Here is a 254,421-nt window from a genome sequence, read left to right on the forward strand (position 1 = left end):
AGTGTGATGCAGCAGCAAAAAAAGCTAATGCTATTCAAGGTTGCATCAACAGAACTCCAGGTCAGTGGAAGTAATAGTAGCACTGTATTCTGCTTTGGTCAGATCACACCTGGAATACTGTGTCCAGTTCTAGGCACCACAATTTAAAGAGGTTGACAAGCTGGAATGTGTGAAGAGGAGACCAACCAAGGTGAGTATGTTTAGCCTGGAAAAGAGGAGATTGAGAGGAGATATGATAGCCATTTTCAAATATCTTAAGGGCTGTTACATGGAAGATGGAGCAGGCTTGTTTCCTCCTGCTCTGGAGAGTAGGACTGCAAGTTACAAGAACGGCTTCAAGTTACAAGAACAAAGATTGTGACTAAACATCAGGAAGAACTTTTAGATAATAATAACAACAATAATAATATTTTATTTATATCCCACCCTCCCCAGCCAAAGCCGGGCTCAGAGCGGCTAACAACAATAAAAATAACACAATTTACATAAAATCACAATCAATTAATTGAACTACATTCTAAAATCAATTCAGAGTCAAATTAATGGCAACCATTGGGCTAGAATGCTATGAGAATTACAGAAGGAGGGGGTCAGGCTGCTCCTTGGCCAAAGGCCTGGTGGAACAGCTCTGTCTTGCAGGCCCTGCGGAAAGATGTCAAGTCCCGTAGGGCTATAGTCTCTTGTGACAAAGTGTTCCACCAGATCGGGGCCACAGCCAAAAAAGCCCTGACTCTGGTTGAGACCATCCTAACCTCCCTGTGGCCTGGGATCTCCAAGATGCTTTTATTTGAAGACCGTAAGGTCCTCCGTGGGACATACCCATGGTCCCGTAGGTACAAGAGAGGTGGTCCTGTAGGTACGGTGGTCCTAGGCCGTATAGGGCTTTAAAGGTTAAAACCAGCACCTTAAACCTGAATCTGTACTCCACCAGGAGCCAGTGCAGCTGGTATTCACCGGGTGAATGTGATCCCGCGGCGAGGACCCCGTAAGGAGTCTCGCCGCGGCATTCTGCATCCGCTGGAGTTTCTGGGTCAGTCTCAAGGGCAGCCCCATGTAGAGTGAGTTACAATAATCAAGTCTGGACCTTCGTGTGGATCACAGTGGCTAGGTCAGGGCGAGCTGTTTGACAGTGAAACGGACTCCCTTGGGAGGTTGTGAACTCTCCTTCAATTGAAGTTTGTAAGCAGAGGTTAGATGGCCATCTGTGCTGGATGCTTTAGTTGAGATTCCTGTATTGCAGAGGCTTGGAATGATGACCCAACTCTATGATTCTTTGATTCTATTATTCTTTCCCAGCCTAACCCATCTCTGGCTCTTGGACTCCCTACTCTCACTCACCTGCTTCAGCTTCTGCCTCTGATTCTGGACTTCTCTCTGCCACAGAATGTCCCAGATCACTAAGCCCTGTTACCTCTTCAGCTTCCAAAACCTCCTCTCCCCAGTCCTCTCCCGCTTCTTCCTCTGACCACTCACTGTCATCCCACCACCACTTCCCAGCCTCTGAACCTTCTTCCATTGGTAGTTGCCCAACTGGTTATTCCCACCATTCCTCTGCATCCAACCAGTCTATGATATGTCCTCAGGTGGAGTGGAGGACACTGGCCCATCACCAGGAAAATTCCATTGCCAGTCTGGTTGACTTTTTTTACATAGATTGTGGGGAGCTGCCATCTTGTCCTCCACCAAGCATTGAAATGTCTTGTGGGTTTTGCAGTTTGGCAGGGAAAACTAGTTTTCCAAACCCCTCTTCGGTTCTGGTGAGCCTCCTTGGTTTCAAAACTGGTTCAAAACATGGTTTACATGAATCAGCCAAGTTAACAGTAAGTCAGGAACAAAGGCTGTGGTTTTGCATGCCATTCATCAATATGATGTTATTTGGTGCAGCCCGGGTACTCTCATGTCTGGATTAATAGAAAGCAGTCTTTCAACAAGCCCATAGTGTAATTCAGGATCCCAAATGCTTGTCCACACAGACCATTCTGGTTCCATCTGTAGATCTAAAAAGGAACCAGTTCTCTCTGTAATATCCAAAAACTTAAAAATTGCTGTTGCTTTTATCTTAGGTTCTTTTAACCATTTGGATTTGCTACAGATTAGAACTCTTTTGTCAGAAAAAGCTCCACCAGTCTGCTTCAGATTTAGGGTTCTGTGGTTCTTACATTGCTGGTTTCCGGCAGCTTCTGATCTGACCTCCAAGCTTCTGAAGGGCATCTCCCCTCGGTGACTATGGCAAGTTTGTTTTTAAATTTCAATTTTCTGTGTGACAGGAGGTGAGCTCTTTTACTTAACAGGAAGATCTTTAGTCTCCCAAGGACTCTCTTCCCATTAAGGGGTCTGCCGCAGTATTCAGTAGGTCAAACTTTGGGTCGGATATCCTTGACCGAGATTCTCTTAGCATAATGGTTTCATATCCTTTGCACATTAATATGGAGTTATTAAAAGCGCTGGACGTACTCATTCAATCCAATATTGCCTAATTTCGAGGATGCAATATGTTGAACATTTTGATTTGTTATCGCAGGTGGCGGCAGAAAAATGCCTGGTGGGTGGAGGGGGCCGGGGAGAGAAAGAAGGAAGCTTGCTCTGCAATCACGTCCCAGCTATATTGTCTGTCTGGATCAAGCGTTGCTTTGTGTAAAATGTCAGTTTCTGGGTGCTTGTATGTTAGCATTCCAGAGAGGAATTAGCCTGAAATCATCCTTCTGTCACTAAATTTCCAAATGAGATGGGGGCGGGGGAACAAGTCCAACGAGCTCCATTGTAGGATTGCCAGCTCCTCTGATTTCAGAAGCAGCCAGCAGCTTTCCTATTAATTTGCTGCCCACAGTCCAATTAGATATGTGGGAGGTGTTTGGTGTGTGTGTGTGTTAGAGAGAGAGAGTTTTTAATTTTCTCATCGATTAATTCCCCACATTGCCCAATGCATCTTGCCTCAGTGCGACGATGCAACAAGTCTGATGAGCAAGGAGCAATGCTCAGAACCCTACAAGCCATACAGTGCCCGCATGTATAGCTCCTGTTTGCTCATTGTGACAGCTGATAATGGCTGGAACTGCACTGCCCCGATGTTTTGGAATGTCAGACCTAGCTACCCCCTCCCTTCAAAAAAAAAAAAGCAAACAAAAAGGATTGTGAATGCTTCCAGATGGGGGCTTAATATTGCAAAGAGGTCGTTCAGATGTTGCAAACAGCTTTTTGGCAACCTTTTTTTATTATTTAACCTATTGGATTTCCTCCAGAAGGTGTAAATTGGGATTAAAGGAGAGAGGAGAACACAGGCTGGCATTTTCAACCCAATCACATTGTGGATATGCTGGGTGGGGAGGGGTGCATACACCCATCCCAAAATTAACACCTTGCTGGACCCTTTATCTTGTGTTCCCTTATTCAGGGGAGTAACTTAAGTCTGGTGGCAAGTAAGCTACTATTTGCTTACATCTTATATCCTCTTATATGGGGGGGGGGGGGTTAGTGCATCATTTGTTTAGTGCAGTAGTATTCGCTTACATCTTAAGCACCCTTCCAAGAAGGAAATGCCATTCCGCTTGGTATGTGTGTGTTGGGGAACGCTGTTCAGTCTCACAACCACTCTGGAGAAACCATATGCCTGATGATGTAGAGGAGGACGAGGCAAACAGACAGCAACCTCCAGAGGTCCATGATTAGATTAGTCACTTGTTATTTGCACAGGGGGCCGAACAGTGTCACTATGGGATAAACTTGAGCTGTGCCATTCCTATTCTACAAAGTCTCTAGAAACTTGCAGGTGCCTCGTGTGTCATTTGCAGTCACAGTAATGAAACAGGTGAAATGGACAAGTACTAAAATCCTATGTCTTGCCTGATGGAGATGTCCTATAGGCCCCATTAATCCCAACTGGCCTGGGAAGAAGCTTCTGCCTCATCCTCTAGAACAGGCTTCTACCTGGGATTTCCTTTGCTTTTTCACTAGAACCCCTGAATCTAATAACCAGAGTCACGCGCAGAAAACCAGAATTAATTAACAAGGGGATTCTGAGCACATTCTGCACCTGAGAATTTGTTCTCAGTAGCAGAACTGCATGCCAAAGTCCATGTCTGGTGAGATATCTTCATTTCAGCTACCTAATTTAGGTGAGTAAAGATTTTTTTCTTGTTGCTATTGTGAATCGGAAACCCTTGCTGATCTACTGGATTCAAGTTACAAGCAAGGAGACTCTAACTAAACATCAGGATGAACTTTCTGACAGTAAGAGCTGTTTGACAGTGGAACAGACTCCCACGAGAGGTGGTGGACTCTCTTTCCTTGGAGGTTTTTAAGCAGAGGTTGGATGCTTTAGCTGAGATTCCTGCTCACCTCTGCCCTACCATCCCTATTGTAGCCACACCTTGCTTTGCCACTCACAGTGCCTGCTGTTCTGCTTCGTCCTGATCGCGAATGTGCATGCACTCACGCATACACACGTACATTTGCAAACACACACTGAACATTATCCGAAGCCTTAACCAGCTGGAACGAAGAAGCAAGGGAACCCACAGCAACAATACCTGGGACTCCTGCAGTGCCTAAATGGACAATCAGTGGAAGAGAAGACCCCTGTGGTTGTTATTGGCCCAGGCTCTGCAATGAAGCAGATAAAGGATCTAGAGCTTCAGGCCAGGCCTGGGCCTAAGAGTCTCAGAAAGAGTGAGAAAGAGAGCCTGAAAAGACTGAGTTGCAGAAAAGCCTAAAGAACATCTTTGTGATTTCTCACCCACACAACATCTGCTGCCTTACAAGTATTTTGATTTGGCAGAATATAATAGCAAAAACTCAATCTATTGTGGGAAAGAAACCAGAAGTTATGATCAGAAATAGGTTTAGCCACCACTCCGAGACACCATGATGACCCATAGGTCTTGAATTCTTCCTCCCCTCTTCTCTCACCTGTGAAGATGGCATGAATGAGCCAGCTCCCAAGGAAGGTTTGCAACCAGCTGAAGAAAGCAGCCAGGAACAGAGAGGGTTAACTGCCATGCAGGATAAGCATCGCCTAGTGCCCACTCCCCCACCCCCTTGGAATGGCGGTTGATAAGGGAATGGCTGAGAGCAGGCCAGAACCCAACCAACGCCCTCTCGAGAAGTGCAAACTGGCGTGAACAGAGAAGGAAGCAGTTTGTCAGAACAGGAAGAGATTGGAGCTGAGCAAATCTCTCCTAAGAGTAGGCTAAGGGGAGGGCTGTTCGACCCGAAGCAAAGCAAGAGGCACAAAGTGAGAAAGTTCAATATCTTCTGTAACCGGAAAGGGTCTTCAGAAGGGTCATCGTGATTGATGATGCCGGGAGGCTGTGTTAGAGCTATCTGTGTCCGGAGCTATCTGTTGTTTTGACAATAAATCATCCTTTGTAATTAATAAGCTTGCTGTGTGATCAAGCTGAGGACTGGACTCCTGACAGAAGAGCAGAGAAAATGTGCTGGATGCTTACTACATCAGATAGGGGGAGGGAACTATTGAACAGTGGACTGTTGTGGGACCTATTTCTGATCATAACTGAAGGAGGCAAAGCCACCTCCAGGTTGGGGAGGTTCAAGCCTGTACTTAGAAGAAGCAAAGTAATTCTCACGAAGTAGTCTGTTACATACTCTACCTGATTGCCTTGTGTTGAGCTCTCTCAGAGCACATGTGGATGGGGGGGGGGCTTTCTAGTTTTCTGTTCCAGCTGCACAGGGAGATCCAGGTTGCTTCTCCCCCCCCCCCGGCTACACTAGCCCAAGGCTCTGCACCTCTTTCTTTTCTTTATGGAGCCACTTCTGAGCAGATATGTAGAAGAGAGGACTTGCAATCTTTCTCAAATTTGTAGGGTAACCTGTGTTGGGGTGATTTGGCTTAGAGTGAGTTGGCATATCATGTCATCCAAATGTAAGTTCGTGGTTTGTCACAAGCTGCAAAGCCAAGAACCAACCTTGGTTGCAACTGGTGGCTTGTTCGGAGCGAGACAGACCAGGAGCTCAGGTTCAGACAGCACACTCAGCCAAACCATGCCTTAGCTCATAGCCAAGCAGCACAACCTGAGGAGGACCAAAGCCACTGTGGTCTCCTCTCTGGCAACCTCCCCACTCAGACATGGTTTGGCTTAGAATTGCGTTAGAACTCAGTCTGTTAGAAACCTGGCCTGACCTGCTGTGCTGTCTGGCTATACTTAGTCAAGAGACTTCATAAACTGTTGTTTGCAGCAGTCTTGCTGCTATGGTTTTGTTTAGCCTCTCTGTTTATGACTCAGTCAAGTTTGCCAAGCACGTCACCTTCCGGATTCAGACTGTTTTATTCAGCCACTTCTGCCAACAAGCTTCAGCTGCCAAATTGCCTTCTTCTCCACAACCATTCAAGGTTTTGTATCTGGTTACCCTATCTGAGGAAGCAACAGAGCACTTTGATGCTTCTTTGAATAGGAAGTTTTGCCTTCTCTATCTCGGGTTCAGGCAGCAGCAGCTGGATAGAAAGCAAATGGTCCTCAGAGGTGTGTGAAGCCCTCTCCATTGAACACTTGGCACTTCTTATGTTGAGTTCACACATTTATGGCTGCAGGTCGAACTGCACATTGAAGGTTCCACAAGGCCAAAGAAAACTCCCCAAGCATCACTCTCTGGAAACAACCATCCAAGTAGGACTGGAACCACAGCAAAGTGGTGCCACCCACTCCTAACTCAGACAGCTGCTGCAGAAGGATAGCATGGTCAATGGGATCAAAATGGCCGCCGAGATGTCGAGGAGAATTAACAAGGGCACATTTCCCCTGTCTCATTTCTGACTGTGGTCACCATGTAGGGTGACCAAACCTGTTTCTGTGCCAAAAGCGGGCCTAAATCCCAATTGAAAAGAATCTAGAAAATCAGTTTCCTCCAAGAGCTCCTGGATCTGGTCCATTTATCTATCTTTCAGCCAATAAAAAGCTCGCATTCTTTGGGTAACATACAAATTAAGAATATTGTTCAGTACAGGCAGGTTACAGTTAGAGATGGGGGATAAATTCAGTTCAGTTTGCATCTAAAGGCAAATCTACCTATTTTACACTTCCTGAAAGAACATGTGCTCCAAAACAGTCATCTTTCAAAATTCACCATTCTCTGGGTTTTGCAAAGCAGTTCCTCACCCAAGTAATATTACAAAAATCCTGTTCTAATGCAAACTGTGCATAAAAATGCATGTATTGGTGAAAATATCATGCAAAAATACATTGTATTCAGGGAAAATTGCTTGCAATTATGTGCATATTAGGCAAAATTGCACACAAATGTATATATTAGGTGAAATTTACACTTGCTGACAAATTTTCAAGAGTATTATTTTTAAAGAAGAATTCACAAACTGATGTGGAAATGAGAATAACTGGACTGAAGGTTGGAAAAAATGAGAAATTCAGAGAAACCAAAACTGGCATATTTGCTCATCCCTAGTGATGGGTGGGGCGTTATCAAGCAATGCGTGTGTATGTGAGGCCAAGCCTTTAGTCTCACAAACTTTCAAACAGCTCTTTCATTGAATTATGTGTGCTTTGCATCTGACTATCTACCAGGGAGGATGATAAACCTCTCACTTTTCATTTTCTTTAAAGAAAGGAAGAAGAGAGAATTGGGGAAGGAGGGAGAATTATTTTGATTGTGAAGATAACTTTTTAAAAGTAGACAGCTGTGATAATTAGCTTTATTGGGCATATAGCAGGAGGACATGCGCAATTCATAACATTTCCAGTGAGGATGTATTAAATTATGCTTTTTGATATCTTTTTTCTACTATGTGGAATTATCAATTTTTAATGGCACTGGTTGTACATGCTGACTTTGGCCATATAAAAACAAAATGAACTTAAGAGAATTTCAATACTTCACTGTGTTACGATTGATCCTGTTAGAAAATGGCAGGTGGAAAGTGATCGTTGTGAGAGATCTTGAGTAATGTCAGGCCTTCCGTGGGGGGAGAGAGTTAGTTGACCAGAAAGAAGTGATGTTCTTCACTGTCCCTGCCCTAATTTAAATCACAGCCTATTGGCACACTTCAGTGTGGAACAGCCTTCCCAACCCCCAATGGCCAACCACTGCCATCAATCCTGAGCACTGGCCCTGAGACTGATGGGAGTCGTACTTCAAAATATCTGGAGGGAACCATGCAGTGTTATTTTTCTAGAAAAGGGGTTGCCAGAACTCACCAAGCGTGCCTCCCTTGTTTGCTTAAACAGTGGTACCTCTGGTTGCAATGGGATCTGTTCCAGAGGCCCGTTCACAACCTGAACAAAATGCAACCCGCGTCTGCGTGTGCACAGGTCACAATTCACTGCTTCTGTGTATGTATGTGACATCATTTTGTGCGTCTGTGCATGCACGAGCGTCAAAACCCGGAAGGAAACCATTCCGTTACTTCTGGGTCGCCGCAGGACGCTACCTGAAAACACACAACCTGAAGCTATCGTAACATGAGGTATTACTGTAATGGCAATGGCGCCCACCTGAGAGGTGCCGGTGAGTTCTGGTGAGTTCTGGCTAAAAAAAAATGCCCTCATACCATGTTCGGGAAACCTATATAGAACAGAATAGAATATGATAAGGACACTACATTCAAAGCAGCCATCAGCCCACAGCTGACAATTACAGCCTTCCTTACCTCTTTGGCTCCTAGCCTCTTTTCATTCCTATACCCTATCCTACTTTTCTTTTCCTTCTTGAGCTTCTTCCCTTGCCTTTCTCTACTTTCCCTCCCGTCCTTTCTCTGAGTCAAACAGAATCCATCTGCTGAATCAGTCACCTCTTTTCCCATTCGTATATCTTGCTGTAGAACTACCAAGGTCATCTTCTGATTTCTGCTTTGAGCAGCCAGATGGCCACCACCTTCATCTTCTTGGCATTTGGCTCCCGCTTCTTCATCTGCCTGCCCAGTTCTTAACCTCTGCCATATCTGTGTGGTGGAGCTTTGTGATTATGTACCTACGGGAAGTAAATGCTTCCAGGCAACTATCTCCATCGCTTCTTTCGGATTGCCTCTTGGCCATGATTCAGCACTCAGTTTGGTCAGCATTTACCCTTTCCATACAATTTATGTTGGAAGGGTAAAACACAAGAGGCCTGAGTATTACTGGGTTGTTGAGCATATCTACAGGAAATAAGTCACACTGGAACTGACTTCTCACTAAATGTCTCTAGGCAGCCACATCAATGTAGGAATTAGCTGTGTTTGTGTTGAACGCAAGTGTCTCCCCACGGTGCGCATTTGGGGCAGCGGCTGTTGCAAATCAGCTGTGCAATTTGCCTTGAAGGAACATGAAATGTTGTAGCTTTGAATTGGGTGCCAATAAGAAGGTTAGATAGCAGGACAACATGTTTCCTGATTGGATGGCTAGAACAGTTTATTTGCATAAGTGAGGAAGAAGAAATATCATAGGGTGCTCATCTGTAGCACTGTGCCACAGCTTTTTCTCTTGTTTCTTGTGACACCAAAGAGGCAATAGCAGTGGGAGATGTCTCTGGTAATTGTACGGATGACGGATGTTGCCTGACTTGGTTTTCCTTCCAATATAAGATTTCTTCTTCTCCTTCTTCCTTTTCTTCTTATTTCCATTATTATTTAAACCATTCTTATTTAAACAATTTATGTACCACTTAACTACAATAGTCACTAGGCAGTTTGCAAAGATAAAAATAGGCACACCTATGTAGCTAATGTGAGATAGAGTTTTGCCCTGAGAGAGCTCACTAAGTTACATTTCTTTGGGAGAAGTCATGCTAGTTGAACTGGATATGTAACTTCCATAAGTTTGTATAGACTATTTTGTACACTTCCCATTGACGTGTGACTGCTGCTGTGCAGTTCCGTTTGTACCCAGAAGAGGGCAAACAGGGACAGAATGGGGGCTGGGCAGAATGGGCCAATACGGGGGCATGATGGGACGGGCTTATGCGTGCCCCGCTGACACATGCAGGGGCCAGGAACATAAACCCCTTGCAAAATGGTTGCCACCTGTATTGCATATATACTCTTGGCTCACCACCACAGTTCCTCCAGTGATACATACTTCCTTAGATTCCTACAGTGCAGGAACCGAGGGAAAGACAGTGTTTTGATGCAATCCCCAGGCCAATTCTTAGATTTCTACAAAAAGCACTTGCAATGTGCCTTGACCAATACCATGAAAAAGGTTGTCCCCTGATCTTTATTTATGTATGCCACTACTGCGGCTGGTGCTTGTTGGCCCAAAAATGGAAATCGAGTGAAGTCTCAACTTAAGAAGAAAGGCAACTTAAATTGATGGAATATGTGCAGCTTGCGGACCTAACATATAGAGTAAGAGAACCAGAAGAACACACATTTAAAGAAGATTGGGAAAATGTTTATTGAATATATGGAGGAAAATTATGTTTAGGATTCCCTGGTCCTGAATGGGGTAACTGTACCCCTGAAGGACCAGGTGCGCAGTCTGGGAGTCATTTTGGACCCACAGTTGTCCATGGAGGCACAGGTCAAATCTGTGTCCAGGGCAGCTGTTTACCAGCTCCATCTGGTACGTAGGCTAAGACCCTATCTGCCTGCGGACTGCCTCGCCAGAGTGGTGCATGCTCTGGTTATCTCCTGCTTGGACTACTGCAATGCACTCTTTGTGGAGCTACCTTTGAAGGTGACCCGGAAACTACAACTAATCCAGAATGCGGCAGCTAGACTGGTGACTGGGAGCGGCTGCCGAGACCATATAACACCGGTCTTGAAAGACCTACATTGGCTCCCAGTACGTTTCCGAACACAATTCAAAGTGTTGGTGCTGACCTTTAAATCCCTAAACGGCCTCGGTCCAGTATATCTGAAGAAGCGTCTCCACCCCCATCATTCAGTGGGGTATAAATAAATTATTTATTATTATTATTATTATTATTATTATTATTATTATTATTATTTGTTTATTTGAAAACATGGGCAGCATTAAGACGTCCCAAGTTCAAACCCCAGGTTCTCCAGACAGGGCTGGGGGGAATTCCTGCCTGAAACCCACAACTGCTGTTACTAATAAGGACAGTCCTGAGCAAGATGGGCCAAGGGTCTGACAGGGCAGTTCCCTGTGATGTCTTCAGTTGCTCCAAGCCAAAGAGACCAGATGATGGCATGAGATGCAAGGTTTCAATGTGCCTTAGATAGACATCCAAACCTAATAAAGGCCTCCCTGCAGGCATATCCCAACTTGAAGAAAAGGCCCATTCTCTGTTTTCTTTCCAAGAGTGTGCGCTGTGTCTTTAAAACATAATGCAAGAAGCAGGCCCATATCTCTCTGTTAATCATCTCAGAGTTGAATTTTATGTGTCACTTGCCTGTCTACTTCAGATGACATCAGTTTCCATTTGGCCCCAGCCTCTATAGTGAGGGCACCCTGGCTCCTCGTGCCTATGGTAACTCATGCAAGTATTGAGATGAAGCCCTTCAAGCATGAATAATAAACTAAAACACACTCTGGAAGATAGATTAAAGCACCCCAGCACTTTGAGATAGTGTTTGTAATGTAGATAAAGCACTTGTACTTTAATTTTCCAGCCACCGACAACAAAATAAGCAAGTGCGCAGGAAAAGCATTTTTCTTTTAAAACCAGCTCCCAAAATTATTCATATTGAAAGAAAACAAGTGAAAATGGGTTTTCGAGCAACACGGGAGGCGCATGCAGAAAGATTATGCTGCCTTATCAGCATCGCAACTGTAACCTGTCCGTTTGAAACACGAAGCATGAAGAAGACACAAAGCTGTTTTGTAAAGGATCAGAGTGTGCTTTAAGTCTAATTAAACAATGGATTAATGGGGTTTGTGGAGGACTTGGAGACTATTGGAAGGAGAGCCAAATATGATCACAGCAGACATAAAAGAATAATTTATGGTGGGCGCTGCTGTGGTTTATATATATTACCTTTCTCTACCAGCATTTCTCCAAGGCTCTTGCAGTGCCTTATGTGGTCCTCTCCCTTCTTTCCTTTTATCTTCACAACAACCTCATAAAATAGGAGAGAGAGAGAGAGAGAGAGAGAGAGAGAGAGAGAGAGAGAGAGAGACTGCTCCAAGGTCACTTGGTGAGTTCCCTGTCAATGCAGAGTTTAGAAGCCAGAGGCAGTATTTGCTGCTAGCTCTACTCAGAGAAATGGGCTTGTCTAACTTAGGTGCATTAATATCAATGGGTCTACTCTGAGTAGGACTTAGTTGACTATAACCCCCTCAGATTAGAATCAAGTCGTCTTGCTGGTCCTGGTCCAACACTGTAACCCAGGAGCTCTCAAATCTTCTATCTCCAGCGCCCACTTGAGAGGACTGAAAATTACTAAGGCCCACCTGTCACAAAATGTTGGTGCAGTCACAAACTGGTGGCAGCTAGCTGGCAGTTACTGACTTTCTTTTCTATAGATGCCTAATCCCTCTGTCGAAACTGCTGGGAGGGTTTGCCATAGCCTTCAAGGTCCATGGTTTAGCTGTGTAGGTATTTGCATTAACATCACTACACACCAACATTAGACCAGACTAGCTCGTTTTAGGTTAAATAACCAAGAGGTGCTTTGCTTCTTCCTCAGACCAGCTAGGACCTGTACCATGACAAAAAGAGTGTGAGAAGAAACTCATGTCAGTTTGGAAGCAGAAGAGGTAACTAGAGCTCCAAATGAATGCAGCAACACTGATACACTGCAACATTTTACAGATGCAGATAGGAATACTGTTGCAAAAACCCAGCTTTTACAGCAAGGATCACTGCTCCCCTCTCCCCATTACAGTGGTACCCTGGTTCTCAAACTTAATCCATTCCAGGAGTCTGTTTGACTTCTGAAACTGTTCAAAAACCAAGGCGGAGCTTCCGATTGGCTGCAGGAGCTTCCTGCACTCAAGTGGAAGCCGCATTGGACATTCAGCTTCTGGAAAACGTTCGCAAACCGGAACACTTACTTCTGGGTTTGTGGCATTTGGGAGCCGATTTGTTCAACAACTAAGCCGTTCAGGAACCAAGGTACCACTGTATATTACACCAGCTTTCACCAACCTGGGGCTCTCTCCAGATGTTTTCAACTGCATGGAAACTGTGGTCCAAAACATCTGGCAGGTGCCAGGTTAGCAAAGTTGCATTACACATTCCAGAACACTCTGCTTTGTCCACAGCAGATTCTTCTGCACAGATTGAAATGCAAATAAGGACCTGTTTCTCTGAGTTAAAGATACACTAGAAAAGCATGGTTGTCCTGCACTCTGTTATCAACCCTGCTATGAAATGTCAGCTCTGCACTACATGCAGCCTTGCTCTTTATGTGCATGCATCGAGATTTGTGTGCATTAGAGTCTTGGAGTCAGTAGTGTCTGGTGTAGGGAGGCAAAGCCACAGAGCTGTGCCCACCCAACACTGGCATTGCTGTTGCAGCAGTGAGGTGGGCCAGGGAGGCAACATTGTCAAGGCTGCATCCACACAAACTTGACTTCACCACTGCCCCACTCCTATGCATCAAGGTAAGCTGTCAGGGGAGCTCTGCCCCAGCACATGGGCCAATACCACTCTGAGTTGTATCCAATGGTTGCATGGGTTGATATTTCTTGGTTAATTTTCCTGAGGATTTTTTTTAAACAAAATTTCACATAGTAATGTGGAAATGTGGGGGACAGAACTTAAGACTAGAAAAACAGAGAAAAACCAAAATTAATCTATCCCAACTCCTGAAGAATGTTTTCTGCATCAACCCACATTAACAACATTTGAAGAAGCCACCTCCCCAATGTAAAAACAGAGCCAAAGTGATTTACCCCAAGACAAGGACTGGAAAATATGGGCTATTTACCTGATCCAAGTGAGCAGTTTGCGTAAATGTACATATTTGCCAATAAAGTAAGACTGATTATTTGAATTAACAACTCTGATCATGCAGGAGCTTTGTAAAGGCACAAGAGATGAGCTTAGTGGAAGAAGAAAGCATCTGGCAGCAATGCTCAGGAAGAAGAAGAAGAAGAAGAAGAAGAAGAAGAAGAAGAAGAAGAAGAAGAAGAAGAAGAAGAAGAGGAAGAAGAACTGGAGGCAAAGCTGGAAGTAATAGTTGCTGTTGGACTAGTAGCTAATAAAAAGCCAAGAGGCCCAAAAGCTACACAAACTCTCTTCTAGAGCTTGTAGTAAAATCCATTAGAATAAATCTCTGCACTTTTAATGCTAGTGTTCCAGGAAGGTTTTTTCTCCCCCCCCCCCGCCTGCTTTTAACCGTTGGCTTGGTAACAGCAGCTGTTACTGTCAGGGGTGGCATGAGGGCAACAGCAACACTTATCACTTCAGTTCTTCAGGAGAGCCTCACAGTGTCTCTGGCTGACTGGCAAGATTTAATAACAGCAGGACCCTCCCTAGAGCAATGCCACCGCGCTTCTCTCAGGTTACGATCTCGTATGCAATTTGGCGAGGCTTCCTTTGCCCACGTTTAACAGGCAGGCGAGAGGGCAGAGCCCTGGGCTGGGCTGCCACTGCACTGGGACAGCCAACAGGGGCTGTTTTGACACAAGATGGTGGGGAAGCCAAACGTTGGCTTAGCAGAGAGCCGAGGGCAAGGGCCGCAGCTCAGCGGGAGAGTCTGTGCTTTGCATGTCAGAAAGGCCCCCAGGTCCAATCTCTGGCATTTCCAGTTAAAAGGATCAGAGTGCAGGCAATGGGGAGGCTCACTTTGCCCGAACCCCATAGGAAGCCCCTACCTATAGCTCCTGAATGTGGCCTGCGTTCCTGAATAATAACAATAAAGGTGCAGTGTTTAAATACAGCTACACAGAGGGATGAAGCAAGAGAAATAATACAATAACAGCTAGCGGCTGTGAGATGTTTTCAGGAGCACTGAATGGTAAATTAAACGAAGGACCAGCCCTGCGAGCAAGCTTACAATCTGATGGAGAAAGGGAATCTAGAAGGAACACAAAGGGAAGCGAAGGATGGGGAAGAAGAAGCTAATTGATGGCGGCCAGGGCGGGGGAACAAATGTGTCTTCTTCCGCCGCTGTTTTAAAAAACCAAACCTGATGGAGATGTTCTAATCAAGAGGCAGGGCGTCCCGGAGAGAAGGAATGAGAGGAGGGGAAAGGGCGCCAACCCAAATAACAGAAGAGATGCCGGTTTTGACAAGAAGCTCTGTATGTGGAGAGCTCTGTGTGGATAGAGCAAGAGGGAGGATAAAGAAATAAGAAAGTAGAAAGATAAGAAGGACTCGGAGTATGAAGACATTTATAAGTTAACAAAAGAAGTTTAAATTGAATCCTAGAGAAATGGAATTCAATGCAGGGCAGCGAGAAGAAAAACTTGGATAAAATGAGGAATTGGGAGGGCTGAAGAGCGGGGGACGGGGGCGGGTGTGGAGGAACAAAAACAAATGAGCTGCAGAAATTAAAATGGAGGAAAACAGCTGAAAGTAAGAAAAAGGGAAGGCCAGATAGAAAGATCATTACGATAATCGTTACCAGTCTAGACACTGTAGGAGAATTAAGCAGAATCTTTCTAGTATCAATTGAAAGCAAAGAACAAAGTGGATGAGAGATATCGAAAAAGTTGAAAATTGTGAGATTTAGCTGTAGCAGAAAGGGGGAAAAGAGATAGAAGACAAAAAAAAGAAATAATAATAATTGTTGTTTTTTGTATTATTATTTTAGGGTGGTGGTTTTAGTTGTGATGATGATGATGATGATGATGACTAGATTTCTTACTGGCCCTTCACCATATGGTCCCTGGGTGGATTGCAATTATATAAGAATACAGTGTTAGACTTAGAACAATTGTGAACTGATAAGGAAAGAAAAGTGCATTTAGATCTAAAAGAAAGAAAGGAAAAACATTGAAGGAAGAGAAGAAGAACTAGGAAGACAAATGAAAACTTTACTCATAAATAGCAATAGTCCCAAAGGAAACATTTCCCTAGAATATGAATAATGCTCAGTTGCATTAGAAAATCAAGCAGCCTTTCTCCAAAACACATGGAAGAACCCGCACTCAGGTCCTGCTTGTTGGCTTCCCATAGGTATCTTGTTGGCCACTGTAAGAACAGGATACTGGGTTAGTTGGGCCTTTGGCCTGATCCAGCACAACTCTTCTTATGTTCTTAAGGCAAAACCAAGTTCCTCAGTGGTGATGTCACCAAAGTTTGTCATTATCTGGTAATGAATACAAATCTGACCAACTCACAATGCTCTGGTGAATAATGGAGCATAATTCATCTGCCCCCCTCCCACAAGGTAAACTAAGAATTTGCAGGTGCATTTGCTAAGCAACATTCAGACTGTTTTGTAGGCTCATATGCAAAATTATGGTCCATGAGGGACAACCTTTCATTGACCAGCTAAGCAAATCACAGTAAAGTGTTGCTTTCCTTTTCAGCTTGAGTCTATTTTTTGTTCAAGTCATAGACAGTAATCACAGCTCAGACAGAGCTGTGAAAACACCCCCAGAGGGTGATTTTTAAGGCTCCAGGAATTGTGGGAAATCCCAGGGAAGCTCCAGAGCCTGTGATTAACCTCCACAACTACAACAAAAATAGATGAAATTGTGAGGAGCAGTCAATAATAATAATAATGATAGGAGTATGTTAAAGTACAGTCATTTTTATGAGTCAGTTTAGACTCTAACCACTCCCCCCCACACACAATGTCACTATTTCTGAGCATGCACAGTTCCTCACAGAGCTTTGTGACATGTAGTTTTCCAAGCACCTAGGGATACAGCAAGGGTTTCAGGTGCCCTGAAAAGTAAATGTCTCAGGGCGTATAGACATCACACTTCTAGTGCTGCTTAGTAAATGAAGGGCTGTAGCTTAATGGTAGAGCAACTGCTTTGCATGCAGAATGTCCCCGGTTCAATTCCCAGCATCTCCAGGAAAACATCACCCAGCTGAAACTCTGGAGAGCCACTGCCATCTAGCGTAGACCAGAGGCAGCCAACATTGCGCCATATAGATGTCATTGGATGAGAACTCTCATTATTCCTGGCCATTGGCTGGGGCTGATGGGAGTTGGAGTCCAATAACCTCTGAAAGGCACAACACTGACTGACCCTGGTGTGGACAATAATAAGGCTGCTTGTTATGGTGCAGCAAAACTGATGTGCTTGTGAGTATAGAGCATGGAAGGCTCAGGTGAGAGACTGCAAGGTCCACAGCACGGGGTCAGGAGGAGATCAAGCCCTGTTGTACATCTTCTAAATCTTATCCAGAATGCAGTGAAGTCTCTGAATTTTGGAACTGGGCTTGGAAAAATGACAAGACTCTTACTGAGTTCCAGACTGAGCCAAGGGCAGTTTGCCCTGTCATTTGTTTTCTTAGATAAATATGTGTGGTTTTTTAAATAATAATAATAATAATAATAATAATAATAATAATAATAATAATAATAATAGCAGATGAATATCTTTGATGAGTCAACTGTCAGACAGGCAGATTTAAGAAGAAGAGTGTATCAGGAGTGGAAAGATGACAGCTGTAGATCATAAACACAGAAATGATAAAGGAACAGGCAAGGGAGCCCAAATGAAGTAAATAACTAGAAATGGACCCAGAACAAAACTCTGCAAAACATAATGTAAGGGTTAGAGGGCCTGTCAGTTAGGAAGTTAGATGAGAAAGGTACAATATTGCCTTCTTACACAAGCATAATGGGCGTAGACAGTTCTGAACTCAATGAGCCAATGGTCTGGCTCACTACAAGTCAGTTCTTCTATTCCAAACACCAAGAAGCAAATTACGTCTAAAGTCTAAAGCCACCTAGTGACTAAGGTATGTAATGAAACTATCCAGAGGGAGAGGAGCATTTTTCACATAATCCTTCTTCCCCTCCAGCCACTTCTGTCCCCAGAAAGCGTGCTCAGTTAGGTTCTGGAGACCCCCGGCATAGCGTAGGAGTGAGTGTTGGGAGTGGGGAAGGGAAACCACCTCTCCCCTCTATAGGATCCTCTGCTGGATCCCAGCACCTTTCCATGAACAGAAAGAGCCCTTTCTGTTCGCAGAAGGGAGACTCTATATTTGCAAAGGATTGCATGTCCCCGAAACTGTGGGAAGCATGGCTGTAGCCCTCGTTCCTCTCCCACTCACACAATCCTTTTGACGGTCCCAACATGATCTTATAGAGAAGAAAAGATAGGGACCCTGGGGGCCTCTCTGCTGCACCGCCCCCAGTGCTTTGTGAAGAAACAGAAACAGTCTCTGCACTGGCATCAGGCAATTGGCCACCACTCAAGGGAAGCACAATTTTCTGCATGCTGACACTTTAACAGGATGGTGACATGACAAGGAACCATCAGTCGCAGCATTAGCCAGAGAAGAGGACAGAGAGGTACAAGAGTAAAAGGAGAGCATTTAGCTTTTCAGAAGCTGGCCCCATAATTTAAGTGTCAGTACTCAAATGTTAGGTCAGCTGTTTTGATCAAATGTCAGGAGGAATGGTGTGCCAGGGAGTTGTGCTTCGCACTTATCTGACACCGCCGAATAATGGGGAAATATTCCAAAGTGACATATTTTTGTCCCCAACCTTTTTCAAAAGAGAGAGGTGGGAGGAGGAATATAAGAGAGAGAGAGAGAGAGAGGAATCAAACATGAATAGGCGATGGCCCTACGTTGTTTCAATAAATGTGAAGCTTTTCCTTGCAGAGCACATTTCAAAAATGAAAACAGTGGTAGGCCAACCTAACCAGAAAAGAAGCATGATTTGTATATCCCCGCTGATGTTTTCTCTTGATCTTTCTTAGGCAGCCAGCTTTTCCTCTTAAGAAAGACACTGCTAATTTGCCAGCTCACGTGACTTGAACAGAGCACAATTCTGTAACCTTTTAGCATTTCACGCAGAGTACCTGTGTGTGACTTACTTTTGGCTCATCAAATTATGCAATGATGACACAAGACCCTGATGAGATGCTTTAAATAGTATATGCCAGAAATCCATTCTTATTATTTATTTATTTTTATTAAAGATTTTCTGGTTTTACAGAAGTATATGTAATGTCTCTCGTATTTTTTCCATGTAACATTTTTACAAATCAGTTTCGTTTGTTGAGACATTAGGAGGAAAAGGAGTGGGGGGGAGATGGGGGGGTTGGGTGGCGATGTTTCTATTTTGCTTAATGTATGTAGGGTTTGGTGTCAGCGTTACTCATGCCGGTTCTCTGCTGTTCACTTGTGTTCCTTTGGTGGTGAGAGAAGTTGGGGGTTGGCCTAGGGTGTGGTTGTTTGTTTGTGATTGGCTGTGGTGGTCTTTGTTTTTGTGTGTGAGTGGGGTGGGTGGGTGTTTTGAATCATTCTTATGAGGTCCAAACTGTTATGTACTGAAGTTCTTACCCTGGGCCAGCAGGGAGATACTGTAGATAGTTATGCAAATAAGGGATCAAAAGTGACGTTCAGTGATTGGATAGTTTTAGAAAATTGTTACAGTTACGTTGTATTGAAGCTCTATATAAGCAGGCTGACTGAACCCTTCAGTTCAGTTCTGTTCTGGCCTGTGAATAAACAAGAGCTGTTTGAAGATTTGCTGTGTCGTCTGATATGTTCACCCACAACCTAACACAAACTAGACACAACAAGGAATTGGAATGTCTTTCTCCCAGTGGTTTGTGGTTGTCGCTTACTGGGGGTGGGATTGCCTTGGAGGCTGTAGTCAAAGTGGAAGAGGACTGGGGAGCAGAAAAGCATTGGGCAGAGAGCTGTTTAACCCTTTCTCTTACTGCCAGATTCATGTGCAATCTACTTCCCTGTAAAGAAACACAGGAACCCTTTTGTCTAGGAGTGCCTTCTGCAATCTAGTCCCCTCCAGATGTTGTTGGACTATGGCTGACCTGGCGGTGGCTGATGGCGGTCATGGTCCAAAATATTGGGAAGTCTGGATTGGTGAGGGCTATGCTAGAGCATCAGAAATTGAACTGAGCATCTCGGATCACTGTCTATTATGCTCAAATTACGTGGTTTCTGGACTTTCATTACTTTTTCTCTGCTTTTTTTCCTAGGCATGCAGCATCAATGGAAGAACACCCTCCTTCCATTGTTTCTTCCAGCTGTTTCTCACGCCATTTTTTAATTATTTATATTTTTTATAGATATATAAAATATGCCCTTCAATATTGCTACATCCAAGTGCAGAAAGTCACTAAAACAATTTTAAATAATACAATAAAAAGGCAGGATTGAAAACAGCCATGTCAAACACATCCGGTTAGAGAATAGCAGGAAATCATGGCAGTGAAATAAAGCACAAATTTGGAAAGCCTGAAAAAGAAAAGGGATTTCACTCAAAGCCAAAAAGACATAGGAATAGGCATGAGGCAAATCTCTATGGAGAAGCCATTTCAAAAACAAAATGCCACCGCTAAGAAGTCATCAACCACCTAACCTTTGACAGCAAGGGTCCCCAATATGGGTCTCTGAATATGATCTTTGGTGTACTGACTGATTTATGTGAAGAACATGCTCCTTGCCACCTCCAAACTGATTGTTCACCTGCTGGGAGGAAATAAAGAGAAACTGAGATAACTTAGTCACATAGATGAAAAAGCATCTTGGGGAAAGTGAGAAGCCCTCTTTATGATCTGTTTATAGTTAACACACCTGGATAGGGATGTGACTGAGTTCTCTGGAATGACAAGCACTTTGGGCCTCTGATGCAGTTGCGTGGCTATACCCTCCCCCCCACAAGTGTGATAAAGAAAGACACCGGACACCAGTATTTAGGTTAATGGGCGAAAATGGCCACAACTTTATTGATTACAGGTAAGAGAGGTATTGGCTTTAGGCATTGGCCCCTAACCGACTATCCGGTCTAACCGGGAAGGGTTAAACACCGACAGGGGGAGCTACCCGAGATGCATATCCCTAGGCGCTCCCCGAGGGGTTACCGCTCGGGGGGGCGCTTTAGGCCCTAGCCTCCGTAGGTTTCGGACGAGGCGTCGCCCCTCGGAGTCCTTTAACGAACTACCCTTCAAGCATTGGGGGAGGTGATGGCGTTCCTCCCCCCCAACCTGATTTGCATAACAATACCCCGGCCAATGCCTACCGCCACCTGAGCCGGATTAACCGGCTCGCCGCCAATACCCTCAGACCTGTAACCAATCCCTAAGACCCTGAAAAATGTCTGCCAACCAAATGTCATTGCCAGCCTCAGATAGATGCACGCCATCCCAGCGGTAGAGCGAATCCCTGTTATGCTGAATTTCAGGGTGCTTGATGACCCGTCCGCCCCAAGCGGCTACTCTACGTGCGACCGTACGCTCCACAATCCGCCTGGCCTTGTCAACAGCCGCGGGTTTCTCCGCGCCGCGCCAGACACGCCTTTCCAGCAATGATGACCAAAATATTGTAATGCCTCCGTGGGATGCCCTCAATAACTCCAAGTCATTGATAATGTTCCACATTAAATCCACCCCTTTTCTATAAACCAGGTCGTTCTCGCCCAGCTGAATGACCAAGGCGTCAGGCGAACCTTCGGCAGCAATTCTTCCCGATACCGCTGGGTAAAATTCCTCCCAGCGCATACCACGCCTAGAGATCCAGGATACTTTAACATTGCTAGGCAGAACGAGGTCGGCATCCGAATCCCTACAGTCAGCGCGTCGTTTTGCCCAATGCACGATGCTGTGGCCGATGATCCACAGTCGCACCACCTTTGCTCCTAAAACGAAAGAATGAGAGAATAAAAGGTCAAGAGGACTGCCGGGGGGGGGCGGTGGGTGGGAAAGAAAACGGAAAGGGGGCGATTAACAAGGCTTCCGGATGTAACCCTTGTAAGCGTTGGATTTCCACCGCCCCATGTCCATAATCCTCTCCGCCGGCAAACCCATATGGGCGGCGGTGGTAGCCGCCCCAATGCGAAAGGAGTGGGCAGCGTACTCCTCCTGCAGAAGGCCAATGGCCACAATCGCTTTGCGCATAACCCTCGTGAACTGATGCTTAGAAAGGGGGGAACCGTCGGAATGCAAGAAAAAGGGGCCGCTTGACTTTGGTCTTACACAAAGGTATTTCCTGGCATCCTTTACAGGGCAAGGGCCAGCCTTCTGAGTAGCCTGGAGGCGAACCAGGGCTCCCCTGCCGAGTTGATCAGTCTTGGAACTACGGATTTTTAATATCACATGCGAGCTGGCCACCGTTACGTCCTCCAACAACAGGCCCCTGTTGGCTGTGCGGTCCATGCAGACCACCTCGCCTATGCGCAATGCACCAAAGAAGGCGAAGGAGAATGCTGCGGAGAATAATCTAGCTTCATATCTGGACCAACACAGTGCCCTTAGCTTACTGCGAATACGGGTGAGTATGTCGAGAGTAATGGGCCTTCTAACATCTTGACCGTGAGGTCTGGACCTACGCCAACCCTCAAGCATTTTGCGCACAACGAAGTGTGAGCAGGGGTCTACGGAAAACAAGGTTTTAGAAAAGAAGGATATTGCTGCTGAATGAATATTAAGGGTTTTGGGGGCCCGGCCTAAGTCGCGTAGATGAACCATATATTCTATGACTTCAGACTTGGATGGTGGCCTGCCGGGTTTGAACAGCTCCTTTTTCCTGCGGAAAGATGTAAAATCAAGCCAAGCTTTATTATATGACCGTAGGGTAGAAGGTGCCAGGGCAAATAATACTCCCTTTAATGCTTCTCGTTGCCAATACTCCAGAGATGCTCCGGAAATGGTTGCGGCTGCAGCTGCGCATCCGGCGCCAATGAGCGAAAGCGCTCCATCTGGAAACGAGATAAAGCATCCGCGATGTTATTTTCTATCCCAGGAACGAACTTGGCCGAAGCGTGAAGGTTCAACCGTAGGCAGGTAAGGACAAAATAACGCAAAAGGGACGCTACTCTAGGAGAGTGAGACGACTGCTTGTTCAATACCGAGACAACTGCTAAGTTATCCGTCCAGAAACAGACCCTGCGGTTTTGAACTGAGCCTCCCAAATGTGAATAGCGACAACGATAGGAAAGAACTCCAGAAATGTCAAATCCCGCAGTATTGGTTTACCTTGCCACGAGGGAGGCCAGCGCTGAGCGCACCACTGACCCCTAAAGTAAACGCCGAAACCTAAGGACCCGGCTGCATCCGAATGTACCTGGAAATCTGACTGCAGGGCCAGGCTATCCTGCCACAGGGATATTCCATTGAATTCATCCAGAAATTGTAACCAAACCTGAAGGTCTGCCTTCACTGCCTTAGAAAGGCGTACCCTATGATGCGGAGAGCGTAATCCTGCAGACAGCTTTGCTAGTCGGCCGCAAAAGGGACGGCCAGGGGAAACCACACGGCAGGCAAAGTTAAGGTGCCCCAGGAGAGATTGAATGTGCCTCAGTGTGACCTTCTTTAAAGGCAGCGTTTGGCCAATAAGCTCCCTTAAGGCCGCCAACTTTTGGGCTGGTAAGCGCGACGTTTGGGCCAGAGTGTCGAGTTCAATACCCAGGTAAGTCATGGTCGTGACCGGACCCTCAGTCTTTTCGCTGGCCAGAGGGACCCCCAGATCCCTAGCTAATGACTCAAAGGCCTGAAGCAGGGTTTTGCACTCTTCCGCAGTACTCGCAACCAAAATAAAATCATCGAGATAGTGACCCACCCCTTCAGCACCAGTCCTAAACTTAAGGGCCCATTCCAAGAAAGTGCTGAAAGTCTCGAAAGCAGCACAGGCGATAGAACAGCCCATGGGCATCGCTTTATCTATAAAGTAAGCTCCCTGGAATTTAAAACCCAACCAACGATAGTCATCTGGGTGAACCGGAAGAAGGCGAAAAGCCGACTCGATATCGCATTTAGCCAAAAAGGCACCCTTACCAAAACTCCTTACCAGCCTGACAGCCTGATCAAAAGAGGCGTATTTTACTGTGCACATTTCCTGTGGAATGGCGTCATTAACTGAGGCTCCCTTGGGATAGGACAGGTTATGAATCATTCGGAATTCCCCGGGGGCCTTCTTTGGGACAATACCGAGGGGGGAAATATGTAAGTCAACAATGGGAGGTGTCTCGAAAGGGCCGGCCACCCTGCCGGCGGCAATCTCCTTTTGAATCTTTTTTGCAGCGATATCGGGTCTTTCCACAACTGATTTTTGGTTGGGGGGGCAACCGGCATTGGGGGTGAACGCAACAGGAATTCTGAAACCTTGTGAAAACCCAGCATCCAGCAGGTGGGCAGCTTGTCTATTTGGGTACAACTTCAATAGTGATCTCAGAGGCCGCAATTTAATAGGGGAGTACGCCAGATTGAGGGAAACGTTAGTATCTAGCTCCAGCCGGCCCTTGGGCTGGACCTGAAGGTCCGGCAGGGGCACCTCGATTACCCCGGGTGAGGTGACCCCTGCCCCCACGAAAGGGCTGCTGCTTCCCTTTGTAGCAGTTAATAGCGGGGTGGCCGCCTAGGCACTTATCACATTCGTGCAAGTACTTACATGCGGCGCGCTGACAGGTCCCCCTGTTGAAGTCCCAACACTGTCTCCGGCGTTGGGGCTCCACCTTACCCGTTTTTGGCGTATCAGAAGTTTTCTTTTCGATGTTAGGCCCCACATGCTCCAACCAGCAGTTGTTGTCCTTTTGATCCCAGCGTGTTGAAGAAAGTTGGGAAGCATTTCTCCTAAATTCTTCATCATACGCCAAAGCAGCCTCATCTCCAGCCAACTCCCGGGCTCTCCTGACGTGCGCCAGGTAAGATGCGAGGTGCATTCCTCGTTTGGGATAACATCCCGATACTACTGCCATAAAAACTTGATACCCGTTAAGCCAGTTCTCGAAAGTGCGCTCTACCCGGGGGGTCCTATACCTCTTTTTACCATAATACCTCCTCTTTTCCCCTTTGCCCTTAACTTGAGTTGGAGGAATCAACGAAAACATGTCAACATAGTCGCCATTCAATATCTTATTCCTCTTCCTCTTAGAGAGGTGATTCCCCAAAATAAAGTCGGTGGCACAGTGGGTTGCAACTTTAACATCCTGTACCAAGGCCCCATCCTTCCACTCAAGAGTGCCATTGAAGGATTTCCGGTGTGAATTGGCCCTTCTTTCATGGACCCACAAGGGGGCTCCTGTGTCCTCGCCTTCCCCCCAATATGCCTCCATTGGAGCGTCACTGTCCCCGTCGGAAGAAGACGTACCTGTCTCCTCCTCGGAATCAGAAGTGTCTTTCTTCTTGCTCTTCTTGGAACGATGCTTCTTCTTCGCCTTCCGCTTCCCACTTCGCGACACACCATCGCGAGGGGCTGGGTCATCAACAGTCGCCGCTGCCTGCTGGGGAGATAGCTCCTCATCTGATGATATCCCCTCCGAGGAGCTTTGCGGCCCAAGGTTATCCTGAAAGACACTAGGAACATCGATTACCTCCTGACGTGGTGCTGCGCTAGAGGCCGCTGGAGGCCTGGCCTTCTGTGAATTGGCCCTTGACTTATGCGCTGGTGCCTTACCCTTCTGAGTGCCCGCTTTAGATTTTTGCGCACGCGCAGCTTGCGAGCGAGTCCTGGGCCTACTGGCAGCCTGCTGTTCAGAGCTAGCTGCGCTAGTGGAGGGGCCATCCTGACCTTGCTGACTGGGAGGGGTGTCCGGTATGCAATCTTGAGACACCTCTACTATGTTCGGGGAAGGAGTTATAGGAGTCCTGCATTGCGCATAAAACGATTGCAGCGCGGAAAAAAGCTGAGCCACAACCTGGGGGTTACAAGGACCCGTTGGCACTAAAATATTGCCAGGCTGAGGTGCATGGTGATTACCGTTGCCCTCCATGTTAAACTAGAATGCAAATTGCAGAATCGCCGTGGGGCGCAAGCTAATATAAGCTTACCCCAAATTATCAAGCGATTCAAAGCACCCCTCACCTCGCGTTCTGATCTTTACTCTCTCTCTTTCTCCCCTTTTATTTATTTATTTATTTATTTATTTATTTATTTTATTATTATTATTTTATATATATATATATTTATTATTATTTATTTATTATTATTTATTAAAGCTATTATATGACTATTTTTTTTTTACTTTTATTTATTTATTTATTTATTCAATTATCTTTTATTTTATTTTATTTTATTTTATTTTATTTTATTTTATTTTATTTTATTTTTAAATTATATAAATGTATAATTATATTTTGCTATGTATATTTATTAATTGCTAATTATTAATTACTATTTTCCAGAAAAGTATAAACAAATATTCTATGTTGCTAACCACCCAAAAGGAGTGAACAATGCAACTAAGTTAAGTAAAGGGAGGACGTCCCAATTCCCTGCTACAGCAGCTTGCTAAATGCAGAGGTAAAGATCGGCAAAGAAATAAAATGTAAGACCGCAGTATCAATGGATAAGTAAGAAACGAAGAGACTACGCGAGGTAACAACTAAAGCGTTAAAATAAAGGAGAATAAGGGTGAAAAGAATAAAATCTAAATTATATTTAGAAAACTGTAATATCGATGGAGGAATAATATAACAGAAAAAACCAAGCTGGCTAACCGCCCAACGCTAGCGTAACCAAAACAAAGCGGCAAGACAAGGAAGTAAAATTGGAAAGAACTGTAAAATCAGAGGAAGGATCGAGTCAAAGTAATAAGCTGGCTAAAAGTAATAAAACAAGCACAATTGCGAAGGCCAATATGACGAAATTTCTAAGCAAGGCCCACAAGAGAAGTGATTAGGGTCGCTGGGTTCCCTACTAGTATTGCCTCAGTTAAGATGGGCGGCGGGGCGGCCACGTGGTACTCCCAAAATGGCGGCCGTGCGGCTCGTTACCCGGGCAACCGGACGCCAGGAACAGAAAATGGCGCTGTGTCTGTCTCGGACACCGCGGGATTAAATACAGAAAAATGCCACCCAGTAGCCAACCGAGCCGAGCGAGGAGAAGCCCCCCCACGAGGGAGCAGATCAAACTAAAGAAAGCGTGGTAGATCCAGCGGACTTAAAGGAAAGAAAGGAACGAACGCAACAGAGTTCCCAGCCCCAGCAGCTCCGAGCTCCCCTGCTAACCCCTCCCTCTCCCGCTTCAATAAAGAAAAACCTCCAGTGAGCGCTGCAGCGGCTCACTGACGACGTTCTTTCCTAGGGACGTTCTTTTCACAAGGGAACGGCGACGTGCGGGGGAGCGTCGGGTCCGGGACTCGAAGCGACCTTTTTTGCACGCGGGTGGCGGCAGCGAAAGGGGCTGGGATTCCCCGATGTAAGGCTAGCAGCGCGCGCCTCTCTTCCCCCGATGTGGGCGACTCAAGCGCAGAGGTGAGCGAAGAAAGGCAGTGAAGACGGGAGCAGTAGGACAAGCGATCCGAACCTATCTGGCTGCAAGGGAGAAAGAGGGCAAGCCAAGGGCTGCCCCGACCTTAAGTTGCCTCTTGAAGGCCCGCCCCCATCGCCAGCCGATTGGCTGGCGATGCGGGGTGGGTGTGCTAATAGAGGGAATCCCTGCATCCCGCGAGGCTGGAGCCAGCTCCGCGGGAGTGTGGGCGGGGTTGGGAGCCCGCAACCCCCCCTCCTCCTGATGTTCGGAAGTGGCATTGGGTCTTTTCTTTTTCCCAACCAAGTCCCACCTTGAAATCCTAGACACATTGACTCATTGTAGGGAATCGTATAAGGAGCCCAAAGACACATGAAAACCTTGTCAGGTTACCACTTCTGTTTTTCCCAGCATTCAGATTGGCTCTCCTTCTCTGAGCCTGACCCCCAGGTCGTTCTTTAACCATGTACAAATTTGTTTATAAGACTGGACTTTGCCTCTGAGCTACTGGTTTGACCTTGGACCCAACCCTGACCTATGTTCCTGCTTGGTGATTCTATTACTTTTGTGAATAACCTTGCAATTTGACCCACTGACCATTTCAACTTGCTCTGTCCTACTTTCCTCGTTGCTTCTGCCCCAGACACTGCTCTCCATTGGAGGTGGCTGGTTAATATATTACAGTGGTGTGCACAGTCTGGTAAGACTGCTGGGTGAAGGGGGAAATTAAAACTTAAGGTTTATTGTTGTTATTTAGTCGTTTAGTTGTGTCTGACTCTTCGTGACCCCACTGCCTCCCCCAGTTTAGTCAAACTCATGTTGGTAGCTTTGAGAACACTATCCAACCATCTCGTCCTCTGTCGCCCCCTTCTCCTTGTGCCCTCAATCTTTCCCAACATCAGGGTCTTTTCCAGGGAGTCTTCTCTTCTCATGAGGTGGCCAAAGTATTGGAGCCTCAGCTTGACAATCGGTCCTTCCAGTGAGCACTCAGGGCTGATTTCCTGAAGAATGGATACGTCTGATCTTCTTGCAGTCCATGGGACTCTCAAGAGTCTCCTCCAGCACCATAATTCAAAAGCATCAATTCTTCGGCGATCAGCCTTCTTTATGGTCCAGCTCTCACTTCCATACATCACTACTGGGAAAACCATAGCTTTGACTATGCGGACCTTTGTTGGCAAGGTGATGTCTCTGCTTTATAAGATGCGTCTAGGTTTGTCATTGTTTTTCTCCCAAGAAGCAGGCGTCTTTTAATTTTTTTTAATTTTAACTGCTCTCACCATCTGCAGTGATCATGGAACCCAAGAAAGTAAAATCTCTCACTGCCTCCATTTCTTCCCCTTCTATTTGCCAGGAGGTGGTGGGACCAGTGGCCATGTTCTTAGTTTTTTTGATGCTGAGGTTCAGACCATACTTATTACACATGGCAAACAAAGTCATTATAAGTACTGTGCAGGCTGACATGTGGCCAGGATGGAGCCAAGAAGTTAGCACCAGCACATGCTGTGTCATACTCATACTGGCTTGGACCAACTAACTTGGGGAAGTAAAGTCTAAATGGAAGTGATCTGCTCCACCAGCAAGTGGTTAATTAAAGAGGAATCAGTGAGGGGAGAATGGGTTGCCTTTCTATCGCCCCCAACTGGTTCAGGTAATGTATTGCAAGCATGGTTGCTTTCCTCCCAACATCCATCCCATACACACTGCCCATGGCTCAGCATGATGCAGTAAAAGGAAACAAAATGTAGAGGAAAGGATCACAGAACTCTGCATAAGACATAGATTAAGCCTTTGATTCATGTAATATGTGCACAACATAAGCGCTGTTATGTTTTTACTTCAGTTGCCTGTGGAGCATTTGTACTCACTGAGAAGCAGGATGGTCCAGGAAGCAAACAAACTGGCTTAGATCAAAGGGGTTGTCGTCTTTCTCAACTGTAGTCTCAAAGAATAATTGTGCATGAAACACAACATTGCATCATTTTCCAGCATGTAAAACAGAAATTGCAATGCTTGATCTTGCACCATGGTTATTCTGAAGACGCATGGGTAAAAGTCATAATTTTTAAATTGCCATATAAATTATCGGCTGTAATAAGTGTCTTGCAATGATGCTACAAGTGTAGTTTCCTATACAGAGAAAAAAGAAACAGTGTTAAATATTCCTACAGAAGAAGAGGAGCCAGAGAAACAAACTGATTTATTTATTCCCCGCCAAGTCTATTAACTAGATGCCTTTCCCATAAAAATGCTGGAGGCAATGAACAGCCAAATGTTTAAAGACAAAAATCACACAACATCAATATGAAAAATCACATTAAAGTCATGTAACACCCTCTCCACCCCAACACTCAAACAACCCAAGAGCAGTGATAACAATATCCCAAAGCTGAAACACGTTATGAGGTCAGTTGAAATCTAAACTAAATAGCAAGTGATTTTTTTTTTAAAAAAATGCTTTTACTTCCCAGATATAACACTGAGCGTAGTGATTATTTATTGCTTTCATTTGTTTGGGGACAGGTGTGCCAACTTGAATAAAATATTGATGGGGGCAGGTAAGCCCTGCCCTGCATAATCGACCAGAAGATGGGGTGCACATACACCATTTGAATGGCAATGCCCATCAACTTGGGGGGCAGCCCCCTCAAATATTTTATTGTGGGGGCCAAGGAGTTGGCTCCTATGTCTGTTGGACAGACACAAAATCTGTGCCACTCCAGATGTTGTCAGACTCCAACTCCCATATACCCCACCCATTGGTCAGGGAAGATGGGCACTGGTGTCCAATGACATCTGGAGAGCTACAAGTTCCTCATCCCAGCACTGTGGAGATCTCTCAGTGCCAGCATATTATATTAAGGAAGGGTCATGTCCATAATATCTGTTTTAACCTAGTATTGCTCTGTGTCTGGAAAACCACCATAGGACCATGCCTAACGTTTGCAGTTTGGGAGCATTTATATACTTTTCTATATATGAGCGTATGCATATTTTGTATTTTTTTATATTTATTTGTATAGTTTCTGTACTTATTTTTGCATATTCCCCTTTTGTTCAAAATAAGAGGATGCAGCAAATTCTTTTTTCCTTTTTCAGAGCAGCACAGGATAGCAACTGCATCTGGAAACAGTGTATGTGTGTTGAAAATCAGTCAATTTGTAATGATCTTACACATGCTTCCTGCTTTACGTGATCCGATCTCATGACCAACAACATCTGGACCATTCTTGTCTCCATAATATGTGCCTGGCTTCACCACAGTTATCTGCTGCTAGAGAGATCAGCAATGAAGCACAGTTGATAAAGGAAAGCTGGCATTTATGAACTAGGGAGACAGTAAATAAATGTAAAATGGTTTGTTGAATTGAGCAGTAGGGTGCCATAAGAGGCTTCGCAAAGCAGACTGTGGCTGTTGTATCGTCTTTCTCCAGTTTTCCCAATCGTCATTTTTTGTGTGTGGGTTTATATGCGACAATGGCTGCAAGAATTTTAATAGCGTCAAATTGGAAAGGAGGAAAGGTACCAACAAAATTGGAGTGGCAACAAAAACTAATGAAGTCTGCAGAACTGGCCAAAATATCAGGAAGAATAAGAGACCATGCAGACCAAGCATTTTTTAATAAATGGGGTTTATTTTAAAATTATATAAAATATGACAACAACATAAAATCTGTGGCAGCTTTTGAATAACTTCTGTTATACATTGAACAGGACTAAGAAAGTACAATATCTTAGCTAGGCAATTATTTAAAATAGATACAAATAGTGTGCTAGATAAATAAACATTCAAAGCTAGATGGAATTGGCAGGAAGTCAACAGAACTAGAAGAAGACTGTGATAAAGTGTAATGGATATTGACAATTTTTTAATGTTTATTTGTTATGGATAACTTTGATTGTATGTTAGTTTTTTTTCTTTTTAAAGTTCAATAAAGCAATTAAAAAAAATTGTGTGCATGTTGAACTTACAGCAGTACTAACAAGGCTGACTCTGGGCTTCTGGGGGAAAGTAGAGACTTTCCCAAAATGCCTTCTGGTAGCCCCAGTAGCAGAAGGCTGAGTCACTGCTGTTGGAAGGAGAGGGGGAGGCAGCAACAGGATCATCCGTGTGACCAGGAATGCTTTTTACCAGCTCTGACCAGGATACCAACTACAGTCATTCATAGACCACGGCAGCCTGACCACATTGGACCATGTATTGGTCTGATTACTGTCATGCACTTTATGTGGGGCTGTCCTAGTATCTGGTCCTGAAGCTTCAACTGGTCCAGAACGCAGCAGCCAGACTGAATTAATTTGCAAAGCCCTAAACAACCTGAGCCCAAGAGGGCTACCTGATTCCTTATACTCCACCTTGATCACTGAGATTCTCTGATGGAGCACTTCCAATGGTTCCCCACACCCCTGAAGTTTGGCTGTCACTAGGGGCAGAACCTTAAGCGTGGCAGCCCCTGTTCTGTGGAACTCGCTACCTGGTGAAGAAGCAAGGTGAGATACCAATGCTGTAAGCAAATTTGGGTTGAGATGCTTTGGACATCCCACAATTTGTACAAAAACAAACAGTATAACCCGAATGGATTGCCTGCCTAATCACTATTTTGACATATTACATATACCAGAACATAATTTTGACCCCCCCCCCATTTTGCAGATGGTAAACCAAATCTGTGTGACATTACCATGAGAGCCAATGGTAAGAAACCAGAACTGCAAAGTCCAAATCCAGTTCTGTTCTCTTGAGCACACCAGCTTCCTATGAATCCAGGTGTAGACTGTTCCAGCTCCTCTTCGTAGCCTCATTTTATAAAAGGTGCCTTCCCAGCATCCTTTTGATGCATCTAAATTCATCTCATCTTGCTGAAATTAACTATAGCTTTTCCCAATTTAGATTATTCAATCCTGGCATGTAAACACTCTCTCTCTCTCTCTCTCTCTCTCTCTCTCTCTCTCTCTCTCTCTCTCTCTCTCTTTCTTACAGATATATTTGACTATTATGAATGGGGATCCAGAAGTTGCATTACTTAATTCTTTACCATTCTGGTCACTGGTGATTAAAATTCTTTAGTTCTCTTATAGTGTTAAGTGGCTCTGATGTTGAGCAAAAATGCTTCCCATCCAACCCTGTTAGGCTTTGATGCACGGCACTGAAAGAATCTGCTGAGAATGCCTTTGAAACGCAGCCATATATACATGGGCATACATATATCATACCCAGGCGCATACAGATGCAGGGATTACTATATAAATAACATTTACAAACAAACAAACAAAACCTGTTACACGCTACACTGGCTTCATGAATTTATAGCATATGGCACCGAAGCAGTCGGAAAAACTGTAAACTATAAAGAGGGTTTATACAATTCCTTCATTTATCAAGTTGCAGTGAGTAATTTGTTCACCAGGCAGGAAGGAGGAAATATGCACAGCCAGAAAGTGTATGCATCTCCAAGGTTCACACTAGAGATTGTCTTAGAAAACACATGCATGATTTGAATTCCAACTTGAAAGAACTCAGCAGCAGTCCCAGAGCTCATGTTATTACAGCAGCAACAGAAGTACTTTAAAACCTAAAATCTGGATCCGGCTCAGCAAAAGTAGTCCATGGAACCTGGAGGGGCATCTCCATGCTAGTCTACAGTTAAGGGATATTCAGGGGAAGAAGAAGAAGAAGAAGAAGAAGAAGAAGAAGAAGAAGAAGAAGAAGAAGAAGAAGAAGAAGAAGAAGAAGAAGAAGAAGAAGAAGAAGAGTAGTAGTAGTAGTAGTAGTAGTAGTAGTAGTTTGGAGTTCATATCCCGCCTTTCACTCCCCTTCAGGAGTCTCAAAGTGGCTAACAATCTCCTTTCCCTTCCTCTCCCACAACAAACACGCTGTGAGGTGAGTGAGGCTGAGAGACTTCAGAGAAGTGTGACTAGCCCAAGGTCACCCAGCAGCTACATGTGGAGGAGCGGAGATGCGAACCCGGTTCACCAGATTACGAGTCCATCGCTCTTAACCACTACACTATGCTGGGAGTTCTAAGCTGCATACCAGGAAACTACAAGATGTTACAGTCACATATTTGGGTAGTGAAGATTGTGCTTACTACCAGAAAAGGTGATGCAAGTTTGGGGAAGTGAGTTGGTTTCACAAGAGCTCCACCTCAGCTTTAATTGTGCAGCCAGAATTTCCTGGCAAGTGGCTGAATCCCATCCCTAAAGAGTGACTGTCTGGAAGCACCCTCTGATACAAGTTGCATCTTGTGGTTGGTGCATTCCCATCAAGCTCCAGGGCTTGGAACGATACTGAGTCTTAATTTAATTCCAGAGATATGAATTTGAGTCAACTTGCCCCAGCAGGTTTAGCATTGTGAGCCCTGTTTTGAAATGGAAGAAAATGACTATTTTGGTGGTTGAAATACATCACAGAGGTTCAGAAGACATGGAGTGTGCTTTGAGCTTTGCAACTAATTTGCTGCCTGACTTTGGGAATTTCATCTCAAGCTTCCTATCTGAGAGGGAACCTTATCAACTTTGATCCCACAAAGGTAACTTGGACTGACAGCTCTAAAGCATGTGTCTTGAGATTATTCTTTGCTGTTTCTCCTGTTTTCATCTATTCCAAAACCCAGAAAACAATAGTAGATAAAATGGGAACTTAACAGGTATGTTTAGGGGAACTCTAACCTTGCTGTAACAAAAGCAACCCTTCAGCCTTAGATCTGCAGGTTGGCGTGATCAGAGTTAATGAAGATTATTGATTCAGTCATATTATCCTGAATCAACAATTCTTGCTTACCCAGGCAAGTAATCTCAGGGCATGTAAACCACACATCTTTCTTTACTATCTCAGATCATGGCTTTTTTGCTATGAATTATGAACTCTAACCATATCAGAATGCATGCTATTATTTACACAGTGGTTAGCAACTGGCAGGCCCCGGACTCAACTCTTCCAAGAAGAATTGCCAGCTGGCTCACAAAGAAACCCCTATCCCAGGTTATCTTCAGTCTCTTCAGACAAGAATAGCAGCAGTCGTTGTCACGGGAGCTTTACACCTGCCTTGGTGCTTCCAGGAAGCTTAATAATTGGGAGTTGGCAGGGGGCAAGATGAGGATTTGAAGAATCACACAGGTAGCTGCTAGCTAATCCATTTCCTGTTTATTTCTTCCAGGTTATTACAGAATGGGGAAATGCTTGCACAGTTTCCAGGCAACCACTCATAATTCCTTTTATTTTCCTCAACCACTTTGATGATGAAGGGCTTATCTCCACATTAAAGAAAAATAGTATGTTGTCCTCTGCTCCTAAGATTGCATTACTTCAGCAAGCAAGGGTGTGAGTGTATGAAAAAATGTGTGTGTGTACCATGTGTACAAGAAAACCAAATTATCTCTGGCCCATAGGAGCTAACTCCTAGGGGATGAGATCCCTTCACTCCCCCAATGAAATATTTGAGGTGGCCAGTCCCCCGCAAGTTGATGGGCATTGCAGGGCAGGGCTTATCTGCTCTCTCCCCAATAAATTATTCAATTTGGCACCCCTGCTCTGGCCTCAGTTTCTACATCAGAAGCCCAATTTCATTCAGAAGGTAATTTGGATGTCTTCAGTTATGAATAGCTCCTGCTGGTTTTTTGTTTTGCTTTTTGTTTGCTTGTTTTCTTGCTAGGATGTGGTACCTCTGGTTACAAACTTAATTTGTTCCAGAGGTCCATTCTTAAGTTGAAACCGTTCTTATCCTGAGGTGCCATTAGCGAAAGCACGCCTCTGGCGTGAGACTTCCACTCGCATCCCGGGGCAAAGTTCTCAACCAGGAGCAACTACTTCTGGCTTAGTGGAGCTCGTAAACTGAAGCGTGCATAACCAGAAGTGTTCGTAACCAGAGGTACCACTGTATTGCTAGACTATAACTCCCATCGTTCCTGATTACTGGTGGGAGCTGTAATCCAACTTCATCTGCAGGGCCACCATTCCCCTGTCCCTATTTAGATTTTTGCATTGGTTTTATTGCTTAATTTTAGCATGAACAGCTCTGAGAGCCTCTGGATATAAAAAAATGTGTAAAACTAACAGCCCTTTCACCGAGTTCTGACTACTTTTGTTTCTCTTGTGGCTGATGATAAAAGTCTCTGGGTACCCATGGATAGAAATATGTTCCCACAACCCCCTCTTTCAGACCGCATGGGTCTGTAGGTCTGTGCATATTTGCAAGGCATTTTTAAAAGTGCACAATGCATGTCACATGCTGTATTTGGGAAATGGAATTCTATTCCCAGTGGAGAGTATGAATTGTGTAATTTTCATCCTCGCCATCCTGTCCCAGTCCAAGCTGTTCAGATCTTCCTTTTGTTTCAGCCAAGGCCCCATGGAACACTTGAGCTGGGTTTGGGCTCTGGGGTCATTGCTAAGCAGTTTCCCCTTTCATCTCTTTCAGCGCTGGCAGATGCATCTTGAAACAAACCTACAAGGTGCGGCTTTACAGCATCCCATATTCGCCGGCACCTTTGAGACTCCAGTTCATTGAAAGTAATAAAACCACATCATCAAAAATAATACAAAATAATAAAAACCTTTTGAACAGGCTTTGGGCTCTGCTGCGCTACTTGGTAACGGATATTCATCTTCCTGGAAATTGTGTTGCTTGATTCAGTGCTGCAGTATGAAAGCACCAGCTGCCTCCCTAGCCTTGTTAACCCACTGAGTGCCAATGCTGCACTCTTTGAACAAATATGACATTTTCTAATTGATGCAAAGTGGAGTGTGTGTGTTGTTCAGGCTGCAAGCAAATCATGCATATGGTCAGAGGTATCTTCTGCTCCAGCAGGAGTGAGGTAGCACTGTATGTTTACACATATGTAGGATGTGTCACAGATGGCAAAATTAGTTTTGCCAGTGACACTGGTGGCCCTCACAGGGGCCTCCAAAAGCTGCACTTGGGTCTAAGTTTCCTTCTTGTGGTTAGGGTGGATGGTGCACTAATTGCATTTGATGTGATTCAAAGGAGCAATTAGTGCACAATCAGCATGGACATGGAGAAGAAGCAAAAAAACAAAGGTGCAATGAAGTGGCAAGAAAAGTATAAGCAAAGCTAATTTCACTCATCTACAAGGGATGCAGATTACTGTCATTGCTGTTCTGCTTACAAACTTTGAACACTCTGTAGCCAAATTGGTAGATACTCCTCCCCTACCCCCCAAATCAGAGGAAGGTATTCATTGGGACCATTGTATGAGTGAGGGATTGTAAAATACTCCCTCCTTCCCTGGCTGCAATCCTGCTCATGATCCTTCACCGCACTCCACTACAATTTGGAGGTGGGGAGAAAGGGGGGAAAGACAAAACTCTTTAGAAATGGAAGGGTTAAAGTGGTAGAGTCAGTCCTTAAAGAGGAAAGAGAGAATACAGGAAAAGGAAATGTGCGGAACAATCTATACATGCCAGAACAACAGTTTGATAGGCCATCTATACCTAGGGAAATTGCACAGCTATTTAATTCAATTTTTAAAAAATCTGAGTTGGGGTAAGAAGAATGCTGAACAAGAAAAACATGAGAGCAGATCTTTGTTTGTCATGGCATGCTGATGCCCTGTAAAGAGTAACTGAATACGGTCTGGTTACTGCATAGTAACTCTCTCCATAGTAACTTATCTTTGCATTAGCAACCATTCAAGGAACAAAAGCTCTTAGTCCAGACAATGTGAATTTGGGTCACCTGTGTAACAACTCTACAGCAACTAACCATTTTTCTCTTCTGCAGCTTTGCAACTGGCACTTCAAACCTTAGAGCCATTTTGCCCATTGTCTGCCATTTTGTGTAAACATTTTGTCTGTATGTAGCTCAATATTTGTTGGTTCTTACTACTTCCCCCAGTTAAGCAAGCATGCATTGTCTTTACTAAACTAGCACTGACATGGTACAAGAACCACTGTGACGCTGTATCCATATTAAAGATTTCCAAAGTTACAAATCTGTGGATTCGCATGTAACATTTCTGTTTATATGCACATGTAAATGGAAAACCAGCAAGTTTTGAATGATCCATTAACAGATCATTCAAAAATACAAAAATATGACAAATATGAACAGAGTAATATAAGAAGGAAAATAGGCATGTGCCTTTAAATACCACTGAAACCTAATGAATTGGAGTCTGGAATGCCAGATTCTCAACGGCTGGTTATTTCATTGATGCCCCCTTAACATATGCCAAAGACAAGGCGCAACTAGATTAACCTTTGTGCTAATGGTTTTAGAAATAGGGGCAATAACAGATTCTGTGTCAAATCCTGCAAATTCATTGCAGGCTGAATGAATAATGCAAATGTTGTTTCATCTAATAAATGAATCACATTTGATGGATTAGACACCAACTCCAATCAGCATCAGCAGAAGCAGTAACTGATTATGTGAGAGAGTGCGCCCTGTGTTTACTAAGGCATCCCCAGATGACTGTAGCAGAACAGGAAAAGGGGAAAAGGCAGTGGAATTGGGGAAGGGGTTTGTGGGGAATTAAAAAGAGCCATGAGGTTTGGGGTAAAGTCAACCAGTCTAGTTCTGCCTCTTCACAAATGAGTGTGCCCTCTACAACTAAGTAAATGGGGCTTGATCCATTATTATGCAAGGCAGAAAAACGAGAAAAGCCATTTGTTAAAATGGCTCTCTACTGAGTTCCAGCATTTTTGCACTTCGGCAACACAAACACTGCTGAGAAAGGGCAGCATTTACCCGGGCTCAATTCATTAGAAGTCGAGATCACCAAAGACTTGCAGCATCTTTTAAAAATTTGATTAGAGTGTGTGAAAAATGGAAGGATGCCTCTCACCTGTGTGCGTGTAACAGACCACCTCTCTGTAAGTGTGGTTATATCTTTATTACAGGCATTGGTTTTGTACCAGTTCAACTCAAAACTTCAAATTGTAATTTGTAAAAATTACATGTTAAAGATCTCTGCACCCCTTCACAGAACTACAATTCCAAGCAGAAGAAATAACTCTCTAAACCAGTTTGTATCTATGGTGTATAAACACCCTTACATCGCTTATGTGTCTGAAGATTTACAAGTCACTGGGCAAGAATTTTCTGGACACCCTTAAGCAAGTGTGTCTGTGATTCTACATGAGTTCACCTTCACGTCATTCACACATGACATTCTGTGCCCTGAACCAGGCAAGACAGTGCCCATTGTCAATGCACACTCTTCACTGGAGGAAGCAGCAGCAGCGCTGCAGACCAGTACATGTTTGCTTGCATCGAGGCGTTAAAGCATAAGAGTTTTCTGTAGAAACAGCTCATAAGCTACTGGAACATTCATTGAGAAGGCAGCATCTCTTTATAAGCTCTACATCAAAAGCAGTACAAAACAACTCTAAACCTCCAGGCTACTGTGGGATTATACAGTCATGAAATACTTTATCCTGCCTTAAAAGCTGTCTTTGACTTTCCGCCTTGGGCGGTTTTTAGAAAAAGGCCCCTGCTCCCAGCTGCGCAGCGGCAAAAGCTGAGCTTGCAAGATGTATTTGTGAAGGAGAAATGCAGACGCCCCAAATTTTATCCAGCCCAGAGATCCAGGGCAGATAAACTAACATTAAAATATCTCTTCCCGCTCCCACAAGTTGCCTGATAAGTCATAGGCTATTGCTGGAACACCTACTGCTTAGTGACTGGAGGAGAAAGCTAGCTCAGAGCAGGAGAACATTTACTGGGAAGCTGTGATTGTGCCAGGAGCCGCAATATGCTTTTATCACATTAGAGAACCGGTAAGCTATGCTGCGATTTGGATGCACTGCCTTGACATGGAGATGCAGGAACAGTGTTGGCTGGGACATCGCATTGCTCCCTGCAACAGGCCAAATTGATATTGTCAGAATTGGCTGAAAGAAATGGTGCTATGAAGAAAAGAGAAAAGGCTATGCAGAAAGGAATAGGCTTGATTTTCAACAGCTGGGGTCAACGGGGACAGGGAACAAATTTAGGTTCCACTCCAGTGGTGTCATCACAAGTACATAGGATTTCCTTTCTACCATATAAGGTAATGGTTGCCATTCACTCCTATGGAGAAAAATTAAGTAATGCCTTTGCAGAAAGGGCAAATTCTGCTCTAGCCCAATCAGAATTGCCCTCTTGTGGGGAGGAGCTCTACAGACAAACATTGGTACTCACAGAGATCTTCCTGTGATGTGCTTCAAACATGCCAAAGGCCAGGGGCATGGTCTCCAGAGGTCATTGATGACTGGGGTTTGGGTCCATGTGGCCCTGTGATCTACACTCACATATTCTTTCAGTGTGTGGTGTGAGAGGCCCTTATTTGCTTCTGAACCTAGAGCAATGCAATGCAGATGAAGAGATGGGCTGGTGCAGAATAGGAGCAAGCTGGGTTCTGATGGGCTCAGCAAAGACAAAGAACAAGTTCAGCCCCTAAAGCTTTAGCCAGGGGTTCAGCCCCAATATCTTTAGCCACAGGCCAAATCAGGTCTGCCAGGCCAGCCAATCCAGCCTGCATCACCCAGCTTTCTGGTTGCATCACCCCTGATGTCACTGACTTGACACCAGGTGTGGGACATCTGCAGTTGCCAAGGAGCAAATGGCAGTGCACAGCTTAGGGTGTGATGCTAATTATTCCTTTGCAACGGGTCTTTGATAGGATATTGTTCCAATACAGCAATGAATGCAAGCCCTGCTGCTTTCTAGCAGGCTCAGATCCACCTGATGATATATGGTATCAGGCAATTGACAGATAGATGGATCTGCAGAAGGATGGCTAATTTTTGATCTGGCCATGCCGGACAAAAGTGGTTCCCAGCTCCTGCTCTATGGTGTCCACAAGCATCCTATAAAGTCCATGAGCACACTCATTTACTTTCCCCCATATAAAAATTGCGGCTGCCATTCATTCCTTTTCCTATAGAGGGGGGGAGAGCACTGGGGCTGTTTGTCCATCTAGTTTAGTACTGTCTACTCCTATTGGCCACAACCCTCCGGGGTCTCAGACAGAAGTCTTTCACATCACCTGAGAGGCCTTTTTGACTCGTCTGCTGCCATTTTAACTGGATTGAACCTATGAGTACTCTGTCATTGAGCTATGCTCCCACTGCAATCAGAGACACTGTAACAAAACCTGCCCCTACCTCTAATACTGGCTGGCCTGAGCTCCACAGGCTGCGATTCTGCAGGGCAATGCAGCAAAGCACAACCCTTTCTCCAAACACACCCTCCCCACTTTAACAATGAGCATTTTTGCTACTTTCCAAACCCTGGTTTGCTTTTTGCTATCCAGTTCCAGGTATGTCACTGTCAGCCCCTCATAATTGTTTCTGGTTAGCCAACCATGTTCAGGATTGGCTTTCCCAGTGGACATTATCTCCGAAACACATTTGGGGCTGAGAGAAAAGGGCAGGCTGTTGCCACGTTCAGGCTAGCCAAAGTGTCAGTCACCTTTCCTGCTGTGTTGATCCAGACAGAGACATCTAAATGCAGAAACTCATCCAAATGGCGGTGTATTCATCTGCTACCAATAAGCCTTCTGTTCCAGGGAGGTAAGAAATGCACGTAAGTAAGTAGCCAATATTCTATGAATCAACTTTAGCAGCTGTTCTTACACATAGGTTCTTTTACCTAGTCTACCATCCAGGGAGCTCAGGGAAAACTCAGACTTTCTGGGGAAGATACAGAAACTTCAGCTCCCTCACAAGTAGCTTAGTTCGTCAAATAATCACATGCATGTCAGTTAAAATGAATCATGAACCTCTACCTTTTCCTTGCAAACCCCACCTCCCTCCAAGTGCCTCTCAAGGGGAGGAAAGGTTTCCCAAAAGCCTCCACATGCTACAATATTCCAAAATACATATAACAGTGATTTCCAACAGAGGGGAATAGCTTAAGGCAGGCATAGGGAACCTTTTTGACCCAATGGGCCAAACCCTTTACTCCCCATCCCTATGGGCCAACACACCTGTCAATCATCTGGTGTCCCAACCAACCACATCAGGTGACTGACACCTGTCAAAGCTCCTTGTGCAGTGCTTCCCAAACAACCAGCTTCAGAAGTGTTGCAAAAGAGTTTCACATGCATACATGAAGTGGGGGGAATCTTTGGCCCTCCCAGAAGCTCTAGCAAGCATGGCCAATGGCCAGAGATTATGGAACTTGTTGTTCCCCACACCTGATACATGATGTCAATTGTAGGGCAGGTGTTTGTAAGTTGCCTGAGGTGACCTTGTAGGCCAAATGTGAAGGCCTGGAGCAGGCTTCCTCAAACTCGGCCCTCCAGATGTTTTTTGGCCTACAACTCCCATGATCCCTAGCCAGCAGGACCAGTGGTCAGGGATGATGGGAAATGTAGTTTCAAAACATCTGGAGGGCTGAATTTGAGGGTGCCTGGCCTGGAGAACCAAGGGAACCCCAGCTCTGCCCTGGGGGCTCAGGAGAAAGGCTTGCTACCATTGCCTCCTAACACCTGCTTTCTAAGGCAATCACCTCACTCTTGCTCATAGTAGACTGGCAGGCCCCTGTGCCAATTATGTGAAATGAGGCTGTGGCTGGAGAGGGGGTGTGACCTGAAGAGTGGCCAAAGGGCCAGATAGGGAAACCTGGAGGGCCGCACTCAGTCCTTGAACCTGAGGTTTTCTGTGCATGCCTCACAGTTTATATTATACTGGGGGGAGAGCGGAGGGCACCTGAACAAAAAGCTCTCCTGTTAGGATACACTGAATTACTTTCCAGCCCACCTGAAAGCATTGCCGATTATGTTCTATTTTTGCTGTGCCTTTCCAAAGGACAACAAGGTAATAGCTCCTTGCTTTTTGAAGCTACAGGGTATGTGCTTTCCCTATCTTGGCAGTAAAAAGGTCTTTTCCTCTGAACTGCTTCTAGCTGCTTATATTCTTCCACTGTGCTGTGTTGAATTGCTTCAGCGTGGCTACCTCTGCTCATTACAAATGGAGATGAGGGTTTCTGTTGAAAACGTGCAGCAATTACCAGCCGTATTTTCAGAAGGTGGCATTGATTTGGCAAAGGTTAGGAATGTAAATAATTAAATAATAATAATAACAACACTTAGGATTTATAGGGCGCACTTCAAGTGTTCCAAAGTGCCTCACATATATTACCTCAGTACCGTAGTTCTTAGAAATGTTCCCAAACATTATCCATATTGCAGGAGCGGGTGTTGAGACTGAGAAGAGCTGTTTGCATGGCCAGGTGGAGACCCCCCCCAACCCCAGGTGACCTCCCGGGAGGAATAATGACTCATGACAACGTGTTATGGGATTAAAATTGGCCACAACTTTGTTAAACTTTCAGATGTAGGGAGACCTTGGTTTAGGCATTGGGCGTTTATCCCTCCCAATCCCCAACTGGGGATCTGGGGAACATCAGGGTTATCCATACTGTGTGGGGATTGGGCTGGCTCTGGAAAGCGTATGTTTAAGCAGAGAGCCCGCCCCCCCCTTTCACCACAAAGGGGAGAGTACTGACAACCTAACGGTGTATGGCCAGTGACTCCCCTCAACACAACCCCTTTAAAGGGGAACCCTGGGATCGCCTCCGCAGGGGGGGGGCGTGGATCACTGCTTCATGCCCCCCCCCATTTAGGGAAGATAGACTAAAGGATTCCACCCAAGGCCTGAAACCGCCAAAGTTGTGACGTTTTGCTACGGGGAAGGAAAAAGCTGTCAATGCAGGGAAATTCCTTCCCGGTCCTTCAACAGCAACCATCAATGACCGCAGCAGTGCCCGCATACCTGTAAATAAGAGGTTAACCTGCAAAAGGAAAGCATAAACTGAGGGAGGGCAGGGTGGGAGAAGCTCTGGAGCCAACTGAGGACTCCCAGGTAAGTTCCGCCCTCTATTGTGTGTGCAGGGCGGTCCTAACCCTACCTAGTCAACTCCCCAGGCAACAACTCCCCAGCTGGGATTGGTTAACAGTCTGAGGGAAGGCGGGAACCTCCAGCCTGGGGAGGCGAAGCCAGTCTGACTTCCCAGGGATTGTGTAGGGTCAGGGGGCTGCGCGCGACCACGCAAAAAGCGCCCCCATTTGAGTGGTCATTTCCTAAGGACACTTAGTGGGTTTGCGTGGCTGAGGTTAAACTGAAAATGGGCTTTGTAGTTTGATTAGTATAGATGAGGTATATGACAGGGATGGGAAATTGTTTTCGGTCCGGAAAAAAATCTCAGGGGTCTCATGCCAGTGATGGGCGGGGCCAGACACAAAAGTGGTCAGAACAACAAATATAAATTTTACTTTTCTACAGTAGGCTAGTTTCTGCACATACTCGCACACCCCTCTCTAGCCTCCATCCTTGAATTAGAATTCAAGTACACATTCCAGCCCAGCGAAAACACTTAAGGAAGGTATGAAACAAAGCCTATGAGGGGTGTGGCCTGGGAAGAGAGGGTGTGGCTTGGGAGGGGGTGTGGCCTAGAGAGAGTCACAAGGGCCAGGTAGAAAGGCATGGAAGGCCACATTTGGCCCTTGGCCTGAGGTTCTCCGGCCCCAACATATGACATCAGGGAAAACGATATTGGACTGGTTAAGGTGGTGCTCACAGGTTCAATCCATCCTTATTTCTGAAGTTGCTATGCCAGCTTTTCAAAAGGAAAATCAGAAAATGAATGGATTCACCTTCAGCCCTTTTATGTGCTTCATTTGAGATGCCACTGAGTGAAATCTAAAGGGAAAATGTGGTGAAGTGCTATGGGGCATTGGGAGGGAATGCAAGCACTGAATCTTTCCTGCATAATGGTTGTGATAGATATAGCCGATAACTTTTTAGGTCAGGAAAAATTATTACCATTAAATTATTATTATCACTAGATTCTTGTAACTGGTCCTAGAAATCAGTGCCCCTCCTCCAAAAAAATATATATATATAAATCTAGTCAACCTCCTATTTAGCACAGGAAATCAAATGCTAGGGTATCCCTTCTGTCTGAAGCTGCCTCTTGAAGACTTCCAGCAAGGAAGAGCCTTCCACCCAAGTAATTGGTTATACAGTCATTATTCTTACCCTCAATAACCTTCCCCTAATGATCAGCCAAAATCTGCCCTCCTTTAATTTGAGTCCATCTCATGAGGTCCTCCTGCCTGCTGAGGGAACAGAAAACAAGGCCATGTCCACACCATACATTCACAAGCACTGTTATACCACTTTAAACAGCCATGGCTTCCCCTAAAGAATTTGGGAGCTGCAATTTGCTAAGGGTGCTAAAGTTGTTAGGAAATCCCTAATCCCCTTACAGAGTTCCCTGTGATGAGGAATTGATTGTTAAACCAATCTGAGAATTGTAGCTCTGTGAGAGAAATAGGGGTCTCCTAACTACTCTCTTAAATGACACCTCCCATAATTCTTTGGGGGAAGCCATAACTGCTTAAAATAGTATCACAGTGCTTTAAATGTATGGTGTCAATGTGGCCCAAGCCTTTGCCCTCTTCTCTGTGCAGATAGGATTAACCGAAGTTGTAGTATATTCAAAAGTAACAGACACCATTCACGTGGCTTAAGTCTGCACTTGTTCGCTGTTGAATCTTCACACCTTTGCCTACAGATTCCTTTTCATTAGATTAATAATTTTAAATTAACATAAGCAGCAGGGCTGTCAGTCATCACAAAAGTCATGAGTTTGAATATCAAACCAGGGAGAGCTAGAGAGGAAGGAAATCATTAATTACTTTTCTGTAACTGACACATGCTTTTTTCTACTTGCTTTTTTTAAATGACATTTTCTCTGCCATTAGTTTACTGTGAGCATCTTCAGCGCTCCCCCTGCTCCCCCTTGCAGCCATCTCCCTCAAGAGCAAAATTAAATTTAAACTGCTAAAGTCAGACCTTTTCTGAAGTCAAGATAATCTTTAGAATAGATTTTTTTAAAGGTCGTTTTGAACTTTGTCGGAGCATACAGGCATGGAACAGAGACCCAAACCATTCAGCTAAATAATGCCATCCAACTAGCTCTGTCACCATTACTAGGACAAATTCATCACTTACTTGAAATTGTCTTCTCCCCTCTTTTCCCTCTACATACCATTTTCTGAGAACCACTCAAACTAAACATCTCGCACAAAAGCCAGGATCTTTGCAGAGCACCTAGTTTTGGCTAGAAATAAAACCCAGAACTGAAAATTGAATTCAGGGGTCAGCAAGGTTTACCTCGCCTTGGCTGGTTCACTCCAGTGGAGATCCCTCTGTGGGCCAGATCACACGTGTGTGCACGTGCGATTTCCGGTGTCTGCGTCCGCGCAGACTTGATTTCCGGCGTCTGTGTCTGCACAGGTGTGATTTCCAGCACTGCAGAAGCGAGTCCCCATGCCGCGCTGCACTGGTTTAGCACAGTGTGCGGTGACTTGGCGGGCGGGCGGTTTGGTTCGGGGACAGCTCATGGGCTGGTTAAACTTGTGGCCCATGGGCCTTAGGTTGCCGACACATGATTTAATTCAACTTTTCAAGCAGCCTATTCAGTGTGTTATCTCCTCAACCTAGCACTGCCCAACAAACATGTAAGGTGGCTCACCAAGGGTTGGATAATCTTCATTACTATGCTTGTCCAAGTTTCCAAAACGACGGCTTTTCAAGTGCTTACCAGGCCTCAATTCACAGCTGGTGGAGTGCAATGAACTTGTTGAAATGAGAACTGTGCTTTAACATGTCTTCCAGTTTCTTATAATTTTTATTCCCCATTGAAAGAAGCTTCCATTTCTCTCCCTCTTTCTTGGAGTACTTTAGAGTTTGTGTGGGTGTAGGGCTAGGCTTATCATATCATTGTGAAATGGCCTTTTCTGACCATTAACTATTTCTCCAGTGCTCTGTGGCCTTCCAAGGTTGCCTGCGCTTCTGGATCTAAGAAATATGACAACTCCCCCTGAGCTTTAGTTGAAGCTGGGGAGGTTGGCTACTGAGCAACTGACCTTGGATGGATAATTCAGTATGTAAGAAGGCATTGCTTTCCATTCTGACCCATGTTTGTCACATGCAGCGCCATTCCAGTTCCACTGCAGTTTGACTTCTTACAACAACTATGCTATTTGTCTTGCTGTCTGCTGTGGTGAAATTTTACGTAAATTACATGATGATTGTGTTATTCCACACCGTTCATTTCAATGCAAAAGAAACACAATGCAAATGTAGGGTGGGGGTGGGGGTGGGGGAGTCATCAATCACATATTGTTTGAGAACAACAACATTGAATACCAATCACTTTCACTGGATTGATTTCCATTCCAGACATGGGGCAAATAAGTAAAGCAATTTCCACTTCTGCTTCTGGTGGAGTTCTTTGGCGTCCCTAGAGAGCACTGATATTGTTTTTAAGTGAAGTTCTTTATTTTATCTTTAAAACTGAATAAATAATCATGTCACACCAACTTCTTTAAAAGTCTTTTTAAAAGCACCATTCACTTTAACAAACAACAACAACAAACAGGTGCCAGATGCGCAATAAACAGCCTTCCTGCATTCACATGCCTACTGATTAACATCCTATGCCTTTTGGGATGTGTTTGTGGGAACAGATGTGGGGAATGAGATTATTGGTTTGTTTTGGTTTTCATTGTGTGTTTCGTGTTTTTATCTTGTATTTTTTATGCTGTGAACCACTCTGGGATCTATGGATGAAGGGCGGTATACAAATTTAATAAATAATATTAAAAGATAATGCTGGAAAGCCCAGGTGAGGGTGTCATGAAGTTTTCAGGAAATGTGGGCTCCCAGGTAGGCTGCAGAATGCAGAGCACCAGAGAGATGATTTACAGAGTGAAATAAAGGATACTCTCAAAGTCCACTTGGCCATTAAGTGCAACAAAACCCCAGCACATGAGAATTTCTTACAATCTTTCTCTCTCTTTTAAAAATTTTTTGAATGTACAGTAGTTTCTTTTCTCATAAATTTGTTGGAGAGTGGGGGTGGGGTGAAGAAGCAGGAATTTTTTTCAGCCCAGCACTAACTGAGACACAATATGAACAGAACTAGTTTAGAGTCAGTATTTTTTAAATATAGTCAGTTCATCAAACCAAGTAACAGGATTCCAGTTTGCCAGAACCAGAAGGAACAAAATGGTCATCTAGTCCTAATTATTTCCCCAATGGCAGAAGTATGTTCCACCCACTATAGCCTTGCACTATAGTCAGCTGCTAGATTTCACTTATTTATCATATTTATATACCACCATTCATCAAAATCTACTTCAGGGCAAGTTACAATAATCTTTTTTTAAAGAGCAATACAATATAGTTGGAATTGTGTGATACAGTACAACACAGTCCCACCTCAGAGCCCTATAAAAAGGCAGCTCCTTACATAGAGCTGTGTCATACACACTTAAAATCCCAAATCTCTATCTCCCAGTTGTTCCTTATCTGCCCAATGGGATTAAGAGTGGCCCACCTCACAAAGATTTTGTGAAAATAATGAACTGGAGGAATGTGAACACTGATGATAGCTCAATCCTCACCATGTTACATAGGTGCTCTGTCTCATTTATTTCAGTGGGATCTATTTCCAAGGAAGCATGTTCAGAATTGGACACCAAGAACTAATTTCAGGACAGCCAAAAATCTAGGGCAAAGCAGCATTTGTGGGGAAAGCAGGTGATATTTTTTTAAGCATCAGAGTTCCCATAGTTGAGCCAAAGCTCTGGCGTGAAGCTGAGAGCCAGAGAAAGGCAGAAACTTCCTGTTGGGTTGTCTCTCTCTTTTACAGGCTCCTTCTGCACAAAAACTTTACTCCGGTTTCAAACAATGTAATTAACCACTGGGATTGCCCCTGCCCCTGCAGCGCTCACACTTCCTCAGTAGCAATTATGCTCCAGTTGAAATGTAGCTAATGAAGGAACGCTGAGCACCAATTATACTCGCTCCTAAATGAAAACAACATACCTTGCAGTGTAGAAGGCAGCAGGATAACCATCTTCCTTCTCCCCACCTCCAGCCCTTTTCTGCCTAAAGAGAGTGTTTCCCCCCCGCAATTGCTTCCTTACAAGGTATAAAGCAAGATGGGAACATTCCAAGCAGAGGATTATGAGGTGGTCTAAATTAACTCTCCAGTCAGATGAGAAGCGGGGAAACATCAGAGCAAAACCCAGGAGTAGCTAGCTACATTAGTAAAATTATAAAGGAACGCTGAGGTGTGAATGGAACAGAAGCAGTCTCTTCACTGCTGGTATGAATCAACAAAATTGTTTCTGTTGTACTTGTTTTCCTGTTGCAAAAGGTATGCATGAGGAAGCCAGTCACAGCTGAATGTGTGCAGCTATAATCGCCTAAAATGGGAATATAAACACTTCAATGTGCCTAGGTTTGAAGCCTTAACTTGACAGCCCCGCTGAATTCAGTAGGACTTATTTCTGAGTAAATGTGTGTAGGGTTGGGTTGTATGTCTGCTTAAGTGCTTTTCTACGTTGGGGTCCAAAGAAACAACTAACCCATCTTTGCTATTATATTCCATCAAGTATACATCTTCTTCCTCCAAAGAATCCTGCTAGGATGCTGGGAATTGTAGCTCTGTGACAGGTAAACTACACTTCTCAGGATTCTTTGGGGGAAGTCATGTGCTTTAAATGTACGGTGTGGATGTGACCATCAAGTTTGCCCTGTGGTGAAAAAAAATAATGCTATGATAACCAGGCTTGAGTCTAGCTAGACTAGGGCTGTGTAGACACTATACCTCTAAAACATATTCTAAGTGCATTCTTTCCCTCAAAGAATTATGGGCACTGCAGTCTGTTAAGAATAGCCAGGAATTGCAATTCAGTGAGAAGAGTTTGGATTTTATCACTACCCGAAGGAGTCTCAAAGCGGCTGACATTCTCCTTTCCCTTCCTTCCCCACAACAAACACTCTGTGAGGTGAGTGAGGCTGAGAGACTTCAGAGAAGTGTGACTAGCCCAAGGTCACCCAGCAGCCGCATGTGGAGGAGCGGGGAAGCGAACCCGGTTCACCAGATTACGAGTCTACCACTCTCAACACCACACTGGCTCTCAAGGGCTAAACTGCTGAAAGTAGGTCTATTTCTAGCGGGGGGGGGGGGGGGGTTGGAGAGGAAGCAAGGGAAGCCTATGAGCCTGGAAGCAGTAAGAGCTTCTTTTGACACCCCCCACTTTCTTCCATCTTCCTTAAACCTATGAATACAAGAATGTTTGTAGATTCTGCCTGTAGATAGGGTGCACATTCATTTTCTACTTCTCCCTGAACAACCCAAGGATTAGCAAAGAACAAAGACATGCTGCACTGTAGGCTAATGATAATCGCAGGAGACATGTTTTTTCCAGGAACTCCCATAAAGGTTTGTCATCACTGCAATTAAGCTCAGTGATGAACCTGGGGGAAATGGAATCAATATGTACCTTCACCACTGTGCAGACTCTCCTCGTTCCAACTCAGTTATCTGTGTGCTGGAAGAAAATGGCATGGTTGCTGACAATAAGCTTCAGAAGGGTGGCAAAATCATTCATACCTTTGTCTTAAAACATAATGGTGGCCATGTTTACATCATCAGCAACAGGGACAGTTGCTCCAGTCTCCCTGTTGCCGATGATGTGAGGGGGGACGTAAGGGGGAAGCTGTCTACCTCAGGGAAGGGGAATCTTTTTCACCTCAACGATAATTATTATTATTATTATTATTATTATTATTATTATTATTATACCCTGCCCATCTGGCTGGGTTTCCTCAGCCACTCTGGGCAGTTCCCAACAGAATATTAAAAACACAATAAAACATCAGTCATTAAAAACTTCCCTAAACAGGGCTGCCTTCAGATGTCTTCTAAAAGTCAGATAGTTGTTTATTTCCTTGACATCTGCTGGGAGGGTGTTCCACAGGGCGGGCACCACTACCGAGAAGGTCCTATGCCTGGTTCCCTATAACCTCACTTCTCGCAGTGAGGGAACCGCCAGAAGGCCCTCAGAGGAGGACCTCAGTGTCTGGGCAGAACGATGGGGGTGGAGACGCTCCTTTGGGTATACTGGATGTAGGTCGTTTAGGGCTTGAAAGGTCAGCACCAACCCTTTGAATTGTGCTCTGAAATGTACACCTTGCAGCCATCCTTCTGGGGATTTTGTGCCATGGTGGATGTGACCAGACAAAAAAGTGGGTGCAACCACTTCTCTCTGTCTGTGTCCTATACACACACATGCATTTATACAAACACATCTATAAATGCACACACCCTTTCTCACACATCCACCCTACCCAAAGACTTCCAGAATGCCACAATAAAGCCTGTGAGTCCTTAAGATGGCCCAAGACTCTTTGTTGCTTTGACTGCCTTTGACCGCCTTATACATCCTTAGATGTATAGACAGACACAAGAAATAAATACAGGATGCTGGCTTCTACTAGGTCAGAACACTGGCCCTTCTCATTGTCTGCACTGACTGGCAGCAGCTCTCCATGCATTCAGACCAAGGTCTCTCTCGGCCCTACCTGGAAATGCTGTGGATTGAACCCGAGGTCTTATACATGCAGCAAGTGCTCAACGACTGAGCTATGGCCCTTCCCCAACAAGTTAAGGCAAGAGCAGATATAATAATTCAAGGGTGAGTAAGGATTTGTCTCAGCACCCTTGCCCCACTCCCACCCTGCTCTTCTCTCCCATCTCGTGGCTATCCATTTCTTCCCCAGCTGCCTCCCTCCTGTCTTGCCGCAGGCAGAGCATTGCAAGGTGCTGAGGGCAGCTGCTTTATGAAGGGCTCCGGGATCCTTCCAATTCCAAAACCCCACATTCAGTCAGTGATAAAACGTTACATTATGATGGGTAGCCAGCCTGCATTATTGCCATCTGTAGTTCATGATTCCCCCCTTAATGAGGCTGCTGTTGAGAACCATACATAATCGGAAAAGATACTGATGCTAGCAGTTTCCTATTACTATAAAAATTAAAGCAGTCAAATCATTACCGCATAAAAAAGATTGTCTTTTTTTTTTTAAGAAAACCTCAGAAACCTTCACATTTGTCGGAAGTACTTTTAATTTTCCGTTATTTAGTTCTTCAGGCACTAGAATGGCCCGGTTCCCATCCAGGCAACATAATTCTGTGGATTTTACACTGAAACCTGACAACACACTGCCCTCTACTGTATTTTTCCCCCAACTGGCATGTTAAAATATAAAACGAAGATTGCCTGTCTGCTTGACTGCACCCATCCTTTGGCATAAATGGATATCAGCAGATGGGTTGTTTGGATTTATCAAAGACTAAAACCCAAAACGTCTGTGCGAGAGTATCAGGATTACAGAATCCAAGGCAGGAGAGGACGTCCATGCTGCTGGCAGCTCACAGGTTTTCTCTAAAACTCATTGTATCTGTTGAGAAACTGACAAGATATTAAAGGAGACTTTCTCTCATTTTTCCATTTCACACCCTATTCTCAAACTCCAGATTCCACACTGATCCAGCATTTTCCTAGGAGACCAAAAGTGATAACTAAGAAGGATAAAACTGAGTAGATTTCAATAACCACGACTAATGTTTGGGAAATGTAAGAGCATATCTGGGCAATCAATAAACAAATGTAGCAGCTGCGATTTAGCCATTTGGTTTTATAAAGAGACACATGAATCCCCCTCCAATTTTGTTTCATGTCCTGCTTGAATACAAAAAGATTTATGAAATGCCAGGGCATACCTCCATACAAGAAGGGGAATTAGTCTAGGTGAGTGTTCCTGGGCTCATTTGATATACTCAGGCAGTTAAGTCATGTACCCACAGCAGTGACCAGAGGAGAAATGAATGCTGGGAGAAACACAGAGAGAAGAAATGCCATGGTGCGTGCATCTGCAGCAGCACAACCAGATGACTTCACCTGCCCTAGCTGCAACAAAACATGTCTGTCCTCAGCTTGACCTCACCCCCAAAGATACACTCCTCCATTCTCTCCCAAGACAGACAGGAGCCAATTTTGCTTTGATTTAGAGCTGGATATTTGACCTTTTTGGTACAGAACGTACATTCCTTTCAACATTATATGGATGGATTGAATGCATTAAATTTAACTAGAGACAATATTAACAGTCCCATACCAAGTTCTTTACTGCAGAAGGAGTTACCAGATGCAAAAGGCAAGGCAATGGCTGATCTCGTAACTGGGAACAGGAAGGTATTATAATATTAATTTTTAATTTAGTTCAAGATGGGATTGGATGTTTAGGGTACCGTCTTTCCTGTGTTTTGGAGAGTGCATTTCCCCAAGCCTTCTGGTCTGGCCAGAGGCAGCTCAAGACATTTTGGTGTCTGAGACAAAAGCGGGTGGCCAAGCACAGCGGGGTGGCAAACTCCACAAGGGCATCTCCTCAAGAAGCCCTCGCCAAGCCTCACCAGCCTGCTGGGTGGGTGGAACTTCTGAAAAGGAGATTGGCAGCAAAGCTGGACAGCAGAACCAGTCTGCTGCCACCAAAGCCTCCTTTACTTGGGTTACTTCTGTGGTGGCACTGGAGCAGGCAGGGCACTTGCGGGGGGCGCCACCTCTTCCATTTCCACTGCCTGAGGCGGCTGTCTCAGCCCTCGTCATGGGTGGGCCTGCTCTGGGTCTGGGGGAATGTTGGGAGACACCTTAAACAAAGATGAAACACTGTCTGTGCTGGTGAATGCATGCTATTAACAGTATTTGAAATCAGTTTTGTGTTCATGTAAGCTCATGTAATGACACCTTGGGGCTAATTTCCCTTTTTATATTTCTGTAATGGTGAAATGACCGTTTGCATTTCATCCTTTCAACGACAAATTCACTAAATCTATTTTCAGTCTAGTGAAACTTAAGCATTTTTAGGTCTCTCTCCAGTTGGAAAGATTTACATCCCAAAACTGTTTGTGGTGACTCAGAGGAAGTTAAGTCCCACAGAGTTCAGTATGAATAGGATGATGTTCTTAAGTATGTGCTTAACTCTCCCATTGAAATCAATGAGATTTAACCATGCATAATTTTGGTTGAATTGCCCCACTGCAGTTTGCATTTGCACATTAGTCCTCCAGTCGTGGAATTATATCTGCTTCGATTTTGCTTCACCAAAACTGCAAATGCTGATTAGGAAAACTGAGTGATTATGGTAGTTTCTGAGATCACTCGTCAAAGAACAAAGGAAAGGACAAAATGTTTGCTGGGGCCCTGCATACTATGGGAAGAACACTCCGGTAGCAAAGAGAAAAACCATGTAAATAGAATTTAAGAGACCAACTGCTAATACATCTGTGACAAAAGACAATGTAAAAATCTGTGCTTTTGAATTATTATCTGACCTCCCTGCTGTGCATACTTGAGCTGCTGCAGGATAAAATAAATTGGCTGTGCGAATAGAACGGCAGGAAATGTTTGAATATTCCTTACCCAGAAATGTTAACCTTTTGTTGTAGCTGGCCTTCCTGTCAAATCTAAGGGTATGCCTTTAGCAAGGAAAGAATCTGGAACTAAAACAAAAATGGAACTAAATCTGGTAGGGATGTGCCTTGGTTCTATGTGTACCCCAAAATAATGAGGCGAATCTGGGTGATCCAGGGTAGTATTTTATGTTACCAAGTTGAGTCATGTCATTGACAAGGCTTGTTGAGGAGGATCAGTAAGGTGCTTAGCTTTCTGATTAACCATGTTGCCTCAGTTTCCCCCTTTTTTTCGGGACTGTCCCCCAGAAACTAGAAGAGGAAAGTGGATTTCTATTTTGCCACACCAAAATGGTAAAGTCTGCACTTGCAAGAGAATCACTACACCTATCTTTCTGAAATTTAATAGGCTTCAACCTCTCAGAATGGAGGGCCAAGGCTGAAATTTGTATTCAATTATGGAGAGTTTGATTTTTAAAAATGAATAAATATTAAAGGTTCCGTACACACACACACACACACACAAACCCTTGATAGGTCTGTCTTATAGTTGGCAGGCTCAATCCACTCTAGAAGGGTTCTTCTGCCTGCAAATTCCTTCCACTTATGTGAAAAGGGAGGAAAAGTTACAGCCATTTTTACATTCTCCATTAAAGTCAATATGGGTAAAACAGAGCTCCTGACTATTGTGTTGTTTCTTACAATATTTGTGTTCAGTAACTTGCCAAATGTACATAAACCTTTAAAAACAGAATTGCTAATAAAACAGAAAGAAACTATATCATCAATCAACTCTAAGCAGAACAAAAACCAAAACAAAGAAAAGAAAAACTTAGAAGGCAAGATATTCACAAATCTCAGTACATTGGGAATACAAGGCTTCTACTTGCTAATAAATAATAATTGTTACCGTAACCAATAGGTAGAATTCAATATTGTGCTCTTCCAAGCATTCTGTCTGTGCAAGCATTGCAGCTTGCGAGATGGAATCACCCTCCTCTCCTCTCCTCTCCTCTCCTCACACATTGTTCTTGGGGTTCTCCTGCCCTGCAAGACAATTTCACGGTGGCAAGGTGGAAGGAGAAGGGGCAAAGGCCCATTGTGCAAACAGAAGTCTGTGTACAGGGCTTCTGCCAGCTGTTAACTGTTTAGGTGAATCCTACCCAATGAATTATTGCCGCTTTGGCTTCTTAGCAGATCAAATTCTGACTAGAATAAAGAACTGGATTGGAATGACACAATCTGAAACAGATCAGGTTGTTTCCACATGATACAGATACGTGGTGAATTGCTGCACATCCCTTCAATCTAGAACCAGAATCTCAGACCTGCTTAGCTGGAGCTAAGTTCCCAGTCTAGAGCTTATTCCAGATGTTGGTGCAATGTGAGCAATGGGTTAAATCACACAGCACTTGGTATCTTGTCTCGAGTTAGCATATCCCCCACATCTGGATGTTCAGAGATAAGAGAGCAGATGCACTGGATTACCATAGCAACACCAGCAAGGTTGAGGGTATGACTTGCTGAGTCATTCACCTGCCTGTTGGTTCATGAGTGGGTATAACAGTCTCTAGGGCATTGCTTTCATTTTGTCCTGTTGCGTGTTTGTGTCCTGCCCTGTTTGCTGTCAGGGTCTGACTCTGAATCTCCAAGAGTAGGGGGAAGAGGCTGTGGGTTTTACACAGCAGCATTAGCAAGTATGGTGATAGTGTTAGTAAATCTCTCTGTACATACTGTATGTATCTGTATTTCAAAGTCCAGAAGAACTGTATATATTAGATAGCAGTGTTTAGCTTTGTCTTATGTCTGGAGACAATAAACACTTTGTTACTTTGAACTGTGTGGGAGAGGAGCTTTTCTAAACCAGAGACTCTGGAAGAAGCTGTTCTGCTGGAAGCGGGAAATCTCTGAAGACACGACTTGGGCTCTGCATATTCTGTTGATACAACACACTGTCTGAGGTGTGGTGAACTGCCAATTGACTTCCACCAGTCACCAACACCAAATAGGTGTTCCTGGTGGGATCGCTGTTCCTAATGCATGCAAGATTCTCTTAAGAGTCCATGTGATGTCCTCCACACCAAAATACTGGGCTGAATTCTTTCTCATTACAGTGGTACCTCGGGTTAAGTACTTAATTCATTCTGGAGGTCCGTTCTTAACCCGAAACTGTTCTTAACCTAAAGCACCACTTTAGATAATGGGGCCTCCTGCTGCCACCGCGCCACCAGAGCACAATTTCTGTTCTCATCCTGAAGCAAAGTTCTTAACCCGCGGTACTATTTCTGGGTTAGCAGAGTCTGTAACCTGAAGCGTATGTAACCTGAGGTACCACTGTAAGTGTGTGTGTGTGTTTCACATAATAAAAAACACTTCAGAATACTTTGCAAAGTAGTACTATTATCACCATTTAGGAGGGGGGCAAAGGAATTACAGTAACACTGAGAAATAGGCTCAGAGTCAATTAACCTGATATGCTTGCAGAAGCCAGTACAAGAGCTCCTGCTAGCACCATAGGGCTTCCCCCCTTCCTCCCATGTGTCCCCCATATCTTCCCCAAATCCACTCTGGATGGTTGGGAAATCCTACAGAACACTGGGGGAAGAGGGCGCTTGTTCTATCTGCTAAGCCATGGGTAGGCAACCTAAGGCCTGGGGGCCAGATCTGGCCTAATCGCCTTCTAAATCAGGCCCACGGATGGTCCGGGAATCAGTGTGTTTTTACATGAGTAGATTGTGTTCTTTTATTTAAAATGCATCTCTGGGTTATTTGTGGGGCATAGGAATTTGTTCATATTTCTCTCCAAAATATAGTCCAGCCCCCACAAGGTCTAGGGACAGTGGACCAGCCCCCTGCTGAAAAAGCTTGCTGACCCCTGTGCTAAGCAGAAAGACTTGCGCTGACAGAACAATCATAGTATGCCGTCAAATTCTTCCCATACTGTTTACAATCCCCTCTAGCCATGTGTACATATACCTGTAACTCAGGATAGGACGTCATGCATCTGATGAAGTGGGCTGTCATCCACAAAAGCTTCCACTATAATAAACTGGCTAGTTTTTCAGGTGCCACAAGACTCCTGGTTGTTTTTACTGTATTTTCCTGCTCTTCAGTGGAGAAGCTTATCTCTTTTCAATTTGTACAGCAAAGGGAGCTTCTAACCGTGCCCAAGCTGTTTGTGGGTACCCTGATCTCATACCCCTCCCAGTTTGGGTGGCAAATTTGCTGTGTGAATCACACACAGTTGCAAGTTATAATTTACTTAATGGTGCCAACATATGCGAAACTGCTTCAAATATCTTTTAGCATAATTTGCTACCGATGTTAGTCAGTAAATCTGAGATGACAGCTGTTTCCATGTCACCCAAATGACTGGATACCAATGAAGCTTGCGACAGGCTTCTCTGGAAAGACTGCCTCATTTCATCATTACGCCTGCAAAGTAGATCAAAAGTCCTAAGGATAAATATCTAGGGCTGTCTTCTAGCATATGATTGATTCATGTGGTTATCTGCGTAAGGTCCACCCATTACCATCTATTTCAACAGAGGTACCGGTTCCTGGATTTCTCCAATGGATGCCTTCAGCACCTCAGATGCATTTTTGCATTTATTTCCAAAATACCTACACTGACATTCCAATGCAATTTGCTCAGGTTATGTAAAAATGTACAAAGCTGCTTTATCCATTTCGGCACTGACATTGCTTACACGGATTGGCCGCTCCAAGGTTTTAGGAATCTTTCCCAGCCTTACAAGAAGAGGCCAGAGATTGGATCTGGAACCTTCTGCATGCAAAATCTGTGTTATGTCACTGAGCTATGGAAGTAAGGTAAAGGGTAAAGGGACCCCTGACCATTAGGTCCAGTTGTGGCCGACTCTGGAGTTGCGGCGCTCATCTCGCTTTATTGGTTGAGGGAGCCGGCATACAGCTTCCGGGTCATGTGGCCAGCATGACTAAGCCACTTCTGGCGAACCAGAGCAGCACACAGAAACGCCGTTTACCTTCCCGCTGGAACAGTACCTATTTATCTACTTGCACTTTGGCATGCTTTCAAACTGCTAGGTTGGCAGGAGCAGGGACCAAGCAATGGGAGCTCACCCTGTCGCAGGGATTCAAACCACCAGCCTTCTGATCAGCAAGTCCTAGGCTCTGTGGTTTAACCCACAGCGCCATCCGCGTCCCTTCTGTGCTATGGAAGGACATAACAATAAAAAACATGAAACCACAAAGTATGTAAAAGGTCATAAAATAATTAGGAAAACATCACTTTAAAGAGCAACAGGAAAAAAACTTATTCCGGAGTGGTCTGCACCTGGCTTTCTTACTTTCTTACTTTTGTTTGTTTCAGCATAGGAAATCTGTACTGTTTGAAGTGATCCTAACCGCTAACTTTCCCCTTTCCCCTTTTTTGCATTTTCTCTTATTTGATCAAAAGATTATGGCTACAACCGGACAGAAGTTTAGACATGCAATATGTCATCCATGCAATTTTTATGTGTGTATATAAACTCCCAAATACTTTCCTACAAGCATTTCATCTGCATTTTACATTCTTTTTTTATATATTACCCAGAAGAGAAATTTAGCTTAAAAAAGAAAAGGCATTTCTCAACACAGTCCTCCAGGTGGCAGATTTTGCCAGGTTTTTGCAGTCCTGAGCTCCAAAAGCACAATATAAAAAGCGCATGCATGTAAAAGTTTGCAGGCAGATGTTTTAAAGTATCGCATACACCTAAGAGATTTCAAACCATAGTCTTGTGGTATGTTAAAGGCTAATGTATGTACTGTAGCACAAGTTCCCATGGCTTAGAGTCTGCTTCATCAGATATCTGTGACAGCTCCATGTGAAGCTTTAAGATAAACAAAGTTAATATTAGCAATAGCACTACATGGTGGTAACATAAGCACACCAGTTTTGCTATGTTAATTAAGACCTGCAGCAGGACAGGAAACCATTATATGGGTTCAGTCCCAAAAGGGTACAATCAAACTTCTTCGTAAGTTCAGCAATTTCATTTTTATTTTTTGCTTCGAGAATGGCAATTAGGGACTTAATCAGGGATACTCCTTCAGCTTTACAATTTGTGGGAATAAGAACAGCCAGCTGGATCAGTTCAGTTGCCCAACTTGTCCAGCATCGCTGTTCTCACAGTGGCCAGCCAGATGTCTGTGGGAAACCTTTAAGCAGAATTCAAGCACAAGAACAAGCTTCCCTCCTGTGGTTTCCAGCAAATGGTATTCAGGAGCATTGCTGCCTCCAGCTGTGGGGGGAAAGCATAGCCATCATAGCGAATAGCCATTGAAAGCCAGTGTGGTGTAGTGGTTAAGAGCAGTAGACTCGTAATCTGGTGAACTGGGTTCGCTTCCCTGCTCCTCCACATGCGGCTGCTGGGTGACCTTGGGCCAGTCACACTTCTCTGAAGTCTCTCAGCCCCATTCACAGAGTGTTTGTTGTGGGGGAGGAAGGGAAAGGAGATTGTTAGCCGCTTTGAGACTCCTTAGGGTAGTGATAAAGTGGGATATGAAATCCAAACTCCTCTCTTCTTCTTCTTCTTCTTCTTCTTCTTCTTCTTCTTCTTCTTCTTCTTCTTCTTCTTCTTCTCCTCCTCCTCCTCCTCCTCCTCCTCCTCCTCCTCCTTGAATTTGTCCAATCCTCCTTTGCAGCCATCTTGATGGGGGGCCATCATTCTTTTGGGAGCAAGTTCCATAGGTTATATGTGAAAAGGTACTTTATCTGTCCTGAATTTTCCTACATTCAGCTTTCTTGGATGTCCAACAACAGTTCTAGTACTACGAGATGGTGAGAAAAATGTTCCCCTAGCCACTTTCTTCATGCCATGCATAATTTTATTAGCTTCTGTCATGTCACCTCTCACTCACCTTTTCTCTAAGCTTAAAAGTCCCAAACGCTTCAACCTTCCTTCTTAAGGGAGTTGCTCCTCCCTCTTGATAACTTTGGTTGCCCATATTTGCTTCAAACATGCAAAACTTATTTTGAAATTGAAAATATTGTTACAGAGGTTGCTCACCGCCCAAAATCTCTGCTGAGCAGCAGCAAATCTCCTGTCTCCATCCGTGCTTCGGAGCAGGTGAGGAAGGATAGCTTTTTGCATTGCCAATGGCCTCAATGACACAGTACCTGGCTTCCCGTTGTTTCTCAATAGCTCTGCACTTAGCTAACCCAGCTAGGATGGTTTGCATAAGCTAACCAAGGAATTTCTTGTCTGGCAGTTCTGCAGCCTGTATTTTCCCTTCATATCCCAAATATTATCTAAATAATACTTTCTATTAGTTTCTACCGTTCACTAACAGACTCAGGTACCCAAATCTACAATATGCAGTCATTATTTTGAAAATAGTTAATGGAAGCCCAGCCAAGCAGCCAATGTATTTTTCTCCATACAAAGCAACACAAGCGTAACACAAGGCAAGTGGGCATGGCAAAGGCATTTCAAGGCGAATAACACCGGCTGTATACAGATTATAGCATTGTGGTTGTTTATTCATCATTTCTTCCAGTTGATTGATTTGTTTCCACAAAGTTCATGCAGAAGTTATGCAACATCCACTGTATGCTGAGCATTTATTCTGAGTTGCATCCAACTAAATGAGTGTGTGTGTGTGTAACTTGTACAAGAGCAACATAACTTCCCCTCCCTCTCTGCTCCCCTGAGATTCATAGAGTTCCAAGAGCAGATTTGGGGGGGCAGGTGGGGAAGGAGAGGGAGAAGTTCCATTGTGTTCATACTGCATGCTCTGAGAGAAGAATGCTGGACTAGATGTGCCATTGGCCCGATCCAGCAGGCTCTCCTTATGTTCTTATGAAAGTACTTTGAATAAACACAGCTCCTGCCTCCTTCCTCTGATTGCTAGATATGACACTATTTCCTTTCCAGGCTTTCACATAATCATCAATTCTACATGTGGTCCTATGAAAGGAACCCAGTGCAAGGTCACATGAAAAAATAGGAGGCAATATCCATTGGGCATTTGCACAGACCTTCTACAAGACAGATTTGCAGCTTTCTAATATGGTAAGTCTGTAGCTAGACACATTCACATAGGATGCCTCTTTGTGATGGACAGGAAAGATGCAGATCTTTTGCAGATCTTACTGCAAAAAAAATTGTGTGCTATATTACGAAAACTATTCATCTGAAGCCATGCTGTTGCAATGGCATCTCTGATATTGGTCAGACTGGCTGCACACTTGAACTTGAAGTTTAAAGTGAACTTCTGGACTTTCATTAGGTTGTTACTCACTGTACGTGAGCAGCACCTGTCCTGATTTCACTGCTATTAGCTATGTCCATAATTCATCTGACATATTTGAGTGTGTTTCTAAAGCAGTAACAAGTCAAATGATTGACAACGTGGTCCTGAGCTTACATCCTTGATAGTGTTTGTTCATAAGTAAGATCCAATGGTGTCACTGAAACTTGTGTTTAGTAATACATGACATTGCATTATGTAAAATTTCCTCCTCCATAAATATTTCTGGGTTAGCGTGGCATGTACAGTAGCTTCCTGGGCAGATCCAGAGCAGGCTATAAATCTCAAGATGATGTAAGCTATCTTTGTGTCTTAAATCTACTTGCCCAAGAAATGTGTTATGCATGCTCCCAGGTTAATTAATCACCAATTACTCTTAATACAGAAATTATATCCAAAGTCTTCACTAAATCTGCTGTTTTCTAGCAAGATCAAGCAGGCTTTGCTAACTATATTCATGGAGCAGAAAAAGTAAGAATATTACTGAATATAATTACAGCAAATAAACAAAGAATACTCATGCATTAGGAATCTTGTCGTCAGATGCTGAAAAATATTTTGTCTGTGTTAGTTTTTTGCTAACTCCCTATTTATTCACTATTGAAAAACAGCCATATCATCATTATTTTTCCCCATGCTAACTCCTTGATGATACCTGATGGGTTCTTATTTTTATATGTTTTGTTGCAAATATTGTGTGTGTGTGTTTTAAATTCTATATTCCCTCTCTGATTGTTTGCGGGGAGTTATTGGGTTGTTCCTGTTTTTACTTTATGTATTTTGTGTTTTCATATTGTGATTTTATCCTGTGAACCCCTCTGAGACCTGTGGGTATAGGTTGGTATATAAATTTAATCTAACAACTACTACTACTACAACAACAGTCCAGCATCTACTACAATAATCATCAATGGCTGCTGCTTAACATTATTTGCTTTGCGCAGAGATACGAAACAGCATTTGCCTTCATCTCTGTTTTAGTTAACCTTGCACTACAGTAACTTGTGCAGTTCGGTAGGATAAGAGCCTGCTGGATCTGGGCACTGGGGCAATGGCCCTTCCAGTCCAACATCCTCTTCTCACTGTGTCCAACCAGAAGCTCATGGGAAGCCTGCAAGCAGCACATGAGCACAACAACACTCTGCCCACTTGTGGTTCCCAGCAACTGGTATTCAGAGAAATACTGCCTCTGGCAGTGTAACTAGAGATTAAGATACAATGGAGGCAGACTAAAATACTTTTATATGTAGATGGCAAGCCTTTCACACTTTCACATATTGAATGGTTTTGGAACTTACTAACAGCTTCAGTGAAATGTCAAGATGGCAAAATTAACCGGAGGAAAGTAGTACAGCAGGTCCCAATCTGCTGGCTAAGTAGCTATAGGATTTGGCAGAAGCACCTGGAGACTGGCTTTGGATGCAGAAGGCCCCTGCTGCCTTTCCTGGTAGAGCTGGGAATGTCCCTCACCTAAAACCCTGGAGACCTGCCTCCTATTAATGTAGACAACACTGAACTAGATGGACTCGTGGTCTAACTCAATATGCGGCAGTTTCTTATGTTCCTAGAATACCAGACACATGGCCACCATGACAGATGGACCAGAAGAACAGCCTTGATACACCCATTGAACAACCCAGCAAAGGTATGTCAGGGGACAGTTAACTGGGGGAGTCATTGCATGGACGCATAGCATGGACTCTGTATCCTACACTCCTTTAATGGGAGCATGGGCTTCTGCCAGCACATTAAGGCTTCTACAGATTCCTAAAGCTCTGCAGCTGGCAGACTGTGAATAAAGGATTGTGTACTTTGGGTCCTTAGGTTCAGTATGGCACAATCCAATTTGGAACATGGGAAGGAAAGTCTCTACTGGCGGGAGGGAAGAGACTTACAAACCTTTGAGGATGTTACCAGTAACTATGGTGCTCTGCCAAGTTTTGTAGCATGGCAAAACAGGTCTCTTTACCATCCCACATAGATGGCATTACTTCATTTGCAGCTTATACATCTATTTGACAACAAAACCTAGTGTGAAATGCTTGTGCAATTTCAGAGACTCCATCAGCAATAGAACTATTACAAAATACACCAGAACCACCTCACCCAGTGGTGGCAGTTTATGATGCGTGATATTTCAGAAGCACGTGGAAGCTTCGAGTAAGGAATTCAAAAAAGGCCATTCAGCCTACTCAATGGAAGGCAGTGTTGCAGCCCATTACGCAAACAAGACTGAAGATTATAATTAATAGAACTCCGAATTATTTGCAGTGTTTCCTGGATGCCTCAGTAACACGCAGAGTGTGATCAATTTGTGCATATGATATGATCATGTAAACTTGTTTTATCAGTTATGCGGTGAGGTGACTGGTGTTGAATGATTTTGAAGAAGATAGTAGATTTTAAATATAACTATCATATGTACTTAGATAGTTAGTTTGTGTGGTCCCTATTCAAGCATTACTGTCGTAGAGTGGTAGGAAACAGAAGAATAATGGGGGAACTAGATGGGGAACCCGAAGGGAAGAAGACTTAGAACCTGGGGATTTGTGGTGGGGCAACGATGGGTGGTCAGAGCGAGAAGACTGGGAGGAGGAGGTGTCAGAAGCTGAAGAGATAACAGGGCTTGGTGAGCCAGGAGAGTCTATGTCAGACAGAAGTCCAGAATCAGAGTCAGAAGCTGAAGCAGGAGAATGGGATACAGGATAGCAGAAGGCAGAGATGATCCTGCTGTGATGAGCTCACCTCCCACCTTGTTTCCCAGAACCAGAAGAGGCATGAAAAGGGCAGAGAAGAGGTTGTCTGGACACAGGAGAGGTCTCCACTTGCTTGGAAAAGCGCTGGAGAGGTGGGGGAAGGTGGGGGACTTTCAGTCTCGGCAACTAATCCATCAGGCATGACCTACCGGGGATGAGCTGCTGTGCTTATTAGGCCTGACACTCCACTAAATCTGTGCAGATTGTGTTCTTAATAAAGAGTTAACTCCAACTTGCATGGTGTGAGAGCCAGTGTGGTGTAGTGGTTAAGAGCAGTGGACTCGTAATCTGGGGAACCGGGTTCGCGTCTCCGCTCCTCCACATGCAGCTGCTGGGTGACCTTGGGATAGTCACACTTCTCTGAAATCTCTCAGCCCCACTCACCTCACAGAGTGTTTGTTGTGGGGGAGGAAGGGAAAGGAGATTGTTAGCCACTTTGAGACTCCTTAGGGTAGTGATAAAGCGGGATATCAAATCCAAACTCTTCTTCTTCTTCTTAACTCCTGACAATTACATGCCAACTTCTGGTTCAACTGGACTGACCTCTTCATGACCATAGCAGTTGTGGAAGACCAACTGTGGGAAAGCCTACAGAGGAAGGGGGAGAGAGAATATACCCATTACATGCCTGATTTCCTGGAACAGCTAAAATTTGACTCTTTTCCTGCACTCCTCCCACATGATCAGAGGAACTAAACATTTTCTATGTACGGGAGGTTTTTTTGTTTGCTCAGCTTTTCGTTCTGGAACTCACTGCTTGAAAATTCTGGCCTGTTTTTCCCTTATACACATCGCACTGCTCCTTACATACTGAAAAGGGACTGACATATCTGTCAATTTCTGTTTCTTTTCTTCTTCTTTTTTAGTCTTAAGTTCAGTTCTCCATATTTCCATATAAGTTTTCATTTTTAAAAAAGTCTTCATGAGAATTCACCAGCATTTTAGTGTGATTTTTGCCTAGTATCCATTTTCCTATGCAATTTTCTGCAATATACACATTTTCACAAAGCAATCTTCCCTTATGCAATTTTGTATGTTATTTTCACTAATCTGTGCATTCTTATGCACACTTTACCCAAGTGTAATTTTTTTTCTTTTGGTAAGCATTATTGGCTGGAGAGCTGCATTGCAAAATTTGGAGTAGTGCCAATTTCAAAAGCTATTTTTTGGTTTGTGTATTGATTCAGAAACTGCAAATTTGGTAGGTAAACTTTTAAGCATGGGCTGAATCAAATTTATTCCCCATTCCTAAGTATTATATTCTAGTGTGTGTGTGTGTATTATATATATAAACATTTTTATTGTTTTAATTGAATGTTTTTGGGACTTGGGTGGCGCTGTGGGTTAAACCACAGAGCCTAGGACTTGCCAATCAGAAGGTCAGCTCCTGTTGCTCAGTCCCTGCTCCTGCCAACCTAGCAGTTCGAAAGCACGTCAAAGTGCAAGTAGGCGGGAAGGTAAACGGCATTTCCATATGCAGCTCTGGTTTGCCAGAAGCGGCTGTCATGCTGGCCACATGACCCAGAAGCTGTACGCCGGCTCCCTTGGCCAATAAAGCGAGATGAGCGCCACAACCCCAGAGTCGGTCACGACTGGACCTAATGGTCAGGAGTCCCTTTACCCTTTACCTAATTGAATGTTTTAATGTTTTGAGAGCCACTTTGAGGGCTCATGTGGAAAAAAATGAAACTCTTGAATAAATACAAATAAATGCTGTGGTTTGCAGCACCTGCTGATTTTTTTTCCAGGTTTTAGGCATGCCCAGTAATTAGCCAATTTTGTGGGGGGGGGGGGTAATGTCTAAGTTAGCAAAATGAAATTACAGGTTATTATTTCTCAATGGAGTCTCATGTGGTCCTACTACATCATTTGAAGAATTTTGCACTTGAAAGAGATGAATAATGACTTGATGGCTGCAAGATATGCCTTGCAAGTTACTAGAAGAGATATTGCACCTATTTCAGACTGTTTTGGAAAACATGGCATATTTTAAGAAATATGAGGAAATGAAAGCAAATTCTGATTTTTTTTCATAAGAAAGTGGTACAGTATTTATTTATTAAAGAGTTTTGGAACAATGAATGTCAGGGTGCTGTACACAACAGTATTCTTTATATTATGAATCATTGTGTTTGATTAGTGGATAGTGAAATTTGTATATGAATGTTGTCTTCATTGCAAATATACAATAAAGAAAAAATAAAAATTAACACAGAGCACAGGGATTCATCACTGTTGGCAGCAGCAGAACACCCAAGTACTGAGTTCATGAGAAAAGACAGTTGTACCTGCAATTTGGCACAGGCAATGAGACAAAAGGGTTCCTTCATTTTGTAAAAAAAAAAATACTCTGGATTTACTTTTTGGAGTCCATCAACAGCTATTGCATACGCTCCAACATTTCTCCACTGAAAACAGGGATGTCCTATTCCATAATAATAATAATAATAATAATAATAATAATAATAATAATAATAATAATAATTTTATTATTTATACTCTACCCATCTGACTGGGTTGCCCCAGCCACTCTGGGTGGCTTCCCAACATAATAATACATTAAAAATTTAAAAACTTCCCTATACAGGGCTGCCTTCAGATGTCTTATGAAGGTTGTATGATTACTTATCTCTTTGGTTCAGGGGGGTCACATAACTCCATATCCTCCAACATTTCTCTGATGAAAATAGGAACGTCCTAAGGAAAAGTGGGACATTCTGGTATCAAATCAGAAACTGGGAACGCCTCTGGGACTGTCCCTGGAAAACAGGGACACTTGGGGGGGTGTGTGTCTGCAATTGTTATTGACTGCTATATGCAACCTCCTGCATCAGAGGAGCCATGCTTCTCAATGTCAGTTGCTGGGATACAACAGCAAGACGATTGCTGGATCAGGCCAATGACCCATCTAGTCCAGCATCCTGTTCTCACCCAGCAGCCAACCAAAGCGGGAAGCACACAAACAGGACCTGAGCGCAACAGCACTCTGTCAGCTTGTGATTCCCAAAAACTGATATTCACAGGCGGAATGCCTCTGACAGTGGAGGCAGAGCACGGCCCTTGTGGCTAGCAGCTGCTGACATAGCCCTCCAAGTTGGTGGCTGTTGCCGCCTCTTGTGGGAGGGAGTTCTACAGCTCATGCATTGTGCGAAAAAGAGATTCAAAGAATCTTAAAAGTTAGAAGGGACCCATGGGTCTTCTAGACCAGGGACGTCCAACTCCCAATAGACTGCGATCTACTCACAGTATAAAAAAACTGGCAGTGATCTATCCATTGTCATAAAAAGATTGGCAATGATCTATCCAAAGTTGTGGAGCTTTTTTTAGTAAGCCAAAGTTGTTGGGGTTTCTTGCTTTTTTGTAAGGAGATCGCTGAGGGGCCAGAGATCAACCAGGATCTCCCAGGAACACCCCATGATCTACTAGTAGATCTACCTGTTGGACATGCCTGTTCTAGACCAATGAAGGAATCTCAGCTAAAGCATCCATGACAGATGGCCATCCAACCTCTGCTTAGAAACCCACCACCTCCAGAGGGAGTCCCTTCCACTGCCGAGCAGCTGTCAGAAAGTTTTTCCTGATGTTGAGTCGGAATCTCCTTTCTTGTAACTTGAAGCCAGGGTGCTTTACGCAACAGTATTCTTTTTATATGCATCCTGAAACTTCCAGCATTCAGCTTCGTCGAGTCTGAAAGGCGCTATGACAAAGCAAATAAAACTTTTGTCTACTTTCCCCATGCCTGTTTTCTTGACACGAAAATGTCCTATATGATGCAACCTTTCATCACAGGGAAACTTGCCACATCCCCTTGGTCATTTGGGTTGCGCTTTTCTGAATCTTTATTATTGTCATTAAGAGAGAGAGATTCCACATTTGGGTTGACGGAGAGAAGAGAGTGCGAGCCGGGGAAGGTCCTTTGCGGTCTCCTCGAGAGTAACCTTCGTTTCACAACTGCGCAACACGGGGCAGGGAGAGGCAGGGAAACCTCTGCGCGGCGCCAGAATCCTGACCTCCCTTCCTCTCCCGTTTTGCTCAAGGGCCCATCCCTGGCGGGGGCTTATCCTGCTCGCCCGCCCCGAGGAAGGCCGAGGGGTTCAATCGTCCCTCTCCCGCCTCCTCTCCGTTCCCCTTCGCAGGCCCGCCCGTTCCCTTGAGGGCGAAAGAGGAGAGGGGCGGAGTCGAGGGCCGCCCCCACTGCCCATGCGCAAGCAGGGCGAGTGAGTTTACCGCCTCAGCAGCAGCCGCTGCTGCTGCATTTAGCCATAGCGGCTCATCGCCGCAGACACCGCCGCCGTCGTCTCTTCTGCTCCTCCTCAGGCCAGAGAAGCCAGCCAGCCAGCCAGCCATGCCGCCTCCGGGTCAGGTCCGGATGCCGGACTGGGACGCCCTGAAGCTCCGCGTGCGGAGCCTGATCAGCTCCCACCGGGTCATGATCTTCAGCAAGAGCTACTGCCCCTTCTGCAGGAAGGTGAGGCGCGGAGGGAGGAAGCGGGCGTCGCCTTGGCAACCACCCCGGCAAGGGCAGCGGGGGCGTCGGAGGCCCGAGGAGGCCGCGCTGCCCGCCGCCGGGAAAGAGGCAGAACTAGGCCCCCCACCTCTCCAGGGAGCGCCTCTTCAGAGCGCAGGCTCACGCCGCGCCGTGGTGGGAGTGAGGGGCAGGGGGCGCGCAGACAGGGCCCTGCCGCCTTCAGTATCCGCATCCTCCTCACCGGAAAGCCCGCTCCCTTGAGGCTTGGCTCCGGTTGCGGGGTGAGTGTCCCGGAGTGGCACCACCGGGGTCGGCTCTGTGAGCGTCGAGTGACAAGAGCCTAGCAGGAATGGCGAGGGGCCTCGACCGCCCTCTGCCTAGGTGGATTTTATTGGTTTATCTAATGGCATTCCTATTGCATTCACCTTTTCCTCGCCCTCCTCGTTGTTCTTGCAAGGCTACCCAGATGCTTGGAAAGACTGGTGCGAATTGGTGCTGAACCTCCTGCTTGGCAGGGGGTTGGACTCGAGGACCTTTGTGGTCTATTCCAACTCTATGATTCTATGAATTCGAGTCCGATCCAGTGTTTTAACTTATTGTATGCGTTAATGAGACCTTGGTGTATAGGGCAGTACTGTAAGTGGTACCTCAGGTTACATATGCTTCAGGTTTCATAGACTTCAGGTTACATACGCCTCAGGTTACAGACTCCGCTAACCCAGAAATAGTACCTCGGCTTAAGAACTTTGCTTCAGGATGAGAACAGAAATCGCGTGGCAGCGGCGTGGCGGCAGCAGGAGGCCCCGTTAGCCAAAGTGGTGCTTCAGGTTAAGAACAGTTTCAGGTTAAGAACAGACCTCCGGAACGAATTAAGTACGTAACCAGAGGTACCACTGTATATAAATTCTGTTAATAATAATAGTAATAATAATGTGTAGCAATTTCCGCCCCCCAGTTTTATGGTTTTAGCTTTTTGTAAACGTTCTGAGGTTTGCTTGCAAGCAGGCTGTGTATAGGTTTTATGAAATAAACAAATAGGTTTAATCCCCCTTGCCAACCCTGTGAGGTAAGTTAGGCTGAAAAGCGCTGTCTGGGCCAAAGGTCACTCAGTGAGCTGCATGGCTGAGTAGGGATTCATTCACGCTCTTGCCTCTGACACACTAACCACTACACCATACTGTCTCTCGATGTTGACCTGGTATTGCTTTATTGGGGGAAAGGACTCAATTCAAGGTGGGCCTGAACTAGAAGTCTGAGTCTTCATAACCCACTGCCCTCCTGCTTCTGTTTAAAAAATCATCAACTTTAATGCCAGGGTTTTCTAATTAATTACCAAATGGACTAAAATTTTAAAGATGCTTGTTTGGAACGAAACCTCATTGAAATAACAGACAACTGTACAGGATCAGCCTTCAGATCTGTTTGTAGGTCATATGTCTTTGATCAATTTGTGGAATCCGGTTGTGATTCCTGACTTAACTTTAAGTGTTAGAGGTGTGGGGCATAAGATTGGAAATAGAAAAGGCAGTAAAAACAGTATCTGTTAAATAGGGATTAAATGTGGTGTTTTTTAAGGACATATTTGGGACCTGTAGTTCAAAATAAGTTCACTTCAGCTGACTTGAAGATAGCTCAGCTGTGTTAGGCATTTAACTGGCTAAATCTGTCATTTGGGGAAATATATTTTGATCATCAGAAGCCTGTTAAATCTTTTCAGTAGGAAAAGGGATGAAGAGCCTGAAGTAATCATAGAGTGGTAAATAAATAATAATAATAATAAGAAGAAGAAGAAGAAGAAGATTAATTAAGGTGTATTTTTCTCTCCCTGTGGTGTGTCACTCTCAGGCGCCCACATCAGAGCTTTTGAAATAAAGGCTTCCCTGATGGAACTAGGGATGGGCAACAAGTCGAACCGCAAGAGACAGTCTCTAACTTTATCTTATGTTTGTGGCTGCAGCTAATATGTATGCTTTAAGCAGATAAGCTGATGATTAAAACTTCTATAAAATTATCGTGAGGAACACCAGGTCAGTTAGAGATGACATGCTCATCTCTGATTACTCGTGCGCTTTCTGACATGTCACTGGAAATGGGAGTTTTGTATTAAGAGATTTGTATGATTTAATTGGTTTACTAGTCAAAATATTGCTTATGGACCACCATAATGTTTTTAAGTGTGGTTAGTTTTTGCATGTAACATTGACATGTAAAGGAAAGGCTGGGGAAAAGAGGAAACAGAACTCTGTGTTGAGCAAGTGCTTTTTCCTGGCCCTGTACAGCTCTTACACTCTGTATGGAAAGTCATAACTGGTCCAAATCAGGAAGCAATCTAATACCAAAAATGAGTCATAGCAGAGCCAAAAAATTATATGGGTAAAAAATCATATGTTCTTCTTGAACTAGTTGTCAAGACTGAGTATGAGTATAGGCTACTGTGTGTTGAAATCACCTTCCACTACCAGAAAACAATCAAGTAACATAGTAGTAAGCAATTAGGGAGTTGAAGTGAAATGTTGATAGTGAATTAACACAAGTAAAACCAGGTAATAGTTATCTAAATAATAGTAAAGGCGCAAACCAACAGTAGAGTGAGAAGGTAAATGAAGATTTCTGGGTCGAAAAGTGGACTTGTCGAGATTAGGAGACTATGTGGCTCTAGATACATGGTACGTTTTTTAAAAGCTGGTGATTGTTTCTTCGTGTAGCATTATTTGGCTAACCATATAATAAAATCAAATATTCTGTTTCCCCCCACTGTCAGTTATTAGTTACAGTAAGCTGATTTTCAATGTATAAGGAAAAGGCAGAAAAATATAAAGTATTGAACCCAACAGACAATTATTTGGTTGGTTAGTTCAAAGGAGAGAATTTCAATTGCTCCCTTGTTAGGGTTTAACAATGTAAAATGTGTCATTTATAATTAGCGTATAATACATTGTACTGCTTGGTATATTTATGAAAGGTTGTATTTAACATCACGAGAAGAAGGCATCATGAACAACAGTTCTTTCCCATCCCCTCCTATTCCTGAGCATTCATGGAAAGCTTCTCTGTGGGGTTTAGGAGAACCTACGCAACATTATGGGCTGTGTCTTATGATGCTGTAGTCACAGGCATGTCCAAAGTCCGTTTTGGGGGCCTAATCTGGCCCACAGGTCTGTTTAATCCTGCCCCTGTGGCAGTTTATTTCCTGGGGTAAAATCCTTAAAAAAGCTGAACAACTTCAACCCTAAATAAAGCTGAGCAACTTCAATCCTAAAAAAGGTCAACAACTTTGGACTTTGGTCGGCCCCCACGGCCCTTCACTTCATCAAATCTGGCCCTCTTTGAAAAAGGTTTGGGCACCACCAGGGGGAAATAGCCTACTCCTGAGATCTTTGGGCGAGCGTTGCAGTATTCCTTTGCCTAATTTGGGGTGATTTCGCCTCCCATTGTAACCTTGTTAAGACACAGCCCACAATGTTGGGCAATTTTTCTCCCCTGATCCTGTTGGGGATGGGGTATGGGCGGGGAGGGAAAGATTGGTTGCATAAGGTCCCTTCCACTCATGTGATGTTGGATGCAACTTGAAAGTCACAGAGCAATTATTTCAAATATTTCTCTGATGTATCTTTTTAGTGGAGCTTACACTCAGATGAGTGTGCATTAGATCACAGTCTCAGAAGTAGAAATGCCTTAGTTCTTTACATTTGTGAATACCTTAGTTTTCAAATGCCTTGGGAGTCGAACGTTTTGGCATGCCGAGTAATCGAAAACTGGAAGTGATTGTTCCGGTTTTTGAACGTTCTTTGGAACCTGAATGTCTGATGCGGTTTCCATTTGGCTGCAAGAGCTTCCTGCAGCCAATCGGAAACCGTGCCTTGGTTCCCAAATGTTTTAAAAGTCAAACGGACTTCCAGAACAGATTCCATTCGGCTTCCAAGGTACTGCTGTAATACTAGAGATAACTGTAGATTGCTACCTGCGGTATGCTTGGTTCAGGAACCATTCAGAAGCCACCAAGACCCTGTTTTCCTGCTTGCATATAGACAGCAGCAGCAAGGTGCAGAAGTGCATCTTGGATTTGAATGTTTTAAATATGTTTCAAATACATTTTATTTAAATACATTTTAAAATATGTTTTGTTGAAATACTTATGTTTTAAAACATAATTCAATAGCATGCACTTGTTACAACTTTAAGAAAAATGACACAATTTTAGCAGGAACAAAGAGCTCTAGAGACAGATATTTCCTAGGTATAGAGGCCACAGCTTTGCATACACAGGGTTGTGGGTTCCAATGTCAGCATCGCCTGCTACTGCTATCCTTGGAGACATGCTGCCAATTGGTGTAGACAGTACTGAGCTAGATGGACCCAGTGGTCTGATTCATTATAAGGTGGTTTCCACTAGTGTGTGGTTGGCTGCTTTGAATCCAGGGAGTTGGCCTTTTATCCTTTTTTTACTTTCTCTGTAGTAGTATAGCCCAGGCCTGCAGAGCTTCATGTTGTAACCATTTGGCATATTCACTGATAGGCCAGTCATCTTGGATGGTAAGTATTGGAGAATTGGATGTGGCTTAGAGGTCATTGCTGGCTGCTGGTTTTACTTCTGTTCTAGTTACGGATGTTTGTTAGTTTTAACATCTACTGTTGGTTATGGCTTCCACCACTTTGTAAGTTCTGTTATAGGTAAAGATATAAAATACCTTTGAATGTTGGGGGTGGGACATTCCCTCCGCCCCAAAACTGATGTCGTAGTGAGACAGGTAGAACATGGCTGGATTGGCTGCTTACATGGCATATTCCTGCAGAAAGCAGGTTTGAACTCCCATCAGTTGATGGGTGTGGAGTTCAAATCTGCTTGCTGTGCAGCAAGTTCCCCACAAGGAAGTCATTGGCACAGCTAATCTCCGCAGAAAATGATGAGCAGAGAGTTCAGTCCTGCTTTGTTTGGGTGCACAAGTGAACGTGATCACTTGTGCAACCTATCCCTGCAGAAAGCAGGATTGAACTCCTTGCCCACCTTTCCCACCCACCCTGCAGAAAGCAGGATTGAACTCCATGCCCACCTGTCCCACCCACCTGTCAAAGTTGGGCCATGGGAGGTGGGGAGTTAAAGATCTAGCCTCCTGGGCCAGAAAGCTTCTCCACTCCTGGTGTAGACAATATTGACTTAATCAGTTAAGACAGCTTCCTCTGCTACACCTGTGAAGCCAAAAGGTCAGATAGAATTATTTTAATTAACGTATATGAATTATGACAGACTTTCTCTACAGAAAACATACACATATACTGGGTGATGCCAAGTGTGGGTCATGCTTGAAGTAGACACATTGAAATCAGTGGACTAGTACTCAAATTTTATCTTTGGTAAGTCATAATGCACAAACCGCTTATTCTAATCACTGTAGCACATTCTTGTTTTCTGAGGTTGCGATAAACAGGCAAATACACAATCACAAACAGTCTGGAAACTTGAGATTTGTCAAAGGATTATCGCATATGCCCATCAAATTCAACAGCAGTTTTTTAGCATGCCTGTAGGATGCCTGCCGGGCACCTTCGTTGCATATCTTTAGGCGCCAGGCAAAAATGTATCTCCATAACCAGGCCTTTGGCTGATTTAACATTCTGTGGCCTTTTAAATGTGTTTGTGAGAGGGGTTTTTTTGGTTTCTTTGTGTTATTTTGTGTTCTCATTTTGTATTTTTAAGTTGTAGAGTTGTTAGGAATTTAATAAATAAAATAAAAATAGTAGTGCATATATGAATATAAATATGTGTGCATGCATGCATATAATTAGTATCCAAGTCAGCATAATTTATGTTACAAAATCCTAATTGGCTCATAAAGTAGCAGTCATGGGAGCCAGCTAATTAGCTACACAGCAGTTTTTAATGTAGGTGAACTGGTTTAGAAAAACAAAAAGCAGATCAGATGCCAAGAATTGTTCTGGAAAGTAGAGTATCACACCAGACTCTCTTAATAGTACTGTTCATTTAAACTACCACAGTAGCTGCTTCTGTTGAATATTACACTAGCAATATTTACAATAAATTATAATTTTATGAGAGAGGAAATAATTCAAGGGTAAAATAAGCACTTGGCAAATGTTCCTATGTAGTTTTTCCTTAATATTGGGCCTGCAGCTTGTGGCCCAGAAATTATGGATTTGTTGAAGGGAGGACTTGTTCCCATCCGCTTGGTGCCTTATTGCACCCTTGTTAACATCCTTAAAATGGTTAAGAAGAAATAAGAAGCAGGAATTGCTTATTACTAAGGCTAATCCTTGATAATATCTTTACCATCACTCCAGCATTTGCAATTGCCTCATAATGTAGCACTAGTCATTTGGGCGCACCTAACCAGTTCTATTTTACATTGCACAGTTTCATCAGCCTAGTGGTCAGATGAGTGGGGTGATGAGAATAAAGTAGGGTGGGTTTTTTGTTTTTGAAAAATAATAATTGAAACCATGATTAGACAGCTTGTAGAAGACCAAAAAAACTAATGAAAAGCCTGATAGGTCAACCAATACAAGCAATGGAAATATGCAAATTCATAATTATATTTTATTTAACATACAATACTTCCTTCACAAAAAAGTTTTGTTCTGTTTTGTACCTAAGAAATGGGTGCAATTCTCCCAAGAGCTTTCTGTTTTTAGTCCATTTCACAATATTAATTTTTAGAATCATAGAATCATAGAGTTGGAAGAGACCACAAGGGCCATCGAGTCCAACCCCCTGCCAAGCAGGAAACACCATCAGAGCACTCCAGACATATGGTTGTCAAGCCTCTGCTTAAAGACCTCCAAAGAAGGAGACTCCACCACACTCCTTGGCAGCAAATTCCACTGTCAAACAGCTCTTACTGTCAGGAAGTTCTTCCTAATGTTTAGGTGGAATCTTCTTTCTTGTAGTTTGGATCCATTGCTCCGTGTCCGCTTCTCTGGAGCAGCAGAAAACAACCTCCTCTATATGACATCCTTTTATATATTTGAACATGGCTATCATATCACCTCTTAACCTCCTCTTCTCCAGGCTAAACATGCCCAGCTCCCTTTTACATTAGTGTGCCTCCATTATTCTGTTGAGGAAAGAGCTTGTGACAAATACCTTTGCAGTAGGCTTCAATTATAACAAGAAGTTTCTTTCCATCATTGTATATTTGACTTGGGACGCAGGTGGCGCTGTGGGTTAAAGCCTCAGCGCCTAGGACTTGCCAATCGAAAGGTCGGCGGTTTGAATCCCTGCGGCGGGGTGCGCTCCCGCTGCTCGGTCCCAGCGCCTGCCAACCTAGCAGTTCGAAAGCACCTCCGGGTGCAAGTAGATAAATAGGGACCACTTACCAGCGGGAAGGTAAATGGCGTTTCCGTGTGCGGCTCTGGCTCGCCAGAGCAGCGATGTCACGCTGGCCACGTGACCCGGAAGTGTCTCCGGACAGCGCTGGCCCCTGGCCTCTTAAGTGAGATGGGCGCACAACCCCAGAGTCTGTCAAGACTGGCCCGTACGGGCAGGGGTACCTTTACCTTTACTATATTTGACTTTGCTAATCAATAGCAGCAAACGGCCATACATTACTGCATTCTGTTATCTTTTTAATAAATCATAACTAACCTCAAACACTTCAGCTGTTTGCATGACAGCTCATTCACATGCAGCAATATGCTTTGCTCCTCCCTGGTACAAGTGGGAATGAGAAGCCTAGAAACATGACTTATTGCATTTGAACCTTGGATCATGTGTTTGCTCGGGAACAAACAAGAATCAGCAAGCTAAGATCAAGCCACAACTTCATGGTCGTGGTTGGTTTGGGAGAAACAAATCATGGCTTGTTGCTTTCAGTTAAACCATGGCTTGTTAATCCACATAAAGTGGGTCATTGTGAGCTACAGTGGTGCCCCGCAAGACGAACGCCTCGCAAGACGAAAAACCCGCTAGACGAAAGGGTTTTCCGTTTTGGAGGCGCGTCGCAAGACGAATTTCCCTATGGGCTTGCTTCGCAAGACAACAGCCCATAGGGAAATCTCCGGGACAGTGGGGAAGCGCAGCGCGTCTTCCCCGCTGTCCTCGGACCTCCTCTGAAGCCTGGCGGCGGGGCGGGGACACCTCCCGCCGCCGGGCTTCGGAAGGATGCCCCGATGCCGGGCGGCGGGGCGGGAAATCCTCCCTCCGCCGCCCAGCTTCGGGGTGGGAAATCCTCCCTCCGCCGCCCAGCTTCGGGGCGGGAAAGCCTTCCCCCGCCGCCCGGCATCGGAACGATGTCCCGAAGCCGGGCGGCGGGGCGGGAAAGCCTCCCCCCGCCGCCCGGCATCGGAACGATGTCCCGAAGCCGAGAGGCGGGGCGGGAACGCCTCCCCCCGCCGCCCGGCATCGGAACGATGTCCCGAAGCCGAGCGGCGGGGCGGGAACGCCTCCCCCCGCCGCCCAGCATCGGAACAATGTCCCGAGGCTGGGCGGCGGGGCGGGAAAGCCTCCCCCCGCCGCCCGGCTTCGGGGCATCGTCCCGATACCGGGCGGCGGGGCAGGAACGCCTCCCCCCGCCGCCCGGCATCGGAACAATGTCCCGAAGCCGAGCAGCGGGGCGGGAAAGCCTCCCCCCGCCACCCGGCTTCGGGGCATCGTCCCGATGCCGGGCGGCGGGGCAGGAACGCCTCCCCCCGCCGCCCGGCTTCGGGGCATCGTCCCGATGCCGGGCGGCGGGGCGAGAAAGCCTCCACCCGGCTTCGGAACGATGTCCCAAAGCCGGGCGGCGGGGCCGCGAAGCCTGGACGCGCTGGCAACTCTCCGCAAGGAGCGCTCCCGCTGCTTGCGGAGAGGTCCGTGAAGCCTGTCCTGGACCTCTTCTGAAGGCAGGCGGGGGGCAAAAGTCTTTGTCCCCCCTGCCTGCCTTCCCAGGGGCTTTTAAATCGCCCCGGACAGCGGAGAAGTCCTACGCTGTCCCGGGCGATTTTAAAATGCCGCCCGCCAGAAGAGGTCGGGGAAGGCGGTTTCCATAGGAACGCATTAATTGATTTTCAATGCATTCCTATGGAAAACCGTGCATCGCAAGACGAAAAACTCGCAAGACGAAGAGACTTGCGGAACGAATTAATTTCGTCTTGCGAGGCACCACTGTATTTTTTATTATATCTCTGTTAAGTTAACCAGAAAATTGCAGACATTATATTCATTTGTACTGGTGTGTAATACCAATGAAACAACTAATTAGTAAATACAAAAACAAAAACTTGAAAAGCTACATCCAAAGAGTAATGGACCCCTTATACTAGGGCTGCAATACATCTGGATTTTCCCAGACATTAATGGAATTTCAGAGGCGGAATTAACACCCAGAGGGAATTTCCGAAAGGTGGCGCTTTGTCCTGGATCTTAGACAAGTCAGTCAAAAAATCATGTTTTTTGGTGTGTTTGTTAAAAAAAAAAGTTCAATAACTTTGGGTTTTGTCTAAAAAAAGTTCAACAACTTAGAGTGTCCTGGTTTTTACTTTTTGAAAAATCGCAACCCTACCTTATACACACACAGTACCTTTAGTTGTCAGAAATACTAGGTAGAAAGGGTATTGCCATTTAACCCAGACAATATCATTAGCTGGTTTAAGAGAGTATTTTAGACATTAACTTTTCACAAGTAAGGTACAAACAATCGAGGACTTAGATGCTGAGATGTCTTACATGAGCAGAAAGGCACTTGTACTTGCACAAAGCAGTCCAGCTGAACTCTGATTTCCTTTTACAGATAGGTAGCAGTGTTGGTCTGCCATAGTCAAAACAAAAAAAATTCCTTCCAGTAGCACCTTAAAGACCAACTAAGTTAGTTCTTGGTATGAGCTTTCGTGTGCATGCACACTTCTTCAGATACACTGAAACAGAAGTTTCCAGACCCTTCTATATAGTGAGAAGGTGGGGAGGGGTATTACTCAGAAGGGTGGTGGGAATGGGTTATTGGCAGATAGCTGTGATGAGCCTGTTGACGACTCTTAACGACTGCAATAGGTCTTACAGGAAAAAGCAAGGGGTGAGAAGGTGAAAAATGGCTTTGTCATGTATAATGAGATAAGAATCCAAGGTCTTTGTTCAGACCAGGTCTCTCCATGGTTTTAAGTTTCTCACCTTCTCACCCCTTGCTTTTTCCTGTAAGACCTATTGCAGTCGTTAAGAGTCGTCAACAGGCTCATCACAGCTATCTGCCAATCACCCATTCCCACCACCCTTCTGAGTAATAAACCAGGAAATAGAGTGGAAGATTAAATTAATGAAACAGAAAACTTTTGAATCGGCCAATAAATGTGGGAAACTGCTAGCTTGGCAGTTGAAGAGGAGACAAAAATTAAACACAGTTACAAATTTAGAGCCATTCAGAACATGAAACTGGGCAAATCCCCAGGGCCAGATGGGCTGACCTCCAAGTATTATAAGACATTAAAAGACTATTTGATACAACCACTGATGGAGGTCAGCAATGAAATTATGGAGGGGAAGAGGGCGCCGGAATCGTGGAAGGAAGCTTTTATCACATTGATACCAAAATCGGAAACTGAAAAGACACAACTCAAGAACTATCGTCCCATCTCCCTTTTAAATGTGGATTACAAAATATTTGCAGATGTTCTGGCAAGCAGATTTAAAAAGGTTTTAAATGAAGTAATTCACAAAGACCAGACAGGCTTTCTCCCAGGGATGATACATGTTTGCTAATACAAGGAACATTGATATCTTTGGAACTTTTGCAAACAGATATAAATACAAGAGCAGTTTTAATCTTTATAGATGCGGAGAAGGCCTTTGACAACATCTCCTGGAAATTTATGAAGGGAAATTTGAAAGAAATGGGAGTGGGATGGGGTTTTGAGAATGGGATTGATGCAATTTATTCGGAACAAAAGGCTAAACTGATAGTTAACAATGTGGTTACGGAAGAGTTTAAAATTGAAAAAGGAACACGACAAGGCTGTCCTATTTCCCCTTTGCTATTTATTTCGGTTCTGGAGGTGCTCTTGAATATGATCAGAGGGGACCGGCTGGTGGAAGGGATTCACGTTGGAGCGAAACAATATAAACTTAAAGCTTTTGCAGATGACCTTGTTTTGACCCTGCAGGAGCCAGAATCCAGTACGAAAAGAGTATTGCAATTGATTCAAGATTTTGGTCGGGTGGCGGGATTTAAACTAAATAAACAGAAAACTAAGGTATTGGGGAAAAACTTGACGGATTTAGAGTCGGAACGGTTTCAGAGAGAGAACTAACTGTGGTTAAAAAAGTAAAGTATCTAGGGGTCAATATAACAGCAAAAAATCTGAGTCTATTTAAAGATAATTATGAAAAATGTTGGTCTGAAATTAAGAGAGACTTGGACAGTTGGACAAGATTAAAACTTTCTCTGCTAGGCCGAATTGCCGCCATTAAGATGAATGTATTGCCAAAAATGTTGTTTTTGTTTCAAACACTACAAATTGTGGACAAGACGGAGTGCTTCCGGAAGTGGCAGAGAGATATTTCTAGATTTGTCTGGCAGGGCAAAAAGCCCAGAATTAAGTTTAAGATATTAACTGATGCGAAAGAAAGAGGGGGCTTTGCCCTGCCAGACTTAAAGTTGTACTATGAAGCCGCAGCTTTCTGCTGGCTAAAAGACTGGCTACTTCTCGAAGACACTGATGTACTGGACCTGGAAGGTTTTAACAATGCTTTTGGTTGGCATGCATACTTTTGGTATGACAAGGTTAAGATCAATAAGGCCTTTAAGAACCATATTGTCAGGAAAGCAGTGTTTAATGTCTGGACAAAATACAAAGACTTATTGGAAAACAAAACTCCAAGGTGGCTTTCACCTCTGGAAGCTAAGGCCCAAAAAAGACCCAATATGGAGGCCAAATGGCCAAAGTATTGGGAAATATTAGAAAAAGATGGAGACAATTGGAAATTGCAGAGTTTGGAGAAAATGAAGGATAAAGTGCAAGACTGGTTACATTATGCTCAGATTAAAGAAGTCTTTAAAAACGATAAAAAGTTAGGGTTCCAGGTGGAGAAATCGAAGTTGGAAACAGAACTGTTAGAACCTAAGACTAAGGTACTTTCAAGAATGTATAACTTGCTGCTGAAATGGAATACACAAGATGAAATGGTTAAATCGGCTATGATAAAGTGGGCACAGGATATTGGGCATAACATTATGTTTGAGGATTGGGAAAGGTTGTGGACCACTGGGCTGAACTTCACCGCATGTAATGCTCTGAAGGAAAATGTAATGAAAATGATATATAGATGGTACATGACCCCAGTTAAACTTGCCAAAATATACCATTCATCTGATAATAAATGTTGGAAATGTAAAGAAAATGAAGGAACATTCTTTCACCTCTGGTGGACTTGCCCTAAAGTGAAGACCTTCTGGGAAATGATATACAATGAGCTGAAAAAGGTATTTAAGTATACCTTCACCAAGAAACCAGAGGCTTTCCTTCTGGGTATTGTCGGCCAGAAGGTGTTAAAGAAGGACCGAACATTTTTCATGTATGCAACAACGGCAGCAAGAATACTCATCGCTAAGAACTGGAAAACCCAAGATTTACCCACACTGGAAGAGTGGCAGATGCAGCTGATGGACTACATGCAACTGGCCGAGATGACTGGCAGAATCCGAGACCTGGGAGAAGAGAGGGCTGAAGAAGACTGGAAGAAATTTAAGATTTATCTACAAAGATATTGTGATTTGGCTGAATGTTAAGAAGGATGCTAGATCATAAATAATTGCCCACCACTAAATTAGATCTGAATTTGACGATAAGTGAGATTAAAGAAAGTATAAACTCTTTTTTGGAGAACTGTTAGATTGTACTTAAGTGAGCGGATATAAGATTGTAAACAAGATGATAATTTGCTTGGAAAAACTTTTCTACAATGTAAGTGGGAGCGGGAGACGTGAGGGAGTCCAAAGAAGTGAAGAAAGTATGTTATATAAGTAAAGTTGTTTACTATTTATGTATTTGTACTCAAAAAAATCTTAATAAATATTTATAAAAAACAACAACAAACAAAATATTTATTTTTGCAGGTGAAAGATCTCTTTCAATCTTTGGCAGTAGAATACAGTGTTCTGGAACTTGACAAGATTGGTAAGTAAAATTGACTTGCTATTTCATTGTTGATAACCATAGATACATTACACAAATGCACACCATTTTACTGAATGAAGGCATCCTTTCAGTCTGCATGAAATAAAACAACTCCCAAAATGTATTTTTTATCCAGTTACTTAGTTTTGGATTTTAAGTAAATGAGTTTTGTGTTGGGAAGTAAAATTTTGTCGTTTTTTGGAATTTTGAAGGACTGTGTCTGCTCTGTTCTTACGAAGCTGTTTCTGTTGCAAATGTAAATGTACACTCCTTTATTTCAAATATTATCTGTTGTATTGGTTGCCAACTTATTAATGATTGACATATCTAAACTTCAGAAAGAAAGTTGCTGACTCATTGGCAAGAATTCTAGCGCCAACTATAATCTGAGTTTATTGTTGAGCCCAGGCATTCTGAGATTGATAGTGCTGATTCTGTTCCATCCTGGGGAAATGTTTCAGAAGTTCTTTCTCTTTCTTAATTCTTTCATCTATTTTGTACTTCATTGGCTTAGTTTGGAGTGAATGTTTCGGCTTTTTAAAGCATGGTTGTAGGCTTACTTATTCAGTAAAATCCACCATTCATTGGGGCTTTTACCTAGATAATGTTATCTTTATAAGATTGATTGCACAGAGCTCTCAGGCAGAATGAAAGGTAACCCACAAGTAAGATGAGAGCTTGCTTAATTCTTTTTACCAATATAAGATGACCAAATTAAATGTTTTCCCCTCACCTCTTTTGTGTGCTGCATGATCTGGACCAATACAGCAACATGATGATAATAATTTTGGATTCTTTTAGCTTTAATCAATGTGTCAGGTACCAAAACATTAAATGAATAGTTTGGTTTGATGCATGTTCTGGCCACATTTTGCTTGTCAGCAAGTTAAAAGAAAGCTATAGTAATAGTAAAATACAAAACTTTTTTTAGATACAACCAATTAACAAAGTAACTGCTGCCTTCATAGGCTCTATTCTTTGTTCTTTGATTGAGGTTTGTTTTTGTTTTGAACAATCATTTGTTTTGTTGATATCCCATTTGTGAGCTTCCTTGGAGCCTAAATCTGGGTCAAAAGGCAGACTAGAACATTAAAAACAGGGGTACATTTGGAAGAAAGGGCTGGTGTTGTTTTGCATACGTATTGACTTTTAATATGCATCAAAGTTGAAAAGCCAGGCTGAGGAAACAAGTGAGTTCTTGTCTCTTATATGAAATCCTCATGCAATAATTGAACATGAGGTTTAGTAAAATCCTTTTGAACTGTTTCACTATATCCTAAGGCTTACAATTCTACAGAGACATAATTTTTATGAGTTTATAATTGAGACTGATCTTGTGTTTGAATTATGACTTGAAGTACAAAAAGGATTCTACTGACTTAGGCTTAAACGCAGTTTGCTCTAAAATTGCATCATAGCTAAAAATAAGCCATGGTCTAACATGAATGAGCAACATGCTTGGAGCTCACTTATTAAATTGTACCCCCCTGTTTTAGAAAACATATTGGAGGCTGGCCTTATGCCCCTGCCACCAACCCAACTGAGCGCTGTTTTGCATGTATCATTAAGCCAGTCTGCAGTATATTTCTTCCTAGCTTTGGAAAGGGAGAAGCAAGGGGGTGTCATTTCAGCAGTGTGCATCAACACACTACTCCTTTGTGATAAATCCCAGTTTATATTATATGTGGTGTTACGTTACATGTGAACCAGGCCTTAATGATGCAACGTTGAGGTTGTGAGGATCTAAAGGTGGTTTCACTACCCATCTAGCACACTGCTGGGCTTGTGCTGGCAGGTTGGAGGAGTGTTCTTGTGCGTCTCCATCTACTTTACGGGAATTAAAAAACAACTTTCCCCTCCATTGGAAACAGTGTGAGTGGAAGAACAGGAAGAGATTTAGACCAGTTCGTGAGCTAGTCTAAATCTCTCTGCATTTGGGGGACATACTGGAGCACAGGGATAGTCGCTCTGTCTTTGGTTGAGCCACAGCCACGAAAAGGTTGCCGCAGGGAAGGGGGAAATTTGACATCGGAGCTCACAATCTGATGTCAGGGAGGGAGATCTGTTGACAGATCCCCTTCCCTATCACTGCAGCATCTTCCGTGGCCGTGGTGCAGCCTATGTTGGGACTCTGGTTTGGCTAAAGCCAAAAGGTGGGCATCCTCCCAGGGGCCATAGATTGCTACCTCAGCTTAATAGGTCTTGCCCTCTGCACAGTGCTTTATAGATTGATCAGTTTATTTATTTGTCAGCAAGGTACTTTGCATTTCATACAGTACTGGAATGTTAGATTTTGGATTTAGAGAATTTTCAGGTTCTTGTTAGATTCATGATGTTAAGTCACTTCTTTCATGTAAACTGCCCAAAATGAATGAATGACTGAATGACTGAATGAATAATTGTATCTGCAATCTGCTGCATTGCTGGAGCTGAGGCACATGGATCAATCTTAAATATAGTTAGTAAAGACCAGTCAACTGCAAAGCATAATTTATGAAGCTGCCTTGCTTCAAATAATCATAGTTAAGATTAACTACGTTTTTGGACTATAAACTAAACAGCAGTTAATCTAAAACAGATGCAGAGAAATTTATAATCTGCTTGTGACCATGTAGCTGAAGAAGATGGAGCATTGCTGAAGCTCATTCTCCATAGTGCTAAACCATAATGAGTCTTTCATCCAGATGTGGTCAGTCTGAATGAGATGTTATGCTGATTCTTATCTGCCATACTTATGTAACGGCTTTATATAAATTATCTTCTGTTTTAAGCGCAACTTTTATTATAGCTGGTGGAATAGTGTCTTGCAATGCATAGATCTTAGCAGAGTTGTAGGTTTTAATTCTACCCTCCCTCTTCTCTCTTAGATGAGGGGCCCAGCATTCAGGAGGTGTTGCTAGAATTGACAGGTCAGAGGACTGTTCCTAATGTATTTGTAAATGGAACTCATGTGGGTGGATGTGATCAAACTTTCCAGGTAATCTCGCTCTTCCTCCTCTTGGCATGAAAATGAATTGTTATGAGATAAAGATTATGCTTTTGTAGCTAGCGTCTCCAAACAGTGTCACTTGTGCTATCTTGTTATGCAGTACATAAAGTTTGGAATTCATAAAGTTGCAACTATCCTTTGTATCAGGCTTGGGAAGTGTATGCACCAGTAAGAAGCAAACAACCACCCTGTTTTATATGGGTTCTTTTTATCAGGAGGACTTCAGGTTACATTATTGATATCTACATTTCCTAGTATTGCTCTTTCATTGCTGTTGTTGTTTTTAGATGTGCAGCCAGAAACGATATATGTTTACTTTTGCCTTCTATTTTCTTTCCCAATAAAGAGTGTATAGAATTGTGGTACTAGCTTTAAGTTTTCTTAAAGGTCAGGCAAGTGCAAGGGCTTCCTTATCAGGACATCTGCATCTTAAATGAGTAAAACAGACCCTGATCTTAAAACATCTGTACTCAGTGAATTTGTATCCAACAGTTCTACTACTCACAGAAGGCTCTTAAATTTAGTGGAGGGTTCAATGAATGGAATGGGGAGGGAGGTGTTTTTGGCAGAGTTCCCCTTACTTCTGAGACACCCTGTGTCGTCACAAAACTATGCTTCAGAGGGCAAGGTAACTCTCTGGAGCAGAATGGAAGGTGGTGCAGGGCACTACAGGAAGAGGTAGGATTTGTGGAAAGTTGCCTTCTCCTGCTGCTGCTAGATTAAAGAGCTGTCCATTTCTAGGAGGAGAGCATTGGATATAACCTAGCTTTGTAATACTAACAAACTATTCTGTATTCTGATTTCTGTGTCTTGTGTCCTTTTTACAGGCTTACCATAGTGGCTTATTGCAGAAGCTTTTAGGGGATGGGAAAGGCGAAGAGATGGAAGCCTACGATTATGACCTAATTGTTATTGGTGGTGGTTCCGGTGGGCTTTCATGTTCTAAGGTATGAACTCTACAAACAGGTTCCAAGCATATAGTGAATTGTATGTGGTTTCATATTTTCCAACCGACTCCTTACATTTTTAAAAATCTCATTCACAATACCTCAGCAGCATTCCATGTCTGAGTGGAACCGCAGTTCAGACCCTTGCCAGAACAGGGTCTTTTGACCCTGCAGCAAAAGGGCTAAAGAAACCTAGCCTGGTGTGTGGGTGTGGGTGATGATGTTTCTTTGAGAGATTCAAGTTGCATTCTTTAAAACAAAACAAAACTGGGATTAAGTTTCATTGAATTAAGTGGACTTTACTTCCGAGCAAGCATGCATAGGATTGTGCTGTCAAGACTATTACATTATCTCTGAGCAGCCAAGAAAAAGGGGGTGTTTGTATATAACAGCAAAAGAAAACCTGTGACCTTCCAGCTGTTCTTAGAATCCCAACTTTCATCAGCTGCCACCAGTGTAGTCAGTGGGTCAAGGATGATGGAAGTGGCAGGGCAACAGCATCTGGAGGGCCACAGGATCCACATCCCTGGAGTATGCCATCCAAGTTAGCTTTACATACGAAAGACCCTGCAGTCTAATTACTAGGAAATAGCTCTTGAGGATCTAGTCATCTGCTTATTAAGAGAGGAGCTAATGGATTGCTAGGTTTTGTGTTGTGTTCGAGAACAGTTGTTCCCAAACATTTCTCCCTGTGAATGACTTGAAAATGGCTGGTGTTCTTGGCATACCACTTAACGATTTTCTGCCTTGGGGAGAGATATTGCTATTGTGATCATTTAATAAATAAATAAAGTAAAATAAATAATGCACTGCACAAGATACTGTGCGAGTTTTAATTGTGTTTTTATTGCTTTTATTTCTTACATTGTAATTTATTGTATTATAATTTGAATTCCATAGAATTTAAATTGTTAAACAATAAAATATAACCTAGGAAATAAAAGAAGTAATAAAAATACAATTAAGAATCAAAATACATATTTAGTGTGCCACAGACGAAGCTTGTGGATCACTGATGGTTGTCCAGTACTCAACTTGTTTGAGAATTGAACCGTTCATAACGCATGCCATAAATTTAAGTTTAACGCCCCTTCTTCTCTTGGAGAAGGAAAAGGATATTAATTGACAGAAGTCTCTTTCACCTGTATATCATGATGCTACAACACACCTATTGTACATATTTAGCCAGTGGCAACTTCTTATTCACATTTTGTATTATCCTCAGTTTGGGCATGGGGGGAGGGAGTATTTGAATGTATGGGAAATCTTTGCATTCTAGAGAGTCCTGGGGGGCATAGGTGAGAGTCCTAGGAATGAAACTGCTTAGAAAATAACCCTAATGTGGTAGAAGAAACCAAGATTTAAATCAACTGTGAGAGGTGAAAAAAGAAATGTTTCATGTAGGGTGTGTCTATGCGTGGGAGAAGTAAGGACATATAGCTAAGAATGCTAGTGTGAATTATGTGCTAAATTGCTGTGTTGAAGAAACATGAATAACTGCATTTCAGCCAGTGGCTGTTCTCTTCCTTGTCACAAATGGCAACTTCTGTTCCTTAGGGCATAACTGTTTTCATGAATGTGAACTGTTAAACTGCACCTGAAAAGGGACAGTCTTCTACATCTGCACAGGTCTGATGTTCACTTGTTTGTTATTTACAGGAAGCTGCTTCCTTAGGAAAGAAGGTCATGGTGCTAGACTACGTTGTGCCAACACCACTGGGTACAACATGGGGTAAGTAGTGATTTGAACAGATTTCAGTGTTGCTACTTAGTCAGCCAACTAGCATGCTGGGGGTTGTTCATTCATTAGTGTCTGTTTTGCTGTGTGCTCTTGAGCATGACATATAGTCAATGTGATGGCTTTCTAACTTTGGTTTTCTTCAAATCCTCAGCAAACCTCTCTTTAGATCTGTGTCCTACAAAAAGTATTATTTGGCTAATATTTTTGTTCGTATGGAAGGACTTGAATATTTCTCATCAAAGGAACTCTTAAACCTATGCAGCACAAAATTGGAACCATGGCCATGATGTTCCTGTTACATAAGCACATACTGATCTTGTGACTGTGGCATTGGCTTCCTCGTTTTAGGTTACGGCAGCAGAATAATGACTTTAACAGAGTCGTGTTCAGAGTGCAGTGTAGTATGGTGTAGTATAGAACAAAATGTCTATGAATCCATTTATCCAACTTTGATTCTCCTTCAGTGCATTCTAATGACATGATGTGTTTAAAAGACTGGATATGATGAACTCCATGAGTATGTTGCCAGTCAGTCAGTTGGTTCCAGACATGCAAGCGGGAGGGCCTCTAATCCAGTGGAGGTTGCTGCTGGAGGGAAGCAACTTTTGCCAATCCCTCTTTCCTTGCAGTCCACAGTCTTCCACACTGTTCCAAAGGATCCCCTGATCCTCAAGAGCAGCTGTAGGGGGGAGAAGGAATGGGGGGCTGATTTCTGCTCCAGTCGTGGTTGGTCTGATCCAGCGCAACAACTAGAAGCAGAGATGTTGAAGGTTTGTTCTCAAAATCTTGACTAGTTCTTATTCTGTAAGGTTATGTGAAGCTTGTGGTCTTTACTGTAAGCCCTGGAAGTTCACTACTGGCAGCTTTACAAATAGCTCAGAGGGCTTATGCAATCCCCTGGTGGCATGACAGGATTCCTTGCCAAAGTTGATTGTATCTGAGATATGCTTAATGTACACTCTTTGTTTCTGATATTATTGGGATAGAATTAAACCTTTCAACAGCCATTCAACCACTGGATTTTATGGACCCCTAGTGATGAGTGTGCATGTAAGGTCTCAATTCACATTTAAATCTTCCTGATGTATAATCTGCATGGTTATGTGAGTTGCACCATCAAAGATCAATGGATATGTATTTCTTAGCTTCTTCCTTTCCCACAGGCGTGTGTTGCTCCCCACCATGTACACATACTGTATATGGAATTGGAAAATTTTGTCATTTTTAGTTTGGTAAAGCCATTTCTGCCAGTGTGAGGCTTGTTAGTAAAAATATTTCATTGTATTTCACTTTCAGTTTGTATACTGCCTTTCTATGTTACTATACACAAGGCAGTTTGCAGCAACAAAACATACAACAAAGAACTCACATTTTATAGTAATCTGATCCAATACAGAAAGTCACAATAAAACATAACTTTAAAATGTAACTACTTATATCAAATAAATTAATATTCAATAATCAGAAGTGCCTCCTGTTTCACTTCTGTCTGTAAAAGGATACGTAGAACAGGGCAAAGGCAGGAAACCTAAATATGTGAAGCTGTGTCAGTTGTCAAGTCTTAACCACCTTTAATACTGCAGCTGGAACTTTGGTGAGGCTGGGGAAGAGGGCTCACCAATACTGCCCTTTCATTACTGCCAGCCTCCTATGCAGGAGATAAGAGGAAGCTGGCTTTGAATAATTAAGCCTGGTGAGAAGAGTCACTCCCTCTGAACTTAATTTAAGCCAGACTGCCGAGGTTTGGAGTGCAGTCAAAGGCAGCAGCTACAGCTTTATTTATTGCGTGTTACCTTTCTTTTTTCCCTTTGTTCTTATGTATTTAAGCCTAGATTATTAGTTTTGCAGTAATGAATGAATCAATGTTTGACGGGTTGTTGATTTTGTCCTATTTGATATGTTTTGTAAACTGGAAGACATTTGTTGCAAGCAGCTTTGGGCATATGTAAAGTAGGCATATAAATAAATAAACTTGATCAATAATAAATGTTGCTCGCCATGCAGTAAGGGTTTGTGTTGTTGACCGTGTATGTAAGGTATCTAAGATACGCCAGCAGTTCTGTGCATCATAATAGTAAGTCTTACTTAATGCAGTACTGCTAATGAGAAGTTTCTTAATTAAATGTACACTTTGCATTTCAGGACTTGGCGGCACTTGTGTAAATGTTGGCTGCATTCCTAAGAAGCTGATGCATCAGGCAGCCCTGTTGGGTCAGGCACTGCGAGATTCAAGGAAGTATGGCTGGGAGTTTGATCAGCAAGGTTTGTAAGAAAGCAAATAATGTATTTATGGGAGGAAACACCAATTGGTGCATTTTTATCTTTGGGACCGAAGCCCTGAAACTGTTGTAAAGTTAACTAAGCTACTAGCGTGTGCTAGTGAAGGAATGTAAGGGATTTGGGGTGCTGCTTTCTCCCCCCCCCCCCTTTCAGTAGGCTATTTAATGGCACCAAGTGATTGTTCTACACAAACTTGCGCTTGTCTTCTTTATACATCAGTCTTTGGAATCTTAGAGAGTCACTTGTCACTATCTTTTCAAAAGTTGTTGGTGTAGGTTGCAAATTTTATTGCAACTACTGTCTGTGTATTTATCTGCAAATATTGAAACATGAGACCTATGAGATCATTCTGAGTACCTGCATTTGTTTTAGTGGGTTAATGCAGCCCAATCCTGCTATCTGCTTGCTCGCTATATGAAAATTCACTTATCTGCATTTAAAGACTTCTGCCCAAGCCTCACTATACGCTCCACAGAGTCACATATATGAACATCCGGCTTCCTTATTTCCTTGGTTTTTTGTGATGTGCTGTTTGGTGGCAGCCATTTTCGGGCAGAAACCATGGGAAGGAGGAGCAAAATCAGACTAATCAGAGTAGGAAAAGTCAGACAAATTTGTTTGTTTATTTACTTTGTCTGTCTCCTGTTGATTGGCTGCAGCGATTTCAGGAAGAAACCAGGGAGGAGAGTGAGCAATTTGTAGACTCATTATGCAAATGTGCGACTAATGATTTCATGGGAAGGCATTGTGTTCATTAAACAGCACATGCATGTATTGGTTTCATTGGTGGGATCTGATAAATTAAATTTTGTATGAACATTTCTTTTAGTTAAACACAACTGGGAGACCATGGTAGAAGCAATTCAAAATTATATAGGATCGTTGAACTGGGGGTATCGGGTTGCCTTGCGTGATAAGTCTGTGACATACCTCAATGCCTATGGAGAATTTGTTGGACCACACAAGATTAAGGTACCTGCAGAACCTTGTCATTGTTGACATTTGATCTATTCAGACGTATTGCTTCTATAATCATTACTGTGTATGAACAAGTTAAAGTGATAGATTAGGAAAAGCAATACTGTTTAACCTATTTTGTTTCAATTGCAACTGTATGGTCTTGTACAACATCAAACACCTGAAAAAGTATTACACAATCAACATAATGGATATATGATTAGCCACAAATGAACTTGCTCGGCTGAATACGTTTTTTCCTAAATACAGAATTAATTAAACTAGGGTAGATATTTTGCTGTGTGAAAAGAGGCAGTTAAGAAACAAGAACTTCAGTTTGTACTAAGTTGTAATTGCAAATTTAATTCAATACTGTAACTACATGAAGATTATTTTAATTTTTAGTGTTAACTATTCACAAGTAAAACAACATAAAAATCTGCATGATGTAATACAGTTGATAGATTATTCAGATCAGTGTGTCTTACTGCCTTGTAAGTAATTCTTGGTAAAGTAATTTGCTGGCAGTATCTTGGGGAAAATGCATTGCTGTGTGGAAGAATACCAGTTATAAAACTTTCTTTCCGTTGACTAGGCAACCAACAGAAAAGGACAAGAAACTTACTGTACAGCTCAGACGTATGTTATAGCCACAGGAGAAAGACCTCGATATCTAGGTATCCCAGGAGACAGAGAGTACTGTATTACAAGGTGAGCTTGAATTAAATGACTGCTTTTCGGTAGATTAAAAGGACTTCTCAGTTTTTAAACATCAGTGATAATACTGTTTCATTTTCAGCGATGATCTCTTCTCTCTGCCCTACTGCCCTGGAAAGACTTTGGTTGTGGGAGCTTCTTACGTAGCCTTGGAATGTGCCGGATTTCTTGCTGGACTTGGTTTGGATGTCACAGTTATGGTACGCTCTATCCTTCTTCGTGGCTTTGATCAAGAAATGGCAGAGAGAGCAGGAGCCTATATGGAAACCCATGGTGTAAAATTCATCAAGAAGTTTGTTCCTGTTGAGGCAAGTATCTCCCCTGGTTACGTCAGATAGGAAAACGCTGATGTTTGAAATCTTTTTGTGCAACTTTGAGCAATATGGCATATGTGTAAACACAGTAGGGGGGCGGGTTTTGCCTGCAAAGGCTAATAAAGTGAACATTGTAATAAAACAGTATTATGTGGGTTGAGATAAAATTCCTAAGTTTATGGCTGTTCCATGCAGGTTGTAAAGTTGGAGGAAGGCATGCCTGGAAAACTGAAAGTGATTGCAAAATCCACTGAAGGAATACAAATGATTGAAGGGGAATACAATACTGTAAGTGCTCTGCACTTGTGATTTTTTGTTTTGTTTTGTTTAAATTTATTGTGGTGGGCAGGTTGGTAAGTTAGTTATTCTTAACTTGGCAGTGCAGACACACTTAGGCCAGAATATAGCAGTAACTGCTGCTGCACAGCCTGGTGCAGCACTCTAACCCTAACACTTTTGCAACAAAGTTCATTACTGGATCGCTCCCTTTTGCTGTCTGTCTAGGTTCAGTCATAGAGTTGGCCAGATGGTAGCTTGTCATGAGCATGTTGGAATCTATTTTTAGACGTTGAATAGAACTCCTTTTTAAACCGCATATGGGGAACCTTGGGCCTAGGAGTCAAATGTGCCCCTCAAGGCCTTATCTGTGTGGCCGTTGAGTACTATTTCCATGCCACTCCCCTCATCACCCTTGTGTCACCCCCTCCTTGTGTGTGTTTATGCCTGGTTAGAATATGTCCTTCAACTCTGATAACGGCTCATTTGCCCCAGTGAAGGATGGAGAGGAGTGTCAGTTTGTAAAGTAGCTCTGTCCAATTGCTCTGTCCACTTCTGTCTCTGGCCCCACCTTCCCCTGGCATGTAGCCACCTGTAATTGCCTAGAAGGCAGTGCAACCCTTGAACTGGAAAAACAACAACCCTCCACCCCTGGTTTAAACCAAATAGCGCTGCTTGGCTTACATGATAGACTTTTCAATACAGGACCACCAAAACAAGATACATGATTCCTTTTTGTGCAGGTTTTGATAGCTGTTGGCCGTGATGCTTGTACTAGAAATATTGGCTTGGACAAAATTGGTGTGGCAATTAATGCAAAGTAAGTATTCCAACTCTTTAATTAATCTTGGTACATACTGAAATTTGTTTAGAAATCAGCTTTGGTCTTTTAACAGACTTCCTAGAACATCTCCTTTCAGAAGTCTGTTCTAAATTATCACCTAGAACCCGTGAGCTCTTAAGGGTGAAACTGGGTATCTTAAGCATGCTGACAAAATTAGTTTAAAACTTTATGCCTATAAATTCCCGCATTTCACTATTACCAGTTGTTAAAGTTGCAAATCCATCTGTAGAGCATGAGAATCTTAATCTCAGGGTCGTGGGTTCAAGCCCCACATTGGGCAAAAAGATTCCTGCATTGCAGAGGATTGAATTATATGCTCCTCGTTGTCCCGTCCAACTCTACAATTCTATGAAAACCTGCGTAATTTTTTCAGTTTTGAAACTTAACTACAGCAGGCTTTATTTATTCTAAATTAGTATGAAACCAAGCAAAGAGAGGCCACTTCCCATTAAATTAGTTTAATTTGTTTTATAGCTGAACACTTAGAGAAGCATCTGATATTATTATATCAAGAATTAAACCTCATATAGCCTAATGAGTGTGGCTGTTGGAATCTGCCCATTGTAGAAATTGATTTGACCTGACAAGTATGAAAAGTTGTGTGGTACTCATTAGACGTTAATTTTCTTCAATATAGTGCGACCAACTGGTATTCTGATGTCTGTCTTCACATATAGTAATGTCCAAGGCCACATGAGCAGATTTCCCTTTGCTCTCTTTCCCATGTCATCCTAAATCTGCTCCAGAGGGTCCCCAAGCGCTCTGGAGCAAGGGGGGGGGGGAATTGCTGTAGGAGAGAAGAAATTGTTCCCTGAGTAGATTGACTTAATTGGATGTCTCTCATTATTAAGTGGAATCGTAGCACTATGTCAGTGTTAACTTTCTCCCCCTTCCATGTAACAAGAAATGGGAAAATACCTGCAAACGACGAAGAACAAACCAGTGTGCCTTACGTCTATGCTATTGGAGATGTTTTGGAAGGAAAGCCAGAACTTACACCAGTTGCCATACAGGCAGGCAAGCTGTTAGCTCGCAGACTTTTTGGAGGGAGTAATATAAAGGTAAACGTTCAATTTCCTACGGTTATTACTGGTTGCGTGCTCAAATAGTTTTTTTGAAATGGTCTTTTGATATGGTTAAGACGCCTGGAATTGGCTCATCCATGTTAGTGTCACCACTTTAAGTAACTTCTGGTCCAGCTTATGCACCATATCAGTTGCTAATAGCATTGGACTTATGAATCTCGGTGGAAGGCACTGATCCCTGTCCAACTCCTGGTATAGCCACAGCCATTTTTTGCATTTATTTATATGCCACTTAGTCTCTAAGTTGAGTTGTGATTGCATGGTGACTATCTTATGCTCCTAACAAAATTTGGAAGTACTACACAGACTTTTACATGAATTGAACTTTGGAAGAGTTTCCAAGGATCTCTTCTCATTGTGAAACTTTTGTGGGTGAGCTGAGAGCTTGTTGGACCCTGTGTGAGAATCCGGAGACTGAGATGGAGGGTGTGTCGGAAGGAAAATGAATTGATACTGATTTTTATATACTGGTAACTTTGTATTACTGTAACATTTGTATATGTAACACTCTATTTTTCTAATATTTTGTTTAAGTTGTCTGTTGGTGCTTCAGTTTTCTGTATACCGCTTAAAGATATTTTAAATATATTAAGTGGTATAGAAGTCAAATAATCAAAGCAAATAATCAAAAGGACAGGGCTAGTGTCTGCATCATATTGAAGCATCCTGAAGGTTGATGGGGTGGGGTGAGCTTGGAAATATATACAGTCGTACCTTGGTTTTTGAACAGAATGCATTCTGGAAGTCTGCTTGACTTCTGAAATGTTCAGAAACCAAGGTGCAGCTTCCGATTGGCTGCAGGAGCATCCTGCAGCCAATCGGAAGACGTGGAAGCCACGCTGGATGTTCGACTTCCAAGGCATAGTTCACAAACTGGAACACCTACTGCCTGGTTTGTGACGTTCAAGTTCCAAGTTTTTCATGAACTAAGCTGTTTGAAAACCAAGCTACGACTGTACAGACCAGTATCTATGCCCTGCTTTAAGTGTTAAGCTTGGGCTGCTGCTTTTGCTGCAAGAGTATAAGCTACTGTTTGTACTGTGGCCAGTGCATGTTTTATAGGATGGTTGTTGCATTTTCATTCCAATTGCTTTTATGTGTGAGTCATAGTGTATGCTTTCAATTTTAGTGTGACTACATCAACGTACCAACTACTGTGTTTACACCTCTGGAATATGGCTGTTGTGGATTATCGGAAGAACGAGCCATTGAACAACTTGGACAAGACAATTTAGATGTGAGACTGAAATCTTAAAACTTTGCAATTAAATATGGGTTCTCTTCAGGTTATTAATATATGTGCAATCATATTGTACCTCATAATCTAGTTTATTTTTGTAGGAACAGTAGCTGACCTGATATATTCTTCCTGAAGAAATCTCCACAGAATTTGAGGAACTGTGACCTCACAGCCCTGTTTCCCTAGCCCAGTGTTTTTACTGGTGGAAGGGTAGTCCCTAGCCCTCTGTTGAAGTTCACTCATACACACAGGCATTTTCCTTGACAGCATAAATGTGGGGGTGGGGACATTCTCCCACATGCTTTTGTCCTTTTCCTTTTTGCAAGGATAGAGATAGCAGCTTCCCTTTCTTTTTCATCCCGAGGGTGTAGGTTCCTGAGACACTTGCACACACCACTTTAGAGATATTGTAAAAGTGCAGGGGATATTATTAAAAGTGCAATACAAAGTCATTAAAGGGAAAACAAACTTTAAAAGCCTAATTTTCTTTTCCAGGTGTATCACGCGCTGTTCTGGCCACTTGAATGGACAATACCCAATAGAGACAACAACACTTGCTATGGAAAAGTAATCTGCAATAAGCTTGACAATGTATGTATTCTGCTCTAAAAACATTTGTTTTCTTGCATGTTCATATTATCCAAAATATAAAGAAAGCCAGGGGACATCCACTTCAAAGTTGTGTGGATTGTTCTGCCCAGGGTGCTAAAATGTGGGAACAGAGAGTTGCCCTATAGTGAGTCAGACCATAAATCCATCCAGTTCAGTATTATCTACACTGACTGGTAGTGGCCGTCCAGATTTTCAAGCAAGAGACTGCCCTAGCCGTACCTGAAAATGCAAGAAATTGAATTTGGGACCTGCTGTAAGCAAATGCTTTACCACACTGACCTACAGCCCTCCTCCAAGTGTACTGTAGCTTAATTTATTTTAAAACTGTACTAAAAGCAACTTGCGGCTTCTAATTCCCTAGCTTTATTTAGCTGCTGCTTATTGAAGCCACAAAGCAGCTCAGCTTCTTGGAAATGCCCAGCTGAAAATACTCTAGTGGTGCACAACTTGGGACTATAATGAAGTTGTCTCACCCTAACTGGCTGGTAACCACAACCCTGTTGTCTAGACTAGAGTAGCCAGTGCAGTGCTCTCCAGATGTTGTGGGCTACAACTCCACAACATTCCCTAAACATTCAATCCCTGAATGGATGGGGTTGATGGGACTTACAGGTAGTCCAGAGTATATGGAGGGCAGCCCACTGGCTGTCACTGGTGTAGTGACACACTTTCAATTAACATAAACTCATAGTGTATTTTAAAGGTAAGCTTACATAGTTCTATGTGTATTTAATTTTGGGTCTGTAAAGCAAAACTGCATTCATGCATGAGGTCAAAACTCACTGTATCACACTGGAAGCAGGAATCTGGTCAAAGCTTTATGAAAGATGCTACTGCTCTTTTGAAATGGTTTTCGTAAAGTAGTGTGAGAAAATGTATTCTTGTCTTCTGTTTTTACCATGCGTAACCTTCATTAGTGGAGCTAAGTCATCAAACTAATTCCAACCAGCTTTTTGGGGTTAGACCTGTTCCATATACCTTTCATGTGGTGAACGATAGAACTAACCCTTTTCATTGGTTTCTGCCCAACCTCTCATTAATGTGATGTATCATTGGTTACCTTTATTCTCATTTATTTGTACAGTGAGTGAATACATTTTTATATGAGCTTGTGGTTTAGAAATGAATAGATACTAATAGTTCAGTTTAAGTACTTTTAATAGCTGTTCTAAGCATCTCACTTTTGTATTTTTTCCTGTTCTCAATTGGTGTAACATACTAAGGTAGTGTCTGGTATGGTAAAATTGATTGCCATCTCTATTCATGTTGAAATATTGGAAACTAATTCAATATTCAGATTGCAGGGTTATTTTTTTGCAAATGATACACCAGAAGTAGGCACAACAACTAGCAAATAAGCAGCTGTCTACAATTTAAGGGAAAATACTAACTGGGACAACTTACCTCTCTCTTTTCCCTCCTCCCCCCTTTTAATTGAAGAACCGTGTGATAGGATTTCATGTTCTTGGGCCTAATGCAGGGGAAATTACACAAGGCTTCGGAGCAGCAATGAAATGTGGTCTCACAAAGGAATTACTTAATGATACGATTGGTATACATCCAACTTGTGCAGAGGTAAGAGTTTCAGTACCACTCTCATCTTATAACATACGTTTGTGGCGTTTTGAACTTATTTTCCTCTCTACAATAACTTATCTCTTAAGGATCTCCTATCTTTAAACAAACAACCACTCCTTGTCCTGTTACATCTCTTTGTTGCAACACGTTTTCTTTTTTCTCCCCACTCCCTTGTGATTCTTCTCTAGAGAACTACAGTATTTACCTTTTTCTCTCTCTTGGGGGTCCTGAGATAAACACTGCCAAGGAGGCATGACCCTGAACATTACTCTTTAAAACAAGTCTTTGAAAGCTAGTTTATAAGTTTTTGTGCTTAAAGAATCACTGCTACCCTTTTTTTCTTACACATTGGGGGTTGACACTCACAGTAAGAGAATTCTGTGTTGGGCTTTTAGTCCAATTACACAGTTGCAGCAGGAATGGTGTTGAATGGAATGTGGATTTCTGAATAGTATTTAAAAAAATAATTTGTGGATTTTCCCCCTCTCTTTCAGGTGTTTACTACAATGGATATTACAAAGGCTTCGGGGCAAGATATCACTCAGAGTGGCTGCTGAGGTTAAACCCTGCTGTTTTAAACTGTTTCCTGTTGGTCCCACTTACCTATGTTGAAGATTTTAGGAAGCATTCAGATATACACAGGTAAATGAATATCTGAATGCTGTATTTTGCTACCACAGACATTGATTTTCTAAAACTTCAATGGCAGGTGGTGGTGTCTGCAGGAAATGGCAAAACAGCAGGGGGTAAACTTAATCCTGACTTGCTTAGAGATTGCACTTTTGTGTATTTTTGAAGCTTTGGCTCTGAACCCCATCTGGAGGCGAGTCATGGCTGATGATTTCTATGCAAAGTTGGGAAAACCTATTTGTCCAGTCAGTAGAGATTCCTTCCAGAGGAACTTCTGAATCATCCAAGTGAAGTTTAATTCTATTAATTTCAGGGCTTTTGTACAAATGCAACAGGCACAGTGAATGTATAGTTAATAACATTGGCTAGCAACAGCCATTGACCTTGATGGATTAGTAGTGCATTTTGTTAATTGTTAACCTGAATGGTGAGATATGTTTGCAATGTCTATAAATAGCCCTGTTTACACGGTTGTAAGTTGGAGAGCGAGTTTACAAAGTTAATGTGTTATGTCCCCATATGCATCATAGCTCACAGGACACATAATAGGATGACTTGATTATTTTATCAATAGGTACTTGGTCACCAGAGAAAGCACTCATCCTAAGTCACAAAACTATCGCTTACAATTTTTTTGGGGGGGGGGGTCTCTAGTTTTTCCTTAATAACTTTACCCCTGATTTTAGCCCCGTAGTTAACTACTCAGAAAAAAAAAATTCCAAGTAGAGTCAAAATTGTTTCATGGTAATATTAATATGTTCCCTTTTTATGCAATAAGTGCATTGTTTCAGCCATAAAATGAAATGCATTTGGTCTAGATTACTTGTATGCAGGCGATTAGCTTGAACTGTGTCATAGCAATAAACACTGGTTTATTGTGCTTTATAAAAATTCCAGTACAGTGAAAACCTGAAGCCCCATTGGCATTCCCTACTTACTTTGAGGAATGTATGCTTGAGTTTAGTTTATTCTGTGATTAAAAAGTATCTTCTGAAATGCATTATTTCATTATCTGTTCATTATCATATGAACAGGGGTTTTTTTTATCTATTTATGGTGTATCATGAATTTAAAGTTCAGTAAATGAGCAATGTAATGTGTTGTGCACTGTCTCATTCCTGAGGAAAAACTTACCTCTTTTCAAAGAGAAATATCTCTTACGACTCAACATTTGGAGATCCAGAAAAGCTTATGGGATGGGCATGTTACTTCCCCATGCCCCACTAATCATAAAAAAAGCATCGTCCAACAGTATGAGCAGTCTAGCCTTAATGGCAATCATCGTCTTTTCTCTTACTGGGGTACTGAGATGGTGGGTGAGGAAAATGGCACAAAACCTAATGTTTTAAAAGGGTGCTTTAATAGTGGTGATGGAAATATTTTAAATACAGAAACTTGAAGCCCTCGGTTTTTCAAATGCACAGAAATTCTAAGTGTAAAATTTGCTCTTGCTGTCCCTCTTAACTTAAGGATGCTCCAGCTGTCTGCTAATGTAAGAGGAGGAGGAGATGCCTACTGAGTCAGTGAGCTACAACTGTTTTACCAAGATGTAAAAAAATATTTTAAAACAAAAGTCTGTTACTCACAAAGGGAATATTAATAGCAACATCAGACATCAGAAGTTTTACATGCCTTACTGGAGGCAACTGCTAGATAGTAGATGTGATTCAAAACAGATTAACAGGAAGAAGACGATGTCATTACACTGAAAATATTAGCAGCATGTGAATAATTCCAAATTAAAATCAAAGTATCAATGCAATTTAAATTTCTGCCTTTCTCCCTGCTTATGCACCACCCTTTTACTTATCAGTGATTTTAAACCTTTTTTTTTGTCATAAGCAGGGATAAACATGGGCAAACTTTTTCTGTAAGTTGACTGAATGCTAATACGCTCTTCTAATTCCATAACCTTCCATGTTATTCATTAGGCTAGTTCTCCTTGGGGCTTCTTCACAAGCGTATACGCACAAAGGAAAAGACTACACACTAAGGCAAAGCAAATTTTGTAGTGTGGTACACATTTTATGCACACGTGCGCGTGCACACACACACAAATGTGCCCTGTGGGAAGGATTGCAACAGAGGGATGCAGGCCAAGACCCACTCTGAGCCTGTGCCAGCTGGACTGTTCCGTGCTGCAGAGTCTTTCTAGTACCAACTGCCCTGTGACCACCTTGTATGTTCATATTTTTGTGTGTTTATAAAATTGTAATGTTCATTTGTATGCCACCTTGGAAGGATTTGTATCCTGAAAAGTATAATATTACAAATTGTAAAAAATAAAGAAAATTGAAGGGTACAGTAGCCATGCTCTCCACATGACAGCAGTCACATATGAACTGGTAGGAAACCTGTCAGTCACTGCTTTCCAAACACAATACTCAGGTCATCAGTATAAACACTTGTGTAATATGTGACCTGACAAGTGAACATTGCATTGGGAGCGTGTTTCCTTCATATTTCATGTGCCAGTTCTTTGGTTGAGCAATGATCCTCTCTTCACACGCGGTAAAAAGAAACACAATGACTACTTAGAATCATAGGATCATAGAGTTGGAAGAGACCACAAGGGCCATCGAGTCCAACCCCCTGCCAAGCAGAAAACACCATCAGAGCACTCCTGACATATGGTTGTCAAGCCTCTGCTTAAAGACCTCCAAAGAAGGAGACTCCACCACACTCCTTGGCAGCAAATTCCACTGTCGAACAGCTCTTACTGTCAGGAAGTTCTTCCTAATGTTTAGATGGAATCTTCTTTGTTGTAGTTTGGAATCTTGGATCCATTGCTCCGTGTCCGCTTCTCTGGAGCAGCAGAAAACAACCTTTCTCCCTCCTCTATGTGACATCCTTTTATATATTTGAACATGGCTATCATATCACCCCTTAACCTCCTCTTCTTCAGGCTAAACATGCCCTTAGCCGTTCCTCATAAGGCATCGTTTCCAGGCCTTTGACCATTTTGGTTGCGCTCCTCTGGACACGTTCCAATTTGTCAGTGTCCTTCTTGAACTGTGGTGCCCAGAACTGGACACAGTACTCCAGGTGAGGTCTGACCAGAGCAGAATACAGTGGCACTATTACTTCCCTTGATCTAGATGCTATACTCCTATTGATGCAGCCCAGAATTGCATTGGCTTTTTTAGCTGCTGCGTCACACTGTTGGCTCATGTCAAGTTTGTGGTCAACCAAGACTCCTAGATCCTTTTCACATGTACTGCTCTCAAGCCAGGTGTCACCTGGGGGCACTTGGGGGCCGGGGGACAGAAGTCACAGCTACTTCAAAACACTAAAGAAGCCTTTATAGAGCCTGCCTCTTACTTTTATGTATTCTACAGTAATTCAGATCAATAACAAGAAGCAGAGGACAGGACCGTGTTGATAATTACATTTAGCTAGGTTTTTTCCAGTTTCCATCTCTGAGAACATCAGTAAAAGAAAGGCTGAGACCTTACATGATTTTGGTTTATGTTTTAGCCAAGTTTTGTTAGCTGAAAAGTGCTCTACATTTTCAGCTGTAGTTTAAATGCTGCAGGAAAAATGCTGATTTCCTGAAGGTGTGGAGCATTACAGATCTTTGGCCAAGGCTCTTGTCTATTTTTATTGGACCAGCTCTGTCGACAGGTGTTGGGCAATTAGTTCTCTCTTGGAAAGTGTTGTGAAACTCCCAAGGATTTTGTTCCTGATAACACAGTTACGGGAAGGCATGATCAAATTTTAGATTAAATACATAAGCTCACACCAATAGTAGTTGTCAAAGTATTTCAAGCTTCTCGTAACATGTAATTTCAGGACAGCTCAGTTGGTAGACCATGAGACTTAATCTCAGGATGTGGGTTTGAACTCCATGTTAGGCAAAAGATTCCTGCATTGCAGGGGTGTTGGTCCCTTCCAACTTTATGATTTTATGCCAGCTAAATTTAGTGTATCAACTAATCATTGCACATGCAGAATAACTAAATCATTTCACTACCACAAAAGAACTTACCCTTCTACCCTATATGCCCCCCCCCATCTGTTCTGGGCCCTCCCCCCTACACTCTGGAACAGAATTGGGGCAGTGTTAGGGTGGGGGAGAAAGGGAAAGTTCCATTGGACTTTTGGAAGTTCCCCTGCATGCACAATGATTTGGTTGCATAACCATAACTCTGCAAATGATGTTAGTCCTTTACCATAACAGGCCAAGTTTGGGTAAGCATATGACTCTATTGCCATGTTAACATAACATTGTAAATGAAGCTGTGTTGGCCCATGGGAAATTCTGAAGTCCGTATTAAGGCAACTGCTTTCTTCAGCCAACCAAAATGACAAAATAGTGCACACATCATCTCGTCGCCTAAAACTCGGCCCTCCAGCTGTTTGAGGACTACAATTTCCATCAGCCCTGACCACAGGTCCTGTTAGCTAGGGATGATGGGAGTTGTAGTCCCAAAACAGCTGGAGGGCCAAGTTTGGGGATGCCTGAACTAGATGGTAAGCTGAGCAATGTGGGCAAGAGAATGGTCCAGTGTAGAAAACCATGTCTGCGTTGGCTCAACTTCCAGAGGAATAGGTGAAGAGGCCAACCTGATGCCCTCTAGACGTTTGGGATAACTCCAGTCATCCCAGACCAGCACAGCTGACACACAGGGTTGATGGGAGTTGTAGTCCAAAACAAGGGTACCAGGTTGCCCTCTGGGAACATGAAGCATTAGTGAAGTGGGAAGCACTGTATCAATAGCAGATCAGGGGTTGCACTAGATCAGTGTTCCCCAACCTTGGGCCTCCAGCTGTTTTTGGACTACAACTCCCATCATCCCTCGGTAGTAAGACCAGTGGTCAAGGATGATGGGAATTGTAGTCCAAAAACAGCTGGAGGCCCAAGGTTGGGGAACACTGCACTAGATGACCCGCAGGGTCCCTTACAATTCTACAGCCACTGTGAAAACAGGATGGCCCATTGGCCTGATCCAGCAGGCTAGTCTCATGTTCTGGTCAAGTCTCCACGGCGATCAGGCTTTGCCGTGGAGAGGAGATGGATTTCCTTGCTGTGTTTCCTTCCTCGCCTCTGAACAGGCCTTTCACGGGAGGACCAGGTTGCGCTACCCGCCCCGCTGGGAACCGGCACACCTGCCCGCCCTTCGCGTGCCTGCAGCAGGAGAAGCGCGCGCGCGCCTGAGGAGAGCCTCGGCCTCCAGGCAGCTTTCAGTGAGGCGAAGCCCCGCCGCGCCGCCCTTTCCAGCGGCTTCACCTCGGCCTTGGGTGGGAAGAGGAGAGCATAAGCATCCCGGCGTGGGCTGCCTTGGGCACCGTCTTAGGCCCTGGCTGCTTCTAGGCGGCGCGCAGCAAGAAAGCCGCCGGTGGGGGGAAGTGGGCGGGCGCGCGCTCCTTGGCCGCCCACGCTCCTGGAAGGTTCGGGCGGGTTCCGGAGGTGGAGGGGGCGCGCGGGCGGTTGCCATTCCCTCCTTGCCATCCCCAGGGCCGCGGTGTGAGAGGGCTTCCCTCGGGAAGGGCGGCGCCAGGCGGCGAGGGCTCGTCACCCCGAAGTGGGAGCGGGAGAGGCAGCCTTTCGGCCAGCAGGAGGCAAGGCAAGGTCCCCCCGCCCCACTCCCTCAGCATCTTCCGACTCTTCTCTTCCACACAGCCCTCCCTTCTCATTTCGCAATTTCCCCCTCGAAGCAGGGCAGGATTCAGACCTTGAGAGAACCCAAATACTTGGAAGCTTTGGGTGTTCCCATATTATATATGCATCTAGTTCAAAATATAAACAACAGTAAACCGTAAAATGAAACGAAATGAGGTGAAACCTACAGTAAGATGGAAAATAATCCTTATTTTTGTGTACTTCCATTTTACTTGTATTTGGGGGGAGGAATGCTCCCCACTTTTCTAATTGCAAAGTCCTTGATAAGATCTTCAAAACTAATGTTACATTCCATTCTATACTTAGTAGAGATAAGGCATCCAGCCTGGTAGGGGTGGCAACTTGAATAAAATAGGGGGCGCAAGTAAGCCCTTCCCTGCATAATCAACCACATAATGCAGTGCACATTATGTCATTTAAACGGCAATACCCATCAGCTTTGGTGGGACCCAGTGCCCTCAAATATTTTATGGGGGGGGGGGCTGAAGACCCCTCGGCCCCTAGGAATTGGCTCCTATACAGCTGCCTTGTTGTGTTGTTGTTCTGTTGAGATTTTTAATGTACTTCAACTGAGAGAATGAATGCTCAGCAATTTGTGACCATTAATGTTAAAAATCTAGCAATGGAAAATTGCTGTGGTGCCCCCTTTCCTTTGATGCCCTAAACACATGCTTATTTTGCTTAATGGTTACCTAATCCTGCTCTGCCCTGGATTCCAGGATGGAGGAATGGTGAGCAAGGCACCTGGTGCCTGGCACTGCCCCTACCCACCTTATGCCCCAAATTTACTAATAGTAGGTAGAAGTTCAACTGCTGTACTGGGAACCGTGGCATCACCTAACATATCTTATTGTGCTGCCTTTGGTCCAGCAAGGGCCATTGGCTTCTTCTTGCTCTTTCTGTAGTGTCATCTGTGCACATGGTGCTTTGCAAAGGCTGTGTGTGAGAGGTTCTCTGTCCCGCGGGGCTAAGAAGAAGGAAGGCAACAGCAGCAGAAGTAGAGAAATGGTGGAGGAAGCGGGGGGAGGGACCCAGGCAGGGTTAAATAGAGGATTATTTCCATTGCACATACTTTGTATTTGTTACAGTAAAGGTAGCATTGGCTATAAATATAAACAAACACACACACACACACACACACACACACACACTACTGGTCTAAAATGTAGCCAGGTTTGTTTATTTATTTCTCAATTCAGATCAGAACTGGTTTGGGGAAGAACACATCAGAACACAGTATTTCCTAAGAAATGGCAGGATAGATATTACTGTGACTAACGTTGTGGGTGCACCGCTTCCCAAACCAGTGGTGAGGACACCGTAGATGCAGAGTAAATGGGAGTGTGTACATGACCACTGTTTCTGGAAGAAGTTGCCTTTTGTTCATCTGAAGAGCTGTTCTGGATCTGACCAAAGGCTCCTCTAGTCCAGTATCTTGAGACCACAACAGAGCCAGCCAAGTGCTTCTAGGAATTCTTCAAGCAGGGAATGAAGGCATGCACCCTTCCCTCATCAATTGAGACCCAGCAGTTGTTACTCAAGCAGTGCACTGCCTTTGAGTAACTTTGATAGCTAATAGCAGTTGGTACACCTATCTTTTCAGGACCTGACTACATAAAGCCTTTTAAATATCAGAGATCTAGTAGCCATCAACACATATTGTAGCAGCAAAGCCTATTAGTTAACTATGTATTGTGGGAAGACGGAGTACCTTTCTTTTTTGTCTTGAATGTACCTCCAGTCTGTGCTACCAAATGATCCATAGTTCTAGAATTAGTGGGGGGGGGGGGAGCTTTCTTCTTCTCGACACAATTAATAACGTAATACATTCCAGCTCTTCTCTATCTCCATCATTTGATGAAAAATGCAGATTCTGTGGTAAGTGGATATCAGCAACTAAAAGAAACTAGGCAGTTATTATATTAGGATAAATATGGGTTTTAGAAAGTCAGTACAAGCCAAACTGTGGGGGGTAAAGTGTCCTTGGAGAATAAAGCCGCATCTTCAGGTGCCATAAGTTCAGATCCTGCTGTTTGTTTGTTTTTTAATATTACTTATATTGACTACCTGCCTTCAAAAAAAGGTTTATTTTCTTGTTATGTTTTATTGCTTTAATCCTTGTGTTCCACATTAACAGTCTTTACGTTAACAGTTAGCAGTTACCATATTGGAAGGAGTGAGGGCTGGGTACTACTGCAAAAATAAAAGGGCAGGGCAGGGATACCAGTTGGGTGGGGGGTGGGGGGAAGGCAGCTGATAGAAGACCATGGGTGAGTAAGGAACAGGAACAGGAGATCAGAAACAAAGGGAAGAGTAATGACCGCTCCCCACATTAAATGGGGGGGTGCCCTTTGCATGGTCATGCGCAGCCCCTGGGACCCTATGCGGCACTATTAGCATAGGCTTGGCTTCGCCTTCCCCAGGTGGGATTCCTGGAGGTCTCCGCCTACCTCAGCCAGTTGCCCAATCCTGCCTGGGGAGGCATTGCCAAGGTGATCAGGCCAGGTAGGGGGAGGGACCACCCTGCCCACACAATAGGGGAGGATCTTACCTGGGAATCGTCAGTTGGCTCCAGAGCTTCTCCTGCCCTACCCAGCCTCAGTTAAGACTTCTTTTGCAGATTAACCTTTTCTCCACTGGTACGCGGGCACTGCTACTTCAAGCTCACTGTTGAAGGGCCGGAAAGGAATTCTCCTGCATTGGCAGGTTTGCCTTTCCCGTAGCAAAATTCCACAATTTTGGCGGTATCAGGCCTTGGGCGGAATCCTTTAGTCTGTCTTCCCTAAATGGGGATGGGCGTGCAGCGGTGACCCACGCCCCCCTTCTCTTTGCAGCGGCGATACCAGGGCTCCCTGTTAAAAGGGTTGTTTTGAGGGGAAGCTTTGGCCATACGCCTAAAGGTTGTCATTGCTTTCCCCTGCGACGGCGGCATAATGGGGGCGGGCTCTCTCTGCTTGAACATATGTTCTCCAGAGCCAGCCCAATCCCCCCCCCCCAACTCTGGATAACCCTGATGTTCCCCAGATCTCCAGCGGGGGCCTGGGAGGGATAAACACCCAATGCCTGAGCCAAGGTCTACCCACATCTGAAACATAATAAAGTTGTGGCCAATTTTAATCCCATAGCACATTGTCTTGAGTCGTTATTCCACACGGGGGCCGCCCATGGTTTGGGGGACTCCGCCTGTCCATGCAATAGGTCCAGCTGGTGAGCCAAGCAGTGAGATAGCAAAACTTGGGATGGGGATGAAGAGTTCAATGTAAGTTATCAAATGTGACACAAAGCAAGCAGCAGGGGAAGAAAGAAACAATTTAAAACTTTAAATTTCTAACAGTAAGGGCTGGAGCCGACTTCCTTGGAAGGTGGTGGACTCTCCTTCATTGGAGATATTTAAGCAAAGGTTGGATAGATGTCATGGATGCTTTAGTTGAGATTCCTGCATTGCAGGGGGCCGGATTAGATGACCCTCAGGGTTCCTTCCAACTTTCTATGATTCTATGAAAACCGGCACCTTGAACCAAACCCAGAATCAAGATGGCAACTATTAGGTAATATACTTTTAAAGTCGCATTCGTGTCATGTCCTTCATCTGCAGCAAACTTGGAACTATTCCATTTTATCTTAACAACAGCCAGTGATAATTGCTAACAATTTATGACTTCCACCAGGAACCGTTCTTATAAAATGTTGATTATCTATAGACTACAGTGCAACCTCCATAAACAAGGAGGTAAGTTGTGCATTCTTCAAAACCCTGCTGGTTTTTTTGGTATTGAACTAGGTTCATGGAAAAACTTGATGCGCACACAAAATCCAAGCTATTTTTACAAATGGGATTTTCCACTTCATTATGTTAATTCATGTTTTTGGTTTTTGAATTTCAGGTAAATGTTTTATTGGTTACTAGTATGGTGAATCTTCTGTATCAGCCAGAAATCAGCACAGGGTCTTATTTGTTCTGCACCTACTAGCCAATAGCCTTTGGTAATGGATATAGGCCAAGGGATTACCAGTGCTATAAAAAAGCAAAAACGAAGAGGTTCCAAGAAAAAAAGGTGAATATGGTACTATATTAAGATTCAACATATTAACTTTTAAATTATCCTTTTGGGTTTATCTGCATGTAACTCTGAAAACATTTTTTGAGTTATGCACCCTTATATGCCTCATTGTCACATTTCTAAAAATAGGTTGAGTGCAAGTCTAACTTGATCATTTTCTAAGTCTTTAAGCCCTTTCTGCTATTTGTAGATTTGTGAAAGCTGACGGTGGGTATTCAGCAATAAGTTTCACTCTTCTCAGCATGTTATAAAAGGCACCCCTTTCTCATTATTTCATATGTCTATATATTGAGCCCTTAAACAATCACAAAAATCACAATAAATATACCCCCCCCCCTCCAGAGCTGAAAGACCAATGCTGAAAGTATCACATAATGTCTAATGTAGCCTTCAAACAAAAAATAGTTAAAATGTTAAGTCCTGGTAAAATCAGATTAAGGCTTTCTTTTTGAAAAACCTCTTAATTAGGAAAATGCATTTTTTCTAGGCACTTTAGAAGTTTGTTTTGTAGAAGTTGTGGACAGAGGGGGCGGTACTTTCTGGCATGCTAGACTCACTGGGATTAGTGCGCCCTAATGCTTAAGGCAGGAATGTACTTCGCTTTCAGGAACTTTTAACTAGCCTGTATCCAGAAGAGACCTCAGTTACAGTTCCTGCCTTCTGCTCAAGGCAATAGCTTGGCAGTCTTTCCAGCATTCCTGCAGCCAGGCACGTGTTTCTTGTGTGTTTGGGATCCTTCAGACTGTTTGCTGTGTTTTGTTGGTGTGCCTGCTTGTCTTTTGTTTCAGGTTGTGCATTTTAGTTCCCCTCAGGAGGGAACATATTTGTTCTTGCGATTGTTAGAGCTGGCTACTGGAAGCCAAAGCTACGTTGCTGATTTTGCAGTTATATTATGGTTGATGTGTTAACCTTTAACACATCTGATTGCTAACTGCCAGCAAAGTAAACCCAGTATTCGTTTTGAGATTCCATCTGGGGTCCCACCCCCATTAGTTGTATATGTGTATACATATAAGATGTGTTGCATGCCACTTCAATCTCTAAGCAATGTGAGATTCCTGGAGTTCCAGGTGCTCATCTTGGTTCATGTTTCCTTTTAGAAATAGGGCACAGTGGAGACTTTGGTGTCTCTATGATATCTGGTTTATTTACACTCATATACAACCTGAGTTTATGGTGGAGGGGTTCCAAGTGTCAACACCCAATAGGAACTTGTGTCTCCCAAAGCCACAACCTTGGATTCAAACAAAAATCAAACATTGCTTTCTGACCCCCTGCTTGCTGCTTCCCACCTCCCCAACCAAACTCTGACCTAAAAAAACTCAGGCTTTTCCCCATTTAACCATCTATGGACCATTATTGTCCTCTATCCCAATAATAATAATAATAATAATAATAATAATAATAATAATAATAATAATAATAATAATAATTTATTTATACCCCGCCCATCTGGCTGAGTTTCCCCAGCCACTACTGTGTTAAAAACAGTACAGGCAATAACCCCCCCCAGGCAATAACCTCATGAGGAATCTAGCCTGGTTTATATTGCTAGGATAATATGGATTAGAAGTCTGACTCCCACAAACTCATAACAGATGCAAGATATAAGATGACCTAGTTTCTGAGGAACCATAATGTAGCCCATAACTCATAATAAAACATGACAATCATGTCATTTGTGATTAGCTGCATTGCCCTTCAGCTGTGAAACCATTTTGAATTAAATGTATAGTTAAACTGGTACTATATTAATTTTATTTGGGATATTTTGCCCTGTGGTAGAATTGCTGCTATATCTTTCTGTTGGTCCTACCAACTTTTCTAAATTTCATTTATATTTTAGTATGTCAGACTAAATATGTGATAGAGGGGCGAAAATATTCCATGATCTAGCAAGGAGCAAAAGCTGTCAAAACCAGGCATTTGTATGGTTTGCCCTTCTAGATTAAGTGTGTGCATACAAAATAATATACAGGGGAGAAATTCCTGCATTTATTACCCAAAATATTACTTCTTTTTCAGAACATTTTAATTTTTAAAAAATAATTTTAATGAAATTTTCAAATTTTACATCTCAAAATGAACATCATGCATTACAGTCAACAACTTCCCCTCCCTCCCCTTCCAAGGTTCTTTTAATTTGCCCACCATTTCTGCATATTTTTGTATATTCATCTCATTCAGTTCTCCCATCTTACATCCCTTTTAAATATATTATACTCTTAAATTTACCTTAATACTGCCAGCTTTTCAACTGGACACAATTATTTTCTACATACTCAGGAAACTTTTTCCATTCCTCTTTAAATACCTGTTCTTCTTGCTCTCTTATTCTACTTGTTAGACCTACTAACTCTGCATATTCCATCATCTTAAGTTGCCAATCCTCCTTGATAGGGACCTCCCTCACCATCCATTTTTGGGCTAACAAGATCCAAGCCACTGTTGTTACATACATAAATAAGTTTTTTCTGATAACTGGGTCTCTCTGTCTGAACCACTCCTAACAGGAATGCCTCTTGGGGTTTTTTTTGTGTAGGGGGTGTTTTAAACATTTTTTCCATCTCATGATATATCATTTCCCAATATTCTTTAACTTTTTTCCATGCCCACCACATTTGAAAAATAGTTCCTTCCATTTCGTTACATTTCCAACACAAATCCGATTTTGCTCTTAGCTAGTCTACTTGGGTTAGATACCATCTATTAATCATTTTCATGTAGTTTCTCTTTCTTTTCCAGAACATTTTTAGGCATGCTTTGCCCTATAAGCAATCATGGCTGAAAGCTATATTAAAATTTAGAGTCATGGGAAAACAAAAGTACACCCTCTTTCAATTCTGTGGTTTTACATATGAGGACATAATAAAAACCTTCTTAGTAAGTCTTAAAATTAGGTGAATGCAACCTCAGATGAGCAACAACACATGACATATTACACTGTGTCATGATTTATTTAACAGAAATAAAGCCAACGTGGAGATGCTATTGTTTCATCATGTTAAATGTGGTTTCTCTTCCGTTTTCATAAACTGCATTGTAGTATATTTCTTACCTAATCCAAATTTCTATTTCATTATTGCGAAGATTAACTTTTGAAGATGAGGTGCCTAGAATTGAAGAGCATCTAAAACCAAAGGATATATCACCTCAAGTGTAAGTATATACATACATACATACATACATACATATATTGTCTCTGGAGATCTGTCTCAAATAGAATCTAAAATTTGTGGCATATGAGCACCTGTGTCACTTTAATGAGTCTTGTATACCAAATATGTTTTAATTCTGTTTTGCTAGCATTTTCGTGCCTGAAAACAACTTTTCCACTCCAAAAAAAAAAAAAAAAGGTGCTTTGGTTATTTATTTGTTTGGGCTCACATACTATATAAAAACTTGCTTTATTTCATTTTTTTGTTTTTGTTTTTCCACTTGAATTTTAGAACTTTGAGTGCCATGTGGCCAGTGGAGATAGGGTATGCTTCAGTTAGTACCATTTTCCCATTGCCGTTTATGTACGTCTCTAAAAAGTTAAATTATTCTTCCTGTTGCAGATTTATAGGAAAAGGCACTGCCTTTCTTTCTTTTGGCTTCAGATTAATTAAGAGCTACACCCAGCAAGGTTTAGATATCATTGGAGGTAAGAAGATGTAAGTTCTACCCAGTTAAAGATAGAACACCTGTAGAAACATTAGGATCCACCTCCCCTTTCTTTTGCGTGTCTCAGTATCCTTCCAGTCATATAAATCTAGAAATGTTGTTTGAAGTCCTTGCCTAAAACCATCTTCTTCACAATTCCTTTTAGCAACCTATTCTAACAGGAGCAAACGACTGGTGTTGTTAGATGGGAAAGGATTTTTCAGTCTGGATTTGCTTCCTACTAATCTTTCTGGTAAGGTAAATGTATAGTCTGCTTTCAATTTCATTTCACATTTGTGTGCACTTTCAGAAGGAAGAATTAAACAAATTTTAGTGTGCCCACTAAGAGCTTTATACCAGCCTCTGCCACTTCACATTTGACTAGTGCCTCTAATGATCTGTCTTTTTTGTTTTGTTTTAAACTATTTTTCTGATGTCATTCGGCAATATTCAACAAGTAATTGTGCAATGAGTCTCCTTTGTGTGTGTCGTAGGGGGTTGGGTTGAGAGAAACCCTACAACAGATTTAGGAGGGGTGTGGTGGGGAAACCCCATTGTGCAATGAGAAATCCTTGAGTTGACAGAACGCCCGCCTTAGTGCTACATTGAATTCCACCTTTAATGGTTTTGTTTTCAAGTGTATTTTCATTTTGTGTCAGTCCTTTTGATCAAGTAGCCCAGATTTCTCTCTTTAAAAAAAAAGGAAACAGAACATTAATTTCAGCATTAGAGTTATTTTTTGATCAAAGTAAGTATTAGATGTTTTGTTTATTTTCTCTTCCCGTATAGTGTGTGCTTATACATGTCAGTAGTACTGCATGTGAGGGATGTCAGTTTGCATTTCTTAGTGCAGAAAGTATTGATCTGATGTCTAGAGATCTTTCCTATTCTATTTACGGTAATTCAAGAGGGTTCTGGAAGCTTCTCTGTGTGAAAGAAGCAAACAGAAGGTTCATGGTGTTTGGGTTATTTCTTCAGAGAAGCTGAGGACAGATGGTTTAATCTGGTTCTCTTATCTCTTCTGTCAAAGGTCATGCTGACTATATAAGTAAGGCCTGGGTTTTACTTTCTCTGTCTATCTTTTTGTTCTGGTGTGATATTCTGTTCTGTATATAGTGTTAAGGTTTAGTCTTGTTATAAGTTCTTGTTAGTTTAAGATTAATCTGCTGCAACTGACAGTGCCACTCCTGAATGTATTGGATTTGTGACCTTTATGCTCATTTGCCTTCAGTAACAATAAAGCTCTGCTGGATGAAGTACAATTGCCTCTGGTCTATTTTTGGGAACCCTGCAACATGTTTTAAGTTTTTCCTCCACACACACAGCCCTGGAATCACCCTCCTGACACCTACGCCACTGCTCCTTATCTTTACCAAGCTGGGGTGCTGCCAAGGAAGATCAGGGCTGCGCAGCTGAACCAATGGGAACACTAGAGTGTACAGCCACATGGCTCTGACCTTGCCCCAGCCTGGTCCAGGTAAGCAGCAGTGACAATGGTGCCAGGAATGTGGTTATCCGGCTCTTCCTCACCCCCCCCCTCCCTCTCTCTCTCTCTCTCTCTCTCTCTCTCTCTCTCTCGTGGTTGTATTCTGTAACATGTCATTGACACAATAATAGCACATTAGTGGTGGATTTATACTGGACTGCACAGGCATCATTCCATATTATTACTTGTTCTGCGATGTTTCCCTAATATCACATTACTTCCCTCTGGAAGGGCAGCACAACAAAAGTGGAGCTAAATAAATAAATAATTGGAACATTTTGCAGTATGAAAAGTTACAGGATTTCAGCAGGAAGTCACAGCCATGTGTATGTACATGCAGGTCCCACAATCTGTCCACTCACAATATGGAAATTCAATGTAAACAATTGTGCCCAAACCTCACTATACACTCTGCAGATTTAGCTTCCTTCCTTCCTTCCTTCCTTGTGGTTGCTAGGCAGTGGCAGCCATTTTTGGGAAGAAACCATGCAGGGAGGGAGCAAGATCAGATACAAGTATAGAATGATAGAATTGTAGGGTTCGAAGGGACCCTGAGGGTCATCTAGTCCAATGCCCTGCAATGCAGGAATCTAAGCTAAAGCAAGGGAAAGCAGGAGAGATCTGACAGATCAATTTTTCCTTTGTTTCTCTTTTGATGTTTGGCTGCAGCCAAACCAGGAACAAACCATAGAGAGAGATTGCACAACTCCCAGTTTAGAAATGTTCCCATAGGAAACAATGGTGATTATGGACTCATTATGCTAATGCTTGTCTAATGAACGATTTCCAGGGAACACATTGTGTTCAGTAAACTGGACTAGCATTTATCTTAATCTGTTCTTTTCTTTGAGGTCTTCTAGCTGAGGAGTCATTTATATTGATAAATCTGCTCTATTCAGTGCCCAAAACCCTTTTCCATTTCTGTTCTGCTAGATACAAAGCATGAAATTGTTCATAATCCTGTACCAACTCAAGTTAGCCATGTTAAATATAATTTTAAATATTTCTTCTATTCAATTGTAGAATATGAATTTTCTACTGATTTTAATGACTATCTTCTGAGTAGTTCCATTGAAGATGGAGCCAATAGTATAAAACAGTTGAATTAGCTGAGCTTGTATTCAATTACTTGCCAGAAAGACATAGGAAACCAGAAATTCTATGCAGATGATTGAATGGACTGGTGGAAGAAGACTGATCTCGCCACCTCTCCTTTGCAGATCTATCTGGTGGAAGCCTAGTTAGAAAAACCTGTCTGCTAAGTGGTAGCACCTTTGCTGGCTGCAGAAGAGAACACTTCCCTTTCTCTGTAGCTAGAATGGAAACACATGCTAGTACTTTAGTGCCTTTGCAGCTTGTTTCCCTCACCTCCTCCCTATCTAGTAATGTCTGTGGATTGATTTACAAGGCTAGATTAGATTCCCAAATTATTATTATTATTACTATTATTATTATTATTATTATTATTATTATTATTATTAAAATCTTGTTTGTGTTCAACTTTTCAGTTAGAAGAGAGTTGGAGTTTCCAAAGTCTCAGCTCAGCTCGGCAAGAATCATCACTTACTCTGAAAAGTATAATGTCTACTTTGTTCTGCAAAAAGATTTCTCAATTAAGGTAAAATTGTGTTTTGTCATTTTTGATGCAAGTGGTTTTTTTTATCATGAGAAGAGAAACTATTTGCAGATTCTGTAGCATAGGACTTCAGTATTTCCCTGTTAGGGAAGATTTGCGCAGCATGTGAGCATATGGAACTAGCTATATGTCGCTTTCAGAGAAGTGTAACAGAGCCCAAGTGTAACCGCCCCCGCCACTTATTATTATTATTAATAATAATAATAATAATAATAATAATTTACAACCCACTTTATTTTTACTGATAAGGAAATAAAGTATGTGCACATTAAAAAGAGTTAACGTTAGATGTAATTTGAAATCTTGTAAAATACAAGATCTTTGACATCAGTATTTTTTTTTTTTAAGGTTTACAACAAGGATTATAATGAGACTTGTTCAGTAGAAAATCCAGGTTTTGGACGGTTAACCTTTTTATCATTCAACCCAGTGAGAGATGAACTCATTGGTGGAGGAATCATGGGAGTAAAGGTATTGCCATTGCCATTTTATTTATAAGCCACATTTTCCCACAAATAAATCTGTGCTCACAGTCACAGAAAAAAATCAAAATACAACAACAATACATAGTAAGCCATATAGTAACAATGCAACATAACACACACAAACAAATCACCAGCAGTTAACAGTTCATTTGAACTAAACATTTAAATGAACATACACATTACTAATAGATCAAGTCGAAATATATTGTCAGGGTTTCTGGGAGAGAGGAGGAGATGACAGAGGAGACGGAGAGCGAGTGGGAGGAGGGGCAGAAGGATGAGGAAGAAGATGACGGAATTCTGAGGGAATCCACGAGTCTGAGCAGCGAGTCAGAGGATTCTCAAAAGGGGGTTACCTTAATCAAGCAAAGGGGAGGAGAAGGGAGAAGCGGAGAGGAGCCCAGTGGAAGACAGAGGAAGCAAGAGACGTCTCAGCCGGAACGGAGTAAAGGGGGTGGAGTCGTCAGCCTCTCGGAGGGAGCAGGATTAGGAGAGAACAGAGAGAGGGGGTTGGAGCAGGGTGTTCAGCCGGAAAGGGTGGAGAGCAGAGCAGGGGGTGGTGTAGCGGTCGAAAGAAAGGTCAGCGGTCTAACGTGGCAGACGTACGGCCACAATGCTGAACTGTATGAGAAGCAGAAATCTTCAATAAACTTTTCCTGTAAATAAGCTGCAACGGAGTGAGGTCTCTTGTGAGCTGGGACCAGATCTGGGTGGCCGTGACATATATATTAAGCAACAGTTGGTCTTCTGGCAGCTGTTCCCTTCTGAAGGCTTTTAGGGCTGAATGGAGGGGCAAGACTAGTAGAGATAGCCATCCTCTGATGTCCAACACAGAGTCTTTCACCCCTCACAGTTATTCCTCTGGAAACAGCTCCCTTCTGAAGGGATGTAAAAACAATACAGAGGCCTGGGCAAAGCGGGTGGTAAAATTCAAAAATGGCCTGGGCAAAAGAGGAGAGAGAGGCTAGCCTGCTCCCCCATGGTACCTGTTTTGTAACTAGCCAGACTCAGCCATAGAAATGCCATTTTGTGTTGGGTGCTCATGGTGTTTTCCAAATCTGCCCGCAGGCCCAATAAGTTTGGCAAACCCTGCTTTTTTGTTTGTTGGTTTGTTATTATTTGAACAGTCAAGTTCATGATTCCATGGCAGCTTACAACACTGGATACTTTCAGGCATAAACAAAACAATCCTTGTAACATTTTATACAGAAGGCCTCTTGGAAGCTGGTTAATTGCATCAATTCCGTAAAGAGGTGTGCTGAAAGCATTGTTGCCAGTCAGTCTTCAGCAGAGTGGACATTCTATAGGTGCATGAACACTAGAATTATGTTTTCCTGCGTTAAGTTTGAAGGCATGACACCAAATTAATGTAACTTGGAAGCTGCATGTTTAGGGGTGCTGATCAGGAAAATCAGGATATATGAGGCCTCTTATTTTGTGAATCACTCACTGGAATCCAGATTTTATCAGTTATGTGTATATGCATTATTATTCCATGGACACTTCTATTATGTCACTTGGTGGATGGCAGATCATGCAAAAACTATTGAACTAATTAATATTGATTTCTGATCCACATCTTTATTATTCTTTTACTACTGAATTACTGAATTAGGTGGATTCAGTTGAAGAAGAAGAAAAATCTTTTAATGCTTGTTTGGTACAGAAACCTGTAAAATTATCATTGCAGCTCTCTGATGAATACTTTGCCTGCTAATAAAAGATTTGGAGAATAGATTTTTTTGGGAGGGGGGTTCATTAATTATATAATACATATTGCTATTTTAAAAGAACATGAGGATTTCTTCCGTCTGGTTCTAGCAGCGTCCTTTCTAATAAAAAATAAAATAGCACACTTTCTGAAATGTAAATCCCTTGCCAAAAAGATTTCAACACAGCTCAATCATACGCATATTTACTTGGAGATAAATCTCACAGCGTTCCAAATAAGTGTCCATAGGAATGAGGTCTTAAACTTCTAAATTTCCAACTGATGCTATTTAAGCTTTTCAACTAAGTTTATAATATTTTCTATTTTAGATTTGGAAGTTTAAAGAAAAGAGGATCTCAGAAGAATCTAACATCTATCCAATGTGCAATTATGGCCTCTTCCCCAGGTACATGAGTTTGTGTGAATTTTGGAATGAGCATTTAGACTAAAGAGCCCAGACCCAGATGCCTGTATATGTGTACCTTATTTCTTTGATGCAATCCATCACAATTCATGTATGTGAGTTGGAATATACAAATATGTGGAAGTATAACTATGAGAAAAGTATCACCCTTTCCATTTGTGATTCAAGCTTTCCGGTGCTCATGGAGCTGCAGCCAAAATATCATCACTCACACACAGGCAAAGAGGTGTCAGCAGACTCAGAGTAACCTGAGGTTTGCATATATGCAAACATTGTTTAGAATATACGTGAGGGAGCAACACCCCTTTCCCAGTAGCCTCATCATAACCATAATAATGTTGAGGAACTGAGAGCAGGAGAAACAGGCAACAGCTTAAGAGAGGAAATGGAACTAAGTGACTGAGGAAAGGAAGAGACACATAGATAATATATATACAGTGGTACCTCGGGTTAAGAACTTAATTCGTTCCGGAGGTCCGTTCTTAACCACTTTACCTAATGGGGCCTCCTGCTGCTTCTGTGCCACCGGAGCACAATTTCTGTTCTCATCCTGAAGCAAAGTTCTTAACCTGTATAATGAAATATTATACACAAACACACCCACATATATATACACAAACAAACAAACACACGCACTGGTACCTCAGGTTACAGATGCTTCAGGTTACAGACTCCGCTAACCCAGAAAATAGTACCTCGGGTTAAGAACTTTGCTTCAGGATGAGAACAGAAATCATGCTCTGATGGCGCGGGCGCAGCGGGAGGCCCCATTAGCTAAAGTGGTGTCTCAGGTTAAGACCAGTCCCCCCCCCAAAAAAAAGTTTACACAAATTCTATTTTAGCTCACAGCTTTGCAAATGGAATGGAAATGTTTACTTAGGCTGAAATCCTATATGCTTGCCAAGGATAAGCTCCATTGAGCATATCTTTTGGCAGGCTTTGGGCAGAGATGTGAAGTGTTAGGTGATATTTTGCTGTCATACTTCTATGGAATGATGAAAAATTTAATGCTGATTTTTAAAAATGGTTTTGTTGGAGATATTGTTTGTATTATATTTGATTTCAATTATATAGTAGAAAATTGTTATAGATGTGAACCTTTCTGGGCTTATTGATAAATAAATAATAGTATGCAATACGTTTAGCAGTGTGTGGTTACATCCATGTCTTGGGTCCAGAGTTTTCATGAGCTGATCTCCAGCTGGATGGAGGAAGGGAGGAGGTGGTTTTTGCTGATTCCTTCTTCCCTCTGTAGCCCCTGGTGATGCTTGAAAAACTGTGCTGGAGGGTTGAGGAAGTGACCCTGGCTCCTGCAGCTAAAAAGGAGAATTTGTGTGAATTGCTTCTTTCCTTCCACCATTGGATCTCGGTGTCCTTTCCACAAACAGAAGCAGCCCTTCCATTTGTAGAAGCCACACATTGGATCCAGCCATATATGTCTTGCTCAGTAGTGACACTTCATATAAAACATCTGGTTCTAGCAGATTTTCTCTTTTTATCAGATTCAAATAATTCCCACAGTATTTTCACATTGCTATGTTTTATTTATGTGTGTATATATATTTAATGCAGTAGAGAATATCCACACATGGGGAAAAGGTGGTGCACAAATATGGATTTTGATGTCCTTATGCAAAGATACTACTGCTTTTCTGAATGCCATTTCACCTGCTACAACATCAATGGGAAAATGCTATTCGAGATACCAAATGCACATACAACCGAAATTACCTCTTGTGTCTACTCATCTGACGTTAACGTTTTGGTTACTTCCTGCAAAGGCAATGAAAGTAAGTTGTCCCAGAGAAGCTGCAAATATTCCAATGTTATCTTCATACTTATCTCCTTATTTTATGGCACATTTTATTGCTGTTAAGAAAAAAAAATACAAGGGTTTAAATCTCCAGTCTTTGTACAATGTACAGAAGGAGTTTCTACCAAATCTCTTTCTCTGCACTTCTCAAAACCCAAGCTACTTAAATCCCCAAATTCCACTCCTAACTCCTCACACTTTCAGCCAAACCATCCACAGCCTTCTAAAAAAGTAGTTTATGGAGCTGTCATAAAAAGTAAGGAAGAAAGTCAGATCCCCTCTTTCCCCTTGTAATTCAAGCACTAAACATAGGATAGATCTTGACAGAACAGAGCAAAGCTGGAGACTGGAGTGTCCTCCTTAGCCAAGCAAATAGTGACATGATAGAGTGATCCAGGTGAGTTTCCTTGCACAGAAGTGGAAAGCATATCACACCCTCTCTAACATCCTAAAACTGCAACTAAAGAAGCCATCATAAAAGGAAGGGGTTGACATACCCAATTTCAAACACTGATTTCAATAACAAAACCAGTGGATCCAACTCTGTAATCATAACTGAATTGTTACAGCTTTACTAATTTCGTGTTTTCCTGTTATTCTTTTTACCCAGTAAAATCTTGGAGTGATCAAGGCTCCTTGCTGCACACATTTCAAGGTCATTCGAAAACTGTCACAAAGCTGCTGCTGCACCCAAACTCTTCCTCTTTATTTATCTCTGGATCTCTAGATGGATCAGTCAAACTCTGGTCATTTGATACAATGGACATTTTTTACAGGTAGTTTAAACAAGGTAGTACTCCCTAATTTATAAATATATGGGTTTATATCTGGAGGTGGAAGGGTACCTTTGCATCCAGTTCATACATTTTACACACCAGGAGGTTGACTAGCATTTCATATAGCTTCTAATGTTGTAATCCTATGCACACTTACTTGGGAATAAGCTCCATTGAACTCACTGGAATTGATGTCTGAGTAAACATGTATAGGATTATGCTATGAATTTGTTTTAAAATTCTCCCCCCTGAATATATTGATTGTTAAAGATATTGCATCACTTACTTTATACAATTCACTATAAATCGTTCAACAAATTATATACGGTAATTATAATGACTTTTAAATGGCTTTTGTAGGAGCTGGTGTTATATATTGCTTATAGTAGCATTTTTCTGTTATATTTGCATATGGTACAAACAGTAATTACCTATTGTTACAAAGTTCCTTCTTTTTGCTGGCTGTTTGACAAATGTGCCAAACTGACTAATGATGTTGTCCTCATCGATTTAGCATCAGTACTTGCACATAATGTGGATGATGAGGACAATTTTAATGAATATGATGTGCTTCCAAGAGTGTCATGTCATGATTTTCAACCATGAACTGGCTGAGTGCAGAGAAGTAGTGGGAGGCACTAGCTGGGGAACCCCCAAGGGAAGAAGGCTCAGAGACAGGGGTTGGTGGTGGAAAGACAATGAGTGGTCAGAGGGAGCAGACAAGGAGGAAGAGATAATTGAAGCTAAAGAGGCAACAGGGTTTAGTGAGCAGGAAGAGGCTGTGTCAGAGAGCAGTCCAGAATTAGAGACAGAAGCAGAGGCAGAGTGGAGGCAGGCTGCTGAAGAAGCCAGAGAATCTCCCCCCCCCCCCGCTGCGACCAGCTTCCCTCCCCATGGTCCCCCAGAACATGCAGAGAAATGAAGAGGGCGGAGCAAAGAGAGACAAGACAACAGAGCCTTCGGCTACTGGGGAAGGATCCTGGGGAGGATCCTTAGAGAGCAGTGGGAAGGCGGGTACCTTCAGTCCTCAAAACTGCCTCACTGGAACAAGACCTAGTGGGAAGAGTTGCTGTGGTCACTAGGCCTGCACTGTTTCGTTTCTTTGAATGAAACATTAACTTCACTGACACCAGGTGTTTTATGGCTGATCTACTCCTAACTCCAGCTCCCAGCACTTTTCTTCAGCTCACATCTGGCCTATAATACCATTCTTTTATATCCAGCATATCACCATTCAAAGAAGGAATACGTTGGATTGGCACAGTGGATGATAATTTTCTGTACTGCTGTTCTCCCCGCAATCTTCATATATATGACCTGAATTCATTTACTACCTTTTGGACTCGTTTCAACAGTCCGATAACTAAACTCTACGTCTGTAGTGCACATGAGAAGTCCAGCAGGGTGGTTGCTATGGGTGCTGACAACAGGTATGTTGAAATGTTGGGATTTCTGTAAAACAGATTTCTTAAAAAGCATATTCTTACTGTTTCCAGTGTGAACACATTGTGATTCTTCCAAAATAAATATATTACTATCTGGATGATATAACTCTGAAGCAAATGGTTCAGAGTCATTCCATACATATCTACTCAGAAGTAAGCCCCACTGAGTTCAGGAGGACTTATTTCCTGGTAAGTGTGTATTGGACTGTAGCCATAATATCCTTATGCTAGTATCTAAAACTGAAAGCAGTTTCCTAAATAAAGATGACTGCATATATGGGGCCCTTTTATGGCAATGTAAAAGAGTTCTATTTAAAGTGTATACCAGTGTTTCCCAAACTTGGGTCTCTAGCTATTTTTGGGCTACAAGTCCCATCATCCTTAGCTAGCAAGACCAGTGGTAGGGATGATAGGAATTATAGTCCCAAAACAGCTGAAGACCCAAGTTTGGGAAACACTGATGTATATAATAGTTGACCTATAGATTTTTGTTTTTTAAAAAATTCTATTTGCTCTCTGTTTTCTTTCCAAAGTTTAAGAATATTCTCACTTCAAGACGGGGAAACATTATGCACAGTTCTGCCACCTCCTTATCCTCCTCTGATCCAGCCAGTTCTAAGTTTTACCTACAACCGAGCCAGTGGAACTGTTTTCTTCCTCCTGACACCTTCAGAAATATGGGTCTACACAGTAAGGTAATCATGCTAAGCATTTTGCTTGCCATTCCAGTTACTGCATCAATCCAACTCTTACACAAGTGTGGTTCACAATTTGTTCAGCGGGTGAGGAAGCCCTGATGAATAGGAAGAGAAAATAACATCTTTTATCGCTTCTGCAGCAACTGCACCAGCTGCCTGTGATCATCTGCACCCAGTTCTAGGTGCTAGTGCTTACAGCCCATCATAGCATCAAATCCATATATCTGGTCACCTCTTTCCACATTAACTCCTTTCTAATTAAGATACTATTACTAAGAGCTACACTGTTTACGTTCTTTGCATTAGACAAAATCAGCAGCAGCAAGAAGCAGGACTTTACAGCCATTAAGAACACAAGAGCCTGCTGGATCTGGTCAGTGGCCCATCCAGGCCAGCATCCTGTTCTTACAGAGGTCAACCAGGTGCCTGTAGGAAACCAAGAAGCAGCACCTGAGCACCAGAACACTCTCTCCTCTGGCAGTTTCTAGCTACTGGTATTCAGAAGCTAATAACTACTGATGGTCTTATCTTCCATGAATTTGTCTAATCCTCTTTTAAAGCCATCTAAGTTGGTGGCTGTCACTGCTTCTGGTTTGAGTGAGTTCCATAGTTTAACAGTGTGCTGTGTGAAGAAGTGCTTCCTTTAATCTGCCCTGAATTGCCCAGCATTCAGCTTCCTTGGATATTCATAAGAACATGGGAGAAAAACTGTTCTCTGTCTACTTTCTCCATGCCATGCATCGTATTATAAGCTTCTATCCTGTAGCCTTCACTCGCCTTTTTTCTAAATGAACAAGTCCCAATTGCTGGAATCTTACCTCATTGGGCAGTTGCTATATCCCCTTGATCATCTTGGTTGCCCTTTTCTGAGCTTTTCCCAACCCTACAGCATCCTTTTTGAGGTGTGGCGGCTAGAACTGTGCAGTGTTTCAAATGCGGTTTCACCATAGATTTGTATGGCATTATGCTATTGTCCCTAAGGCTGTCAAATTATCTCCATTGGAAGTCAAGACCTGTGAGGCAGGCTACAATCCTAATCCCTCACTGGCTGGCATGGGGATTGATGGGGTAACACAGCCAGCACTGTATGCTCCTCAGCCCTACCAGTTTGACTGGCCAGGGCAGAAAGGGGTGGGTAGGTAAGGAAAATGCCCCTTCGCTGTCTCAACTTCTAGGCAGGCATTATGGAGAGGCTTAGATTGAGTCTAATTGCTGTCATGTGATAGCAGGACCCAGCAGAGCCTATAGCAGCCAAGTCCCCCTCCCCAAATGCTCCATTTCAAGACTTTTCATTGACAGAGATATCACCAGTGGTAGCTTCTGCTTTCCATTTGGGTGGCTGCATTGGTGTGTTCCTCGCTGGTGGGGACTTCTCTTCTGATAGAGCCAGGCAGGACTGGACACCTCCTCCAGCATGGCAGATCTGGGATGTAGATTGCTCTTCCTGTCAGTTTGCTAGCTGGAACTGTCTTATCTGTCACTGGGTGAAAATTGGGGTCACGGGATAGGGGAAGCTTCCACTTGCATGTTATTATTGAGGTACAGTAAGGTAAAGGTAAAGGTACCCCTGCCCGTACGGGCCAGTCTTGCCAGACTCTGGGGTTGTGCGCCCATCTCACTCAAGAGGCCAGGGGCCAGCGCTGTCCGAAGACACTTCCGGGTCACGTGGCCAGCGTGACATCGCTGCTCTGGCGAGCCAGAGCTGCACACGGAAACGCCGTTTACCTTCCCGCTAGAAAGCGGTCCCTATTTATCTACTTGCACCCGGAGGTGCTTTCGAACTGCTAGGTTGGCAGGCGCTGGGACCGAGCAACGGGAGCGCACCCCGCCGCGGGGATTCAAACCGCCGACCTTTCGATCGTCAAGCCCTAGGCGCTGAGGCTTTTACCCACAGCGCCACCCGCGTCCCATTTGAGGTACAGTAGCAGAGGGCAATTCAGTCAGCACTATACAACCATGTGGTTGCAGACAGGGTATCAGTGACATAGCTTCAGTGCCACTTCTTACCTGTTACAAGATAGGACCAGCTTTCATCTTCCTCTTTGATTGACTCACATCCGTCATGGGTAGCTTTCCATAGAGAATCATTTCACTAGCCACTGCTCTTTATGAACTTTCAAAGCAGCTGTGAATCCCTTTTTCCACGTGGTTACTTATTTATTTATTTAGCATATTTGTTATGCACCCTTCACCCAATGGTCGCAGGGTGAGCTACGTATAGCAATTAAGCAGCAACTTAACAATATCATATGTACAATATTAACATGTACATAGAACATTCTTAACAGCCTAAAAAAACGGCTGCTCTGTTGTTCTGCTGGCTGCTGAATTATTTTAAATTTCTTGTTTGCTTTAAAAAGTATGCTAGTCTCATTTTATTGTGGTTTTATGTTGTGTTGTGGTACTTATACATAAACTGCTTTGAGCCAAGGAAATGCAATATTTAAATATTTTAAATAAACAAGTAGAGTAGGTTAAAGAACAGGCCATTTATAATTTGAGGCCAAGAATATGTGTATTGGGGTGTTCCTCGCTGGTGGGGGGCTTCTCTTCTGTACTTCAACTGCAGAAACAGAACCAACCTGGCAAAGCCTAATGCAAAAGGTGTAGGCTGAATTTACTGTTCCAGTTTACAAGGCACCTCTAGCTTGAGCTTCTCAACCGCACTCAACCAGCCATTGAAGTTGACTCTAGTTCCCTCTGTAAAACCTTTTGTTGTGCCCTTTCAGCTCTTGCCAAAATGGCATTGTCTCACACAATGTGCTCAGTGAATTGTAGCAGTTTTGGCTTAAACATGAGCCCTGGTGATTGATAGTAATCATCCACCCTTAATTCCAAAGAATTAGTTTGGATTAACTCTCGAGAGAATTTTCCCCCTCTATTGGCTGATGTTAGCAAGTGACATTGGGGATTTTTGAAGCACCTGAAGATTTTACTGTTACTAGGTGCTGAAGGTTTTTAATAGAAGCCAAAAATAAATTTGCTGATGAGTAAGATAAACTTGCATTCTCACCGTAATATTGAAAACAGTTGATTGGTCAGTCGGTATGTGTTGCTGCAAGTTAAAAGGTATAGAAAAATAAAATTATATTTTTAATGTTGTTCATTCTAAGGCAAAGAGGCAGTGAAGTGAACATTACATTAAAATACTACATTACTTGTCCATATTGACCTATTTGAGGCACATTTTTAATGGTATTTGATTTGTAGACATCAAAGTCAGGACCTTTTTAAAGATGGTACACAATTTAAGGAATCTGTCCCCTGGGTGAAGTTTCCTCTGTCCCCATCTTAGTTACATGTCAATAGCTTTTAAATATTTGATTTGTACTGCTTTAACATATTGTTTTATGCTGGTTGCTGTGTAGTATGTGTGTATTCTTGGTTTCTATATTTTTACTTCTGGATATGAAAGCCACTCTGATTACTTGTTTAAACAATATAACAATAACCTGAAATTAATTAAATACATACCATGTTAACAAAAAAACCAATACAACCCCCACCTGCTGCCCACAGGACACCATAAAGAAGTACCTGGTCCTTTCCCACCACTCCTCCTTCAGGGTCTTCTGTGCTGTTCTCCATGTGCCCCTGAAACTGCTCTTTTAAATAAAGGAAGTACAATGTACAAAATAATAAATATGCACCTGTTTTAATGATAGAGGTGTGCATTTTTAAAACGTCGCAATCTGTATTATGGCTCTAAAATGGATTAGTAAGAATTGGAAATGAAACTTTGGAACAGTAGATCACACACACCACAACCACTGTAATGTATTTGTGGCAAGTGAACAGCAAACAAAACAATTTCCTTAATTATTATTGCATTTGAGTCTATGTTGTTTAATTGTTGCCAAATCCTTCCTTTGCCCTAAATTCCCAACGTCTCAGTATCATTGTGCCTCCATTATACTCCTCTGTCCTTATATCAGGGCAAAAAGGTCTTAGTTTCACATATTCGCTCATAGGACCTAAACTGGTTGTGACTGACCAGGAATGAGACCTTGGGGTCGTCGTAGATAGCTCAAGAATGATGTCAACCCAGCAGCTGTGAAAAGGGCAAATTTCCATGCAAAGAAACCTTAGAAAAGGAATGAAAAATAAACCTGTGCCAGTATAACAACGTTGTTATACAAATCTACATTTTGGAATACTGTGTACGGTTCTGGTCACATAACATTAAAAAGGGATTTTGTAGAGTTGGAAGAAGGTTCAGAAAAGGGCAACCAAAATGATCAAGGGAATGAAGCAACGCCCCTGTGAGAAAAGCTTTGAGACGTTTCAGTTTAGAGAAAAGACGAGTAAGAGGCAACATGTTGTTGTTTAGTCATTTAGTCGTTTAGTAGTGTCTGACTCTTCGTGACCCCCTGGACCAGAGCACGCCAGGCACTCCTATCTTCCACTGCCTCCCGCAGTTTGGTCAGACTCATGTTTGTAGCTTCGAGAACACTGTCCAAACATCTCGTCCTCTGTCGTCCCCTTCTCCTTGTGCCCTCCATCTTTCCCAACATCAGGGTCTTTTCCAGGGTGTCTTCTCTTCTCATGAGGTGGCCAAAGTCTTGGAGCCTCAGCTTGACAATCGGTCCTTCCAGTGAGCACTCAGGGCTGATTTCCTGAAGAATGGATACGTCTGATCTTCTTGCAGTCCATGGGGCTCTCAAGAGTCTCCTCCAGCACCATAATTCAAAAGCATCAATTCTTTGGCGATCAGCCTTCTATATGGTCCAGCTCTGACTTCCATACATCACTACTGGGAAAACCATGGCTTTAACTATACGGACCTTTGTTGGCAAGGTGATGTCTCTGCTTTTTAAAATGCTGTCTAGGTTTGTCATCGCCTTTCTCCCAAGGAGCAGGCGTCTTTTAATTTTGTGACTGCTGTCACCATCTGCAGTGATCATGGAGCCCAAGAAAGTAAAATCTCTCACTGCCTCCATTTCTTCCCCTTCTATTTGCCAGGAGGTGATGGGCCCAGTGGCCATGATCTTCGTTTTTTTGATGTTGAGCTTCAGACCATATTTTGCACTCTCCTCTTTCACCCTCATTAAAAGGTTCTTTAATTCCTCCTCACTTTCTGCCATCAAGGTTGTGTCATCTGCATATCTGAGGTAAGAGGCAACATGGTACCAGTCTATATAACATCATGCATGGAATGGAGAACATGGATAGAGAAAAGTTTTTCTCCTCGTGACACTAGAATTCACAGACATCCAATGAAGCTGAAGATTCAGAAAAGCGACATAGTTAAATTATGGAAGTTGCTCACACAAAAGGCTACCAACTTCGATGACTTTAAAACATGATTAGACGCACTCATGGAGGACAGAGCTATCAGTGGCTTATGCTATGTTCTTCCTCCACGGTTTGAGGCATTATTCTTCTGAATACCGAATGCTGGAAACCACAGGTGAGGAGAGTCCTGTTGTCCTCAGGTCCTGCCTGTGGGCTTCCCACAGGCACCTGGCTGGCTACTGTGAGGAGAGGATGTTGGACTAGATGGCCCACTGGCCAGATATAGAGAGCTCTCCTTATGCTCTTAGGTGCTGCTGCTTGTCCTTGCACATGTTGCTCTTTAAAGTATTGCTGAGCAGATGCACACCTGTCATATTAGTTCAAATATGTTTAAAAATGCAGTGGAAATATATCTGGACTTTGCAGAATTTGGTAAATGTATGTTTTGCCATTGACTCTTCAGTGAAATACAATGGTAGAACACTGAAGCTGTTCAGGGAATCTCTGCTGTGGTCAAAATGGAGCTTATTACTGGAAAATGGTGGGTATCACCTCCTGCTCAGATTTTCCTGGCCAAAGGTGTGGGGACCGTTCCTGAAGTGGCTTATAGGAAAAGAATGGCTGAGTAATCCTCCAAATGGAACATGATGCGGGGAGAAACCCCCAGAATGATAAGAAAATTAAAGCCTGATATATGATGAATGCATTTCCTCTGCAGTAGCCTGTCTGGTGTTAACTTTTGAAGCAGGGTTAGTTAGAATCTAACCATAGTGGTTTTCAATATTTTTATTACTGTTTTTTTACATCCATACCCCACTTTCCAGACTTTTGTGGTTTCAGTTTTTAAGAAACTTTAGAATGTTCAAACTCACAGTTCTATTCATAGAATAGTTGCATTTCACATTCAGCAACGTTTGTTGTGGGTGTGAAATGGAAACCAGTGCACCACTGTGCACACTAATATTTTTTGTATATAGGCTGCTCCAAAAGGCAAAATACGGTAAGGTAGGGCAAGAGTTATTTAACAGAGATAAAATCATGATTGATCCTGGGACACTTAGAGCATATAAATATGTTCCCTAACCAGCCATAATGGGGTGTGTTCAATTGTATTCGAAGAATGATGAACCTGCCAGCTTACCCCCTTTGAGCAGAAGACAGAGAGGCTTGTCTTTTGCATTAATCACCCCTCTTCCTTGAAGCCTTGAAAAGCGATATCTAATTTTTGCCTTTGTTCTGGTCAGTTTCAGCTTCTCCGCAGCTTCATAAGTAAAGTTATCCATTAAAGTAAACTGGATAAAGCTATCAAGTACTGACCTGAACTTGCTAGCTTAGTGGTTTTGAAACATGGAAACTCATAAGGGATTCCTCAATGAACAAACTGATAACAGCAGACAAACATGTACAAGCTTGCACGCTAGTATTCATGTTTTGTAATGAGCAGCTGGAGGAGAAAGTTGTTTGCGTTCTGTGAAACAGTTTAAATGGGTCACTGGAAATGCTCAATGGACCACGCAACTTAGAAGATGATACCCAAACCCTCTGCCAATGTGCAAGGATTCCTCATGTGACTCAATGTGGAAAGGGGTGGGTGAAGCCAGGAAGTTTTATAACGCGTCTCCTTGGGAGTTGTGAACCTTTTGAGTTTGATTTAATTAAGAAAATTAATCTCGATTACATCAGAACTATCTAGCAGATGAAAAATCTTTCAAGCAGCTATCTAGCTGCTCAGGCTTGGCAGCTTTTTTTTTTAAAAAACATCATCCTTTCTACAAATGAGTCTCAGCAAGGGTGTATACATGAGAACATACAAACAGAAGAATAATGTTTTTCAGTACTGCTTGGCAGTATGAAAGCCTGTGCATACTTTTTCCTTTCAGCGTATTTAGGAATAAGATCTGAATGAATGGACATACTAAAATAGCTACACTGGTTTCATTGTCTTGATTATGGTTGATCTCATATGTCAGTCGCAGAGGACCCACAGAATCTAGAGAGTATGTAAATTTTCATCTTCTGGATTTCCAGCATACCTGATACCTTTCCTTTTAAAAATCAATTTTGTTAAAGGTTTTCAACCTAATGTACCATAAAATTCAAACTAAACGAAAGAGAATAAAACAACCCCAATATATCAAACAGAAAAAACTAAAGAAAAAGTAAAATATATTAATATATTAATAATATATTAATTGTAATATTAATATAATAATAATACTCAAGTGATCCCCATAAAACACAAAATTATGTAGCACTCAGTACACCTGATTTATGAATTGCTTCTCTTCTGCAACATTTTGTAAACTCCTGTGCAAATAATAACAATCAAGGACTCACAATAGTTTGGATGGGAAGGTGAATTTTGCCAATTCTGTCTTACCATGATGCCCCAGCACCACCATCCACTGACTCTGGTCCTGGGAGTTGGGGAACCCTCCAGAATATTGTGGGAGATGGTGATGGGTGCTACTGGGGAAAACAGGAGAAACCACCTTCTCATCTCCTCTGCCAGCAAGCTCCTTCTGCTGAATCAGAAGGACCTTTTCCATCCAAGGCACAAGTCAGCTCCATGGCAAAGAGTGCCTTTTACCAACACCAGCTGCATTCCTGGGCCAGGGATAGTAGTAGTAATGGTGGTAGTAGTAGTAGTATTCATTCATTCATTCATTCATTCATTCCCTGCCCATCTGGCTGGGTTTCCCCAGCCACTCTGGGTGGATCCCAACAGAATATTAAAAATATGATAAAACATCAAACATTAAAAACTTCCCTAAACAGGACTGCCTTCAGATGTCTTCTAAAAGTCAAATAGTTGTTTATTTCCTTGACATCTGGTGGGAGGGCATTCCGCGGGGTGGGTGCCACTACTGAGAAGGCCCTCTGCCTGGTTCCCTGTAACCTCACTTATTGCAGTGAGGGAACCGCCAGAAGGCCCTCAGCACTGGACCTCAGTTTCTGGGCTGAACGATGGGGGTGGAGACGCTCCTTTGGGTATACTGAGCCAAGGCCGTTTAGGGCTTTAAAGGTCAGCACCAACACTTTGAATTGTGCTCAGAAAAGTACTGAGAACCAATGTAGGCCTTTCAGGACCAGTGTTATATGGTCTTGGCAGCCACTCCCGGTTACCAGTCTAGCTGTCAGTCTAGCTTAGTCACAGTGGTCCATGCACTGGTAGCTTCACAGTTGGATCTCTGCAATGTGCTCTATATAGGTCTGCCTGTGGGCTTGGATTGTGAGTTGCAGCAGGTACAGAAAGCAACAGTAAAGTTGGTGGCTATCCACAAACATAACACCAGTTCTGGAGGAATTGCACTGACTGTCAGTTAGCTACCAAGCTCAGTGTGGTGCATTGACATGTAAAGTCCTAGGTGTTTGCTCGACTGCCTACCCTTGTAAACATCAGCCCGGTATTTGAGATTGGATGGACATTAAAAACCCTTGTAGAAATAGTTTCCTGTACTCAGGCATTTGGTTAGTTGATTGGAGATGTTTTGTCACTCTAATGGTGCTGTAAAGTAGGTTTGATTTATTGCTGTTGCAGCTTGATTTTTTATTTATTGTTGTTTTATTTCATTATGTTTTTATGTTGTGCCTTGCTGTGGGAATTTAATGAGCAGTGGGTTCTAAATTACCTAAACACAGCACAGCTCTAAGTTACCTAAACACAGCAAAGTGTTTAGGTAATTTGAATTTGGTTTTGAAAATACTGGGGGGGAAACACTCAGAAGATTTTTGTATAAAAGTAGATGATATGACTTCTGTATTATGAAAGTGAGTTAATACCATTTGTTTTAAATATAGCAAGAATGACAGACTTATTATGTCCCAGTTTGTTCTTATTGTTTGGTAATGAATCCGTGTTTCATTTTACACATTCAGTGGGATAATGCGTAATTGCAAATTAACATGTGACAAACATAATGCTTGAACTCATGATGAGCCATGGGGTTATTGCTTAATTAAGTTACACCCATTGTTATTGATGCGTTGAAGATTACTATCGAGGACTTTGTATGTACTAAGGAACAAATCTGCTGAAAGCATTAACACTGAATACAATTTTTTTTTAAGTGGGTAATTTGGCTCAAAGGGAGAGGCTGCATGGTGAAATTAAGCAGATGAAAATTTAATGAACTCAGAGTTGTATTTGATGTAGCGCTATGGCAAAGGTTCCATTGGTGCAAGGATTTTCCTTGCAAAACAGAACCTTCTCCCCCCCTCCCTCCTTAAATCTGCTGTGGGGATCCCCAAATCCTCCTGAGCAGATCTGGGAATCATGTGGGCCGAGAAGAGGAGGATGTTCTCATTGCACTATGAAGAATCTTTGTGCTGCCTTCCAGTAATGCAATAATCTCATTGAATTTGGCCCTCATTGCCTTAGGCTGTGTACAAAGCACTAAGCAAAATACTCAGGAGCTTGTAGTACAGAATACCAGACACGCCAAGTGTCCCTATTTTCCAGGGGCAATCCCGGATTTAAAGAAGTCATCCCAATTTCTTATTTGATCCCAGAATGGCCCATCTTTCCATAGGATGTCCCTTTTTTCATGAGAGAAATGTTGGAGGGTATGGAGTTATGCAACCCCTGAACCACTATACAACCTTTAGAAAACATTTGACAAGGCAGCACTGTATAGGGAAGTTTTTTTTAATGTTTAATGTTTTATTATGTTTTTTATGTATGTTGGAAGCAGCCTGGGACAGCCCAGTCAGATGGGTGGGTATAGATAGTAAAATTATTATGGTTTGTTGAGACAGAGGAACTCTTCCCTTTTGTAGCTAATGTTCAAATGTTTCTTCCTTAATAATTAGCAATGAGTTAAATTTAATGGCTCCTTGCTTATATAAACTACCATAAAAGTTGTCCAAACTGCCCTAAAAGTGAATTTTTAGCCTCTTATGCCACTGGGAATTTAATAATGAAATCCTGTTCTATTAACCCTATTGATTTTCAGTTACCTTATGTAACTGTGATTTGTGGTGTAATATGCAAGGATTTGAGAGGTTATATTGCTTTGAGGTTTGACTAACTAGATCCTAAACTGTTTCTAATCTAATATTGTAAATGTCTCTGTCATTTTTAATAGAGGATGTTCTGTTTATTCTGGGAGAGTGTGAAACCATAAAAAAAAAAAAATTACTTGCTGAGCCAGCAATCCTAGGACGTTCCCATTTGAACAGCAATAAATAAATTTTTGTAGTTTCCAGTGGAAGTTGAGTGGAACTTTGGCTTGGCTTCCTTCTCAGAGGTTTGGCCAACCACTCCTGAGATGCAGTGGTCATGTGACTGTGCTGCCGCTGCATCTAAAAAGTGTTCACCTTGCTGCTTGCAAAAGTACCTCCAATAGGGAAGTTGACTGTGAGTTTTCACCCTGTAGGCATGAAGGCAGTGTGGCAGTCTTGGTTCCCCCCCCCCCCCGCCCTCCAAAAAGGAAGAAAGTAAGCTTTCAGGCAATGAAGAGGTGAAGGAGGAGTCCAGCTCTTCCCACCTGTTCTCTGCAAGGGACCTCAAATCATTGTTAAAGAAGGCCTTATCTTTGCGGATCACTTCTGTGGGGAGGGGATAGTATTCCCCAAATGCAAGTCCCTCATGATGAGGTTTCCTTTTCCAGAGAACTTCAATGTTTTGTTAGTGTGGGGCCCCCAAAGCTTCCCACTCCTTGCTCAGGTGCCTTTATCTCTATGATAAAACTGAGGAAGATTTCTTGAAGGTCAGAAAAACTCTTGCATGATCTCAGTTTAACATTACAGTAGTGATTTATGTAAATTCAGAATGTTGTGGGAGGTTTTAACACCTGAAATGTGCTTTGATTCTAGGACTAATCCGGCATGTAGAGCAGCAGTGTGGACTATAGGAGAGCTACAGCAACACTTGTATAGGAAACATCCCTTTGCTTCGTAAGTTTCCTTAATCTGTTTGGTAGTCTTTCTAATTGCTGTTGAACTGCTTTTTCATCTGGCGTAGGCTTCAGTTCATTAAATATTTTTGTCTGTTCAAACCCTCTTTGGCTGCATTGGTAGAGTGTATTAATCCAGTTAATTTCTTCAGGAATAGTTTTGAAGTAATTTCATTCCACATGTCTAGAGCACCATATGTGATCCCTAGTCAACAGGGAGCGATGAATGTGAACAGCATTATAAAAAGGGTTTACAGATAAGATGATACTTGTATTCAAGAGATTTTACAAGCTGAATATTTCTTACATGACAACAGAGTCCCCCTGTCCTGACAGCCTTGGGTGTCAGAATGAATTATTCACTGCATTAGTGGGCATGGAGTTCAGGCAGACCTATGACTGAGTCATAAACTCTGCCTATGGAAGAAATGACATTTGCATTTTGATGAAATTTCAGATGAGCAACAGGGGAAAAATTGTTTTGAACAAGTCACCATCTTAGATTGGTGTGTTGATAAGGCTATAATGCATGGATCACACACACACCCAAAAGGAGAAAGAAAAAACACATAACAATATTGTTATAGTTTTAACATGTTGATGTTTACTGTCCTGGGCTTCTTTGGGAGGAAGGGTGGTGTAAGGGTATTGGGGGTTACTCGAGAGCAATCAGGCAAATGCCTCCCTGGTTTGTTGTAAAGCCTTGTTATTGGTGCAAAAAAAACCTTCACTATGCAGAGCGCCACTCTTCCGTGGCTCGCTCATTCACTGGCAGAATCTGAGAGTGGGCGGTCCTTAAACCTTCCCCAGCAGAGTAGTTTCTTGATGCCCAATCTGCGCCTCCCCTCTCGGCGCGGAAGCCTACTGCGCAGGGAGGGCGTGGGTAACGGAGGACCTCTCTCCTCCCCGCTTTGCCCAGGCAAGGTGTCCTGGCACCGCCTTGCCTCCTCCGAGCCCTGAAGCTCCTCTCCACTGGAGGCGTGGATACTCTCCTCCGCTGAGGAGGTGCTGCTTCCCACAATCTTTGGGGGCTCTCTGTAATCCACCTGGCTTTTCCCCTCTCGCCCCTGAGCCGATGGCAGTTCCCTGACAGGTGGGATGCAAATGTAATTAATTAATAAATAATTAAATTATTAAAAAGCAAAAATGATATGAAAAAGGGTTCTTTCTGCAGATATAGTTTTCTGTGACATTCCATTTACTGAACATGGGGCCCCACATTTTGAGGCCCATGGGCACACATGGGATTTTTAAAAGGAGAGGGAGAGATGTGGGCAACACCACAAAATTGCTGTTTCAGGAGGCTTTGCCAATAGCAAAGTGTTGGCAGTAACCTCGCTTGCTCATACTATGTGTGCTTCTTGGGTGCTGGAAGGGATGCAGACAGGCAGGGAGGGAGGGAAAGAAGCTACACAGATTCCCCCCCCCCCAAAGAAGATGGAGAAGAGAGCTGAAAAAAAGACCCCAGAGAGGGAGGAAGCAAGCGAATTAACAGACATCCAGAGAGGAGGTGGCAGCAAACAAGCCAACAGACCTCTCAGAGTTGAGGAAGAGAACCAACTTTCTCCAGCAGATTCCCAGAGTGGAAGGAAAAACAAATACTGATTCTCTCCACCTGCCCCTTCCCACAACTGGCAAAATGAGAGGCAGGAAGGGATACGGAGGATTTCTGGGTGCTGAGGGGCAGGGGCTTCACAGGTAGCATTCTACCCCTGGGTACTCTGCACCCACTGGTATTATGTTTGGTGCAGCAACTTTATTGGTCAAAATTCATGTAATACTGGTCTCTTGTGCCCATGTCACTCGTACTGCATCCATTATGTGCTCCCACCTTTGAAGTTGCTTCAATATGTCTCCCTAGCTGTATTCAGAAGAATGAACATTTTCAACATACTCGAAAAAGAAATTTCAGGACTTCAGTGAAATGTGAATGCCTCTGCAGCTTGTCTTCACCATTGTGCTACTTGATAGATGAAGGAGTGGTGTTTGCAGATAACCAGGAATTTCTGGTTCTCGGCATGCAGGTAAAAAGCCAGATGATATATGCATAAAATTAATTTAATGAACTGGATTTGTACTTGCCAGTAAAGGTTAGTATGTATACATTTGCACGCTTCACAGGGGTTGGAAAGGCAAATGCTGAATTGACAAATACTTGCAAATTTCGTGCTTATGGTATGTCCATAGGCTAAGTCAGCTTCTTATGGACTAGTGTTAAAGAAACTAGCACCCTCCAGAATATGTTAACCATTTTAATCTGCTTTATGCAGTGTTTTGCTATGGGGGATTTTCCATCTTCTTCCTTGAGGAACTGCCTGAGGACAGGTGTGTGCGTGGGCAGGGGAAATAGGGCAGGCTTTTAGAAATGCAAAGTGCTTACAAAGACACCCAGAAAAGCTTATTAAGATAACATCCAAATGTAGTCATATGAAACTTAAAACCCTCAAATTAACAGATTATGCATTTGATACAAAGCATCCTTACATTATTGTGTTGGTCATTCATCCCACTTTTTCCTACTCTGGCAGGCAGTGTCTTCCCAGTGTCAGAGCCAGAGGTCTTTTCCTGATCGGTCTCTAGAGGTCCTTTTCAGGATCCCTTACATTTTAGACGCTGGGGTCCGAGGTGTGTGTTCTGCTCCCTGAGCTATATAGTCCCTCCCTTCATAATAGATCGGCAAAGATGTCTGCTTGAGACTTGGCTAACTGCTGCCAATTAGAATAGATAATACAGTGGTACCTTGGTTCCTGAACAAATCGGCTCCTGAACACTCCAAACCTGGAAGTAAGTGCTCCAGTTTGCAAATGTTTTTTTTTTTGGAAGCCGAGCATCCATTTCGGCTGTCGGCACTGTTTCCAGGGCCAATCAGCCAGTCAGAAGCCACGCCTTGGTTTGCAAATGTTTTGGAAGTTGAACGGACTTCCAGAATGGATTGCGTTCAGGAACCAATGTACCACTGTATTGGGTTAGCTGATCAATGGTTTGACACAATCATAAAATCTTAGCGCTGGAAGGGACCCAAGGGTCATCTAGTCCAACTCCCTGTAATGCAGGAATCTCAGCAAAAGCATCAATGACAGATGGCCATCCAACTTCTGCTTGAAAACCTCCAAGGAAGTAGAGTTCATAACCTCCTGAGGGAGACTGTTGCACTGTTGAACAGCTCCTACTCTCAGAAAGTTTTTCCCACATGTTTAGTGGGAATCAGTGTACTGAAATAGCCCTTTCCAGTGTAAGGAGGTGGACTAAAGTTTCTAAGTCAAGAAGACAAAACAAGGACATTGGGAAGCTGAACAAGGACAGAATTTAATGTGATCGGCCCCTGGGCTACATAGCTCTTTGGTCTGATCCAGCAGGATAGGAAGGGAGATTAGGGGATTAGGGAACCTCAGCAGAATTTTGCAGGGTCAAGAAAAGGAATGAGCATGAAGGATGAGTAAAAGTCTGTAAACTACATGCCCGTACATGGCTTGGTGTGCTTTGAATGGGAAGTAGATGTAGTGGCAATGGGGTGGGGGTGGGAGAGAACCAATCACGGTGAGGGGAAATGAAGGGAGAAAAACAGCCAATAAAGTTATCTGGGCCCTGGACATTCACTAAGCTCAGCAGAGGAGCAAGAAATCCTGGAACAGGATTCCAGGTTTGCTTTTAAGAAGTCCAGGATTTGAGTCCACCCTTCACTGCTGGTTCTGACGCTAGGATATAGCTAAGGTAAGCTTTTCATTTAGTTACTCAAGTCTGTGCTTCTAATGGATGGCGATGAGATTGTATTCATTTTATTTATATATATTCATTAGGGTGTATTTCACAGCTTGTGGGTTTATCCTTTCAAGCCAAATAAGCATTAATAATGATATTTGTGGTTTTGGTATTCTTTTATCAGCAATAATAATAATAATTTGTCATGGTAAATTATGAAAACATTAAAAAAAAAAACCACGGCCACAGAAAACAGTCAAGAGATGTTGTGTAAAACCCAGTAAGAAACAGTCAGTTATAGTCAGCATTTGTAAAGTAAGATTACTTGTATGCTTCTGTTATACTCTCACATGAAAACCAGACTTCCACACAAAATGCATCTCTAGCTGTTTGGCTACATAACACATATGTTCAAGAACAATTTCACAGATTGCTGACTCTGAAATCTGAAACATGAATGCTACAACAGTTTGCAACAATGCATTAAAAAAAACCTTGTATAACTTGTTTCATTATGGAGTGATTTAGCATCTGAAACTTTGTTAGTTTGTAAATCTAATAGTTGAAAGGAAACAGGTTGAGTACAGAAAGTACAGTAATTGCAATTATCTTACTGGCAACCTGTCACTGTGCTCTAAAAACCTGCCTGATAGTTAAGAAATTTAGAAATTTGATAGTGGACAGATTATGGAAAAAAACATCTTAGAGCATAATTCACACAGTGCCCTCCCCACCCCCTGCATGTGAAGCTGCAGCTGGGGGAGGGGATCAGCATAGGTCTCAATGGGATTATTTTCCATCTCTCTTTTACTTTACAAGCTTAAGTGTACATAGATTTCCATACCTCGGTCATCAATAAGAATAGGGGGCCAGTAATTCACCCACCCTCCTCCTTCCCATTGCACCACCCTCAAAATACAGTGGTACCTCGGGTTAAGTACTTAATTTGTTCCAGAGGTCCATTCTTAACCTGAAACTGTTCTTAACCTTTAGCTAATGGGGCCTCCTGCTGCTGCCGCGCCACCGGAGCACAATTTCTGCTCTTATCCTGAAGCAAAGTTCTTAACCCAAGGTACTATTTCTGGGTTAGTGGAGTCTGTAACATGAAGCATATGTAACCCGAGATACCACTGTATTCAAGTCTCATGGAAGCTGTCAAGTCTTTATTTATTTATTAGAACAGAGCAATAAGTAATGTCCTGGGATCTCCATGTCTTTGACTTTATAGGCGCACTCTAATATTATGGCATTCTGGGGGAAAGCTGTGGGTGTTTGTAGGTGTGGGTGTTGATGGATAGGGTATGTATGTGTGTCAGATTTTTCTTCTCATCGAACATAATGAGCCATCGTTCAGCCTGGACACCGAGATCCAGCACCAAGGGTCTTCTGGCGGTTCCCTCACTGCGAGAAGTGAAGCTACAGGGAACCAGGCACAGGGCCTTCTCGGTACTGGTGCCCATCTTGTGTAAGACCTTCCCATAAGATGTCAAGGAGATGAGTAACTATATAACCTTTTGAAGCATACCTGTCAACCTTTTCCTTTTTAAAGGGAAATTCCCTTATTCCGAATAGGATTCCTCACAAGAAAAGGGAAAAGTTGACAGCTATGTTTAGAAGACATCAGAAAGCAGCCCTGTATAGGAAAACCCTGTATAAGGTTTAATGTTTTGTTACGTTTTATATATATGTTAGAAGCTGCCCAGAGTGGCTAGAGCAACCCAGTCAGATAGGCTGGGAACAAATAATAAATTACTATTATTATTAAAGGATGGACGAATTCTATTTCTCCATACATCAGTACAGAATTTGGTTTATTATGAAATGACTGCTTATACAGATCCAGTAAGTACGTTTTTTCTAATCTTACTTTTCTCAACAATATGTAAAAATGTTTTTTTAGTTTAAATATAACCTTTTTATATATATACTGCTTATTTTTGAGAACTGTGGGGATTGTGATAAGATCATCACGTTACATTAATTGGTCTAAAAAGGCTGCTACAAGAAGTGTCCTACATGTATTATCTTGAACTGCTAATTGTCCTCCGCATAGCATATATTTTAAAGGGTGAGGCACATCACGTGCACTTAATTACCATAATCTAGTTGTTCCGTGTTTGCACAAAATTTCCTCTAGGCAGGGCAAAGCTGGGAGTAGAAAGGCATGCCCCTTTCCACACAAATTATCCAACTAATTCCTTAGTTATGCAAAGACCAGCCACTGAGGCCCATCAGTGCTAGCCCTCTCAGCAAAAGGGAATTCTGGCAGGCTAAGCTTGTCCAACCAGTTTGAATCATTATAGAACCGCAGTCTTAGGAAGCAGGGTTCTTGAGAGATCATCCAGAGCAACATATCTCATTAAAATGTTAAATGTTAATATGAAACATTATTGTGAAACCTAAACATACCAGCACCTTTCCAAAGAGTATATGAAAATGTGCTCTAAGTGGCCCGCTGATTTGGTCTTTTTTAATTTTTAATTTTATCCATTCAGGAACTGCTATTTTAAAATATAAACATCAATTGGTTTAGGTGGTCCATTTAAGACACGATGTGGCCCATCAGCAGCTAATAATTATGTGCCAGAGCCCAAGATGCAAACTGATACACTTCAGAAGCTTACCTGGTCTGGAGCTCATGTCGCAAGTGAACACAGCAAACGATACCATTGTTTTTACAAGGCTTGTGAGTAACGAGAACAATTGAGTGCTAGTGTGAGAATATGTCTGTGTGACACATTAATGGAAATGCTAGAGTTATTGTGCTGTGTCAAGCTGCAATTGCTGCAAAAACACTGCTGCATGGTTGCTCTCTGGGGCAACCTATCAACAAATGTGAAACCTTTGTTGAATGGATTGCAGTAGCTGCCAATGTGCTACCAACCTAGATTCAATGTTTTACTACTAGTCTATATAGCCCCATACCTCTCCTCTTACAGCCTACCCCAGTCACTTAGGTCTGTGGTTGAAAATCTGTTGCTGATGTGCGCCCCACACAAGGTAAGAACTGTTGTAACTTGAGCACTTGCTTTACGCATTGTGGCATCACTTGCCTGAAATCCTCTTCCCTTAGAAATGAAACAAGCCCCAACTTGGTTGCGTTTTTGACTTCTGTTGAAAAATTCTTTTCCCCCTTGCCTTCCCAAGGTAGCCTATTTTACCTCTCCAGTTTTTAATCCTTGTTGAATTTTATGTTTTAATACTGTTTTGTGACTTGTTTTGTTTTATTCTACTTCTGTGGTCACTTTTTATGCTGGCTTATTGCTTATCTATACTATATTCTGTATTTTTACATCGTATCAGGTGGAGTTGGTTTTTATTGGAGATAGTAAGCTGCTTTGTGCAAGGGCAAAACTAGGCCTTTTTTATCCCGGCTCAAAGACCCAATTTGGCACCTCCCTCCCCTATGCACATATACACACCCACACACAGGCTGGGAGCCTCAATGAGGCCCCTCTGGAGGCTTCACCCAGGGCAAAAAAACCTGGCTAGCCCCCCCCCCCATAGCTGTGGCTCTGCTTCGTGAAGCAAGTTCCTAAAAAAAAAAGTATAACATTTTAACTAAATAAAAACAAATAAACCCTTTTCTTATAGTCATTGCAGAAGCTGTGTAAAAGGAAGAATTGGGTTGAAGGAAGATGAATCGCTTTATAAGATAGTCATGAAGGAATGTTCTCCACAAAGGGGTGGCAATCTGAAGGCCATTCTTTCCTAGACTATAAGTTACTAGACATATAGACAGAGAGAACAGTGAGTTTGTATATACCAAACTGAAATTATATACCTATTTCAGAGCAATTCACTCTTCATTGGTCTGACATCTGGAAGTGTGGATGTTTTAAATATAAAAGAAGACAACAAAACAACTTTGCATGGAAAAGATGTGAAATATCATGGTGAGATCCTTTAAAAATAATTTAGCATACGTACAAATAGGAAGAGTGAAACCTTAGCCTTTTTATAGTAAAAAATTGTTAATGTCTTTTATGGAGATTTGAACACATTGATGCTGCAATCCTACACGTATGTCTGAGAAGTGATGACAGGATTGCATAGTAAATCAGCATCAAAAATAAAAGTTAAAACATTGTTCCTGAGTTTTACTCAGGAAATTATGCTGGTATAAAGGGCATGACTTAGCCAAAGTAAGCACTTTTAAGTGAAGAAAGAGTTCAAAACACATTTAAATCTTTCCCACTGAAAACAGTGGGATTACATAGAGGCTAGTTTGGGCAAAGTAGCCAAATGTTGGTGACATTATTTCAGGTCAGGCAGCCCCTGTCCTTGTTGAATATCCAACAGGCATTTTAACTGAATTCTAATATTATCATTTTAACTCATCTTTTTGTCCTAAGTAACTTGTATACTGCTTAGAGCAGGCACTCCCAACCTCTAGCCCTCCAGATGTTTTAGCCCACAAATCCCATGATCCCTAGCTAACAGGGCCAGTGGTCAGGGATGATGGGAATTGTAGTCCAAAACATCTGGAGGGCCAAAGGTTGGAGATACCTGGCTTAGAGACTGTTGCTATTAAGCAGTATATAAATGGTCAAAATAAATAAAGTAATAATCAGATATTTGTCCCCCCCCCCAAAAAAAAACCTCAGATAGTGCAGCCTGCTTCTACTTTCACTTGAAATAAGTCTCTTTGATTTCCATGGGATTTACAAGCCTGTGTGCATAGGATTCCAAACTAATTCTTTTGGCAGATGGAGAAATCCTTAAATTAAGCTGTGTTGGCCTCATAACGTTTTGGTGGCCTGGTTTGTACACCCTGGTAAGCCATAGTCTGAAATAAGCTATGGCTTACAGAAAATAAGCAGCATGCTCAAACCATTTCCACCCTACTCTTCCCATTGCTGCAACAAAACAAATCACAGTGTTGGCTTCATATTACATGTGAACCAGTGCCCATGATTTGTTTCTCTCTAAGCAGACAATGAGCATCAAGCCAGGAACAACAAAGAAAACATAGTTGTATGAAAAATCTCTGACAAGTCCAAGAGAATAAACAGGGTCACACTCTGCTGGTGCCAGTTATCCACCAGTGTGAGCAACGAAATTTCAGTCTCACATCCAAGCTGGAAATCAGATTGGAATAGATGCAAATAATCACTTTCCTTACAAGGGGCCGCTCGGGACTTCATGGAAAGCATGGCCTCCCTGGGGCTGTCCCTGAATAAGTCTGGCCCAACTCATAGCCACGGACATGCCTTAGACTTGGTGTTTACCTCTACGGATGTTGGTGATCTGACATTAACTAAAAGCGAAACAAAAGAAGTGCCATGGTCAGATCACTTCCTGGTGCAACTGGACTTCTCCACAACCCTTCCCCTCCGCAGGGAGGTGGGACCGATTCGGATGGTCCGCCCCCGCCACTTAATGGATCCAATTGGCTTCCAGAGAGTGGCAGGGGATGCTTTATCCCAAGTTGATGGCCTTTCAGCTGATTCCCTGGTGGCACGCTGGAATGCGGAGTTAACCAGGGCTATTGACTGTCTGGCTCCGAAGCGCCCTCTCCGATTGCATGGAGCCCGGACAGCCCTGTGGTTTTCCCCGGAGCTGAGGGTGATGAAACAATCGTTGAGACGGCTAGAGCGCCGGTGGCGGAAAACTCATTCTGAATCAGACCGGACATGGGTTAGAGCTCAACGTCGAGCCTACCAAGTGGCAATGGCGACGGCGAAGAGGGCCTTCTTCGCCGCCTCCATTGCATCTGCAGAAAACAGCAGCAGGAGACTTTTTCAGGTGGTTTGCAGTTTATCGGAACCACCTGTACCACCGGGGCCTGGTAGGGACCCCAAGATCTCCTGCAATGCTTTTGCAAAGTTTTTTGCAGATAAAATCGCTCAGATTCAGAAGGAGGTAGACTCCACCGTGGGAGCAGGGCCAGGGTGGGAGAGTGCTAGAGTTCTGTCTGGTCCTGTTATATGGGATCAATTCCAATCTGTTACCTCCGAGGATGTGGACAGGCTGCTTGGACGAGTGAAACCGACCACCTGTCTCCTTGATCCTTGCCCATCCTGGCTGATAAAAGCGAGCCGGGAAGGGCTGGGTGATGGGCTTTGTGGGGTGGTGAATGCTTCCCTCTGTGAGGGAGCCTTCCCAGACCCGCTGAAAGAGGCGGTCATTAAACCGCTTCTTAAAAAAACATCTTTAGACCCGGCCAATTTGGCCAACTATCGCCCAGTCTCAAATCTGCCATTCTTGGGCAAGGTGATTGAGTGGGTGGTTGCTGAACAACTCCAAGCACGCCTGGAGGAAACGGACCATTTGGATCCCTTCCATTCGGGATTCAGGCCTCACCATGGGACTGAAACTGCCTTGGTCGCGCTGGTTGATGATCTCCGGTGGGCTAGGGACAAAGGTGAGAGCTGTTTCCTAGTTCTGCTAGATCTCTCAGCGGCCTTTGACACCATCGAGTGGTGCATGCTCTAGTTATCTCATGTTTGGACTACTGCAACGCGCTCTACGTGGGGCTACTTTTGAAGGTGACCCGGAAACTGCAATTAATCCAGAATGCGGCAGCTAGACTGGTGACTGGGAGTGGCCGCCGGGACCACATAACACCGGTTCTGAGAGATCTGCACTGGCTCCCAGTACGTTTCCGAGCACGATTCAACGTGTTGGTGCTGACCTTTAAAGCCCTAAATGGCCTCGGTCCTGTATACCTGAAGGAGCGTCTCCACCCCCATCGTTCAGCCCGGACACTGAGATCCAGCGCCGAGGGCCTTCTGGCGGTTCCCTCATTGCGAGAAGTGAGGCTACAGGGAACCAGACAGAGAGCCTTCTCGGTAGTGGCGCCCGCCCTGTGGAACGCCCTCCCATCAGATGTCAAAGAGATAAAGAATTACCTGACATTCAGAAGACTTCAGGGAAGTTTTTAATATGTAATGCTGTACTGTTTTTAACACTGATTGGGAGCCGCCCAGAGTGGCTGGGGAAGCTCAGCCAGATGGGCGGGGTATAAATAATAAATTATTATTATTAGTAGTAGTATTACTTTCATCCAAGAAAATGTGGAGTTGGCCAACCATTACACATTCAAGGGCCTTTTTGCCTGGGGGGGGGGGAAATGACACCACATGATAGTTATTTAGATCCAGTGGGACAAGCAATGGCTCCTTGATAAGGAGTTTCACAATTTTAAATCACAATGATCCAGATCCTTTGTCCTGGTCCAGTAGATCTAAGCAGTTGTGATGGACATGAGTGCAGCAAATGTGGCGGCAATCCTCACTGCCCCAAGTATCTTGAATAAACATCTTGAAGTTGCACAAACTGGACATAGTGGCTGAATATCTGCAGAGGGTGTGGGGAAGCTTCCTCTCTCAGCTCAAGTTTCCTAGGGCCAACATGACCAGAGTGGGGCCAAAACACACATCATTCTCACACAGGCATCGAATTATTATGCAAACACCTGCCACTCTGACTGGTTTCTCTTGCTCATTCGCCGCCCCCCCCCCCCCGGGCTTCACTTGCATTTCACCTCTGTGCGCTAAGAAAAGGCCTGCTGCACAACCATATCACTTCAGATCACACTAGGCACGGACCTTGGGCAATGTGCTCCTCTCAGCAGATGGCTGAGTTTTAGCATCCTCCAGCCTGTCCTCTCACATGCAGCAGGAGGCATAGCGGGTCAGTGGAGCAGATGAGAGAACAGACAGTGAGCATGACATTTGGAAATAAACAAAGCGAAGCCAGAATATTTTAGTAATAAAGTTGTTGTTAGGTTACAGAAAGAAATGGAACCAGAATAAAACTTTCTTGCTCCTCTAGCACAATATATTCTGCTCAGGTGTTGATGTTGTGCTAACATAATTGAAAGGACATCATTCTGTGAGAACACTATAAGTAAAGGAAGGTGTGTAGTTCTAATCCATTAAGTTATCTCAATAGATCTTTTCATGACATAATTGTTTTTTCAAAGGCACAACTTCGATTGAGCGTCCTGGGAACAAGCCTGCAATCCTTACCTGAAAGTCAGCCACACTAAATACCTGAATAAACATGCGTAAGATTGCATGGTCATCCTCATTCTATATTTGGATATGCATAATATCCAATGATAATATTGATTATTTCAGAAAATTATTAATGCAGTTTCACATTCAGCTGTTGATACAGCCTTCTAGCCATGAATGGATGACCTGAGCAGCTATTTCATGATCAGCAGTAGCACTGACTTTTCCCATGCCTAACCTTGTGTACAGAATCAGCTTGCCATTTAATTCCACCCACATATTTTAGTCCGTAGTAGATCTTTCGAGTTCTACTGAAGTTTTGTAATACATTTCAAAAATGATTCACACTTTCATTCTGTAGAGGCTGACTTGCTAGTAAACTATTTTTGACTAGTTGTTACTAGTAATGGCTTCTCTCAATTCATTTCACCTGTGTGGTTTTTTTTCCTTTTTTGCACTCTTTTATATTGATAGAACTTATAAAAACAATGAAGAGTTCAGAAAGTTACAAATAAGTAATATATCTTATCCGTAAGCTTCTGGTTTTTTGAGATGAATGAAGGTTGGAACATTCTGTATTTCGGTTTCAATGGCCTGGGGGTATCTGGTTAGAACACAATTCTTTTCCTTTGGCTAAACATGGGCCTATTTTATAGTTTAGATAGGATCAAACGAATTGTGTGTTTTATATATATAAACAGGGACAAGAGTCAAATAACTTGCTCACTTGATCAACTGATAAGTGCCCATTTAGGGCCATGATAGAGACAAACCTAACTCTGCCACAGTTGGGGAGAAAGTAAAAGTAGATTGGTAGAGTTCCAATTTTAAGAGTAAAAGAAGCACTAAATGAGGAGTGCAGAATTCCCACCAATCCTGAGCAGCTTATCCTCCAGTGTTACTTTACCAACTGGAGAGAGAAGTGGGGTAAGGGAAGACCAAAGGGGGGATGGGGGACCCAGGGCTGACATCGTCATTATAACCTTTTCCTGACGGTGCCCACATTGTTTGGGAGAGGGTAAGGTGAATGAATAACCCCCCACAAAGGCTGCTCACAGAGCCCTGCAGACCTACCACCGTTCTGGCACATGATATTATCATTTCCTGACAAGGGTGCATTCAGAATCTGAAATCAGATCCTCAAATTCACAAATTATATCAGAGTATTCCTTTTCTTTAAGGGAAGAATGAAGAAGAAGAAAAAGATGCTTTTTCGGACAAGTACCACAATGGCCCTGTACTGGCAGTGGATTCCTGCAAGAATTATTCTCTCTTTTTAAGTTGCGGGTAGGTGAATAGTTTGATGTTACCTTTTGTAACATGGGAAAAGGAAGACAGGATGGTACATGTGCCATAAAATCCATAAATCTATATTATGGCTTCATGCCCCAGACCAGCACCAGCATAGTGGGGGAAATGTCAGCACCCACCACTGCTGACACCAGCATTATTTTAACCTTTTCATTTTAATACTGTAATTTTTTAAGAAAATTGAATCTCCACCCTAAGAAGAGAAGTACTAGGTAGGAAGGAGATGGCTTCAGGCAAAGCTGGCATGCTTTATCATAATTTCAGTATTTTGTTGCTGCTGAGGTTTTTGTTGTTGCTTTCTTGTTGTTGTTTTTCAGGTGGGGTATCACTCTTGTTAAAGACCTTAGTATTTGGTGGGGGGGGGGGACTAAGTGGAAATAAGTATTATCCCCTGCTTCAAAAAGAGTACAAGTCTCCATTTTGCCCATTGTGAAATATGATAACTTGCAGACATCCAGTGAATTTTTATTTATTTATTAAGTGTGCACCTGGAGATAGAGAGATGCCTGTTTGCATGGAAGAAGGTTGCAGAGGGTGGGTGGGGGGGAGTGATTTAGGGGAGCGACAAAATAATACAGCCCAGACACATTCCATTAAGCCCCACCCACTGGTGTGGGCAGTAGCTGCAGAATAGCAACACAGTCAATATCTATTTCGGTTTTAAACTGAGTGTGCAGAATCCAATCTCCCATGCAGAAAACCAAATCTGAATGACCTGCTTGTGCTTCTTGAAGCATCTCATACTAGAGGCATGGGGAATTAGATTTAGCTGGCAGGCCAGATCTTCATTTACCACTTTGTCAGGTGGTTGATAACGTTCACCAGTCAATCACCTGCAGCCATAACAAGAGCAGGTAATTTACTCACCCACCCACCCCTGCCCTGCCTCTGCAGATAAGGATATTTGGATTCAAAGCACCTCCTTCAGCAATTCAAATTGCAACCTCTAGGAAAAAAAGAAAATGGAGCATTTTCTCTCTCCAGGGGGAATGGAATGGATTCAAAGCACTGGCGGAAGATCTTTGAATCTAAACCACTTCTACCTGACCCCTTGGCTATACTAGGGAGTTCCCAATACCAGTTAATTTTGGGGACTGCGTTTTGAAGCACTGGCAATCAGCTGATTTACACCTGTAGAGGGCTCTTTTCAAGCACCTAGCATTAGCTGATGTCTAGCTGATCGTAGGAGCTTCAAAGTGCCTCTTCAGCAACAAGCTAAGAGGGAGGGGTATTTGTTGTTGTTGTTTAGTCGTTTAGTTGTGTCCGACTCTTCGTGACCCCATGGACCAGAGCACACCAGGCACCCCTGTCTTCCACTGCCTCCCGCAGTTTGGTCAGACTCATGTTTGTCACTTCGAGAACACTGTCCAACCATCTCGTCCTCTGTCGTCCCCTTCTCCTTGTGCCCTCCATCTTTCTCAACATCAGGGTCTTTTCCAGGGAGTCTTCTCTTCTCATGAGGTGGCCAAAGTATTGGAGCCTCAGCTTCAAGATCTGTCCTTCCAGTGAGCACCCAGGGCTAATTTCCTTAAGAATGGATGTGTTTGATCTTCTTGCAGTCCATGGGACTCTCAAGAGTCTCCTCCAGCACCATAATTCAAAAGCATCACTTCTTCGGCGATCAGCCTTCTTTATGGTCCAGCTCTCACTTCCATACATTACTACTGGGAAAACCATGGCTTTAACTATACAGACCTCTGTTGGCAAGGTGATGTCTCTGCTTTTTAAAATGTTGTCTAGGTTTGCCATCGCCTTTCTCCCAAGGAGCAGGCGTCTTTTAATTTCGTGACTGCTGTCACCATCTGCAATGATCATGGAGCCCAAGAAAGTAAAATTTCTCACTGCCTCCATTTCTTCCCCTTCTATTTGCCAGGAGGTGATGGGTCCAGTGGCCATGATCTTCGTTTTTTTTATGTTGAGCTTCAGACCATATTTTGCTCTCTCCTCTTTCACCCTCATTAAAAGGTTCTTTAATTCCTCCTCACTTTCCACCATCAAGGTTGTGTTATCTGCATATCTGAGGTTGTTGATATTTCTTCCAGCGATCTTAATTCCAGCTTGGGATTCATCCAGCCCAGCCTTTCGCATGATGAATTCTGCATATAAGTTAAATAAGCAGGGAGACAAAATACAGCCTTGCCGTACTCCTTTCCCAATTTTGAATCAATCAGTTGTTCCATATCCAGTTCTAACTGTAGCTTCTTGTCCCACGTAGAGATTTCTCAGGAGACAGATGAGATGATCAGGGTCTCCCATTTCTTTAAGAACTTGCCATAGTTTGCTGTGGTTGACACAGTCAAAGGCTTTTGCATAGTCAATGAAGCAGAAGTAGATGTCTTTCTGGAACTCTCTAGCTTTCTCCATAATCCAGCGCATATTTGCAATTTGGTCTCTGGTTCCTCTGCCCCTTCGAAATCCAGCTTGCACTTCTGGGAGTTCTCAATCCACATACTGCTTATGGCTATCTTGTAGAATTTTAAGCATAACCTTGCTAGCGTGTGAAATGAGTGCAATTGTGCGGTAGTTGGAGCATTCTTTGGCACTGCCCTTCTTTGGGATTGGGATGTAGACTGATCTTCTCCAATCCTCTGGCCACTGCTGAGTTTTCCAAATTTGCTGGCATATTGAGTGTAGCACCTTAACAGCATCATCGTTTAAAATTTTAAATAGCTCACCTGGAATATCATCACTTCCACTGGCCTTGTTATTAGCAGTGCTTTCTAAGGCCCATTTGACTTCACTCTCCAGGATGTCTGGCTCAAGGTCAGCCACCACACTATCAGGGGTGTACGAGACATCCATATCTTTCTGGTATAATTCCTCTGTGTATTCTTGCCACCTCTTCTTGATGTCTTCTGCTTCTGTTAGGTCCTTTCCACTTTTGTCTTTTATTATGGTAATCTTTGTACAATATGTTCCTTTCATCTCTCCAATTTTCTTGAACAGATCTCTGGTTTTATCCATTCTATTGTTTCCCTCTATTTCTTTGCATTGCTCATTGAAGAAGGCCTTCTTGTCTCTCCTTGCTATTTTTTGGAAATCTGCATTCAATTTCCTGTATCTTTCACTATCTCCCTTGCATTTTGCTTGCCTTCTCTCCCCCGCTATTTGTAAGGCCCCGTTAGACAGCCACTTTGCTTTCTTGCATTTCCTTTTCATTGGGATGGTTTTAGTTGCTGCCTCCTGTATAATGTTACAAGCCTCCATCCATAGTTCTTCAGGCACTCTGTCCACCAAATCTAAATCCTTAAACCTGTTCCTCACTTCCACTGTGTATTCATAAGGGATTTGACTTAGATTGTATCTTACCGACCCAGTGGTTTTTCCTACTTTCTTCAGTTTAAGCTTGAATTTTGCTATAAGAAGCTGATGATCTGAGCCACAGTCAGCTCCAGGTCTTGTTTTTGCTGACTGTATAGAGCTTCTCCATCTTTGGCTGCAGAGAATATAATCAATCTGATTTCGATGCTGCCCATCTGGTGATGTCCATGTGTAGAGTCATCTCTTGTGTTGTTGGAAAAGAGTGTTTGTGATGACCAGCTTGTTCTCTTGTCAGAACTCTATTAGCCTTTGCCCTGCTTCATTTTGAACTCCAAGGCCAAACTTGCCAGTTGTTCCTTTTATCTCTTGACTCCCTACTTTAGCATTCCAATCCCCTATAATGAGAAGAACATCAAATCTTTGGTGTCATTTCTATAAGGTGTTGTAAGTCTTCATAGAACTGGTCAATTTCAGTTTCTTCAGCACCAGTGGTTGGTGCATAAACTTGGATTACTGTGATGTTAGAAGGTCTGCCTTGGATTCGTATTGAGATCATTCTATCATTTTTGAGATTGCATCCCAGTACAGCTTTCGCCACTCTTTTGTTGACTATGAAGGCCACACCATTTCTTTTACGGGATTCTTGCCCACAGTAGTAGATATGATAGTCATCCGAACTGAATTCGCCCATTCCCGTCCATTTTAGTTCACTGATGTCCAAGATGTCAATATTTATTCTTGCCATCTCATTTTTGACCACATCCAACTTACCAAGGTTCATAGTTCTTACATTCCAGGTTCCTATGCAGTATTTTTCTTTACAGCATTGGACTTTCCTTTCGCTTCCAGGCATATCCGCAACTGAGCATCCTTTCGGCTTTGGCCCAGCCGCTTCATCAGCTCTGAATCTACTTGTACTTGTCCTCCGCTCTTCCTCAGTAGCATGTTGGACGCCTTCCGACCTGAGGGGCGCATCTTCCAGCGTCATAACTTTTATATGCCTGTTGCCTTTGTCCATGGAGTTTTCTTGGCAGGGATACTGGAGTGGCTTGCCGGTTCCTGCTCCAGGTGGATCATGTTTGGTCAAAACTCTCCACTATGACCTGTCCATCTTGGGTGGCCCTGCACGGCATAGCTCATAGCTTCTCGGAGTTATTCAAGCCCCTTTGCCACGGCAAGGCAGTGATCCATGAAGGGGGGAGGGGTATTATATCTAATAGAGAGGATATGGTGCTAACAGGTAGAATTAGTTGGGGAGGGGTGCTTTTATCCCACTGAAATCAAAGAGTATATGAAAACATTTTTTAATAGGAATTTAAGCAGCAAATGAATAACGTGGGGAGGACAACAATTTCCCTTCAGCCTCCCATGTCCCTTCTAAATCTGTTCTCCAGAGTCTCTTACCCCCTCTGGAGAAGGAGACATGGGGGTGGGGCTGCAGGGTAGAGTGGGGATGACTTAAAATTACTTCCCTCCCCATTCTGCTCATGGAAGTCTTACCATCAGCTGAGCAACACTGTTGGATACAAGCTTGTGTGTCTTTTATAATTTTGTTTTATTTCTCAAGCGTAGGATTTCATTCATTTCATACAAACAATAAAAACACATGATTTTAGAAAAACCTTCATCCTGTAATCAGGAACCTGGTATACTCAGTGCTAAACTGAAGTTCGCATGAAATGTGTATGATTTAATTCCAGTTTGCTTTAGTACTGTGTGGGTCTTGAAAGCAAGCTTCTGCATAAGAGTGAGTTATATTCGGTCTTAAGACTATTTCCCATGATGTTCCCTTTATTTTCTAGTTCAGATTCCACGATAAAGCTATGGGATACACAGAAGAATCTGGTGGCAGATATCACTCTTGATAACACTTTAAGCACAGCCTGTTTCCTGAATAGTTCGGGTGATATTTTACTGGCTTTCAAAAATGATATTTACGTCTTGTCTCACAGTAAGACACTGGGCTTATTGAATGCAAATATTGATGCCTCTAGCATCTCAGCAACAGGTAACCTCTATAATTATATTAACAGAATTTCTTCATTTTAAAATAATATTACATACTCAGGCAGTCTGATGCCATCCATTTTTACTCAGAAACAAGTCCTACTGTATTCACTGTGGCCTATTCCTGTGTAAGTGTGTATAGGATTGCAGCCTTTTCTGCTAGTTGGTGTATAGGAAAATTTGGCATGATGCAATTAGCAAACTTACTGCTAACCAGCACTTAGTATTCATATGTACACCAACACTAACCAGTATTAACAGAAACCAAGGTTTCTGTCATAACCATGTTTTGAAATGGGGTTTGAACTCTTGGTCTGTGTCAATCATGGTAAGTACAGCTGTAACAGTAACCTAAGGCTGACATATGTCATGGAATTTCTGAAAGGCGGCACTTTGTCCTGAATTGTCTTGGGCAAGTCAATCGAGAAATCGTGTTTTGTAACGTGGGGGTTTGCTCAACAATTTTGGGCTTGAACCTGTTGTTAAAGAGAAAAAGGATCCATTCTGGAAGAGGAAGTGTACTTGGCAAATTGGGAACCAGACTCAGGAAACCATGGTTTTCAGGGAACTTGTGTTATGCCTGCCCTGGCTCAAAGTGGTATCTTATTTGGCAGTGTTTTCCTGTTCATTTGAGTGAAGAACAGAAAATTAGTTATTGATTACCAATATGCATGTAAAAAACAAGTCACATTTCTTTTTATTGTTTTCAGGGGTATAATGCTAAGTAGAAATTGTAAATAAAATAAGAGTGGTTTACCATTACGGTTTCATGTTACAATGTGAATGCTGCAATATAAATGCTGCTATCATGATCTCTTCTCCAGAATCCTATATTTTTGAAAGTCAACCTCCGGAAGAGCTAGAAAGAGGGAAAACTTACGTCTCGAAGCCAGTTGAGATGGCATCATATCTGGTATGTTGTAACTGACACAGCATTTTTAGCAACATGAAGAAACAGAGGTTGCCTAAATACTACACTCTTGGAGACATGATTCACTAACTGAATTGCATCTAAAATCAGGTGCAAAGTCTGCCACCCGCTGTTAGATGCAGTTCATTGCAATAACTGCAAAACTAATATCTGTTTTAAAACTTAGATTTGGAATCTGTCATTAACAAAATAATATTTTTTTCTGTAAGTTATGTTGAAAACTAGATTGCCACAGTTTATTTAAGTAAATTCAACATTATGTAATGTTTCTAGATTTAATTTATAGTAGATTTTTTTAAGGAGCTGCTTTACTTCAGTTCAGATCTATTTCTGTATGGGATTGGATTTCACAAATTTACAAGAAATGCTTTTCATAGTATCACCCTCTTAAGTCTTTAAGGCTAAAATATGATACCCACATACTTGGTAGTAAACCTAGGAAGAACCTACACACATAAAAACTACTGTGAAAATGCTTTTTAAAAAATGTTTTGAAAAATACATTGAATTTTGCATAGCTCACTGTTTCCATCTAGTGTCACATTTGTATATTGCATTTTACAACACATTTAAAACGTTTTATTTTCAGCTGTGTAGCTGAGTCCATAATTTTACTCAATGGGACCTACTTCTGAATGTATATATATATAGGATTGAACTATGACTTGAACACACTGAACATCTGTAACACATATTCCTGTTCACTAATAGCAATATTATAAAAAATAGACTTTTATCATACCATGAATATCTTTACTATTTCTCTAGGTACCTTACAAGGGATATACCTTCACTGAAGACTTCACATCAGACTTGTTGGTTTTACCAAAGAAGAAAGGAAAGGTTGGGTTATAGTGTAATGAAGCATATTTTGCACAGTTATGACACAGATCCTTCAGTATCACAAAAAGACACCTATATCAAGTTTTAAGTTATATCAACAGCTACTTAAATTTAATTAAAAGGCATATAATTAGGTGTAAACAGGTGAAGTAATTTTAGATGTTCAATTATAAACAATTTTATTTTAAAAAATAGTAAACAGATTACATGCATTTGTACTTTTTTCTTCCCTATTAGCCAGTCTGGAGATTACCAGTGGCTCCCTCAGCAATCTACTGCTCTCCCTGTTCCTCAGATGTTTCTCTGAATATATTTGATTTCCTGCTCCAACCTGGAACTCCCGACTTAGAAGAACGTGATAAAGCTGAAAGTAATGGTTTAAATATAAATATAATCAAGGGGAGGTGTTCTTTTAATGATCTTTGGGTTTGCTCTCCCCTCCATCCTAGAAACCTACCCCAAAGCAGTGCAACAGTGTTTTTCCCTGGCATGGCAGAGCCTGTTCCTTATCAGCTTGCTTCAGCACACAACACTAGAAGTCCTTTGTGACTGAGAGAAGCTGGGAACTGGTTTCACCCTTTTCTACCTTGCATCTTGATTGCTCCCGTCCATTCCGTGGCCCCATTTCCATTTCGCTTCCATTCCCCTTTTGTTCCCTCGGTTGCATCTGCAGTGCTTCTAACCGTAGCTGAGTAACGGTGTGAGCTGATGAATTGATAGGCTGTCTGTTTTTTTTAAAAAAAGGTAAAGGACCCCTGACAGTTAAGTCCAGTCACAGACAACTCTGGAGTTGCGGTGCTCATCTTGCTTTACTGGCTGAGGGAGCCGGCGTTTGTCCACAGTTTTTCTGGGTCATGTGGCCAGCATGACTAAGCTAATTCTGGCGCAACAGAACACCAAAACCAGAGCAGCGCACGGAAACGCCGTTTACCTTCCCTCTGGAGCAGTACCTATTCATCTACTTTTGGGTATGCTTTTGAACTGCTAGGTTGGCAGGAGCTGGGACCGAGCAACGGGAGCTCGCCCCATTGCTGGGATTCAAGCTGCCAACCTTCCAATCGGCAAGCCCTAGGCTCTGTGGTTTAGACCACAGTGCCACCCTGTTAAGGCATGTTATTCTGTTTACAGTCAAAAGCACAGCTGAGTGAAGCATGGGCTCTGTCACACTGGTCTTTGACTGGTAGGTCAGGACCCAAAGTGGGTCGCAGCCTGATTTGAGGTGGGTCATAGCAGGAGCACTGCTACCATGTAAATATCTGCTATAAGATTAAGAAATGGGTCCCCACATGCATGTTTGGATTTTAAAAGGATCCTGGATCTGGAAAGGTTGAAAATACCTACTCTATCACATTTCTTTTGGTGCTGAACAGTGAAAAACTGCTATGCAATATCCTTTTAATAGCAAGGTGGGGGGCTCCCCTGTTGTTTTACTTGGAAGCAAAGCAGGGCCACCCACAAATTCAAAAGAGGCATCTGCAAGTTGGGGGCAACCCTGAGGTTTTGCAGAAATAAATCTTTCAAAGTTAGATATCCAAGAGGAGGGAGCCCCCGTACAGCATGTCACAGTCTCATTGTGCTTCATTGCAAGTCCACAGCAGGGCAGGCTACAACAAATAGCAAGTACCATTTTAAAACAGATAAAAATCACTACAGTTTTAAAACGCACAAGACCATTCCAAAATGGAACAGCGAAATAAAAATTCAGCAAGGAAGGTGAGTCACAGAAAACAAAATCCATGAACTATCAAAGGTCAAGGTAAAGAGGTATGACTTCAGCATGTAGTGAAAATTATATAATGAAGGTGGGTGATGCAATTCTGTGGGGAGGGAGTTCTACAGCTTAAGGGCTGCCACAAAGAAAGCCCACTCCTAGCTACAATTCCCCACATTTCTGAGGGAGGCAGAACTACTGAGCAAGACTTCAAAGCATATTGTAACTCTAGAGAAGGTCGGTAGGGATGGATATAGTCTTTCAGATATTTGGGGGCTAAGTCAAGCACAAAAGGTAAAAGCACATCTCCACCAGCCCAGGTTACTCTCATAGTAATAAATTTTCAGGTAATTGCATTTAGGAACAGAGTGTTTGCAATAAAGTGAAGTTAAAAGTATATAGTCACACATCACTCAATTCTATTTTCAGTCAAAACAAAAAAAATTCCTTCCAGTAGCACCTTAAAGACCAACTAAGTTAGTTCTTGGTATGAGCTTTTGTGTGCATGCACACTTCTATTTTCAGTGTTTTAATGACGTAGATTTCCCCTTGTAAATGTGAGAGAAATGTTCTGGGCTGCACACTGCATCTCCAAGAATGCGTATTGGCTAATAAATGGGCTAGTAATTAAAAATAGGTCAAACCAGAAGTGGGGAGTATGAAAGAAGGACCAAATGAATGTAAAACTGTTGGCTGAATATTTACTTTGCTTAAGGAGCGTGCAGTCTCACTTTGGTGTAGTAAAGTCTATCTCCCTAGTCAAAAGTTTCATTGACTCTTTATGTAAGATTACAAGGAGCAGAAGCAAAGGATCTGATTGAAGTTCTCACTGTTTTCTTCCCTCAGTGTCCGAAAGAATGGTTGTGACAGATGATAAGAAGTACGTGCCTGGGCCAAAATTTCCAGCACAAGCTCATTTAGAAATACCTTTCTTTGGAGTTTCTCCATGTTCATCTGTAATCTGTGAAGAGCCCAAGACAGAAACACAACCTAAGGAGCAGGTTTGTATTACCTCCTTTGTGGCTAACTTAACTACAGTGGTGCCCCGCAAGACGAACGCCTCGCAAGACGAAAAACCCGCTAGACGAAAGGGTTTTCCGTTTTGGAGGCGCTTCGTAAAACGAATTCCCCTATGGGGTTGCTTCTCAAGACGAAAAAAATCTTGCATCCCCCCGTGGTTTTTCCCCGCTTTTTTCACCCTTTTCTTAAGCCGCTAAGCCGCTTATCAGCTGATCGCTGGAAGCCGCTTGACAGCTGTAGCGCTAATCCGCTAAGCTGTCAATGGGCTTGCTTCGCAAGACGAAGAAACCGCTATACGAAGAGCCTCACGGAACGGATTAATTTCGTCTTGCGAGGCACCACTGTATACTGCTAGAGTAGCAGGCTTCATTCGGAGAGTAGAAAAACAGAAGCTATAGGTTTCTTTGTCTTAATATCCTGGGCATGCATCCCCTTTTAAAATTTTCATTGGAGCCAAGTTTATTATATCATTGGCTTACTATACAATTTTGAACTGAAGCGTACAGCAATACTCCATATCTCATGTGATACATGACTCAGATAGACTAAGACCCCTTTAAGAGACACAGGGTCAAGGGACACCACAACCTCTCATCTGTGGCTAAGAGAGCACTATTCCCCAGTACTCCTAGAGTTGCTAAAAGAGCAGCTGTCTCTTTGAAACATCAGAAGACTGCTTTCATTATGGGCTGAGTTTACAGCCCGACTTCCTTGGCTCAGAAGACCTCAGTGGGAACTTCTGTCTGGTATGACACCAGGGAAGATCAAGGGCAAGAAATTTCTGCCTTAATAATCCCGATTCCATATGTGCACCATGTAATTTACGATCCTGTGCTAGATTTTGAGTGTGGCTTTATTTTGGGAGTCTTTTGTAAGCTGCTATGGCAACCTAGTTTGGGCTATAAAGCAGGATAGAAGAAATCTAAGTAAGTAAGTAAGTAAGTAAATAAATAAATAAATAAATAAACACTTCAGAACATTTGCTCTACCACTTAATTTTAATAGTGGTGACCTCGTATGTATTGATTCCCTGAATTTGTAGACAGATGGCCAAAACAGAAATGTTACGACTACTTTATACCATATGTGGACAAGCTTTTCCCATCAAGGGCAAAAAGCCACAGGGAAAATTATTTATAAGGCCAGATAGCCAATAACACTCTTGCAGAGCACTTTATGCTCACAAGAGGGGCTTAAGGATTGCCTTCTTTGGCACATGTCTATTAAATGGCAGCTTCCTATGACTTTGACTGCAAAGTGATCAACTTCACCAGGTCCCATAAGTCCAGATTCAGCAATTAGCTATTCTGCTTCGCTTGTAAGCTAATATTCTTGGGAGGAAAACATCTCCTTTTGTTCTCTCACCCTTTCCTTCTTAGCTGTCTGGACTTATAAAACATGGAACGTTTCCACAATTTTCAATTTAGCTGGGGTCTACATTACAGTTATAGGATTTGCAGATTTTATGTTGCTAGACCTTTGGAGATCTCAGAAATTGTGTGTGTTTTTAAGGGTGTTGGAACTGAATCATCTTCTTCTTCCTGAAAACTAATGCTACTTTATTGCTTGTTAAGGTTGCTTCAGCAGAGAGTGAGTTACCCATTGTGGAGCCAGTACAGGAGATTATAAGTAAAGAGCTGCATTTGATAAAAGAAGAAACAGTCCCAGAAGCTGCAGAAGATTCAGGAGCTGCAGAAGATTCAGGAGCTGCAGAAACTCTAGAAGATTCAGGAGCTGCAGAAACTCTAGAAGATTCAGGAGCTGCAGAAGCTCTAGAAGATTCAGGAGCTGCAGAAGCTCCAGAAGATTCAGGAGCTGCAGAAGCTCCAGAAGATTCAGGAGCTGCAGAATCAAAGCAAGAGACTATCCAAAATTTGAAGAAAAAAAGGACCCTAGAGTGCTTAGATTCAATTCCACACATAGGTATTCCAAGATTATCTGCTTCCACTATTTGCTTTCATCTGAGTTTCCCTTCCCTGTTCTTGACCATGCCCCCCCTCCCAATGCCTCAGTCTCACAATTAGGCTTGAAAGATGCCTTGGCTTGGCTAGAAAAGGAGGCTTTGTTCAAACCTAGTTTCAACAAAGGGGCAATTTCAGGCCAGTTGCAGCTGGGAGGGGGGAGATTAGCCTTATCTCTCCAGCAAGATACACACTCCTGTACATTGAAATCCTCCCCTACCAGCCCCACTGCAATTGGATCTGAAAGAAGCCTTCTATTATAGCCCCGGGGGGGGGGGAGCCTAATTACTGGCACAAGAGTTTAAGCACATCTTTTGTTTTAGTTTCATTCTTTCCTATAAGAAGAGGGCATTGGAGGGCATTCCTTCAACAGAGGATAATATGTCCCCTCTGATACATATACAGTGGCACCTCAGGTTACAGATGCTTCGGGTTACAGATGCTTTGGGTTACAAACTTCGCTAACCAGGAAGTAGTTGCCCCAGGTTAAGAACTTTGCCCCAGGTTAAGAACGGAAATTGTGTGCCAGTGGCGCAGTGGCAGCAGGATGCCCATTAGCGAAAGCACGGCTCAGGTCAAGAACCGTTTCAGGTTAAGAACGGACCTCTGGAACAAATTAAGTTCTTAACCCAAGGTACCACTGTAGACAGCGTTCAGTTCTTCAGGTGCCTCTCCAGAGGTCAGGCTAGCCTTTTGTTCCAGATCAACCCTGCCTCGCACGCAGAATGCTTGGTTCCTGCTGGAACTTTCAAGAGACTGACTGTTTTCCTTCTTCAGGCCTAAACTTTAAAAAAAATCTTACAGCCTTGCAGCCTTATAGCCTTACAGCCTATTTCTCCCCACCTCTGCCTCCTTCCCATTCTCAACCTATCTCCCAATGCATTGAGCACAGACTTGAAATAAGGGACCACAAACCAGCAAATGGATTTAGGGACCTTCCCTCACTTCACCTGCATCAAGAAAAGCCCTTTACCAGGTAGCGCAATGGCACTGCATCCTCTTCCCCAGCACCAACAACTACCCCGGAAAGCACCCATGATAGACAGTTCTGGATCAGTGGCACCATCTGCAGCTCACCCAGAAGCATCCCAACTCCCTCCCCTTCATATAGGGCAGGTAGAGGACAGTAGCATGACCAGCCTTTTGAAGAGGCCCAGCAGAAGTTGGAGCACTGCAAGTCCAGTGAACTGGAACAAGGCCAGGTGCCGGAGGAAGCCAGGGAATAATTTAGCACAAGCCCAAGCTGACTTTGAACTTCTCTGGTGAGAGACCTCCCAGAGTTCATACAATGAGCCAAAGACCTAGTGGCTCCATGAGCCCTTCCATCAGAGGCAGCCAGTTCCTTATGGATCTGCTCCATGCCTCATTCACCCCCTTAGAAACACAAGAAGAAGAGAACAAAGCCAAAATTGCTGTATTGATAGACCAAGACATAAACTTGAGAAAATCCACAGTTCCCATCCAAGGATCTCAGACTGCCCTTTGTCCATGTGGCTTCCTTCCTCTGCCTCAATGAGTGTGTGTCCTCCATGCAAAAAGACCAAACATCTCCAGAGAATCAAGGCAAGTAGAAGACAGTTCTCTAAACTTGTCATAGCATAAAATAGGGTCATATGTTCTCCCTCTGGCATCCTCTACCTTGACTTAGATGCACAAAAAGGTGAAAGAAAGCATCTGAAGAATTGGACCCTGCCTATCTCTGCCAGGTGTTAATCCAAGGTTGAAGGAATGCTTCTCATTTCAGAGCTCTGCTGTGAGGTATAGAAACAGCAGTTCCACAAGAAAATGCCTTCTGTATTCAGAAGGGCACCTTTAGATCCAACCCTTTATTTTCATGTAACTGGTGTGAAGACTCATAAAACTGAGAGGCTTTTTCATCATTTTTTGTAGATTCTTTAATTTATGGAACAACCAAAGAAAAATATTTGGGCAAAGACAGACTATTCAAGCATGTAAAGGTATTAATCATCCTGTTTAATATTTTCTTTCTTGTTAATGATGTTTAAATTCTATTGATTTAAACAGAAGCATTGATCATAACTAACTCCAGCTGAAAACAGTAAACATAAAGATACTTAATATTGGCCAAACTATATCACTAATTTACAGGGATGATTTTGGGTGTGTGCTTTCTAAAGGCTATCTTACTAACTTACTACATTAATATCCCAGTACTGATGTGAAGTATAGGTTTCACACCAAATGTAGCATGAGTTCTCAGCTATCTTTCTCTAGAGATCAAAAGTATAAAACAAGAACAAGACAAACACCTAAAACAGGCATAGGCAAACTCAGCCCTCCAGTTGTTTTGGGACTACAACTCCCATCATCCCTGACCACTGGTCCTGTTAGCTAGGTAGGGATGATGGGAGTTGTAGTCCTAAAACATCTGGAGGGCCGAGTTTGCCTATGCCTGACTTAAAACAAAAGCAGGCCTACAGCTCTCTGCTAGCTTCAGACTCTCCTTTCACATTCTCTCCTAGACAGAACAACCAGGAGGTGATTCTTAAAAGATACAGCCACACAAATTTATTGAGATTTTGGTACTTCACAGCAGAGGTTGATTGAAAATTACATTTGTCTTAATTTTTCACTTGCCCACTTTACTGTAATCTCCAAAATGTTTAAAGTTTTTTTCTTTCTTTCTCTGCTGTATCATTCTTAAGCTCAGTAACAAAACCACAGCATGGGGCAAAACATAAATTAGAGCTTACTATGCACAGGACACGGGTGGCACTGTGGGTTAAACCACAGAGCCTAGGGCTTGCCAATCAGAAGGTCGGCGGTTCAAATCCCTGCAACAGGGTGAGCTCCTGTTGCTCGGTCCCTGCTTCTACCAACCTAGCAGTTCGAAAGCACATCAAAGTGCAAGTAGATAAATAGGCACCACTCTGGTGGGAAGGCAAATGGTGTTTCCGTGCGCTGCTCTGGTTCACCAAAAGTGGCTTAGTCATGCTGGCCACATGACCCAGAAGCTGTACACCTGCTCCCTAGGCCAATAAAGCGAGATGAGCGCTGCAACCCCAGAGCCATCCGCGACTGGACCTAATGGTCAGGGGTCCTTTTGGACCTAATGGTCAGGGGTCACCTTTATGCAATGAAATGGTAGTTTCAGTGATATGGAAGGATGGGTCACTGTGCAATGCACAATGAGAGGAGAGATTTTTCCCTCCCCACTCACTTCATTGTGCACTGAACAGTGATCTAATGAACATTGTATCCTCCACATGATTGTAACATGCAATCAGTATGATTTTGGTTTTTCATGTCCATTCTTAGTTTGATACATGGAAGTTGCCTTTGGAGACGACTGAAGTTAAGGAAACAGTGAAGGTCTCTGAGGTATATTTCAGCTCAATCCTGGGTAGAGAGAGATGTGGCCCGAGAGATGTGGCCCGATTGTTCAGGCATGCCAGTTGAACATTGCATCCACTTCCAGCATTAGCATCCCTTCTATGCCTGTATCAGATGACTTCTAAAGCATTGGTCTTGGCCCTAAAGTTGGCATTGGTGCAAGACTCATGAATGCTGCCATCTACAGTGGCACACTGTGGCCATAGCCGCATCTCTGTGGCAGGGCTGCGTTCCTGCCCTGAGGATACAAGGTGTGTCCCATCAATGTTTACCTCAAAGTGAGACTGTGCTGCTTTCTGCTGGTGGGGCTCATTTCCCAGGTGCTGGTTGTGCCTGTGATAGTGCTGCTGTTGCCATGGAAGAGCTTCATTAGATTGGGGTAAGGTGAGATGCTTAACAGAAAGAAGCAGACACTACATTCGCAGTGTTTGAATATAAGGCAGTGGTGACCAGACTCGGCCCTCCAGCTTTTTTGGGACTACAGTTCCCATCATCCCTGACCACCGGTCCTGTCAGCTAGGGGTGATGGGAGTTGTAGTCCAAAAACAGCTGGAGGGCCAAGTTTGGCCACCACCGATATATGGGGTTTCTAACTGGGACAACCAGTTATATCATGTTTCTGATAAGATTAGGTATTCAAATTATGTGAAGTTATGAAATATGGTGCGTAATTTTTCAAAATCTGTGTGCTTAGGAACCCAAGAAGCTCATGCCCAAGAAGCTCCTGAAAATAGAAAGGTTGAGTCTCAAAATGATGAGGACACCCAAACATGCAAAAAATAGTTTGCTTGCAAAGGTACTTTTTGTTATTCTAACAAACGAAAACATTATCTGGATATTTATAATTTTAACTGGTTGTTGGGGTGGAGGTGAAAGAATGTTTGTTGTCATTTACATAGTAACTTTGCATGAGAGACACTTTTTCCCCCTCCCAAAGAGAACACTTCTAATAATATGGCTTGGGTATACTAAGATACCTTTTACACATTAATTTTTTTCTTGGATAGTGGCAGCCGTTCTACCTGGCTGCAGAAGACACACAGGTGAGGCAGCTTATCCACTCCATTGAGTAGATTGGGATAAGCTGCTATTTGATCTTCCTCCTCTGGAGTTGTCTCCTTGGCGACTGTTCCAACTGGCAAGGAGAAAGCTTTGGAACCCAAATTGGCTTCTTTTTATTTCTCTTTCCATACCTCCCCACTTTTTTTTTCATCCTGTCTTTTAAATTGTACATTTGAACACAGGGCATTATAATTATTTTAAAAAGAAATAATAAGGTCCATATTATTGGGGAATGAAGGAAGCTTCAGCAAAAATGAGATCTAGCTAATTTTCTTCAAGAAACGAGTATGCCCCAAAATACAGCACTTCTACATCAGACAGCTTGCTGCTAGAACGTGGGGCATGGTTGGTTCAGCGCTGGGTGAAGTGAGGAAGGGAAAATGCAAGCCAATAACTTAATTTCAGTGGTGTTGGTACTTCTCACTGTGCACCTGGGATAGTTATGGGCATGCTTGCGAACTGCAAATGACCCTTCACATTGCATCCAAGCCTCTGGCCACAGGAGTAACAACACCAATGCTTGATAAAGGTGGACTGTAAGTGACCATTCCCATGCTTTTGTTCAAACTACTGGAGTTACAAGTGCAGTGGAACCACAATTCTCTTTCTTAGCAAAGTGGATTTGCAAGTCCTGGTTATAAGTTAATGTGGTGTTGTTGTTGTTTAGTCATTTAGTTATGTCCGACTCTTTGTGACCCCATGGACCAGAGCACACCAGGCACTCCTGTCTTCCACTGCCTCCTGCAGTTTGGTCAAACTCATGCTGGTAGCTTCGAGAACACTGTCCAACCATCTCGTCCTCTGCCGTCCCCTTCTCCTTGTGCCCTCCATCTTTCCCAACATCAGGGTCTTTTCCAGGGAGTCTTCTCTTCTCGTGAGGTGGCCAGAGTATTGGAGCCTCAGCTTCACGATCTGTCCTTTCAGTGATCACTCAGGGCTGATTTCCTTAAGATTGGATAGGTTTGATCTTCTTGCAGTCCATGGGACTCTCAAGAGTCTCCTCCAGCACCATAATTCAAAAGCATCAATTCTTCGGCGATCAGTCTTCTTTATGGTCCAACTCTCACTTCCATACATCACTACTGGGAAAACCATAGCTTTAACTATACGGACCTTTGTTGGCAAGGTGATGTCTCTGCTTTTTAAGATGCTGTCTAGGTTTGGCATTGCTTTCCTCCCAAGAAGTGTATTTTAATTTCGTGACTACTGTCACCATCTGCAATGATCATGGAGCCCAATAAAGTAAAATCTATCACTGCCTCCATTTCTTCCCCTTCTATTTGCCAGGAGGTGATGGGACCAGTGACCATGATCTTTGTTTTTTTGATGTTGAGGTGTAGTTGGTGTCGAAATGAAAGCAAACCATGGATGGATGGGAGGGAGGGAGGGAGGGAGTGGGAGGGTGGGAGTGCCCAAGAATAAGCTTTTTCCAGCATCTCAACCATGGTGCACCCATGATTGTCTGTATGGCTTGTCCTGCAAAATGCTTGATGCAGAAAAATGACTTTCCCTTTCTTTTGCCCTCTAGAGTGCTATGAGATCTAGAGACCACACATATGCCTCATGCGCCCAATCAGCTATTTCTGTTGGTAAGATCATATGTAGGGAAGGCAGGAATAAAAATGAAGAAGTAATATTTCACAGTACATTTGGGGAAAACATTGTTTTAAAAACATAAGTTGAAATTCACCATTATACTAATTCGATTGTTCTGTCAGCACAAGCATTTTTGCTTACCACCCCCTTCTCCCCACCCTGTGTGCTTTTTCTGGGCATTGTCTCAACCCCCAGAGTGAACTTGGGGGAGATATGGGGCATGCAGAAGAAGGAGAGGAGGGGAAAGCCCCATTGCACTAACTGGAGTCCTCTCCTGACTTCTGCTAGTACAAAGGGTTAGTTGAATCCATTCCAAAGTAATGCTTTTTGTTTTGTTTTGTTCCATGGTACTTTTAATCCTTAGAGATGAATGAAGACTGTATTTAATTGATATTTTTATTATTATTTATTGAATTTATATACCACCCTATACCTGGAGGTCTGTTTCTGAACTTTTTAATGCCTTTTGTTTTTAAAAAATTGCAATTATCTGTTGAGTTTATGGGAATACTCGATTCTGTTGGGAATCTTGTGTAAACTAGTTCTCATACATTTCCATTTCAGATTCAGTGGGTAGGAACCAGGCTAACTGAGCAGTCCTAACATGTCAATAGTGGGGGAGATACCACCATCTTATTAAAATTACAATTGCCTTCCTTTTGTTGGTTATTCTACCAGTTGCAACAATTGGTGATCACCTAAGTCCCTAAGAAGAAGCCTTACACTGTACAGTTACCATAAATAACCAGAAGATGGAGCATAGGCTACACTGTTTGGGAAATGTGAAAGTTGTGGATGCAGTTACTTGTTGAACACTGTAGAGCAGTGGTTCCCAAACCATTTCCCCCATGGACCGCTTGAAAATTGCTGAGGGTCTTAGGAGACCACTTAATGACTTTTCTGATTTGTCACACCAACTGCATTGCATTGTGCTAGATGCTGTATGATGTTAAACTATAGTCTTATTGCTTCTTTCATTTCTTATATTGTATTTTATTGTATTGCAATTTGCATTTTGTAAAATTCAAACTGTAATGCAATATAAGAAAGAAAAGAAGCAATAAAAATACAACTAAAAACAATATGCCTATTTAATGCAAGACACTCTGTGGTCCATCTGGATGAAGCTGACGGACCATGGGTGGTCCAGGGACCACAGTTTGGTTACTCCTGCTGTAGAATGACATGGTCATCCTCTTGCCAAAGAGAAGCATAGTGATATGCCTGGTGAATTGTGGCTAAAAGCCACGCAAAGAAATACTCTGTATTTTCTTTAATAGTAAGCACCATGACTCTAAATTTACTGAAGGCCAAGTTTAGCACTTACATAGCTGTATGAATTCATGAGTAATTCTATTCATAAAACCTCACAGTGGTATGTAATGTAATGTTTCAAAATGCTAAGAAGGAGATATATGAAGGATATATAGTATTTAAAAAATGGCAGGTAGCCATCTTGTTTCATTAAAAAATAATAATCAAAAGTAACAGTAGAACCTCCAACTACCATTAGAACCAACTAAAAAGTTAATGACGAATTGAAATGGGTGGGCTGCAATTTCATCAGCATCTTTCATCAGTCTGGATCACGTATAGGCAAACTCAGCCCTTCAGATGTTTTGGGACTACAGCTCTCATCATCACTGACCACTGGTCCTGTTAGCTAGGGATGATGGGAGTTGTAGTCCCAAAACATCTGGAGGGCCGAGTTTGCCTATGCCTGGTCTGGATATTAGAAACAGTTGGCATGGGGTCAGAAAAGACTCTTCTTATTTTATCTGTAAGCCATCAAGAGAAAAGGTGGGGTATATAGATTGCTATACTGTATTTTTTGTAATATTTTTTTAAATGGAATGGAGGAGACATTCTGTTTTTCCAAACAGTGTGTGTGTGTGTGTGTGTGTGTGTGTGTGTGTGTACACCATTATTGGTACCTAGTGGTGGCATGAAAGCCTTTGTCAGCAGTTAATTTGGTTCTGTTCCAAGTAGTGCTAAAGGCAGACCCAGATAACTGCTCACATTTATATTTTCAGAGAGAGCAGTTGCATGTGCTTGTAGCCATTGATGCAACCTGAACTGTTTTTGGGTTTGCTGCTCCTTGGGTCACAGAACCATTTCCCCAGAACTACGTTTTCATCAATTTTTAGAAGCTTATAGTGATACATTGATCATGATAGTAAGAACGTGGAACTTCACGGACGTGAATATCACCTCTGCTCTAATCAAGGCTGCTGCCAGTCATGCAGTGAAATCCTTAGCATGTCTAATCAGAAATAAGATATATTGAGTTCAGTAGAACTAACTCCCAGATATGTGTGTATAGCAGATTTGGGTATTTGGGACTACAGCCCCATCATCCATGACCATTAGCCATGCTGCCTGGGGCTGATGGGAGTTGGAATCCAAAATATCTGGAGGGCACCAAGTTAGGGAAGACAGCTAGTGTATAGGATTCCTGCCTTGAAAAGGATTCTGTGGAAGTTTCAGCAGCACTTGCTACAGATTTACAAATCTCTGTCACTTATGACAACTTGGGTAGGAGTTTTACTCTGGAGCAGGGTAAATTAAATTAAAGAGTATATTTATTCAATTTGTGCAGAGGGCCAATACACCAAAATGTTCAGGGGTATATACCGTAATCATGTACATATGGATTAAATACAAAAGCAGGTAAGAGATGACTATAGTTAATCCCTTTTGTAGTTAGTGCTGTCTCTAAGACCTTGAAGTTTTAACCATATAAAGGCTTTCTAATTAAGTAAGCAAATACCTATCAATATTTATTATTCATAGTTTCAGGCACAGCTTCTCTATATTAATCCAGTCAAAGGCAGCAGAAAGAATGAGAGAAAGAACAGGAAGAAGAACTGTGGCTCTTGTCTAGGAATTCTTGGATCCACTGGAGAACGCCTTTTAATTGGGTTGGATCCTCAATGAGTCTTCCTCCACCACCTCAGTGAGGGAATCAGAATGAGAAAAACAGAAAAAGCATAGACTCTAGCTTCCATGGTTATTAGTATCAGCAGGCTGGCCCAACATTCTTAAGCAGCCACTAAGCTGAAATCCAAAATATTAAAATGGTTAACTGCTTATCCTGGATGGAATAGCTCTGATACTTCCTTAAGCAGAAAAAAAAATGTCTCTTTTGAAAAGGGGCAGCAGGGAGGGCAGGAGTTTCTCTTTGGATCACTGTCCAATCAGCACCCATCAGGGCCAAGTTCAACACTGAAAGCCTGTCTATGATTTTACCAAAATCCCCACCATTGTATGGGTACTGACCGTTGTTTCTTTTGAAATTAGAATTCGCTCCATATGTTAAGAGTGGGTCCAAAATTCACCATCTTAAGATTCCTTATAGGATTAAAAGTCTGGCCAGAAGAGTTTAATACTTCAAAGCCACAGGTGCACCATTAAACAGGGAGTGATTGTTTGGTGAGAACAGTTTGTTGACAAATGGCAAACACCTCCCGTGCTCTCATTGAAGATAACAAGGATAACTTTAGCAAAAAGAAAAGATTAGTCATTGGCTTGAAATTCACATCCCATGCCCTCTAAGGTTAAAAACAATTAAAACTGTTTACATGGGATGGTTGCTTCCTCTGAAAGCAATCTTGGGGTCCAGGTTACAAGTGGCTGTTGGTCCAAATTTTGTCTCAATGGACTTTTCCATCACAGTACACTCCCCTCCACCCAGTGACGCTGCTACTGCTATTGTGATGTAATGTAAAGCTCATTATAAAAAATGGGTTTCCCTCCACCAGTTTGACAACATCATACTCAGGCAAAGCAAATGAAGGGCAAAAGAAACTAAGTAAGGTTTTTAATTCCTATACTATTTTAAAAATTATAATTGCTATCTCAAACATTTTCTGAAGGTTGAAAATTTGTGTAGAATTCTGACAGGCTAATGTTTTCACAGTATCAAATATTCTGAAACTCTGTAATTGAAGGAAGCACCGCGGAGAATATTTTGTTCTTTGTGCTTGATATGATATGAAAGTAGAATGGCTGTATAATAATATAATATAATATAATATAATATAATATAATATAATATAATATAATATAATATAATATAATATAATATAATATAATATAATATAATTAATACAATACAATATAATATATGTAATAATATTTACAATACTATACAAGATGAACTATTGATCTCATCTGTTGAATAAAGGCAATGGCTTTAATCAAACTCATTAAATGTTTTTTCTTTCCGGAATGAGCTTATACATAGTGCTGTCAGCATGTGACTCATAGGTGAACCTCTTTTACCAGTTAAGGTTGCTTCTTCTCCTTTGCCAGTAGAGTGTCTTTTGAGTTAAATTCCGCTCAGCTGATCCTCTGGCTATTGGGGGGAAAGTTCCAATCCATTAGACTATTAATGCAACATAAAGTATTCATGAGTGCATTCGTAATGAGGTGAACTGAAGTGATTTGGGACAGACTCACATTTCCAAACCACATCATTAACAAGGCTTGGTTCACACACAATGCTAAGCCATGGTTGTTTAAAGTATGGTTTATATAGGAATGTCTGAACCCAGCCTAGCAGACTTGTCCTTGTTTGTTTTCTGACCTTCAGCAGCAGTGAAAAGCCCTACTTTCATATGGAAACAGGGTTTCATTTGTGTATAACAGGCAAGAAAAATTAGACTGCAGAGCAGGATATTTAGGTAATATTAATTAATGGCTAAAGATGTACCACATATGCTTGATTTGGTTCCTGATTTTCTCTCTCTCTTTGTACCAGGACAAAAACAATTCCCTGCCCTTGGGACTGAGGTATGGCATACTGTATTTGTATTCAGAATACTGGGATTGATTATATGTTTTAAAATTTATTGCCAGGATGTTATGCTTTGAAAGATTGCTGTTATGCTTTGGAATTTTGAAAACTACTTGAAACAGCAAAACTGAAAAGATCTCTCCTCCACTTATACCATACACTTGTTCTCGTTTTGGTAGTTTCGTCATTGGTAGTCTTGCCTCCTGTCAAGAACCAAACTGTCCTCACCCAGGCAAATGTGTTAGGATCATTATTTTAAAATTTACAACCTCTGTTTTATCTCTTGTTTTTGTCTGTTTTAGGGTTTGGTACTTGCTGACAAAAGGTATGTGTGATGAAAGTATGATTAAAACATGTATTTTTTCACATGTAAGGAACAAGATTTTGTTGCTCATTTCATTATCATTTGTATACTTCCTTTCTACATCGCTGTGCTCAAGGTGGTTTGCTCATGCCTTGTGGCGGGCAGCAACACTTTATTTCATCTGCTACAGCAATCAACCAGTGGTGTAGCTCACTAGCAACAGGTAACCCATCCTGTTTCTCCCTTTCCACTTGCCACCACCCACTGGCCACCTCCCCCCAAGGCAAGGGGTGAATAATTACAACTGCACTGCGATGGTCTTCTTGGGAGCAGCCGTCTCCCAAGAAATTCCAAGATTTCTCTTTGGCAACCTCAGCTAGTCTCCCCTCTAGGTCTTTCTCTTTTTTTAAAAAAATCCTTCCAGCTCTTTGAGGCATTTTAACCACTGGTTACATACCCCATGGTCCAAGTAACACTGGTGTGAGGACCACCACCCCTAGAGTGTGCCCGTAAACCAGGCACAGAGAAACAGAGAGTAAGCATGATCAGGATTAAACACTTAATCAGAATATTTATCCTGTACTAAACACACTATCACAGCAGAAATTACTCTCAGTGGTCTCCTCTAGTGCTGGTGGCTTCTGGAGTTGGTTGCAGGATGAGGGATCAAGACTGGAATGTAGAGACCATTTTTGTGGCCTTTTGTGCCCAGGTAGCTTTGAGTTACAGGTCACTAAGCCCAGCCCAGGATGGGCATGCACTAAGGAAAGAGAGCTTAAAGTTGAGAGATAAGGCTGCCAAGGCATTAACTACCGATGGAGCTCCCCATCTCCCTGTGAAACAACAAATCTTTCCTTGGGGGGTGGTTGATGGAGAAACATGGACTGTCCACCACCAGGTAATGGACATTGAGACAGGTGAGCCAACACATATGTGGTCCTTATTTCTTTGGGTGATGTGTAGCCGGAGTAAAATATTTCTTTAGGATTTAAAATATTTATAAATGTTGCAGGGGAAAAATGTAATTAGAGCAGTTTATGCTATAGAGCATAACCTGAGCCAGATGTCAGAAATATTCCTCTCTTCTCATTATAACCAGATATACTGTATATATCATATATTATACATAGATAGATAGATAGATAGATAGATAGATAGATAGATAGATAGATAGATAGATAGATAGATAGTGTTTTACAGAGAATTGTACATGCTGAAAAAGTATTGTAAAAACAATCAGAAGCCAGTGCTGCTATTTAAATTTTGTTTGATGAATCAACAAGTGTTGTGGAGGAAAGCTGGATATATTTTTCATCATTTGCTTGAAGCTATTCTCTTCCTTTTTGATCCTTCAGTGAATTTTAAACCAGTTTGCTTGAACAATGAATGATAAGGGCCTGGGGGTTTGCATTTCTGCTACAAACATCCAGAGAATTCTTTTAATCATGCATGCAGTGGTGCTTTCTGTGGTCATTTCTCAGCTGCCGTAGCCCTTGCTTTCATCCTGTGAGCTTTTGAAACTGCTTCTAAAGTTCAGGGTAGGATGAGGATGTGAATAATGATTCTGTTTGAATCCCACCATTTACTATATAGAACCACATCTTCAGTCCTTGTGGTTCAGCTCAGGTGAACAGGGTGCTCCGAGACCCATCTAAAATAGAGTTCAGTAAAGTAGAAAAATCTATCACATAATGTATCCAAAATATAGAAGCATAGAAGCCGTTTAAACTTTACTAAATTCCAAAGTACAAAAAATAAATGTGACGGAGATGTTTTTTGTTTTTAATTTGAAGCCTGTCCAGTGACAAAGCTGTAGTTAAATGTTCATTGGGGGGGGGGGGAGGATTTGGGACTCTCTAGTGCAGGCATGCATGTGACAATATGTATCTTAGAGCACAGGTTCAAAATGCAAAGTGTATTTCGCAGCTTCTCCTGATCTACATTTTCTAGATAAAATATTATAAAGAAAAGAAAGTCTTTGGGGTGTCTGGGGGTGGGATCAGAATCAATTCTTTCCATGAGAGAGTAACACACACACACACACACACACACACACACACACACACACACTTGTAGAGTTAAAGCTATCATTCCTTTTTCGTCTACTTAAAAATGTATAATGGAGTGCTGTGAACTCTAATACACAGATTCCTAGAAGTCTAATTCATTGCCAGCTCTATGCCAAGGAGAATGGGCACTGGAATTTGTTGCTGCTTGGGTTATAGCCATGGCCGCAGGGTGAGAGCTAGAGCTGTTGAGACATGGCTACCTATGGGGTTTCTCCATATGTCTTCCTCAAATTTTTTGCTTCCTTATTTATTTATTTCATGAAATGTATACACCACTTGTCAGAGCTGCCCAAGGTCCCAGCTCACAGAGGACCAACGCCAGTTCTTGTTATATACAAAAGTCTTTATTAAGGTTCAGTTTCGATTCCAAAGCCGCGGCGCGCAGCTCTACGTCTCAACCCTAGACCGCTGAAGCTCCGTCTGAATCTCCTCCCCCCAGACACCATTTCAAGACCCTAGCCTTGCTCCACCTCCTCCTTTGCTCCTTTCTCCTCTGGGTCCTTCTGCCCGCTGGGGTGTTGCCCTTTCTGGACTCTTCTGATGCTGATGCTGACGAGTCCCCGGATTCTTCCCCCTGCCTCCGGCGTGCTTTAGGACCTGGCTCCCAGTCTGTGCTCCCGGCTATCCCGCGCGCCTGTGCATTTGAACTTGGCGCGCGCTCCCAGCTGGTAACCTTTCTCCTGACCGTTACACTGCTCCTTTCACTGCTTCCTCCTTCGGGAGGGCTAACTGGATCTGACTTCCCCTCTATTCCCTCACTCAGCGACAGGGGCGTGGTCAGCCCTGACTCATCTTCTCTTTCCCCTGGAGTGGAAACCGGTCCTGACACCTGGGACTCTTCCCCCCCGCTACGCTCTGGTGGGGAAACTGGTCCCGATCTCCAGCTGCTGCTTTGGGAGTCACCACTGGTTCCTTGCTCCTGGTGCCTCCCTCCTGGGAACCCCCTTGCTCTGGCTATGGGTGCCCCCTTCTGTGAATCTTCCAACTCACTGGACAGACTCATGGAATCTCTTGCCCCACTGTCTTCCTCACCTACACTGCCCTCGGATTGTTCCCCTTCGCTCTCCGCTTCCTCCTTCCCCTGTGCCTCCACTCCTGAACCCCTGACACCACTTGATTCTAAAAAAAGAAAGAAAATTAAAGCCGTTTACAAGATTTAAAAAAAAAATCAAGAAAAAATTACAACCATAGTTTAAAACATACAAAGGCAAAATACTAAAACAGATTAAAATTACCTCAGCGTTCCATACATCTGGGTAGGCTTGTCGAAACAAGAATGTTTTAGCAGACGCAGAATTTTTTTGCAGTGAAGGTGCCTGCTGGATATCAATAGGCAGTAACTTCCAAGTGTAGGTACTGGCATACTTAACATTCAAGTTCTTACAAATGCGATACAGGTATTATGTAGCGCTGGTTAGTAGTGCAGATTCTGCCGATTGAAGTGGTCGAGTGGGCACCTGTGGGGTAAGGTGAGCTGGTAGATAAACTGGTCCCAAACCGGTCATTAAAGAAATCTCCAGCCATTTTATTTGTGAAAAGGAAGCTTTACAATCACTTCTTTAGCCAGTGTAACTGACAAGCACCAAGGCACTTGTTTTTAAATTTTGTAAAAATTTAATGTTTTATTATTACTTCTGAATACAATTACACAAATCCAAACCTACTCAGTGCTCTGCATTTTGGTTATTGATGTTCTGCATGGATCTTGTCCCCTGCTTTCTATCCTGTTTTTCAAGACTGCAATACTTATTTCAGGGGAAGTTTCGCAGTTAGCATCATGTTAGTGGTTATCACAGTAGGCTCAGTCATAGGTCCTTGCCACATCTGGTAGAGTCTCAGCAGAAATAGTCAGGCAGGAGTAACGACAGAACTTTCAAGTTCAGGTTAAACAGGTTAGGACCTTGGATAGCTCCCAGAGACTAGACCATGCTTGTCAACATAGAGCCAACTGTGAGGCAGACATACCTCTTATGCTGTAGACCCCACCTTCTAGAGCAGGCTTCCTCAACCTTGAGACTACACTTCCCATCATCCCTGACTACTGGTCCTGCTAGCTAGGGATTATGGGAGTTGTAGGCCAAAAACATCTGGAGGGCCGAGGTTGAGGAAGCCTGTTCTAGAGGGAAAATGCTGCCTGTACTCATTGTCTGATTTTGCATTCATCAGCTTCTACAAAGCTGAGAAGAGGGTGATGTGGCTTGGAGCTTTTCCTCAGAGCCTGAAGATGGTGGTTGCATCATCCGGTCAGTAGGGCACAAATTTACAACCGAGAAAATGATGCTTTAGAAAATAAAAAGTTTAAAATAGGATCAAGAAGATGTGTAGTATACTTGGTATCAATGATGGCTATTGTCAGCATTTTCATTTCTCTCCCGTTGCTGGATGTGGTCTGAGGTCTTGAGATATACGCTGATGGAGGTTTTGGAAGTGATCCCAGAGATGGGGAAAGCACTTCAGGAGTCTGTTATATACATAACGACTGTATGTTTGATTGTGTACGGCTGTGTTAGGTAATTCATCAATGGTTACCATGAAAAGGCAGAGGATGTCAGCATTTTCATTCTCTCCCGTTGCTGGATGTGTGATTATTACATCACATGCCTGTGTTTACATTCCATGCTTGGAAAGTGTGAGAACGGAAGCCAGTCCTATCTTTTCCGTTGTATTGTACTTTTGTATTTTCTCTCTCTCTCTCTTGGAGAAGATGTGAGAGTACGCCATGGTTGCTTTGTCCTGTATATATTGCTTAATAAATATAACTTAGATGTCACACCTCATCGCCTCAGCTTCCAGTTTTACTCTGCTGTATGAGTGTGCACATATTTTCAGATATGTGTCGCTGCTGTATACTGGGACGGAAGAGTTATGAACGTCCCGGGCTGCGCTCCACAAGGAAGATGCCTGGAGAGGTTTGTCTCAGTTCAGGGGCTGTGTAGTGCCCACCCCTGGAGCTTCCGACAGCTATAAGGGTTTAGGCAGTCTGTAAACTAGATCCAAGTTTTCCAAGGACCTTGAACCTGTCTTGGCTGTAAATGGGCAGCCAGCCAGTGCAGACGTGACACCATTGCTAAGACATGTTTCCAGCCCTGTCAGACCCCACTCTTTAGCAGCTGCATTCTGCACCAGTTGAATCTTCTGAACCAGGCCCAAGGGCAGCCCCACATAAAGCAAATTGCAGTAATCCAGCCTCAAGGTTACAAACACAGAGACTACAATGGTCAGGCTACCTCTGTCCAGGCATGGCCATAGCTGGTGAACCAGATGGAACTAAGAAAAGGTACTCCTACATATTATATTCAATCAATTTTGCTTAATAAACAATTGCGTCATAAATCAGTTTCCGCATGATGTTAGTTAGTTTGTTCTTACATAAAGCATCAATGCATTAAAACGTGACTTAAATTTGATTTATAAATCTTTTTATTTCATAGGCCCCATCCAAGAAAGAAGACTGTCCCGCAGGAAAATGAAAGTTATGAGACCTCTTATGAAAGAGATATTATAAGGTACAGAGTTTTAAAAATTAATTTGTATTTAAATGTTAATAATCTGCCTGTCTGTCGCTAGGGATGCTCTGTGTGACTCATGCTAAACCATAAAATACTATGGGATGTATTCAGCTGGCTTTTACTCGGAGTAAATAAATTGAAATTAAAGGGTCTACTCTGAGGAAAAGTAAATTGAATACAACACAGTATTAATAAAATACTAATTAGGGACTAACCCTAAGCCTTCAATGAGCTATTGGGTGCTGCCAACCTCCCTCTCTGACAGCAGAGTGAACACAAAAAGGGGACATCCCAGAAATGTGTCAGGGGTGTCTTTGATCCAGTGGACTCAACATCCCTTCTTCCCAGTGGCCCTCATGAAAGGTCAAAACTCTGTGTAAGCCCTGGAGCTGGCTTAGTTATTAAACTTCCCATTAGTGCCAGTCAAAGTGAGGGAAATGGAGTAGCCTTAGAAAGTTCTGGTTCCTCTGTTGTGGAATCTCATATACCAAAAGCACCTTAAGATCGCTCTGTTAAAACAACAACAAAATCAAATTCAATGGAAACTAATGCAGCAGCATATCAATACCCACAGCCAAATGCCTGATGAAATGGTTCAAAACTTTAATTACTTAGTTAGCACTGATTGTATATAGCATAGCTCCTTGGGAAGGAATTCAAATGTTACCGTCTTAGTTTTGTTCACTGTGCTCTCCTTAATCGTTTCCATCAACACACCATCTGCCCAACAAAAGTAATTTCAGCCATCCAGGAACAGCTTGACGGGCATGCAGGGTTCTTGCTGCCTTGCATGCAGAAATTAAGGTGACAAGTCGAGCTGAGGGAGATGGATTTTGGCATGCCTCCAAGTCTCAGATTTTTATGTATGTTTTGCATCATTTGCATTCAATTTCCCCTTAGTCTTAGGGAGCCTTTTATGTGCATTTTACATATTTTATTTAGAATTCCCCTTAAGAAGGTGGGAAGTTTAAATAAAATCCCCCCTGGGAGGAAATTGAAAGAGAGAGAGTGAGAGAGAATATGTAGAATTCCCACTGAAAGTGACGGCACATCATCAAGTCTGATGATTCCCAGTGGGACTTGCGGCATTGATTTCAGTATGTGTGGCAGCAGGAGCTCAGTGCAATAGGCAGTTGAAATTACTTCTTTGACCAGCAGTCCTCAAATCACCTGGTATGGAAAACTGGAGAGAACTCTGCCCTGATCTCACACTGGTCCAGGCAGATAAGATCATGTGTGTCCACTTGGGAGACACAACTCATTGGATTCCTCCCCCAGCCCTAATTCAAACAAAACTCGCAGCAGCATATAACTTTGCACTTTCTTTAGGGTGGTGGCCTGGAGGAGGAAGCAAAATGAACGAATTCGCCAAGCAGAAGAGCGGCGTCTGATGCAAGAACATGCGAGAAGGTCATGTTCCCGGAACCACTGTTTCACACCTAGCAACTCCCTGCAGTGTAAGGAGGTTGATTTCATTAACACATTGTTATTAAATGTAGAACGTGGGGGGCAGGGGGTTGCCATTAGAAATGACCTGTGTCTAAGGCTTTGCTCAGTCGGTAGATCACACGGCTCTTAATCTCAGGGTTTGAGCCCCATGTTGGGCAAAAATGAGTCCTGCACTTCAGGGGGTTGGACTAGATGATCCTCGGGATCCTTTTCCAACGCCATGAATCTATTATTCACAGCATTGTAAGGGGTCCCATCCAACTCTATGGTTCTTCCGTCAGGTGTCAGACTAAAGCAGAAACCATGACTAAACAGAACTGTTTTCTTGAATGTGCTCTTTACATTGGGCAGGCATTTGAGGCCACTGATTGAGGTCTTAACCATCTTTAACACTGAGATCCCCAGCAATTGCACAGTCATGTAGTGAGATCTGCAATTTACTGTGTTTGAGATAGGATTTGGACCAGAGAAACTGAAGAGACAGAAAAGTTAAAGCATCCCTCTTTCCCTACGCTCCTTCACTTTGAGTTCTGTCTTTCCAAAGAGTCTTTTGTTTGGGGTTTTTTTTGGGGGGGGGATAAAACAACATTAGGGCTTGTTACACATATATTTGCATAGAATGTGGAATTAGCCTCTCATTGCTCTAAGGAATTTCAACATGCATGCTAAAATTAGTTCCTCAGATTGGCTCTGAGGGAAAACTGTAGTTCTGCTTTAAGTCGCCATTGGCTCAGCATATGTACACTATGACACACATTTTATTTCATGATCTCTCTGAACTTCCTTTAAAGCTCCAATAATGTGGGGTTTACAGTAGGCATCACTGTTGCCAGAGGCATACCCAGGGGTTGAATAGGTTGCCCCCCGCCAAGGGAGCAGGCCAAAGGAGGGGCACATAAATTGTGCCGCTGCTTGGCACCCCTTGGGCAGCAATGAGTTTTCATGGGGCAGTGGAGGGCACCAAGCTATCACTACCTTTGCCTCCACAGCAATATATTTCTCCGCTGCCCCTGGTTTGCCCCCTCTTTCCTCCCAAGGATCCATCAGTGCCACCTCTTAACAGAATGTCTTTCCTTATGCTTAACACTTGTCCTTCCATAGCGACCCACTCACTCAGAAGGAGCACACTGCTTCCTGTAGAAATGCTAAATTTTAAAAGTCGCTGAGTGCCTGGAACTAAGAATCACAGTAATGGTTTTCAAAGCAACCCATCAGAGCAGGCTTGTATGTGCGTGTGTGGTTCATTTTTGGTGCGATCTCGTTTGTTTCTTGACATGCATGTACAGTCATGCCTCATGTTACGTCCGTTCATGCTACGTTCTTTCAGGTTATGTCCCGCAGCGACCCGGAAGTACCGGAAAGGGTTACTTCCGGGTTTCGCCACTCGCGCATGTGCAGACATGCAAAATGACCGCATGCACATGCGCAGAAGCAGTGAATCGCAACCTGCGCATGCGCAGACGCACTGCTGCGGGTTGTGCTCTTTTCATGTTGCAAACGGGCCTCTGGAACGGATCCCGTTCGCAACCAGAGGTACCAATGTATGTACAACAACCCCACATTCATTTAAACAAAATGAAATGTTTCTGATCTTGTTGGACATTCCAAAAGAGTTTTCAAAAATCTGCTGAGAAGAGTCACTCAAAAACTGCTTGTTGTTTATTTTGTCCATATTTCCAGTACAGAAGAGGATAAACTTACTTTTGAGGGCCATCCTATTAGTACCATGAATGTACTGTGGAACATGTGTAGCCCCTCACAAGAGTCAGCAGAACTCTCAGCCCCCACCCCTGGTGAAAGCCCCCTACACACCTCCCTGACCCTATGCTGCCATCTGCCTTGCACTGCATTCAGGCCATTCCTCCCTCCCTACATGCCCATTCTCCTCCAGGACTCCTCATCCAGCTCTACTCCTGCTTTTTCTTGGAATAGCCTGCATCCTGGGGACTCCTCCCTTGGACAGAAAGACCCGACCACAATGCTGAGGCACCCAGCAGCACCATGGGGAACTGGTGGGAGAATGGGAGCTCTGCTGGCGCCATGTGGAGCAGCTTCACATCCGTCACATTTTTACAACAACAAAGAAATTGAGCAGAGCTGCCCTATGAGTGGAGAACAAAGAAAAGGACAAGAAAAAGTTTATTTCTACCCTCTACTTCTCTTTGGTGCTTAAATCTAAACGACATAAAAAGCAAATCGGTTTTAGAAGTTATGATTCATTCATTGCCAGCATGTTTCCAGCTTTGGTTTACTTGATGATGGCTTCTGTTCTAAGTGACAAGGAAGGCTAAGCATGTGGTTTACATCTGAGGCATCTATTTGAGAGGGAACAAATCCCGCCATGTCCGAGGGCCTTCCTTCAATTCTATATAATTATGGCACCAGCAATTTTAAGTCAAGTGCACACCCTTTACATGCCACCGCAGACTGATGACATCAACTGAACAGATCTGATAATTAAAACAAAAGCTTCCCTTTAGTATTTTTCTAGTTATACAATATTCTACCACAAAACAGATGTGCGAGCTGTTTTGCTGGTGAACTATAGCAGTTTTACTTGCATCCTTGCACATGTGAGCAGGCTCAGTAATGTGAACAAGGCATCACAGGTTAGCTGAGTGAAAACTTGATGTATTTTAAACACAGATTGGTGTATTTTAAAATAGGCAAAGTGGTAGATTACTCACCTTTATTGCATGCCTTCAAAACATATCTCAAAATTCCAGAACAATTCATAATTTTTATAAAAACACACATTTCATTCCCTTAGGCCATAATATTTATCACAGGTATCATTTTTTACTTGAAGACAAGCTCTTTTCTTTTTTTTGCTTGAGGACATATTCATTCTTATCCAGAATCTCATATTCTGCAACAACAAAGCCATTTTAAATGTATGCAGTAAGGATTTAACCATGCAAGCATTGCATGCATGTACACTGTTAACACACCAACCTGCTTGGCTACAGATTCATAGCATGCTAACATTTCACACTGGCAATAAGATCCGACTTAAATGAGATTCTAGGTACATGTAATGTTTCACAGGTAAGTTTTTCTTGTGTATCCATTATCCTTTTAAAATTAGGCCCAGAAACAAGGGAAATACTGTGTTGTATTCCATACAGTGTGCCCCATGACTGGTAGCTGCTTTTGTGAAAAAATACCAGTACAGCAATGCCTCACAAACAAAAAGGGCTTCAGTGTGAAAAGAAATGCAGATAATACATGAAAGGGTATGTTTATAAGGCTTGGTATCAGCAGTTTGGTATTTTTCTCCATGGGTATACACAAATGTACATAAAATAGCAGTCTTGAACTCAGTGAGTACAACCCAGAGAAAGTTTACTGAGCTTAGGTCCGATTGAAAATCACTGGAGCAAATTTAACAAATGATGTGGAGCATGTTCATCCTTTTAGAGCTTCTTCTCCTCGTCTTAATTACCTAGATCAAAATCTGCAATCTCCTGAAAACTTCCCTGAAAATTTATTTGCCTGGATGAAGCCTTACAGACAACACCAGGGCCGTCCATACACAGTGATGGAAGAAACAACAATCAATCTCCCTAGAGAATTCCCTTACAGGTAGAGGAAACATTAAAACATCTCTGTGTTTTTTTGTTAGCTTAATTCCTCATAAAATGTCTCACAAACATCTTGCAGTGTTTCATACAAATCAAAGTTCTATTGCCCTGAAGGTAAAGTGATTGAGCACTAGCTACTCTACTGAAATGTTAGTAAAGAGCATCAAATCTAGCAGAGCTACACATCCCACTTCAATTTGCTTTTTTCCAGATTTATCTTCAGGGCTCTGTATTTAAGCTAGGTTTAAATAAACATATGGGGACAACAGGATGGCTATCTTGTCCAGGTCATCCATTTGCAGAGAGGATATTGTGCTGGTATCCTGGCACTGAGACCTAAAGGTGTATTAGACAAAAGATTAAATGCAATTGGTGCACATTTCACTCTTAGCATGTGAAAAAGCTCAGAGGCTGATCCTGTTGATGTTTTCCTGGAGATATGTCCCATTGTCTATTGGGGCTTGTTCCCAGGTCAAGTAAGCATGGGATTGCAGTCCCAGATCAAAACACCTAGGGTTTTTTGTTAATTAACATCTATATTCACAAACTATGCTTCTGTGTCTTTTAAGAATTCTGGCTTGCATTATTTTAGAGATCAGTGTAACCTATTATATTCATAGGTTGGCCTGGGGAACTCCAACCACTCAAGATGTAGACATAAAATTGTATCGTCCCAAGGTGAAGTTCGATAAGGAACGCAAAATAAGCAGCCTGCACGTAGAGAAGAATTTGCAGCCAACTCAATCAATCCCAGCCAGAGGGTATGTTTGGAAGATAATATTTGTTCCTGTGCTAACTAGGTCCTGCCATACTGTTCACCCCTTAGTTCCTTGTGCCCTTCTTCTCAGTCTTACTGATGACAGTAGGCAGCATCACATCTTCATTTCATTTGATTTTCACCATGGTTTTTGTTTCTAATCAACAAAGGTTTGATTGCTTTTTAAGCAAAAAAGAAAAAATGGATTGTGTGATTATGGAAGCAGACTCACAATTCTGCTTCCTTTAGCGAAATGCTGTCACAGAAAATGCATTGGTTTATAGATGCTAGTTTACTAGAGTATATTACATACAGGGATTACACTATTTTTCATTGTCACTAAAATGTGCAGATCTGGAATCTGAACTGGACAGACAGGCAGAATTCACCAGAACATTTTATGGACACTTATTAAAAAAAATCTGGTGACAGAGTTCTGAGAGATCTCTTGGACAAAATTAGTGCAAGGCCAGCATGTTCCAGTGATGTCACTAGGACTGTGTACACATTGTACTTTTGAGGAGGCACATTCTTTAAAGAATTCTGATCACAGTAGCTTACCCCTTGCAGAGATACCAACAACCCATTAAAAAAACTATAATGCCTAGGATTCTTTGCAAGGAAAATTTGCTTCAAATGTGTTTTAAAGCTATACGGTACACTCAGCCTAGAGCATTCCGGAATCCAGATGGGAGTCTTTGTGAAGATGCCTAATTGCAGAGATAGTGCTGGTACAATAATAACCCTATCTCTCCAGTAGAGTTATTTAAGGGAGACAGTGGGGATCTTATCCTCACATTTGTTATACATTCATGCACTTATACCATATTTTTCCGTCAATAAGACACCCCCATGTATAAGACGCCCCCTGTTTTGGGGCACTCCGATTTAAGAAAATGGGGGGGGGAATACTATCCATGTATAAGATGAGCCCAGACTTTGAACATTATTTTAGAGTAAAAAAATCCATAGTCTTATACATGGAAAAGTACTGTATATACATATACATACAATACATAGTGCATATACTGTATATAAGGGTGGACCAAGTGGACTGCAATTGTACTTCAACACAGATCCCATGGGCCACACACTGCCTTCTCGTGGGGCGGGGGGGGGGGGAGCAAGGCCCAAATTTGACACCTCCCAACTATCCCCAAGCTCCCTTCTCAAAGCCGGCTAAGCAAGGCAATGGGCTATGGGAAGGAGGCACAAGGCTCTGGCAGGGTCCTAGAGCCCTCCCGCCTCATTCCCAAAGCCCATTGCCTCACTTACCCAGCTTTGGGAAGGCAGTATGAGGGCTGTGGGGTGAGGCATCAAATGTTGCCAAGGGCCGCCCAAAAAGGCCTCAAGGGCTGCGTGTTGGACTGCTCTGCTATATAATTTAAACATTGCTACATAATTAACAGTTACAATCACCATCATCCCTGGTGCAAAAAGCCTCTGGAAACAGCTGATAATCCAGCATTCCACAGTAAATATTTAGGAGCCCTGAAAAACCACATTTCCCATAATTCCTGGTGCCTACGTTGCTGCCATGTCAATGTTCCTGATTCCAGGGAGCGAGAGGCCTTGCAAAGAGGCCTTTCTGTTACCATGGGCATCACAAGGTAAGGGGTGGACGGAGGAAGCAGCTTCAGTTCTGGGATGCATTGGCACCAGGCAAATGCATTACGAGCCAGACCTGAACTTTCGTGGAGTTTTGTCTCAGCTTGTAATGAGCTGGAAGTGTGGACTCTTCCATTTACCATCATGAGCCCCATAATTCTGCACTTACATGTCATCGCTATTGCTAACAACGGTTCTCAGCATTATGAGACATAGCCTTTGGATATAGTACAGTATGAAAACCATGTATTTTCCCCATCCCTGCTTTTGAAACCAGTTGTTTTTAAGTCCCATTGTCAGCATTCCTTAGTGTTAACTGTTTATCACTTGGTGATCTGTCTTCTTTCTTTCCTTCTCTCACTCCAGGAGATTCATCTTAGTGAATGACCCAGTTGGAGTACCTTCTACTCCTCCTTTGAGCCCACTGGAGAGCAGGTTACTCAGTGCTCGTTTCCCTAAACAGAAAGAAAAGATTCTGAATTCTCTCTTCACAAATGTGCAGGAACCATTCTAAGCTTTGCTTTTATTTTCAGCAGCTTTGTCTTAGTGAATGAGATGCCTTCATCATCTGCTCCTTCTGTGGGCCCATTGCACACAGCTTTCTTCATTCTTTTCTCCCAAACTTGTGGGCACAGTGCTGTCTCGTTTCATATTATTTGAACTGGTCTCCAATATTGGTTAGCCAAGTAATAACACCATATTCCAACCCTCAATTAATTTTGCAGTATGAGTTATTTTTATGATGGGCTGTTTGCTGCTCTTAATTGATTCTTACTTGGATAGTTCATAAATTATTTTCCTCCGCACCAAGCACTATTTAGCAAATAAGTACTAATGGCCAAATAGAAAACATATGAATTACTACTTATATCAATTACTAATGGAGTTAAAAGCCAGAGATCTGATTTGCGCAAATGTCCATAGCCTACGGTTGTGAGAAATTTTGTTTTCCTGATAGAATTAAGTACTACGCTTTCGTTGATGTCAACTTCATTTGGGCTTTGGGTGAAACTTCCAGTCCTTACAAACTACACACAATCTTGTTCTCTTTCTTCCACTCATCTTCATGCAAGAAATAGAATTAGCAAGGGGCAAATAGAATCCTTGCAAGGGGCATTACAGGAAGCACTGTAAGTCTCACCCAAAGCTCAAATGAGTTGCAAGTAGACTTTGAGCAACTATTGGCATGTCTACGACTGTCACCAGCACACCTTTTTGGGCTGTCCATTTGGCAACCTGGTGATCCATTCAAGTGGATGCTCTTTCTCCTTCTTGAAGACAAATTGGTAACTACATGAAGGAACCTTGTTGCTCCTGATAAATTCTGATATGTAACATCATTCAGAATTTATTCATCCATGTCGATACTAATGGAGATGGTTGCCTTATGAAGATTATTCTGACTCAAAAATAGTTTGGAACGTCAGATGTCACACTACTCAAGTCTACCTAATTGGGTTTCCTTCCCTCTGGAATCCTGATTTTGAGGGAGTATTAAGGACCACTGGGTTCTGACTCTTAAGACACCTTAATATATGCTAATTGAAGTGGTGCAAAGATGGTGTAGCTTGCAAGTTTCAGAAAGACTACAGAACTCATATAGTTAAACCAAAGATTAGCTATTGAAGCTACTATATCTAAAAATTGAGGCAGGAGTAAAAGTATAGGTAGCAGTAACAGGACTTAGAAACTAAGGTTTGTCCTAAGCAAGCGTCTTTGCTATTTCCACCAGAGAAAGTCAGTATAATTTTGCTAAATAAAGAAAATGAGATGCATGTTTAAAAAGCTTTGATCAGTATTTGTCTTTTCTGTGCGCAAGATCATGTTGTACGCTAAGCATTTGGCCAGTCTTTGAGCTCTCTTCCAGATACAGTTCAATATGTCTGGTTGCTATATATCCTAGATACTTAAAACACACACACACACACACACACACAGAGAGAGAGAGAGAGAGAGAGAGAGAGAGAGAGAGAGAGAGAAACATTAGGGCTGGCTTTACCCTAAAGCAGCATAAAGTGATAACTTCAGGCCACAGGGTCCAGAAGGGGCACCACTTTTCTGCCCCTATGTATCCTCAATAAAATGAACTTTGTGTTGTTTTTATCTCTCACTTCAAGTGTGCACTGAAAAGCATTTTCCTTGGTTTCTCTTCAGCAACAAACACTCTTCTTATTTCTTCCTAAGCTGGAACATCTTCCAGAAGCCTGGAATCTCTAAGCAGGATTCAGCAGTATGTTTTCAATTATTCTGTGCATATATATATATATAGATATAGTTTTAATATATTTTCCCCTCCTAACATTTAGTTTTTATGGGATCACCACTTACTCTAAAGGCCAAACTAGACATGGCTGAAAATGTATCATTGTACTTAACATGTGGCAACATAAGATGCCCTCCCACTGCAAAAAGTAACCTCAAATGAGCACTTTTCATGAGGTCCATTGCAGTCCCTCCCTATCTGATGTGATTCCCTCCCATCTGCTGTTTGCATTTTTTGAAAGTGAATGTTAAGTGCAACTTCCCAGCTGGCCTTAGGTTTAGGGGAGCTGCATATCTTAAATTTAAATAACTTTTAAAAATTGCTACCGATTTATATTTATTGTGAATTTCCCTATCCGCTTGAACGTAATAACTTGGTTAAGGGGCTAATCTTTTCCCCAGCTGCTGAACCCTATTCTCCCTTTACTATTGCCATTCTCCCTATGCGCTGAGAGCTCTCCATGATCTATGGGGCACATGAAGGAGGTGCTGGATTCAGGGCCGGATTTAGGTTTGATGAGGCCCTAAGCTACTGAAAGTAACGGGGCCCTTTATATGTCCAGCTGTCCTTTGTCAACAACAAAGTGTTGATGTTTTTTGTGTTGAATATATGCTATATGGTAATTTATGGACCTAATAGGTATCTAAAGCCATTTGCACATAACAAAATATGTATTTTATCAAAGTAATTGTTGAACTGAAATACAATTAAGAAGAAGTATATTAATAGTGAAATACTTTAAAACTTTTTTGGGGGGGCCCAAGAGAGTGGGGCCCTAAGCTATAGTTTGTTTAGCTTATACGTAAATCCAGCACTGGCTGAATTAGACCTAACTTTATATTCCCCTATTTTGCAGAGCTGCGTTTTCTTCTCGGGTCATTTTTCAAAACCTTGCATCAGTTCTCAAAACAGCAGCACATTCAGACTTTAAATGCTGTGCTATTTCAAGCACAACTTGAGGCACAGAGGTTATAATTTGCTTTACACACACACACAACCCTCTACACTATCATGACACTGGTTGCATTTAGTTAAAGCTCTGAAGAAAGCACATATGCATTCCTTGTTTTTTAAAAAGCAGCTGGGCAGTGTCCAATATTGCTAGGGAAAACTTTGGCAGTGCTGAATCCGCCTGGACAGTATTGAATCCTCTTTTTTATTTCTCTCGAAATGGCAAGACCTTTGCACAGCCAAAATGTCTTCATAGGTGAAGGCAAGTGCAAAGCAACCTGGAGCAAGAGACTACGACAGCCACCCCCAGCCTGGTACCCTCTAGATGTTCCTGAACTACAACTCCCATCATTTCTGACCATTGGCTGTGCTGGCTTTGGCTGGTGGGAGTTGTAAGGCATTCCAGGCAGGGGCATATTTGCAGAAGAGATGCTAGAAGGAAGCAGAGTGGTTCCTCAAGTCATGTGCTGAGCCATTCCTTGCCTTAAAGCAGGGACGGGGAACCTGTGGCCTGCCAGCTGTTTGACTACAACTTCCACCATCCCTGACCATTGGCCCAGCTGACTGGGGCTGATGAAAACTGGAGTCCAACAAGATCTGGAGGGCTGGAAGTTCCCCCTCCCCGCATTAAAGGAAATGGGAAAACAAGATGCAGAGGGCAGGTTTACATCATGGAAAGCCTTGATTATTTGGGCCAGAAAGTTATGCAGATGGTGTTGGAAATAAGCAATAAAAAGCCTCGCCTCCCCCTTTAAATGTTCTTAAATGTCTACATGCTGGGCGCTTTCCCTGCGTGACTAAAGCAGGAGAATGATATACCACTCCCAATTCATGGAATAACAGCAAGATTATTCTCTCCACTTACCTCCAGTTTTGGAAGCCCTCCTAGGGGTTCTTTTCTTCCATCTATAACCTATTTACTTTTCTTCTCCATCCTGTGAGTGTTCTTAGAAATATTGGCGAACATGATTTCCTTCCCTCTCAGCGGGTCTCTCCCTCTCACTGCCGCCACACACATGCACTCGGTAGCAGCACCTGTGATGGAGCTGAGCTCCCCCCTTAAAAACTGCCATTCTTTGCTGCATCCCTAGATGGGCCAGACTGCAACTTGGTCAATTTCACTGGTGTAGCTGTGGGCCCTGGCCTTGCAGCAGCAGCAGCTCCATCATCCCATCCAGGAAAGCAGCAGTACAGTTGGTATCAGGGAAGATGGCTCTGCCCCATGACACAGGCCTCTACTGCGCACACTTCTGCTGCATCGCTGTCACATGCTACTGTCCAACAAAGCCTAAAATACATTTGGCATGCTGGTCTTGTCAGTAAGTGCCGAAGTCATTGCTACAGATTTTTTTCCCTTTGTTTGCATGCTTGGTCAGTAGTTTAGGAGACAGAAATAGAGAAAAGGGCACTTGGAATTGCTATGTCTGCTCATATCACTAATTCTGTGTGCCCCAAGTTATGTTGACCTAGCCTTGAAACTGCTGGTAATCACAGAGGACTGGGATGTAGTAGTTATGAATAAGAAGACTACTCTTCTGTGGGTTGGTGTCTCGTTTTGAGTCAAAACAGAAGTCATTTAAAACATTTTTAAAGAGCTACAGTTTTTCCACAGAGGTTTATTTTTCTTCTTCTGTTAACAGTCTCCTAACCAAAACCTCTGGCTGGAGCCTAAAGGGGAGGGTTATTTGATCTAATACACTAACCTTCCAAAAATTATGCTACCTGTATCAAGTCTGGCAAAGCACCTGGATGGATGGGTGGGGATAAAATGGTCAGATATATTGAAAGAGAGTACCATTTCATTTTTCTTATATATACCATATATATCACTCCTTTCATCAGTAAAGTTCTTTTATTTATGAGATTTCTCTCCTACCCTTCATCACAAAAGTTTGAAGGGCTAGTCACAACAATGTAACATGCAGCCTAACCATAATTTACAATTAAAGACATCACTGTACACCTATCAGCTATATACCCCAATACATTCTAAAGGAAGGCCTATGTAAAGGAGTGTGAGTCTGACACACTCTGTCCCAAGAGCCAGCTGGGCCAAAGAGCTGCATATTGATATTTATGCTGCTCTTGGTCATAGCCAAGAACAGCACACAGATGATTGGGTTGAAAGTTGGAGAAAAGGGATGCAGGAAGAGTCTGGAGTCTAAAGGGGAGGGACGAATTGGGAAATGTGCCTCTTCAAATACATGTCCTCCAAATGGCTTCTAAGTAAAGTGTGTGTGTGTGGCTCCCTTCAGCAGATAAAGGTTCTAGCATGGGCACTCTCAAATCGACATTCTCAAAGCAGTGTTAGAAACAGAGATATGAAAGCTAGGAGCTAAATGTCACCTTAAACTTAGGTTACTGGTGCAACAATGGAACGTCTAAGAGTGCTTTTTTAATAGCAAGAATACAAAGCTGAAAAAGAATGAACTGCAGCTAAAATATTATGTTCAGTTTTCACATGGTCTAGTCCTTCCCCTGCCCACCCCTTTAATATTCTTAAGAGGGTCTTTTCTCCAGTCTTCAGAGAGTAGCTGGAAGTAAGGTAAAGGTAAAGGGACCTCTGACCGTTAGGTCCAGTCATGGCCAACTCCAGGGTTGCGGCGCTCATCTCGCTTTATTGGCAGAGGGAGCCGGCGTACAGCTTTCGGATCATTTGGCCAGCATGACTAAGCTGCTTCTGGCGAACCAGAGCAGCACACGGAAACGCCGTTTACCTTCCCGCCAGAGCAGTGCCTGTTTATCTACTTGTACTTTGATGTGCTTTCAAACTGCCAGGTGGGCACCCCATCGCGGGGATTCGAACTGCCAACCTCCTGATTGGCAAGTCCTAGGCTCTGTGGTTTAACCCACAGCGCCACCTGCGTCCCTGTAGCTGGAAGTAGGGAGGCAGAAAAAGGTCCTCCTCTCCTTCCACTCTGCAGTTTTAATCTGAAATCTTAGGTGCTGTACTGCGCCTGGAGCTCAGAAACTGCTCACGCTAATGAAATTCCCTTTCACAAAATGCAGCTAAAACAATGGGAATTTCGAACACTGTCTCAAAAGACAGCACTGCTCTTGCCCCTTGTCCACTGGATTATGAGCAGATAGCTTCATTATAAACCAAACTTCTCCTATGTATTATAAACTAAACTATCTCATGTATATATTTTTTCCCTAAGAATGATGCACACTCACACACTGGGTCCTTTGAATTGTGATGGGGCCTGTCCCTTCTCTATTCAAAGAGCTGAGAAGACAGAAATTTGCATTGGAGGGAACATTTCTTCTGAGATGATTCCTATCTCTCACACAATATAAACACCAATGCCCCCCCCCCCCGGGCCCGGTTTCACTTGCTAAATCTAGAATCCAAGGGCTGATTTTTACCTCCCATGGACTGCAACAGGGCAGTATTGCAATTTGATTATTTGATCCCTCCAGAAAGTTGCTGAGTACATATTGCCGCAAACTCAAGCAGATGTGCAACTTCCAATACAAGTCACTGGTTTTCTTGTTCAAAGACAGCTTAAAGTTGGGGGGTTTCAGCAAAACTGACAGTGTTTGAATTGGAAGAAAGTACATCTATTTTACTCAGCTGCAAATCTGGTGAAAGCACAGCCAACACTCATACCCTAACACTGTTTATTGGTATAATAAAAGACAGCTCGGTCTCAATTTCCATTACTCTAAAAACGTATTCTTGCTATTAAGTCAAGATACTAATAAGTTATAAGCACCATTGTAGAAATTTAAACATTTTGTCATGCTTTCATTTAATTTAGCTGAAGTTTGGGGTGATTTCCTACAAACTTTGAACTCTCTCAAGCTTCATAGAAATCATAGGCATTTTTATATTGCTGTGAGGTTTTCTTGGGGGGGTCGGGCAGCCTGTATGCTGCTTGCCTGGGTTCCATGTAATTCCTGGCTCCAACAAGGATTCAATTGCTGGAATAGCCAGGCCATTTCCTGGTGAGGTAATGGCTGAAGTATGGGTCATTAAGGTAACAAAGGAAGTGGCTCTGTGCCAGAAGTAAAATGGATGGGGGCGGGGCTTCCCTCAACTGTCCGTTAATGAGAAAGACAAAGACCAGAGGTGTGTGAGCTAGCAGCTAGAAGCATGCTGGGCAGCTAAGAGACAGAGCCATTGCTAATTTCTGCTGGGATCCAAGGCTATGGGAGAAGCAAGACCTTCTTGGGGTGTTAATGCTGTGAGCCCCTTTATTGCTGTGAGACCACCTTCCCTGCTGACCCTAATTCTGATGAAGCCGAACCCTGAATAAGCGCCTGGAAGCCCGGTAATCTCACACCACTCAGAGAATTGGGATGGCATGCAACAATATAATTGTCTGATGCTATCCAGAAACTAATAAAAAATTCTTGAGCAGGAGTGGCTTTTTAACATGATTAAATTCTCCATGATGTGGACATCTTGATTTTTAAAATCTGCAGTGTTACATTTTAAAATGTAAATGGCACTTGCCAGCAGCTCTATTAAGATGGTTTCTGTGCTATAAAATAGAATATGTTTCAAGCAGATGTGAGCACCTCATGCAGGGAGGAATTCAACAGCCTGTAATTTGGCTTCATCCCACCCTAGCCTTGCTTTGAAAAATAAAGCATCTGGTTTTTATTTTTAATTGCCCTACCAAAAATGCTAAAAGAGGTAGAAATGATTGATTTCCCAAAATCTATTTTGGAAATGACCAACCTGTCATTGAATAACCCTAAGCATCCAGCCTGTGTCAAACACTTTCCAGGGATATTTTCCGAAGCATGATTCAGAAGGCTTTTTGCTAAACAGCGTGTAGCTTTAAATTTCTATTCCTAAACAGATGTGTCAGCAGTTCTACAATATCGCTGGCCTTGAATCAGCATGCTGAATCCTTACTGTTCCTTCCCCCTTCAAAAAAAAAAAAAGTTTAAAGTTGGCAAGTTATTGGTTGCCAGTTTCATCCTCCTCCTGGTCATTTACCAAAAGAGAAACATATACAACCAAAACAACTTTATAGGTATACATTATTTCTGTTATACCCCTAGAATAAGGTATGTTTTGTCAAGGTAGTTTCCTGCCCATTCACAGGGCTTATCCACATTGACCTTTTGCCCAGATCTTTCCAGGCAGAGGTCTGTGCTTTAACGCTCTATGTCCAAGTGGTGGTTTGTGTGGGGGGGTTTTTGCCCTGAGATTTCCCCCACAAAACCTGCTCTTTACAGCTGAATCAGAGCAAACGTCAATTCAGGTTTTCTGCAGATTGCCATTTGCTTCGACTGAGCTTTAAAGAATGGGTTTTTGGAGGGAGGGGGGGAAACCACTCTTGGACATGGAGCTTTCAAGCTTCGATTGTGCCTGGAAAGTGCAGAGGAAAGCTATGTGTAGATAAGCCCTTAGAGCCAATCTTTGCTTACATTACTGATATCAAGTGCACCACACATGTACTCAGAAGCATTGTGACCTCAGACTCATTTCACACAGAGCAGAACGTGCTTCATCTTGCAAGTGAAAGGCATTCTGCAGATGTTCAAAGATTGCTTGCCTTTAGGTTTCTCCACTGCCCACTTTTAAAAAATGTACAATCTCCATTATCCAAGCAGGAAAGGATACTTAAAAGGCACAAGCATTGCCTCAAAAAAACATTCAGCCAAGAGCAATGATTTCAGTAGGTCTCACTTGAACGTGCTTAGGATCTTTTTCTTAAAAAAGAAAATCCATAACAGCAAATAGAATTATTTCTCTGTATGAAACAAATCATATGGTTCTGAAAAAATCTGAAACTGGCAGAACAAGACGAAAGTTGGCAACACTGAACATACTGCAGAAACCGATATTGCTTGCATTTATGGCAAATCCCACTGTATTCCTAAAGCTGCTGGGATTTATGCTCATAGCTACCTGGGATTGTTTGGATTCTGAATCTTTTTATGGTAGATACTGTTGTCTCCATCTCATGACCCTTTATGGACTCAATAATGCACATGTGGAGTCCTGTTTTATAGGTTTCTAAGCTTTGAACACCCAAGAGGATTGTAAGGTGATGCTCCTGGAAACACAAGACACATAGACTTGCTCTCCCCATTGAACTGGATGTGAAAGCACGTGTATTTTCCACTTGAAAGTACTGCATAACAGACCCCTTCAAATGGGCAGGGGGGGAATTATGCCCAAGCCTATTGTGATAGGGCTCAATCAATCCAGTTCAAATTACTGATTGAAATGCCAAGCATTGCTTTGAAAGATGAGGTGTCATTCCTTCATTCCCATAAGCACTTACCGGGCACTGCAAAGATAATAAAACTTTTAACTGTATCAATACGATTCTCCCGGGGGTAACCGCAGACAACATTCCTGTAAACTGCATTGTTGCTTGGATTTCAGCAGATGGCACTCTTATAAAAATGCAAATTTTTTGAAAGGCAATTTGTTTAGTCAGGCGAAAAGGTCTGACATCTAGGTGTGAAATCAAAATACTCTCAGAAAAAAAGTTCTTTCTGGCAGCACTAAAAAGGGGGAAAATAAATGCATGCAGCCTGCTCACCTCTGAAACAGCTCCGGTATTCTACTGCATTCACACATCGCTAAGCCAGCCTCTGGGTTGCTAAGACATGAATGTGTGGGCTCTAAGAGAGGAGCTTACTGCTCTCTCTCTCTCTCCCCCCCCCCCCCGCATGCTAAGCTAAGCTAGGGAGAAGCAAAGTAGCTTCAAGGTCCTCAGAGCGGTCCACACATTCATGTGGTCAGCATAAGCCATAGTTTGGCTGACTGTGATGTGTGAACCAGGCCACTGTGATCATGAGCAGGAAAAGCAAAATATTTTGTTAGAATGAGTACTAGGGGAAGTTAAAAGGGGACGTGGGTGGCGCTGTGGTCTAAACCACTGAGCCTCTTGGGCTTGCCGATCAGAAGGTCGGCGGTTCGAATCCTGTGATGGGGTGAGCTCCCGTTGCTTGGTCCCAGCTCCTGCCAACCTAGCAGTTTGAAAGTACATCCAAAAGTGCAAGTAGATAAATAGGTACCGCTGTGGCGGGAAGGTAAACAGTGTTTCCATGCACTGCTCTGGTTTCGGTGCTCCGTTGCGCCAGAAGTGGCTCAGTCATGCTGACCACATGACCCAGAAATACTGTCTGTGGACAAACGTCGGCTCCCTTGGCCTGTAAAGTGAGATGAGCGCTGCAACCCCAGAGTCGTCTCTGACTGGACTTAACTGTCAGCAGTCCTTTACCTTTACCTTTCTAGAGGAAGCTACTGATGGACCTTCTTAATTAGCAGCATGCCAGATGTCATGTAAGAACATGTTGAATTTCAAGCAAATGCTGTCGCTGCTGTTGGGGTACAGCATAGCACAAAATGGCAGCAGGGGAGGAGAGGGCCACAACATGGTCTGGGCATGCCCTCCCCCCTCCATGCGAATAAAGCACGTAAATCAGCCATGGCCACATCTGATCACAGAGAAGCTCTTTCCAGAGCTCTGTTCACAGTGGATGGAATGATGGGATCCGTCCCCAGCATCTAATGAAGTGTGTGTTCAGTGTTGGAGAGGCTCAGCCACAGTAAACAGGATCTGAGCAGGGAGAGCAATCAGTCTCATATGCAATGTGGATTTTTAAGGAATGCTTACAGCACTTACACCTGCTCTTGATGGACTGAAAAGAGCTAGCTTCAGTTTCTAATACAGATATAAGGCTCATTTGAGAGTCTTCAGAAGTCATCATTTAGCCTACTTCACTGGATGGCAATGAGGATGAAAGGAAATTATATACTGGACAAATATATAACATTATGCTTTCTGTGACAGGAGTACTCCATGCTTTAAGATCTTCAGAAAAGCAGCTCTGGGAAGTGAGGCAGTAGTGCTACGCAGGGCCTTTTTAACAGTGGGCACAAAACTTTGGAACTTCCTCCTGAGGAAAATGCAATTCTACCCACTCTGCTCATTTTTTAATGCTACAGGAAGGAATGAGGTTCTTTGAATAAGAAGGTAGCACCTTCCCTGTATATTGTACTGGTTTCTGTCTTTCTGCTGTTTTGTTGTCATGGGCGTAGCCCCCCTAAATCAAGTAAATCAATAGAAATACTTAACTGAGGTTCTGCCTCCCCACAAAGCCTCCCCATCCCTCACCAGAAATCCTGGCTACGCTCATATTTGTTGGTTGTTCTTTTTACTGCAAGTAAAAAAAGTTTTTATCATCTGCTTGTTTGTTTTGATAGGTTGCTTTTTAAAAATTTATCCATATTTTTTTTTTAAAGTGAATTTGATTTTAATGACATCAGGCCATGTGTACATCCTTTTGGCTGGGAAAGGTGGGGAATCAGGGTATGAATATTCAAATCCACAAATGAACACAAGTGATTAAACAACTACTATACAATCTACTTAGGTCATTGAAAGAAAAGTGGGGTGCAAATATAATATATACAATACCAATGAAGCCCTTACACACAGAGCCCACGAAAGCCACCTTTACCCCAAAATAGAGAGATCTGTGTTTGCAGCATTATGGAGAGGGCATTTCATGGCTTTCACATTCATTTCTTTTAGAAATGTTTTTTTGGGGGGGACTTTCCTGAGGCTACCAAGGTCATAGTACAAAGATTGAAGGCAAACAGTCTGGTTCTTCTGTCAGGTTTACATAACCTGCTTTGATTTTTCTCATCACAAACAGCCAGCTGAATCATTGTTTTTGCTCTTGCAGAATTCCTCTGCCCCCATACAATGCCACAGATGCTTTAGACCTGGCCAAGGATATCAGAAAGGATATTGCTTCACCCACTCTCTTCCACAAGCGGTGGAAAAATTGGGGCAGACTTTATTTCAGAGGAGAAAACACACTGGAGGCTTATGGCTCTGTTGAAATCTCTTTTCTCACTGTTATAAAGATACTGTGGGTTGAACACAGAAGCGAGAGCACATAGGCAGGCAGTGCCAGATTTACAGTAATGAAGTCATATTCAAACAAGCACTTTGAAATCAGTGGGTTTAAGTTTGTCGTCATGATGAACAAGCCCATTCTTTCAGTGAGTCTGCTTGGGAGTATGACTTAGATAGAGCCACAAAGGAAGAGCAGCAACTCTAAGGCTTCAGTGCACACTTACATGTAAGAAAGTCCCATTAGACTCAGTGGGAGTTACATCTGGGTAAACAGCAAAGGATTGGAAAGCGCAAAGCAAAACATTTCCCTCCAAAAAACTCTTAAGCTCTTCGTGCCCCTAAGCAGCATGAATTTCCCCTTCTACCCTACAGGTAGAGGTAAGTTGGTTACCATGGTGATCTGCCTGCCAATAAATAGCGTGGTGAAAAGTGGGATAGATGAATGATCAATGTGTAAACACCACACAAGCAAAACAGGATGAGACCAGGATGAATTTAATTGTCATATAACAAGCAAATCAGAGAAGATGCTCAGTAACAAGGTTATTCTTCTTATTTATTAAATTTCTATACTGCCCTTCATCTGAAGATCACTGATTACAATATAAAAACACAAAATTACACACCATACCCTCACAGTTTAAAATGCCATAGTCAGTGTTTCCCAAACTTAGATATCCAGCTGTTTGGGGCCTAAGATCCCCATCATCCCTGACCACTGGTCTTGCTAGCTAGGGATGGTGGGAGTTGTAGTCCAAAAAAGTTTGGGAAACCCTGCATAGATGGTTTAGTCAAAGGCCTGCCATATTGTCTGGAGGAGCTGCAATGCCAAGTCTGAAAATAGGCCTATAGAATGAAGCAGGAATCACCTCTCAGATGAAGCAACGGCAAAGGTTTAAGAGACTAAGGGACAAAAGGTTTGACCAAGTATTTGACTAAGGGACAAAGGGTTTAAGGGCAAAGGCTTTGAGACTAGTCGGATTCCACTTCCCAGCAAGTTGTTGCTCTGCAGACCATGTGTGGGGAACCTGTGGCCCTCCAAGGGCTCTTGAACTCCAACTCCCATCAGCCCCAGCCAACACAGACCAGGGTCATGGAGGGTGGGAGCTGTAGTCCAGCAATGTCTGGAGGGTCACAGGTTCCCCATCTCACTGAATAGCAGTACAGTGGAACCTCAGTTTTTTACTTCCAAGGTGTGTTTGAAAATGGAAGCATTCACTTCCGGGTTTTCGGCGTTCGGCTTCCAAAACATTTGGCAGCCAAGACGTTCGAAAACCAAGGTTTGACTGCACAATCAAAAGCCATAGATTTGGAGGTAGAATTGTAGAGTTGGAGGGGAGCCTGAGGTTCATCTAGTCCAGTGGTGTCCAAACTTTTTTCAAAGAGGGCCAGATTTGATGAAGTGAAGGGCCATGAGGGATGACCAAAGGGCGGACCAAAGTTGTTAAAGTTGTTGAGCTTTTTTAGGAATCTCAGCTAAAGCATCCATGACAGGTGGCCATCCAAGCTCTGCTTAAAACCTCCAACAAAGTCCACCACCTCCTGAGGAACTATTCTAGATCAATTCCTTGTGGGAAGTCCAAATAGAGCATCTTCACCAGACGTCCTCAAGCAGAATCTGAAGAGCCATCCACCAAGAAACTACTTTATACCATGCTGGACCAAAGACCCATCCACCTCATCATTGTCTGTGGGTCTCCAGGGTTTCAGCCACGAATGCAGGTGCTGCTTAACTAAAAACTCCCATCCTCCACGGCCACGGTCTGCGCTGCCTGGGGCTGATGGGAGTCGTAGTTCAGCAACATCCGGAGGTCCGAAAGTTCCCCACCCCCTCCCCTAATCCACCCCCACGTCCTACTCTTCTTGCCCTTGCCCTGAAGGCTAAACCTCGACGCGTAGGGACGAACGGCTGTGCCTACTAAATCGCGCCAAGAAGAACTCTTCCCATGCTCAGAGGCGGCCCCGCCTTTCTTGACGAGTATAAAAGAACCGCCCCCAACTCAAGCGGGACCTGACACAGGTACGCGGCTTGGGAAAGGAAAGCCGCAGCTGGGCGCGCGCCTGGCGACTCCCCTTTAGCCGGACGCATCCACGGGGCAGGAAAGGGGGGGGGGGAGCCGCCTTCCGCACGTCCCGAACGAGCCGCGCAACGAGCTTCCGCTCGCTTTACTCCGCCTGATCCCCTCGGCGAGAAGCGTCAGTAGCCGGGCGGGGAGGGAAAGGAAAGGTGTGGGAGGGCGGCGCGCCTCCCTTCGACGCCCTCTCTCTCCCCCCCCCCCGCGCCACCGCGCCGCCTTAGTCCGGCCCTGCCCCGCGCCGAGGTTTCCCTTTGCCCTGAGGGACTGCGCTGTGCTGCTCTCGCTTCGCGCCGGAGAGGCAGAGCCGGCGGCCGGAGGAGCTGGGCGTCGGGAGGCGCCCGCAGCGACGCCGCCAGCGACAGCAGCAGCTGCGCGAAGCCCGGGCCATGAGGAGCCGCCGTGACTCTCTGGCGACTCCGCGCGACTCCCTCGCCGCCGCGGCCCCGGGGGATGCCCTCTAGGCGCGAGGATGAGGCAGAGCAGGGGGCAGCGGATGGTCCTGGCCACTTGCCTGGGCTCTCTGCTCCTCGTCGTCTTCTACTTCCAGAGCAGCTCCAACCCAGGTGAGTTAAACATTCACCCCGCAGGCAAAGGTCCTCGCCCGCCCTCCGCCGACGCGCCTCGTCGCTTCCCTTCTCAAGGCGTCTTTTCTTCTCCCCTCTCTCTCTATCAAGTTGGGGCTTTGCTGGGTGTTTGGTCTTCCCAGCAAACTTCGCTAGCTGCTCGTCTTTTAAGGTGACTTTCTAAAAGTCATCTTGGCAGCAGCAAACCCAAGAGTGCAAACCTGGCAGCGCCGCTGTAACGGGGTCTACTCGGAAGTAAGTCTCAGTGAAGGCAATGGGGCTTACTCCCGAGCATATGTGGAAGTAGGATAGTAGCCGTGCTTATTTTGTTTAACTTTTGAGACCACTTTCTCGACCGCTTCTCCAAGCGCTTGGCAAAAGGAAACCTAACTCCGGAATGAAATCATTAACATTTAAAATCCATTTCCATCCAAGGTGCTCACACCAGCATGCCATGAAATAAAAGAAAAATAACCCAGCTAGCTTGAAAACAAGATCCAAGTTGTAATTTAATATTAATTGGCTTCCAAAGGCCATGATAAACAATTAACATTTTAAGGGCTTTATTTAGGTTAAATGTGTAGGGTTGCCTCCTAACACAGCTTCCTTTCTGGAAATTGTTGTCCTATAGTTGTCTGAGAGAAGCAAGCTGCCCATTAAAAAGAGAGGAGATGACTGAATGTAATGTCAGCTTTTTTTAATTAATGAGTCTGTCAATCAGCTGCTGGTTTGTTTTTAAAACAATACTCTTAAAGGTAGGTTTAAAACAGCCTCAGGTCAATAGAAAATGGTGCAATTCAGACTTTATTCCTATGCATGCCTAGTTGGGTGTTAAGTCCCATTGAACTCAATGAGAAAACATAGGATTGGCTTTACACAGTTACTTTGAAAAATAGAGTAGCTGAACAATGCCCCAAACATTTCCAGTAACTTTAGTACATTTAAGCCCATTGATTTCAGTGGAAAATACTTAAGTGTGGGATTCACTTTCATCCTGAGTCAATGGTCAACAGGAAGTCAATACCCGGAGAAGGCCTTTTTATGGTGTGAAGATAGAAAAGAAACTTCCTTACACTGAGTCAGTCAATTGGTCTATCTAGTTCAGTATTGTCTACACTGACTGGCAGCAGCTCTCAAGGGTTTCAGACAGGAATTTCTCTGAGCCCTACCTGGAGATGCTGAGGATTGAACCTGTGACCTTCTGCTTACAAGGCAAATGCTCTACCACTGAGCCACAGCCTTTCCTCAAGTGGTTTCTAGGTAGGCCTTCCTGGGCAGTGAGTTTGAGAGTGTAGAGGTTGCTGTGGGGAAAGTCTTCATTCCAGGTCCTACTTAACTTCCCTGGATAAACAGAGGGTCACAGAGGAATGCAAATGTGCTGACTCCTCTTAATTTAAGTAGGCCTTCAACATATTTCTTTAAGCAAGTCGCAATGTTTTTTGTTGGAACATACTTCCAAGTACAGTGGTACCTCAGGTTACATACGCTTCAGGTTACATACGCTTCAGGTTACAGACTCCACTAACCCAGAAATAGTGCTCCAGGTTAAGAACTTTGCTTCAGGATGAGAACAGAAATCGTGCTCCGGCGGCGGCGCAGCAGCAGCAGCAGGCCCCATTAGCTAAAGTGGTGCTTCAGGTTAAGAACAGACCTCCGGAACGAATTAAGTACTTAACCCGAGATACCACTGTAAATTTATGAGGATCATAGCCTTGGAGGATCAGAGTCCTAAGTCCAGATTTCACTGAAAAAAGATGAATACGAAGCAACTCTAGATCTGTGAGATTAGCCGGGCCTTCTGTTTGTGGAAACATTCAGTCAGATATGTGCTGAATTTTCTGAACCGCAGAATGGGTGCATCTTAATGCCAGGTAAGTAAAAAAAACTTGAGTAAGCAAATACCAACTTGCTGGAAAATCCTTCTTAAGTGGAATCAAAGAAACAGCCCAGGGCAACTCACTCTGAGATATTACATATTTTCTAGCTAAGATCATGTTCTTCATCAATGCACATTTTTGCAGTGGGTTGTGACACACAAACTATGCTTACTGCAAACAAAACTGCGTTTTGAAGCTGGTCTTAGCATAGGTACCAGTGTGATGCAGTGCATCTGTAGCAGAGATGGAACTGACTGTGTTTCCTCAGGTATCCCGCAGAATTCAGTGGTGCTTACTCACAGGTAGCAGGTAAAGGATATCAGAGTGGCTTTGTGCCTGCTGCTTTTGAGCTTCTATCCTAGCAGTATGTTGCTCCTCATCACAAAGAGTAGTATCTACTGTATAGCTATTTTAGCCAACTTGCTTCCCTTTATTACTGAACTACTTCTGGTGGTGAGGAGCAGCACACAGTAACAAAATGGTGCAAGTGAGAAAGCACACATATGTATTCAAGTTGAATGGTTCTAAAATGGAGGTAGTTTCTGAACTCTGTGCATATATACATCAGTGGGCTAAAACATGTTTTTATAGAACAGTTACCAGACGTCCCCATTTCCCGGGGACAGTCCCTGGATTTACAAATCAGTCCCCTGACAAAATCCATCCATTTAGTAGGGAGTTGAAAAGTGTCCCTGGTTTCACTGAAAAAAATCTGGTAACCTTATTTTATAGTGACCTGATAATGCTATATCTAGCAGATTATTAGCCATAGCATCAGCCACCTGTTTGGGCAGTGTGGGTAGGTTGAATCCTGAAGCTTCCAGCAGGGCTAAAGGGAGAGAAAATGCATGGGAAGTCCTTTCAATGTGGAGAGCGGTAGCCATTCCTTTCCCCACTGAGAATGAATCTTCTCCATCCCGCAACAGCTCATTGGCCATTGACTGCAATCCATCCTATTGGATGAGGTTTTACCCCTTCAGGAACATGCACACAATACACTTCTGAAGCTGGGAGTCTGCACACAGAAATGTATTTCACACATGTTTGACCTTAGCTGCATCTGACTTCAGCAGAACAATTTGGAACCAGTGTAAATTCACACCCTGTATTTATGTTCTGAGGCCTGGGACAGAAGTCGTCCTTGAGATGGGTGCAGTCCAGGTAACTTTAAGCACACGTTCAGAAGCACTAACCTACTCTACTCTGGCTGTTACATTGCTTTCAATGAGGCTTAAGCACAGCGCATCTTCTGTGTGTGCACTCAAGGGGTAAGTCCCATTGAGTTCAATGGAGCTTGTACCCAGATAAGCGTGTATATGATTGCAGCCCTATTTTTTATTTTTTTAAGAAGGGCTAAAGGCTATATGACTAGAAGCAGGCGTTTCAGTGAATTAGGGTTTAACTTCTTTGACTCCTATATTTAATGAGCTATTTCAAGATGTTCTCTGGCTGTTTTATGAAGGCAGCAATTTCTCTTGTGTAATGAAAGCATAGATCTTTTCTTTTCTGGAAAGTCACGGCCCAAGAATTCAGATGATGGATGATGAGGCTGTCAGCAGCGAATAAACTCTCACAGAGGGCCCACTTGAATTAAAAACTGAGTCAAATTCTGTGGCCAGTGAATTGATAGATTAATCTCCAAATTAATGTTTTCAGTTGAACAGCCAAACAATGCAAAGCCAAGAAGAGTTATAACTTTCTTGCATGTTTCCTGCACCTTTACTAGAAAGTATGTTGCTTATTATTTTCAGAGAAACATGCGTGCATAATGCTTATGATTCAACAATATGCCAGGGTCCTGCATGGCACTCTCAGCCAACGTTAAGTTGACCTAAATGTTCACAGATTTGTTTTTTACCATGATGGATTGAAAGGTGCCATTTCCATTTTATTGTGTTAGTTGAAAGTATAGAAATTAGCTGGATGAGTATCCTAGAATTCGAATAGGTCACTCTGTGCTTTAAACTTACTATGAAAGCATCATATAAGGCCTACTGGATAAGGGCTACAGTTTTGAGAAAACTGTACTGGGATATCTGTTGAGATAGGACAGCTGCCCACTCTCTGTACTTTACAAAAACAAAAGTCATGTGTATTTCAACAAACTTCCTCAGCTGGCTGAATGCATGTCAGCCAAGGGCGTAGCTACCTGGTATTGTTTTTTTTTAAAATTTATTTGTTTGCATTTATCTTTAACAGTTACTTAAGAAGTTTTTGGAAGGTGATAAATAATGTTGTTGAAGGAAAGCAAGCTCCAATTCATGACATGACTTTGTTTTTTAATGAAAAGATAAAGAATTCTGCAAGCCACTTCCCAGTAGGTGGGAAGGGAAAGCTACTGCGATGAAATAAAATGGTGCAGTTGATGTGCAGAGTGTGTGGAGGAAGGTGAATGAATGGTAGAGGTGAGCGATATATCAATATATCATCCAAAACTGGTTTGAAGTCCATATTGTGATATTGGTTTTATAATTTTTGACTCAGCAATGTATCGTGAATCATTATGTGTGTGCGTGTATGCTATGCAGAAATCACAATGTGGGGGGAAGCTATGAAGCCAGCCAATGCTTCTCTTCTTTGCTGCAGCCTCTATTAACTCTGCCAGCTCAGCTGCCCCCTGTCTCATGCAGAGGGCAGCGAATCGCAAGAGCAGGTGCCGGCAAAATTCACGATGCAGGAAAAACCGTGAAGCCTCTACATAGCTCCATCCTTATTTGAGACATCATGATATATTGGTATATCACAATGTTGAAAAGCAGATATCACCCAGCCATAATGGATAGTGGCGAATGACTAAGTTGGTTCATGTTTGCTTCTGAGTCTTTTGGAGGACAGAAGACGTGTCCCGATCCCAGACACAGGTGTAGATCAGCTGTATTATATTAGTGCCATCAAGGCCCTTGCTTGCTCCAAAACCAGCCTGCAGGGATGTGACAACACTGGGAGAACTACACTTTGGATCCTGACAATCTAGGTGTGGCAGTGTAGGCTAACTGATTTGTATAAGAGCTTTCTGGGAGAGGCATCTTGCCACCTTCACCTGCTCCTGATTTTCGTGTTCATGTCTTGCAGAACTTTCGTGTGCATTTCTAACCTGAAACTGAGCCTTGCAGCATTTCTGGAGAGGCAGACTCTGGAGTCCCTCTAAGTTTTCCTCCTATGTATGTTCTCTTGCCTCTGACCTTGCTTTCTCTGATCCATGCTGTCGTTGTTGTACCTAACTAGTTATCTGAAATGTCCACACATTTTGAAAGTCGGTGGTTTGCCACTTGACACATTTTCAGTTAAAATATCAGGAAGTCTTCACCTGGGGAAAAAAAAGTTTGGTGCTTTTATTTCAGCTAGTTTTTAATACGACACACACTTTGTCATTTCAGATAGCAGAAGTGGCTTACTTTCGAGCTGAGGAAATTCTTGTCTGCTTTGGGTTTCTTTAATACCACAAATGGGGGTGGGAATTAAAAGAACAAAGTGAACCTGTCACACATTTCCTGTCAAGATTCTTGCTTTCACTTCCTTTTAAAGTTGTCTCATTTGTTTTAAAAAATATTGTTAAGTTTATTTAGGTAAACCTGATTTGGATAGAAAGGCTGAATGTAGAATTTCCCATTAAGCGTGAACATAATTCATGGGGCATTGCTATTTGGGGGGGGGGGCGGCAGACCAGCAAGGTTTTAGTAGGCCAGTAACTATTATTTACATGCTTTTAAAAAAAACTCACTCAGCCGTGTGCAGCAGAGAATTGTCCACTGAGTAAGCCAAGTGTGTGTGTGTGTGTGTGTGTGTGTGTGTGTGTGACATTTACTATATATTACTGTATATTAAGAACCTAAGAAGAGCTTGCTGGATCAGACCAGTAGCCCATCCAGGCCAGCACCCTGTTATTATAGTGGCACACCAGATGCACTCTCCCTTCCTGCTGTTTCTAGCAGCTGATATTCAAAAGCGCAGCTTGTGGCAGTGAAGGTAGAACATAGCCATCATGGCTAGAAGCCATTGGTAGCCTCAACCTTCACGGATTTGTCTAAGCCCCTTTTAAGGCCATGCATGTTGGTGGCTGCCATTATCTCCTATGGAAGCAAATTTCATAATTTAACAGTGTGAAGTACTTTATTTTGTCTGTCCTGAATCTACCAATGCTCAGCTTCATTAGATGTCCCCCACCAGTCCTAGTGTCATGAGAGAGCGAGAAAAACTATTCTGTATCCATTTTCCCAACGCCACGCATACACTTTTTGTGCTTCTGCCACATCACATCTTACTCACCTCTCGTCTAAATTAAAATGCCCCAAATGCTGTAACTTTTCCACATGGGGGAGTTGCCCCATTCCCTTGATCAGTTAATAAAAGGTAAAAAAAAGGTAAAGGACCCCTGACAGTTAAGTCCCATCGGAGACAACTCTGGGATTGTGGCGCTCATCTTGCTTTACAGGCCGAGGGTGTTTGTCCACAGACAGTTTTTCTGGGTTATGTGGCCAGCATGACTAAGCCGCTTCTGGTGCAACGGAACACCGAAACCAGAGCAGTGCACAGAAACACCATTTACCTTCCCGCTGGAGCTGTACCTATTTATCTACTTGTACTTTTTTTGGCGTGCAGGAGCTGGGACCGAGCAGCGGGAGCGCACCCTGTCACGGGGATTTTAACTGCAGACCTTCTGATCGGCAAGACCAAGAGGCTCAGTGGTTTAGACCACAGCGCCACCCGCATCCCTTTGATCAGTTAATAAACAATACACCAATTCCAAGTTGTAGACAAACCAATAACCACCAGCCAGGGCTATTAATGTGTAGAGAAGAAGCTAAGTAGCAATTTCTGTGCATTGGACAGATGCAGCTTTTCTAGGAACAATGCAGGAAACTGCTCCACCCATTGATCTGTTTAGGGCTCTGCCCTGCCTTGATGCAGGTGGCTTTAAGCCCAGAATCTCCTGACTAGCAACCTGACTCTTTGATCTGAAGAGTGTGCAATCCTATGGAGTGAGTCTGCTAATGAAATTCTGCAGTCCTGGCTTTTGTTATTTTGCAGCGGGGTAACAACTGAGGCATGTGAGGGTCACAACCAAGAGGTAGGGAAGCCTTTCTGGTGTGAGATGCTCTGAGGAAACAGTGCACTTGAGTCTCCTCTCTCTCTGAGCTCAATCCCAGCTGTGCCTATTTTAAAATGCAAAACATGAAAACTGAACTGAGAGGCAGGGCTCTCTCCCTCTCTTTATCAGTTAATTATGTCTACAGCAGTTTTTCCACACTGTTTACACAGAGTTTCACCCTTCTGATAATTTGTAGGAAGGATGTGGCTCTCTCCTGCAGTATCACTACAGAGGCTGAAAGCATCAGTGCCATTGAGTGATTGGGGGCAGTTTACATTGTTGACTTTCAATTCTGATACAAAATGGATAAGATTAAAAAGTGGTTAAAATGTTTGCAAAGCTAGATAAATTCAATAGGCTGCAGAATGATATCCCACCAACCCCAGAGGTTGGGCGCCATTTCTAAATGTGCCGTTTATGCATCTGTTTCATGGTGTGCATGGCTGATAATACTAGCAGATGTTGAGAGTTCAGATTCCTGTCAGCCGCAGCAAGTGTGACCACTGTAGTCCAGCAACCTGCAGAGGTCAGCCCCTGAACTTCTTCAAAATCAGGATATTTGTATATAGGATTCTGTTGCACATGGACTACTTAGGTCATGAGTGCATGGATTTCAAGCTTGCAAGATCTACTTTGTTTTTGTTTGCTAGTTTTGTTAGAGAGGCATACCCACTGGAGCAAGTTCACAGTGGGAGAATAGTAGTTTGGGAAAGAAACCAGATACAAAATGGTGGCTCATGGGGTGGAGCCAGTTACCTATAACAGCACATGAACCAGACACGGGGATAAACTAAATATAAAATTCTAATCACACAACTTGAGCCCTTTTTCTATTGCTGTTCATAAATGATTGGACGTCAGCAATACTTTCTGATCTACTGCAATTCATCCAGCATTCTGCCTGCAGGTACCAATGTACCTTGTGTCCAAACCTGGCTTAAGGGTTTTGCCAGTCAAACCCATTCACCCTAGTCACTTGCTCTTCACCTAGAACAACTGTGTGGAGAAGGAGGGAGCAAGACCATGCCACATTGGCTCTGGCCCGGATTCTGCAGGTGTTTCTGTACCTCTGGACATCTGTGTATCTGCTCAGCTGACCTCTGTTTTCCTCAAGAATATGATTGGAAGTACAGCCCCATGGTGAAAGAATGACCTCTGTCAAAATTCATTGTTGTTTGCACTCAGCTGTGCATTTTTATTATCGTGCCCATCTTTTAAATATGTAATTTCCTATTAAGATAAGGAGTGAGAGGCTAAACAAAGAGAGGTTATTGTGGGATAATTACTTGTCCACCAGTAGCAACTAACCCTTTGTTACAGTGTGAGGGTTTTTTTTATACACACACACACATGTTAAAGTTTTCATTGATCAAGGCCATTGCAAGAGTGTAGAAAATATTCTATGTAAATTAGTCATATTAGTTCTCTGCTTATGATATCCTCAACTTCTGATTTTTGAGAGTCAAATGAGCAGTCTAACTTCTTATGACATGTGCATGTGCAAACACACACACACACACACACACACACACACACACAGAGAGAGAGAGAGAGAGAGAGAGAGATGAGGGGGTGGGGAGCTTCCCAGGAAGCCATTGCACTGACTGTCGCATACCTGATTCTGAGATGCAATGGTGGGCAAAGGCTTAGTTAACCCTTCACCAGCAGCTGCACACATTCCAATGTTTCTTGCTGGAAGGTAAGCCCACCACTAACCTTTCCTCCTGCAGATGTTCTATACAAATATTCAAACTAACATGATCTCCTTGCAGAAATGCAACCCACATATTAATTTTGGTTATTATTCTGGTCTTAGTTTCTGCATGGCAGGGAATTCTCAGTGGGTTGCTCCCCACAAGTTATAAAACTGCCTCCCATATGAGTTTTGGTTGTTTTCATTTAGGTACCATGTGAAAAGTTTTTTTTTCTGTTTACTTAGGTCTTTGGAATGTAACCCACCTTTTTGCCAATGCTGCTGTTTTGTATAAGGGCACATTTGGATTACCTGTTGAGCATTTATCCTGACTTGTTTGCAGGGAGATTAGATGAAGTTGACTGTTTAATAAGCGTTAATTCCGATTTGCTTTGCGTGGAGGTTAGATGACGGTGAGTCAAAGCAAGTGCCATCCCACATGTTCCGCTGTCTTTTCCTTTCTCTTCCCCTATTGCAAGAAGTCTGATCTTTGGGGGAAGTGGGTTTCTTGCACAAGACCTCTTAATCAACTAGAATTGGGCGAGCCAAGTTTGCCGTTAAGAGATTATAGACTGTGATAGTCTTTAATGTTGCTGTCGATGTTGTTGTTTTTGTTTTGAAAAAAATATTGTTGTGTTACATACAGTGGCAAAACTGCATGCTCTGGCACCGGGGGTGGAGAGCAGGTGGGGGTGTGGCTGGCACACATCCTGTGGTGGCATGGTGTGCATCCTGGGGGCGTGGCACATCGGCCACAGGGGCGGGGTGTGCATCCCGGGGTTGTGACATGCTGCCTGCGGGGTGTGGCGTGTGTCCTGGAGGTGTGGCATGTGTCCTGGGGCGTGGCACGTCGCCCATGGGGGGTGTGGCGCCCGGTGCGGTGGGGGGGTGTACATGCGTGTCTGGGGGGGCAGCCGCTGTGGTACCCCCCTCCCCAATGGTGCCAGGGGGTGGTGTGCTTCCCCACCCTCCATTCCTCCTCCAGTGGTTATATAGCTTGCTGCTCTGTGCTCTCATTGGGAAGAAGGATGGGGTAGAAGCACAAGGAGAGAATGAATGAATGATTGCAGACAGCTGGGAGGACTTGGGTCTTTGGGCAACTGGTGGATATATAAGCATATCTGGTTCAACAACAGTGATGGAACAGATTTCACTTTGCCTGTGACAAGTAGGCTGAAGTGCAAAACTCTGAGAGGCCCTCTTTTTCTTTACTTCTTCTAACTCAATTGTTTCAGCTGCAGACCTTTTGTCAGCTTAGCTTCCCATATGCGTGTAATGTGAGAGGCTGTTGCAAGAGAGAGGGGGAAGAGAGAAGGGCTGTGCTGAATGAAGGTCCTCGTGTCAGCAGAAACTGCAACGCTGGATAACACATGTTGGAATTTCATTTCTGCAGAGACCACAGCTTCCCTCTGCGTTGAACAATAGGGGTGCAGTAGAGGCTTAGGGATCGATCCCATTCCTGCCTGGACCATGACTACTTTGCATGTGGCATGAGGAAAGGGCCATAGCTTAGTGCATGGGTAGGCAAACTAAGGCCCGGGGGCCGGATCTGGCCCAATCGCCTTCTAAATCTGGTCTGCAGACGGTCAGGGAGTCAGCATGTTTTTACATGAGTAGAATGTGTCCTTTTATTTAAAATGCATTTCTGGGTTATTTGTGGGGCATAGGAATTTGTCCCCCCCCCCCAGAATATGGTCCAGCCCCTCACAAGGTCTGAGGGACAGTGGACTGAAAAAGTGCTGGAAAAGTTTGCTGACCCCTGGCTTAGTGGCAGAGCACATCCGTTGCATGTGCAAGATCCCAGATTCAGTCATTCACAAGGGCATTCTCCTGCCCACCCCCCAAATTACCTTCCATGTCTGTAGAAGGGGTTATGAATAAGAAATACAGGTAGGGATCCAAAATCCCATGCGTATCTTTCTTTTTTTAATCATTAGGTTTTGCTTGATTCAGTGTTTTCAGCTCTGGCAGATTAGAACAGCTTGATGCTGGTGCTTCCTGTCCAGTCTACAGCACCTCCCTTTCCCACCTCCAAGTTCCAAACGTGCCCATACATAGCCTGCAATCCACAGAACTTCTCTCTTCCATTTTTTGCTTCCAGTATTTTCTTAGGTACAACTTCCTGACAGTAAGAGCTGTTCGACAGTGGAATTTGCTCCCAAGGAGTGTGGTAGAGTCTCCTTCTTTGGAGGTCTTTAAGCAGAGGCTTGACAACCATATGTCAGGAGTGCTCTGATGGTGTTTCCTGCTTGGCAGGGGGTTGGACTCGATGGCTCTTGTGGTCTCTTCCAACTCTATGATTCTAACTTGAGCAACGGGTTTCTTTAGATGTCCTTCTCTCCCAGCAGTGACAGAACTTTTCTCCCTTTATTCATCTCAGCTGGCTGCTTCCTATTGGTTCTTGTCTTGGCTTCTGTAAGAGAGAGAGTAGCTGAGGGGAAAAGTTTTGCTAAAGCCTCTGCTCACGTTGGGGACGAGAGGGTTACAGATTTCTTAGCGTCTTGGCTTAACTGGGGTGAAGCTGGTCAGTGGACAGAGCTAAAAGTGCTGGCCTTCCAACTTTTGCTCAGTCCCAAATATGGCCCCTTGTATTTTATTACATTTTTTAAAAAATTGTTGCTGATCAGCAGCCTTTATTGGAAATGACTTTGTATTTGGAGCTGCTATAGCTGGAGGATTGCTTGGCATGGACGTCCTAGCTGTCTGTCAGCCTTTCTATTTTAGCATTGCAAATATTGAAGCAAGCAAGCGGGTTTGTTTTTCCGTGTGCATTTCTCTCTCCACCTGTTCCGGACTTCGGAAAACACTTGGAGAGGTCCATGAATCTGCTTTGCACATTCACTAGACCCTTGTTTTGACTCTCTGGCCCATGCTATTTGACTCTGAAAAAAGGAGCAGTTGTACGGAATCTACATTTCACCATGATTGAACTTATACTCAGGGACTCCCTGACAGGAACCAGTTTTAGGCACCTGCTAAAAACACACACAGGGACGCAGGTGGCGCTGTGGGTTAAAGCCTCAGTGCCTAGGACTTGCCGATTGAAAGGTCGGCGGTTCGAATCCCTGCGGCGGGGTGCGCTCCTGCTGCTCGGTCCCAGCGCCTGCCAACCTAGCAGTTCGAAAGCACCTCCGGGTGCAAGTAGATAAATAGGGACCGCTTACTAGCGGGAAGGTAAACGGTGTTTCCGTGTGCGGCTCTGGCTCGCCAGAGCAGCGATGTCACGCTGGCCACGTGACCCGGAAGTGTCTTCGGACAGCGCTGGCCCCTGGCCTCTTAAGTGAGATGGGCGCACAACCCCAGAGTCTGTCAAGACTGGCCCGTACGGGCAGGGGTACCTTTACCTTTACCTTTAAAAACACACACTCTCTCTCTCTCTGTGTGTGAAACCTACAAAGAGCATAAATAAAATTCCGTTCTAGAGACTAGCAAGCACAGCAAACAGCAATGCAGTTTGTTAGCAATCCCTCTCATACTCCTTCTCCAAACAATTCAAATTCCCGGGATTCCCTGTGCAGAAGAAGGAACCATGATACTACTTAGTCATTTTAACAAGCTGTCTCATCTCCGCTTCAAATGCAGTGAAGTCTTTGTGATTCACTCAACCCAAAGGGAATGAAGATACGCTGGGAAGATGTGGAAAAGATAGGCCTCTATCTTCATTCTCCCATAATCTGGTTGCTGTACCGTGGGCTGGAATTTATCAGTTCCAGATGTGGAACTGGCAGCCTCTCTAGAAACAAGCCAACCAGGCTTTCTCAGCCCTCTGAGGAACACCAGGCTGTGAGCAATACATCATCAGGGGAAATGTGTTTATCCCACTTGTGCGTGTGACCTTGGGAGTTCCTTGAATTAATTTGGTGATGTATGAAAGCAATAACATGAATGAATTGTGCAGTTGTTAGAGGAGAGACAAGTGGGTCACATTTTACTCTGGGGGAATCGAAGGATTGAATGCCTGAACACAACCTGCATTTGAGGCTGGGATAAGAGAGTGAACAAACATGGAACAGAATTTGAATTATTGTGGAAAGCTCTCAGATCCAAGATAGTCCAAGACTAGATCCTCTGGACAGAGGCCAGCTTTTTCTGCTGAGTCTGTGGAAAAACAGCTTGCTGCACAATTGCATGCGGGTCTCTGGCATTGCCTTTGTGGAAAACCTTCTGCTCTGTTGTATCCAGACCAAAGTTTGTTGCTTTCTCTCCATACCTCCACCTTCACTGGCAGCCTTGGTATTTTTGGCACCAACACATCCAAAAACCATGTCACAAAGGAAGCATACTTATTTAAGCATTTGTGGGTTGAACATGCTGTGCCGCTCCCTTCCATATGCTGCTGATTCCATCCATGGCGAAGCAGCTATTCGGGAATATAATGCAGAAGGCCAGTTTTTGGAGATCACCCTGTAGCTTGGTAAGCAGGAGGGGCTCTTTCAATATCACAGATGTTGATACAACCATTAAAAAAAACCCCAGAGATGCAAAATAGCTTCTTATTGTGGGCTGGTTCAATGCACCAAGTCCTCTGTCAAGTGCTGGATGAGGAAAGCAAAACATAAACAATAACGAAGGCCTTCTGCATCCACACCTGGTGATAGGGCACCTTGCTGCTCTGGGGACAAAGGTGGACTTTGTCTTGATTTGGTTGAGTGGATTCCAGGTGGTCTGCTCTTGCATCTTCTGTTCTGGAATTCTGGCAGGCTTTCGTGACAGGTCTCTGGATTTTTCAGTTCAAGATTTATAACAGGTTTAAACCTTCAACTCTGATATATCTCCCCTTACTTTCAGGCCATTTGGCTAGAACGATATGTTTGTATCCCATAACGAAGTGGTTTGCAGGCGCACTGGCAAAAGTGCTGACTTGGCTCTGTACACGTCTTTGGGACTTCCTTTTGGAGGCCAGGTGTGCAGGCATCCAGGTAACTAGTACTGATGGCTTGGAAACTGGAGTCTCCTTTAACCAACAGCAACACGTGCTTCATTCTCAGTGAGGTAGTAAACCTGTTTTCAGGTTTGCAGGTGGGGACTTGTACGCATTTGAGTGCTCTCCATAAAGTAATAATAATAATATCCTGCATGTGCTATTATTCAGTGATATATGATTAGACTTAAGGCTATCTCACATTGGTTCAAGCTCTATAGAGCCAGGAAATGGGAAGCTAAAACTGATGCCTTAACAGACACGATTAATGATGTTGTGCAGTGTCATAGGTTGTGCTTGCTTACAACTTGGCTCTCCATAAGCCAACACTTTCCCTTTGTCTTAGTCCAAATCCAGATGTGGAGGGAGAAAACACCTCGCAATGTCTTGTATTGCCTTATGAAATGTTTTGAGTGTTGCTTGAGGGATCCTCCTGCGAGTTTGACCCATGTTGCTTCATTGCTTATGTTAGTAGCCACCAGAATGGGTTAAAGAGTGGGAGATGGAGGACTCCTTGAATGCAGCAGGGGCAAGACTCTGGCTCAAACAGAAGTTGAATCAGCTAGTTAGACAAAATGGATGGGAAAACACCATAATTTGAGGGGCAACCCTGCATATTCCCAATCTTGGCGCTTTTGCCATCACTACTTCGGGACTGATCTCAATGCCCATGAAGTCTAGAACCTTTTCTTTTGAATGTGTGGATGCATTCTGTAGTTTACTATCTAACTCAGCCTTAGCTGCACTTAAGCTCATTAAGGAAGCCTGATTCTGTTGGGTCGTCACCAGTATATATGTAGCCAGCCACAGCAAGCCTTTATTCAAAGCCGGCAGAATTGGTGAAAAGGCATTGCACAGCTGCAGTTCTCCTCCTTCGCCTCCCTTTCCCCCTCTATATTAAAATAGGGAAAGCTCCCCTACTGAGATGTCTACCTCCACTGAATTTCCAAGCCATTAGAAAATACATTCTGGCAGCTGGGTTTCCTCAGGTCACAGACACATTTTGTAGTGAACAATACCAGCTGATTTTAATGTCATTGTTCCTTAACCCAATTGAATCGGATTAAGGTAAGGAAACTGTCTGGCTTAATTAGGATTTACCAGAGGTCAAGTTCAGAGCAAGTGATCAAAGCCCAGCTAATCCTGATATATACACATTTTTTTCACTCTTCACAGTGACAATCATGGCCAGTCATTTTATGCTTCCAACCCTTAATTCCATCTTTCAGGTATACTTTTCCAGCAAAACCACACTAGAGGAGTGCAAATGGAAGCCAAGTTTTCCTTAGTACTGATAATAGGATGTTCCAGAATCCATATTTGGACAATGTCAGTATTAGGCCAACCAAGGGTCTTTGCATGTTGTTGGTGCCATTTAAGGGTCAAATCATAGAGCTAGATGGAAGGGGGTCTTGTAGACTATCTAGTCCAACACTCAACTTCAGACAGAATATCCCCAGAGCTGGAGCAGTCCCAGCAGGTGGCTGCCTAACCTCTACTGAACTACTACCCCAATCAGCACTGACCATTAGCCAAGACTGAGTGGGGCTGATGGGAGTTGGAGTCCGATGGCATCTGGACGGCCACAGGTTCCCCAGCTGTGCTCTTCTAGTAGGTCTCTGGTAAGAATTAGCCCATCAACCACCAGCCAGCAATAGCTCAATTGAGCTTTAGGTTTTGCATTCTGCCTAGAACTGCAAAATAAAATAGATCCAGTCCAGAGCAGGTCACAATATATGGCATATGTTGGCCTGCCATGGTTGGAACAGGATGCAAAACAGTGACAACAGTATTCAGAGGAAAAGCCAGGCGTTCCACCCCTAAACAAATTCTCTGAACTGAAAAGAGACTGTCTGATCTGAGGCATGCAAACCAGTCACAGTGAACTCTTATTTTTGCCCTTTTCCTGTGTGTTTGTTTTGCTGAACCCTGAAATAGTTTGGAAATTAGATATTGCAAATGTTCAAAAGAATCTCTCAGGTGTGCTGTGTTCAAGTTGGTGTATAAATGAATAGCTGTGAACACTGCAGAAAGCTCACCCATTTTGTGTGCTTGCACACCAAAACTTTTAAAACACAGGATGGATTTATCATTTAATTACTGCAAAGCTTTTTGTGATATGGTTTACATTTTCAAGTCCGGACTCAAATTTTCTGTTTTCTATGGTTGCTCCAGCTTCTTTCTATAAAAGATGTGTTCTGTCAAAGCAGCCTTCCTGAGACTAGGGACGGCAGTTCACCTGTTCAGGGTCCCACTCAGTCTCGGAGGGGTCTTTTATTCTCCCAGCCAACATTAAGCACCACATATTCATGATCATTTTTGATACAGCTGGGAGAACATTTAAGTGACTCCCACTTAGGAGTCTGGCATGATTGTGTGGATCCCACGAACAGGACTCCTAAAGGGCAAGGAGGCGATTTCATGGGAAAGAGATGCACACATCAGGTTTTGCTCACCTAGCTGGGCATTGAACTCTTTTCTCAGTTGCACAGAAACCACTCATGGATAATCAGCTACCTGAGTTGAGGGAATATCAGAAGATCATAGGAGAAGGGCTGGAGCAAATAGAAGTGACACCACCATCATCATCGTTGTCAGTAAATAAATACATGCTGTAACAAATCTAAATGCCATCAGTGAATGCAGATGTACAACAGGTTACTTTTATTCATTGGGTTTTCTAAGGTAAGGAGAAATCCAAATGATTTTTTTAAAAAAATGTGGGCTATTGGGTTGACAAGAACATTGTGGATGCTGCAAAAAAAGTGTGTGTATAAGCAGCTCAAATTGCACAATAAATGTCTATCTGCGAATACCCTGAATCTCTAACACAAATCCCCAAACAAATGCATTTATGATTCTCAAAATGTGGAGGATTTCCTTACTGGCATCTGGACACTGAAAAAGAAAAAGAAAAAGCTGGATGTTTTCTTGCTGTTTCAGCTGCAGTCAAGCTTAGGTGCAAAGTTGCTAATGGCCACAGGGTCACACACTCCCCCCTCCCAAAAAAAAAATCAATTTGAACCTTTGCACAGGTGCAGATACCACAAAGAGCTAAAGGGGGCAGCGCTGAGTCTTTTGCCAGGCACAAGCTAAACTGGCACTCCAGGTACTTTGAATTTTCTTCTGCAAAAATTTCATTTACCTTTTGCTTAGCAGGAAATGGACTCTCTATTTGAGGAAAAGGTGAAATGGCATATGCATTGATTACTATCAAAAGTATAAAAGAAAAGCACTAAATTCATTGCACATAATGGGAGTTTTATCTGATGACATGGGCTATAGCATCTTGCCCAAAGCAAACAAATTTGGAAATGGCAATTTTTTTTATTTTTTATTTCCTTCTAAATGTTACTTTTAACACATCTGGAACTGGTTTAATTGCTTTTCTTCAATCACAAATATTTGCATATAGCTGTATGTTATTTCAAAATAGAATAAAGTGTGAGTTTTAGAAAGTGGCCAAGACTGAAATTCAGAGGCAAGGAAATTAAAACCTAAGGATAGTTATTTGATTCTCTAATGAGCTTCATCCAGTCTGTTTCCTGTCCCTGAGAGCAGTGGAAAAGAAGAGTTTTCAACTTAGCAGTCACATTTAAAAAAATAATTGGAACCCAGCTCTTTGAGATGACTTAGCTGTGGTTGCTGGCATTTATTTTTCTTCTGTCTCGTTGCCTGTTAAATTTGTTAACAGTGAATGCGTCTCCTGGTAGGAGCACATCATATAGCTGACTACAGTCTCCAAAAATTATGCTGCCAGGAATAACTAACAGTACGTCAGAATTGGCCCTGGGACAGAAAACGTTTTTTGCTTTATGAAAGGAGTTCTCTGGAGGGATCCATATAAAAAAAAAATGAATTAGGAGTGCAGAATTCATTTTCAGGAATCCAGTCTCCTGCTTCTGGATCTTTCATACAAAAACCATATGGATTTTGAATTCTGACAGTGTTTTCTACCCCTGCTTTAAATGGCTTTTTCTTAAGTACATATATTATTCTTTGGAGTAGGGAGGGTGCCTATATTGACCATAGGCATTGCTCCACAGAGTAAAAGAAAAGAGAGAGATGTCTAATTATTGTGCCCTACATCTCCATACGCGGGTGGCGCTGTGGGTTAAACCACAGAGCCTAGGACTTGCTGATCATAAGGTCAGCGGTTCGAATCCCCGTGACGGGGTGAGCTCCCGTTGCTTGGTCCCTGCTCCTGCCAACCTAGCAGTTCAAAAGCACATCAAAGTGCAAGTAGATAAATAGGTACCACTCTGGCGGGAAGGTAAACAGTGTTTCTGTGTGCTGCTCTGGTTCATCAGAAGTGGCTTGGTCTTGCTGGCCACATGACCCGGAAGCTGTACGCCGGCTCCCTCGGCCAATAAAGCAAGATGAGCGCCGCAACTCCAGAGTCGGTCACAACTGGACCTAATGGCCAGGGGTCTCTTTACCTTTACCACATCTCCATAGTTTACAAGAAGTTAGTTTCACAAAACTATGGAATTTACTCCTGCCAGAGGTAGTAGTGATGGCCACCAATTTGGGTGATTTAAAAGTGAATTTAGAAGGGGGAAAAGGAAGATAAGGCTATTTATCAATGGCTACTAGCCACAATGGCTTTGTTCCACCTCCATCAGAGGCTGCACCACATTGGCACCCACTGTGGTTATAATTTCCTTTAGGTGCTACTTCCCCACCCCTCTTTCTGCTCTCTTTTAACTGGATTTGCTGCTTTCTTTTTGCACCCCCCCCCCAAAGAAATAATTTTAAATGAATTGAGGGAAGAGAGTTCTAACTTTTTACTGCTGTTTGCTGGATGGCTGCATATGAACCAGTGACTCATCAAACCTTTCCAAGTATGTGTGTGTGTTGGCCAGAAACTTGCTTTCCTTATCGGCAGGGGCTGAGGTGGGTGAGCAAGCAGCTCTCATTACTTTCTAGCAGTCCACATGCTCTCTCATGGAGGAGCCGCAGCCTGTTTTATTTTGGGGTTTGGGGTGAAGAGAGGGAAAGGAAGGACCCATGCAAACTCTGCCTTTAATGGAGTGTGTATGGAATTGTTTCCCTCTTGGAAATGTCTGTACAGGGAAAGGGGAATTTGCTATTCCATGCAAACTATATAGCCCATTGCCCCATGTGCCGTGGTCACCTCCAGACTGTGCCACCATTTTCCAAGAGAGATTCAGTGGCGTACTGGCAGTCAGTTAGAGTATGCTAAAGTGTTCTGTCAATACAAATCTGCTTTGAGAAAAATGAAAACTTCTGAACTTCTTTTGTGGTAAGGAAAGTGACGAGGGGATGTGCTAAAAAATGTGGGACAGCAGTCAGCTGACGTGAAATCTTATAACCTCTGTGCAATCAAATTGGGACAAATGCTTGATAAAGAGCAAGCACAGTATAGCCTCCACGCAAGACTGAATGCTCAGCAGACAGGATTCTGGAGGAACTCCCAGTTATCCCCAAATGCAGTTTTGCTGTTTCTTCAGTTGAGGGAGTGCATGTGTGAAAGAGGGAGGAGAGAGAGAGAAAAGCCTGTTTACATGGATTTTGAGAAAGACCTTATATACACTAAATTTTACTGCAGCTCAAAATTCCGTGTTGTTTGTTCAGAAGACTACCATAGCCCCTTTATCAGTCAGTTTACGCTTTCAGTAGTGAATCCTGAATTGGAAGTGAATTTTGTATTTACACAACAGAGGGTTATCACATGCCAACAAAAACAGCGAAACAAAAAATCCTCTGTCTACAGGCACAAAGGAAGATTTCATTATCTTTTGTTATCTTTTGTCTTCCTACAGTTCATTGTGTGTGTGTGTGTGTGTGTAGAGGGAAGGATTGTGCTCTGTTTTGTCTTCCAAAAAATAGGCAGTTCTATCTTCCCGCTGTACTGAATCTGTAGAGTCGGCACAAACCAATATGGACGGCTTGTGCCATGGACAGCCAAACTACAGAACTGTTTGGAAACTAGTATCCAGTGGGCTTGAGATTAATCTTTACAGTGGGCAAAGGCATGATTGGGGGAGGGGGAGAAACATGGATCCTTCTAGAGCGACTGTTCGAATTAGGAGTAGGTGGCACTGTCTGGTCTGACATGGATGGTTATTGACAGAGGGACCTCCTTCATGTGCCGCCTCTATGAGAAGTCCGGAGGGTGTCCTTTTCTGACATGGCTCCCTGGCTTGTGGAATGCTCTCTCCAGGGAAGCTTGCCTGGGCCTTCATTGCATATTTTTAGGCGCCAGGTGAAAACATTCCTCTTTTCCTAGGCCTTTGGCTAATAAAACAATCGATGGCCTCTTAAACTGCCTGTTCCGAATTGCAACACAGCCAAGTCAGTGTTCTCCCCATTTTTACTCCTGAGCCAGTGTGCAGACTGCCACAATCTCTATAGTTCACTCAGCTGAAACTTGGCTGCTCTGCCCATTTCGGGCTCTTATCTAGGGATGCTGGAGAGCTGTGAGAGGAGCATAAATTGCCGGTGTTCACTTACTCATTGTGTTTCCGTAACAGAAATCAACCCAGCAATAAAATTGGTGTTTGCTGCCACTGTTGTTTTCAGTCCACAAAACAACATGTACTGGATTACATTGTGTGCTCCCCCCTGCCCCCGCCCCCAAAATGCACGATGTTTCCCTTGCTTTCAAATGAACAGGATGGAATAATGTAAGGACAACATAATGACATCAGTTACGAAATTTTGCCACATTGGACAGTGAGACACATAATGTAGTTTTGGGTGGAAGATGAACTGCAGTGGAATGGAAACAGTGCTGCATGAGAAAAATACAATAAAATACACTTCTTTCACAACGAGGGATTTTGCTGGATCCATGGCACTGAGAGAAACTGCCAGTGGGGAAATTTGGAACCTGCGGCCCTTCATAGAATCATAGAATTGTAGAGTTGGAAGGGAGACCAAGGCCCAACTCTCTGTAATGAAGCAATTTCAGCTAAAGCATCCATGACAGATGGCCATCCAACTTCAGCTTAAAAGCCTCCATGGAAGGAGAGTTCAGCAACTTCTGAGGAAGTCCATTCCACTGTCAAATGGCTCTTTCCATCAGAAAGTACTTTGTGAGATTTAGTTGGAATCTCCTTTTTTGTAACTTGAAGCCATGGCTATCCTATCTCCTCTCAGTCTCCTCTTTTCCTGGCTAAACATACCTAACTCCCTCAACCATTCCTCATAAGGCTTGGTTTCCAGACCCTTGATCATCCACAGGTTCTCCCTCCTTGTCATAAGGCAAATAAGAAGAGCTCAGCTTTTCATATAGTTTATACATGTCCCCTTTTCAGTGCTAATATAATGGTTTCTCAACAATTTGAGCTAGGAATACTGGAAAATAGAGTCTTTGCCATCCCAGCTACTTTGAAGAACCAGCTGAAGGGCTTGCCACATTTCCAGCTAATCACATTTTCCACTTGCATTACTAAAATAAGAATGCCATTTGTGGCTTTTGAGCTTGTCCACGAGAAGTCTCCGGTGCAATCTTCAGTTTCTCCCAGCTCCTGTTAAAAGTCTGTCCTCATTTCACTTTCCTGAACAGCTCTAAAGATCATATTCCGTTGCTTGATTGGGCTGTTTCCCATTTAAGATGGCACACTAGTTCGTTAAAATTAACATTATATTTACTCACTTAGAATCATTGGCTCATTCCTACCTTTATGAACTTCCAATAGAACTCTGGTTGTGGCAGTCACTTCACAGGTGGAGGGAGGGAGGGAGGGTGGGCGGCAAATGGAGGGTGGGGAGGAACCTTCTAGAACTTCTGGTAAAAACCCTCCTTTGTAGTGGGTAGATAGATAAGGGTTTGAGGGAAGGTAAGGGGAATTGATTTGAAAGCGCTGAGTGCATGGAAAACATACTTAAGGAAACATATTTGAGGGGGAAGGAAGAATAGAGGAGTGGAAGAGAGAAGGGAGTGATTCTTCCTAGGGTTTCTTTTTCTTCTGATGCTGAGGACAAACAGTGGAATGACTAATGGAGCTGCTCTACTTTGAATGCCAAGCTCAGCTTCACAAACATTGGCATTCCTCAAGGCCAAACATTAAATCTTGACAGAATGGCGAGACAGCATCAGGTTGACGTGGAGGGGCAGCCGTTTAGACATTTTTATTTTTATTTTATATTTATGCACGTATTTATTTGAGAATTTATTTCTCGCCCATCAGTGTAAATTCAGGTTTTGGGGCAGCTCACAGCATATAAACTTTCAATTTCATAACAATGGGATTCTGTGTGTGATATATATATAGAGAGGGGGGGGGATACGCAGAACTGGATTTAGGGCAATGTGGACAATTCCCCTGCACAGGGTACTGAGCCGAGGGGGCACGATGAAGCAGCAGCAGCAGCAGCTGTACCAAAAGGAATTATTGTGGAAATAAGAAATGTTTAGGAGCGGGTGCCAAATTTAGTCATCGCTCAGGTCACCATATTAGCAAAGTCCGACCCTGATATATATATATATATATATATATATATATATATATATATATATATATATATGCAAATTTAGAAATGATGTCTGTAAGTCAAGTAGAAATACAACACATCTCATTATGGTGGGGCAGTCACCAGGGAACCTGTGTGCTTGCTTAGTCTGCTGAACAGGTGCTGCTAACAGTTGACAGGCAGCTTTGGAGCTCCTGCTCTCGCTTTTTATGGTTCTTTAGCTTTAACCAGACTTGGACTGGACAGCCAATCAAACATAGGACTGTCACATGTAGTGTAGGTCACATGACTGCCCTGATCACAAACATGTCACGCCCTAGAGATTTCCCTGCCACAGTTCCTCATCCAGCTAGGGGACATTACTAGATCTTGGGTCTTTCGTTTCTTCTACCCCCTCATCGCCACTCCTACTTGCCCACTTTCATTTCTTCCCAAACTTCCCTGGCAGCAAGCAGGTCTGATTAGGCCCTATAACGCTTCAGGAGCAGTATCCCAGGTTCCTGGTTCCGTGGGAAATGGTTTCCTGGGGGCTTGAGCCACACAGTGCTGCTTCCAGGCCCAGTGAACATCAGCTTGAGGTGTGTGTGTGTGAGCTGGCTCCATGTCCATTCAGACAGAAAATTGGAATCCCCAAATCTCTTGGGGATGTTTCAGCTGGTTTGTTTTCTTTACCCTAGTTTTAAGACTCTGCTTTTCCCCTCAGTGACACTAGAAAATGTCATTCTGGCCTATTACTCCTCTGCCACCCTTTGCCAGCTCCCCTCAAGAAACCTCCTGAGGCAGCTGCGCCAGACACAGGACTTTGCCAGTCAACAGCCTCCTGTTACATTGCACAGGCAATGTGTTATGTCTCTAGGCGTGCTTGGTAGGTTGTCCAAGCTGCTCAGAACAGACTCCTGCCTGTTGTGTGCTGCTTTGTCAGACCACAAGCATGCAGGTCTCACTTGGCAAAAGAAACCACCTTAGTCAGGAGACGGAGATGCATCTAGAGGAAGGGAACCCTAGTCTTAGGAATAAAGGTGCTATTCAAGGGCAATGTAGGTCAGGGCCTGGCTGGCGCAGGAGTGGCTGGATTTCCTCCATTCAGAAAAAGGATTGCTTGGAACAGCTTGGTTTGGGGAAGGGGGTCGAAGGGTGGAGAACAGAACTGATCCAGTCATCAATTTTACAGGGGTGCATCAATTGTAGATTTGAGAGTAAAAAGCTTGTCACATTGCATTCCGCATCTGGGCAGTGTACCACACAACCAAAGGCATGAAGAGTGTGTTGGCCAAAGTTGGTGGACAGACTTCGCCTGTACGGACCCAGTTGATCTTTATGATCATTGGAGGAGGCCCTCCATGGCTAGTGGATTGCCACTTAGGGACAACACTGAAGTGGGCCTTTTCTGCATATATGTGACATCAGGCTTGGGGGCCATGGCTTGTGTAAAAATAGACTTGTGGGCTAAATTATAACCCTTGCTAGGTCTATTTAGGCCCTTGGTTGAAGTTCCCCACTACTGCGTTTAGGAAAGGGATAGGAAACTTGAGTGTGACAGTTTTACAGAATTGTTTCGTGAATTTCGCATGCACCCACCTTCATTTTCTGTTTAACAGCACAATCTAACCATGTCTACTCAGAAGTAAGTCCTGTCAAATTCAGTAGTAAACAAAATTAGGATTGTAGCCTAAATTGCTTCCCTGCCACCAAACAATATTTATTTTTGGAGAAGTTTATCTTTAGATGAGAAAACCATGAAGTCAGTTTATAGCATAATATATGGACCAAGGAATGGTTACAGTGAGAAAGTGTTGTGAAGGCTGGCTCCTCCTTCCTTGCATCTCCTGAGAGAGCCTTTGAGACAAAGAGAGATGTTCAAGCTAATACTCTCTCTCTCTTTTAAGCTTTGTCTTTCTACTTCATTTCCCATACTCTCTGTGGCATGCATCACATAAGGCATGTTGGTCTAGTATAGCTCCTACAGAGGCAACAGTTGGGTGAGGCGGGGGCAAGGAGATGGGTCTCTTGACCAAAATATAGGTTTTCTGAGCTTCCCTACTTTTATTGTGGTAAAAAAAGATGATGTTTGGGAGCACCATAGTTTGGGGAAGCAACTCTTTAACCAATGTGACAAGAAAATGCCCCATGTGGAAAAGAGGTCTAGACTTTAGGTCCTTTTCTGCTCTTTGTTAACGGTATTACATATGGCCCTATTACTGAAAGCGGGATAAAAGTTGTATGCATGTTAGCATTACAGATGGAAAATACTCTTAATTTTGGACTGCCCTGGAGAGCAGTGGGCGATATATGATTATTATGGCCTGGAAAAAGGACAACAACAACCAGTTTCAGTTTTGACAGATGTCTCTTAGATCTGCAGGAATCTAGCAGAGAAAGGCATGCTGCTCTTGTGCGTTTCCCATTTTTCCCATTTGTGGTCATTGCCGAACATTTAAAATGTTAGCTTTAAACAAGGAGGAAAGGTAAACAGGATCTAAATGCAGTTACCCCTTTCAAATGAATACTCTTCCAAAAAGCAACAAAGACTGACCTTTTTTTTTTTAAAAAAAGAGAAGATCTTCTGGATCACTTTTTAGAATTTCTATTTCCAGGAAGGCCTGTGGCTGTAATTGTTGTCCAAAGCTATAATTTCTGGCTTTAAGACAGCTCTTTCATTTCCCCCTCTTTTTATATCTTGGGCAGATGCAACAGGAAGTGAAGGGGGTGGCTGAATTTAGTAACTGATGGGGCAGTAGCATACTCTACAGACTGCAGATGCAAGTACACTCCCCTTCTGTGTCTTTTCCAAGGACATGATCCAGTCGTGGCTAAGGACCTCTAAATCTCACAATTGATTTCAATGGGAGAGCAAACGTCTTGCGTTGTGCCCTGGATTCCCAGTTTGTCATACAACCCAGCCAGTGGTTTGCGTTCAAAGTTGTGAGCTTTGCATTTTGGGATCTGTTCTTAATCATTGCTGTATAGGGAAACCCTGTTGGCTGCAGCCTGCATGATGTCACTGTCGGCTGCCTTGAAATCTGGAGCGCTGTCCCGTCGGTTCCCAGCCAGTTGGATTCGTCATTTGGTGCATGTCGGATCAGTACGCAGATCCAACGCCAAGAGGGAACTACAGCAAACACATAACATGTTTCTGAATCCCCTTCTGGAGGATATCATTCTAAATGTCTCCCAGTCAATTAATGGTACCCTTCAGGAGCACAGCCTCATTCTGATTAATAGTAAGGTTGTAGGTAGTGAATATTTCTCTCGTTAAAGAGACTGTGTTCAAATAGGTCTTTGTGGTGCCCACAGCAATGGACGGTTCTTGGGATTACTCAGCACTCATGATTAGATGCTTAAATGAGCATTTCCCTCTTTGAGTGTTTGTGGCTGTGTTCCAGACAGTAGTTCTTTATGGCATGTTCACGTCCTTTTGCCAAACCACAGGTTCAGGCATGTTAGAGCCACATTGTTCAGTGCCCTTGGCCCTTTTCCCTTTGTCTCCTCCTAAATGCCTACTTTAGAAGGAAGATGAACGGCAGCAGTTTCCACCTCACAAATTGGGGGTTAGTGGGCAGAAATGGGAGTCCAGCCAATTCCCTACTCTGAAGCTGTGAGGAAACCCGACACATTTGCGCATCAGGTTCCAGATGTGCAAGGCTGTGTGTGTGCTTTTCCAGTTCTTGACATGCTAAATTGGTATTGGGGCAAAATGCAGCGTTCTGGGAAATGTGGTGTTTGTTGTTGTTGTTGTTGTTGTTGTTGTTTTAAGTAAATTAGGTTCTTGCTCTTGAGGAAGTGAATACAGATTTGGGTGATGCCTGGCAAAATCTCGGGAGTGTAGGAAGAGGTCAGGGGTTTGAATAGGAAATCCAGATGTTGGGAGCCTCAGTGCTGTACATAACTTGTCATCCTTTCTGACCACAAGTAGGAAAAGGTTAAGTAAAGCAATTTGCAATTAAATCAATGAATAGAGGCCTTGGTATACAGTCTCTTCCCCCCGCCCCTTGAATCTTGAGTTGCCTTAGTAAAAAATTTTGAATTGCTTGTTTTATCAAAGATCACAAGTAGCCCAATGGACAGGGGTACTTTTTCGTATAAAGAGCTGAGGCTCATCCAGCTGATAGCTTCTATCTGTTAGGTGCTTGTGTAGTAAACTGGAAGTAGGACAAAATGGAAGCCTTTGAATGGAAAAAGTACTTTACACACAACAGGTTAAAAATACAGCTCATGTCTCATACTGTTCCTATAATTGCTTCTCTTTTCTCTGTGAAGACACTGTTAGAAACTGACTCTTGCCTTTATGCAGTGGAAACTTGGTATGTTCCAGACAGACACTCATCTCCCTTCAATTCAGTTTAAAATCCAGTAAATGTTAAGTAGACTAGAGGCCCCTTTGTGGGACTCTCTCTCACACACATGGCCTGCCCAGCTCAGTCAGTTCATAGCTTCCAGAGAGGAACTGGAACATTTTGATTCCTAGAAGGTTGTGAACCAGGGTTTTGTGTAATTTCCATGTGCTAATTTTGTTGATGTCTTAGGGATGGTTAATGGTTTTTATTATGAATGTATTGGGGGGTGTACACACGTGCGTGTCATATATATATGTATATGCATTGCCTTACAGTGGTACCTCGGGTTACATACGCTTCAGGTTACAGACTCTGCTAACCCAGAAATAGTACCTTGGGTTAAGAACTTTGCTTCAGGATGAGAATAGAAATCACGCGGCCACGCGGCAGCAGCAGGAGGCCCCATTAGCTAAAGTGGTGCTTCTGGTTAAGAACAGTTTCCGGTTAAGAACAGACCTCCGGAACGAATTAAGTACGTAACCAGAGATACCACTGTACAGTGGTGCCTCGCTAGACGAAAAGAATCCGTTCCGCGATTCTCTTCGTCTAGTGGTTTTTTCGTCTTGCGAAGCAAGCCCATTGACAACTTAGCGGATTAGCGCTACAGCTGTCTAGCGGCTTCTAGCGATCAGCTGTTAAGCGGCTTATCAGCGGAACAGCTGATAAGTGGCTTAGCGGTTTAGGAAAAGGGTGAAAAAAGCGGAAAAAAGCCCGTGGGGGGGACGCAAGATTTTTTCGTCTTGCGAAGCAACCCCATAGGGGAATTCGTTTTGCGAAGCGCCTCCAAAACGGAAAACCCTTTCGTCTAGCGGGTTTTCTGTCTTGCGAGGCGTTCGTCTTGCGGGGCACTACTGTACTGTGGGTTGTGCATAACACACACACACACCCCGTACAGTCAATCCGTGGTGAAGTAATATATTTATTAGGACCAAATGTCACAAAATGGGGGGTAGTCTTTTCAGTTCTCCATAGCTTGTTGTTAAAGTAGGGTGTGGGGTAGAAAACAACTGGCTGGCACTGAAGCTTTGGTGCCTGCATATAGTCACAGTTTTATGATGGAATATGGGAGGGAGCAGTAAGCTTGCATAGATTGGGCTGTACTAGATTCTAGGAAGGTTTCAAGTTGCATCTAGGGCTGCCTCAAGGGTTGCTGGCTCCAGGCAGCTTACAATGGTTCACACAGACCCCAATTTTTGAAATTAAAAAACCCCCCATCTGTCTCCATCCATGGGTGAAACACACAGGTTCCTTGGTAAGTAGCATCCAAAATCAAGCTGGAACTGGGAAGTTTTAACAAAGTTGGAGGCTAATTTTAAGAGATATACATGGAAGGAAAGTCAATACAAACTAAATTGGGTACTAAATACTAAAATACTAAATAGTGTGGTCCTCAAAAAAGGTCCATTATTTGATTTGTAGACACTTTTCTTCTTCATGGGGCTATTAGATTTAGAAAAAGACAAGGTAAACAATGAACAAATACATGAGTGTCAAAATCTTGCCCTTTTGGCACCAAATTTCAGAAATGATTTTAGGCTCTGGGGGGAACAGATAGATCCAGGAAAAGCAAAGAGTTTGACAGCCAACTATTGAAACTGCAGGCATGCACTTGCCATAATTTCCAATGGAAATACCAAAGGGCACCATTGGGATTGTTTCCAGGTCAGCATTGGGTAAATATCTGATTTCTGATCGTCAAAAGCAGCAGGGCTGTTCTGTAAGCTGTATGTTCTCAAAAGGTTCCGAGGAACATTCTCTCTTTATCCTCTGCCCACTCAATTAGTATAATAAACCAAACAGGCTTAGCTTCAGATTGATTTCCTTTCTGTTTCTGAAAAAGAGTGATGGGAACCAGCTGGCAAGTCATTACAGGGCCCTGGCTTTAAAGCTATTATTGCCATCAAACTGCTGGAGAATAATAGCATCACTGTTTAGTAGAATATTACTTCCAATTTGGAGTAGTATTTTCCTTTTCCTCAGCCCTACAGGCAAGATTGATGGCAGTGGTGGTGAACTCCACGAAGTCATTCTTCATACATGGAAAGGCCTTAATGCAGTTGGATCAATCAGCGTTATTAAGTATCAGTTAATTATGTTGCTGCACTTCCTAATGCATGTTGGGGATTGGGAACAGAGGAGATTCTGTCCAGGGCCACTTTGCAGACTGCAGAGATGATGGCAGGGGCATTTCACACATTAGATTCATTTTGTAATGCTCATGTTAGCACACTCCTAGAAATTTAAAGAATTAATCAGGGGTGTTCTAGAGGTGGATTTCCTGCTCTGACAGAACTATAGATGACCTTTGTGATTCCTTATAACCTGGGAATTAGGACCTGAACAACACCTGGAGGTCCACCTCTGCCCTAAGAGTTTGAATTGAACTGGTTTGGAGACTCTTCCAAAAATACACATCAGTATATTCTGTTACATAGAGCTCTTTATTAGATCAGAGTTTGACATCTGGAAGAAGATGACTTAAACAGAACAGGATTGAGGGGCTTTCAGGGGCTGGCTATGTTTGGCTGTATCACACTCACTCCTGGAGCTACTCAGCTATGTCTCTGTTAAACCTTTCAAGGGCCTTTGCATACGAAGGATGTCACATACAGCACCTGATGCATCGTAAAGTCAGGTGGTTTCGTTCCAAGACATTGCAATATCGGAAAGGCTTTTGTGATGGGGAATCCTGCTGTGCTGATGGCTGTAATCCCGACTTCTAGTGGTGACTAAGAATCAGATCTTGCCCTTCAGGAGCAACTATAGGTCAGTGGTAGATCACATGCTCTGCATGCAGAAGTTCCCACTTCAACCTTCTCACTTTAAGAGTGAAATGAAATTGTGCTGAATTTCCCAGCCTTGAAACTTTGTGCCATTTCTCCTATTTGTGTGTGTGTGGTGGTGTGCATCAGAATCGGCCACCATTCGGAGGTGGTGGATTATCTTTAGAAGCAGGGCTGTAGCGGATCTTCTCTTCCCCTCCTCCTTTTCCTGCTACTTGCAATGGCATTGGCAAAGGGAGAATTCTTCCTTCACAGTTGGACTGCTGCCCTGATGTAGCTGAGCCATTTGTGGCTCCCTTGGGGCCATTTTTATAAGTGATGCTTAAATCATGTTTTTAGGTTTTTCCATATTCTGCAAATTGAAAAGGCTACACTGAGCGGAGTAGACATTCAATTTTTACAACAGCTGCCTCCTGTTTTCTCTACCGCACTAACATTCAGAAAATAATATTTCTGACTGTAAGGTGTTCTCCAGTTCCAGCTAAAATTGTTCCCTGTTATGAACAGAAAATATGATTCAGTTCAGATTTAAAGGTGAACCTACCTATTTGGCAGTTTCTGAAACAATGCACGAACTGAAGCAGCCATTCTTCAAATTTTGCGCTTCCTTGAATTTTGCATTGCAGTTCTCCAGCCAAGTAACATGCAGCAGAATACAGGCTCTGGGATAAAGTGTGCATAAGATGCATATATTAGTGAAAATGCATTTTACTAGGGGAAAAACACTTTGCAGAAAGGTGTCTATTAAAAGAAATTAGCACTCAAATTCTGATGAATTTTCACGAGGGCTTTTTAAAATAATACTAATCGCAAGCTGATGTGGAAATGTGGGAAACTGAGCTTAAGGTTGGAAAACTTGAGAAATCAAAATTAACAGGTTCCCCCCATCCCTAGTTCTAACTGAGATAGGCTGCAGTAGTTTAATATTGGGAATAGCTGAGTATAAAGCAAACAGGAGTATTATGGATTAAGGCACTTACTGATGTACAAGTGTTTGTGAAATATGCCATCACTTCTGACCCAAGCCATGAAATTTGAAAAGCATACAGACAAAAGAGATGGTGTAATCTTTTATTTTAACACCACAACCGCCAGGTCCTGTGGAATGAAGAAGCTTGGCTGCTGCCCATTTCCAGGCGAGAGCTTCAACGTTCTTTCACCAATAAGTTAGCAGCTACTTCTTTTCTAAAAGAATAAAGATTACATAGCCTTCTCTTCCCCTTTTGCCAAGCAGACCAAATGTTCTGCTGAGTATTGCAGACATACATGAATGGTTCCTGCATATATATGGTTGCTGTCTCCTGAAAGGCAATGTTTAGGTCCTTGGTTGAAGCCCAGACTAGTGGTGCCAAGAGGGGAATTGAACATCATGCAATCCTTTTTATTCTCCACCCACACAAGCAAAAGCCATGATCAGAGTTCAGGGGCATATTGCAGCCAGCCAAAAGCACTCTAGGTGGGTGCAAAGCAGGGGTGGTAAGGAGCATGGTTGGGTTATGTGGCCTGGGTAGGGTCCCAAGAGCCAGACAGAGAGGCTTGGAGAGCTGCATTTGACCTCAGACCTGAGGTGCTCTACCTCCGGAGCACAGCTATTCCATTACTCAGCAAATCCCCTCCCTTTTTTGACTTTCCAGTTAAACTGACCTGATCCACACCTCCTGGACTGATGTGAAGATTAGGACGCAGTTATTCATTAGATTTCACACTTCTCAGAATTCTGCAGTAGAGCTCTTGGCATTAAAACCCACACCAAACAGCCTTTAAAATACATCTAGAGAAGCTTACATTGAGACGGAATAAGCATCTCAGTATAAACAAAATTAAAAAATTCCTTCCAGTAGCACCTTAGAGACCAACTAAGTTTGTTATAGGTATGAGCTTTCGTGTGCATTCACACTTCTTCAGATACACCTGAAGTGCATGCACACAAATGCTCATACCAATAACCAACTTAGTTGGTCTCTAAGGTGCTACTGGAAGGAATTTTTTTAATTTTGTTTTGACTACAGCAGATCAACACAGCTACCTACCTGTAACTACATCTCAGTATAGATTTTGTGATAAGATGAGGTCAGGTTTCACCTAGTGAGCCTGTCAGCCAAAGCCGTCCACAAGGACTTCTGCTTGTGTGAGGGAGCTCTCCACTCTCCCTCCCCCCTGTGTCCCTCCTTGAAATTAGCTTGGGAATCTGAGAAGCCCCAGAACAGTGTGCAGAGGGAGGAGAGCAGCATCATAGCTATTGGCTATTCCACTGGAGGTGGTGGTGAGGAACAGCAAATGAGCCTGTACTGCCCACCATGCTGCTTCCATTTCTCTTATCTGCCATATACCGTATTTTTTTCTCTATAAGACTCACTTTTTCCCTCCTAAAAAGTAAGGGGAAATGTGTGTGTGTGTGTGTGTTATGGAGCGAATGCAGGCTGCGCAGCTATCCCAGAAGCCAGAACAGTGAGAGGGATTGCTGCTTTCATTGCGCGGTGATCCCTCTTGCTCTTCTGGCTTCTGAATTATTTTTTTCTTGTTTTCCTCCTCCAAAAACTAGGTGCGTCTTATGGCCTTGTGCGTCTTATAAAGCGAAAAATATGGCATATGGGTGCATTCTGCACTTACGTGAAGATAGATAGATAGATGATAGAGTGGCTTGATAACTGGGTCACAGAGCCAAGCAATTTCCTATTCAAGTCACTGTATTGTCCATAACTACAGTGCTTGAGTGGGGCCTGCCACGGCTACTAGCACAATCAGTAAATATCCTGCTCTGATGGTTCCCTTGACAGCTCATACGCACACTCTCCGAAACAAGATATCTTGAATCCCAACTTTTCCTGTACTTGGTGGGCTACAAACATTTATCCCATTCCCACTCTTCATGTTTAGTTTCCCCAAAACTGGTTGTTGAGATTCTCTTTATAGTGGAAGCCCTGCACCACATACCACCCTGCTGCACTCTGCATGAAGAATTATGTAACTGCCCTCAGGCTACTTTCCCCTTTCTTTAAGTGTGCTCTTTAAGTGTGTTTTCATAAGGCAAGCTTTCATCTCTGCTTTATGATCAGCGCAGAGCAGGCAGAGCTAACTTGTGGCCCTATGGATGCTGCTGAGTGACAGTTTCCATGCCCTCAGCATTGCCTATGCTGGTTTTGGCTGATGGGAGCTGATCTCCCAACAACCTCTGCAGGGCCAAAGGTTAGCCACCTGGCGGAGAGATTTAGAGACTTCTGACAACTCGATAAATAACTGCGCCAAAGGGTCATTTATACATCCATGTGCAATGTGTATCTGACAACCGAGGATCGCACTCCTTGCATCTGACAAAATGACCCCAAGTCCACAAAAGCTTATGCCGTAATGAAAAACTGTTAGCGTTTAAGACAACACAATACTCTCTGTTGTTTTAGGAAGGAAAAAAGTCTTAACTGCGCCTAGTTGCCTTTTAGTTTTCAGGTGTTGCAAAGATGCCAAAATGAGGTTCCAAAAACCATATTGGAACCATGTCTTCAATTAGGCCAGCCGAAATAGTGTGCAAACTCTTGAGTTCTCAAGAACTCTTCATCAAGCCACGTGGGGAACAAATTAAGCAGTAAGCCTCCTAGGCTGATTTTATAATACAGTTCCATGGATCTGTTGTGTGTGCTCCAGTGCTCCCCGCCTCTCTTCCCAACACAAATGCTCTTGTACACATTGTAAATATCATCTTGGCTAGAGGGGATCAGCACTGCTAGCCTCCTGTTGCCTTCTATTGAGAAATCCCTTGATCAAGCCCACACAGCAGGAAGGGGGCATATTGCTACCAGTACTTAGTGAAGGAAAGCCTAAAACACATAGTTGTCTTAACACCACGAGAGGTGTATAGGCAGCTTGAAAACTAGTTTTTGAGTTACACATATCTACAGTTCTCATTTGCCATGAGGTATCTGTATGAAAGCTGGTTAGTTAGCAAGTTTCTAACATGTTAGGTGTTGTCAAGCCAGGGCTGAGTCCAATTCAATGCCAGTTCTTCCTCTCCCCCCTTTTTTTGTATGTGGTTTGGTGCACATTTTGTCGTGCATTGACTTGGAGCAAAGGCTGCACTTGCTGAAATTCCCTTTGTGCTTTGAGTTCTGTCTCTTCCCAAGCAAGAGAACTTGGTCTAACGGTACCAAAATCCAGTCAGTTTGGATTAGGTTTGAACATTTACAATCTAGGACAGGGCAGAGAGAAGACTGAAATGCAGATTAACACTTGGTTCCCCATATTTAGCAAAGCTCTCGTGACAAGCTCTTCCTATCACCCCCGTAACGGTACCTTTGTGGGCATGGGTTGTGGTTACTTGCAACATCGCACTTCTTCAGTAACCTGCCGCTTTCTCCCGACTTTTTGCATCAGCTCACAGATCACTTGCCCTTTAGCAACTGCCAACCTTGCATATCGGCACTGCATTCGCCCAAACTGAGCAACTTCCCCTTCTGTCACGTGACAAGCATGTGGTAGGGCTGGTGATATTTCTCCGGATGATTAAATTCTCCCCCTCCCCTGCTGATTTCCACAACCACTGCAAGCTATCAGGTTATTCACCGTGTAAGAATGTGACCAGCCTTACTTTCTCTCCCCTCCCCCCACTTCCCTTAGTATGCTGAGCTGATTTCCCAAGTACTGTACAAAGCAGTATAAGAACATGCATTTACTTGTTTTCTCAAGCCAGGGACAATGGCATTTAGATTAGTGGTCTGTTACTTATGACTTACAGCCTGGAGTTCAAAAGCTTGCTCCCCTTCCCCTAGCATGCTCACCCTCATTCTTCATATTCATGCTTCTACCACAAAAGATCTAGATTTGCTATTTTGAACATGGCACCTTGAAACCCACATACTGTGGCGCCTACAGCAGGAGCAGCAGAGCTACAAAGAGATGTTTGGGCCAGTCAGTTCTGTTCTGTGCTGATTTGTTGTTATCCCAGCAGTAATGGGAATACAGAGCATAGGCCTAGGGTTGGGCATCGTCCTATAAGCCGTGGATGGCTTTGGGGCAAATTCATGAAGGATAAGGCTATCATTGGCAGCTACCAATAATGAAGGGCATGCTTTGATTCCACAAACAGAGGCAGTAATGCTTCTGAGTAGCAGCTGCTGAAAATCACAAGTGGGGAGACTGCTATTGCACTCAGGTGCTGCTTGCAAAATTCCGGCAGATTGACCACTGTGAGAACAAGACGCTGGATTAGATGGGCCACTGGGCTGATCTGGCAAGTTCTTCCTGTGTTCTTACATTGAGCCTACTACAATAACAAATATTTTCAAGTTCTTATTATGGGGGAGCAAAACTAATGAGCATGCCCTTACTTTTTTCCAGAATCCTGGCCCCCTGCCTCAATAGGGTTCTTAGTCATTGCCATGAATGAATGTTTAAAATCTGCCTTGACAGGTTTCTCCTTTTTAATTGGTAAGCCACTGGCAGTGGCGCAGGCTCAGAACCTCACACATGAGCAGCTCAGCAGAGTGTGGCAGCTTGGCATGCGTTTGATCAGGCCTCATCCCAGCACCACAATGGCTTCTCCTTGCTGCAGGCCGAGGGTTCACTGGGTTGAGCAAGCCAGCGACTGTTACTGACAGCCACCGCTTCTTGGGTAATTGCCTGGAGAGTCTAGCCCAGTGGGAAGTGGTCTATCCTTGTGCCCACAGGGGTCTAATTATTTTGCAAGTGACAAGTGAAGGGTTTAGGTACTGTAAACGGGAAGTACTAAATAAGGCAAGCCACAGAATTTTGGTTTCCCTGTCTTACGCCCTGTCTGGACAATGAAAAGCAAAAAGCAAAAAGAAATGCAGTAGAATTAAACAATAAACCAGGATAAAAAGCGCAGCACAGAAAGATAGGGTCGTATGTGGTATGTGGTGTGCTCTGGTCATAGCTGTCAACTTACAGATTTGAAAATAAGGGACCAGCAGCCAAAATAAGGGACCTGCAGCCTCACTTGTTCTAGGCACTCCAGTCTTCCTGTCCTCCTGCAGTCTGGTCAAACTCATGCTGGGTAGCTTCGAGAACACTGTCCAACCAACTTTGTAACTAGAGGTTTAACTGAATAGAATCTGAATCACATGCACCACAAGGCCTATGCAGCCTCAACTTAAGATGGCTCCCCGGCCTGGCTTTGCACTGCAAAGTTTGCAGCAGCACGTGCAACAAAATGGCATCCAGCATTCAAAAAACCCCTCAGCTTGCATTAACTAGCCACACACAAGGCATGCAAGCTCCACCCCCCAGTCGTTCTTAGACTTCTTATTGGGTGAGCAACACAGCCAAGCAACACAGTTGGAGCCTCCCTCCTCCCTGGCCGGCAGGGAGGGAGGGAGAGGAGCTGCTTCCTTTGAAATTTAAGGGACATCATTTAAGGGACATTTAAGGGACATCCATCAATAAGGGACAGCAGTGGGACATGGCGCTGGAAGGTGGGGAGGGGACAGAGGGGGCAAAGTCCTGTTGCACAAGTGGATATCTTTGTGCTGATGGGATATCACCCAGAACGTAAAATGCAAATCATAAAAGCGGAATTAAGACATAAAAGCCAACAAGAATTAAAAACAGCAAAGATAAAAACAGGCTAATTTGGGAAGGACTGGAAGAAAAGAAAAGTTTGTAATAAAGGCTGAGAACATCACAATGTTGGGGTTTCCTTCGCTTCTAAGGGAAGAGAATTTCAGAGAACTGGTGCCACAGCACAAACAGCATGTGCCCATTTGTCATGTTTTATTTTGCTTTCTACTGCTAGTATTTTTGCTACTACTGCTTTCTTGTTTTACTTACCATTTAATGTTTCATTGTGTTGATAGCTTCAATCCATGTTAACAACAACAACAATAATAATTTTATTGTTTATATCCTGCCCATCTGACTGGGTTTCCCCAGCCACTCTGGGTGGCTCCCAGCAAAATATAAAAAATAATAAAATGTCGGGCATTAAAAACTTCTCTGAACTTCAGATGTTTTCTAAAAGTTGTGTAATTCTTTAACTCCCTGACATCTGATGGGAGGGCGTTCCACAGGGATACTTTGAAGGTGCTCTAACAGAAGAGTGGGATTAAACTAGTAAGTGAGAGCCTAATCTTATTTTCTCTAATAAATTTTAGTGGGAGGAAAAAGTGAGAAGTGGAGCAAGCGAGACAACCTGTTTATCAGACCTGTTGTGCTTTCCAACTCCATTGGGGAGGGTTTTTTTGTCAGGCTTAGGTGTTCATCTTGACCCAGGCATAACAGAGCACATGTGAAAACCATTTCCCAGGCAGAATCTTCTGCCTACCACCCAAGCATCTCAGTCATATACTACAACCAATCGGGTGCCTTCCAGCTGTTTGGACTACAGCCCCTGCCAGCACATGCTGGAGGTCACCAGGTTGGCAAAGGCTGACACTGTGTGTGTGTGTGTGTGTGCGTGTGTGTGTGTGTGTGTGTGTTTATATTCATTCATTCATGAAACAGAGCTGCCAGTGGCACTTTTTAAAACTTTCCCCTTTCCTTTCCAGCTGCAGAGGACAGGATTCTGAAGTCCAGTTGGCATGGAAAGTCTGGTCGAAGTCCACTTCAGGCTCTTTACCACGGTGATCAGGTGAGTGAACGCGAAAAGGGAAGGTGGAAGGGCGTGGAGAGAACCGGCAAGAGTTGGGGAGTGCTCATTGTGTGTCAAAGTCCAGGCAACACACAACGCCTGCTATGATGCAACTTCGGTGTTACTATCTGCAGAAGAAGATGTGCATTTTTTCTTCTTTTTTTGTTAGGACAACTTTGCACCCAGGCCACAATTTTTTTGACCCATTTTATTCTGCCTCGTTGATAATTACAGAAAGGTGGGGAGCAGAGGAGGTAAATTGCCAGTTTGGTGGTTTTGTGTATCTGGAAAGGGGATTGAGTTGCTCTCATGCCCTGGCCACCCTGCTTTCAAAGCATCCAGCAAGCGAATCAGGAGCAAGGCCTCCCAAAGGCTAGCTCCACTGTGAGCATGTTGGCTTTTTCCCCTCTCCAAATAGTTTGCAGAAGTTAGAATCAGTGGCATCAGATGCTTCTGCTGCATAGCTCAGGCTCTTGGGCTACAAGTATTCTGGGAGGCTTCTGACAAATATATCTAGATCTAGAAAATTGGGTGGAGTTATTTCTCTCTTAGAGGTTAGACTCAATTGTCACTCCTGGGGAATCTAACCTGCCATCTTTTGCATGTTAAAAGCATGTGCTCTACTGCTGCACAATGACTTTCCCCAAAGGTCCGCAGCTGTCCCTGCTGTTGCTCAGAGAATTGGTCTAGCAAGAGATTTATCCCCATAGGTTTATACCCTACAAACAGTGGATGACTTAAGCAATCCTATGTCTGGATTGTACCACTTTAGGTTGCAGGGGGAGGCATGCATGATTTAACAATCCCCTACACTTTTTTTTTTTAAAGACCTAATTGCTGGTAACCTTTGCCACTGATGAGGCTGTTACCTATTTGTGGTGATTTTTTTGGTATGTTTGGAGGATCATTAATGGACATCGACCCCCACCAGCAGTTTGACATGGTGCAGTCCAGGTAAAGGTTTTGCCACCTTATCCGATGCCCCTGACTGCTTGGCCACAGACTCCATTTAGCAGTGTGATTTATGCTAGGGGACTGATGCCTGGCAAGGGCAACCTAGGAATAAGGAAGGTAGGAAACTCTGCAATTCAGATACCACAGGATACTCCCTGTGTGTGGCTGTTGGAGCTTGCCAGAATACATTTTATTTTCTCCTCGTAACCACCTACTCTTGCCTTCCTTTTGACAATTACCGTATTTTTCGCACCATAGGACGCACCGGACAATAGGACGCACCTTGTTTTAGAGGGGGGAGAACAAGGGAAAAAAATTCTTCCGCTCTCTGACCAGTGCCCCTTCAGCAAAGCGGCAGGAAGCGCTGCGCAGAGAGTGGGAGAATTTTCCCCCTCTTGTTTTCCCGCTCTAAAACAAGGTGCCATTTAAGGTGCGTTCAGGTGGCTACCTTGGAAGCCTGGAGAGCTAGAGGGGTCAGTGCGCACCGACCCCTCTCGCTCTCCTGGCTTCAGGTTCCTTTCGACCTGCTCTTTGGGGCTGGCGGGGGGAAGCCCACCACCAGCCCCAAAGAGCAGGTCTGGGAGCAGCGGAAAGGCGCAGCGGAGAGGCTGCTGCCATAGTCACGCGTCACTTCTCCAGCTGGGAGAGGGTCGCGGGGCTATGGCTTCTTTATCCCCGTCCGCGCTCTCCCGGCTGGAGAGGTGACGCGCGGCTATGGAGGCTCCTGCCAGAGCCGCGCGTCGCCTCTCCAGCCGGGAGAGCGCGTGCGGCGCTAAAACAGCCCCTCGCGACCCTCTCCGGGCTGGAGAGGTGCTGCGCGGCTATGGAGGCTCCTGCCATAGCCGCGCGTCACCTCTCCAGCCGGGAGAGGGTCGCGGGGGGCTGCTTTAGCTCCGCGCGCGCTCTCCTGGCTGGAGAGGTGACGCGCGGCTATGGAGGCTCCTGCCAGAGCCGCGCGTCGCCTCTCCAGCCGGGAGAGGGTCGCGAGGGGCTGCTTTAGCTCCGCGCGCGCTCTCCGGGCTGGAGAGGTGACGCGCGGTTATGGAGGCTCCTGCCATAGCCGTGCGTCACCTCTCCAGCCGGGAGAGGGTCGCGGGGGGCTGCTTTAGCTCCGCGCGCGCTCTCCCGGCTGGAGAGGTGACGCGCGGCTATGGAGGCACCTGCCTGAGCCGCGCGTCACCTCTCCAACCGGGAGAGGGTCGCTGGGCTATGGTGTCTTCGCTCCATAGGACGCACACACATTTCCCCTTCATTTTTGAAGGGGAAAAAGTGCGTCCTATAGAGCGAAAAATACGGTAATTTAATGGGAACAGGAGAAAATGAAAGCCAGATAACTGCTCCCACGGCAGCGACGATGACTCCCCAGTGAACCCATATAGGAAATGGAACGGCTGCTTTTCAGTGTTATAACGTTTCTGCCTTAATGTCTCAACTGTGTTTTTAAAGAGGAGCCATTGCAAGCGCACAACATTCTATAACTTTTAACCCTTGTGTTACACAAAAGCCGCCTGGCCCTTGTGAAACGGGGTGAGTAAATGGCCCCTGGCGTAGTCAATAACCATAGCTTCCTATCTAAGATGTGCCCCAGGTTTGGGAGATGTGAGTTCAAATCCTGGGTCAGCTTATGAACATAAGAGCCCTGCTGAACCAGGCCAAAGGCCTCTCTCTAGTTCAGCAACCTGATTCCTGCAGAGGCTGGCCAGCGAGGTCTCTTGGGAAGCCCTCTAGCAGGACCAGGAGCAGCACTAGAAATAGTCCTCTCCCAGAAACTGGTATTGGGAATAATGCTGCCTCTGTTCCTGGAGTAGCCACTGGTAGTCTTATTCCCTGTGAGTCTGCTGTCTTTCTTTTCAAGTCACTGTGTCTGAGCATTGGTCTTACTCCCCACCTTGGAAGTGACCACAATCAGATCCAATTTTGCTAGGTGGCCAAAACAATAAGGTGTGATGTGCCTGCTCCACCCATCTCTCGGTCTGGCATTAAGAGAGTGGGTTGGGTTGTTTTTTTCAATGTTATCCCCCTCTTCCTTTTGAAGAGCATGAACAAGTCTTATTTGGCCTGGCAGATGCCAATGGGTGAGTGAGAAATTGAGGCAGGCATGGTAGGTTGAGTAAGCAGGCTCCTGGGCTGTGATCTAACGGTGCCTGACAGCTGTCAGGAACCCTCAGAAGACAAATGTGAAGGAAGCAAAAGGTCTACCTACGCGTTGCACAGCCCCTCCTAGGAAGAAAATGCTGTTGCTACGTAGTGGGAGCCTTACTTGAAAAGGTTTTGTGTTGTGTAGGCCAGATTGTGGTTTCAGAGCCGTATGCTTTTTAGTAGAAGCTCCTTGCTTAAAGCTAGGAATGCTTTTCTGGGCGCAAGACAAAGAATCTGCTTAATTGTGTAACAAAATGCAGAATGCGCCCTGCGCAAATGTCCAAGATTTATCTCATGAACAGAGCTTTAAGCCCTCTGTGGGATGGCGTAGCTGATTCCCCCCTCCCCCAGAGAATATTTTGTGTACGGGGATCTTCAAAAGCAGGCCTTTGGCACGACATCAGAACTTGTGTGATGGTGGAAGGAGCAACCGAAGGAATAAATGCAACTGAACCCACAGCTGCAGTTCACGTGCTGAAACGAGAGCTTTCTGTCTTTAATGAAATAGGAGGGAGGGAATCAGGGCAGACTCCTTCAATAAATTGATGTTGCCTTGTGTTTCTTTAAAAAAAGGGGGGGGAGACAACGGTGGGCATAAGTGTAGAAGAAAGCAAGAGGAACACACATGCATACCTTCCAAGTCATGAATCCAGTTCTTGAACTTGTTCAGAGTAGCAAGCCCTGGGGCATCACCATGACCTTGGAGTGGCCTGACCTGACCCCTTCCTAACAGATGGCTTGCACAGGAAAGAACCGCAATAAGGAGCAGGGAGGCTGGGATGTTTGAATAGCCCAAGGCAGTCTCTGCTCACGTCATCCTGTCCCAGAGTTAACTTTGCCCTGCCAAGAGCACTTGGCCAGGCCTTTCATGAAGGAAGCTTTGATGCTCCCTTTTCCTTTGCCTTCAGACAGTGATGACTTGACACGCTTTAACAGCACCTTCCTCCTCCTCCTGCAACTCTCTTGTACACACAGCCAGGTTAGATCCCCCCTTTCCAAACGCGCCAGCTGGCATTTTAAATCTTGTGGCATTTAGTTATCACCCAAACAAATCAGCAGATGTACAGGGAGAGAATACAAACAAATGACCCACCCTCCTTGTGATATTCAGGTTGCTAAAAGCTCTGAAGGGGCCGTAAGGAGCCTCGTATCATGTGGCCACATCTACATTACAAAGCTACCGTATTTTTCGCCCCATAGGACGCACCGGCCCATAGGACGCACCATGTTTTTTTGGGGGGAAATAAAGAAAAAAAAATATTTCCCCCCCAGGCGCTTGTGGGGCCGGCAGCGGGGAGAAGCGCTCTTCTCCCCGCAGCCCGCCTGCAGATCAGGTCCGGGGACAGAGGGAGGACACGCTGCGCCTCCCAACTGTCCCCGGAGCTTGCGGGGCAGGCAGCGGGGAGAAACGCTCTTCTCCCCGCCGCCCGCCTGCAGATCAGGTCCGGGGACAGAGGGAGGACGCGCTGCGCCTCCCAGCTGTCCCCGGAGCTTGCGGGGCAGGCAGCGGGGAGAAACGCTCTTCTCCCCGCCGCCCGCCTGCAGATCAGGTCCGGGGACAGAGGGAGGACGCGCTGCGCCTCCCAGCTGTCCCCGGAGCTTGCGGGGCAGGCAGCGAGGAGAAGCGCTCTTCTCCCCACGCGCGCCTGCAGACCAGGTCCGGGGACAGCGGGAAGACGCGCTGCGCCTCCCCGCTGTCCCCGGAGCTTGCAGGGCTGGCGGCCGGGAGAAGCACGCGTCTCCCCGTCGTCAGCCTCCAAACCACATCGGGAGACAGCGGGATGGCGGCGTTCCGCCTCCCCGCTGTCCCCCGACCTTGTGGGACTGGCGCTGCGGCTCTCCTGAAGCCTGGAGAGCGAGAGGGGTCCGTGCGCACCGACCCCTCTCGCTCTCCAGGCTTCAGCGAAAGCCTGCATTCGCCCCATAGGACGCACACGCATTTCCCCTTCATTTTTGGAGGGGAAAAAGTGCGTCCTATAGGGCGAAAAATACGGTATATCAGGGTTGTTGTTTTTTTAAAAAATGGATATATCCCCCACCTGTTAAAAAGCATGTGTGTCTGTTTCTATAAACGTAATTAGACACACACACAGTAAAAATATCTACAAAAATAAAAACATTACAGTGCATATAGATAAAACAGTACAACTGTGAGGATTTATAAAAATGAGTTAGAATATGCAGACTTTTAAAAATATAGGCTATACCCGTTGACCTCCCAAATAATTCTGGGAATTGCAGTTAGGTGAGGGTGCTGCACATTCTTGGTGGCTACAGACTTCTCTAGGGTATAAATATTATTTATGTGCATGCCTTTTTTCATTGCATCAACATAGTTGAGGTAAAGGTAAAGGACCCCCGGACGGTTAAGTCGAGTCAAAGGTGACTATGGGGTTGCGGTGCTCATCTCGCTTTCAGGCCGAAGGAGCTGGCATTTGTCCACAGACAGCTTTCCAGGTCATGTGGCCAGCATGACTAAACCGCTTCTGGTGCAACAGAACACTGTGACAGAAGCCAGAGCACATGGAAATGCCGTTTACCTTCCCACCGCAGCTTCACCTATTTATCTACTTGCACTGGTGTGCTTTCAAACTGCTAGGTGGGTAGAAGCTGGGACAGAGCAACGGGAGCTCACCCTGTCACAAGGATTTGAACCACTGACTTTCCAATCAGCAAGCCCAAGAGGCTCAGTGGTTTAGACCACAGCGCCACCATAGTTGAACCCCACCCCTAGAATTGTAGAGTTGTCAGAAACCCTGAGGATCATCTAGTCCAATGCCCTGCAGTGCAGGAATAAACTGTCCCTCCTCCCTCCTCTTTTTGTTTTGCCAACTCTGTTGCCAGCCAGTGAAGAGGTAGGTGCAGTGTTTTTTTGAAGGGAAGTTGTCCCAGTAGCAGGTGATCTCCTGACAACTGCCTTAGAAAGGCCTCCAGATTCTTTATCTTCTTGACACGTAGGTGTTTGTGGCCCTGAGCAGAGAAAAGGTTGGGATCTGACCAAATGCACTTTACCAGCCAAGTGTACAGTGACGCTTTCCACCTCCCCCCTTCTGTCTCCTCAGTTTGAGCAGTCCTCCCTGCAGGCGACGCACCAGCGCAGGCGGGACCTGCTGAACAAGGTGTGCAACCGTTACACGCGCAAGCGGCGCCTCCTCACTCCTGACGACTTGCGCCACCTGGTGGTTGACGATGTTCACGGGCTGCTGTACTGCTACGTCCCCAAGGTGGCTTGCACTAACTGGAAACGGGTCATGATGGTCTTGACCGGGCAGGGCAAGTACCAGGACCCGTTGGAAATCCCAGCCAACGAGGCGCACGTGGCTTCCAACCTGCACACTCTCTCCGAGTACAGCATCCCCGAAATCAACTACCGCCTGCGCAACTACCTCAAGTTCATCTTTGTGCGGGAGCCTCTGGAGCGGCTGGTCTCTGCCTACCGCAACAAGTTCACCCGCAGCTACAACACAGCTTTCCACAAGCGCTATGGGACCAAGATAATCCGGCGGCATCGCCAGGACCCCAGCGACGAGGCCCTGGAGCACGGCCATGACGTGCGCTTCGAGGAGTTTGTGTACTACTTGCTGGATCCGCAGACTCAGCGCGAAGAGCCTTTCAATGAGCACTGGGAGCGAGTGCACTCCCTCTGCCACCCCTGTATCATCCACTACGACGTGGTAGGCAAGTACGAGACATTGGCCAAGGACTCCAATTACATCCTGCGACTGGTTGGGGCTGACGCAGGCGTCAAGTTCCCCTCCTCCTCCAAGACCACCAGGACCAACGACGACATGACGGCTAAGTTCTTCCAGAACATCAGCCCCTTTTACCAAAGGAGGTTATTTAATTTATACAAAATGGATTACTTGCTCTTCAACTACTCCATCCCGACTTACTTGCGCACCCGATGAGGTGGTGACCAAGCAGCCGGGCCTCCCTTTGCCTTTCCTGGTTTCTGCTGTCAGCCAGTGAACATAAGATAGGAGATAACCTTCCCCCTCTTGTTGTGATGGTCAATCCATTGGGATTCCAGTTTGTCAAAACTGCAGCCACTGTTCCTGTCTCTTCCTTTCCCTTATTTCAGTTAAAGAAATCTACTGTTGTTTGATTATCCTTCCTCAGCCAAAGAGAATTTTTCCAGGAGAACACAGGAATTGTGGCCTTTTTTGGGGGGGGGGTAAGGAGATTGGAGAATCAACCTGGAGCAATCAGAGAAGCAATAAAACATGATATGCAATTTATGTGTTGTTTAATATTCCCCCAAAGCCTCTCTCTCTCTCCTCGTAGATTGAAGAAGCAGGGGGGGGGGGTGAGCCAAAAGTGTCTTATTGTGAACAATGTCTTAGTGTGAACTAGAATTTTTCTGTGAGACAAAGCCTTATTTCATGTCCCCTCCTCGCTCTTTCTCTCTCAACCAGTGTTGGATATGACTGAGCACTTACTGCACACAAAGCCCACCAAGTTATACTCCCAAGCAAATTCCATTTATATGAATAGACATTGCACTGGGGCAGTGCTGCTTAATAGATTGTCCATTGGAGTAGGGCAGGGTGTGCACACATATTTACATATATGAATGGCCTGAACCAAAGCAGAAATGAATGCCTTTCTTCAATCCTTTAAAAAAAAACCCAACAATGTCAACATGCAGTCATTGCATGAAGGAATTGCTGTGGCTTTCTCTCTTTATGTGCATAACTCAGGAGTAGCCAACGTGATACCTTCTATGGACGACAACTCCCATCAGCCCCAACCAGCATGGCCAACAGCCAAGGATGATGGGAGTTGCAGTCCAAAACATCTGACAGGCACCAGATAGGCTACCCTTGATCTAGCTCACCATGGGCCTAACCAATTTAAGCTCCAGAAACAGGTTCTCTAATCTGTGGGAAATGGGTGGAGATGGAGACAGAGTTGGGAACACCCTTGGGATTAGAAGGCTAGCAATGTTTCATTTTACCAGTCTGAGGGGAAATGTACCTTGAATTAGAATTGCGCTTTTTGATCTGGTTCACACAACCCAGTAAGCCAAACTATGGCTTATGGGGGACCACATGGGGATCTGGGTTCCCAGAGAGGAGCTTGCCACTGCTTTGTTCTCCCACCCTTGGCCATTTTTGCTCCTGCATTGTGCTAAGTCAAGGTGCCATCTGGACCAGAGCTTGTACCTAAGTGATGTCTCACTCACTATGAGTTGTAACTGAGAGCGAGCCTTTGGTTTCTCATGTTGTGTGAACCAGGCCTTTGTGCCCCACACCATTTACTGTCCCACCAGGTCTGGCTCCATAAAAGGGATCCTGCCCACCCCACGGACCTCTCTTGGCAAGTGGAGCATGTAGAACATGCCTTGTAGGACTAGTCAGTTTCCTGCCCTTGCAGGTATCCATCTTTCTCTCATGCGATTTCCAAAGGAGGGAGATAATGTCCCTGGGAAGATGGTTGCCATCTTCTCTCTAGGAAAGCCTGCGTCCTCTTTACCAATCATTATTCTTAGGAGGGAAAGAAGTGTATATTTTTAGCAGTGGTCTTCACCGCAGAGCTAGCCACTCTCTAAGCCTGAAACAAAGGAGAGGATGTAGATCTGTAACTCTGAGGTGGGGCGGGCAGCATTCTGTATTTAGCTGCTGAGCTGTGGGCTGCTAATTGCAGCTCCAGAATAAATACAATCCCTGTGCCCTGTAAATTAGAGGTGTCTGGAATGTTCAGAGCAAAAGCTGGACTGGAAGTGGGAAATAAAAATCCCCCTTCCCTTCCAAAACCCCAACCATGCTTTTAAAAATGTTGCTTATAGTTCTTCACAACCCTTTTGTTCCACCCTCTCTTGCGCCTTCAGTGCCATTGTTTTCCTGCTTTCCCAGCCCCAATATGGGGATCACATATTGACCCCTATGAGGTCACAATGCCATATAGCCAAGTGACATCATGACACATATTTGGAGTGGGAGCTGTGCTTCTTTTGCTGACCCTGAGAGAGGGCAACTGCTTTCTCCTTTGTTTCCAGTCCTCCCGGGAAATTCAAACAGAAGAGGAGTACTTTCCCTAAGGGAAACACTTTTACAAAAGGCACTTACCCTTCATGCCAACCTCACTACATATATTTATTTATTGCCTTATTAGGGTAATGTCTCGACTGTTTTTCCCCATAGAATAGGCATGGGCAACCTGTGTCCCTCCAGATGATGTTGGGACTCCCATCAGCCCAAACCAGCATAGCCAATAGTCAGGAATAATGGGAACTGTAGTCCAATGATATCTGGAGGATCACAGGTTTTCATGCATGGCCTAGGACAAGAGTGTAACAAAGTGTGTGTGTGTTTGTGTGTGTGTGTGTGTGTCCCCATGTTTGTGTCCTTTAATTGGAAGAGGGGATTTCTCCTCCCAAGTGGTCCATCTCTGCTTGGCGCTTTCCTCAGCTCCTTCCTTTATTCTCCTACCTCTGATTCATACTCCACACATTCAAAAGCATTTTTAAACCTCCCAACTCTTGTACAGAGAAAATGAAAGGGCTACATGCTGAAACTTGGAGCCTCCCCTGCCTTTGGGGGATATGAGGCTCCCTCATTTGTGTTTTTGCAAGTTGTGCCTCAGCTGGGCGAAGGTGTCATTCTGAGTGAAGGGATGGTGGATTTGGAAAGAGTTGGCGCCCTTAAAATTCTCCTTATCAGCTGGATTTGGTTCAGGAAGAGTTTGGACAGAGAGCAGTGTTCATTGATTAGGGGTGCCCTGCTCTGTACAAATGCTACACCCAGAAAGACTTGCCTTACATTAAGATTGGATTATATTAAGACTGAATGCACTGTTTGCCATAGACTGGTTTGCATATTGATCATTGTCCCCCCCCCCCCAAAAAAGCTGCCTTCGTTTCATGGGCCAAGTCAATCCTCCAGCATATCCATTTTTATTTTGCTGCAAAGCACTTTGAAATCCCAAAGAACTTGAATGCACTCTAGAAGTGGGAAGGTAGGAAACCTTATTCAGTGATGACATGGGTTTTGGAGGGGAAGAACATGTTTGGAGTGGTAGAGATATTGCCTAGATATGGACATGAGAGAGAGAGAGAGAGAGAGAGAGAGAGAGAGAGAGAGAGAGAGAGAGAAATTTCACTTGTAAGCCATGGTCAGTCTGCCTAGCTTTGGAGCATTTGTACTTGAAGAGACAATCAGTTCACTCCAAATGGACAGTTTTGCTTCAATTAAAGCAGCATTTTTGTCTCTACCATGTTACCCTTGTCTTTGTCTTTGTACATAATGCATCATCTCTGTTTACTAACTGTGCTGATAAAGAGGATGCCTGTGCTGCAGGCCTGGATCTGGTGACTTGGGCAAAGAGATAGTCCATCTGGGGCTCTCGAGATGATGTGGACAGCTTCAGCCTGCCACAGCCAGCATGGCCAAATGGTCAGGAGAGCTGGGAGCTGCCATTTGCCAACATCTGGGCTATCTTTACTGTTCTGAGTGGGCTTGGGGTAAAGAGACTTGTGTAGCCATTTGGAATTGCTCCCCACAAACTGAATCGGGTTATGCAATAGCCTAAAAGTGTGCTTCATATTATTAAAACCTGGTCATATATGTCCCTGTGACTTCTCTGTTTGTATGCAAACTTTCCATACAAGAGTGCAAGCCTCTTGAGACTGGTTGCACCTAGAATGAACAGAGCTGTGGGGACACCTTGAGGCCGATTGGGTGAACTACAACCATTTAAACTGAATGCGATACTCTTCTTGCACCTTGACATGCATGCTGCTGTTTCTGTGGAGCAATTGCAGGTCTGTTATCTTCCGCATTCTCCTGCTTTTTTAAATGGGTAATTCTGATGCCATTCCAAGTTAAGAAGTCCCAAAACAGCAGGAGGGGAGAGTGCTGTTGTGCTCATGTCCTTCTTCCATGATTCTGTAGGAGCTTGGTTGGCCACTGTGAGAATAGGATGCTAGACTAGATGGACCTCTGACCTCATCCAGCAGCCCCTTCTTGTGTTCTTTCAGCTTAGGAAATTGACTCAGAGGTGGTTATTGAGAGATTGCATAGTAACCAACTTCGGGAAGGGAACTTTATAGGGTGCTTGCTATATTTTCTTTTAAAAAAGAAGAATTTAGAAAGATACTGTCTCAGCACCATTGGGCCTTATGGCATAGACAATGGATAGGGAATCTGTTATTGGACTTCCAACTCTCACAAGCTCCTAGCAGGTTGGCTGATGGCCAGGCGATGGGATAGTTGTACAGCGGTACCTCAGGTTACATACGCTTCAGGTTACAGACTCCGCTAACCCAGAAATAGTGCTTCAGGTTAAGAACTTTGCTTCAGGATGAGAACAGAAATTGTGCTCCGGTGGTGTGGCAGCAGCAGGAGGCCCCATTAGCTAAAGTGGTGCTTCAGGTTAAGAACAGTTTCAGGTTAAGAACAGACCTCTGGAACGAATTAAGTACTTAACCTGAGGTACTACTGTACTCCAAACAACATCTTGGGGGAGGAGGTACCAGTTTCCCCTCCATGACATAGTTTTACTTTCAAAACAGCAGGTCTAGGCACTACTGTATTATATAACAGGGCAAGCCAATTAGAGTTCACGCCCTAAAACCTTCATTGTTCTGCTACCCCCTGAATTCTGGAATAGCAGGCAGAAATTGCATTTCCTTTTAGGAGCTTTTGTGTTCACAGAGCAAAACCAATTTTCAATCGAAGCAATTTACTGTAGGATGTCCCTCCCCACTTAAATATTCCACAGTATGTTTTTTGGTAACAGAATAGGCAGGAGAGAACTGGCTAGCAAATATTTCAGTATGAACTTTGGACCAATGTTTCAGTATGAATAATGAGTTGACTCTGTCACTGGCTCTTCCTACCATTGATCTCCCATCCCATCCCTGATCCAATGGGCACCAGCCACCACTGCTGGAAGGATCCATGTGCCTTTAACAGGCAAGCGGCAGGCAGCAATCCAACAGATGCAGCTTTCCTTCCCAGCATGAAGATGTGGTGACAGGAGCTGATGGATAAGCCTTGCAGCTGTGGTTCTAAAGAGAAGCATGTGTGGATCTGTGGGATGAAAAAATAAATGATTTGTTTCAGGTGGGGGCGGGGGAGTCAGCTGGCTGTCCTACGAAAGCCTGCAGTCTACCAAGAATAAAAACTTGGTTTTGCCAGAAGTTCCACAGCTGCTGTGACCTGAAGCCTCATGTGGGTCTTTGAAGTTAATTAAGGGATCTGCTTCTACATGTTGGCTCTTCCTGGGTATGGCTGCCCTCCTGCTGCATCAGAGCAGATTGCAGAATTCATCCCCCACCCTCTCCGCCCACCCGCCTTGCTGTGCGTCATGGGCTGAATGATGGCACTTGTCCTCTTTGTCTCTCGCATTTGGTGCAGAACCAGCGAGGCCATTTATCACCCCTCTTCTGCTGAAAAGTCTGAATAATCTTATGTGGATTCAATCTTTGTCAATTAGATTAGAGAACATTGCATAAAATGGATTTAAATCTGCTCTCTTCCCCGGCTGCATTAATCAATAAGCTGCCACCAAACGGCCACACTTTTCTCTCGCTTGCTCTGCGGCAGGATGTGTGCCTGCCCCCCAAAGAGCTGTTGGAAAGGGGCCTTAATCATTTCTTTGCAACATAACGCCAAAGGTTTTGACTTGGTAATAAATCTTCGTTATCCCCCACAAAGATTTTTGTTTAAAAAACAACAACAACCCAACCCTGACCCAATTGCTGCAAGATGGAGAAAAGTCTGCAGGTCCAAGCTAACCCCCTTTTTGGAATAGTCTATGTAGAAAGAAAATGTCTGGCTGTCATTTCCAAGGAGAGCAGGCCGGCTTCGGTTAGCACTACTTCCCACACAAACCACAACTCTTCCCTGCAAAGGCCCATAGCTCAGTGTTAGAGCATCTGCTTCAAGTGCAGAAGGTCCCAGGTTCAATCCCCAGATGGGGCTAGGAGGGTTCCTTGCCTCAGCCCCTAGAAAACCGCTGGCAGTCAGTGTAGACAGTACTGAGGTAGATGGACCAATGATCTGACTCAGTCTTAGGCAGCTCCCTGTGTTCACACTTTGGCGAGAATCGCAGAAGGCACCATTGGCCAGTGTCTGCACAGCAGCCCTTAAAGACATGGGCCCAACCCACACACCCTGCCCAGCCAACTGATCAATGCTTGTGTGGGGAGGAATTGCCAGTCAAAAAGAGCAAAGTGTGAGCCAACTGATGCTCAACTTAGTGGAACGTTTACTAGGAGGAAGCTTTAACCCTACTTAAACATGTCTGCTACAGTGCTCGTGCCATTGTGGAATTGCTGCTTCCTCATCAGAGTCCACACTGCAATTAATAATAATAATAATAATAATAATAATAATAATTTACAGTGGTACCTCAGTTTACAAACACCTCGGGTTACAGACACTTTGGGTTACAAACTCCGCTAACCTGGAAGTAGTACCTCGGGTTAAGAAATCGCATGCCGAAGGCGTGGCGGCAGCAGGAGGCCCCATTAGCTAAAGTGGTACCTCAGGTTAAGAACAGTTTCAGGTTAAGAACGAACCTCTGGAATGAATTAAATTCGTAACCTGAGGTACCACTGTATTACTTATACCCCGCCCATCTGGCAAGACCTCCCCAGCCACTCTGGGCAGCTCCCAACAGAATATTAAAAACACAATAAAACATCAAACTTTAAAAACTTCCCTGAACAGGGCTGCCTTCAGATGTTTTCTAAAATTCTGATAGTTCTTTATTTCCTTGACATCTGATGGGAGGGTGTTCCACCGGGCGGGCGCCACCACCCAGAAGGCCCTCTGCCTGGTTCCCTGTAACTTGGCTTCTCACAGTGAGGGAACCGCCAAAAGGTCCTCAGAGCTGGACCTCAGTGTCCAGGCTGAACGATGCAAGGCCATATTCCTTGGGACACCTACAAGGCTATCACCTATGATGACAGTCACTGGATGTTGCCCTTTAAATCTTAAATCCTCCCCATTCCCTCCCTGGTTCTGTTGTCTTCTTCCTTCTCTCACCTGCTGTGGGATGCAGCTGGAGTTCCACTTGCTGCCGCCGCAGGTGAGTGTGGGCTGGGTGATAGGAATGCAGCAGGAACAGATTGAAGGAGCCTCTGCTGCCCTTTCTCCGCCTGCATTTGGAAAGGAAAGGCTGGTGTTCAGGATACAAGATGGCAGCCCTAGTGGCAAAAGGTAGTGCAATTATTTCCCATCCTAGCAGCAGAGACCCTGAGACTGAGTCAAGGTACCACACGGCTGGGGTTTCCCATCACACTTTTGAGTGGTAGAAGCCACTTGGGAATTTGTGGGTAGGCATAAACTGTTGACAGAACCGTTAACTGGATTTAGCTGGATGCTTCTGAGCTGTGTGGAAAGAAGACCTATAGCAGGGTATCCAGTGAATAGCCACTGTTGTGAATTTGTTGGGCATAATTTGCTAAAAAGGTGCATCTACTGTATGTGTGTGTGTGTGTGTGTGTGTGTGTGTGTGTTGACCCCGGACAGGTTTCAATGTGCTACTGTGATCCATGGGCTGAAATAGGTTACCTAATGCTGGATTCCTGCATATGAGGTAATTTTTTTTTTTTTAATGCACCCTCATCGACAAGAATGCAACTCTGTTGACTCTATCTAATTGGCTCCTAGTGTTACATAGGGAGGAAATGGAGCTTCCTTCCATGCAAAATAAGCAACATCTGAATTCTTTCTCTTGACTGTTGAATGCATTTCTTAAATCACATAGAATTTTCATAAACAGCACCCCTGCCTGTTTGCTTAAAAAACATTGTGTTTTGTGCCAGACCAGGAGTATGTTTGTTTGTTTGACTGTGTGTGTGTGTGTGTGAAATGCCCAAATACCGAAGTCTCCTTTCAGAGTTTGGTGTTAAATAACACAGCTTTGACTGTTTACCAGGTAGAGGAATGAAGCAAATACTGTGCTGGGGCACCCGGGGGATTTTTAAAGGAGGTTATTCGATTTTTACAGTGTTGACCTGTCGGCATTTTGCTTGCTCCGCGTTAGCAAACGTTTGCATCTCTGTCAAATTGTTGCTGCTGGAAAACTACTGGCTGATGCCTGCAGAGTGGCTCTCTGTGGTGGGGAATAAGAAGTCCATCTTTTGTCATTTGGGTAGCCCAGATTTTTTCAGTTAGGGGTGGGCACCGTTCCAAGCTTTATCAGGAGAAACATTTCTGGCTACTTCCAGTTGTGGCTCCTATTAATGGTTCCATCCAGTGCTTTTTTCTGGGGGGGACGCAGGGGTACACATACCCCTGAACATTTTGTGAATCTAACAGGAGAAGAAACTATTTTTAAAAAATAAAAAATAAAAAATAGTTTCTTCTCTAGCACGGTGAATCGTCAGTTCTGCTGATACCCCTCATTTCCTGTCATGGTGTTTCCTGAGTTTCAGACAGAAGCGAGCGTTTAATGTGTGAAGTAGGAGTTGGAATCTAGCACAGTGAATGGTCAGTTTTGTTGTTACCACCTCCGAGGCAGCTTCATTTCCCGGTGTAATGCATGTTCTTTGTACTTTTGTCCATTTACTGTATTTATTTTTCCTAATTTGAACTATAAAATGGTGATTTTCTTGAGTCAAAATGAAAGTGCTCCTAAACATTTTTTATATATATAGAAAAAAAGCACTGGTTTCATCAGGCATATTGGTGAGAATCCAGGGAGAGGGAGAAAGAGTTCCCTGGCTGAACTATGCGCTGGTACCTTCTTTTGTCCGCCCTGACTCCTCCAACATTCAGCTTCATTAGAGCTCCACAAGTTCTAGCATTGATGTGAGAGGAAACAGTCTAACCACCTGTGACCCCTGTGCCATGAATAATAAGAAGACTTTGGTAAACTTCTATCAAGTCAACTTCACTTGCTTTTTCTCTAGAAACTAATAAGCCTCAAATGCTGCAACTGTTCCTCAAAGGGCAGCTGCTCCATCCAGGAAACTAAGTGGCTACTTAGGGCAGTAAAAAAAAAAATCAGGGGTGGCAAAATTAGAAGAGCAGGAAAATTGGAAAGCAGACAGGCGATGATGATGGAAGAGCCAGTAGCCACCAGTCCCAGTGATCTTGGTGTACAGAAAGGCTGCCGCCATTTTATCTTGAAGATAAAAACCTCCTGAGTGGGTCTAGGGGGGCAGGGGCACCGACTTATAAAAAATATTGGGGGGGCCCATACCGGGGTCCTGCCCCGGGAAGTTTTCTAAATTTTAGATGAAAATTAGTGAGTTTAAAAGTTTTTAAAAAGTATTTTAGAGTCATATGATCAACATTAGAACCCCGAAAACTCGACTCTCTATAACTCCACACTCCAGGAAACTCGACAAGCCTGAAACATTTTTTGGCTTTGAAAAAAGAAACAAAACATAAACACGCACGGTATTTTCGTAAAAAGCTAATTTAATTTACAGTAACAATTATGCTTATAGACTATTACAGAGCAGTGAATATATAGCTCTGAAAAGACTGAAATGATATTTAAATAAATCCTAAACTATCATTAAAAGAATAAAACATAAAATATTGCTGTCGCACAGTAATAGCGCTTTGATTAATAAGTGAAATAGCTAATTTAAGCTTACTTTGAATAAGGCTGAGGGTTCATTAAATAAAAATAATATCTCAAAGTTAATGCTTTAATACAGTTAATAAAGTTAATACAGTATGCCTAATACTGTATGTAAATACTGTAATACTGTATGTAAATAACAGGCTTTAATTGGGTCTTACACCCTAAAAATATTTAAGTATTTGAAAATAACTAATACAGTACTATAGTAATATAGAAATACAGTACTAAACTAGTACTAATATTTCAAAACTGAAAATTTAACATTCTGTATGTATTTAATTCTCTATTTTATAAAGATTTTTAATATCTGACAGTGAGTTTGGAATAGCCCAATGCAAAAATCCTGAGGATCCATGTGGATCCATGCTTTGTAACCACGTTTTTGCACCACTGTGACCCTAGGCAACAGTGGGTGCGTGATTTTTTTGGTGCAAGATGTAGCCATGGACATGCTATGTGATCTGATGGTGAATTTGGGGTGACCCAATGCAAAAATCCTGAGGATCCATGTGGATCCGTGCTTTGTAACCACGTTTTTGCACCATTGTGGCCCCAGGCCACAGTGGGTGCGTGATTTTTTTGGTGCAGGCTGTAGCCATGGACATGCTATGTTATCTGATGGTGAATTTGGGGTAACCCAGTGCAAAGATCCTGTGGATCCATGCTTTGTAACCATGTTTTTGCACCATTGCAGCCCCAGGCAACAGTGGGTGCGTGATTTTTTTGGTACAGACTGTAGCCATGGACATGTAATGTGATCTGATGGTGAATTTGGGGTGACCCAATGCAAAAATCCTGAGGATCCATGTGGATCCGTGCTTTGTCACCACGTTTTAAATGGGGAGGGAAGGAAAAACACAGAAGGGACAAGAAGCAGAAGAGGGGTGTGCGGAGAAGCAGCTGGCTAAGAATGCAGGCGAGGAGTTTAACGGGGGGGGGGGGAGGAAAGGAAGGCAAAAGCCCCCCCAAGCCAGCCCTGTCTCTCTCTCTCTCCCCCACCTGCATGTTTTTCGGCTGCCTGCGAGTACATAGAGGAGGAGGTGGTGGGCTGGAGCCTGCACGCAGTGTGACTAGGAAAGAATTAGAAGGAAGGACTTGATCCTTTCCTTAACCCTCTGCTTGCCAGGAGGGCAGGGGATTCCCTGCTCTTTGTTGAGTTTGAGCAAACGCAGCAACAGAAGCGGGTGGGCAGTAAGACCCTGAGGCAGAATGCAGGAAAGCAGCAGCTTCTGCCTTCCCTCCGCCCGACCACGACCACCCGATCTTATTTTTGCCTGATTTTTGCTGCTGCGCTCCGGCTCCAGGGACCACACATTCGCTCAATAATTTTCTTAAATTATTGGGGGGGCAGAGCCCCCCAAACGAATTTTTGAGGGGGCTCGGGCCCCCTCAGGCCCCATGGAGTCGGCACCTATGTAGGGGGGTGACCAAAGGCACCAGTGGCTGCTTCAGAGCTCCCTCAGAGCTGTGGTCATAATAAGGAGGATGTGGGTGGCCCAGCAGAGTTTGAAGTAGAGGCTGTATCCCTCATGCTGGCTCTCTGTCTCCCTTGAGCTGGGGTGGGAGCAGATTCAGCCCCCCTGTCACTGTGCCCAATATGGACTCGGTACAAAATACAGTGTCGCCACCTACCTACCACCTTGTACTGACTCCACTCCAAATTCCAGGAAGCGAGGCAGAACAGAGTCTGAGTTAGCAGCTTGCTGGGGGGCGACTTTCAATTCTATCCCCCCCCCCCACTTTAAAAAAGTGATAGTCTTTATTCACTTCACTTCTTTTCCATGTTTGAAGGGTAGTTAATGGGAGGCGGAGCCTACTTGTTCTGGGATGGACAGAAAGATTGTTCATGGGTGATATAAGGCAGAGTTAACACATTTTTTAAGTGCTGCATGTTGGTATTTATGCTGTATGATTTTGGTGTTCCAGCTATTGATTTCCCTGTTATTTTTCTTTACATCCTACTGTCATTGTGGAAAGAATTGCTTTCTTAAATAAACTGGGTGTTTGATACTTACAGGCAAAGAGCCTGTTGTGTTGCTTGGTTGAGAGGGAAATTGTTCCTTTCTTGCCAGAGGTAGTGAGAGGTTTTGTGCTGTTCTTTGTTTATAAGACATTGCAAATGAAGAATAGTGGGACTCCTGCTGTCCTTTGTTTCTCAAGATGGATGTGAGACAACAGTGATAATATCATGGACTGAAGACAGATAGTGATTTTTAAGAAAGGATTCCCCTCTGTGCCCTATCATGCTTTGATCACAGTCCTGCTAGCTGTATGCTGCCGTGCAGCTTATCAGTGAAGCATGAACATGTGAGATCATCTGAGATCCGCAGGAACATGAAAGCGAATAAAATCCTGGAAATAGGTTACAAGTGGGCCAGGTGGATTTTATCTGCAGAAACCTGCCGTGTACAGAAAAGGCACTGAGATTTGGCCCTGAAATTCTCTGTGGGACTTTTGTGTATCTGCCTCGTGATGAGACGGTTCCCATCTCTCTACTAGAGAATGCAAAGATTGGGATTTGTGGGCCTCCTGGCAATATTTTTTTTAAAAAGGTTTACTAGACAAACAACCTTAAATATGTGCCTTTGAAATCCCCTTTTATTGAAACTTATTTCCTCCTGTTGCATCATATCTCTTGAGGATGGGATGAGGGGGTGGGCATTAGTGTATGCCCTAGATGTTCGTCCTTGTTGCACAGAAGTGAAGGTGGCATACAGCTTAGCACTATAGCAGGTGTTTCAGACTTGTGTTTCACAGAGAATGCCGCCTAAGGCTAGCACCATTTCTTTCCTTTCAGAAATGGGTATTCAGAGGCATATTTTGGTGTGGCTCCCTCCCTGCAAAACATCCACATAATTCAAAAGGAAAAAACGTTAGCTGAAACAGATGGGTCTTGTTTACTTTTCACAAATAGGTGCACAGCAGGTATTGATGAGGCCTTGCCCACAGCTAATTGTTGTTTAGTCGTGTCTGACTCTTTGTGACCCCATGGACCAGAGCACGCCAGGCACCCTAATACCATCCACCAAAGTGAGTTGGGTAACACTATTAACCTTTGCCCTAAAATATCGTGTTTTGCAAACTGAGGGCTTGTCCACCCATGCCTAGAAAGTATAGGTCTGAGAGGTTTTCTGCTTGCCCCATGCTTTCTAGCCATGGGTCTGAGAGGTTTTGCGTTTGCCCTGCAGCTTTCCCTGAGAAAACACACTCTTTGCTGCTGAATTGGACCAAACAGCAATCCGCGGAAAACAATCATTTGGTCTGATTCAGTGGTGAATAGTGTTTCCCCCAGGGAAAATAGCTGGGCAAATAGAGGTGTAGGCAAGCCCTAAATAATTAGAGCAGTATATGTTTGTTTGTTTGTTTGTTTGTTTGTCAGTGAGTGATTTTGTATCATTTTACAAAATATTGTGCAATGCTTGGCTTACCAGCATGAGGCACTATTTTTTAATTTTTAAAATTTGCCTACTTTTCAGATGAAATTCTAGGCAGCTAATGCTACAGTGTTGGGGGAGACACTGATCTGCATTTCTCCTGAGTTGCAGCCTAGCTATCATGTGCTCTGCAGTGTTTCTGTTCCTCTAGGATGCCATAAAGTACTCAAGAAAAGGAAGGAAAAAATAGTTACTATGACAGAGTATAGTGAGTGCTTCAAAATATTAAAGGGTAGATATTTTTTTCAGATCTCTTTCTTTCATATTGTAGCAATAAGCACCCAATCATGCTTTATTCATCATCAGAACTACATAAACAAACTCTTACTTCTTGCAGCAGGCAGAGAAACGGGCTTCTTTATGGCTAGTTAGGTAGAAAATACAACTGAAACTGAAAAGCAGGGCAAAGGAAAGTCCAAGGTGTGAAGTTTAACTCCAGCCCACAATGCAAAGTTCCAATATTGAACTCTTCAAGGATCGTGCTACTATACAGCCTGGTTCCCCTCCCCCCGCCCGGATCATTTAAGTAATTATAGGGTGACACTGATAATGAAAAATCCACCCACAGCCAGGGAAAGTCCTGGATAAGCAGTCTGGGGATGTGGAGCAGGGACAGATGAGGCTCTTGTTGTGCATTCGCCCTGCTTTATTCACTGAATTTTTCAGAGGGCCCTATTCTTTAAAAAGCTGTCATTATTTTAATGGAGACTGTTATCGTCTACCAAAAATCACAAGCCATTCCCTGCCCAAAAAATATCTGGGTGGAGAAAGCACGGTAATAGGAGTTGGTGGGACATAGCGTCTGGTGCAATGCCAACCAGGACTGGAGAAAAGGGGTTTAAGGTCAGTAGGAAATAGGATCCAGCACTTAAAAGCCTATGCTCTAGATCGGGCATAGGCAAACTCGGCCCTCCAGATGTTTTGAGACTACAACTCCCATCATCCCTACCTAACAGGTCAGGGACGATGGGAATTGTAGTCCCAAAACATCTGCAGGGCAAAGTTTGCTTATGCCTGCTCTAGATGGGCCTACATTAGGGATGGAAAACCTGTGACCCTCCAGTTGTGCAACCACAACTCACACCATTCCTTACCACTGACTGGGCTGATGGGATTTGGAGTCTAACAGCATCTTGAGGGCCTAGATCATCCACTGGGGGGTTCTCTATGTCACATGAGTTGCGTCTTTTTATTTGTTATTCACCTCTCCTGTCCAAGAGCCCCATTCAAGCGAATATGGATTGTACAAGAGCCCAGCTGAGCTGACACTTGGATGGATATTCTCCCTGAGCCAGGTCCAAGGCAGAAACAAGCCCTGCAGTAGGCCTGGATGAGAAAACTCTCTTTTTTCTCCCTCCACTAAAAAGGGGACAATTTCTTGTTACGACTCCAGGGGAATGAACAGTTCAAGCCCTAGTTTGAGTGACAAAGTGGGGTCGGTGAAATTAAAAGCAGATCCTGTAGTAGGAACAGCAGCAGCAGCAGCAGCAGCGATACACAGCACTGTCAAAAACACAGATGTCCTAAAGCAGAAAAACTGTTGGGTCACACTGGCTAACCAAGCAGGCAGAGGGTTTGAACTGCCACCACACCCCCTACAAGGGGGGGGGGTCTTTCCCCTCCAGGCCTGCTTTAGGAATGCCTTTTTTTCTTCGCACCATGCCTCAATTCTTTCAAAAAGGAATAAGCCAGTTTTAAGATTATATAAAGCATTGTGCAACTTATTATGCCTTCTCACCACCTTATTTCAATTACTGGGAGCTTTACTCCAGCTTTAGAGCAAGGAACCATTCTTCCTTGGCGGACCACAAGAGTTGCAGCACATCTGGGTTTGTGGCTGAATACAGCTGTAACCAAGTAATTCTGCCTTCGTGCACAAAGGGATGCAGATGTTTTGCTCACATGCTGAAAGAGCTCATTCATTATATTTTGTTATGAAGATGACTTGCAGGAGGGGAGATCCA

General features: G+C 43.5%; 3 protein-coding genes and 1 long non-coding RNA gene across 7 annotated transcripts; all 4 read left to right on the forward strand.

The window, feature by feature from the left end:
- Positions 1–33,374: 33,374 nt before the first annotated feature.
- On the forward strand, positions 33,375–35,709 carry LOC309363961. The gene is made up of 3 exons (XR_014165667.1): positions 33,375–33,674; positions 34,302–34,416; positions 35,562–35,709. It is a non-coding gene; the product is annotated as an uncharacterized lncRNA (long non-coding RNA).
- Positions 35,710–67,673: 31,964 nt separating this feature from the next.
- TXNRD3 (thioredoxin reductase 3) lies at positions 67,674–98,326 on the forward strand. Of its 2 annotated transcripts, none has more exons than XM_081900473.1 (16): positions 67,674–67,925; positions 80,960–81,020; positions 83,888–83,997; positions 84,837–84,956; positions 86,616–86,688; positions 88,840–88,959; positions 89,807–89,949; positions 90,530–90,645; positions 90,734–90,959; positions 91,161–91,253; positions 91,985–92,061; positions 92,990–93,146; positions 94,300–94,407; positions 94,906–95,001; positions 96,463–96,597; positions 97,095–98,326. In XM_081900473.1, exons 1-16 carry the CDS (start codon positions 67,803–67,805, stop codon positions 97,155–97,157), a joined length of 1,821 nt encoding a protein of 606 aa, XP_081756599.1. In that variant the 5' UTR covers positions 67,674–67,802; the 3' UTR covers positions 97,158–98,326. The 2 variants fall into 2 exon arrangements, with proteins under 2 accessions (XP_081756599.1, XP_081756600.1); XM_081900474.1 differs by lacking the exon at positions 67,674–67,925 and adding an exon at positions 68,003–68,206.
- Positions 98,327–102,653: 4,327 nt separating this feature from the next.
- On the forward strand, positions 102,654–181,676 carry LOC309363939 (uncharacterized protein). Of its 3 annotated transcripts, none has more exons than XM_081900462.1 (34): positions 102,654–102,797; positions 106,738–106,908; positions 110,005–110,073; positions 110,475–110,560; positions 110,726–110,812; positions 113,554–113,663; positions 114,030–114,152; positions 116,207–116,283; positions 117,874–118,091; positions 118,725–118,890; positions 120,114–120,320; positions 120,869–121,030; positions 132,086–132,166; positions 134,027–134,189; positions 137,632–137,706; positions 138,398–138,550; positions 139,658–139,760; positions 145,010–145,115; positions 150,203–150,408; positions 151,232–151,320; positions 152,107–152,181; positions 152,419–152,551; positions 154,739–154,893; positions 156,487–156,835; positions 158,764–158,831; positions 160,922–161,023; positions 162,818–162,878; positions 167,648–167,679; positions 167,986–168,008; positions 173,488–173,562; positions 174,895–175,022; positions 178,464–178,599; positions 179,219–179,359; positions 181,330–181,676. In XM_081900462.1, exons 2-34 carry the CDS (start codon positions 106,841–106,843, stop codon positions 181,475–181,477), a joined length of 3,975 nt encoding a protein of 1,324 aa, XP_081756588.1. In that variant the 5' UTR covers positions 102,654–102,797; positions 106,738–106,840; the 3' UTR covers positions 181,478–181,676. The 3 variants fall into 3 exon arrangements, with proteins under 3 accessions (XP_081756588.1, XP_081756590.1, XP_081756589.1); XM_081900463.1 differs by lacking the exon at positions 102,654–102,797 and adding an exon at positions 106,019–106,583; XM_081900464.1 differs by lacking the exon at positions 120,114–120,320.
- Positions 181,677–195,328: 13,652 nt separating this feature from the next.
- CHST13 (carbohydrate sulfotransferase 13) lies at positions 195,329–242,684 on the forward strand. Its single transcript, XM_081903135.1, has 3 exons — positions 195,329–195,664; positions 232,297–232,379; positions 238,535–242,684. The coding sequence occupies exons 1-3, from the start codon at positions 195,571–195,573 to the stop codon at positions 239,378–239,380; spliced, it is 1,023 nt and encodes a 340-aa protein (XP_081759261.1). The 5' UTR covers positions 195,329–195,570; the 3' UTR covers positions 239,381–242,684.
- The last annotated feature ends 11,737 nt before the right edge of the window (positions 242,685–254,421 follow it).

The sequence above is a fragment of the Podarcis melisellensis genome (assembly GCF_964234715.1).
Source record: "Podarcis melisellensis genome assembly, chromosome: 2".
In the NCBI taxonomy this organism is placed as follows: domain Eukaryota; kingdom Metazoa; phylum Chordata; class Lepidosauria; order Squamata; family Lacertidae; genus Podarcis; species Podarcis melisellensis.

What these genes read in the sequence shown, in the direction of transcription:
- TXNRD3 (XM_081900473.1), top strand. Translation starts at nt 67,803, where the DNA reads ATGCCGCCTCCGGGTCAGGTCCGGATGCCGGACTGGGACGCCCTGAAG. An exon ending in TTGGACCACACAAGATTAAG is followed by an intron (nt 89,950 to 90,529) that starts GTACCTGCAGAA and finishes TCCGTTGACTAG; the next exon opens with GCAACCAACAGAAAAGGACA. An exon ending in TCTGCAATAAGCTTGACAAT is followed by an intron (nt 95,002 to 96,462) that starts GTATGTATTCTG and finishes TTTTAATTGAAG; the next exon opens with AACCGTGTGATAGGATTTCA.
- LOC309363939 (XM_081900462.1), top strand. Translation starts at nt 106,841, where the DNA reads ATGGATATAGGCCAAGGGATTACCAGTGCTATAAAAAAGCAAAAACGA. An exon ending in AAAAGATGTGAAATATCATG is followed by an intron (nt 139,761 to 145,009) that starts GTGAGATCCTTT and finishes CTTTTCTTTAAG; the next exon opens with GGAAGAATGAAGAAGAAGAA. An exon ending in AAAATAGTTTGCTTGCAAAG is followed by an intron (nt 161,024 to 162,817) that starts GTACTTTTTGTT and finishes TTTGCCCTCTAG; the next exon opens with AGTGCTATGAGATCTAGAGA.
- CHST13 (XM_081903135.1), top strand. Translation starts at nt 195,571, where the DNA reads ATGAGGCAGAGCAGGGGGCAGCGGATGGTCCTGGCCACTTGCCTGGGC. An exon ending in CCAGAGCAGCTCCAACCCAG is followed by an intron (nt 195,665 to 232,296) that starts GTGAGTTAAACA and finishes TTTCCTTTCCAG; the next exon opens with CTGCAGAGGACAGGATTCTG. An exon ending in CTCTTTACCACGGTGATCAG is followed by an intron (nt 232,380 to 238,534) that starts GTGAGTGAACGC and finishes CTGTCTCCTCAG; the next exon opens with TTTGAGCAGTCCTCCCTGCA.